Here is a 248,586-nt window from a genome sequence, read left to right as displayed (position 1 = left end):
GCAAACCCTGGTACCATTGTGCCATACACATCCATTCAGGATTGTGTATGGGTGTTCACCATCTCTTACGCAACTACGCAAAAGCTTGCCCTAATCATGTGACATAGCAACTGACTCGATAGTCTAAGGAATTAAAATTTGAGTGGTAACTTGTGATCAAGCACGTCATTGTACCAGACAATATTCAAATCTAACACGCAAATGGCTTATTTGACCTTTTTGAGCCCTTCTGATATGTTTCTGCGGTTGAACAAGTCGCAAGCTCGCCACAACATTTTGCTGTTGGTCCTGTTCTCCGATAATTTTATCCGAAGATGAATTCAATTTAAACCTCTGCAGGAAAAAAAACAAATTCATGATAAATGTGACTTCGATCTAGTGAGATTTTGTAGTTATTAAAAAGTTGAACCTGTGTACTATCAATGATACTTGTGTACTTACTGCTCAAAAAATTACCTTGAATTGGAGTTGCCATGGAAACGCTACGTTTTCACACTTGTTCATGCTTTTTACTTACATGTAGCCATGGTAACTCGTGATGTCTTCGTTTGCTCACCAAGGAGTTGTTGTTGCAGCAGATAAAGTATTGTGTTTATGTTTAGTCAAGTATATTGTCCAAAGAATAAGTTTTTTTGCAATGAATTGAATATTAAGCGGAGAATATTAAAAATAAATTCTGTGCATACATTTGTTCCTTTTGAGAAGGAGCTAAGTAAAGGAGAGATGTTTGTTCGGCAAACACTAGACATGTCTGGTACCTTGTTTACTCAGTAAACCTACTGTACATTTGTAATACGTGTAGACAGGAGGACCAGCTGACATAACAGAAATTGTTGGCTGAATTTATCCGAATCAGACAAGATGAATATCGTGTTTAAATGTTAGGTATGTTGGAAACTGTACGAAAGCACTGCATCTTTTGGGAAATGCAATAAAATTAAACCCTATGTTTTTAATGATCCCGTGGGTCTGAACGAATGGCTTTGATGAAGTCGTTTGAAAATTGATTTTACTTTTCCACTTTATTGGTGTAAAGAACTAGAATGCAATAGATGGGTTGCAATACGCGTCATTGACCGCCATCTGTGATGCATAATACACGTGAAAAGTGCACAAGAGTCACGTGCAGCGCATACACGCGTGCACTTTTTACAAAACATCAAATATGGCGGTTGATGACGCGTAGTGCTATCCATCTATGTGAGAGATGGTTGCAGAAAAGAATATAGGTACTTTACAGAGGTTTTCTTGTTCCTACATTGTAGTAATACTTTTGTCTGTCAACATCCTGTGGTAAATTAGCTTAGTGCACTACATATTTGGTGACACAGGCTGGGATATACTCCCCAGGGAGCTGAGATGGTTTAAGGATTAAGGTCCAGTGGTATTCATGTTGAAGTGCCATGAGCTTCACTGCATGACGGACCTGGGCCCAATTTCATAGAGCTGCTTAAGCACCAAATTTTGCTTAAGCAAAAAAATCCTTGCTTTGTAAAATCAGATTACCAGCCAAGACTCCACTCAATTGGTATGCTAAGTGAACAACAGCTAAATACCAGCACAAGCAATGTAAAGGGCATACAATTTTGGCCAGTAACATGTGAAAAATAAGCGATCTTTTGCTTAAGCAGCTCTATGAAATTGGCCCCTGAGCACTATATAAGAAGCCACTGATATTACTTGGCCAAAGGCACTGTCAGATTGAATGTTGTCTCCCTGCTGTGAGACTATAGCCCCTTTCACACGAGAGCAATTTAGCAAGGGTCCCTTGCTAAAAAGTAGCATGGTTGTACAATTTTACAAAATGTTCCTTGTACATTTTACAACCTTGCTCTCAAATTATGCAAGAGACCCCAGTTAAATTGCTGTCGTGTGAATAGCACTTTAGAAGGTTGTTTTGTGCAAGACAAAAGTTGCACCTGTAATCCTAAACATCCTACAGTACTTGATCATATCAGTGCAAGCCAACAACTTTAATCATACTTTATTCTTTCCTTACATATTCACCCCTTATGCAAGTATTACATCATTCCTGCTGAAGCCAGTGGACACTTTCGGAACAGAACAAAAATAAAAATTCACAAATTTACAAATAACTTACAGGGTTTACAGAAGGTAGTGGTGAAAGACTTCTCTTGAAATATTATTCCATGAAATGCTTTACATTTTGAGAAAACATTAAAACAATTATCAATTCTCGATATCGAGAAATGCGGATTTATTTTAAACACATGTCATGACACGGCGAAACGTGCGGATACAAGGGTGGGTTTTCCCGTTATTTTCTCCCGACTCCGATGACCGATTGAGCCTAAATTTTCACCGGTTTGTTATTTTATATATAAATTGTGATACACGAAGTGTGGGCCTTTTAGTCTAGGCGATTGGTGAAAAAATTGCTTAGAATGTGATAAAAGCATGAAACTTGGCAAAATGATCATAACAACATTCTCAACCCTTTCAGGGGTGGAGCCACCGAGAATTGTATCCAGCATAGCAACGGTTGCTATGTTACATATTTCCCATAGCAACTAACCCAAAACATGCCCACAGACTTTGGTGGTCACTAGTGGTTCAGACATCTGCAGAATTTTTAGGTTTGTTTATTTCACCCAAGGGTTTCCAATTTACATGCAAGTTAAAAGACTTCAGTGTTTTTGCCCAGCCCGAGCATTGTAACAAATCTGCAATGAGAATAACAGTGATCAGTGTAGCTCCCCAAATTCTCACACTGGTTTGTAGATTGTCCTTCTAACCTGATGAAGTGCTATTGACCCAATTCACCTGACATCGGAACAATCTTGGATGCGCCATATTGGTGGGCAATGTAAAGAATTATGCGTTATTCAGTGAAGGGCGCATTTTAGGCGACGCGGCGTTAACACGTAAACCCATGTGCCCACCAAAATGGTGAGCGTGGCACTTTCGCCGCGTGTGACGCTCGTGCAAGGGGTCAATTTATCAAACTTGACCAATGCTGTCTCTTTGGAATTTCTCTTTGACATTTACCATAGATGACCTTGGGATGCATTCAGGGCCCGTTAGTGCTTCTTCCTTTTCCTCTTCTGTCCAACCTGAGCAAGGGGGGAGCAAAAAAACCTTCATTGTCTCACATCCGGGAGAAATTTACATTCAATCTGACAGCGCATTTGGCCAAGCAGGACTATTTATCACAGGATGTTGAGTATAGAGCTACATGTACATGTTTATTGCACACATAAAATACTTCAACACTTGAAGTATTGAAGTACTTGTTATCTTGTAATGCCACATTATTCAGCTTCGTGCTGCCAGTTGGGTTTTTAATCAAAATGAATAAATGAATGAATAAATGAATGACTGTCTACAGTGTAGGAACAAGAAAACCTCTGTAGCATCTACTCTCTAAATGTAAAAGGAGTGAAAACACCACTCTTAACATTTCGAGTTGTCCCTCAAATGGCTCTTTAAAAAGAGTGGTGGTTATTTCACTCTTTTAGAGGGCTTTTACTCCAGGACAAAGTGAAAAATCACTCAAAAAAGATGCAAACTTCAGTCTAAAAGAGTGGAAGACCACTCGGAAAGAGTTGTCCCTCATAATGGCTTTTCAAAGAGTGTTTTTTTCACTCGTTTGAATTTAGAGAGTAATGGACAAATGTCAAATATCTATGAAGCAATTTACATGCACGTTATAAAAGACTTCAAAGAGTTTTGCCCATCCTGTGGGCATTGAAACAAGTCTGCAATCAAAGAAGAACAGTGATAACTCCCCAAATCCTCCCCATGCCTATACTCTGGTTTGTAGATTGTCCTTCAAAAGCCCCTTTCACATGAGATCAATTTAGCAAGAGTCCCTTGCTAAATTGTAGCATGGTTCGAAAAAATTTACAAAATGTACCTCGTGTGAAAGGACAACAATGTTTTCTACCAGTTAAGTTTGCATCTTTTTAAGTTCTTTTGCAAAATCTTGTCAAACTTTGCTACATTTTACAACCATGCTAAAATTAAGCAAGGGACCACAGTTAAATTGCTGTTGTGTGAATAGCACTTAACCAGAAGTGATAAAACTGGCCCAAAATGCTTTCGCTTTGACATTAATTACAGTTTAAATGACCTTGAGATGGATTCAGGGCATGCCTGCTTCTTCCTTTTGCTTGCTTCTACTGTTCCACCGGGAGCAAGCAAGCGCATGCACACAACAATGTCATTGTCTCACTGCTGAGCAAGGACTATTTATCACAGGATGTTGAGTATAGAGCTATTAAGTGTTTATTACATGGGTATTTTCTAATACTATTGGCTTTAGCTGTTCGTGAATCAAGACAAAATATAAATAGCATCAGTGCCTTCCTGTAGGAGTTCTGTGGCCATTACAATGTTACAGTTTTTCTAAAAACTTAAAAGTGTATGAAGAGCAAAAATTTCATGCCAAGCAAATTTGTTTGTGCTTAGCAGCTCTATGAAATTTGGCCCAGGTCAGTGACTTTTGGGATTGACAGCTTGTTACTTTTCAATTTGTGTTCCTTTATCAAACTTCACATTTATGCACCACCTGTATACTTTGTATGAAAAACCACTGAACCAGTTCCTTTTGTTCAGTAATGGCCATTTAGTTCAACATTCATTTAGTGAATGACATTCCTTTGGTCTTTAATTTCACAACCCTGGTCAGGGAATGCTGGGGTAGGTCGAGTTGGTCTTTGGGGTGCAACCAGGCAACATCTTGTGTGTGGAGGACTGAGGCTTGGTCTTGGTTGACGAAACGAAAGTACTTGTTATAGTACCGGTGCCCTGCATGCTAGCTCCAATTTCAAGTAAGTTTCTTTTGATAATAATAGAGGGTATTTCTTAAGTTTTAGCATACCCTTTTATTTTTAGCATACCATTTTATTTAACTGTAGTTCTGTACCAGCCATGACTTCTCTACATTTAGTTTGCCCAAAAATATTCTCTTTTACTTTCATTTTTAGGAGAACTTTCAATACATTTTGTCTGTTGTATCAAAGGGCCCCAGCTAGGTCTCAACCTCATAGTTTAAGTAATTTTGTACTATGCTTTTCAGAGCAGTAATTATATTGTTATTTTTGTGGCTGGAATTGTTAAAGCAATTAACAAAAAAAACTGTGGTTCGTTCCTTAACTTGTTTGTTGCGCACGTCTACGCTATACGCACCATGACATTCTACAAATACAAGTTTGGCATTGAATCTCTAACTCTGTGAAAGTGTGAAATCTAATTGTTACGCCACATAAGTTCCTGCTCTTGCTGTTTATACATGTTATTCGCTATATGCTTAATGAAATCATTCACAGGACAATTATTTGCTTACAGAATGCACTCAGCAGCCATGAAATTGAGTCTTCATTTGATGAAAGGTCACAACTAGTTTGATTTGAACTAACAATTGGTTTAGTTTCTACGTTGTGGTGACAATTCTAACATAATTTACGCTCGTTACATAAACAGGCCTGTGTGCTTCATTTTTGAAAGGCCAAGGGCACCAATGTATTTTCTCATTGGTGCATCCTATGAGGAAATTACAAATTTCTATTGGAGCATTTCAAGGGCACCAAGGCAATGGCCAGTGGCCCGAGCTCGCCTGCATAAAAAGTGAAGTTAGACTTAAAATGGTAAAAGAGGAAGGGAAATGACCAATTCGATTTTGTGATGTACATGTACTAATTTGCCAAAAGATAGAGTCCTCATGTGAGTGGGGGAAATGAGAAGTATCTTAAAGGGAAGGTACACGTTTGGTAGTTACAACAAATATTAACTTAAAAACTGACTTGGTAACGAGCATTGGAGAGCTGTTGATAGTATAAAACATTGTGGGAAACAACTCCCTCTGAAGTAACGTAGTTTTTGAGAAAGAGGTAATTTCTCACTAAAATAATAAAAGACTTCTAGCTCTAGAAGTCTTTTTTTCCTATCTGAAAGCACACAAATTCGTCTAACAAGGGTGTTTTTTCTTTCATAATTTTCTCGCAACTTCCATGACTGATTGAGCCCAAATTTTCACAGGCTTGTTATTTTATGCTTATGATGGGATACACCAAGTGAGAAGACTGGTCTTTGACAATTCCCAAACGTGTACCTTCCCTTTAACATTGCGTTAAAATTGTGCATATTATTGCATTGTTTAAAGGCATTGGACACTGTTGGTAATTACTCAAAAGAATTACTCGCATAAAACCTTATTTGGTAACGAATAATGGGGAGCTGTTAATAGTATAAAGCATTGTGAGAAATGTCTCCCTCTGAAGTAACGTAGTTTTCGAGAAAGAAGTAATTTTCCACAAATCTGAAAGCACACAACTTCATATGACAAGGGTGTTTTTTCTTCCATTATCATCTCGAAACAATGTAAGCCTAACATAGAGACTAATACAGGACTGCTATTTTTAAAAAGCCCCGCATATAAGTTGTAATAATATGAAGAAAACGCTCTTACACGATTTGAATATTTAGTGCTTATTTATTCACATTTTGTCGTAAATCACACACACAAACTGTACAAGAGAAGAGCAGAATGAGTCTCGGACGGACTTGAGATTAATCGGAGAAACTAATAATAATATATATTTACACTCTCATTAAAAAACAAATTACTTATTTTCCTGGGCCTGATTTGATGGCACATCTTACTATTTCATTGTGTACTTACTTTCAAAGTCTAGGGCCAAAAAGTCTAAGCTTGCCCTTTTTTGAAACCAGATTTAGCTTTGGCTTCTGTTTAAAGACTACAACTACAAGTCGTAACAAATTGTTTCGCACCAGTAACGGCTCTCTCGCAACTATACTCTCGCGCACTGCTGCTCTGCCCACGACTTCTGCTATCCCGACTACCGCACCCTTTAATAAATGGGGCAGTTATCACGAGCCAGCAATATTGCGAGAGCAGTAAAATCGCGTGAGAGCATGCACCATGACAAACATACAACGACTTGTCAATAAGTCTACTTCTGTTTCAGCTCCATACTTTTTGAAGCCCTATAACAGAAAGCACAAACAATGTATTTGTGATGTATTTGCCTCAACTTCACAAAGCTAACTGTTTTAAAATGACCATGGGAAGGAATGCACCGCACAACATACTTGTGTACATGTATACTTTTCAGACTTCGGTGTATACAAGTCCCTAGTACTCTAAAAGTTAACATAAAACGTTCGCTTATCGTGAGAAGTGCCATGAAATCAGACCAAGATAAGTTGAAATCAATCACATGAAAACTCCCTATAGGCTCCTTCAGAATCCGAGTCTACAAAATAATACTAACCATGCTTGAAATATATCACTTCCCTATCCCAGGATGGTTCAACTTAGAAATCACCCATAATGAGATGTACCATTCTTGAAGTTGTTCTTAACACAATAAAAAGACATACCAACATAAAACAGGGGAATTCATATACATTCCAAAAAAAAATGTAGGATTACAATAACAGCAAAGAAAACTCTCTTAATGTACAAGAGTGAAAAGGCACCCTTTGAAGAGCCATATGAGGGACAACTCTTTTTCGAGTGGTCTTCCACTCTTTTAGATTGAAGTTTGCATCTTTTTGAGTGATTTTTCACTCTGTCCTGGAGTGAAACCCCTCTAAAAGAGTGAAATAACCACCACTCTTTTTGAAGAGCCATATGAGGGACAACTCGAAAAGTAAAGAGTGGTGTTTTTCACTCTTTTACATTTAGAGAGAAGGTAAGAATGTCCAAACTCAGAGCAGTGGATCTTTGTTTCATTTGATGACAAATTTGCAATAGCCTCACAACAATGCAAATAGTACTGTGCTCTTTGTGTAACTTTTCTGTCCTAGAAAAGTTTGCTGTCATTCTCCTTACACTTTTCTTGACTGAACCATTTGTCAAGTTCTTTTGGTTTATGTCAGGTCGTTGCTATAGTTATTATTTCGTTGTGATTTTTCGTCCAGGCACATGACAAAGTGTTACGCTCTGGGCCCAATTTCATAGAGCTGCTAAGCACAAAAGTTTGCTTAGCATGAAATTTCTTCCTTGGTAAAAACAGGATTATTTCCACGTGATTTCAGGATATTAAGCAAACAACAGCTGAATACAAGTAACAAGCAATATGCAACAAATGGAAATTTGGTTGGTAATCCTGTTTATATCAAGGAATAAATTTCATGCTAAGCAAAGTGTTGTGCTTAGCAGCTCTATGAAATTGGGCCCTGAACAGTTTACATGAAATACCTGTTCATTATTATAGTATAATTGACTTCAAGTGTCTGTCTGAAAATATTTATTTTTAGAAGTCTCAGTGGTGGACAATAACCGATTCAATTGTTGTGTTTTGTCTTGTGGTTATGAACCTTGTCTGTCTCTTGCCTTGGGATGAGAATTCTGATGAATGTTTATGCTAAATGAAAATTGTTCTTAACGAAGCTATGTACTACATAATAGAATGGTTGAAGTGCATGCATCACCAGTGGCCAATTTCATAGAGCTGCTTAAGCAAAGAAATTGCTTAAGCACGATGATAGCTTGCTTATGTTACACATGTTACTGGCCAAAATTCAATGCCATATACATTGCTTGTGACTGGTATTTAGCTGTTGTTTACTTAGCATAACAATTGAATGGAGTCTTGGCCGGTAATCTGATTTTACTAAGCAAGGTTTTTTTTGCTTAAGCGAAATTTTATGCTTGAGCAGCTCTATGAAATTGGGCCCAGCTTATAGGACCTTCATCGTTGGGCCACCAGCTTGTTGTAGTCCCCCACAATTGCATTTTTTTACTCAACAGAGGCAGAAACTGTGGTAGGCACTTTGTGGTAGGCCAATTAACAGATTCATAATTTATGAAATAAATTCATTGTAATGATACTTATACAATGTTTTTGTGATAGTGGCCGCTGCCACAAAAAAGCGTGTGCTTTTTACACACATCGGTGTGTATCGGTAAAAACCAAAAATTAATATAAAAAGCGTTTTGTTTTCAATTTTAGCCCAAATAACTAAACTAAAATGTGAGTAATTGATGCTTTTAAAGACACTGGACACTATTGGTATTTGTCAAAGATCAGTCTTCTCACTTGCTGTATCTCAACATTATGCATAAAAGAACAAACCTGTGAAAATTTAAGCTCAATCGGTCATCAAAGTTGGGAGAATGAAAGAAAAAAACACCCTTGTCACACGGAGTTGTGTGCTTTCAGATGCTTGATTTCGAGACCTCAAATTCTAAATCCGAGGTCTCGAAATCAAATTCGTGGAAAATTACTTTTCTCGAAACTACGTCACTTCAGAGGGAGCCGTTTCTCACAATGTTTTATACTATCAACCTCTCCCCATTACTCGTTACCAAGTAAGGTTTTGTGCTACTAATTATCTTGAGTAATTACCAATAGTGTCCACTGCCTTCAAACTTTATCTGGGGTTGTAACAGAGTCATACTCACAAAGTGCCTTGCTTTCTAGCAACAGCAATGTGAAATTGGAGAATAGACTGGTCCCTCACTTACATAATGAATAAGAAGTCATGATAACTTTGACATACAGGGTACATGACAAAATGGTGAAACGAATGATAAAGGTACAATGTTGACATCGTATGCAAACTAAAAATATCAAATGTTCTTATTGTTTGGGAATCTAATTTTAGAGAAATCAAACTGGTTGGGAAAACTAAATAAAAGAAGTGTTTACAATTAGCACACACATTAATTTTTAGAAAATTTACAAACATTTGAAATAATTTAACTATTATAATAAACATGTCAATAACTGAGAGATTGTTCTGGTTAAATGCATATAATATTAATAACTGTAAACTTCTTATAATAACTATATCTTAGAATAGTTAGTGCATGAAAAAATACTTACGTTTAATATATACTTTTTCTTCTACAGTGACATGATTATCAAATATGACACAAAGGCTTTTAAATTCACTTCTGAGTTGAGGCTTTGATAAAATGCAATGATTAAGAAACAGTTTTTTGATAATGTTTTACTCAGCAAGGCAGATGGCCAAATCAAGTGCCACTCGTGGACAGTTTGGCAATTTCTTTGAGGTATAATTTGTCTGCAGCCCGTTTTAAAATTTAAGATCAGGCAGAGTTACATAGAACCCGTTCCCACTGGACCACGCATTGATCTTGCAATTCAAGCAAAGGGCGGTCAAGACCCCGAAAGGGCGATCAAAGGGCGATCAAAGGGCGATCTAAGAGAAATAAGCTCCAGTGGGAACGCGAGGGCGTTCAGGATCTGATCGTGCAATTTTGATCATCCTCGGGAGCAGGATTAAAGCGGGATCTGATCGCCCTTGTGGATTAATGGACTATCAAGAGGCTAGTGGGAATGCAAAGGGAAATCAGACCCAGCAATTTGCTAGCAAAACAGTGTTCTTTTAAACCCACTTCCATTCCAAAAGAGGGGGATCCATGCGCGATCATACTCAAGTGGGAACGCGACCGCGATTTCACGCCTGCAACTAATCTTGTTGCGGGATCCCGATCGTGGATCCAGTGGGAACAGTGTCTTAATGACAATGTTTGTCAATAATTTCTAACATGAAAGAGATATGTCCATGGTCACGTTGATTTAAACTTGTACTCATAAAGTTGCTACATTTTTCACTCAAAGGCATAATTCATCATCAATGGTAATTTTCAAATATATTTTGAAAACATTTCAACTAATAGTAATTTAATTAAGCTACATCTACTTCTTTGAAACTAGGTTTCAATTATTGAATAGTGCTACTACTTGAATAGTGCTGTTTACCCTTAGCATTGCCAGGGCCAAATACATCGGCCCTATTTTAAAAACTGATCAGGAATTGGTAATGCTGATTAAATTTGCCGTATTTAAAACACATTTGTATTGGATACAACCAACCATGATTTGTCAAAGTTGAAGATGTGACTCCAAAAAAGTTTTGGGCGTCAGCTTTTAACTTGTGTTAGCCTTGATTGCAGTAATTGTTTCTGGAGGTTTTTTTTTTTGCAATTAAAAAAGCTAGTTTGCAACTTTAAAATGCCTGACCCTTAAACATGTACATGCTCAGGGCACTGCTAGGCTAAAGGCACTCAGCATCGACTGTAAAGTTCCACAAGTTATCCAAGTGAAGTGAATAAAATGGTCACCTTACCTTTACTATTTTCATTCACAAGAGATGAAATAGGGAAAAGTAACATTCTGTGTACTGGTTATGCTACTCTCTATTGTGCCTTTTTCCATATTTGAAAAGTATCAAATAGAAACCACCAGGGAAACTGACTGAGTAAATTTTAAAATGAACACCCCCGAACAAAGATATTGACAAAATAGGGACACCACCAACATAGGGCTAGATAGCGCAGTTGGTAGAGCGCCGGCACGGTAATCGGAGGTCGTTGGTAGTCAATTCTTTGTTCAACCCCAAAAATCATATTAAAAGTGCCCTGACAATTCCGGCTTACAAAGTAATGTTAGCAATTGCATTGTTACCTATCACTAAATGAAATGAAATGATGATGTAAACGAAGATAACTCAATACTGTAAGAAACACTACCAGGTTAACTCTATTTTATAAGCCACCCTTAAATGTCCTATAATCTGTTGATAATATATATTCTGTTATTAACATTCTACATTCTACAAGTTTAAGTGCACTTTTTCTCCTTAACATGTCTTATACCCTGCTCTAGTAATAGCCTTTTCCCTATGTATGAAGTAATGGCACCATGTCCTGAGGCAGCAATGAGATTTAGACCTGTATCCCAATTTCATAGAGCTGCTCAAGCACAAAAAGATGCTAAGCACAACAAAATAATGCTTACCATAACTACCATGTCACATGTGCCATTTGTGATTGGTATCCTACTCATTTCTGCTTAGCATAGAGTTGCAACGCAATATTTTCTGTACACTAAGCACAAATTAGATGGGCGGGTATAGTCACATGACTTCAACTGATGTTTTGTTTGGTCAACTGCTTAAGGAACTAACTTGGCGCTTTTGGGCCCAGGGTTCCATTTTATGAAGTTATTCACAACAACACATTGCTAAGCACAGAAAAACATTGCTTAGCAGAAACAGGTTACCAGCGATCCAAATACCATGTGGTGTATATTGTTTAAGAATGGCTCTCTGCTACATTGTGCTTAGCCAAACACTTGCTAAGCACCATTCACATGTGACAGCTCCATAAAAATATTTGGCACTTTTGTTTCAGTTTCATAAATCTGTTATAAACACAAACCAAAAATCACTTAGCAGGACGGGTCACCAGCCAATCTACTGTTCAATGTATATAGTTTATGACTGACTCCCTGCACTTTTTTTTCTTGGCGAATCTGTTTAACACCTTTTATGAAGTTGGGCCTGCATGGCCTTCTTATGACTATTGATAAGATTCTTATTTCTTTTGCAAATGTCTTCAGCATCTATTCTGTTGTGGGCCCGTTTCAAAAACCTGATCACACGCAAATCTGCTAAGCACAGACAAATCCTGCTTAACAGAACTAGGTAACAGGCCACAGTGTCATGAAACGTGCATTACTCTTAAATTGCTATTGTGTGCAATGAGTATACTTTCAAGTTTATTGGCTTATTGTAGCCTAAAATGATGCAAGTTGTGTTTATAAGGCCGTGTCCGAAACGGCGACTTCGGCTACAGCTACGGCTAGATCGCCCGCGTCTGCCTATTCTTCAACACTGGTAAACGCGCTGATCTAGACGTAGCTGTAGCCGAAGTCGTCATTTCGGACACGGCCTAGGTTCCTTTTTTTACTTTCAAGTGGTTGAATTGGTAAACGTGCAGTTCATGATAATTGCATGGTGTTACACAGTCATTGACTTCAACTGCCTGCTACAAAATACATATATTGCATTAAAGTTTTGGTAGATGATTTATTAGTAGCTGATCGAAAATTGAGCTTCGTGACCACTCATTCATGTTTTGAGTTGAATACATTTTGCCATGTAATGCATTTGTTGACTGCTCCAAATACTGATGTAAAATAGCCCAAAGACATGTATTTATATACTCTAAACATAATCTTATTTGTATCTTCCGTTTGAGAGATCCTACCTTTGCTAGATATTTATTTCCTGATTACTTTCCTGATTTCTTCCCCAACTTGCAGAATTATTTTCTCCTTGATTGAGAAACACTTAAATCCAACTTGAAATTATCGCGGTATATCAAAATATCCAGATTGCATTGTGTATTAATTTATTTTAAGGATTTGGAGTTAACATTCTACAAGTTATTAGTTGAACTTTGTAAACTCATTCATTTGATTGTCTCATATAATTTCAATTTATTTACTTATTTTTTGAACAACAAATCCTTAATATTTGTGTGATTGTTACAAATTGTTCGGTTTAATTCACAACACTTGGCGTGCCGATCAGTAAATTGATGAATAATTCCACAATTCTAATCGATTCAGAAGTTTTTACCATAGAAGACTTTAAGATTTTGTTTGACTTTTACATTCTTGTAATTCAGAAGACAGAGACAATACAATTGCAATCCAACGCTCGTTCAATCCATATTAAAGACACTGGACACCATTGGTAAAATAATTGATAGCATAAAAACTTACTTGGTAACGAGCAATGGGGAGCTGTTGATAGTATAAAACATTGTGAGAAACAGCTCCCTCTGAAGTAACGTAGTTTTTGAGAAAGAAGTAATTTCTCACTAAATTATTGGAATTGAATTCGACACCGCAGCTGAGGTCTCAAATTCAAGCATCTGAAGAGCCCAAAACTTTTGAGACACAAATTTTTTTTTGCTTTCATTATTTTCTCGCAATTTCAACGACCAATTGAATTCAAATTTCCACAGTTGTTATTTTATGCAGATTTTGGGATGCACCAGGTGAGAAGACTGGTCTTTGACTATTACCAAAGGTGTCCAGTGCCATTAAAGACTGAGCTATTGTGAAATATAGAGCCATGCCTAAAATAACTAGAAGATTTAATCTTGTTTTTTTTCTTGTACTGGAAATATACAAAACAAGGTCAGATATTATGGCCCCTCTCATTATATACAAAAAATAGATCTATATGTCATTACATAGTGTGTAGGTCCTTATAAGACCGTGACCGAAACGGGGACTCCGGCTACAGCTACGGCCAGATCGCGTGTGACTGCCTATTCTTCAACACTTGCAGATGCACTGATCTAGCCAGAGTTGAGCCGAAGTCGACATTTCGGACACAGCCTTAGTTGAGTCATGTTCTTTATTCAACACCCCCCTCCCCTCCGTCTCCGCCCGCCTCTCCCTGTGTGTTGTCCTCGGCTGGCTCCGATGGCTTATCTGCGTCTGTAATACAAAGAAAAGAACAGGGTACCAGTTATTGATTTTTCACTAGTAAACCCCTTGCATTGGTCGCCATGAATGAGGTTAAACAATGGAACTGTGCATGCGCGCAGCTCTATGAGATGTCTTCATTGACCTCAGCGAGGGCGCTGCTTGCTGGGGGCAACATACGCTAAGGTTGTGTATGTAATTGTAATACCTGGGCCTGATTTTAGAGAGCTGCTTAAGCAGAAAAAATGCTTAAAACTTGTCTGAAGTGAGCAGAAATGAGCAGGATATCAGCCACAAATTGTACACATGACATGGTAGTTTAGCTGGTAACTTAATTTTGTTAAGCATAGTTTGTGCGCGCTTAGCTACTTTTTGTGCTTAAGCAGCTCTATGAAATTGGGCCAAGATCTTGTTTCACACTGTGAACCATTTGTTGACAACTGGGCCCAATTCCCACAAAAATTTGCTTAGCATGAAAATTCTTCCTTGATAAAAACAGGATAACCAACCAAATTTCCATTTGTTGCAAAGTGCTTGTTACTGGTATTCAGCTGTTGTTTGCTCATACTGAAAAACATTTGGGAATTATGGTTGGTAATCCTGTTTTTGTTGAGGCTGAAATTTCATGCTAAGCAAATTTGTGTGCTAAGCAGCTCTATGAAATTGGGCCCAGATGTTTTAATGTTATAATGACATGTATTAAAAAGGATGAAATTACAGAAAACCAGAAAAAATGTAGGATGATGGAAAAACCTAAACAAACATGTGTAGTTTTGACTTCTTAAAGGTTTCAAACTATTTAAGAAGGATTGAAGACAGACCTGCTGTTCATTCACTGATCTAGGTGGATTGAGTTCTCAGTCTAAGGAGGCTTTGCCATATTTGTCCGCTAAACTTGGGATACTATCACTAAGCTGCCAAAACAACACCCGCATCTTGTGGAAGTGTCATGGCCGAGCGGTTAAAGAGCACCGAATTCAAACTCTGGTGTTTCTGATCAGCAGAGTGTGGGTTCGAATCCCCAGCCGTGACACTTGTGTCCTTAAGCAAGACACTTAACCATTGCTTCGTCCTTTGAATGGGACGTAAAGCTGTTGGTCTCATGTGTTGTGTAACACATGTAAAAGAACCCAGGGCACTTATCGGGAAAAAAAATAACACCCGCATCTTGTGGAAGTGTCATGGCCGAGCGGTTAAAGAGCACCGAATTCAAACTCTGGTGTTTCTGATCAGCAGAGTGTGGGTTTGAATCCCAAGCCGTGACACTTGTGTCCTTAAGCAAGACACTTAACCATTGCTTCGTCCTTTGAATGGGACGTAAAGCTGTTGGTCTCATGTGTTGTGTAACACATGTAAAAGAACCCAGGGCACTTATCGGGAAAAAAAATAACACCCGCATCTTGTGGAAGTGTCATGGCCGAGCGGTTAAAGAGCACCGAATTCAAACTCTGGTGTTTCTGATCAGCAGAGTGTGGGTTCGAATCCCCAGCCGTGACACTTGTGTCCTTAAGCAAGACACTTAACCATTGCTTCATCCTTTGAATGGGACGTAAAGCTGTTGGTCCCATGTGTTGTGTAACACATGTAAAAGAACCCAGGGCACTAATCGGGAAAAAAAAGGGGTTTGATCGCCCGTTTTTTCCGGCTGTGGCTGCTACATAAGCAGACACATTTATCCACTAATATTTTCAGCTTTACGTAGCAGCTTTATGAAACTGAGCCCTGCGTGGCCAGATTTCATCAAGCCCAAAACATTGCTAAGCACGGACAAATCATGCTTAGCAGAACAGGTTACCAGCCAAAATACAATGTTATGTATATAGTGTGACTAGTTCCCAGCTATAACAATTTTTTTTTTGCCAACAGACAAACTCCCTAATCCCTATTTCCGACTTAACATTTATAAAATTGATCCCTGATATTGGCCTTCAGCTTACAAATCTTCCCAAAGGCATTCCAATAGTCAAACAAAATATTATCAAAAAGCCTAAAGGTTTAACAATTCATCTGAAATTTTATGGTGTGTTAAGGGGGTTAATGGTTGTAGGGACATTGCCTTTCATGAACAGTAACTAAACTTGTATGGCAATCAATGGGTGCGTTCGATTAGCTTCCCTGGGTTGACCCCGCGGTGCTCATTCGGGTGAGCCCCTGACAAGAGTTAAACGAACGATCACTCACCGCTCTCGTAGTGACGTCATGCACCTGGGGCCAGCCTCCAAGTGACCCACTCCACAAGCATGGCACTTTGGGCTGACATGGGTGAGCCCCAGGGTGAGCCCCTGGAATGACGTCAAAGCTATTCGATAGTACCGGGGGCAGACCGGGATCGACCCAGGGAAGTTAATCAATCGCACCCAGAGTATGATCGCGCTATTAGCTAACTACTAATACTCATTTTCCTACACATGCATCCTTGCCAGCAAGGAACACACAAGCGACTTTATAGACTTCTAACATTTCCATGCATAGAATAGGATACATGAAACTCAATGGAATATTTACCATTGTTTACCCTCATTTCTATCCCCATGACATACAGAAAAACACAAGACTAAATTTCGAACTATTAATTCATAAAATTCACCCACAACGGACTTTTGTAATACTAGATTGCACAGTCGACATTTATCATGCAGACTGCCTTCGATCCAATCAGAATTTAATTACGATTTTCAAGTTATAAACAGGGGCCATAATAAATCATATGGAAGGAGAACGAGACGGAAGTATTAAAGGAACACGTTGCCTTGGATCGGACGAGATGGTCTATAAAAAGCGTTTGTAACCTTTTTTTATAAAATGCATATGGTTGGAAAGATGTTTTAAAAGTAGAATACAATGATCCACACAAGTTTGCCTTGAAATTGCGTGGTTTTCCTTTTTCCAAAAATTTGACTCCCATAAATGGCCGACCGTGTTAGTCGACGAGGTAAAAGGAAAACCGTGCAATTTCGAGGCATGTTTGTGTGGATCATTGTATTCTACTTTTACAACATCTTTCTACCCATATGCATTTTATAAAAAACGGTTACAAACGCTTTTCAAAGACCAACTCGACCGATCCAAGGCAACGTGTTCCTTTAAAGACCTTTCCTATTTAACCTCACACCCCGTGTTTTTGTATCCATTAAAGCCATTATACACTTTCGGAACAGAAAAAAAAGAAAAGTTCACAGATTTACAAATAACTTACAGGGATTACAGAAGGTAATGGTAAAAGACTTCTCTTGAAATATTATTCCATGAAATGCTTTACTTTTTGAGAAAACATTAAAACAGTTATCAATTCTCGACATCGAGAATTACGGATTTATAGTAAACACATGTCATGACACGGCGAAACAAGGGTGGGTTTTCCCGTTATTTTCTCCCCACTCTGATGACCGATTGAGCCTAAATTTTCACAGGTTTGTTATTTTATATATAAGTTGTGATACACGAAGTGTGGGCCTTGGACAATACTGTTTACCGAAAGTGTCCACTGGCTTTAACGTGCATAAAAATGTAACATGATGAAACCATGTTGTTCGTTGCTATTGTTGTTTTTATTGTGAAAACTCTTTTTTTACCTGAAACTTTATTTTCCCCACCCCGACCCCAACAAAAAAATGAAATAGCTTTTTATTTCCCTATTCCCTTTCCAAACCACCACCCCTCATCAGAAAACAAAACACATTTTAATTGTTACACATAAGTGCATATTCTTACACACAGAAGCAGTCATTGTTCATCTCAAGTTTCCATTCAACTCAGGCAGATTTTATAACAAAGACAATTTGTGCATGCTTTTCATAAAAAGATTTGCGACTCCAAATGTCTAGTGGAAAAAAGAAATTGTAAAAACTTGACCGAAATCTGATAAATAGCTCAATTTTTATTCATCCATAGTTATTTTTACTGAATGCTAGACTGACTTCCTTTACATTCAAACAATTCTGTCTTGATGTAAATTTCGACTCAAGGGGGAGGCTTGTCTTGAAATGACGCTGTTCGTTTCCATGGTTACTTAACAATCTCTGTCGTGGAGAGAGAATCTTGGTTGAATTAACTCAGAATTAAATTGGCAAATCCACAGATGTACATGTCATAATTGAAAACAGCAGTCTTAGAAATTTCTATTAAAGGGGTTGGGTACAAAACAGAAAGTCCACAGATTTACATTAAACTTATCTTTTTGTTTGGTTTTTGTATTGGTGTTGTCCGCTTGTATGTCCTTTAAAGACACCGGACATTTTTGGTAATTGTCAAAGACCAGTCTCCTCACTCGGTGTATCTAACCATATGCATAAAATAATAAACCTGTGAAAATTTGAGCTTAATCAGTTGTCGAAGTTGCGAGATAATAATGAAAGAAAAAAAACACCCCTAGTCACACGAAGTTGTGTGCTTTCAGATGCTTGATTTCGAGACTTCAAATTCTAAATATGAGGTCTCGAAATCAAATTTGTGGAAAATTACTTCTTTCTCAAAAACTACGTTACTTCAGAGGGAGCCGTTTCTTACAATGTTTTATACTACCAACCTCTCCCCATTACTCGTTACAAAGTAAGGTTTTATGCTATTTGAGTAATTACCAATAGTGTCCACTGCCTTTAAGGCATCCCTCTCCAAGCTCTGCTTTTCTGGGATTTGCCCCATATCACTTCCTCTTTAAGTTCTTGATTATTATATAGCCCTTTTATATGCATCTTAAAGGAACACGTTGTCTTGGATCGGACGAGTTGGTCAAAACAAAAGCGTTTGTAACCGTTTTTTATAAAATGCATATGGTTGGAAAAGTGTTTTAAAAGTAGAATACAATGATCCACACAAGTTTGCCTCGCAATTGCGTGGTTTTCCTTCTACTGTGCGAACTAACATGGTCGGCCATTTATGGGAGTCAAAATTTTAACCCCCATAAATGGCCGACGTGTTAGTCGACGAGGTAAAAGGAAAACCACGCAATTTCGAGGCATGTTTGTGTGGATCATTGTATTCTACTTTTACAACATCTTTCTACCCATATGCATTTTATAAAAAACGGTTACAAACGGTTTTCAAAGACCAACTCGACCGATTCAAGGCAACGTGTCCCTTTAACTAATTGTCTATTTTCTGCATGCACTTCTGTATTTTGGTCTTTCTGTGATATGGAAATAAATATTGTTTGAATTGAATTGAATGATGATAGAAAGCTCCCTTAAAGTATTACAAGGCGAGGTGCTGTAGTTTTGAGAAATTAGGGAAATAATTTCAAAAAAATGATTTTTGGCCCCGTGTGTTGAAAATTATTTTAGTTTGAAAAACAGATTTGCGCGAGTCCCCCTGCAAGCTACAAGCTAATCCCGGATTTATAACACTGACTGACAACCAAGACAAAGCGTATATTATAAACCTGGACAGCACTGGGCCAAATTTCATAGAGCTGCGAAGCACAAAAATTTGCTTAGCATCATATAGCTGCTAAGCACAAAAATATGCTTAGCATGAAATGTCATCCTTGATAAAAACAGGATAACCAACCGAATTTCCACGTGATTTTCAGGATAAGCAAACAGCTGAATACCAGTACCAAGCAATATGCAAAGAATGGAATTCAGTTGGTAATCCTGTTGTTATCAAGGAAGAAATTTCATGCTAAGCAAGTTTGTCTGCTTAGCAGCTCTATGAAATTGGGCCCACGTCATGTATTTATCAACTCCCCACTTGATTACAAATCCACTTAGTTTCCATTGTGCAAGATGCACAGGTTTTTCTCTATAATTAGTATTTTCAGTTGTTTATTTCAAAGGTCGACTTACTATAGAAGAGGAATTATCCACGATAATAAGTCGAGCCTTGTTTGGTTATCGAAATTCATTATCTATGACCTTACCTTCACAATACATCACTGTATGATGTTCCATAAGGAAATTCATTGAGCGGACACAATACACTGGAGTCTAATAGAATTTGTAAAGCATTGTTCAACTGACTATAAAAGTTGAACTATACCATATGCCTGGGCATAATTTCATAAATCTCTTTCATACTCAAAGCCAACCTTGTCCCGATTGTAGCAGACAAAATTTGAAGCCTATGTAATATAGGAACAGAGACCTATGGAGACTCTTAGTTGGGAAGCCATCTCCGGGATCTACCTCCGGAGGACGGCTATGATGATGATGATGATGATGATGATGTAATATTCAGTTCACAATTATCGGTGTGTTTGTGCACAACTGTTCTTATTAAAATTGCACGGACTGGATTATTCTAGAGGCAACGGCACATCTTTTTGCAAACAAATGCAGAATTTGTAACAAATCAGGGCTCTCCCCTCGCACACGCTAGCGTATTTGAAACACTACATGAATATTGTAAGCCAATACGCGCGAAGGGCTGATACACAAACAATTTCGGCCTCTAGGTAAAAAAAAACATATATGACTATGCTTTCCTATAATTCTATAATGGATAATTTTGTTTGTGCTTGTTTATGCCTCTGAAGAAAGTCCGGTTTGGATTGAAAGCTTAGGCCATCTCCCCATCAATTTAAATATAAAATATTTTGTTGACAATCCGAGGACCCCGTTTGAATTCAGTGACCTATGGCCAAACTTTGAGTCCAGAATGCCCCACAGCTTTGAGAAAATCCTGGGGAGAGCTTCTTATGAAAACAATGAATTGATTGGTTTAAATCTGAAAGCCCAATATATTATTCAATTCCAGAACAAATTCTCCAGGACAATACTCTAAAAGTCAAGAAAATATCTTCATAAATTATTTAGAGTTTCAGCAGTTTCATTTATTTCTGGTTGTGAAGCAAAGGACTCTCTGAAAAACTGAGATTAACCACTGTACTAGCCAAGGGGGCTATTAAGTACAGTCATTTTAAGCACTTTAAGAAGGAAGTTTCAGGTGGGTGACAATCCCAAGACAATTCTTCAATGGAAAACCCACGGATAGTGCCCTAGGTGGGATTCAAACCAAGTCCCAGGGGTGGAAGGCGAAAGATATCACACTATGCCACCTGACTGCCCACTTCGATTCCCTTCGTGGAAAAAGGCTTATTGCGGCTTACCTTAACAAATCCCTCACAAAATTTAATTGCTTGAAACAAGTTGCAATCGCCAGATTTAATGACATTTTCACGAGTTGCTTGGAGGGTGTGTTTATTGCAAACTACAGGATGGAAATGATTTTGATTCTTTATTTAATACCTTTAAAGGGAGTGTATACTTTTGGTAGTTACTAAAAAAAGTACAATAAAAACTACTTTCATTTATAAAGAGCGCTCCAAAAGAACTATGATATTATAAAACATTGTTAGAAAGAACACCCTTCAAAGTAATTTAGTTCTAGAGGAAGAGGTTCTTTTTCACAAACAAATTTGAACCTAAGATCAGGTATCTGAAAGCACACAATTCTATGCAACATAACATAGGTGGGCTTTTTTCCACTATTTTTTCACAGATTTGTTATTTTCTGCATATGTTGGGATACATCAAGTGAGAATACTGGTCTTTAACAATATTACCAAACGTACGGAAGCCATCTCACGAAATTGAAAATATGTTGAAAGCTGGATCAGAAATATAAGTGACTTTTGATCAATGTCACTTTCCTAGTGGTTTTTAAGCATACAATTCAGCTTAACACAGACAAATTTTGCTTAGCAGAAGCGCATCATTGTCCAAAAACCAATGTCATGCAAGTCAAGCATGAGTTGTGTTTCCAAGATTTATTTTGCTTTGCGTACAGAATCCCTCATCAATATTTCCAATTCCCGCAGTTCTATGAAATATAACCTGGACAAAACGAAATTGGTCCGTGGATTGTGATGGAGTAACCTTGAATGGATTTGTTATTCTGCAAACCCATGATGAGATGATGTTTGTGTAATTGGCTTTTGGGATGAATTCTGTCCTGTCCTACTGTGGGCAGAAACACTGTTGATTATTAGAAGTTCTCTCCCCCCCCTCCCCCAGGCAAAACTAATATAAGCATTTGGACAAACAAACATAGTGATTTGGAGGGTATATTATTTTTCTTGACAAATTCATTATGGAGAGAGAGAGATAAATATGTTTTTCTTTTTCAGCCTACTAAAAATATTATTAAGAATATTTTAGAAAAAGAAATGACATCACTTGTTTGTGAAGAGAGTAGAAAGGGATTCTAACATGACAGTTTTCAGTATTTTTCTGTGCTCGTTTAATGAGGAAAAAAAACTACATCTTGACCAGATTGTGTTTTTATCGTCTTCTTTTTTTCATCAAAAACGTAATTTTGATTTCCAGTTATTTCTTTCGACCTGTGACTAATCAATCTTTTTTTACAGGTAAGACGAACGTACCAAATAGAAAAACAAATTATGCTTCAAAGCAGTTACATTTATCGAGCAAAATCATGTGTTCTTGATGAACAAAAACTCCTCAGTTCCAAAGTGCGGTATTCAATGTCAAATTTTGAATCTGAATAACTTGGCATGGCCAGAGTGGACGATTTCCACTTAAAAACGTGACATCCAGATAAGCCATATGTATGTTTCACATACTATATTGATTTCCCTTGTGTGTACGCTCCAATAATGCCTTAATTAAACCAAGTACATGTCACTATTATTAATGAACTTTCTCCATCAATTCCCAAATAATGGCAACAATGTTTACTGTTGAAACCTAGCAACAGGATAAACAATGTCAGCAAATACCTCTTCATTGTATACTTCCCAGAAGTTCCCACATTTAGGCCCTACGTTTATTAAAAACAATACTCTTTCATGTAAATGTTTTTTCAATAGCTCATTTGTTCAAATAGACCTTATGCTGCACATGACGTCATTTCAGTAGGGCGCCCTCACCTAAGTCAAAAGGAGGTTGTTCATTGGCCAATCCTGTGCGCCGCGCGTACAAATCTGTGGGTTTCAATTGTTTCGTCACCATTTTTCCACTAAGATGGCCGCTGGATGACGTCAATGCATAAGGTCTATAGTGCTGCATAACTAAAAAAACATATGCATATGACGTCACACTCTCAAAAAGGAGGCAGATCATTGGACAATAGCTGTTCTCTGTGCGTAAAAACGTGCGCATGACCTCAGCATACCTGTTGCAATTCGCATTATGCAAGGGGGGGCTGTTGATTTCTTACACAGTACAGAAAGCGCCTTCGAATAATGCGCGTAATTTTGGGCGTCAACTCTCTTTTATGCATGGTTGTATACGATTTTGATACCCAAAATGACACCCAGGATAGGCACATGTGAGTACGCTGCGCGTATTGCAAGAGGTCTAAAGCGTTACCTCAGCATACATGGTGTAGAAGACTGAACTATAAAAAGGGATCTATCGTTCTTTATTTATGATATTTTGAATACCTTGAGGAACGAGCCACCGTAGAATGGTCCATTAGACCAGTGTACACTACACACCAATTCCCTGCATATTCCCAGGAGTTTTTAAACTCGTGAATGCAATCCAAATTTTGACTGGAGTGAGCTAAATCCCCCTCCAATTCACATTAACTGATATTTTTAGGGGGAAAATGGTTGACCCTGGGTTTAACTATTTATTATACTCCCCAAGTTCCCTGGGAATTTCGAAGGTTTATTGTTTTGAGTGTGAACATCACTTCCTCTGGGAGTCCCAGGAAGTACATCAAGCATGAAGGGGCTAAACATTGTATTTTTTGTATTACTACTTTTTAAATAATATTTGTCTTTTTCGTAAAAACATACTATTTTGTTCCATTTCAGACACTTTTTTATGAGGTAGTCATTTCAAAAAATGACATTTATAAAGTGAGCAAAGTCCCTCAAATTTCCTTCAAATCAATCAATATTCCCCGCCAGGTTTTGATTGATTTGAATCGATCAATACTGTAGTCTAACTAATCACACTAAGCACAAACCATGCATAGCAGTTCCATAAAAAGAAATAAAGATTTACCACTCAAATTTGCTCAGCTTTCGAACAAAAATGTCATGGTCCTGTTTTTCTTAAAAAAAGACTAAGCAAAAATTTCTGCTAAATGTCTTTATAAAAATTGGGTTCCAACCTAAACATATCTTAAACATTTCTATTTCTATGGTTGTCCCCTACGATTCTTTTCAGAACCACCCCAACTCAATTAGAAATTATCATAACATGGTGTTATCGCAAATCTTACCTGATCGATAATACATTCAACCATGCTAAGTTTCAAATCATAACTATTTATATTTCTGTATCCATCTATAACTGTTATCTTGTTTGCTGTATCTAAACAGCCTACATTAAGGCTGAGCCACACTGCAGCGATAACGAAAACGTTAACGATCACGACGCAAAGGGAACGCATTCTATTGCTTGAGTGAGCGTGTGCCTATTCTGCGTGGAGCAATTCAACCAAAAGAATGCATTCTCTTTGCGTTGTGATCGTTATCGTTTCCGTTATCGCTGCAGTGTGACTCCACTTTCACTACTTTTTTGACACATGCGATGAGCAGAGTCTATTCTATTACAATGAATCAAACGTTCGCAACCAAACAGTATTAAATACATGCAATCAAGCAAAAAAAACTCCACGGCAAGCTAGAAAGAAAACCCACTCTTGAAAACAAACTGCAAACGTTTAAAAGCTAAAAAGCTACAAAGAATATGTTGAGATGTGATGAGAGCTGATGATGATGCGACATGCCAAGAAGAAGAGAAATAAGAAGATGGAGAATAAGATCAAATGAGATTGCCAACTCGTGCAATGAGAAGAAGATGAAAGGATGCTTTTAGTTTTGGTCACTTAGTAAATGGATTCTGATGTTGAGGTTTGCGATGGTTGTAATTCCATGCAGAGACTAACGTTCATCTTCACCTTCTTCCGTTTTGGGTTCCGTGACGCTTTGCCTCCCAGTATCCTCCTCTTCCTTAGGTTCCGTCGTCGCCGTTGCATCCACCTCCCCCTCTTGGCACTCCCCCGTCTCCGGCTCCTGCGTACAAGGCGCTGCATCTTTTTGCATTTGATTCGACTCCCCAGTTTCCTGAGTTTGCATATCAATCTGCTCAGATTGTTCTATTGAGTCTGCTGGGGCGTCAGGGGCACTTTCTTGTTTCGGTTCTTCGGGTGCGACTGCCGTTTCAGGAGGCGATGTTTCTGTTTGCGGGGGTAGGTCTGCTTCTACTGTTGTGGGGGCTACATCTTCTGCTGATTGGGGTATCAATTAGGGATTGGATATCGATTGGAAAGTAGGAAACACTTGGTATGAATTAAGTGTTGATCTGGTGATAACTTTGGTATCGACCGTTGTATGAATTAAGTATTGATTTGAGGTTATAAACACTTACAAGTTGACTGTAAAACAGGCCTAGAATTTCATCTTTGAGAGGGCAAGGCCTTTTTCATTTTTAAAAGGGCACTTCGATTAGAAAATCCTAAAAGCTTAGGGAACTTTAAAAAAAGTTTATTAAAACTGTTTTCAATCTGAATAGAATATATTTCCTTCTCAAACCCTGGATAGGAAACAAATGGCAACTCAAGGGAATGGTCTGCCAAAGGACTCCTAGTTTAAAAAGAAAATCTCCTGAAAACAAATAATTATTCTTCATTTTGATTGTTGTACTATGTTGTGAATTTCCACAACGATTTTAGCGACTTTCCTGTGGGTTTTGTCCACAGAACTCAGGAAAGTACTGAGTATAAAGTGCTTAATACAGTGGTGTTAGGGTAATAACCAAATTATATTCGTTATCCCTTATGCAAAAATTAACATCTAGTTTCTTTTTAGAAAAACTAAATCATGCTGATGTCAAAAGCAACGTCTTAGTAATCAGCAGTCACCAAAATGAAACTACTTTTGAAATATTCAGTATTCTTCTCGCAGGTTTGATGTAAAATACTTTGAGACAAAATCACCCAGCCTTGCGCTTTCCTATAATAGAAACACAACCTATTCTCCCGTAACTAATATTTCCAAGACGAAGGTCAAATATAATTGAACTTTGAATATTTTCAGTCGGAGGGAATTTTTTTCTTTAAATTCTATAATAATTGTGACAAAATCGGAGACAGGTTCCAAGGATGCCATCATGGCACATTAAAAACTAATAAAAACTTGAGGCATTCTCTAAAGTGTTACCATGGTGATAAGTTTGTTGACGCAATGACCGAAACTGAGAACTCAGTAAATAAGCATGAGAGATATAGACGTATTTTTCAGCATGATAGATTGTTCATTTGTGTGAATATAGAAGCTTTCATTTTATACAGATTAGTTTTTTTCACTGCAAATTAAGCCTGTCAGCAACCTAGGAGAAAAGAATAAATCAATGAAAACATGACAGAAATTCGGTTTATAAGAAACAGACTTGCCCCAGGAAGCACATAATAACAAAAAAGCATGACTGCAGAAAGCATGTTTTTGTTTATTTCTGAACTGCAAAGCCTTTTTAATGCAATTTGAGCTGCAGCATAGTTGTACCAACACAGCAATAAGAACATAATTAAAGAATTGGGAAATAAAGCATGTAGTTAATTCAATTAAAAGGCACTGGACACTGCTCGTTACCGGGTAAGTTTTTATGTTAACAATTATTTTGAGTAATTGCCAATAGTGTCCAGTGCCTTTAAGAAATTTAATGCAGAGAATATTCATCAGTGAAGTGTAGTTTATCTGAGCTGAAATGCATTCTCAAAATCAGTCCAACTTTGTTTTGTAAGACGCTGATTTGCTAGTCAAATTATTTTCCCAGTACCTCTCTAAGAACCTCGATTAAAAAACTGACCATCAACATCTGGTTCTGAAAGATGTTGGGAGGCAAAACACTCTATTCAAAATTACTTTTGGGCTTTTGGGATGTGGTTACCATAGAGACTAAGCCAAGAAGTAATTACTGTAATGCATCCGTGTTTTTTTGGAAGGGAAATTAAATAGGCACAAAAAGTCTGTGGCATTGTTTTAAGCATACTGGATCAGCTTTCGTCACTTACTCCAGATACTGACTACTGTAGGAAATCATGTTTTTTATTCAGCAGCACCTTTCTATGGAATAACTTGCCACACATTTTCGTAAAAACTTCACTCACAATGTCTTTTTAAATCTCAACTTAAAACTTTTCCTTTATACGAAATCATTCAGTGCAGTGAGTTTTGTATCTGTCGGTTTTTATGATTTATATTTGACTGTGACTTATTAAATGCTTTATTGTACCTTATGTTGCATCGTTTTGACAATTTTTATAGCATTATGGTGTTTATGCACCTTGTTTGCCTGTAATGCTTTGATTTCTATTTTGCTTACATTTTTTACTGATGTACTTTTCTTAAACTGTTTCGATGTAATTTTCTTATGTATAAGTAAAAATGCGATGATTATGGCATTTTTATTGTTATGCGCCCTCAAACTGGCTGGTCCTGGAGAGAGCGCAATATTAATTCAATAAATCATTATTATTATTATTATTATTATTATTGTCTGATAAAAGAAAACGAGACAGTTGTGACAGTACAAGGTTAAGAGTCAAATTCACTGAGTCAATTCAAGCCTACCATCTAGCCGAGTACATGTAGGTATAGGTTACTGAGCAAGATACCATTTTACATAACTGTCTGCAAGATTATTCATGCGACTATCATTGGGCATCTTAGCAAATGAACTTCCTCTGGAACTCAACGCTATCTCATTTCTTTTCAATGCTAATGGACCCATTATAGAAATAATGCAAATTTTCCACATGCTAGACCACATCGTCAACATTATTTTTGCAAGTGCATGCTGAAACTGTGAATAATTCATCACTGTTTGAAAGTGTGACCATGGGTGTCTGTTTCCTAAAGGAACACGTTGCCTTGGATCGGACGAGTTGGTCTATAAAAAGCGTTTGAAACCGTTTGTTATGAAATGTATATGGTTAGAAAGATGTTTTAAAAGTAGAATATAATGATCCACACAAGTATCACTCAAAATTGCACGGTTTTCTTTTTACGTCGCGAATATCACCGTCGGCCATTTATGGGAGTCAAAATTTTGACCCCCATAAATGGCCGACCGTGTTATTGGACAAGGTAAAAAGAAAACCACGCAATTTCGAGGCATATTTGTGTAGATCATTGTATTCTACTTTTACATCATCTTTCTAACCATATGCATTCTATAACAAACGGTCACAAAACGCTTTTCAAAGACCAACTCGACCGATCCAAGGCAACGTGTTCCTTTAATTTCTAAAGAATTATGAAGAAGTGCACTATAAGTGAAGTATACATGGATGTATATTAAGCCTGGGTGACTAGACTAGTGAAATTTACTACTTGACTAGTCGCGTCTCAAATAGTTGTGACTTCGACATAAGTCGCGACTGTTTTTTATTTCCCAATAGGCACAATAGTAAAATTCATGCTCAAAGGAGTGAAGGATTGTGTAACTGATGTCCGATTGTGTTTTGAAGTAAACTGTTGTTGTTGTAATTAGTCGAGAACAACACAATTGGTTCATCAAGCATGTAGTCCCGACTGTTTTTGTAGTAGTCGTGGTGGCACGATTAACTGAGGCGTTAAAAAACAGTAGTCAAGAATCCACTAGGCAATCAAAAGTCGTGTCTACGGAACTATTTGCACTAGTTGCACAGGCATAAATGTATTTGCTCATGATGTCCCATTTCCAAGTGTTACCTATGTAATAAATTGTTGCCACCAGGGGTGTTCCGTTTTAAAGGAAAATGTTGCCTTGGATCGGTCGAGTTGCTCTTTGAAAAGCGTATATAACCAATTGTTATAAAATGCATATGATTAGAAAGATATTTTAAAAGTAGAATATAATGATCCACAAAAGTATCACTCCAAATTGCGTGGTTTTACTTTTACCTTGCAACTAACACGGTCGGCCATTTATGGGAGTCAAATTTTTGTTTTTGACTCCCATAAATGGCCGACCGTGTTAGTTCGCAAAGTAAAAGGAAAACCGCACAATTTTGAGGCAAATTTGTGTGTATCATTGTATTCTACTTTTAAAACATCTTTCTAACCATATGCATTTTAAAACAAACGGTTACCAACTCCACCGATCCAAGGCAACGTTTCCTTTAATATGCAAAACAAAAACCACAAAGTAAAATTGTCTAGAATCTCCTAAAAGGAAACGTGTGTTTTTCTCTTGTATTTTGCTTTCCTCAAAGGCTTCAATTAACTAGTACCTGAGAGTGTTTCTGTGTATAATTGTTTTTAAAAAACACCTCTTGCTTGTTCTAAATTCTGGTTGGCTGAAACAAGGTCACGTGGGATGAACTAATATAGGCTAGTGATCACGCGCGCGAACCAGAGCGGGCACTAGTCTTTGAAAATAGTGCCCGCGGTAACAGCGCCCTCTCTTGACTTTAACCGTGAACAACAACTACAAAACTCCCATTTCTGTTCTTATTTGACATTAAGATCGAGTTGCGTTATAAAACACATATTGACCGGCATAACTCGGTAACTAGTGTACGGTTATCCCCCCTCGGGCCTGTGAGTGACCAGAAGAGGGGCCTATTTCCCTCGGCCGCTCTTCTGGTCACTCAAAGTCCCTCGTGGGAATAGACGTAAACTATAGTTACCTCGTTGCCAGTCAATATGTGTATACAATATGTATATACATCACTCTATCATTGCATGAAACTGTTTTTTTATGAAGCTCTTTCAACTCAGATAAATTCATCTTCTTCACTGATGTTTTTTTTCTCTCTTTCAACTACGACTACATTTGCATAAATTAACATATATTCTCTGTCAGCTTCGACTACATTTGCATAAATTAGCATATATAATGATGTGATTGAGTTATTTATATTTACCTGGATCAGATGGTGCAGGGGCTTCCTCTGCAGGTTTCTCGGCTGGGGCTGGTTCTGTTTCAAAGAAAACCGGTACATTTACATTAAAAAAAACATTTAAAGGCACTGGACACTATTGGTAAATACTATAAAAAGAAATAGATGTTAGAATAAAAAACTTACTTGATAACGAGCAATAGAGAGCTATTGATAGTATACAAATATTGACTGCTTCGAGTGCTACGGTTAAAACTATGACCACCGCGGTGATCCCCGGAGCGTTCCATTTTCCCGAGGCGCAGCCGAGGGAAAATGAAACGGTCCGGAGATCACTTAGTGAGTCGTAGTTTTAACCATAGCACGAGTTAAAGCAGTCAATATTTGATATATAATACCCAAACAAACTGATGTTTATCATCTTCGTATTTAACGTTCATATGCGCGTTTCAGGTATGCACAACTAATTGGGTTCAAGGTGCGTAAAAAAAACTGCTGGGTACTGCATGCTGTGTGATAGTCGTTGGACTATCACACAGCAAACATGCACTATCACAAGGCTGCCATCTAGTAAAACTAAGACATATCATGTGACGTGCTCTAAACCTATTAAAAGGCAGAATATTTGTAAGAGGTGTTATAATATAAAACATTGTGAGAAATGGCTCCCTCTGAAGTAACATAGTTTATGAGAAAGAGTTAATCTGTCACTAAAATATTAAAAGACTTCAGGCCTGAATTCTTTTTTAGACTCTCCTAAAGCGCACAAATTTCGCAAGGGTGTGGTTTCTTTCAACTTTCAGACCAATAGAGTCAAAATTTGTTTTTGTATGCATATGTATGGGATACACCATGTGAGAATACTAGTCTTGCTTGCTAACCATTGATTTGCATTGTAATGTCATTAATTTATACCGTATAAGCACCACCGGTAGGTTAGCATGCCTTTCGGTGTGGTCAGGTTAGCTGCAGCTCTCTTGGGTATAAAGTAGTTTTCAAGAAAGAAGTAATTTTCCACGAATTTGATTGCAAGACCTCATAATTAGATTTTGAGGTCTCAAAATCAAGCATCTAAAAGCACACAACTTCGTGTGACAAGGGTGTTTTTTCTTTCATTATTATCTGGCAACTTCAACGACCAATTGGGCTCACATTTTCACAGGTTTGTTATTTTAAACATATGTTGAGATACACCAAGTGAGAGGACTGGTCTTTGACAATTACCTAAGGTGTCCAGTGTCTTTAACAGCATTCAGTTATAAGTTTTTTAACACAGTAAGTAGATGTACGTATTTCCATTTTGATTTGATTAGATTAATCTGATTAGAACATTAATTTACCTGCTGCTGCCGGTTCTTCCATTCTTGTCTCTGCAGGTTCAGCGTCCTCTGCTGGTTTTTCCGCATCTTTCTTTTCGTCCTCTTTCTCGGGTTCAGGCTCTTTTGGAGATGTTTCTTTAAGAAGAAAAAAAATACACTTTCAAATGAAGATGCACGTGTTGCAGTTCATCTTTGAAAACAGAATGATTAAAGGCCCGGACACTAGGGCCTCATTTCTCACTAAAATATTAAAATACTTCACGCCTTTAATTAGGCATCGTGCAACAAGGAGTTTTTTATTATTCTCTTGCAGTTTTGACGACCAATTGAGCTCACATTTTCACAGGTTTGTTATTTGTGCATATGTTGGGATACACCAAGTTAGAATACTGTGATTTGACAATTACCAAAGGTATGTCAAGTGTCTTTAAAAAAAGCTGAAGTTTTACATTTTTTTTCTTAAGAGTTAGGACCATTTTCAGCTGGGGATTATTATCACAAACACTACAGGGCCCAATTTCATGGCTCTGCTTACCGCCAAATTCTGCACTTACGTTTATGATTCCCCGCTTACATGCAAGCGCCGAATTTCTGTGCTAGACTAAGCGTAGAATGCCTAGCAACATGGAGTACCTACGCACAGAAGCCAAAATTCGCCGCTAACCCGTGAAATATGCTTGCCATAAGCACAGAATTTTCTGCTTCCGTAAGTGCCGATTCTGTGCTTACGATAAGCAGAGCCATGAAATTGGGCCCAGGTTTCTTGCTATTTTGCTTTTATTTTCAATTTGGCAGATCCAACTACATATAGCAGCGATGTCATTTTAAAAGCGGCAAAACATGATGTTGACAATCAGCCTATTTCTCAAGGAAGTCCCTGATGGGGGGATGTGAAGAGCGCTGTGTGCACGACCGCACATAATAGCCTTAAAAGCACGAACCACCTTGAAGAAAGGCTAGCATGCTAAGAGCTGCAACGTAGTTTTACGACAGTAGGTCATCAATTTTCAGCCTACTTTCCTTTAAGAAGTATCAATCCCTAGTAATTTGTGCGGCTAGATTAATGACAACAATCAGAATAAAGAGATGTTGACTAAGAAACTTAATTTGAATTTTTACAAAATAATATTTTTTTATTTTTTTATGTCTACTAATCGCTTTTTTTCTTTTATTCTTTTATGCAAGTCGCCAGACACAAAAGGCCTGAAGGCCACTTCAAGGTGTGGGCTACAATTATTTTGCAGTACCTGCTGCTAAAATACTATATGATTCAAAATGCCTCTAGCTACCAGGCAATCTCGCTCTGAGTTGGTAAGACACTGCTCTAGACTTGAAGTGGGTCATTGGTTCGAATCCCACCCGAGTATTATGTCTGTGATTTTGTTCACAGAACTCGGGTTAGTACTTAGTATAGTGAGCATAACACACATCGGTGTACATATAAGGGTATAAACCAAATGAACAATAATAATCATTTAAAAGTTGTTAAGCGCTACAATCTACATTGTATGACAAAGATTTTCCGAGGCGCTGGAAAAAAATAAAATTCAAGAAACGCATGCATTACAAAATACTTAGATAATCAAAGTATACAGGGGATGTAATTAAGAGCATACAAGAGAGATTTGCACGCTAACAAAAGACTTGTAGATAAACGCAATAGAACTGTTTTGAAAATCTATTTCCACAAATATGCAGGAGCAAAACCTATTTTACAAAGGTTGTTTAAGCTTCAGTTGTCAGCCTAATGATCAATTATTCAAACATCCCAAGTAATCTATTTTGGAGAAGGGAAAAAACAAGCCCTTAAACTCACTTACGAAAAAAGTATTGGACGTTCATGTTGTAAACAATATTTTCATTTCCCAGTCATGTGTGTAATTTGTGCGTAAACTTTCATTGAAACGGAAGAATTGACATTTAAGTCGTGAGAAATAACTTAATAAAATGTCAGCAAATTAAAATGAGAATAATAATTTGTGCCTGTGGGTTGCATCAAGGATATGTGTGCTTAACATACGTCAGCAAAATGACAAAATAACAACCAAGGTTTGAAGGGTATATTCATAATTTTCATTTCCTTCTTTATCCTCCATGGTTTTAAAAAACCCTATCGTCACTGAATATATCTTGAAAATGTCAGAAAATTAACTGGTTCAGTTTTTGCAGGGTACAAAAACAACAACAAAAGGGATCATGTTTCTCAGGTATTAGTGCACGTACATACAAGTTTATTTGATTAGGGCAAAGCAAACAACAGAGGTCTTAAAATGCTATTTTATCAACTTTGATAGTTTTTTGAATGTTATATTTCTTGGGATATAATTGATTTGCGGTAAAACCATGTGTTTATCTACTTGACAGGTATAGTATGTTCTTTTTTTGAACTTGTATTGTGTTATATTCTACTACCATGGAGTACATGTATATTTTCAGTTTCAAGGAGACTTCTCTTTTCTGGAAAGAACTGTCCCGCCTGCTTTTTAACTTCTACCTGGGCTGAGTTGGAGTCATATTCCATGATGTTTGCAAAGCGTTTTTCAGCGCAGTCGCTGTATTTTACAGCGCGAAGCTCTTCCCATTAGACTTTTGAGTGGCCCTGTAAAGTTACCGTGGCTTCGCGGAAGTCCTACGCGACCTCTTTTGGCCTGTTGGTTTTACCATGCGCCCCCATTGGATTTAATTATCATTCTACAGAAAAGTCCTGGTTCTTTAACAAAACATGAGTCCATGGGAACACGGCTTTACTTCTTTAAAAATTTAAGATGTATTACACCTTAATTACCCTATCCACATTTATATCAAAGTCAACATACATACTACATGATTACAATCTAAAGTCTAAACGCCACCAAATGCAAATATATCTCCCCTACCCTATCTACTTCAAATGCAAATATTATCCTTTAAAACTCTATAGACCTAATACAAGTACCTTAGGTGGTATGAATTGACTCTTGTTGCTATGTTTATAAACATAAATATTGTCTCGTTACTATGGGGAGAGATATGGCCTTATCTTGGGCCTATTTGGCTGCATTTAGAAGGTTACGAACTCCTACCAGTGTACTCAATAAGTATGTTTCTGTACATATAACTGACACGCTCTGTATTGTATGAGAATGTACAATATAACATTGTGGTATGAGTTTCACAAAGGACTACACAAAGGACTTATGTACACATTCTCTGTGCCCAATTTCATAGAGAGAGCTACGTATGCAGAACATATTGCTTAGCAGAAATGAGCAGGATACCAATCACAAATTGTACATGTGACATGGTAGTTCGGCTGGTAATCCCTACTCTGAAGTACACTTTTGTTGTGCTTAGCTAGAATTTCTATGAAATTGGCAGGTTTGACTCTGTTCAGTAGACCGTGTCAATGTAATTACAAAAACAAAGTGACTTTGTGTGGGGCATTTTGAAATTTGGCAGTGGGACACTATTGGTAATTATCAAAATAATTATAATCATAAAACTTTTCTTGATTACAAGTAATGGGGAGAGGTTGATAGTATAAACCATTGTGAGAAACAGCTCCCTCTGAAGTGGCGTTGTTTTCGAGAAATCAGTAGTTTTCCACGAATTTGATTTCGAGACCTCAAGTTTAGAACTTGAGGTCTCGAAACCAAGCATCAGAAAGCACACAAATTCGTGTGACGGAGGGTGTTTTTTCTTTCATTATTATCTCGCAACTTCGACGACCGATTGAGCTCAAATTTTCACAGGTTTGTTATTTTATGCAAATGTTGAGATACACCAACTGTGAAGACTAGTCTTTGACAATTACCAATAGTGTCCACTGCCTTTAAAGGCACTTGACACTGTTGGTAATTACTAAAAATAATTGTTAACATAGAAACTTACTTGGTTACAAGCAATGGAGAGCTGTTGATTGTATAAAACATTGTGAGAAACGGCTCCCTCTGAAGTATCGTAGTTTTCAAGAAAGGAGTAATTTTCCACGAATTTGATTTCGATACCTCAGAATTAGATTTTGAGGTCCTGAAATCAAGCATCTGAAAGCACACAACTTCGTGTGTGACAATGGTATTTTTTCTTCCATTATTATCTCGCAACTTCGACAACCAATTGAGTTCACATTTCCACAGGTTTGTTTGTTTATATGCATTATGTTGAGACGACTGGTCTTTGACAATTACCAATAGTGTCCAGTGGCTTTAAATTAAACAGCTCTATGAAATTGGGCGAGTTTGACTCTGTTCAGTAGACCGTGTCAATGTAATTACAAAAAACAAAGTGACTTTGTGTGGGGCATTTTGAAATTTGGTTAAGTTGAATGCTATATGCAGAACTCCATTAAATAAATGATCAAAATAATGAGAGTTAGGCCCTCACCACTCCAGTAACAATTAGTTGACCTTGAATGAACAGCCTGCAAACAGCCCGTTACCATGGTAATGTAAGGCTTTTAACCTTCAGTGTAAAACGATACCAGAATAAAAAAGATGAAGTAGTGGTGAATGATTTATCATTTTTAAAAGAGATATAGACAATAGCATCATCATTCCACAGGCTAAGAGGTTTTTTTTAAAGGTGTCTACATCAGTCTGTGTTTACCCCCAAAAATTGTTTCAATTAATTTTATACATATTGTCTCTTAAAGGGAAGCTGACGTTTGGTACTCAAATTAATGGCAACAAACACTGCTGAAAGTTCAAAGCCACTGGACACCTTTGGTAATTGTCAAAGACCAGTCTTCTCACTTGGTGTATCTCAACATATGCACAAAATAAAAATTCTGTGAAAATTTGAACTCAATTGGTCATAGAAGTTGCGTGAAAATAATGGAAGAAAAACCACCCTTGTCGCACAAGTTGTGCGCTTTCTCAAATTGTGGGCTCAGGTCTCGAACTCAACTCAAATAATTTAGAGAGAAATTACTTCTTTCTCAAAAACTATGTCACTTCTGAGGGAGCCGTTTCTCACAATGTTTTAAGGGAAGGTACACAATTGGTAATCGTCAAAGACCAGTCTTCTCACTTGGTGTATTCAGTAGGAATAAAAGACTTCTGGCTAGAAGTCTTTTATTATTTTAGTGAGAAATTACCTCTTCAGAGGGAGCCGTTTCTCACAATGTTTTATACTATCGACAGCTCCCCGATGCTCGTTACCAAGTCAGTTTTTAAGTTAATTTTTATTTGTTTTGAGTAATTACCAAACGTGTACCTTCCCTTTAAACTATAAACAGCTCTCCATTGCTCGTTACCAAGTAAGTTTTTATGCTAATAATTATTTTGAGTAATTACCAATAGTGTCCAGTACCTTTAATGCCTTATTGAGAATCCTTTAACTTTGAAGTAATGTGGTTTAGCGGTTATGTAAAATAATATCAGTTTTTCTTCCCAAAATTTGAATCTGAGAAACGTTACTGTCAGATAAGTTTCTCAGATTGTGTGTTCCAGTAAAAGATTCTTCCTGCCCAGATATAACCACTCTAAATTCTCAGAAAATACCTCAAAAAGGCTACCACCTTTTGATATGAAATTTTCACAGGTAAGTTCAAGATGGGAAAAACACAACCAAACGATTCAAAAAACCAAAGGTAGTATGTTCCCTTTAAACTAACTTTTTACCATTGTCAGCATTTTCACAAAGTGGAAAACCCATTGAAACCCCATGCTGGGAGTTTGAATTTTGAAATTGAACAGTAATATGCTTTTCACTGAAATCAGATGAGTTAGGGAATACTAATAGTTGTTCTCTTTTTATTTCCCTCTTTTGCTCGTTAAATTGCAATGACTCTTTTTGTCACGTCCAGCAGGCTCATAAATAACCTGCACAGCCTGTCATTGTATGTTCTGTTTGATGTACGTGGCAAATTTCCTTTTCACCAGTAAGCAATTATCTCGTCCTTTCAGTGTTTTGTATTCCAATTACTTCTAGTTATTAGCTACCTGTCTTGTTATCAATCAGAAGCACTGGATTTATTTTTGTTTATCATAACTATTATTTTAATATTCATAATTTATTCAGTTTTTAATTCATTTAGTTATCTATTTTTAAGAAACTACAAGTTTTAAATTTGATTGCCATTTCAAAAAATACAAATGCTCAGCACATTTAAAGACACTGGACACTCTTGGTAGTTTTCAAAGACTAGTATTCACAGTTGGTGTATCTCAACATGTGAATAAAATAACAAACCTGTGAAAATTTGAGCTCAATCGGTCGACGAAGTTGAGAGATATTAATGAAAGAAAAAACACCCTTGTCGCACCATGGTGAGGTCTCGAAATCAAATTTGTGGAAAATTACTTCTTTCTCAAAAACTACGTCACTTCAGAGAGAGCTGTTTCTCACAATGTTTTATACTATCAACCAAATAAAAGTGTCCACTGCAGTGGACACTATTTGTAATTACAAAAAAAATATTAGTAACGCAAAACCTTAATTGGTAACGAGTAATGGGGAGAGGATGATGGTATAAAAACATTGTGAGAAACGGCTCCCTCTCAAGTAACGTAGTTTTCGAGAAAGAAGTAATTTTCCACAAATTTGAATTTGAGACCTCAAAATTAGATTTTGAGGTCTCGAAATCAAGCATATGAAAGCACACAACTTCATGAGACAAGGGTGTTTACTGTTTTTTCTTTCACTATTATCTCGCAACTTCGATGACCAATTGAGCTCAAATTTTCACAGGATTGTTATTTTATACATGTTGAGATACACAAACTATGAAGACTAGTCTTTGACAATTACCAATAGTATCCACTGTCTTTAAATACCCACACACAGCTTTTCTGCTTTTATAGTGTTTCTCAAAATTTACCAGTCGTCTGCCTGTATGTTTTAGTCAACAAAAAAAGTAAAAAATATCCGATACGTGTGAAGGTCTAACCGTGATGGTTGAAAGACCCCAGTCCAACCCTTGTTTGGATTATGATGGGTTGCCAGGCAGTGGTTTATTCAATCTATGCTGTCCAGTCATCCATGTACACACACTTATGTAATTGATCCTCTCTCATGGTAATTGTCCAACAAAACTACACTAATGAGGTTTCCCATCCCTCACCATAGGAAAGAAAACAGAAGACATTATGTGACTTGTGGATGTTAATCTGGTGTCTGTGCTTATGTAAACAGTGTGTAGCAATGGGTGCATTTGATAATCTTCCCTGGGTCGACCCCGCAGTGCTCACTCGGGTGAGCCCCTGACAAGAGCTAATTGAACGATCACACTCGCCCTTTCGTGGTGACGGCATGCACCTCAGGTCACCCCAAATTGACCCAAGGGCTGACCCGGGTGAGCCCCGTCAAAGCTATTCGAACACACCGGGGGCAGACCGAGGTCGACCAAGGAAAGCTAAACGATGCACCCTATGATGCATTCGCAGCCAAGTCATTTTGCATTTCTGCAATAGTCTATTCGCCTCGGGTGCCATCTTCCCCCTTGAGTGTACGAAACCCATGGACCCCAGTCACAGCCTGCAACAATGGTTTTGGTATACCTTGGTAACATTGTTATTCCTCTTATCAAAAAACTTTCTATTTATAGAAGACTACATGAGACTTGGATATGAACCAAAGACCTCTGATTTAAAGTGCTGATGCTCTACCAACTGAGCTATCTACAGGGGCGGTCTTCCTATTTTGTCACTATCTGTGTTCGTGGATGCCATTCATCAGATGCCATACAACCATTAAGTGGAAGGTCGTAAAAAAATGTTCCCCTTGCGTTCAGACAACACTGAGTTAAGGCTAAATATGTTTTATCTTCGGGGTTTAAGAGGTCAAAGCAGACGCGACCCTATTACTCTAAAATCCAGTTTGTCCACAGAAACCCGCGCTGTGCTTGTCGTGTTCATTGGTAACCCTGTGTTACATAACAATGACGGAGGTCAATGGGTCATCTGTTTTGCGTTTAACCGGATGTGGTCTTTTTTTGTTCTGTCCACACACAGTATTAGAAGATGAACCCCCCCAACTCGACAGTCTAACTTTTCCAGGGGTCGATTTCACAAAGAGTTATTAAAAACTTGAGGCTAGTCCTAACTTAATGTACATGTAGGACATGTAAGACTGGTACTAACTCTTTGTGAAATCCAACCGGGGTTAACCAAATCGGTCTAACTTTAGAACCATTTCAGAAACCTTTGTGAAATCCAACCCGGGTTACCCAAATCGGTCAAACTTTAGAACTGTTCAGACACACAGAGTTAAACCATTGGGTTCAATGAACCAAAAGTTTTTAACTAAAGTCGGCTTAAAAACCGTTTTTAGTACTTTGTCTGAACTACCTCATAGTTGCTGATGAACTTCTTATAACACGTAAGTCCTGCCCCGTATTTTGTTTGCTGACTGTGAAGAACGATCTAAAAACACTCCATGAGCGATTATCAAACTGATCAATAGAGCTATGGTAACCAAAGATCATATTAGAAACGAGCAATTGATCCTAGAGTTCCCTCTTTATTGTCACAATCCAAATATTGACATCTCCCGCTATTGATTACCACATTGTAAGCTTTTATGTTTTATTGCAACGAACAAGACCTAAAATAAATAGCGTGACCATGTTTCAGGGCTGCACTCCGTATCTGATTACCACAAAGAAATCGTCCCCCTTTTTTCAAATTTCCCTGGATTGATTCTCTTTCAATTATTAAACGAAACTATCCATCAACAATTTGAAGTTTGAAATTGATTGTCAATGATATAAATTCTAATCATAGTGATGGTCTGAGGATGTGGGGTTATTTTGACGCATATCTTTTATGAGTTTGATACCTTGCCTTGATTGTGAATTTGAAGAATTCTGGACTCAAAGTTTCTGAATATATCAAATAACAAACCTGTGAAAATTTAGGCTCAATCGGTCATCGGAGTCGGGAGAAAATAACGGGAAAACCCACCCTTGTATCTGCGCGTTTCGCCGTGTCATGACATGTGTTTAAAATAAATTTGTAATTCTCGCTAACGAGAATTTATATTGTTTTACTGTTTTCTCAAAAAGTAAAGCATTTCATGGAATAATATTTCAAGAGAAGTCTTTCACCACTACCTTCTGTAAACCCTGTAAGTTGTTTGTAAATCTGTTAACTTTTTTTTATCTGTACCGAAAGGGTCCAATGGCTTTAAAGACACTGGACACTATTGGTAATTGTTAAAGACTAGTCTTCACAGTTGGTGTATGTTAACATAATTATGCATACAATAACAAACTTGTGAAAATTTGAACTCAATCAGTCGTAGAAGTTGCGAGATATTAATGAAAGGAAAAAGCACCCTTGTCGCAACCATGATCACACGAAGTTGTGTGCTTCCAGAATGCTTGATTTCGAGACCTCAAATTCTAAAACTTCTTTCTCGAAAACTACATCACTTCAGAGGGAGCTGTTTCTCACAATGTTTTATACTATCAACCTCTCCCCATTACTTGTAATCAAGAAAGGTTTTATGATAATTATTTTGAGTAATTCCTAATAGTGTCCACTGCCTTTAAAAAGAAATGTCAACTCAATTAAGCAAAATGCTGTGTCATCTTCTGAGCTAAAAATGTCCAATAATATATAAATCATTTTAATTTGAACTAAAGGGTTTAAAATTACCCTTCCTATATCAAACAGGATTCAGTTACATTTCCAATCAAAACTACTTCCCTGAAAGTCATCTTTGGATATTGATTGCTTCACCACATGGTTCAAGAACTATATTACTCAAAATAGCAGTGACAAACAAGTAAAAGTAAATCACTAACTACACAAAACTGATAGATTTTAAATTTGCATGGAGATCAAGAAAATTAATTTTGGTTATCCCCATACACTGATGTTTGTTTCCACTGTATATACTCGGTACTTTCTAGAGTTATATTAATAAAAACAATCATAGGCATTATAACACGTGGGTGGGATTGAACCAACGACCTGAGCAGAAGTTACAACAGCCAATCTCGACAAAATTATCAATGCAATTTTATAGACAAAGATCGCATAAGTCTTTAAAACAAATGCCAATGCTAAAGTAGTATAAAACAGCAGTTTTTTAATTAAACTGCAAAACTTGTAAGTCTCAGTGTATAGACTCATAAAGTTCCATTAATTAAACACTAAAGTTCCAGTGTATAAACTTTAAAGTTCCAGAGTATTTATAGGCTTAAGCTCATAAATAACCAGTGTATAAATGCCTAAAGTTCCAGTGTATAGACTCCTAAAGTTCCAATGTACAGACTCCTAAAGTTCCAGTGTATATGCCAAAGTTCCTAAAGTTCCTGTGTACAAACGTCTAAAGTCCAAGTGTATAGACTTATAAAGTTCCATGAATTAAACACTAAAGTTCCAGTGTATTTATAGGCTTAAGCTCATAAAGTTCCAGTGTATAAATGTCTAAAGTTCCAGTGTACAAACTCCTAAAGTTCCAGTGTAACAGCCTAAGTTCCTTAGTTCCTTAAGCTCATAAAGTTCCAGTGTATAAATGTCTAAGTTTAAGTGTATAGACTCCTAAAGTTCCAATGTATAGACTCCTAAAGTTCCAGTGTATAGGCCTAAGTTCCTGAAGTTCCAGTGTACAAACGCCTAAAGTTCCATTGTATAGACTCCTAAAGTTCTGGTTTACAGGTCTTACCTCCTGAAGTACCACTATTGTAAACTCCTAAAATTCCATTGTATAAACTCTAAAGCTCAAGTGTATAAAGGCCTTAAGTTCCAGTGCATAAACACCTAAATTTCCAGTGTATAAATGCTTAAATTTCCAGTGACTTGTAATAAGCGCCTAAAGTTCTAGTGTATAAGCGCCTAATAAGTTCTAGTGTATAAACGCATAAAGTTCCTGTGTATCAACGCCTAAAGTTCCAGTGTATAAACGCCTAAAGTTCCAGTGAATAAATGCTTGAATTTCAAGGGACTTGTATTTAGAAGCGTCTAAAGTTCTAGTGCATAAACACCTAAAGTTCCAGTGTATAAACACCTAAAGTTCCAGTGTATAATTGCTAAAGTTCCAGGGACTTGTATATAAGCGCCTAAGGTTCTAGTGTATATAAACTCTCTAGTGTATTTTAAACTCCTAAAATATGCGAGAATCCATATTGCCCCTTGCTTTTGTCTGTATGCTTTCTAACCCCATTCATGTATTTCCACTTCACTGCTTGTGTTTCACTTAGTTACCTGTTCATGTTTGTTGTGATGACATTTAGCCTTCGAGAAAATCTCTGCTAGGGTCGAACAGCAGGCCATTAACTATTTTTTGTATTTTAATCTCCTTTAAATTTGATAGTATACTAGAGTATACCTACTCAAAAGTTAAGAATAAACAACATGAAAGTGACACCTAGATACATTACTTGTTTGTTGTGTCATTTAGCCTATACTTGGAGAAAGACTCTGTAGGGTAGACACGTCAGGCCATTAAAAGCACTAGACACTATTGGTAATTACTTAAAATAATTCAGGGTTATTAATAGTAATAACAATAATGGGCATTTATAATGCGCAGGTATCCATCTAAAGATACTCATGGCGCAGACACAATAAACGGGAAAAGTTATGAAGTCCTCATTAGTTGAGTCTTGAGGGAAGATTTGAACATACCTATTAGCAGTTTGTAATCAGCTAATTATACGAAAAACTTTCCATATTCTGCAACCACTTTCAACACTAATTTTTACAAAAATAAATATCTATAATAAGATACCATTTTTTTTTCATAATGAATGGAAAAGTGGTGGCAGGATACCGAAACTGTTCCATTTATAATTTCACTTTTTTTAACACTCAGTTCACCGACTAGAATCACGTTAATGCCGAAAACAGGTGAATTGTTCCATTTAATTGTATAATTTCCTTTTCCCGAGTTTTATTTAAGCATAGAAAATGTACAGTAACTTAATATCGATAAGCTCAACGATTGTGATTTATAAACTATTCATTAATTAGTGCATGCTTCATTAGGCCTGGCAACATCCACAAACACAATGCAGAACACCGCCTTCGTAAAGTAATCATGCTTTGATCGTCTTCGCACGCCTACTACTGAGTTAAGAAAACACAAAACATAGGAATAAAGTGGGAAGCCTGTCTTGTTTCGTAAAACCTACCTGTGTGGTTTTCTATGTGTTTATTGTCTGTTTGTGGCGGTGGTAAAGTAGCATCCCCACTCCCTTCCATTGCTTGTTTCTGTGGCACAGTTTGCGGCTCTGGTGATACCGTTTTCTGCTGAGGTGCCTCGTGGTTTGGGCTCCCGTTCGGACTTTGTTGTTTCGTCTGTGTGCTCGTTGTGCTAGAACAAGACCCCATCTTTAAACACAAATCGGCGACAATAGTCAGTACAACAATCCACAAATACAATAAACTATCTCCCTTGACTTCCTAAGGTGTATGTCATCCAAATGTTACTTCCAGAGTAAGGGATATACACTCAGTTTGGTCGGTAAGAAGTTTTGCAACAGCAACCAGATTTCAGCAGAAATGAAAATGATGAACTTTGTTTACGATCTATCTAGCGGTATCATACGTACTGCCTGTGTACACAACAACGGGGGAGAGATAGACGCACAACCAATACAACCTGTCATGTGCAGAAATCATACAGTTAGTGTCTAGCTTGCTAAGCTGTGCTATATTCACATAGCTGTATGATAATATGAATATTCATAACCTGGCTTCGCGCCTCTAGTGCGTAGGTAGGTGGAGGGCTGTACTAATGCATATTCATATCACACTAAATTGAGTGAATATAGGATATCCCTCGTCAATCTATTTATATGTTGTGACGTGTTGTTAGGGGTAACCGTCACTTTAGATCGTTGATGTAGTCTTTTCCATCAGCCACCGGTGGCGATTTGGGGATTAGGTTTGAATGGCAGTTTCGTAGAACCGCAAGAAAAGTTGAATAGAAGTAAAGACCGCTGAGAAAATCTGGGGTTTTTTTTGCTAGTAAACTAAACTAAATGGTTTTGCAAGTCATCTGCATGGTTTTGCAAGTAAACTAAATGGTTTTGAAAGTCACATAAATGGTTTTGAAAGTTAACTTTATGATTTTGCAAGTAAACCATGGTTTCGCAAGTACACTAAATGATTTGCAGGTAAACTAAATGGTTTTGCAAGTAAACTAAATGGTTACCAAGTGAACTAAATGGTTTTGCAAGTAAACTAAATAATTACCAAGTGAACTAAATGGTTTTGAAAAGTAAACCATTGTTTCGCAAGTACACTAAATGGTTTGCAGGTAAACTAAATGGTTTTGCAAGTAAACTAAATGGTTTTGCAAGTAATCTAAATGGTTTTGCAAGTTAACTAAATGGTTACCAAGTGAACTAAATGGTTTTGCAAGTCAACTAAATGGTTTTGAAAGTCACCAAAATGGTTTTGAAAGCTAACTTAATAGTTTTGCAAGTAAACCATGGTTTCTCGCAAGTACACTAAATGGTTTGCAAGTAAACTAAATGGTTTTGCAAGTACACTAAATGGTTTTGCAAGTAAATTAAAACTTGGTTTTGAAAGTAAACTAAATGGTTACCAAGTAAACTAAAATGGTTTTGCAAGTAAACTTAATGGTTTAGCAAGTACACTATGGTTTTGCAAGTACACTAAATTGTTTTGCAAGTAAGCTTAAAGGAACACGTTGCCTTGGATCGGACGAGTTGGTCTATAAAAAGCGTTTTGTAACCATTTGTTATAAAATGCATATGGTTAGAAAGATGTTTTAAAAGTAGAATACAATGATCCACACATATTTGCCTCGAAATTGCGTGGTTTTCCTTTAACTTTGCGAACCAACACGGTCGGCCATTTATGGGAGTCAAAAATTTGACTCCCATAAATGGCCGACCGTGTTTGTCGACGAGGTAAAAGGAAAACCACGCAAATTAGAGTGATACTTGTGTGGATCATTATATTCTACTTTTAAAATATCTATCTAATCGTATGCATTTTATAACAAACGGTTACAAACGCTTTTCAAAGACCAACTCGACCGATCCAAGGCAACGTGTTCCTTTAACGGTTTTGCAAGTACACTAATTGTACAAGGACATCTTAGGCTACAATTCATCGAGCGACGGTGTCAACAAGTGACATTTAAAAGGTAAAGGCCTACTAGTGTTGTGCACAATCCAGAACTATTATTGTCGTTATAGCTAAGAGTAAGACAATATTATGTTCTTTACTTTTTTCCCCTAAATTTGTTTTTGTAAATTCGTGTCGTGAAGGTTTTTTGAAATGATTCATGTTTTTGTTTACATTTATTTTATATTTGGCGGCATGTTCATTGACATCATCCCTTTCTCTATCTTAGCTGATTGTCGCCCGAAATACCGCCCTCTTGGGTTAAATTACCGTAGATTACATTCCTCTAACTTTGTAGAACGGCAATCCATGGATTAGGCCTTCATGAATTGCTTCAAAAAGGATGTCTGAATGTTTAGGCGCTCATCACCATGGAAAAAAATGACCAAATAATTGGGATTCAATCATAAAAGGAGAGATGGCACTTTATAACAATGTCCATTACTATGAACGACTGAGAAGAAGGCTCTTAATCAACACTGGGCCCAATTCCATAAAGCCTTTTTTAAAAGCCAGAAAATCTCTAAGCACAGACAAATACTGCTGAGCAGAAATTGGTTACCAGTAAAAGCCCATAGTTTACACTTTTGTGACTGGTGACCCACCTTTTTTGTTCGCTTAGCAAAGAAACTTGCTTAGCAGTATTTTCTGTAAACAGCTTTATGAAAGTGGGCTCTGCATGCTCACGCTACCCTGTGTCGCTCTTGTATGTTGCATGTAAATTTACGACTTGATCTTTGACCTTGTGTGTTGGAGGAATGAATATGGTTACGCTTAGACTATGGTAGCGTAAACAATTACCAGCCAATGTCCTCTGGCTGATTATGAGAAGAGTGTCACCTTCATGTTATTACACCATGTAACATGATCATGAACAGCCTCTGACATGGTTTCAAATGACACTTAAAGGGTTAGGCACTGGACACATTTAGTAATTTTTAAAGGCAGTAATTACTCAAAATAATTATCAGCATAAAACCTCACTTGGTAACGAGTAATGGGGAGAGGTTTATAATATAACACATTGTGAGAAACGGCTCCCTCTGAAGTGACGTAGTTTTCGAGAAAGAAGTAATTTTCTACGAATTTGATTTCGAGACCTCAAGTTTAGAACTTGAGGTTTCGAAATCAACCATCTAAACGCACACCTTCGTGTGACAAGGGTGTTTTTTTCTTTCATGATTTCACAACTTCGACGACTAATTGAGCTCAAATTTTCACAGGCTTGTTATTTTATGGTTATGATGGGATACACCAAGTGAGAAGACTGGTCTTTGACAATTACCAAACGTGTACCTTCCCTTGAACGACCATTTCTTTCACTTGGTAGGCTTTATATCTCAACATAAAAATGCCTGAAATAACAAAAATATGTGGAGTCATCGAAAGTGGCAAGATAATGAAAAGAAAGAAGAACACCTTAGAAGCAAAATCTTGTGTAATTTCAGATGCCCAAATAAAAGGCTGTAGGTATGTCTGAGGTTTTTTGATATCTGAGTGAGAAATTTGGTTAGGTAAAGAACCATACTTTAGAGGGAGTGGGTTATCACATTTTGTTTTATCAACAGCTCTCCATTGCTCGTTACCAAGTAAGCTTTTATGCTAATAGTTATTTTGAGTAATTACCAATACTAGTGTCCTGTGTCTTTAACCATTACAGTTTCAAATGTTTGGTTGAAATCGGCAAAAGAGTTTCAGAGGGAAATATTGAAGCGTTTTAAGAACACTGAGGGCGGTGTTCATTTGCATCCGAGCAGTTGACACTGTGTGTGGATTTATGGTCAGACACGGGTGCTCTGGTTTAAAAAAAAAAACGTTTCGTCTAATATGGAAGTGTGTTCATGCTGAATGTTTCGCATGAAAAAATACATGTTATGTTGGGTGTATTATGTTATTACCAATCATTAAAAAAATCTAAATTTGTACACCAAAATCATTACATTTACCGCCTGAATTGAGCAAACTTGCTCGGCCTTGTTTACTTTGCTCTCGATTGTAAACCCCGGGGTTATTTATTTTATTTGTTTAATTAAATGCACTGGACTCCTTTGGTAATTGTATTTTCGCTTGGTGTATCCTAACATTAGCATGAAATAACAAACTTGTGAAATTGTTGATTCAATTGGTCATCGAAGTTGCTGGAGAATAATAAAAGAATGACACATATAAAGATGCCTATAATAGTTTAAAAGCAGGACAGTTCTTTTCAGAACTGAGAAGTCTCCCGAACCCCCGAACATGCTCCGCGGTATAGAATAAAGCAACACAGTTCTCCAAGAACAAACTCTACCTGGCAAGTTGATCATGGTGTTATTACCGCAAACCAAATGTACATTGATACCGCACCATGCAATGCCTATAGTCTTGGCCCAAAACTATGGTGCAATTGATTCTGGATACGCGCGGTTGAATCGCCAAAGTGCGCCCGCCACGGTATGATTTAGTTAATTGGACGGCTTGAAATCAAGCACCATAGTCTTGGGCCAAGACTAATGCAATGCCTCAAATCATATATAGTAAAAGGCTTTGGCCTGAAGTCTTTAAATATTTTGAGAGAGAAAATTCGTTGTTGTAGAGGGTGCCGTTTCCCACACTGTTTTACGTTATCACTATCTCTCCATTGTTCGATACCAAGTAACTTTGTTTGCTAAACAATTATTTTGAGTAATTACCAATAGTTTCCAGTGCCTTTGAAGCACAATGTAAGCTGCAAATGTAGGCTAATTTACATCAGTTAATGGTACTGGGTAATGTGGGTTTTTTCTTTCACGCGTTAAAGGCAGTGGACACTATTGGTAATTACTCAAAATAATTATTAGCATAAAACCTTACTTGGTGTCGAGTAATGGGGAGAGGTTGATGGTATAAAACATTGTGATAAACGGCTCCCTCTGAAGTGGAGTAGTTTTCAAGAAAGAAGTAATTTTCTGTAAATTTGATTTCGAGACCTCAAGTTTAGAATTTGAGGTCTCGAAATCAAGCATCTGAAAGCACACAACTTCGTGTGACAAGGGTGTTTTTTTATTTCATTCATATTATCTCGCAACTTCGACGACCAATTGAGCTAAAATTTTCACAGGTTTTATTTTTTTATGCGTATGTTGAAATACACCAAGTGAGAACACTTGGTCTTTGACAATTACCAAAAGTGTACCTTAACTTTAAAGCAATGTACACGACTACCAATTGAATATGGGGGACACGTGCTAACAAAAAATGTTTTAATACATATACGCGTGAGACTTCCGTTGTCGTTGAGTGGGGTTTCCCGCGTGGAATATTATTCCAGCATGGGTTGACGTCATATAGGCTGTCACACCCATTACCAGTCTCAGCAGATGTTGCCATTTTTATAATTAGGCCATTTGCTAATATAAATAAACATAATTTAAATGCAATCAGTCAGTTGTAGTAAATGCGTAAATTCACTCACGATGTTTTGCGTTAATCATCAGGCGGTTTGTGAGGGTGTGTTAAACGCACTTGTCACTATTGGTAATTACTCAAAATAGATGTTAGCATAAAAAATCTACTTGGCAATAAGCATTGAAGAACTGTTGATATTATACAAAATTGTGAGACACGGTTCCCTCTGAAATAACGTATTTTTTGAGAAATGAGTATAACAATTGCTTACAATTACAATATCATTAACAGTAGCATGTAGTACACGCATTAACACGACTCTCTTTGAAACATTGCTCTGTGATTTTCACCTTTTTTCTGAAATCCTTTACGAACAATGAAGCTGAAACCTATACAACAATTAGGTAAATTGTACGACATACATCTTCATTCGGGGATTCAACACTGGACGCGTTTGGGAATTGTCAAAGACCGGTATTCTCACTTGGTGTATCCCAACATAAAATAATAAAATATTTTTGCATAAAATAACAAAATCGATGAAAATGTTGACTCAATTTGGCCATCGAAGTTGCAAGAGGATAATGAATGGGAAAAATACATTTGTTGCCTGAAGTCTTTTAGTTTGAGTGAGAAATTACCTCTCTCAAAAACCGCGTTACTTCAGAGAAAGCCGTTTCTAAGAATGTTTTAGCTCTCCATTGATCGTATACCAAGTAAGTTTTTATGCTTATAATAATTTTATTAAAATTATTATCAATAGTTTTCAGTGCCTTTAATGTGAGAAATACCCGGTGGTCTGTAGATTAGTGGAGCATATCAGGGCGACACCAACAACCAAACCCATATTCCACGAGTCCACGGTCCCCGCCCAGGTAAATGACGGGCAAGTAATGCTATATAACGACGCTAACCACAGAAACTGTGAATTGTAGCTCCGGCGGCCTAAACACCTGTTATAAATAATATGGAGATTTATAAGGTAATTTATAGAGTGCATAATATTATTGTTTGATTTAATGGTTACGCCCATCTTCACCGAAATTTAGATGTAGACCTGTGTCGCCCTCGTGTCGAACTCAAATGATAGTTTGCACGTCAAATTGACGGCAATTATAACGAATCTGGACATTTTAATGTAAGTAAATTCATTAAAATGAATTTACTTGCGCCACTTCTTGTAATTCAAAATGGCGACGCGAGAGATAAAATGCCAAAGAGTCATCTTTCATTACAAATCAACTCAGACACTCATAAATTACAACATCATATAATAGCTGCCTTAACCACCTAAAATGTTGTCATTGTTACCATTAGTTAGGTATATAATAAATAAAGTTAAAGGCAGTGGACACTATTGGTAATTGACAAAGACTAGCCTTCTCAGTTGGTGTATCTCAACATATTATGTATAATGACAAACCTGTGAAAAACACACCCTTGTAACTCGAAGTTGTGTGCGTTTATGATTGATTTCGAGACCTCAAATTCTAAATCTGAGATCTCGAAATCAAATCAGGGAAAATTACTTCTTTATAACTTTATACCATCAACCTCACCCATTTCTCGTTACCAAGAAAGGTTTTATGCTAAAAATTATTTTGAGTAATTACCAATATTAATTACTTGAAAATGCGGCATTTTTCTTTTTCGACATTTGTCAACGATTTTTTTGCCGCACTTTTGCCGCGCGTGCAAAAAATAATACTCGTGAGTTCAACACGGCAAAAGTGCCACGTTTAGTGCAGGCCTATACATCGTAAAATCAATTGTTTTTTCGAACACTTTTCGAAGTAACTTTATTTATCATATTCTAATGAATCCAAATGTCAGTTAGTCCATGAAGGGAGGGAGGCCATGTTAAAAACCTAAATAAAAAATTGTACAAGTTCATAAAGTTGTGGATTCTGCTGAGTAAAACAACGTATATATACAAAGTGGCACAACTTTACTATCCCTCTATACCCCAAAACAACTTCCCAAAAGTAAGTTCCAAAATGCATTACAACCCATGTTTACGGTGGAATTTTATTCTTAAACAAAGTTTATCCCCGTCAAATCAATGCTTTCATTTCCAGACAAAAGGTGCATTTGGTTACTGCCAAAGACTAGCTTTCACAGTTGGCGTACCTCAACATATGCATAAAATAAAAAACCTGTGAAAATTTGAGCGCAATCGGTCATCGAACTTGCGAGATAATAATGAAAGAAAAAACACCATTGTCACACGAAGTTGTGTGTGCGTTTAGATGGTTGATTTCGAGACCTCAAGTTCTAAACCCAAGGTCTCGAAATCAACATCATCTCGAAAACTATGACACTTTTTTTATAGAATGCTTTTTCTCGCAATGTTTTATACCGATTTTGGGGTTGAACAAAGAAGTATACCATCAACTTCCCCCCGTTACTCGTCACTAAGAAAGGTTTTATGCTAATATTTATTTCGAGTAATTACCAATAGTGTCCACCGCCTTTAATAGTCCATATTATGTTTATGTTGTTGTAAGATGTTGTTGTTAAATGTTGGATGTAACTTTGATGCAAGTATCTTCTTCCTGATCACACCTACCCAAACTCTTACCACACCCTGGCCACACCCACGTCCTTGTTTATGCTTGATTTTTACAACCATCGATCGAGCAAGGAGTCAACGGCCTGTTTTGTCCACCACTGGTGTCGTCATTTCGTAGATGCAATCTGAGTCACAGTTCTTATATGACGTAATCACACGCAACATGAATTCACAGCCACACACCACGCCCTCTAACGTCACTATGGATAAATCAATAACTTTGAATTCTTGACATTAATGGTTGACTTGCTAACCATTCACTTCTCTGGATACAACGGGCTAGCGATAAATATAAAGAAAGGCAAGGGACAAAAAGTTTGAGACGTGCGCACAGAACAGCTTGTGACGTTTCATTATGACATAGCATCCCCGTGATCATTATTTTTGAACTGACAACCAACGCTGACAACAAAACAAAAGTTTATCCAGACGGGGAAAATAACACCGGCTTATTTAAACTTTTGTAATTTGTTAAAATAAAATAAGGAGTTTGGAATTGGAAAGCATACTTTGACAGTCGTTGATCTAAATGTTTTTACATCAGCACTTCAGGACTTGTAGACTTATTTGAAAGAAAATAGAAGTTTTCAACTAAACACAACAAATGGATGTCTATAGTAATAGATTCATCGTCGATTGAAATTCAAATATTCCATAGTGTTACCCTCAAATTTGTCTAACACGTTATCCACACTACATTATATCACTCCCGTCCGACCCTTTCGCTATTTAACATCGCACCTTTTATAATGTCTGTAATTTTCTTATTAAGTAGCCAGCCTAAGTATTTTCGTTTACAGTTTAAAAATAAAGTAATTAAAGTCAAATTAAAAAAAATCTCTAGCCATTTATCCAGAGTAAACAGACACGGTAATGATGTGACATAACTCCACTGATGACACCCAACATCATGTTTTATTCAGCAGTCGTCCCATTCAATTACCCCATTCTATTTGCTTACGGGGATGTTAGGCACTTTCACATGTAAATCTCTATCTGACTCAACGGTCCGGACCACGGGGGGATCAAAACGGCTTGCTTCGCCATGCAACCATTGTTCGCCGTACAATAGACGACCTCTCCGAAACCCCCAATTCAAAAAGAAAATATCGGTTTAGTTTAGAGGCGACCATTTTAAATACCGATCACTTTCAAAATAAGCAGAGTAGATTCGAAAACGTTTTTCGTCGACAGAGTGGATTATTTACAGATGGAATGATACAGAAGTTGGTGTGATTTCATTGGAAGGATTTAATACTGAAGTCAGGAATTTATACCAGGTTTAGTTACGAGATAAAACCATGTGGATTTGGACGCAAGTGTTTGGTGTTTTGGTTCTTCTGCTGGCAGAGGGCTATGCACAAAGTAAGTGAACTTTATACAACGGTCTTTTTAAAGACAGTGGACACTATTGGTAATTGTCAAAGACCAGTCTTCTCACTTGATGTATCTCATCATATACATAAAATAAAAAACCTGTGAAAATTCGAGCTCAATCGGTCATCGAACTTGCGAGATAATAATGAAAGAAAAAATACCCTTGTCACACAAAGTTGTGTGCGTTTAGATGGTTGATTTCGAGACCTCAAGTTCTAAATCTGAGGTCTCGAAATCAAATTCGTGGAAAATTACTTCTTTTTTCGAAAACTATGGCACTTCAGAGGGAGCCGTTTCTCACAATGTTTTATACCATCAACCTCTCCCCATTACTCGTCACCAAGAAAGGTTTTATGCTAGTAATTATTTTGAGTAATTACCAATAGTGTCCACTGCCTTTAACATTTAAAAGTGTTACGTAAAACTACATGAATGGAAAACTGGGTAAGACCTACTTATAGAATAACAGGTACTTTATAAGAGAGTTTGGAATTCGTTTGTTTTGGGTTTTGTTTTTGGTCAGTGGCGGGTGGGGTGGGTTGACAGTGTGATTTCGGTGATTAGGGTAAATGATAACTAAGAAGTGGATTATGAATTACAAAGTCAACAGATCAATATTATTACACAATTTTTTTATTTTTTTATTTACTATATTGAAGTCTTGATTAATGATGACCAATAACCTACTGATTAGAATGATTGTGATGAAAACCACACTGTTTATAGCATGTCCTATCTCAATTTGTTTGGGGAAGGTTCCTCAGGTCTTTTTAAGGAAGGAACCTTGAACAACTGTCAAAATGTCAGATTGTAATTATTGGATTTCTCAATTAGTCCCGAGAAAAGTACCATTTTCGTTAAAACTGCTTAGGCTTACAATAAATAGCACTACTCAGTCCTAGAACTATAAGGTTCGTCCCACTATCGTGAAAGTTGGGGCTAAATCTACTTACTACTAATACTTAATACGGTTTAATGAGTTGAGCCTTTGTGACCCCATATCCTACATGTATCTTTTCCTCCTCCAAGTGAAAATCAAGTTTTGACTTAAAACTTGCAACAGTTTTCGGCTTGATGTGGAAGGGCGTTCCTTACGTTTATTACTCTTTGGTGAAGAAATTCTTCCTGCATCAATTTTTTTCCAGGGATGGCTTGAAGAGCTTAAGAGATGTTCTGCTGCCCACCTTATCGAGGCCTTTTAATATTTTGAAGGTCTATATAAGGTCCCCTCTTTCCCTTCTCTTTTCCAGGGAAAGATAGAAGTTTAGTTCTATAGAAGTACAATAGAACCACAAACATACGGAAATACAGAAGCTGCTGGTTTTACGCAAAATTACACACATTGTACACACAAATTTACACATTGCAACAAGTTTGATACATTGTTTCCGATAATTGAAAACCAACAGGAAGTCACCTTGCTACTGGTATTACGCACAACCAATGTGAATACATTGTGTACACACCAGCGAAATGACAAGTTGGTCTTTGTTTCAATTTCCGAAGTACACTAATAAATTTATATTGGCTTTATAGTAGGACTTCCAGTTCCCGTATTGCTATTTGTATTACACATTAAGTTTGCTCCCAACATGTGACCGTGTTCCCTTAAGAATGATAATAAACATCTTGATAATTAAATTGATTTGGTTTTGGAAATTGTACTCATAAAAAACAGTGTTCCTATCGCCAGTTACTTTAGTTTGCTAAGGCAGATATCAAAACATGTCTTTAGAAACTTAACTTTGGTACAATTTTTGTTTAAACTTATCATACATTAAGTTAACGCATTCTGATTGGTACTATTGGTAATTGTCAAAGACCAGTCTTCTCACCTTAGTGTATCTCAACACATGCATAAAAAAAGTAAAGAAATTGAGCTCAATTGGTCGTCGAAAGTTGCGAGATAATAATGTGGAAAAAAACACCCTTGTCATACAAAGTTGTGTGCTTTCAGATGCTTGATTTCGAGACCTCAAAATCGAATTATGAGGTCTCGAAATCAAATTCGTGGAAAATTACTTCTTTCTCGAAAACTACGTTACTTCAGAGGGAGCCGTTTCTCACAATGTTTTATACTATCACCCTCTCCCCATTACTCGTTACCAAGTAAGGTTTTATGCTAATAATTGCTTTGAGTAATAGTGTCCACTGCCTTTAATACAGTATACTATTTATATCTCCAGCACTCAGTTTGCTGATTCTATAAAAAAAAAAAAAAAAACAGATAAAAGGTCAAATTAGTCACACTGATAGTAACAACAACACCAACACAACAACCAGTAATATATATCGTGTTGTATTTTCTTGAATGGTCCTTTCTGTGCTAAAATTTCATAATATGCAAATAATATACAGCAATATTACAATTAACATTCCTTTTATGCACGCCATTCTCTTAAAAAAGACACATGTTGCAAACCACTCTGCTGCTGTAAAAGTCATGAGGCCTTGTGATCGATTGATTTGTTTGCAAATGCTGAATTCATGTTGGGTCTAAATTATAGTGTTGTCGAAAGACGTGTCAAAAGCCACAATCATGTGAGCACATTTTGGTGTCCGCATTTTAAAAGCCACTGAATTCAATGGCCCAAAAAAATGCGGTGTCAATAAGGAATAAAAAGTGTTTGAGTCTGTCGAATACAAGATCTGCAAAAAGTAGCTCATTATTGTTCAAGTGTTGACTTTAACAAAAAAGTGTAGGCTACCCATGACTGTGCACGTGACTGTGCACATGTGTATATTTGACTTCTTTACAAAACTAAATAATACCAAGTCACAAAATAAATTGTCGAAAGATTCTCGTGTACACGTATGTTGACAAAGGTGTAGGAATACCGAAGTTACCCACGTGAAATATTCGCGAATAACAAAAACATTCACATTATAAAGCTGAGTATTTACCAGTCTACCATATTGTACCGGTTTCTTTTTCCATTCTTGTCCACTCAATGAGCTTTTGTTACTTCGGTTGTTATGACAACTAAAGTGTCAAAAGATACACAAAAGTAAACAAAACACACTAGTTTTACACGTGTTTAGTCTGCTAAGCGCAGTGACCCATGCAGTTCCATTTGACCGAGCACATAATGCGCAGTGACGTACCTCTAAGGAGGTTCCCAACATTGTGATCCCAACCGGAACCAAATCAAAGTAAAGTTTTACTGTTGTTTAGTAAGGCTTTCGGATGCAGATGGCTGCACTGCACTTTGCGAACCCGCATTTGTTTGTTAAGAAACACCTATAAATAAAAACAGGGTACTCGGAAGTATTTCATCCGTATGATAAAAACGGGCCCTTGTAAAATAAATTTGTTCGTTTGTTGTTTAAGGAGAAATTCGTGTAGGTTAATTTGAAGCGCATAGAACAAAACTAAGTAAAGTTGTCGCTTGTGGAAAACTTTTTCGTTAATTTATACATGTAGTCTTACCTGTTATCTTATAACTACCAGCATCTGTTGATTTAATTGTAATTTTATAAGGCTTTTGATTTAAAGGCAGTGGACACTATTGGTAATTACTCAAAATAATTATTAGCATTCAACCTTGCTTGGTAATGAGTAATGGGAAGAGGTTGATAGTATAAAACATTGTGAGAAACGGCTCCCTTTGAAGTAATGTAGTTTTCGAGAAGGAAGTAATTTTCCACGAATTTGATTTCGAGACCTCAGATTTAGAATTTGAGGTATCGAAATCAAGCATCTGAAAGCACACAACTTCATGTGACAAGGGTGTTTTTTCCTTTGATTCATTATTATCTCGCAACTTCGACGACCGATTGAGCTCAAATTTTCACAGGTTTGTTATTTTATGCATATATGTTGAGATACACCAAGTGAGAAGACTGATCTTTGACAATTACCAATAGTGTGCAGTGTCTTTAATATAACTACCACTTGTATATCTTATTGTGTTTTCATTCCTGAAATAAAACAGCAAACGATCATATCAAAAGATGACTAAAGCCCTCGCTAATTTGAAGCATGGCTGTAAAATTTTACGAAACATTATTCGTGTGAAAGGACAAACCAATTGTTTCTCTACTGTCCAAGTTCTCTTGCAAAATGAACATTCAAACATTGCTACATTTTACATTCATGCTAAAATAAAGCAAGGGACACCTCAACCAAATATTTCAAGAGAAGTCTTTCACCATTACCTTCTGTAAACCCTGTAAGTTATTTGTAAATCTGTGAACTTTTAATTTTTGTTCTGTTCAGAAAGTGTACAATGGCTTTAATTATGTATTTATACTTTGTAGATAAAATAAATAAAAAATTATGTACCGTAGTACCTTTGCTCTATTTTTGAATATAATATTTTTGTCCGTGTAACTTATTGATTCCTATATTTGAATAAATTGTTCACTCTATTGTTTTAACCTACAGCTGGCTGTGACAGTGGTCCGTGTAAAAACGGAGCTACGTGTCAAGGGTTTACGAGTCTGCCAGATTTCTTTGTATGCACGTGTGAACAAGGGTTTCAAGGAAATACATGTGAACAGGGTAAGATACCGGATAGCGATCCATGAGCACGAAGAGTATGACACATCTTGTTTCCAATGTTAAGAATTGATGAGTATTTGTATTTGAGCCCGCCAACCACACAACCAATCAGAGCATTGATTGACTTGCACTGGATCCTCTTAAAGGAACACGTTGCCTTGGATCGGACGAGTTGGTCAAAACAAAAGCGTTTTTAACCGTTTTTTATATAATGCATATGGTTGAAAAGATGTTTTAAAAGTAGCATACAATGATCCACACAAGTTTGCCTCGAAATTGCGTGGTTTTCCTTCTACTGTGCGAACTATCACCGTCGGCCATTTATGGGGGTCAAAATTTTGACCCCCATAAATGGCCGACGTGTTAGTCGACGAGGTAAAAGGAAAACCACGCAATTTCGAGGCATGTTTGTGTGGATCATTGTATTCTACTTTTACAACATCTTTCTACCCATACGCATTTTATAAAAAACGGTTACAAACGTTTTTCAAAGACCAACTCGGCCGATCCAAGGCAACGTGTTCCTTTAACCCCTATAAATAAGCCCACTCTTCTTTTACCTCTTCAGTCTCCTGACGATGACTAGAGCAAGCTAATCGAATCGTTGAGACCAACCCAAGAACTGACTCCGCGTAGTACAGTTAATTACGATTCTATAACCTAAAGTAGTAGTTCCAGTCTATTTCTATACCATCCGCCCAGGTATAATGGTTAATAAGCAGAACAGTTCTTTTGAGAAGTTTCCCAAACATCCGAACAATCTACTCTGCGGTAGTAGAATGAAGCAAGACAGTTCTCTAAGAACAAACTCTACCTGATGGCAAGTAGATACACACATGGTGTTACCGCAAACCAAATATAATTTGATACCTCACCGGCCATGCAACGCCTCAAATCCTAAATTTGATGTTTTGACGGAAAAAAAGATCATAATACCTCTTTAGCGTTTAAACGTACAATTTGCCGTCACATAATCAGACATAGATAACCTAAAAATAAATACAACTAAAAGGGCTAGTTGCGATAACGCAACCCTCCTCCCATCCATTCGTCTGGAGGAGGGTTACGATATCGCAACTATCTCATGGCCTGTATGTTTCATTTTTGAAAGGGTAAGGGCACCAATATTTTCTCCTTGTAAATTTATCGAGCTTTTTAAGGGCACCGAGGCAATGACCATGTGGTGTGGAGGCAATCGCCTTCGTTGTGCCTGCAAGTCCCTTGAAATTTTATGTGCATAAACTAAAATATTATAAGTTTTTATTCAAGCTTATATTTTTTTTATACGTATCCTGGATTGAAAATATACAAAATAAAAAAAAAAAATCATTTTCTTTGCAAGAGCTATGTGAAAAATAAAGTAAAATTATAAAAATAAATACGCACTATTGACTGTTTAGGCCAAAGTCTCCCTCACACCAGTCTTAGCATTGGTGCGCATCCAACAATTTCCCCTTGAGGTTTTCCCCCAATAAGCAAAACGAAAATGGCCGTGCCCTTTAAAATTCTCTGGCCGTTGACGCAAAAACTACAAGATGAAATCAGGACTACGGTATTAACCAATCCATTTAATTGTACTTTAACCCCCTTTTTGTTATCATTCTGCCTATATATCCACACTCTTCTTTTTATTTTGATGCTTATTAATTTGTGTTTTAAATAATTTGTTTTTGTAATTTAGCAATCACTGCTTGCACCAGTAATCCGTGTCAGAATGGTGGGCAGTGTTTTCTACAGAGTGGAGTCAGCGGCTACACGTGTGTTTGTACATCAGATTGGGCTGGTACCAACTGCGAAGTTGGTAAGTGATGCCCTATCTAAAAAATAGTGTATAGTTTTCAGAATGCTTCGATAGACACTGGACATTATTGGTCATTTTCAAAGACCAGTCTTCTCACTTTTTGTATCTCAACATATGCATAAAATAACAAACATGTCTTCGAAATTGCAAGATATTAATGAAGGAAAAGACAACCATGGTCACACGAAGTTGTGTGCTTTCAGATGCTTGATTTCGAGACCTACTATTCTAAATCTAAGCTCTCGAATTCAAATTTGTGGAACTACATGTATCAACATCTCCCCATTACTCGTAATCAAGAAAAGTTTTATGATAATAATTATTTTGAGTAATTACCAATAGTGTCCGCTGCATGCCTTTAATGTGTGGGTCCAGCCGTAAACTCTTCCTAAATTAGGATTAATCTTAGAACGAGTGAAGTTCCGTATCCTAAGACGTAAGGACGCATTGAACCCACCCTATAAGTTAGGACGAGTTTCTCATAACTTGAGATAGGATTCATCGTAGCGTTTCGTGAAATCGGCTGATGTGAACATCGAGTCATTTGGTCAGACCATTAGAACAAAAAAAAAACACAAAAAAACCAAAACAGTTATTTACCCGTAATACATTTCCCCCGGGCAGATCGGAGGTTAAAACAGTATTGATTTCTCTGGAAAGACTCTCAAAAATCGTGGAATTTAATTTGGGCTTCGGTATTATTTGTAATTAAAAAAGAAGCGCAAATAAAGAAGATTATTAATTTACTTCAGACAGCGGTCGCAAGTTCGCAACTGACTTTTACTAGTGAATGCAAAACTTTCCACCTGCTTGTTAAAAACGTTCACAAAAATATAGAAATAAAAGCAATACAGAACTAGCAAATCATTAACTTGTAATTAACAATTATATACTTCTTGGATAACCTTTCGTTTACCAGCCCTGTCTCTCCACTCAGTACCAAAATCTGTTTCTTATCTCAAGTTGATTAATATAAAGCAAATAATGATTTTGCAAGGATATTTTTTCAAAATTGATAATGTTATTGCCTTGATTTCTACAGAAAAGGGCCCATGTGAAAGCTTTCCATGCCAAAATAGCGGGACGTGTGTTACAGGTTTTAACGCCGCCTTCTATACATGTACATGTCCGGATGGGTTTATCGGTACCAACTGCGATATAGGTAAGTACAAAATGACTACAGTACTAGTCCAATACATGTAGACCTTTATTATCGTGTGGCCATCTTGATTTTTCTCAATTCTTTGTAACCAAACTGAGGCCGTGTCCGACTTGGCGACTTTGGTTACAGCTAAGGCTAGATCAGCGCGTCTGTCACATAGATATAGAATTAAATAACTAGATCGGCCGCGCGTACATACGCGCCATTGCCTGTGTAGAAAAAAATGTTGTTCGCCATGGACGCGGTAAAAAATTCACGTTCGAAAGGCGACGCGCGAAAATTAACACGGGAGATAGGCCTTTGACGCGCTAAATGTCACGTGCTGACGGCAACAAGTCACGTGCTGACGGCAACGCACAGAAAATGTACACGGGAGATAGGCAATGGCAGCCCCCATGCCAGAACCCGCGTATGTACGCGCGGCCGATCTAGTTATTCTATTTTATATCTATGGTCTGTCAGTGTTGAAGAATAGCAGACGCGCGCGCCCTAGCCGTAGCTGTAGCCGAAGTCGCCAATTCGGACACGGCCTGAGGCTGGACGAAATAATACTCTGGTGCCATTGCGCAATGAATGTTATAGCATTCATAATGTTGGAAACAGGGACAGGACCAAGATAGTGCAGCGTGATAGGACTCTTTCTTTCTGCCACTGTAGTATATCGATACGAAAACGTAAGGCCGCCAGGGCTAAGTGACTACATGTCTCATGACGATGACTAGAACAAGCTATAGTCGAAACGTTGAGACCAATAATTATTCAGAACTCACTCTCCTTTAGTGAAGTTAAAGATCCACTAAAAGCTTAAGTGTAGTCCCGGCCGATTTTCTACCTTCCGCCCACTGGTATAGGCCTAGAGTTCAAAAGCAGGACAGGGTTTCAGAACTGAGAAGTCTTCTTATCCAAAATCGACTGTAGTAGAATCATGCAGGTAGAACCAGAGATAGCAAAACAGTTCTCTAAAGAACAATCTCTTCCTGGTATATACACACATGGCGTAACCGCAAACCAAAATATTCCTCACAATGCAGTTTCTCAAATCCATCATGTGACTACTTCAAGACAATAATTTGAGGGACGAGGTTGTAGGGACGCCAACCCCCTCCTCCGATCCGCCCTCATGACTGTCACAGTGTGACACAGGAAAGACACAGATGATGCTATAACTAAAGAAATTCGTTAATTTATTAACCAAAAATTAATGGTAGGCTGGGGGGGGGGGGGCTTTTTGTGATTAACATTCTAGTGTTGCTGTTTCAGCAGTTTGTGTTTTCACACAATCAGTTTTTCTCGTAGATCTAAATGTATCTTTCTCTTTTCTTGTATACTGATGCAGCATTTTTTAAGGTTTACTGGAGGCGACAGAATATTATACAAGTAACAACTAATTGTTGTTTTGTGAATACTACATTTCTAAAACTGCAAAGTGAAATTTTGTAATTTTTTCTTTTGCAGAGTTTGTTGAGGATAACTGTGCGTCTGGTCCATGTAAAAATGGCGGGACTTGTTCAAACTTCGGCGGTGCTTTTTCATGTTCATGTCCGTCAGCGTGGTCTGGCCTGACCTGTGAAATTGGTAAGTATCAGTCAAAACAGTTTTTTTAAAATTTTAATTATGTGTCCGATCTGATAGACTGGTTCCTTGTTTTTTAGCTGCATGGTTGAAGAGATGAACATTTTCAGTACAACTGATTTCTTTTGATGCACTCATTTCATTGGATAAACGTGCTGTGACCTAAGCTCTATGTATCTGTGTTTTGATTGGTCTGAGGTGTCGAGTGGCAGCTGCACTTGCGGCAGCCATTTAAACAAAACTTGTCCTTGTGCATTATTGTGGTGTTCATAATTTATTACTGCATGTCTGAAGCGATCTTTAGCGGGAGACCGGAGCAAGAAGAAAACAATTTGTTTCTAACTTTTCCTCATGCATGTATTCCTATTTACTTGGTACCTTTTTGGCTATTGGTGGCGCCCTTCCCCCATAGGCGCATTTGTCAAAATTTGCACACACAAAAATACATTTTTTCACGCACGGCACTTTTTTACAACAGTGAACTTGGGGGAATTGGTAAGTAGGCCGTTAGTTTGGCTTTCTTATACTTCCGCGGGCATTTGACTAGGAGGTCAGGAGAGCGTCGTGTATTTCGTTTTTGGTGTTGTAAACTGTGACTGTTAGTGTTATTGTTTTTGAAGAGGACGGACGCTGCACTCTCACCGTCTCTAGATAGATGCATTCGGAAGAATGCACTGAGGGTCTCACCATGTGGAGCTATAAAATAGGAGTCCATGGTCTCACCTAGTCAGTATTCTTGCTGGCAAGTTTTACTTGCACCATGTATCTTAGGAGGTCCTGCTTTCAAGGTGTCCCTAAAATCGTGGCAAATCTTTTACCTCTCTGTGGTGGGGTTTTATTTGCTAAGCAAAGAGTCTCCTCACCCATGACAAAACCTTAGAAACACGTAGGGCTAGGCAGCGCCTAACGACTTGCCATCGATCCCAACTGCCGGCCGTCTATCTCAACTACAGCATGCCCACTTACTGAGTCTACTTTATTAAAGTGTGGTTAATTGGTGAATTTGTCGTTGACCCTGTTTTTGTCCCAACAAATTTTAATAATCCACCATGCCACCTATACCATCCGCCCTGGTAATAATAGTCAAAAGCAGGTGAGTTCTTTTCAGAACTGAGAAGTCTTCGAACCCCCGATCTTCTACTCCGCAGCAGTAGAGGTCAGTTTTTTCAGAACTGAGAAGTCTCCCGAACCCCCGATTTTCTACTCCGCAGCAGTAACATATAGCAAGAAAGAACAAACTATACCTGACAAGTAGATACACACGTGTTATCGCATACGAAATATACATTGATACCTCATCATGCGATGCCTCAAATTCAAATTGTTCCAAATTTGTGGACATTGTGTTTTGTGTTAGAAAAAAGTACATAGACCCTTTAATTTGTCTTTTTTTCATTCTACCATAGGTAACCCTTGCCTGAGCAATCCATGTCAGAACGGGGGCATCTGCAATAACTTCGAGTCATTCTTCACCTGTACTTGTATTAATTCATGGATGGGAGTGGTCTGTGCAGAGGGTATTTATATTTAATCCAATCTACATGAAATCTTAATCATTGAGACATATTCATAAGTAATTAACATTAGTTTCCAGTGTCATTTTTGTTAGTATCAATTTGTCACTTAAAACCAGTGGACACTATTGGTAATTGTCAAACTCGAGGCTTCACAGTTGGTGTATCTCAACATATGCATGAAATTACAAACCTGTGTCACCCTTGTCACACGAAGTTGTGGGCGTTCTAAACTTGAGGTCTCAAAATCAAATTTGTGGAAATTTACTTCTTTCTAGAAAACTATGGCACTACAGAGGGCTGTTTCTCACAATAATTTATACTATCAACCTCTCCTGATTTACTCGTTACCAAGTAAGGTTTTATGCAAATAATTATTTTGAGTGATTTCCAATAGTGTCCACTGCCTTGAAAGGCAGTAATAATTATTTTGAGTGATTTCCAATAGTGTCCACTGCCTTGAAAGGCAGTAATAATTATTTTGAGTAATTTCCAACAGCATCTTACAACAACATAAACATAATGTGGATTATTAAAGGCAGTGGACACTACTGGTAATTACTTGAAAAAAATTATTAGCGTAAAACCTTTCTTGGTGATGAGTAATGGGGAGAGGTTGATAGTATAAAACATTGTGAGAAACGGCTCCCTCAGAAGTGAACTACATGTAGTTCTCGGGAAAGAAGTAATTTTCGGCGAAATTGATTTCGAGACCTAAGATTTGAAATTTGAGGTCTCGAAATCAAGCACACAACTTCTTGTGACAAGGTTTTTTTTTCTTTCATTATTATCTCGCAACTTTGACGACCAATTGAGCTCAAATTTTTACAGGTTTGTTATTTTATGCATATGTTGAGACACCAAGTGAGAAGACTGGTCTTTGACAATTGGCAATAGTGTCCAGGGTCTTTAATGGTTTTATCTATTGCCCCTCCTGTTTCTTCAGGACCTTGTAATAGCAACCCCTGTCAGAATGGAGGAGTCTGCACTGATGCTTCAGATGCTTCATTCTTCTCATGTGATTGTCCTTCAGAATGGTTAGGTTCCACTTGCTCAATAGGTAAGATCTAATATTGATCAAATTAATTGCATATCAGAAACCATGGAACTTATTATAGGAATGTAAAGCTATTGAACTTTTTGTCATGTTGCCGTAATATTTAACAAATGTCTTTTTTGTATAGTAACTGTCATTTGTTGCCAGATTTGAAGGGTTTTGATACCTTTTGTAGCTCATGGTTTTGGTCATGACATGAATCCGTACTCACTGAATGATTTACCTGTAGTAGTTTTAGCTTCATTAGTCAACAAGTTTGTAAGAAAAAGGTCAAAATCATAGAGCAATGTTTTCAGGAGAGTCGCCTATGTTGTACATGCTAAAATTATTCTTGTCTCACTGAGGCAAAAGTTGTTTTTGTGACATTGTTTTACTCATTCCTTAAAAAATACAGCACCTCAGCAGGTAATTTTTGGAGGGAAGCTTTCCACATCATAATCTTTAAATTAATGTGAATCTGTGGACATTGTGTTTTGTGTTGAAACTGTTTGTTATGGAATGCATATGGTTAGATAGATAATTTAAAAGTAGAATATAATGATCCACACAAACATGCCTAGAAATTGCACGGTTTTCCTTGTACGTCGCGGGCTAATATGGTCGGCAATTTAATGGAGTAAAAGTTTTCACAATATGCATTCCATAACAAATGGTTTCAAACACTTTTTAATGACCAACTCGACCGATCCAAGGCAACGTGTTCCTTTAACGCTGACTGCAATGTGAAGAATGCATCACGTGTGACATTTTGATTGACCAGATTTGTTCCGATGGTTTGCTTTAACAATGCTTTGTGTGAAGTTTGATTGAATCACTTACAAGTACACATGAAGAGTTTGTGATTTTCATGCACGGTTTCTTTCCCCACTTTCCTTTGCACATGTGTTTTACACCCCATCACAGGGAATGCTTGCATACTAAATCCATGCAACACAAACGGCCAGTGTACCCCAACAACTACAGGATCTGGGTATACATGTTCGTGTTTTATCGGCTGGGATGGAACCAATTGCGATGAGGGTAAATTTACAACAACTAATTTCTGTTTCTTTCTGAAAGTTTAAAGTAAATAGCCGGATTTTTGGCGGAAATGTTTTTTGGGGTAATGATTGTTTTCTCTGAAACTTTTTAAAAGATGATGCTGTTTCAAAGTAAAAAAAAAACAAACTTTAAAACCTTTTTGCATATGCCGTAGATGATAATACAAAATGCATTAGACATGCAACATTGTTTGATACATGGTTGATAGATAAGAATGTACGTTTTGTTGGGATCTTGATAATAATTTATTTGTTCTACCCTAAAGTACCTTAAAATAACTTACAAATCTCTTGAGTCTATAAAAATAATGTAGCCATTTGAAATTTAAGTATTAACGTTCATCAAATCAGTATAAAAGTTGGACCTAGTTGGACCTAGAATTCTTAAGTCTCTTAATTTTGTATGTAGTATGTGTAAGGGTTAGTATTATATGATAATTTCTTTTTGACAAAAAAAATGGAGGAACTGTTAACAAATTTGAAGAATAAGTTGCCAAACAAAAGTCTCATCTGTTTATATATGCCTTTTTTGAAATATTGAGATAAATATGGACCAAAACAACATTGAACTCTAAATAATTATGCTAATGAACTACTTAATTACGTATGCAAACACCTGTTACACAACACTGAACTCCAGTTATGCTAATGAGCCACTTGATTAATTATGTATGCAAACACCTGTTACTCCTCCCTCTCTGCACCTGTTTGTCTTGAACTCTTTTGATTTACAGCCAATCCTTGTGAGAGTAACCCGTGTGGTTTGAATGGAGTTTGTCGTAACAACAACACTGACTACTACTGTCTATGCCTCAATGGATGGGTTGGAGATGCGTGTCAAGCTGGTAATGTTTCGTCATTTGTAACCCTTGTCGTCTCAAGTGCTATTCACACGACATCAATTTAACTGGGGTCCCTTGCTTAATTTTAGCATGCTTGTAAAATGTAGCAATGTTTGACAAGATTTTGCAAGAGAACTTGGACAGTAGAAAAAAACTGTCGTCCTTTCACACGAGGTACATTTTGTAAAACTGTACAACCATGCTACAATTTAGCGAGGGACCCTAATTGCTAATTTCTTCTCATGTGAAAAGGGCTTTTTACATGAGACCAATTCCTATAGGAAAATGTGGTTAAAGCCCCCATCGCACCCAACCAACTGGTTCTCCTACATCCTGAAAGAAATTTAGGCAAACAATGGATGGTTTGGAATTACTATTCAAGCTGGTAAATGTTCATCGTCTATAATCCCATGTGTCTTTCACTCTAGACCCATTCCCCTCGTAAACTCCCTGGGAGAATACCCCCCATCACATCAAACACGTTCTCCTACGTTCTAAAAGAAAACGTAGCCAATTGGGCTTAAACTGTGTGCTAACAGAGTGAACATAGCAGAAAATATTAACGGCCTGGATGGGTTTGAATGGGATGATGCTCCTGTAATTTATCATTTATATTACTAAGATACTTTTTTTCGTGAATAGTTTGGTAAGTTGACTTTTCTCACTGCACAATATGGTTGGTAGCCATCATTACCAGTGTGTCTGAACTTTAAGCTTCACGTTTGGATTGAACTTGTATGCTAATGTTACAATAGTGGCAGATTGTGTGTTCTAACTTCACGTATTGCGCTTTTATAAGCTGTGGTATCCAAAATGTACAGCTTAGAAGAAGTTCATGTTATTTGGAAAAGAGCTTTTGGGTCCAAAGCTTATCGTCACATGGATTGCTTGAAGTTTGCTTGAAGTTAAATTTGTTATGAAGCTCGCGCTCATTGATTACAAACAAACATGGCGCAACTGCTTCTCATATTCAATTTGGTCAAAGTTGGATATGGGACGCAGAAGCGCTATATTTGTCCATTTTCCAGTCACGCTTCTGTCCTCCAGTTCGCGCTGATCCTCCAATCAGATGCTCAAACCGGAGTATGATATCAGTTTTTATATTGCACTCTGCATATTGTGAGTGTCCCTGCGTCACGCTCCGCAAAAGGGCAGTGCCAAAATTACATTCTAAGCTTTGCGCGTCAAAACCAGAAACAAAAACATTTACTTTTGAGGCTGAAAGATAAATTCGGCCTCATTGGATACGGGATGCAGAAGTGCTATATTTGTCTGTATTCAACTCGCGCTTGTGGGATAACTAAATTATAATAAACCCTAACTATTGTTTTTGATTCCTTCCTATGCTTCTCTCAGCCGATCCTTGCCTGAGTGGACCATGTCAGAATGGAGCTGGTTGCACAGGAGATCCTACTCAATACACATGCTCATGTCAATCAGGATGGGTTGGAGAAACGTGCATTATTGGTAATGTATAATTAAGATTCATTCACTACAAAATGCTGTGTTTGGTTTGTCCCCTCTGATCCAGTAAGCTCCGCCCATTCTATGCATTGAAATGTTACATTTGCGAACAACGCCCAAAAGTCTGACCTACGCCCTAGATGTTTAAAGCTACTGGACACCTTTGGTAACTGTCAAAGACCAGTCTTCTCACTTGGTGTTTCCAAACAAATGAATCAAATAACAATTCTGTGAAAGTTTGGACTCAATTGGTCGTTGAAGTTGTGAGAGAATAATGGAAGAAAAAACATCCTTGAAAACAGATGCCTTAAAACCTATGGAACCTTTTTCTTGTTAGGTTTTGCCTCTTCTCTGCATAGAGAGCTATGCATGGAAATTATACATTTCTGAACATACGCCAAAAATCTGACATCAGTCTGAGATGTTAAAACCCATAAGAAAATGGAAACAAATTTCTTACTGCTTGGGTGCTGCTTCATGTGTTTTGACATGGGACAGAAAGATCACACGTCAAATGTGCTACCCACAGGTATGCCATTGATAAATAGTTACACTGTGGTGAGCATAATAATGATGGCTTCTTATAAAAATAATACGGACATTTATATTGCGCAGGTGACCTATATTAGTATACTCTACTGAGCATTATATAGTGCATTATGTTTTGTGTCCTGCGAAAAGTACATGCACAATTTACTCTTTTTTTTTTAATGCTGTGTTCCTCACGAGTTTGTACAATGAGTGTCTGCAATGCAGTGTTGATTTGTGTTTGTTATTTTGCACCCTTTTTATCACTTCACCATTTCTGTGTTCAGTGGGTGACCCTTGCCTTCTCCAGTCACCCTGTAAGAATGGAGCAACGTGTGTGAACCCATCCACTGGTTTGTACAACTGCACCTGTGCCATAGGCTGGCTTGGTACTAACTGTGATATTGGTAATTAAACCCAAAGTTGTTTTATAATCATGATGCATGTAGGTTTTAATACCAGTTCAGAATAGACAATCTGTGTTTATTTTACAGTATTAGAAATGGGTACTGGGTTTTGAAGGGATCAGTGCCTTGGAAATGGGTACTGGGTTTTGAAGGGATCAGTGTCTTGGAAATGGGTACTGGGTTTTGAAGGGATCAGTGCCTTGGAAATGGGTACTGGGTTTTGAAGGGATCAGTGCCTTGGAAATGGGTACTGGGTTTTGAAGGGAGTGCCTTGGAAATGGGTACTGGGTTTTGAAGGGAGTGCCTTGGAAATGGGTACTGGGTTTTGAAGGGATCAGTGCCTTGGAAATGGGTACTGGGTTTTGAAGGGATCAGTGCCTTGGAAATGAGTACTGGGTTTTGAAGGGATCAGTGCCTTGGAAATGGGTACTGGGTTTTGAAGGGATCTTACGGTTTGTGTTGCCTTGAAATGGGTACTGGGTGTTGAAGGGATGGTAGAATGGCATGACAGCGTGCAACAATTGTTTTGTTATACCTTGGTGTCATGATTATTCCTCTTTTCCAAGTTCTGTTGGCATCTTCAAACATTATTTAGGACAAATATGCATAGTTAAATAAGCAGACGAACAGTTGTTCAAATAAGAATTTATTTTCACTGTTCCCTCGAACCCGCGGCCGTTTCGTACTAAGCGCTGGAAATGGACCAGCGCTGGGAACGATCAAGGTAATGTACACCAGTTTCCAAACACATGTTACCCTCCACGCTGCGCAGCCATGGTACTTGCGTTTTTTGTTGCACGTCACATGATTGGTTCTTGACCAATCAAACTTCACAATTTGTTACCGAGGTATAACGAGACATATTGATCCATTTTGTTTAATGTAGTTGATACATGCTTGCCCGCACCATGTCAGAATGGAGGAAACTGTACTGTAGAAGCGGACGGTTATTCATGTGCATGTGATGATGGATACACTGGTACCAATTGTGAAATAGGTAAGTATTTCATTGAGGATGGAAATTTGCACTGGGGATAAAGAATAATATACGTTATCACACAATCACGAGTGGAATACAGAAAAATATAGTGCTTCTGTGTCCCATATCTAACAATATATTATTTATCTTCCAGCCTCAATTAGTAAGTGAGGTAAAATTAGGTTTTTCTTTTTGTTTTTTTACGCGCAAAGTTTAGAACGTAATTTTTGCACCTACCGTAAGCGGAGCGTGATGCATTAACATTTACAATACGCAGAGTGCAATATAAAAACTGAGAGTAGGTTATCGCCTGTTATCTCCAAGTACGTGCTAATCCTCCAATCAGATTGGCAGAATGGAGTAGTGATAAAAACCTATATTGCACGGCTAATACCACTACCATGCGTATTGTGTGTTCTATGTCACGCGCCAAGTTTGCTTGAAGATAAATACATTATGACGTGCGCGCTCGTGGAAATACGGAAAATATAGCGCGTCTGCGTCCCATATCCAACTCTGCCTTCGGCCTCGAACGCTGAAGCGCTATATTTTTTCGTATTCCACTCGCGCTTGTGTGATTATAATATAAACTTAAAATATCACACTCCGGTTCAAGCATCTGATTAGAGGTTTAACACGTACTGGAAGATAATAAATTTTGTTTTTTCCACCCATATACATCGATAGTTGCTAAAAAAATAGGATTCCAGCTGCTTCTAGCTACTGGGCAATCTCAGTGGTCTATTTTGTAAGACACTGCTCTAGAATTGCAAAGGTCGTGGGTTTGAATCCCACAGTAATTTGCCTGTGGTTATTTTCACAGAGCTCAGGATAGTACTGAGTACACAGTGCTAACACACTTCCTTGTATATGGGTAAAATAAAAATAAATATTTCATTGTAATATATATTGCTAATATATTATATTTGGTTTGCAGTAACACCATATGTGTATCTATCAGTATGCTCTGACATTGTCATTAATATTGGTTGTAACAAACGAAGTCAGCTGTTTTGTTTATTTTTTTCAAATACAGTTTTCATTGTAATATATATTGCTACTTGTTTGGTTTGCAGTAATACCATGTGTGTATCTACCAGTATGCTTGGACATTTTCATTAATTTAGTTGTATCAGCTGTTTTGTTTATGTTTTCAAATAGGCCTACAGTTTTCTTGAGTATGACTTCATTTCAGTGGGAAGTTTTACACAGAAGAAAATGGTTCTAGTATGAACTTCATCAGTAAGCTCTCAGACTTAAACTAAACAAGGATGTTTTGTACCCTTACGAATCCTGTATAATGGGAGACTTTTTGAAAGCTCTGCCACTAGAGGGCAGCAGACCTGCCAGGTAAGGGTGCACAACTCCTATAGCAAACAATGGTAAATGCTAAAAATTCAAAAATACTCAAAAAATATTTAGAAGTCTCTCAGCCTCTTGAAAATTAAATCAGATACATTGTCATACAACTAAACTTCAGATTTCTTCTCAATTTTTGGTAGGTCAGCATTTTGGAATTTTTGCTAATTACCCTAGAAGAAACACTCCCAAAAACTCATGCACACCGCTTGTTATCCTTGGGGAACTCGTGTCCAGTACGTCCTGTTCCAGAACAGTTCGGTTTATGCTGGCAATGTGTTATGAAAAACAAAATACAGTTTGGCTAAATCCAAAATACAAAATCAAAAACACGCAAAACACAAGGTATTTGCTGTCAGTGACCGTCACTCATGCTTCTCCTATTCCAAAGTTGTTGACATTACCTGGTGAAGAGCGCCCTCTCTTGGTGATTGGCAGATAGTCTAAAGTTTCCCATACCTTTAATCTTGTATCGAGGTCCCCCTGCGAAGTTTTAAAGCCACTGGACACTATTGGTAATTGTCAAAGAGCAGTCTTCTCACTTGGTGTATCTCACAAATGCCTAAAATAACAAACCTGTGAAAATTTGAACTCAATTGGTCATCAAAGTTGCGAGAGAATAACGAAAGAAAAAATACCCTTGTCGCACAAGTAGTGTGCTTTCCGATGCTTGAATTCGAGACCTCAGCTGAGGTCTCGAAATCAGTTCAAATGTTTTAGTGAGAAATTACTTCTTTCTCAAAACCTACGTTACTTCAGAGGGAGCCATTTCTCACAATTTTTTATATTATAACACCCCTTACAAATATTCTGCCTTTTCATTGGTTTAGAGCCTGTCACATGATATGTCTTAGTTTTACTAGAAACGACGGCCGTGTGATAGTGCATCGTTTGCCATGTGATAGTCCGACGACTATCACACGGCGTGCAGTACCCAGACCTCTTTTTACCCACCTCGAATCCAATCAGTTGTGCATCTGTGTATCTGAAATGCACGTACGATCGTTATGTGTACGAGGATGATAAATAGTCTGTCGGGGTGTTACATGTATAAAACAAATATTGACTGCTTTAACTCGTGCTATGGTTAAAACTACGACTCCCTCAGTGATCTCCGGACCGTTTCATTTTTCCTCGGCTGCGCCTCGGGAAAATAGAACACTCCGGGGATCACCTCGGGAGTCGTAGTTTTAACCATAGCACTCGAAGCAGTCAATATTTGTATACTATCAACAGCTCTCCATTGCTTGTAACCAAGTAAGTTTTTATGCTAACAATTATTATGAGTAGTTACCAATAGTGTCCAGTGCCTTTAAATCATGTATATTTTGATTTCTTCACAGCCAATCCTTGCATTGTGAACAACCCGTGTGAAAATGGAGCAACATGTTTCAACTCTGCTGGAACTAGTGATTATAACTGTACATGTGCAGGGGGATGGCGAGGAACCGAGTGCCAAATTGGTAAGTTGTTGTTGGAATAATCTTTAAGGAACACTACAGAATTGGTTTTTGCTAACAAAATAGTTGCTGGCTGTGTAAGCGCTTTATGTAATCCACCATACACATGTAAACTGACACAATTGCAGAAGTTTGAGATCGATCGACCATCTGGGTCACGAGAGAATAGTGAAACACCAATTACAAATTTTGCATTGCATCGATGCCAAAACAAAAAATAATAAACGCTCACTGAGTGATAAACTCCAAACGCTAAGTTAGATAATTTATTTCTCATCAAATATGATATTTCAGACAGAAATATTTCAAGGGATGTTTTCAACTATCATTAATAGACCTAGTAAGTTTTATGTAAATCTGTGATCTTCACAATTTTGTTTCTTACCAATTATGTAACATTCCTTTAATAATAATAATAATAATAATAATAATAATAATAATAATAATAATAAATATACAGCCCTTTATTTATGGCCATCTCAAAACACTTATAGGAGCCTTTATTATTATTATTATCTTTATTATTATTATTATTATTTAGGGAATAACAGTGCGAGTACCCGGTCTTCACTGCCTGGTAATGACCAGGTTGGTGGCTGGCGCTGTTAACGGATTGAGCCGGAGGCGAGGTTACGTTAACAGCGCCAGCCAACAACCAAGGTCATTACCACACAGTGAAGACTGGGTACGAACACTGTTATTCCCATTAGTAAATACCTTCTTTAGCAAATTAAATGGCTACAATTGTCCAAATTTTGTGACTTTTCTCTCGGCGGTACTTTCAGACATGTTCAGGGGCCATATTTGAGCTTTTGATGGTTCCCATCTTTTTCGTGCGTTAATCACATTACTGATCTTTGAGACCAGTGACTCTTTTAAACAATGATCTGTTCAGCGCCTTCACTGGGGTCAAAGGAGGCAAATGATTGGACGATAGCTGTTCCTTGTGCATTAAAACGCGCGCATGAGCTCGGCGTCAGTTTATACACACGCACATGTTACAGGCGCGCACTCAAAATTGATACATTTTCAGCCCGCGTACGCAAAAATGCGCGAAGTTGCAATGAAACTAACAGGGATATAAATAAGCGTGCGATACAGTGCAAACACAAGGTTTACACAATGTATGCTGATTTAGTGGCCACTTATTCGCTATTTTCCAAAGCCGGTCTTTATACCACCGTTAACACTCCCACACGTGACCGAGTTTTGACCAATCAGAGACTTGAAACCGGCCAAGGTATTTATTAATTCATCTTATCACAGCATACAAAAGAAAGATAACATTTTCCCTTGTGCCAGTAACTCCTTGAGTCGAGTTTTGTCCCATAGCCTAAGATCTCAAGGGTTTTTCTCAGGGTCCTCGCTGTTCCCAAGAGCGCTGTCTGGTAAGTTATCGCCAGATAATAATGTCATTACTTGATACTATTTACAGAGGACGTTTGCTTCGTCAATCCATGTTCCAATGGTGGAGTTTGTGAATACTTTGGTGATACTGCGTTCAATTGTACTTGTCCAGGCGGATGGATTGGGGATACTTGTCATGCAGGTAAGACCGTAGTTAGTTTTTATATAGCGCTTTTCACACTTGAAGAGCCTCCCAAAGCGCTTCACATTATTACCCCTGGTAATTTTTCGCAGTAGTCATTTTATTAGTTGAGTAAAACATGTTTTTTTGTTTGTGCATAATGTAATTTATTTTGAGCTTGCAGTGCTGAGTATGGAAATATTGACTGCTATGAGGGGCACAGTTAAAATTATAGGCCCAAGGTGATGTCAAAACCATGTCTATGCCTGAAGCGAAGCTGAGGGCATAGCCATGGTTTTGACATCACTGAGGGTCTATAATTTTGATTGTTCCCCAATTATTAAGCAGTCAATATTTCTTTTATTTACCGAATAAAGATTCTTCTAATCAACAACACTCTGACTATACGGTGAAAGGTCGTCTGTGCGAAGAAAGGTCGCGCCGTGACACGGAAAGCTAGTCATACATTATACATATCATATAGTTGCGTTATTTTCAGACCGGGCATAGTCAATTGACTATGCCCCGGGCATAGTCACTGTGACGTCATATTGATAGAAAAAGGGGGCATAGCTACTTCCATGACTCCATTTGTAACCAAACGGATTAAAGGATTCTATACATGAGGTATACAAAGAGTAATATAAAACATAAATTTATGTTTTATATTACTAATGTTATTCATATCATTACTTTAATTAAATATTACAAATCAGTTAAAGGAACACGTTGCCTTGGATCGGACGAGTTGGTCAAAACAAAAGCGTTTGTAACCGTTTTTTATAAAATGCATATGGTTGGAAAGATGTTTTAAAAGTAGAATACAATGATCCACACAAGTTTGCCTCGAAATTGCATGGTTTTCCTTCTACTGTGTGAACTAACACGGTCGGCCATTTATGGGAGTCAAAATTTTGACCCCCATAAATGGCCGACGTGTTAGTTGACGAGGTAAAAGGAAAACCACGCAATTTCGAGGCATGTTTGTGTGGATCATTGTATTCTACTTTTACAACATCTTTCTACCCATATGCATTTTATAAAAAAACGGTTACAAACGCTTTTCAAAGACCAACTCGACCGATCCAAGGCAACTTGTTCCTTTAAGTCTTACGGATACACCATGTAATTGTCTATTCTATGTTAATTGGTTTATTATATATGTTGTGTGCCCTAAAGTAGTCGTTATAGTAGATTCTGGCATATGAAATAATTTTATCTTAGGTTTTCCAACAGAATTAGTATTGTTGTTTCAAAAAGTTTCTGAACTTACACTGGACTAGTTTTACAGTGCTTTACTAGTAACCAGTTTTACACATGGTTGGACCCGCAAGTTTACTATGTATAGTTACTTCTTATTTTCCACACCATGTAAAGCTTAAAACATCACTTGATGTTGACGGGTGCAAATATCGCCTCAAAATAATGTTTAAAGGAACACATTGCCTTGGACCGGTCGAGTTGGTCTTTGAAAAGCGTTTGTAACCGTTTTTTATAAAATGCATATGGGTAGAAAGATGTTGTAAAAGTAGAATACAATGATCCACACAAACATGCCTCGAAATTGCGTGGTTTTCCTTTTACCTTGTCGACTAACACGTCGGCCATTTATGGGGGTCAAAATTTTGACTCCCATAAATGGCCGACCATGTTAGTTCGCACAGTAGAAGGAAAACCACGCAATTTCGAGGCAAACTTGTGTGGATCATTGTATTCTACTTTTACAACATCTTTCCAACCATATGCATTTTATAAAAAACGGTTACAAACGCTTTTGTTTTGACCAACTCGTCCGATCCAAGGCAACGTGTTCCTTTAAAGGGTGGCTGCAGTGTTTTTTTTTTTTTTTTTGATTTAACTGTTTTCATTGCTGTTTGGAAATAATGAAGTAATTTTGCTTTCGAAAGGAGCCGCCGATTTGACAAAAGATGATCTATTTTTTTTTTTTTGGGGGGGGGGGGGGGGTGGTAAAATATTTCAGGTTTTAAAAGTCATGTTTAATCGTTTAAATGAATAAAAAAAACACTGCAGCCACCATTATCACTGCTACTTCATTATTTCCAAACAGCAATGAAAACAGTTAAATCAAGAAAATTTGTAAATACGTGAACGGGGTCATGTTTTTTCAGGACACACCATATTTCTATATTTTTTGTATGAAGTTAAGAAATTACTTTTTGATACTCACTTTTTAGTAAATGGAAAGAAATGTCTCTAAATGAAAATGATATGAAATAAGATAGCAGCCGTAGAAAAGAGTTTCCGGAAATGATTAAAATACAAAAATCTGCAAAACATTCACATGATAAGTGAGATTCCAAAAGCAACTTTGAATTTGTTATTTTCAATACGTAGGATTTTTTTTTTAAGAAAAGAAAAAAAGCGGGCTAGTAATTAATATGTTGTACTTAAACTTGAATACTAAACTTTAAAAACTGCCTTCTCATTGAACATTTTACCATTAATATGAATTTATCAAATGTTATCTTTCACACAATCATGAAATTATTACTATAACCAAATCTAAAACTTTGTTAGCTCTTACTGAACAGTGAACTTTATAGCAAGATATAAAAATAGAAATAATAAGTGAACTTGCCAACTGCTTTGCTTTCAGAACCTATTTTAGAACTGTTTTGAGGGAAACTGGACTTTAAATAGTGTTTTGTGCATGAACAACTCTTAAAAAGAGATAAGGAACAGATTCCAAATGACAACATTTTGGGCAATGTGCCCGTACTTGCCCAGAATATTGGGCAACTTTTCATGGGAGCTACAGTGCTCGTACTGGACGCTGACAGATTAACTTGCCTTTTGTTCCACATTCCCCATCGTGCCAGCCTGAACTACCTTTGGCGCAATTCTGGTTGCCGCGTACATTATTTGGCTGTCCATTTATCCATCTCTTGTCCTGCACGTCAATAGTACCCCCATCCAAACACACCCAGGTACCTGAACAAAAACAATCAGAAATAAAAAGTCTCATTATACATTGTTTCAGGCCTGTATGCTTCGTTTTTGAAAGGGCAAGGGCACCAAGGCGTTTTCTCTTTGGCAAAGGGCACCCTATGAGGAAATTGTAAATTTCTACTGGAGCATTTCAAGGGCACCAAGGCAATGGCAAGGGGCAACGGAGGCAATCGCCTCCGTTACCTCCGTGAAGTATCAGGCCTGTTGTTTTTGTTCAGGAATGGATTCAAGTTACAACCCCTCTAGTTTTCAATGAACCTAACATAGAACCAATTGGTGAAAGTTTTACCAAAAACAACTTGATGATCATGTTTGAGTGAAAACAAACAAAACAAAAGGTTACGTGCACGTTTATCATGGTTTATAATGATTGTGGCTATCAAAACACAAGACGATCATGCCGTGGGTCTTCAAAACACAATGTCTTTAACTTTGAATTGACACTATTTCAGATGGAAATCTTTTGAGGATTGGTCAATGGAAGGACGTTGTAATTAGGAAGGTTTTCAATTCAGTCTAATCTTAGTTGAATTGCAATATCGTTGGTTGGATGTCCCTTAAAAGAAAATTAAGATTTCCTTTAAAAAGTTTAGTCTTAGTTCCAGTGCTGCACTCTGGAACTCCAATGTACGTATTTTGTTTTCCACCAACCAACTCTAGCACAGTTCAAGAGGAAGTCCGAACGCCAACTACATGTATTTCCTCTTTACATGTATAGTTTTTCCTTATATTAGCCCTGAAAACCGCGTGTGGAATTTTGGCATTGTGCTGTCATTTTGTCATAAAATAAAAGTCATTAAAAGGACTATTTATATTTAACATCATTTCTAGAATTGTTTACAAACCTTCAGTTTGAATGTCGTTGCAACCAATCAACAACTGGCGCACACTACTCATGTTGATGAGGTGTTGTAACTCTTCTTTGGATTGAGGGACAATCATCACCCCACCCAACTTGACACAAATCTGCTTGCCCTCTTCCCATGTAACGGCGGCACCATGCATCTTGTAGCATTTGTCTCGCCACTGGCTCCAAAAAGGAGGGCATGGCTTCCAACACCGCCTGTTTGCGGCAGCGTAGTTTGCCATCATAAATATACCAACAACACCCAGCAGTTTGCTTGCCAACATTTTGCAGACCATCTCTTGATAAATTGTGTTTACTGTCGGCCAAGCGAGGTACCCGAAACTAAACAATTACGTACAATTTTTGCCCTCGTTTATATTGTCTTTGAGAACAAACAGATTATTTCACATTCGAAGGTGAACAATCTTACGATTATTATTCATAAGAATAATATTATTATGAATAATAATCTCACGATTATTATTCATAAGATTTTATGAACACAATAGTTTCTGAAGGCTTTTAATTTAAAACTCGGCATCAATTGCTGATACTGTTTAATTGCCAAGGCCAGTATCATCATGATGAAAGAAAAGTAAGGCCTACATTTATTTTTTTCAAAAGAGCATTGTGTTAGTAAGAGCTAAACACTGCCACTATCATTAGCGTTTGAATGTTAACACGTCAACTGTAAAGGTCGAAATTCAACACGATTTACATAATAGACGGTTGCCATTGACTTGGAATGAACAACAAGTATACCGAATGCCTATGCCTTTGATGTTGCACTTTTTCTACAAACTAACAAAGATAATTAAACCATGATATTAAATTTGGTTTTACCATACACAGATGAAGCATTATAAAGATACATACTTTATGATACTTTTTCCATTGCCGCATTTATACAAAATATATCGGTCTCGTTTTTGTATAAAAATAAGGGTTTTTACCACTGATTAAATTAAACTTCAATATCTGACAAAGCTACTTATTTGCTATGCCAGGGATTGCCAACTAATGGTTGGAACTTCAATACATCCAACTTCATCAAACTTCTTTCAATGGAATCTTCAAGTCTCGTGTGTATAGAACTATTTAGCCTTGAGCAAGGCTAAGAACTATTTGAATTGTGTTCTTCAGATACTTAAAGGCAGTGGACACTATTGGTAATTACTCAAAATAATTGTCGTCATAAAACCTTTCTTGGTGACAAGTAATGGGGAGAGGTTGATTGTATAAAACATTGTGCGAAACGGCTCCCTCTGAAGTGACGTAGTTTTCGAGAAAGAAGTAATTTTCCACGAATTTGATTTCGAGACCTCAAGTTTAGAACTTGAGGTCTCGAAATCAAGCATCAGAAAGCACACAACTTCGTGTGACAAGGGTGATTTTTTCTTTAATTACTATCTCGCAACTTCTTCTACCAATCGAGCTCAAAATTTCACAGGTTTGTTATTTTATGCATATATTGAGATACACCAAGTGAGCAGACTGGTCTTCGACAATTACCAATAGTGTCCACTGTCTTTAAGTCTGTTTAAATTCATGTCTATAAAAAAAAATCTTGACTCAGGGAAATAACCCAACCTCGGGAAAAAAAGAACCAACAACACAATTGTATTTTAAGGCTTTTGTCTGTCATCCAATGCTGAGTCATTGGTTTTTGTCATTATCATGATGATGGAAGAACATAACAATAATGCTAAATAGTTTCATCATCAATGCGTTACTTCAACTGTGAAGGAGGAAATTAATAATGAACACCTACACAAATTATTTTTTTCATCCTATACAAGATAATCGCCATAAAATTAGCCGTTAACGAGAGGCACGTGTTGTTCCTTATGAACCTATCAATTTTGAAGCTGAAACAACCTGTTATTCAGTGACAATATTAACGAAAAGGAAGACAAATGTATGTAAATTACAAGTCAAGGATAATACTTTGCAATTTGAACTACGAATTTCTAGTAAATGACTGTAGCAGTCGTGAAAGCTAAACATATTTTCAGAAAAACTTGAGCGTTAGAGATGGGGTGGAAATAATCAGACCGTAGGTCTTCGGACTACAATTTAAAAAATAAAAATTCTCACAGAATCATTTTCCACACCAACAATTTATTGTTAAAATTATTACAATTAAAACAAAAAAATGTATTATTACAATAAAATCAGAAAATTTGTAAAAATTAAGAAATCCTGCTTAAATTCCTATCAGTTTGGGCATTTGGGTGATCCAGTGGCTACCTTTTGGACAGCCCAGCCACCTAAAGCGATACACTGCAATAACATGTGTTTCTAGGAAAAAAACATTACAAAAAACTAGTCCTACTATTTCTGTGACGTCACTCTATTGATGGAGATTAACTGTAGATTCGTTACAAATTTACAGTTGAGTGTACAAACTGAAGTGACAGTTCCACTTGAAAATGACTGTCCCTCCTACAATAACATGATGTGAAAAACTCAGCTGAAAACATGTTATATTTAAACTTCCGAAACATTTTCCAGTGGTAGTCCCAGCCAATTTGTTATACCTTCTGCCCAGGTAGTAGTTAAAAAGGAGGACAGTTCTTTTCAGAACTGAGAAGTCTCACGAACGTCCGATAAATCTACTCCGCGATAGTAGAATAAAGAAAGACAGTTTTCTAAGAACAAACTCTACCTGGCAAGTAGATACACACATGGTGTTACCGCAAACCAAACATATTGACACCTCAACATGCAATGCCTCAAATCCTATATTTTCCAGTTTTACATTTACTTTAGCAAAAACATAATTTCAAATAAACGTTGAACTCAATAGTGTTGCAAGCGCTGTATAAAATGCTTTACAAATTTGCAAACTTTAGTTATAAATGTGACCAAATGTCGTTGTCAAAGTACACTGACTGGGGGAAATAGTTTAAAGTCAGAAATTAGACTCAGAAGTGTAGATTTGTGATTACTATGGACTTCAAATAGTTTTGTTATTTTCTTTTTACTTTTTATGGGTAAATTGTCTAAGTATAATAGCTTAATGATTTACAAAAAAAAGTACCACAGCTAGTGAGCAGTTAACCACTTAGAGGGGCTAGTTGCCTTCGGATTGGCGCTTTTGGGCTATAAAATGCTACCTCCATAAAATTGATATGGTTGGAAAGATATTTAAAGGCAGTGGACACTATTGGTAATTGTCAAAGACTAGCCTTCACAGTTGGTGTATCTCAACATATGCATAAAATAACAAACCTGTGAAAATTTGAGCTCAATCGGTCATCAAAGTTGCGAGATAATAATGAAAGAAGAAAACACCCTTGTCACACGAAGTTGTGTGCGTTTAGATGGTTGATTTCGAGACCTCAAGTTCTAAACTTGAGGTCTCGAAATCAAATTCGTGGAAAATTACTTCTTTCTCCAAAACTATGGCACTTCAGAGGGAGCTGTTTCTCACAATGTTATATACCACCAACCTCTCCCCGTTACTTGTCACCAAGTAAGGTTTTATGCTAATAATTATTTTGAGTAATTACCAATTGTGTCCACTGCCTTTAAAGAAGTTCAATCTGATTCATATTTCCCTTGAAATTGTGTTTTTTTTTGTGTAATTTCATGTCAAAACTCAGTCCACTATGTTGTAGAATTAACCAAGTTTTGACTCCATAAACCATCACTGGTTGTATTTCCAAAGGTCAATTTATATTATCTCACTAATTATGTATTTTTTGGGGGGTTGAACAAAGAATTGACTACAGTGGGATTCGAACCAATGACCTCCGGATTAGCTAGCCGGCGCTCTACCAACTGAGCTATCTAGCTCTATATTGGTGGTGTATTTTGTCAATATGGGGTGCCAGTCAGAAGCCAGTTAACCGTTAACTGCCGTGTAGCCAGTGATCACACCCAAATTACGATACAACCTGGGAAGTGGCAGCCAGGGGATCACCTTAAGGGGATGCGACTTTTTTGTTTCAGATATCAATACAAACCACAAGGGAAACTGACTGGGTAAATTTTGAAATGATTTTTGGGGTTGAACAAAGAATTGACTAGATTGGGATTCGAACTAACGACCTCCGGATTAACATGCCGGCGCTCTACCAACTGAGCTATCTAGCCCTATATTGGCGGTGTCTCTATTTTTGTCAATATCTTTGTTCGGGGGTGCCAGTCAGAAGCCAAACAACCGTTAACTGCTGTGTAGCCAGGGATCACACCCAAATTACGATACAACCTGGGAAGTGGCAGCCAGGGGATCACCTTAAGGGGATGCGACTTTTTGTTTCAGATATCAATATTGATATCTCACTAATTATAAATACACTATTGGTGTTTTGTGCATAAACAACCCTAAAAATGGGATAAGGAACAGATTCCAAATGACAACATTTTGAGAAATTTGAAGGCAATGAGCCTCTCATAAAAAAGTACTTGCCCAGAATATTGAGCAACTTTTCATGGGAGCTACTGTGCTGGTGAAGTGGGACGCTGGCAGATTAACTTGTGTGTTGTTCCACAACCCCAATCATGCCAGCCTGCAGACTGGCCTACAGCGCAATCTTCATTGCCATGGTTACTATCTGGCTGACCATCCTTCCATCGCTTGTCTTGCACGTCAATAGGACCTTCACCATCGGAACACACCCAGGTACCTGAAGCAAGTCAATCAGAAATAAAAAGTCTCATTACACCAAATGCTTGTTAGGAAAGAACACATTTGTTTTTGTTGAGGAATACATGTAGATTCAAGTTTCCACCGTCTAGTTGTCAATAAACACACCCTGCAACCATTCAGTGAAAGTTTTATCAAATTCCATGATCATTTTTAAGTGAAAACAAACAAAACTAGACATGATTGCATTTGTGCACAAATGCATAGCTGTTTCGTTAATAAAATTTTCACATTTCTCAACTTTTCAAAAATTTTCTCAACTTTCTCAATTTTTTGTGTGTATTCAAAGCAGTTTGCCCAAGCCGGCATCAATAAAAAAAAATTCAGAGTATACCATGTTCAGTTAGCAATTTATGACTTAAAGATGCAAAAATTAAAAAAATCATAAAAAATCATGTGATGACATCATCATGACATCATTTCACAATTCACAAAAACTTGCCAATATCCAACAATCTACTAAGTTTCAACATGATCACTTTCATTATTACTTCGGGAGTTATATTAGTTCAAAAAGTGCATCTTTAAGGCCGCGTCACGTGACCCCGATGACGTCATTGATCTGAAACTTCACACATTTGATGCCTGCCTGACAGTAAACGTGAGTGTAAAATTTGAAGTGATTACACAAAACTTCACCACACACATCTTCAAAAAGTCAATTTTAAAGAGTTTTCAACCAGCCGCTAGAGGGCGCTGTTGCGTTTTGTGACGTCATCGATATATTTTTTTGAACTGCCCACCCTTGCTAGACACTATCATCGTTGAAACCAACTTCATAACTTTTGCCACTTTTGAATTAGAGGGCACTTCCGGTTTTGACTGGAAGTAGAGGTCATGTGAGGTCACGCACACAAAATAAAATGAAGACCTAATTTATCCCTACCCAATACTACGGTCTGTTGTGGCTGATGATTTTCAAATATTTACAATAAATTACCTTTAAGATGACGTCACATGACAGGTGATAATGTCATCATGACGTCATTGTATAAGGATCATTATTGCACCAATACCTTTCATCCCTGAAAGTTTCATTGCAATTGCTCATTGGGATTATTGCAAATTAGTGCTTTTAAAATGTCATGACTGAAACAGAAAAAGAAAAAAAATTTAATAGTAATTTTTTTAAAACAAAAACAAGAGCTGTTTCGCTGCGCTGTGCTACGAAACAGCTGCATGTAACAAAAGGTTACGTTCATCATGGTTTATTTTGATTGTGGCTATCAAAATAAAAGACGATCATACCATGGGTCTTTAAAACACAGTGTCTTCAACTTTGAATTGACACTTTTTCAGACTGAAATAACCATTCTCTTGAGGATTGGTTAATGAAAGGACTTTGTAATCAGGAGGGTTTTCAAATGAGTCCAATGTTATATTATTTGGTTTGCGGTAACACCATGTGTGTATGTACTTGCCAGGTAGAGTGTGTTCTTAGAGAACTGTCTTTTTTTATTCTACTACCGCGGAGTAGATTTATCGGATGTTCTGGAGACTTCTCAGTTCTGAAAAGAACTGTCCTGCTTTTTAACTTCTACCCGGGCGCATGGTATAGAAAATTGGCTGGGACTACTACTTTAGGGTATAGGATCGTAATTAATTGTACTGCCGCAGAATCAGTTCTTGAATTGGCCTCAACATTTCGACTAGCTTGCTCTAGTCATCGCCAGGATACCAATTCTTTACTTTAAAAGTAAAAGATTAAAAATTTAGGTAAGCATTTCCCCCGTATATCGTTCATTTCTCTTAAAGGAACACGTTGCCTTGGATCGGTCGAGTTGGTCTTTGAAAAGCGTTCTGTAACCGTTTGTTATAAAATGCATTATGGGTAGAAAGATGTGCTAAAAGTAGAATACAATGGTCTTTACAAATATGCCTCGAAATTGCGTGGTTTTCTTTTTACCTCGTCCAATAACAAGGTCGGCCATTTATGGGAGTGAAATTTTTGACTCCCATAAATGGCCGATCATGTTAGTTCGCGATGTAAATAGAAAACCGTGCAATTTTGAGTGATACTTGTGTGAATCATTTTATTCTACTTTTAAAACATCTTTCTAACCATATGCATTTCATGACAAACGGTTTCAAGTGCTTTTTATAGACCAACTCGTCCGATCCCAGACAACGTGTTCCTTTAAATCAAGTTAGTTGGATGGTAATGTGTCCTTCGAAAGAAGATTAAGATTTCATTGAAACGATAAGTCTTTGTTCAAGTTGTTTTCTCATTTACGACATGCACAAGACGTCCAAGTTTTGAACACAGATTTACACCTATTGTGCACTTTTGAACTCCCTGACTGTATCTTGTTTTCCACCGACTCTGTCACAGTTCAATAGGAACGTCAACTATGTGTATTTCGTGTTACTTTAGATTGTCCTTATTTTACCTGTAGCCCTGAACGTGTGTGGCTTTTTGGCATTGTGTTGTCAATTTGTCATAAAATAAAAGTAATTAGAAGGACTATATTATTATATTGAACATCGTTTCTAGAATTGTGTACAAACCTTCTTCTTGAATGTCGTTGCAATCAATCCAGAAATTGCTGCAACTGCACATGTTGAGGATGGGTTGTAACTCTTCTTTGGACTGAGGGACAACCATCACCCCACCCAACCCAACACAAATCTGCTTGCCCTCTTCCATTGCAACGCCGGCATCACGCATCTTGTAGCATTTGCCTTGCAACTGGCTCCAAGTAGGGGGGCATGGCGGTGTCCCTCCGGTAGGTGTCCCTCCGGTAGGTGTCCCTCCGGTAGGTGTTCTTCCAGTAGATGTCCCTCCGGTAGGTGTCCCTCCTGTAGTAGTCCCTCCTGGAGGTGTCCCTCCGGTAGGTGTCCCTCCGGTAGGTGTCCCACCGGTAGGTGTCCCTCCGGTAGGTGTCCCTCCCGTAGGTGTCCCTCCGGTAGGTGTCCCTCCGGTAGGTGTCCCTCTGGTAGGTGTCTCTCCGGTAGGTGTCCCTCCGGTAGGTGTCCCTCCGGTAGGTGTCCCTCCGGTAGGTGTCCCTCCGGCAGGTGTTCGTCTGGTAGGTGTCCCTCCGGTAGGTGTCCCTCCGGTAGGTGTCCCTCCGGTAGGTGTCCCTCCGGTAGGTGTCCCTCCGGTAGGTGTCCCTCCGGTAGGTGTCCCTCCGGTAGGTGTCCCTCCGGTAGGTGTCCCTCCGGTAGGTGTCCCTCCGGTAGGTGTCCCTCCGGTAGGTGTCCCTCCGGTAGGTGTCTCTCCGGTAGGTGTCTCTTCGGTAGGTGTCCCACTGGTAGGTGTCCCACTGGTAGGTGTCCCTCCGGTAGGTGTCCCACCGGTAGGTGTCCCACCGGAAGGTGTCTCACTGGTAGGTGTCCCTCCGGTAGGTGTTCGTCTGGTAGGTGTCCCTCCGGTAGTTGTCCCTCCCGTAGGTGTCCCTCCGGTAGGTGTCCCTCCGGTAGGTGTCCCTCCGGTAGGTGTCCCTCCGGTAGGTGTCCCTCCGGTAGGTGTCCCTCCGGTAGGTGTCCCTCCGGTAGGTGTCCCTCCGGTAGGTGTCCCTCCGGTAGGTGTCCCTCCGGTAGGTGTCCCTCCGGTAGGTGTCCCTCCGGTAGGTGTCCCTCCGGTAGGTGTCCCTCCGGTAGGTGTCACTCCGGTAGGTGTCCCTCCGGTAGGTGTCCCTCCGGTAGGTGTCACTCCGGAAGGTGTCACTCGGGAAGGTGTCACTCGGGAAGGTGTCACTCGGGAAGGTGTCACTCCGGAAGGTGTCCCTCCGGTAGGTGTCCCTCCGGTAGGTGTCCCTCCGGTAGGTATCCCTCTGGTAGGTGTCCCTCCGGTGCTGGGGGCCTTCTTCCAACACCGCCCGTTCGCCATCATAAATATACCGACAACACCAAGCAGTTTGGTCGCCAACATTTTGCAGACCATCTCTTAACAAATTGACTTTACTGCCAGCCAAGCGAGGTACCCAAAACTAAACAATTACGTACAGTTTTTGCCTTTTCGTTATACTGTCTTTGAGTACAAACAGATAATTTCGCTGTCAGAGGTGTTTCCAAGGAAACAAATAAATAATTTTTTATGGCGATTATTTTTCAAAAGGTTAAAATGAGCACAGTAGTTTCTGAAGGCTTTTAATTAAAACTCGGCATCAAATGCTCATACTGATTAATTGCCAAGGCATTAGTTTTTGTACAGTATCATCATGGTGAAAGAAAATTACATGTTTATCGGTTACAAATGAGCTTGGTGAGAGCTTAACAATGCCGCCATCATTAATGTTAAAATGTTAACAAGTCAACTGTGATGGGGAAATTAAACATGGTATACATAACAGACGACTGTCATTAAAGGAACACGCGTTGCCTTGGATGGGTCGAGTTGTGGTCTTTGAAAAGTGTTCTGTAACCGTTTGTTATAAAATGCATATGGGTAGAAAGATGTTGTAAAAGTAGAATACAATGGTCTACACAAATATGCCTCGAAATTGCGTGGTTTTCTTTTTACCTCGTCGACTAACACGGTCGGCCATTTATGGGAGTCAAATTTTTGACTCCCATAAATGGCCGACCGTGTTAGTTTGCGACGTAAAAGGAAAACCACGCAATTTTGAGTGATACTTGTGTGGATCATTATATTCTACTTTTCAAACATCTTTCTAACCACATGCATTTCATAACAAACGGTTGCAAACACTTTTTATAGACCAACTCGTCCGATCCAAGGCAACGTGTTCCTTTAACTTCAACAAAACATGTATACCAATGCCTGTATCTAGTTTTATTTTGATGATACGCTTTTTCTACAAACACAATTAAACCATGATGTTAATTTTGGTTTTACCTTACATCGAATCCTGTGCCGCGTTTATCCAAAATACATCGGTCTTGTTATTGTATAAAAATAAGGGTTTTTACCGTTAAACATCAATATCTGTCAATAAAAGTTATTACACAAGCGCAAGTGGATATAAGGATAAATATAGCGCTTCTGTGTCCCATATGGAACGCTTCAAGCAAACTTGGCGCGCAGTTAGAACACACAGGACGCAGGGTGTGATATGGGCTGTGCAATATTATAGGTTTAAATCACACTCTTGTTGCTATGGATCGACTAATCAGAATCAAGGATTCAAGCCAACTTGAAGATAAAGCTACTTATTTGCCATTTCATCACAGTTTCATCATCATTGCGATGTACACGTCAACTGTGAAGGAGGAAATAAATAATGAACACCTCCAGAAATTAATTTGTTCATCCTATAAAAGATAATCGCCATAAATTTAGCCATTAACGAGAGGCACTTCCCTATGATAGCTAATCATTTTTTCAGAAAACTCAAGCAATAGAGATGGGGTCGAAATATTCAGACCATTGGTCTTCAGACTACAATTTGTATTTTTGTCCCAGAATCATTTTCCACACCAACAGGTTAGTGGTGCAATGATTACAATTAAAACAATAAAAAGTATTATGTAAATAAAATCAGGAAACTTGAAAGTCTTGAAAAATGAAGAAAATCCTGCTCAAAATCCCATTGCTTTGTGGAAGTGTTGTGGCCGAGTGGTTAAGAGCATCAGATTAAAGTTCTGGTGCTAAGTCACCGGAGTGTGGGTTCGAATCCCGGTCGTGACACTTGTGTCCTTGAGCAAGATACTTTACTATAATTGCTTCTCTTCATACCCAGGGGTATAAATGAGTACATGCGAGGGTAGAGGTTGATATTGTGAATGAAAAGCTTTCGGAGTGCCATGGCAGCTCGGGGCTGTATACTCCCTAATGGGAGCTGAGAAAGATTAAAGGGATGTTTATTGGCCCAATGACCAGGGGACTAATGTAAAGCGCATTGATACGGTTTATATTGAAATGCGCTATATAAGAATTTGTTATTATTATTGTTGTTATTATTGTCTGGTGGTTCTGATCAGCAGAGTGTGGGTTTGAATCCCAGCTGTGATAATTGTGTCTTTAAGCAAGACACTTAGCCATTGCTTCATCCTCTGGATGGGACGTAAAACCTGGTTGGTTTCTTGTGATGTGTAAACACACATAAAAGAACCCAGTACACTCTTCGAAAAACAAAGTGGTTTGCCTCGGTGTTTTCCTGGCTGGATTGGCAGCATATTGCACCGTGGCAGCACCTTGTAAAATTACGTGGTGCTAAGGATTAGGTCTCTTAATGCAAACATTGTCCCACTCACCTTGCAGTAAATACTTGGCGCTTTGTATCCTTTGGAAAAAGGCGTGTTATAAATACAGTTGTTTTATATTCATAAATACCTAAGACAGTTTATCCATTCTGATTGGTCGAGAGGGCATCACAAGGGGTTGTTTGAACGGATGATACAAGTGTTATAACATGGGCATGACACGCGAGCTTGCACCAGCGCTTATTAGACAGTTTCTTCATTCCTATTGGTCGAGAGCAACGGCTGAAACAGCTGTGCCACATCACGCGATACGCGCGACGCGCACATCATCTCCTTATAAGGAGTTGTTTACCCGAGGGCCTTACCGTTTCATAGCTGGAGGGGTGTTGTGTTGAAAGAAATCATTGAAGAATTATAATTTTTGCATTTATTTTACCTTTTGACCAAGAAGTGTTGATGTTTTTTGACTGAAAAGGTATTTATGAATGGGAATCAAAGTGTGTTGAATCGGTTTTCAACTAGTGGTTTAAACCCGCCGAGGCCTTGTTCTTGATAATTTACCGAGACGTATCAAGTTCAGGCATCAGTGCGGGTTTAAACCACTAGTTGAAAACCTCTTCACCACACATTGATTCCCTTATTATAGATCTGGTTGATCCATTGGCTACCTTTTCGCCACTGGACAGCCGAGGCGTAAGTTTGAATTGAAGTGGATTGAATGAATGGGAATCAAAGTCCTGTATAGTGCAGTTGTAGTGTATTTCGCGTGGGATGGTAGACAATAATCCACACACTGTGCAAAGGAGCTGCCATAATGGAAAAACGTTTTATTAACTATACCTGGGAATGCAGGTCATGGTGTGACCTTTGACATGAGCTGTATGCAAAGTAGACAGTACTTAATATTTATGAGCTGGGTGTAACCAAGTGGGCCAAAGCAAATATATCACAATTCCTCCCCACTAAATATGAAGTTGATTTCAATGTTCAACAAGTCCGGTAAAACAAATAATAAACAGTGATCCATTAAATGTAGGTAAACAACAGTTCAAAACAACTTGTTTGAGTGAACATTCAAAAATGAGTAAAGTCCATTAAATATCAAAACACATCTATTCAAATTATCTTATACTTAATTATTCTTTTGGTTCCTCTGAGCGCTTAGAGACTTTCTTTTGGAGGTGTTAGGCGCTATACAAATGCGGTTGTTATTATTATTATTATTATGATTAGGTATGGATGTTGAACAGATGTGTAGTGTATAGTGCCAGGATCCGCCTATGCAGGTGCTCATGGCGCTTGCTAAAAAAATCTGCACCCTAGTCAGCTGAGCTCCAAGTGCACTGCTCGTGGTATCTTATAAAATAGTTATAGTTATTATGCTCTGTGGTCAAATTCACATGTCCGAATCTAAATAATGTCAAAGGCAATGATTAGTTGTGGATGTTGAACAGATGTGTTTTGAGTGCTGATTTTGAATGTATCAGTTGTGACAGCTCCCTGAACGTAACGTGGAAGACCATTCCATATCTTTACTGCTGCGACTATACGTTAAATTTAAAGATGTTAAATTTGCATCAGGGATAAAAAATATTCATTTGGTTTTAACCTATATACACCGATGTGTGTTAGCACTTTATACTCAATACTTACACACATGTACCCGAGCTCTGTGAACACAACCACAGGCATATTACTCGGGTGGCATTCAAACCCACGACCTGCTCTAGAATTTCAAAGTGAATATTATATGTTAAATGTTTCCATTTTTCTTTCAGATGATCCATGTTTGCCGAGCCCATGTCAGAATAATGCAACGTGTATTCTGGATGGCCTGAGTAATTATGTGTGTAATTGTGAGACTGGCTGGACAAGCACAAATTGTGAAATAGGTGAGGAATTCAATCTTTATCTTTGAGTTACCATTTTATTTTGAAATCTCTCAAGAAATTCCATAAAAGAGTCTGGCCACGCGCATGCCCAATCATATCGCTTCAGCTCATGGAAAGCGGTTACGGCTTCCCCTTTTTATATAGGATTTTCTATCAACCATCATCGGGTCGAGTTCCATATTTTTATTGCAAAAAATTTCACTGTATAATTGCTGCATAATTATTGATGTGGCTGAAACGGCCGATGATGGGAAAATAGAACAAAAAGTACGAACAAAAAACACGTTCTGCAACACGAACAAGCACTTGATAACAATAATTAATGAATGAATTCATGTATGACTAATGTCAGTGTGGCAGTCACGGCAGTTCTAATTTCCCTACATGGCTGCCTCTTCAGGCACCCAACAAAAGCAACTGTAGCGCTACCAGGGAGTCCTAATAGAAGAATACATATTTAAATATATTTACATGCATCTTACTTTAGACCCTTTAAAGGCAGTGGACACTTTTGGTAATTACTCAAAATAATTGTTAGTATAAAACCTTACTTGGTAACGAGTAATGGGGAGAGATTGATGGTATAAAACATAAATGCATATTTAAACATATTTACATGTATCTTACTTTAGACCCTTTAAAGGCAGTGGACACTATTGGTAATTACTCAAAATAATTGTTAGTATAAAACCTTACTTGGTAACGAGTAATGGGGAGAGATTGATGGTATAAAACATTGTGAGAAACGGCTCCCTCTGAAGTGACATAGTTTTCGAGAAAGGGGTAATTTTCCATTAATTTGATTTCGAGACCTCAAGTTTAGAATTTGAGGTCTCGAAATCAACCATCTAAACGCACACAACTATGTGTAACAAGGGTGTTTTTTTCTTTCATTAATATCTCGCAACTTTGATGACCGATTGCGCTCAAATTTTCACAGGTTTGTTATTTTATGCATATGTTGAGATACACCAACTTTGAAGACTAGTCTTTGACAGTTACCAATAGTGTCCAATGTCTTTAATTAGAAATTGGACAGCATTTGTGCATCTTTTTGTTGAAAAAAAATTGGCGGATAAGAATTTTGCAAAGGTAAATTTTCTATATTGTAGTTGTTGTGTAATTCATTTCAATTTGGTTTATTGTACATTACAATACTCACATGATGTTAAACAGTTGTTGAAGTTGGGCCACAAATCATAAATAATAATTAAAACAAAATATATAACAAAAAATCGTTATAGATTATTGAACATTATGGATGTATCAATAAGTATTACTGATAAAAAAAAACACCACAGCAAGCATGGTGTACGTGCCATGCCCAACTTAAAAACGCTTAAGAGAACTTGATAACTTGGTCATTTCCTCTTTTTAAAAATGAAACTACAAATATCTACGTCTGAATGATGTTTCCAATGTTTATATGAACTTCTTTTCCACTCCTTGTTTTTCATTCTATTTCTTCACAGAGGATGCTTGTCTGAGTGATCCATGTCAGAATGCTGCTACATGTACAAACACAAACCCTGGGTACGAGTGCGCTTGCCCTGAAGGATGGCTGAGTACCAACTGTGAAATTGGTAACCAACTTTATTTTTATACAGTGTCTTGCATGTCCTTGGATTTAAATCATTTCTCGTATCTGTAAACTTAAATGTAAATCTTTGCATGAACTCCTAACTTGTTTGTTAATGTTTTGCATGCATTTTGCACAGATTTAGACAAATTCTTTGAAATTATGCACATTTGCTTAATGTACTTTGATAAGTACATACATGTATATATACCATTAATTATCAATTGTAAATTTTAATATGTGACAAAAAAGGTGAAGATAGCACTTTAGAAACTAGGTATTTTTAAACACAAATTTGAACACCCTTTTTTCAAAATCTTGCTGAAACCCAATTTTAGACATCATGCAAGAATTCTGACTGGCACCCCCGGACAAAGATATTGGCAAAAAAGGGAGATGCCACTATAGGACTAGATAGCTCAGTTTGTTGAGCACATTAATCTGGAAATCGTTATGGGTTCTGTAGTCAGTTTTTATTTTTCAAACCCACAATCATTCAAAATTTACCCAGTCAGTTTACCTTATGGTTTATTATTTGATAACTTAAAAAGTTGTTTATGTTGTATAGAAACACGTCAAGTTATTTTATCAATGGTTATATGTATCCACTGGATGTTTGTCGTGTTTACTTTCCATAAATCCAGGATGAGCATTTGTATGCTGTCAATTAATTTCAATAGTTTTTTGTTAATTTTCCTCAAGTTTGACTTAAATAAGTCCGTCTTCCCTCCATTTCTCTTGCATGTCCTAAGCCCTTTTCACACAACAGCAAATCAGCAGCGGTCCCTTGCTTTATTTTAGCATGGTTGTGAAATTTTACAAGTTGCACTTCGTATCAACGGACAACATAGTTTTTACAATCCAAGGTTCCTAGTGAAATCTTGTCATCATTTCTAAATTTTGGTCGGAGGTCCCTTTCCGACGAAAATATTCTTCTGCTAGCGATATTTTTGACTTGTTGTCCTTTCACATGAGACCAAATCATTCGTAAAATATTGCAACCATGCCCAAATTTTAACAAGGGACCCTTGCTAAAATGCTCCCGTGTGAAAAGGGCTCTACACAACCTTATTAGAGATCTGTTTTGTTTGATTCACTTAGTGTTTTACAATTATATTGGTTTTTGAATATCATCTATTTCACCATTCACCACAGCACTTTGTTTTTCACATTACACTTGTTATTCCATCACAGCCTTCCGCCCATGTCTGTCCACCCCTTGTAAGAACAATGGAACATGCCGTGAGAATGGATTGTCTTATTCGTGTGATTGTTTTCATGGATGGTCTGGATTAAATTGCGAGGGTATGCAGAAACTCCACCGTTCCTGAAATTTTTTTAAGATTTAAGCAACACATTAGACTGTTTGTTTTGCCCTTTGTTTTGCCCCTTTGGTGGACTGAATACAATTAATATGTTGATTTGCGGTAGCACCATGTGTGTATCTACTTGCCAGGTAGAGTTGTTCTTTAGACAACTGTCTTTCTATGTTCAACTGCTACTCTTTTGCCTGACTGTTTTTTTTGTTACAGTCTCGTGACCATGATGAGAGCAAGCTAGTCAAAAACGTTGAGACAAACTAAGAACTCACTTCGCGGGAGTGAAGTTAATAATGATCCACATAAAAAAATTGTTGATCGTCCCCGCCCGACACCGTTCAAAACCCCCCCGACCCCATTTATTTTTAAATTTTTTATATATTTTTTTTAAATCATAAAAAACTTTCAGCTGATATTTTTTCAAAACATACTGGTTTGAAAAGACGTTTTAAGAAGGTTTTTATTCATGTTGGCAAAGCAAGAAAAATTCTTCAAATATTTACCTGGGCTACACTGTGCTTAGTTGTTTGAAAAAGTTTACAGAAAATGTCATCTAGGAGTTAAATTTGTTTGACAAAACTATTGAAAACATCAATAACACACAAACTCTCTGTTTTATAGTGACTAGCGGGATGCCGCGCTTCGCGCGGCACCCCGCTAGGATATAAAAATCCTTTACACAAATATTTCGAAATGTGGGTGAGGGTGTTATACGCCTCTCTCAATATTTATGCATGGCGTCATAATTCTAACCCAAAATGAAGCTATTTCGCACGTCCACCACTACTTGCAGTGGCTGTACCCACCTCGTTTTGGGTTAGACAACGTACCTTATGCATCTAGAAACTATAAGGCTCCCCCGTGATCCTTATAGGGGTCTAATATGTTGGGCCTCCCTAACGTTACACGTTTTTCAAATCAGCGTTGATAGGTGAAACTGACCGTTAGCCAGCAATAACTAAAGTTTCTTTTGTACTACACTACCAAAACTTTCTCCACACACTCAATATACATTCATAATGCTTGCATTTCCTTTTTAAAAAACATCGTCAAAAATGACATTTTTACGTCCCACGATACATAGCGTTGCTACAGCACTATAAGTAAAGGGAGTTTTTGGAACATGCTGTGTGCCACAAATCTAATTTATCTACTGTTTTTTTTCGGGGGGGGGGGGGCGGGGGTGGTAAGAGCGTAGGCCTCTTTTTAGTTTATTCTCATCTGAATTGGTCTTGTAAACTTTCTGGTCAATAGGCTGCATGTATAACGGGAGCACTTAACGTGAACGTCAAAAAAGTGTTTTGCAGGCAGAGATGCCAAGTCCAGAGGCTAGCTATGTGTGAGATTTTTCAAAGCTCAACCCCCATCCCCCCGGAAAAAAATTGCCAGTTTAAGAAGGCCTTTTTAAATCGCCGCCCAACCTTTTTTTTTTTTTTTTTTTTTACAAATAAATAAAACAATGTGAAATTTAATTGTGGACAAAAAGTGTTTCATAATGCATCAAAAGCCTCCTCAGAATAATTAAAACTCACTTGAGGTACACAGGAGATGTTGATTGTTAATGTGGAGGTTCGATTGTGTCAGATTATATCCTTCCAAACTTGAAAAAAATAGACTAAAAATGATGTCCAAAATCAATCGCTCACTTCTTCTGCCTGTTGTGTCTTCGCTAGTGGAGCGCATTTCAACGAATTTGCTAAAAGAATCGGAACAAACTTGTGCGCAATAAGCGTTTTGCGCTCTGCCGAATTTGAGCTGAACCTACTGGATGAGCAAAAGCGTGCGCAATCTGCAAATTTGCGCTCTGTTTGTACAAATTTTGTACAAAAAATGTCGTTAATTTTTTTTCCCGATCTCGCCCCAATAATGGTTGATGTGCGTGTGAGCGTGAGACAGAGCCCAAATGCGTGAGTCTCACGCCTAATGCGTGAGACTTGGCAGGTCTGGTTTTGTTTTATTGTCACTTTGGGCTTATTGCATCTCGCGAAATTTGAACGACAAACGACACAATTTCTGACCGCGTTCATGTTCACGCTGCTCTAGGAACAAACCTCCATATCCCATATCTCTGGAACCCTATATCGTACAAACTAAATAAAAACGATACATTCGTCCCCACTCCTTAATTTTCTCTAACTTATTTCACTTTCAGAAAGCATGTCAAGTCATGTTTAGGGTTTGTTATGTCCAGTTTGGGTCAATAGACAAACTCCTAAAAATGTACCCCATTCAGCCTTACGAGGTCTCTTTTGTTAATATTATCTCCATCAGTAACCAACCCGACGGGCCGATGGCTAAATTAATCTTCATAATGGATTTGGCAAAATGTACATTCTGAGACCTGACCGACACACTGCTCTAACCAATTTTGTGAATGGACTTATTCAAAAGGAAACTTAATGTCGTTTTGCTTAACAACTTTGACCAAATGCAAAGCAAAGTTCTTTTTTTTACAGCTTCAAAACAGCCTTTGACGTGTGTGTATAAGTTTCACCATAGAGTAAGGAATGGTTTCACAATTCTACCGCCATGGTTAAACTCTGAAACTGCAACATTATATCTCCATGAACAGACCGTATTCTAAAACGGTATTCATGTACCCATTTGAGTTTACTGGCAAAAGGTCCAAGGTCGCCACCCACTGTCAACCTAAAGTGGTCCCACGGCGACCTTCTTCACCAAGCAACAGGTGGCCTGTCTCAAACCAGACAACACACCACTCACAATACACTGACCAGAATGGCTCTTTGTGTGAGGCCCCCCCCACCCCCAAAATGTTATTAATTGTAAAGTTCCCTTAGACACCTTCCAACCTATAGACGGCCCTACCCAATGTTTCCAAATTATTAAGCTTCCGTTTGATCCCATCCTTGTTCATCATGATAATTCTCATGCCGTTTGGAAGTGAATGCTTTTTTATAAATATTCTCCATTTAATCTTTTCAACAAATGAGTCACCCGCAGAAGGATTTCTAGGAAGTCTGATAACAACGTCGACCAGTGGTTGACACATGGTCACCTGCGAAACATCAATCTACGGTACTTAATCCATTCAATGCAAATTCGGTCAAATTCGTGAGATTGGTTTCGGATTTGTCCTGGCACCCAGCCTCTTCGACCCTTTCGACCCTGCGCGGCAATGAATGGACCAATCCGGAGAACCATGCTTAGTACAACACAAAAGTAACCTGACCAAAAAGGGCGGATCGAATGGCGGGTGGGCGTTCAAGGGGCAATGAATGAACCAATCCGGAGCACCATCTGCGAAACACTGTCCAATGAGTCGCCTGTCAGAAAGATTTCTAGGAAGTCTGGTAACAACATCGACCAGTGGTTGACGCACGGTCGCCGCCCAAACTTCCTCCAATCACATGACTTGTAAGTGCGAGTTTGGATCTGGGTTTTGCAGACTTGCAACCCGACGTCTGAAACCACACAAACGTATTGAATTCCACACAAACAACCGTGTTGGATTCCACAAGGATGCCATACCACTGGACCTTCTAATTTTCAATCCAAGATGGCGCAGGTTACGCTTTTAATAGTATAGATTGTGATTATTTTTTTATTCTTGATTTCATATTTGGCATGTTAACAAAACTTTAAAAAAAAAAAAAAAAAAAAAAAAAAAAACTCTCTCCCTCCCCCATTCGCAAAAAAAAAGGACGAGCAACAATTTTTTTTATTATGTGGCCTAAGCTTTAGTAGATAAGGCTGATTTTTAACCTTCCACCCAAGGTAGTAGTTTAAAAGCAGGACAGCTCTTTTAGAATTGAATTCCCCAAATCTACTTTGTGGTAGTAGAATACAAAGCAAGACAGTTCTCTAAAGAACAAAATACAATGTATACCTGGCACACACATGGTGTTACCACAAATCAACATGCAATGCCTCAAATGCCATTTGTATTCAAATACTGACTAATTTTGTAACAGTATCTATGAAAAAGAAAATACAAATTTCCATCAATTTTGAAAAGTTGTTTTCATGTATAATTTTGGTTATCTCACTGATTTCAGTTTGACCCGCACAGTTTTTCTTCCCTGAATTTGTTTTCACTCTCAGTTTCTATTTCTTGAAGACTTGTCATAACATCCTATCCAACATTTTGTTCCCATTTTGCAAAAAGTTAATTTCTTGAGTATTTGTACGTAGTACTCTTTCATTATAATCTTTTATAGTATTTCCTGAGGGGCCATTCATAATAGTAAATGTTAAAACATTTCGCACTAAAGAACAAACTAATGCCTCAAATGATGCAGATTTATCAGGTCAAAGGACTCCAACATAGAGCAGATCGAGCAGCCTTTATCATGTAAAAAAAAACCCAAAAAATCATGAATTTCGATATTCAGTTATTTCTTTTGACCCACCCACAATTTCGAAAAAATATTGAATTTTTTTAACATTGATTATTATGAATGGCCCCTAAGATACAAAAATATTGAATGATAATTATTTTGGGTTTTGTGTGTATAACCAAACTTCTAGTTGTGTGATTTCATTTTACAAAGAAGTTTAAATCGAAATGCACTATTATAAATTATTATTACAAGACTTTACTGCTTCAACACAATAAGATTAGAGTCACCAAAACTTCATCATTAAAAAAAAGTTGTTTATATCAAAAGTATAGTGTATGTTACACTTTGGTAATTTTCTCAGAAACCAGAGTACCTGTGCAAGTCTAGCATGAATCTTACTTCCATGAATCCTTTGGATCCTTGTACATGTTGTATATGAGTTACACATGAAGAAGATCAATGCAAAAGAAATGGGCATCAATAGTTGAATACAGGAAGGATTTGTGAACAGTCTAATGTTTTATAATACCTATTGGTCAGTGTAATTTGTATTGGTCAACTTTTTGACCCGATTTTTGGAATTTGCATGCTGGACTTAATTTTCCCGCCCTTTTTAAACCTCCTTTTTCCGAGATTTCACTACCTCAACAAAATGAGATTAAAGTCATTAAAAAATGATCAGAAAATGTAAGCCTTTGAGAAAGACTCTGCTAGGGTCGGAATGTCAGGCCATTTACAATTTGGGGCAGAAAATGTAAAAGTTACGAGACGAACCCTTATAAGGTGCCAAATAATTTGGTCTCAGAATTCATCACTGCAATAACCTACATGTATCTTTCTGAAAGTTTGTATGTACTCAGCGCCTTGTGTACCTTGCTTGGTAGATATGTGCGCTGTATAAGACTTCGATATTATTATTATTTAATATTACTATTAACATTTAAAAAGAGCTCTTTGTGCAAGTGCATCCCAAAACAAGCCTAGAAGCGAATTATTTATAGTCCCTGTACAATTTGTTGTGCTGAATGATGTTGATTTTAATATCTATAAATGAAATCTTTGAATTCCACAGCCGATCCATGCTTCAGTAATCCATGTAACAATGGAGGTACTTGTAACGTCATGTTAGGAGATACTGACGCTAACTACACATGTACATGTCTACCTGGGTTCCTGGGTTTCAACTGTGCTCAAGGTATGGTAATTTGTGTGTATAATAGATGTTAAATTTTGTATCGGGGATAAAGAATTAATTTTTTTTTTTACCCATACACCATTGTCGGTTAGCAGTACTTTCCTGAGTCTTGCGAACAAAAATATCACAGGCATGTGTGTATAGTTCATTGAAACATTGACATTCAGTAATAAGTACATTGTAACTATAAAAACTAAATGATTAAACTTGCGGTTACAACCATGTAATATCTCTTTTGAGGGAGTGTTGGTTCTGAAAAGAATCGGTATTTTCTTGACTTTTTGACAGTATACTCTACTCGTCTTCCCTCAAAAGAGATATTATACATGGATACACTGTTTACTCAGTACTTTCCCGAGTCCTGTGAAAAAATATCACAGGCATGTTACTCGGGTGGGATTCCAACCAACGACCCTTGCAATTCTAGAGCAGTGTCTTACCAACTAGACTACCGAGGTTGCCCGGTAGCTAGAGGCAGCTGGTACTGCAACGATATAAGAGATGTTAAATTTGCATCGGGGATAAAGAATATTAATTTTGGTTTTACCCATACACCGATGCACTGTTTACTCACCGATTCAACTGGTCTCACCCCTTTTAAAAAGGCCCTCAAGACTCATCTTTTCTGTGCTCGCATGTAATCTGGGTTTCTCCAGTGTACCCCCCCCCCCCCAACCCTGCCCTTCTGGCTCTCTGTTCTTTTCATTTTCCAGCGCTTTGCATCCTCTGGTAAAAGGCGTTCTATAAATGTCTTGTTTATTATTATTATTATTATTATTATTATTACTCAGTACTTTCCCGAGTCCTGTGGACAATCTACCTGGCAAGTAGATACACACATGGTGTTACCGCAAACCAATTACAGTGTATCCCATAATTTGATCCCATCTTTGTTTATTTCCCCTTTGTTTCCCTAGTGGATTTTTGCTTCAGTAATCCCTGTCTCAACGGAGCAACGTGTGAGATACTTTTAGATAAGTACACGTGTCACTGTGTAGATGGGTTTCTGGGTCAGAGATGCGGAACAGGTAAGTACAAGACGAAACAATGGGTGTCATGGCCTAGTGGTCTAGCGCATTAAATTCAAGTACTGGTGGTTAAAGGCACAAGACACTATTGGTAATTGCTCAAAATAATTGTTAGCATAAAAACTTACTTGGTGACGAGCATTAGAGAGCTGTTGATAGTATAAAACATTGTGAGAAACGGCTCCCTCTGAAGTAACATAGTTTTTTAAAAAGAAGTAATTTTCAACGAAATTGATTTTAAGACCTCAGAATTAGATTTTGAAGTCCCGAAATCAAGCATCTGAAAGTGCACAACTTCAGGTGACAAGGGTGTATTTTCTTCCATTATTATCTCGCAACTTCGACGACCGATTGAGCTCAAATTTTTACAGGTTTGTTATTTTATGCATATGTTGAGATACATCAAGTTAGAAGACTGTCTTTGACAAGTACCAAAGGTGTCCAGTGTCTTTAAGTCAGTGCATTGTGGGTTCCTGGCTGGATTGGCAGCATATTGCGCCACAGCACCTTGTAAACCATTACATGGATTAGGTCTTATATCTCAAAATTCGCCCAACTCCTTGCAGTAATAATACCTGGCGCTTTGTATCCTTTGGCAAAAGACGCGTTATAAATACGGTTATTATTATTATTCTAATCCCGGTCGTGACACTTGTGTCCTTGAGCAAGATACTTTACTATATTCGTTTTTCTTCACCCAGGGGTATAAACGGGTACCTGCGAGGGTAGAAGTTGATATTGTGTATGAGAAAAAGCCTTTGTGGTATTTAAACTTCAATTTGTGATCATTCTCCCGGGTTGTGGTACATGTATTTACATTAATCCTTCAATTTTTCATTGATATGATTGTTTTTTAACACTAGTTTATTCGTTGTCATTTCAGTTGACTATTGTTTCAGCAATCCATGTCAGAATAATGCAACATGTACTAGGCGGACTTCTGGTGGACAGGGGTATGATTGCCAGTGTGAAGCTGGCTACCTGGGTACCCATTGTGAAATAGGTAAGACCTCTTACTATATCATTATGGGATGTTTGGTTCCAGACTCCCCTTATCCTCTCCTGGGCTGGCTTCAAATATGCTCTAAAATTGCAAAGGGCCTGGGTTCGAATCCAACCTGTGTGTTATACATGTACATATACCTGTTATTTTTTTCAAAGAGCTCGGGAAAGTACTGAGTATACAGTGCTAACACACGTGGAAGTGTCTTGGCCGAGCGGTTAAGAGCACCGAATTCAAACTCTGGTGTTTCTGATCAGCAGAGTGTGGGTTCGAATCCCCAGCCGTGACACTGTGTCCTTGAGCAAGACACATAACCATTGCCTCGTCCTTTGGATGGAACGTAAAGTCGTTGGTCCCATGTTTTGTGTAACGCATGTAAAAGCACCCAGTGCACTTATCGAAACGAGAAGGGCTTCGCCCCGGTGTTCCTGGCTGTGGCTGCTGTATGCGCCGTAGCACCTTGTAAACCCTTATAAGGTGCTACATAATTGGGTCTCAGAATTCATAACCTGCAATAACCTCTCTTTCTGTACTTGGTAGATACAAGCGCTATATAAGACTTTGATATTATTATTATTATTATTATAATAACTCACATTGGTGTATATGGGTAAAACCACAATTGTTATTTTTTATCTCGTTTAATATTCATCTGTTAAAGGGAAGGTACACCTTTGTTAATTGTCAAAGACCAGTCTTCTCACATGGTGTATCCCACAATAAGCATAAAATAACAAACCTGTGAAAATTTAAACCAAATTGGTCGTCAAAGTTGCGAGATAACTATGAAAGAAAAAATACCTTTGTCACACTAAGTTGTGTACTTTTAGATGGTTGATTTCGAGACCTCAAATTCTAAATCTGAGGTCTCGAAATCAAGTTCGTGGAAAATTACTTCTTTCTCAAAAACTACATTACTTAAGAGGGAGCTGTTTCTCACAATGTTTTATACCATCAACCTCTCCCCATTACTCGTAATCAAGAAAGGTTTTCATGATAATAATTATTTTGAGTAGTAACCAATAGTGTCCACTGCCTTTAAAAAACCTTTAGTAAATTTGATGTCTTGTTTTGTTACAGAGGATTTTTGCAGCAGTAATCCTTGCCAGAATGGAGCTACGTGCACACTAGACCCCTTCGTTGGTTATAGCTGTATGTGTTCAGATGGCTTTCTGGGTACACACTGTGATATCGGTAAGGTCAAACTCTCTTTTGATTTTATAATCTACTAAAGAATAAAGCCCGGGTCATACCTTCTGCGTATGCGATTTGAATTTTGACATCACAGATTCGCAACGAATAACTCGCAACAGTTAAACTGATTTCAACTCCTGCGAAACATTCACTGTGAAAACAGCCATGTGAGGTCAAAACTCGTTTCGCATTCGCAGGAAGTATGAACTGGGCTTTACTGTTTTGTTTGTTTGCTGTTTTCTCTGTTACTTTTATCTGAGTTTATCTATTTATGTTTTTGCTGAAGAAGCAGCTAGAAATTTAATTGATAAGGAGTTTAAAGACATTGGACACTATTGGTAACTGTCAAAGACGAGTCTTCTCACTTGGTGTATCTCAAGATATGCATAAAATGACACACAAAAAATGTGAAACTTTCAGCTTGATTGGTCGTCAGAGTTGCGAGATAACTATGAAAGAAAAAACACCCTTGTCACACAAAGTTGTGTGCTTTCAGATGCTTGATTTTGAGACCTCAAATTCTAAATCTGAGGTCTCAAAATCAAATTTGTGGAAAATTACTTCTTTCTCAAAAACTACGTCACTCCAGAGGGAGCCGTTTCTCACAATGTTTTATACTATCAACCTCTCCCCATTACTCGTTACCAAGTGAGGTTTTATGCTGATAATTATTTTGAGTAATTACATGTACCAATAGTGTCCACTGCCTTTAAATTGAATATTCAACAGAGTTTACATTCTGGATCCTGTTGAATTCTGTGTAAAGAACAGGGCCCAATTTCATTGAGCACATAATATTGCTTAACAAATTCTGCTAAGCAGATGTGAGTTGGGCACCAGTCACAAATTGTACATGTGACCAGATGTGACATTGTAGTTTGGCTGGTAACCATAGTCTGATAAACATAATTTTGTTGTGCTTAGTTACTTTGTGTGCTTAAGCAGCTCTATGAAATTGTGCCCTGTTTTTTATCTCTTGGAGATTTTAAATGATGTTTGAAGCTTTGCATGGCTTGGAAAATAAGAAGTAACTAGAAATAGTAAAATTGCGGGGTACAGCCACTCATGCAAAATCTCTTTTGGGGGGAGTGTTGGCTCTGAAAACATCCGGGTTGGTCCCGACGTTTCAAATAGTTTACTCTGCTCGTCTTCAGGAGGCAATAGACCAATCCATTAGGCTCCGCCCACGACGCACATGTGAGCAAGAACACATGAGCCTCTCCAATGCCTTTCTGCACAATTCTGCCGCTCGCGCCAAGCATACGCGCACCCATGTCGGACCTTATTTGTCGGACCTTCGTTGCGTTGTGATTGGTCAATACGCAATGGGTCGGAGCTTAATGGATCGGTCTATTCTCCTGAAGATGAGCAAAGTATACCACACCGGCTCTTTTCAGAGCCACACTCCTCCAAAGAGAGATTTTACACAAGAGAGATTTTATACGTTGTGTGTATAGTTACTTCTTACTCAAGATTTTATGCGCATGTGACTAGAAGAAAAAGCATGTTAGAATTTGTAGTTACAGATATTATGGGATACAAAGTTTGATTGTTGCACTCATAAGAAATTCACACTCAATATTTGGCCAGTATTTCAAGTCAGATCCTTGATGTTTAGGCCCCACTAATATTTAGTGTAACATGCACTATGTTGGTCAATATCACACATGATACTTCCACCAGTCCGCTATTAAAGCTATTGCCATGTGGCAAAAGGCAATTATTTCACTTCCGAGACTTCTACAATCATTTTCTTGAATTTAAAGGAACACATTGCCTTGGATCAGACGAGTTGGTCAATAAAAAGCGTTTGTTACCGGTTTTTTATAAAATGCAAATGGTTGGAAATATGTTTTATAAGTAGAATACAATGATCCACGCAAATTTGCCTCAAAATTGGGAGGTTTTCTTTTTACTGTGCGACGGTCGGCCTTTTATGGGAGTCAAAATTTTGACTCCCATAAATGTCCGACCATGTTAGTCAACGAGGTAAAAGGAACACCATGCAATTTCGAGGCATGTTTGTGTGGATCATTGTATTCTACTTTTACAACATCTTTCTACCCATATGCATTTTATAACAAACGGTTACACGCGCTTTTCAAAGACCAACTCGACCCATCCAAGGCAACGTGTTCCTTTAATTTAAGTTTTATCTTGCATGACTCACATTTGACTTGTTTTTGCAGTGCTTTTTCTTTAATTGTTTGTTGTTTGTTTTCACATTCACATCATCTTCTCCCCTCGACACCATGACTTCACCTCACCCTCACCCTCACCCTCATCAGGCACGGAGCCCTGTGCCTCACACCCCTGTCTGAATAATGGAACATGCTCACAAACAAACGACTCGTACATCTGTCAGTGTTTAGCTGATTTCAATGGACGGAACTGTGAGGGTATGCATGCACCTCTTGTTTTCAGTTGCACATTTTCCACGTTGTTTGAATTCTGCTAAGTTTAAAAGCCCGGTTAATACTTCCTGTGAATGCGAATGCGATACGAATGATGACATCACAAATGCGCAGGGAATAATTCGCAACAGTTGGACTGTGTTCAACTCCTGCGAAACATTCGCTGTGAAAACAGCCAAGTGTCGTCAAAGTTCACTTCGAATTCGCTGGTACAATGTAGTATGAACTGGGCTTCAGGCATGATAAATGATTGGTAATGGCTTGAACAATATTCTTAAATTGAACATTTTTATTCTAAAAGCTAACTTTTTGTAAATTTGTGGTACAGAATGTCCATCCTGTGAATTACTTCATCCTGAAAAACTGCCATATGCAAGAACGTTGTTTCAGTGGTTTTGTGAATATGACCACTGAATTGGTTAAAATGATCACAAGTTTCTCATTTTGTATTTTGCTGAAAACTAAAGGGGGGGGGGGTTAAATTCCAAAACCAGCAATGTATCATTTCTTTATTTATGTGTGTTGTGTCTCATTCCTCAATATTGAATTTTGAAAATAAAATTCATTTGAAAATTCATTTTGTCATTTTTTGTTAAGGCCTGTTTATATAAACCTATTTCTTGACTTTTAGATAGATATAGATAGATAGATAAACAGATCTATTTGGTTTATTAAAAAACTGTCCACGCAACACAAAGGCTGAATTACAACAATTTTAAATTAATTTACAAAAAAAATAATAACTTCATTGAAAACTGTTTGTAGCAGATAATTATTTCTAAACCATTGCTTTAATTTCCAGGGCTCCTTTAAAAAACAAATTATGATGAGTATCCAAAAAATAAGGTTTGACATTTCGACACTGTTATAGATGTGTGGTTAGCCCACACAATGGGCATCATGTTTTATGCATAAATACCACATGTGGCACACAGAGTTTTGCAAAATTCCTAGCATAATTGGTTGGTGAGTCACACAAATTAAGAATGCTTTAAAACGCAGCAAAACCCATGTTGCCCATAAACATGGCGTATAGTGTCAGGAACTATATATATTATGGGTTAGTTTAATTGTATAAAATATATCTACATTTATGTGGGATTAAAAGACCAAAGATTACTTTACCATTCAGGGCCATCCCTTCACCTGGGCCCCAATAAGCAGAAAATATTCCTTAAAGAATTCTGCTTAGCACAAATGAGCTATATGTAGGAACTAGTCGCAAACTGTGCACATAGCATTATTGAATAACATTTTTGCAGTAAGCAAAATTGTTAGGTACCTAGTAAAACTCTGGTGCTTAAGCATCTCTATGAAAATGAGCCCAGATGGAGTAAATTCTTTTGCAACTTCCTTGGTGCTTGGTAAGACACTGCTCTAGAATTGAAAGGGTCTTGGGTTCGAATCCCAACCGAGTAATAAGATATTTTTTTTTCACAGGACTCGGGAAAGTACTGAGTATACAGTGGTAACACACATAAGTGTATATGGGTAAAAAACAAAAAATGAATATATTGATTTGTGTATGTTTTAATATTAACTCCTTGTTTTACCTCTCTGCATGATTTTAGTTGATTTCTGCAGCAGTGATCCATGTCAGAACCAAGGAATGTGTAGCCTACTCTCGGATGGATATGACTGTAACTGTCAAATTGACTACTTTGGGACTCACTGTGAATTCTGTAAGTAATACAAGTATTCCCTTTGGAGTGTATTTGAGTGTATTTGAGCCCAGTTTATACTTCATGCGAATGCGAAGCGAATTTGATGTGAATTTGACGTCACAACCCTCCTTTCGCAGTGGTATTCGCAAGTGAGTTGACTGGTGTTCAACTGCTGCGAATTTTTCGTTGCGAATTTGTGACGTCAACATTCCTATCGCATTCGCATTTGCAGGAAGTATGAACCGGGCTTAAGTCTTGTAGTTTATTCATTAAAGACACTGGACTTGTCATTGTAATTGTCAAAGACCAGTCTTCTCACTTGGTGTACAATGTATCTCAACATATTGCATAAAATAACAAACCTGTGAAAATTTGAACTCAATTGGTCGTCGAGATTGCGAGATAATAATGAAAGAAAAAAACACCCTTGTCACACGAAGTTGTGCGCTTTCAGATGCTTGATTTCGAGACCTCAAAATCTAATTCTGAGGTCTTGAAATCAAATTCAAATGTTTTAGTGGAAAATTACTTCTTTCTCGAAAACTACGTTACTTCAGAGGGAGCCGTTTATCACAATGTTTTATACTACATGGACTATCACCAGCTCTCCGTTGCTTGTTAACAAGTAAGTTTTTATGCCAACAGTTATTTTGAGTAATTACCAATAGTGTCCAGTGCCTTTAAAGACAAGGTCTAAATCTGTGATCTTCACGATTTGTGTTTCTTACCAATTCTGTAACGTTCCTTTAAGTGTAGCCCTCACCTTGTAGAGATCGTCTTATATTAAGTGATCTCTCATAACAAATCGATAACTTTCTTTTTCTTGTCCCTCAGTTGATCACTGCTTTTCCAAACCCTGCATGAACAATGGAACGTGCCAGCTTCTTACCGATGCCATCGGCTATAACTGTTTGTGTGTCGATCCCTACACAGGAAAAGATTGTGATGACGGTAAGTCACAGAGCACACCTAACAAACAGTTCAGTACAATTTTTTAAAAGTATATTTGTCTCCTGACGATGACTAGAGCAAGCTAGTCGAAACGTTGAGACCAATTCAGAACTGACTCCGCGGCAGTACAGTTTATTACGATCCTATAAGCTAAATTAGTAGTCCAAGTCTATTTTCTATACCATCCGCCCTGGTTATAGTTAAAAGCAAGACAGTTCTGTTCAGAACTGAGAAGTCTCCTGAACCTCCGATTATCTACTCCGCGGCAGTAGAATAAAGCAAGACAGTTCCCTAAGAACAACTCTACCTGGCAAGTAGATACACACATGGTGTTACCACAAACCAATATACATTGATACCTCACCATCCAGTACCTCAAATCCTATATATATTTGTTAAGAGAGTGTACAAGATTTGTAGCTTGCACATGTGACCATATTCCATCTTTTTAATCGTAACTTATGTCAAAATAAATTGGCGCTCGACCATTGTTTTAGAAGAGGAGACCTAACAACAGACAGTTTTTAGGCAAAACACATGGTCAAAAATACAGCATTCCTTCATTCAAACTTGCATTTATTGCCATACCTCATGAAAACAGTAAAAAAAAATATGTTAAAGGAGTAGTCAATAAACAATGTTATATAACACCCAAGCAGATCCTTGCCATTTGATTGGAGGATTGTCTGCCACGTGTAAGCAAATAAAAGTACTATTGCACGCTACGTCACTCAGCGTGCATTTTTGGTTCCATCCGAAAAGTACTATTCAACTCGGCTCCGCCTCGTTGAATGGAACATTCCATCTTTCAACTCATGAACATATTCGCACCATTGCACTCATAAACATTCATTATTTGTATACTATTTCACGAGGCAGAGAAAAGTGATTGTTAATGCTTGAACTAATGCTGTTATATTTTTTGTGATTGTACAGTTGATTTTTGCTTTGATGAGCCGTGTCAGAATGGAGGCACCTGCCAGCTAACATCCAACGGTTATAACTGTCAATGTGCGGCTGGGTATCTCGGATCCGATTGTGAAATCAGTGAGTAACCTCTTTCCTTATGCCATCATTCTCTTACAGACTGTGCGATCCTTGCACGTATTTAAACTACCGGGACCATTGTGGTCCCAACAATAGGGTGTCTTACTTGGGCGAGATTTCGTTTTTTTCAATTACAGTTGGCTCTCGTTACAAAGAGCACTGTTAAAGGATTTGGGTACTTTTTGTAACACAAAATACAATGTCCACAAATTAAATTAAACTTACACGGTTTGAAGATAATGATAGTAGAAAGCTTCCCTGAAAATATTACTTGTTGAGGTGCTAAATCTTTTGAGAAATAAGTAAAACAATGTCACGGAAATATGTTTTACATGCTAAAATAATTTTTGTCTCACTGAGGCCAAAATTATTTTGTGACTTGATTTACTCATTTCTCAAACACTACAGCACCTCAGCAAGTAGTATTTTAGGGGAAGCTTTACCATCATTATCTTCAAACTGTGTGAGTTTAAAGCCAGTGGACACTTTTGGTAAACAGTATTGTCCAAGGCCCACACTTCGTGTATCACAACTTATATATAAAATAACAAACCTGTGAAAATTTAGGCTCAATCGGTCATCGGAGTCGGGAGTAAATAATGGGGAAAACCCACCCTTGTTTTCGCACGTTTCACCGTGTCATGACATATGTTAACTATAAATCCGTAATTCTCGATGTCGAGAATTGATAATTGTTTTAATGTTTTCTCAAAAAGTAAAGCATTTCATGGAATAATATTTCAAGAGAAGTCTTTTACCATTACCTTCTGTAAACCCTGTAAGTTATTTGTAAATCTGTTCCGAAAGTGTATAATGGCTTTAATGTAAATCTGTGGACATTGTGTTTTGTGTTACAAAAAGTACCCAGACCCTTTAGGAAGAGGTTCTGCTACTGAAGAGTACATTCCAAAGTCCTAAATCTCATTTCTGCTTTGTGTTTTTTTGTTTTTCCGCCTCTTATGACAACATTTCTGTTATAAAGGACTAATTTGGTCAGTTCCAGCGATCTTGTTAAAAAAAAGCAGACTGTTCAAAGTATTTTATGATCATGAAAATTATATATGTCGTTGGGAAGAATACTAAGTGTTAACAAATATTATTTTAACTGGTATCTGATTACTATTGTTTTTTTAAAGCTGACTACTGTGCAAGCAATCCATGTGTGACAGGTTCATGTGCCCTCATTAATAATTCCTACGCATGTTCCTGTGATAACGGCTTTGTAGGAGTAAACTGCGACATTGGTAAGTACATGTACAGTCAATCTAACCTTCAAATAAATCTCAGGCCTGTATGCTTTGTTTTTTAAACGTATCCCACTCTTATTCCCATCAAATGTAAAACTTGTATTTTAACCTCATTTACAATTCCTGGAATGTAATTCCACCCAACCTTAGAAACTCACAAGTTCTTTCTCTTTTCTGGCCACTACTTTCCAGCCAGTGATGATTAATTTGGATAGAACGGTTCTCCTGTATATTTTTCTCATGCGTGTGCAATAATTTTTTGCCATTTTAAATTGTAGTTTTTCCATCTTCTTTGTGGTATGTTTACTTTTTTATAGTATTTATAGTTGTTTGCCTGTAGTTGTGCTTGTCCCTTGTCTTTTGGTTTTTGATGTGTAAACAAGGGTCCCCATATAGTGAGCCTGTGTGCCTGTTCAGGGTTTCCCTTTTGCACCGATGTCATTTTTTATGTATTTGTGCAGTAAAGGTAATACAATAACTCAATCAGTATGTTGGTGAATTTTGACTTAATGTCTGAGACCCGGGTACTGAGGACCTGGTTTTAGCGTCAGTTCGGAGTTTGGATAGTTGAGTTGATTGCCTATCAGAAAATGAAAGTGTCGTGGCCGAGCGGTTAAGAGCACCAAACTCTATCCCTGCTGTACCTGATCAGCAGAGTGGGGGTTTGAATCCCGGTCGTGACACTTGTGTCCTTAAGCAAGACACGTTACCATTGCTTCGTTCTTCAGATGGGACGTAAAGCTGTAGGTTCTGTGTGTTGTTATACTAAATATCAACGCACGTAAAAGACCCCAGTACACACTTATTGCAAAGAGAAGGGGTTCACCCTTGGGTGTGTCTGGCAGTGTGACTATCTTCAATCATGAAGGCTGTACTAGAAAGGAAGATGAAGAAGAAAATACTCTTTTTAATTTTTATGTGGAAATAATAACGGCTTTATTTTCTCACACCTGTTTTGTCCTGTTTAGCCCTTAATTTTAATGTCTGTCTGTATTTTGGGTCTGTTTGTTCATAGGCTGGGGAACAAAAGCTGTGCTTCTCCCCGGACCTAGATGTTGCATTTTGTTTCACTTTTTTATCTCTTTTATATTTACTATAATTTTGACCATATTACTCTTTATTATACACTATTTGCAACATTGAATTCAGTATTTTGTTATTGTTATTCTGATAGTGAACCACTGTAACAGTCAGCCGTGTATGAACAATGGCGGATGTCAGTTATTGGAGGATGGCTACATCTGTACTTGTACAAGTGAATATGTAGGAACACACTGTGAAATAGGTGAGCAAACTGTATAGACCTTGTCTTTAAAGGCACTGGACACTATTGGTAATTACTCAAAATAACTGTTGGCATAAAAACTTACTTGTTAACAAGCAACGGAGAGCTGGTGACAGTACATGAAGTATTAAACATTGTGATAAACGGCTCCCTCTGAAGTAGCGTAGTTTTCGAGAAAGAGGTCATTTTCTACTAAGATATTTGAATTTGATTTCGAGACCTCAGAATTAGATTTTGAGGTCTCAAAATCAAACATCTGAAAGCACACAAGTTCGTGTGACAAGGGTGTTTTTTCTTTCATAGTTATCTCGCAACTTCGATAACCAATTGACCTCAAATTTTCACAGGTTTGTTATTTTTTGCATATGTTGAGATACACCAAGTGAGAAGACTGGTCTTTGACAAATACCAGAGGGGTTCAGTGTCTTTAAGTTGGTTTTAATAATAATAATAAGAAGAAGAAGAAGAAAACTTCTTCTGATATTGTTGTACATGTATTTTTATATTTGAAAAGTGTCTGATAAAAATGCACCAAACGTACAGAGCTAGGCGTCAGGAAACAGATAATTTGTTTTACAGAGTTTCCTACTTTATTACGTCTTTTTACTAAAATGACATTTATGAATGGGAATAAAAGAGTAGTGACCTTGCAGGGTCGTGGCCATGCGATAAAGGCCCCGCCTTGTCGCACGGCCACGACCCTGCTGGCTTTAAACAGCCGATTAAGAACTCACCGCTGCCCTTTTATTCGACCCTTAATAAATAACATTTGTTTCTATTTTCAGAGAATTATTGTGTGAGTGATCCATGTTTGAATGGAGCAGCATGTAAACTAGAGATGAGTGGATATGTTTGCCAGTGTATTGCAGGTTACATTGGAGTCAACTGTCAAATAGGTAAGATATTATTTCTACATTGCAGGGTGTCTATAGGATTGAAATGGTTGCCTGCAACAAACAGCGCCTCTCTAGAAGGGTTTTGAAACCTTTTGTAGATCAAGATTTTGGCCATGCCCTGAATCCCTACTCACTGTGAATGAAGATGTTTGTAATAAAATTTACCTGTTGAAGTTTCAGCTTCATTAGTTGTCAAGTTTTTTTTAGAAAAATTTGAAAATCTCAGAGATGTTTTCAGGACAGTCGCGTAGATTATTTTTTGTGAAGTTGTTTTACTCATTTCTCATTCTCAAAACTACAACCCCTCAGCAAGATATATTATGAGGGAAGCTTTCTACCATCATTGACTTTAAACCATGGATGTTTAATGTAAATCTGTGTACCATTGTGTTTTGTGTTGCACAAAAAGTACCCAAACGATTTAAATATATTATGTAATAATATATCTTTGTTTTCTAGAGGATTATTGCTATAATAACCCATGTATGAATGAAGGAATATGTCACCTACAAGCCAACGGATATAACTGTACCTGTGTAGTGCCATGGTTTATTAATGAGACTTATGTAATAATATATCTTTGTTTTCTAGAGGATTATTGCTATAATAACCCATGTATGAATGAAGGAATATGTCACCCACTAGCCAATGGATATAACTGTACCTGTGTAGTGCCATGGTTTATTAATGAGACTTATAAGTTATATAATAATATATCTTTGTTTTCTAGAGGATTATTGCTACAATAACCCATGTATGAATGAAGGAATATGTCACCTACAAGCCAATAGATATAACTGTACCTGTGTAGTGCCATGGATTGGAGACCAATGTGAAATACGTAAGTCACATTCTCACTGCCAATTAACACTTTACAAATGTCATCTGATATAGAATAGTTTATTTTTATTTTCCAAATTGTCATAAGCTGCCACATGTTTGGAACAATTTACAGTATAAACGGTATTACAAATAAAGGTACCAAGATTTGAGGGAAAAAAACACACGAAACTTTAAAACATTAATGACAATTTGGCAAATTAAAAACAAATGATAAGTTAGTGACAAATTGAAAAAGGAAATACTGCTTAAATGTATTACTAGAGTGTGACATTTGCTGAGAATTAAAAAGACGGATTAAATAAGGGACACTTTATTACATTTTATTCAAATACATGTACCGTAAAATTTGTGATTTTTATTTTCCTGCAGCGATACCATGTAACAGTAACCCATGCCAGAATGGAGGGACATGTACTGAAGTAGGTGCAGAGTACCAGTGTAGATGTCGACCAGGTTGGACCGGCGATGAGTGTACATTCGGTGAGTTTCTGTCTCGACAGATCAGGTTTTCCTCCCTCTAGAAAAATCAAACGCTTTCGGTCTCTGCCTGTGCTACGTGGTCATACAATTTATAAGGGTCATTGTAGCTGGCTAACTACAGCACCTTGGCTTGCCTGCAGCTCACAAATGTGACCCGCTACGTGAAAATGAGTCAGATGTTGCCCAATGCATTATTAAGCAATGGACAGTTTAATGTGGGGGGGGGGGGGGAAAGAAGAAGAAAAAGAAAGAAGAAGTTGTTTTTACTTTTTAAGATCTATATTTGCATGGTTAACCTTTAGAACACTTACTGTTGGGCAATAAGACTATGACTACAACAATTTTGTATCCATACTTATGTCTAATTTGTATCCTTTTGCGCGAAATGGTAGTTTAAAACATCACTTTACTTGTAATTCGTTTTTCAGAAAAAATTATGTATTGGCTAATTTCAAACGGAAGTAACTCAGCAACGCGATACACCCCAAGGCTAAGACATATACCAAATTACTGGTGTTGGTGCGTTCTTTCCAGCCATGCATATAACGCAATCCTTGAAATTGTCAACATCTGACTCAATTTCACGTAGCGGGGCACAAATGTTGTAGCCGCGTCCTTCGCTATTCAGCTTTTCAGCTTGGAGTAAAGCCTGCGGTCATTCTTCTTGCAAAAACAAATTTTGACGTCACAAAATATTTGCAACCAATAGTTCGCAACCTTTAACTTGTACTGAACTCCTGCAAAACATTCACTTAGGAAAACAACCCTGTAACTTCAAAATTCATATCGCATTTGCAGGAAGTATGAATTGGGCTCTAGGATGATTAGCATCCCAATTCAATGTTATTATTAATATAAGGGTAGATAAAATGTTACGAAATTTTGCTTTGTTGCTTTTTTATAGGTTTTGATAATCCTTGTGCCAGTGATCCATGTTTCAATGGAGCTACCTGTATATTACAGAATGCTAACACTGCATTCATCTGTGACTGTACACCAGGCTGGGCTGGCACACTCTGCCAGGGATTCGGTGAGTTTTTACTGCTCTTTATTATATGCTATTTGGTGAGTTATATCAGATTGCCTGCTAACTTGATTGTTTATTTAGCCAGAAAGTCAAAGGTTAAATACATGTACCTGATCCAACAAGCTTCTCAATTGAAGCGAAATAAGACATTATTCAATATTTACCTTTTGTTGTTAGTTTTCTTTTAAAAAATTAGGTAAGTTTTTTTTTTTTCTTCAAATTCATAAAAAAAATTACTTTACTGTAAACAATTTTAAATATTTATAAAGGTACAGTACATGTATAGACCTTTCTTTTGTTGATAAACAAACCGCCTCGGTTGACATGGTCAGCCGAATGTTAGTAAAACACTCAATCGTATAAACAGATGTTTTAATCAAATTCACAGTTTCTGCAAATTTTGCGTCAAATAAAGTACCTCCCATATTTATTTGATTGTTTTCAACAAAATCAACACAATGTTTGAATATTTTTGTCGTTGTTACAAACAATAGCGATCTGTTTTTGATTTGCATTCATGGCTTTCCATAGTTTTCCAACCAGGGTTAGCAAACACTTGGGATGTGACGTTGCAAAAGAAAGGTCTATGGTTCTTTGATATGATAACTCATTGATTTGTGAATTATTACTCTCATTGTAATTTGGAATATTGTATATTTGGAATATTGATTAAAAGTTTGTGCATGTCTTTCTCAGAAGATTAGGCCGTGTCCGAAACGACGACTTCGGCTACAGCTGCGTCTAGATCAGCGCGTCTACCAGTGTTGAAGAATAGGCAGATGCGCGCGATCTAGCAGTAGCTGTAGCCGAAGTCGCCGTTTCGGACACGGCCTGAGTTTGCATGTTTAGCTGCGTCTAGAAGTGTCTTGCAGTTGGGAAACTAAGTGTAAACAAACAATTCTTTGGGTTATCAGTGATCATTAGATAATTTGTTTTAAAGGATTTGGGTACCTTTTCAAAATGTCCATAGATTTACATTAAACTTACAGGGTTTGAAGATAATGATAGTGGAAAGCTTCCCTTCAAATATTACTTGCTGAGGTGCTGTAGTTTTTGAGAAATGAGTAAAACAATGTCATGAAAATACGTTTGTAAATGCTTAAAATAATTTTCGTCTCATGAGACTAAAATTATTTTTATGATATTGTTTTACACACTTCCCCAAAACTACAGCACCTCAGCACGTAATATTTTCAGGGAAGCTTTCTACTATCATTATCTTCAAACTGTCTAAGTTTAGTGTAAATCTGTGGACATTGTGTTTTTTGTCCTACAAAAGTTACATACACCCTTTAATAAGGAAGTAGAATGCAACGCAGAATAGTTTTCTCAATGAAAATTTACTTTTTATTGATCTTAGTAACCTATGAGCCTTGTTATTTTGGTCTCAGTAACCTATGAGCCTTGTTATTTTGATCCTAGTAACCTATGAGCCATGTTATTTTCATCCTAGTAACCTATGAGCCATGGAATTTTCATCCTAGTAACCTATGAGCCTTGTTATTTCGGTCTTAGTAACCTGTTAGCCTTGTTATTTTCATCTTAGTAACCTATGAGCCATGTTATTTTCATCTTAGTAACCTATGAGCCTTGTTATTTTCATCTTAGTAACCTATGAGCCTTGTTATTTTCATCTTAGTAACCTATGAGCCTTGTTATTTTCATCTTAGTAACCTATGAGCCCTGTTCCAGTAACCCCTGCATGAATGGTGGCGTTTGTACCCCTTCCAACTCTTTCTATACTTGCGGATGTACAGGATTTTTCTATGGAGATAACTGTGAACTCGGTAAATACAACTTCAACTTGTTTGTTAGGAGCCTTAAACTTAAATTTGGTCAGTTTACCCCTACCCCTGTTATTCTGTGTCAGCCATTTTTTAATTTTTTTTTTCCTTTCCTGGAGGGGGAAATATATTCAAGTTTCATACATAAGAAATATATTGGAAAACCTGCAAACAGATTTTTAACATTTCGTAAAAAAAGTTTTAAAATGTGAAGAAGTTTCATTTTTAATAGAAAAAAAATGATTTCATAATTGCAAACAATGGGCTATACATGTAGAGGAATGTGAGAAAAGCATGCCTGATACTTCACGGAGGCAACACAGCGATTGATTCAGTGCCCCCTGGTCATTGCCTTTTTGCCCCCTGGTCATTGCCCTGATGCTCTGTTCAATCAATCTTTGTTGAGCAAATCAATACATACATATCAATAGACAAAAGATAAAGGTTGCACACTTAAGCCCAGGGCCCAATTTCATAGAGCTGCTAAGCAAAATTTTGCTTAGCATGAAATTTCTTCCTTGAGAAAAACAGGATTACCAACCAAACTTCCACGTGATTTTAAGGATAAGCAAACAACAGCCGAATACAAGTAACAAGCAAAATGCAACAAATGGAAATTTGGTTGGTCATCCTGTTTTTATCAGGGAAGAAATTTCATGCGAAGCAAATTTTTGTGCTCAGCAGCTCTATGAAATTGGGCCCAAGTCATTTATCATGGTCAACAAAAAAGTACAATCAAACAGCGCAATTACAGAAAATATGTCACATCTGATACCTACAAACAAAGCATTCCTCCTTGCACTGCACGTCCCAAGTGTATGTTTGTTGCGGAATATAATATCTATATAGTGCAGGGCAGGGCAGACAAAACATAAATAAACACAAGACATACATGTAGCACCGTGAGAAAAAAAGCAAATGAGCAACAACAAAAAATGCTCCAGTAGAAATTTACAATTTCCTTATTCATAGGGTACCCTTTATCAACGAGAAAATTCCTTGGTGCCCTTGCCCTTTCAAAAACCAAGCATACAGGCCTGGAAAAGTAAAGGAAATATACATCTTTGACATGGATATTTCTTTTGTTTAATTTGAACTGAAATATTGTATGAGTTTATCTACCCTTTCTAGATTTTATCAACCATTGGTGGATTTCTTGATTTGTTTGTTACTCTTCACACACTGCATGTATAGAGTGGACTTTAATTAGTGGTACTCATTAGTATATTCATTAATTGACTTTTCTGTATTGACCCTAATTGATTCCAGTATCCATCAAAATCAAGCATCAGTTTTGCTTGATGGATTCAGTTCTGCAAATTAAACATACATGTACTATGCTTTGAATGATATTCTGCATGCATGTGTTTTTTAAGGAATTTTCCGGATTTCAGTATTTTCTCAAAATCTCCTTGCCCTCGAACTTTCTTGTTCAAGAAGTAAAACAGTCACCAAATGGAGAAAAAAATAGTCTGCATTGTATCCCAACCTAAGAGTACACTATAAATATAAATATAAATAGTAAACTTGCGGGTACAACCACGAGTAGAAGGAGTGGTGGCTCTGAAAAGAGCCGGTTTGGACTCGACGTTTCGAACAGGATACTCTGCTCGTCTTCAGGTTTCAGGAAGCATGTTAATATGAAACTGAACTAGGAATATTTGACTAATTTGATTTGATTTGATTTGATTTGATTTGATTTGATTTGATTGAATACCAGAGAGTCCATGTGCTAGTAACCCATGTCTGAATGGCGCAGAGTGTCGTCATGTTATTCATGATACGTATGAGGAGTACCAGTGTGATTGCCTTATCCTGTATAGCGGAACCAACTGCCAGTATCGTAAGTTAGCTAAGATCATTGATCGAATAGTTTGCTCTTAAAAATAGATTTTCAATCAAAAATATTGTTTAAAGCCATTATACACTTTCGGTAAACAGTATTGTCCAAGTCCCACACTTCGTGTATCACAACTTATATATAAAATAATAAACCTGTGAAAATTTAGGCTCAATCGGTCATCGGAGTCGGGAGAAAATAACGGGAAAACCCACTCCTGTTTGCGCGTTTCGCCGGGTCATGACATGTGTTTATAATAAATCCGTAATTCTCGCTATCGAGAATTGATATTGTTTTAATGTTTTCTCAAAAAGAAAAGCATTTCATGGAACAATATTTCAAGAAAAGTCTTTCACCATTACCTTCTGTAAACCCTGTAAGTTATTTGTAAATCTGTGAACCTTTTTTTTTTTCTGTACCGAAAGTGTATAATGGCTTTAACCACACATTCACAGACTGCGCAAATCTTGTGTACAGACCCCTTACATATGATGTCACACTCTCAAGAAGTGTCATCCCCGACTCCAAATGGAGGCAGATCCGTAGACAATAGTCATTCTTTGTGCGTAAAAACGTGCGCGTGACCTCAGAGCACTTGTAGTGTTTCATGCTATGCAAGGATTGATTTTTAAAGCCCCCTTGCACCATGCAGAATGCATCTCCAAACAATGCGCATCATTTTGCGAGGACAAATTAAGTCTGCTGCCACCTTGTGACCCGAAAGTTTCTCATTGTCAACATGTTTCTAGGTTCAATCAGATTGATTGAAATTTACAAACCCATCCCTAATTCCCAATTTCATTGCTTTTGGGTTCAAATGTTTCACTCCCTTTGTCAGTGCTTTGAAACTTTCTGTCTAAAAATGTCTGTAAAATGAGTGAACTCATGTATTGAAATTGGCTGTTTGTATCTTTTGATTACTTTTTATTGCAGCTAATCCATGTCTGAGTGTACCATGTATTAATGGTGGTACATGTGTAAATCGTGGCTCTGCATACACCTGTGCATGTCCTGCAAACTACGCTGGAGTGGATTGTGAAATCTTCAGTAAGTCAATATTTTTTAGATAGACCTTATCGCAAATACTCGGTACGTGCGCTGTAGGCATGGAATGAGGTGCATGCTGGTCTAGCTAGCGATCAAGCTAGACCAAGCACGCACCTCATTCAACAGTTACGCTCGGGTATTTGGGTGTTTGCGAAAAGTTCTATGGTATGTTTCATTTGCATGTGCATGTAATACCCATCATTCGCTACTTGCACTGATCCACCATATGCATGCAATGCCTCGACTTCAAGCTTAAAGGAACACGTTGCCTTGGATAGGTCGAGTTGGTCATTGAAAAACATTTGTATTCATTTGATTTGTTATAAAATGCATATGGGTAGAAAGATGTTGTAAAAGTAGAATACAATGATCCACACAAATTAAACATGCCTCGAAATTGCACGGTTTTCGTTTTACCTCGTCGACTAACACGGTCGGCCATTTATGGGAGTCAAATTTTTTACTCACATAAATGGCTGACTGTGTTAGTTCGTACAGTAAATGGAAAACTATGCAATTTCGAGGCAAATTTGTGTGGATCATTGTATTCTACTTTTAAAACATCTTTCCAGCCATATGCATTTTATAAAAAACGGTTACAAACGCTTTTTATAGACCAACTCGTCCGATTTAAGGCAATTTGTATTGTATTTATGTACAGTATCTGGTTGGATGAAACTGTCATAACAATACAGAGTTATGTAATACAGACTATGTAATGCTTCTAGTGACTGCCCGCCCCCTCCCCCATTTAAGGCTCTACCTGCAAACTATGGTCTTACTTCCAATCTTTAGAAACAAAGCAATTATAGACCTTTCTATTGCAATTTCACAGCCAGAGTTTTTACCTACCGAGGTTGGAAAACTATGGAAAGCCATCAATCCAATCCAAAAACAGATAGCCACAGTTTGTACCGATGTCACACAACTATTCAAAAGTAGTGCTGAGTTTGTTGGAAACAAAGCAACTAATCATGGGAGATCTTTACACATGGAGCTATAATTCTTTATGTAATGTAAAGTCTGACAAAAATTTGAATTTTGTTGGAGCATCTTTTAGTAACCCGATTGAATGTTTTGCTAACATTCGGTCGTCCATGCCAACCAGTGCGGTTTATTTATCAACAAAGGAAAGGTCTATACTGCAGTCTTGAAGGATCATGCCTAGCCAGGTTTTGGATCTTGGATGTATCATTCAGTACCATTTACTTATTCAGCATTGATATCTCCATCTGCTGATGAGTTTACCTTCTCTCTCTCTATACAGCATCCCTTCCATGCCTTAGTTCACCATGTGAGAATGACGGGGTTTGTCTTAATACTGGTGATGGTTATGAATGCTCTTGTGTTAATAACTATGTAGGTCCTAAATGCGAAACATGTAAGTATGACACTCTCAATTCCTCCTTTTTATTTTTTTTAACTACCTGGGCCCATAGACCCTTCCCATGAAATATGTAAATTGCACACAGCGCGTGCGCACTAACTTTTTGGTTGGCAAAATGAGGGAAAATCGCGCTGTTTTGTACATGGCTAATGGCTGCGTGATGCAGACGCGATTGCGCTTCTGCTTAATGCACAACTCTATGGTGTTTGCCAACCAGTAGGGTCTGTACGCATGCGTAAATGTAATTAGCATATTTCATGGGAAGGGTCCATTTCATGGCTCTGCATGCTTACCGTCGAACTCTTTGCTTACGATCACCATTCGCCGCTTGCAGGGTAGAGCCAAATTTCTGCGCTAGCTGTGTAAGCGAAGAATGCCTAGTAACAGGGGGATGCACGCTCACAAGCAAAACCTAACCCGTGAAATAATCTTGACGTAATGCGCAGAATTCCGTGCCTCGGCAAGCACTGATTCTTTGTTTACGGTAAGCAGAGCCTTGAAATTGGGTCCTGATCAACCGTTTGATGATCATGGTGTGAAACTAGATGTTTGAAGAGGACCAGTAGACCTTGCATGGGCGTCATCCAGCTGCCATCAAACCTACGATGAGACAATGTAAACATAATGAAGTGTACTCGCGGCACGAACATCCGTTTGTTTACCTCTTAGCGAGGGCACCCTTCGCAAATGATGTCATGTGCATAAGGTATATTGATAAGGTTTACATATAATTGTTGGCTTACATGTACCAATGGTGAACTTGCCACTGGGGTGTTATTTTTTTTTGCATCGTTTTAACTCTATGTATGTCTGAATAAATTGCATGGACTGTCGCTATTAGTAGATCACTGCAAATGCCTGTGTTTCACCTTTCCCATTGCAGCCAATTGCAAAGTCACTGAGTTTAAATAAAACTTTAGACTACAGAATCTGCTCATTGCTGTTATGAAGTCTCTTAACAATAAACAACAAACTATGTGACTTAAATCAATGGAGTTATATATTTCGGGTTAACTGTCTACCCACTGTCTACACCAGTACACAGGTAAATGATACAATTGTGTTACATTCAGTAGTGTCTAAGGCTTTGATGCAGGTTTTTAAAAAGAAACCCGGTCAATCGGGATCAATCCGGGATTCTTGCGGTTGCGTCTGTGACTTTCTATGTTTAGAAACAGCCCTTTGTTGTTGCAAGATCGTCTCAATAGACCGATCCATTAAGCTCCTCTCCATTGCGTATTGACCAATCACAACGCAACGAAGGTCGTCAAATAAGGTCCGACATGCGTGCACATATGCTTGGCGCGCGCGGCAGATTGTGCAGAAAGGCATTGGAGAGTCTCACATGTTCTTGTTCACACGTGCGTCATGGGCGGAGCCTAATGGATCGGTCTATTAAGAAAGGCATTGGGAAACTTCATCAAAAATTGCAATTTACCGATATTGCGATTAAAAAAAATATATGATATCCTAAACGTTTAAGAACTGATGTTCGATTAATATATTGATATCGCCCAAGCTTAGTCAGCAATGCTATTTGAATATTAATTTTGGTTTTTACCCATACACCGATGTGTGTCAGCACTGTATACTCAGTACTTTCCCGATCTTTCAAACACTCAAATTTCAAACACTAAAATGCTATTTGAATTGATTGTGTTTGTTATGTTGACAGTGGTGAACCCATGTCTAAGCTACCCATGTGAGAACGGAGGTTCCTGCTTCCAGTCTGCGTCATCCTACAGCTACATATGTGATTGTTACGCTGGCTATGGTGGAACGCACTGTGAAATATGTAAGTTAAATTCTTAAAGGCACTGGACACTATTGGTAATTACCCAAAATAATTGTGAGCATAAAACCTAACTTGGTAACAAAGCAATGGATAGCTGTTGATAGTATAAAACATTGTGAGAAACGTCTCCCTCTGAAGTAACGTAGTTTTTGAGAAAGAAGTAAAATATTTGAATTGAACTTGAGACCTCAGCTGAGGTTTCGAATTCAAGCATCTGAATAAAGCACACAACTTGTGCGACAAGGGCGTTTTTTCCCATTATTCTCTTGCAACTTCGACGACCAATTGAGTTCATATTTTCAAAGGTTTTTTATTTTCTTTATTCAACTGGTGAGATACACTTAGTGAGAAGACTGGTCTTTGACAATTACCAAAGGTTCCTTTAAGGTATTTAAATCAAAGTTAAACACCCATTTGTTTACCTCGGCCATTTAATTCCTTCTTGATCTGTTTGCGTACTTGTATTTGTTGTCTTGGCATTTGTTTGCGTGTATTAAAATGCGGGTAGAGTGTATCCATATAGTCTAGGTATTGCGCAATATACAAGTAAATGTCTGTTGTTATTATTATTATTATTATTATTATTATGATTAAAGATGACTTTATGCGAATAATGTTATTTCATTATAGTGCCCACACCATGCGCCAGTAATCCATGCCAGAATAATGGAGAATGTTTCACTAATGTAGTTGGACTCATCTACTCATTTGTGTGCATCTGTGAAGACGGATATGGAGGCGTCAATTGTGAAAGAGGTAAAAAATTTAGAGGATACTCGTCGAGGCGTCTTTTAGTTCTTCAGGCATGTGATTTCAAATGATTTATTTTCCTGATTTCAGGATTAAATTTTTTAATCAGCCTTCAACGTTTTGTGAAAGAAGTAAAACAGTCACCAAAGGGAGAATGAAGTAGTCCATATTGTGTTCAATCCCGTAGTTTTGTATTTCTTGTGATGCACAGGGTCTGTTGAACACCTGAGTTGTATAAACATGTATCTAGAAAAAGGGGAACCCAGATCAGCCAGCTAGTCTTTCAGGAATTTTCACGTTCGTCAAATCTCACCCCTGGCTCTTGGAAGACCAACCTAAAATCCCGGCGATATTTCGTTGGGCTACCCTGCCCCCTTACAACGTTGATTCTGACTGCACATTCTTCTGCGTTCTGATTGCTACAGTCAATGTTGAGCGAGGGGACGGGGAGAGAATGTTTATTAGGAATGGGTGGCCCAATTTTGGCCGGGATTGTAGATTGGCGTTTTATGTTAACTTTGAATAAGTGTACACTTGGTAGGGATACTCTGCTGTTTCTTGAGAAAATTATGGTACACACATCAGATAAATAATATGAATAAATTTTAATTTAAAAAGTTAATTTCCATTGTCTTGAAATTTGGATTCCCTTTCTCATTAAACATTCGAGATTTAAAGTATTTTACAGAGTTTTTTTAGGTTTGACATTCACTTTTCAAACTTTCATGGTTTCAAATTGTATAAATGCCCATACTTTTGACATAATAAACATTACTATTTATTCATTTAGTTGAAGTGTTTTGAACAGAAGTATTTCCCACCTTAATTTATAATTGTACCGGCTTTCCAACGTTGCATATTTAAAGTTTAAAAACTTTTATACGATTGGTGACAATTTAAGCATGTAATTGACATAATTTCTGGGTTTTTCAGAAACGGATCCATGCAACAGTTCTCCATGTCAGAACAATGCATTCTGTTACTCAACCGGTACAGGTTATGGATGCTCCTGTGTGGATGGATGGTCAGGTACCAACTGCCAAGTGGGTAAGTGATTTCATTACTAAAGTCAGGGTTCTAACTTTATAATAAAAAGATCTACATTGTATTTGTAAAAAATAGTTAATGGCCTGACGTTTCGACCCTAGCAGAATCTCTCTCGAAGGCTAAATCTGTATCTGTATCTGTATCTGTCCGTGACGTACAAACACAATTACTGGTTATCGTGTATGTTGGGTTTGGTCAAGGCTAAACACGCCAAACATGAACAACACAACAAACAAAGAAATTACCTCTCTCTCAAAAACTATGTTACTTCATCAGAGGGAGCCGTTTCTCAAAATGTTGTATACTATCAACAGCTTTCCATTGCTCGTTACCAAGTAAGTTTTTATGCTAACAATTATTTTTGAGTAATTACCAATAGTGTCCAGTGCCTTTAACTTTATTTGTTTATTCTTCCATTAGAACCTGATCGATGCAGTAGTTCTCCATGCCAGAATTCTGGGTTCTGTTTTAACAGCGTAGTAGGATCTGACTATCAGTATGTGTGTTTCTGCACTCAGGAGTTTGGAGGAATCAACTGTGAAATCCCAGGTACGAGGCAGACTTTGTCTCTGTTCATTTTGGAAACACTTTGGCTATGACATATATGTATCAGTAACAATAGTGGCTTCTTATACATGTACAGTATAGCGCTCACACCTGTCACTCATTGATGCTCAGACGCTTCAACATTCAGTATTTTTCTTCAACTAATAATAATAATAGTTACAATATTTATAGAGCGCTAAATACGGATGTTTCTAAGCGCTACAATGTATAACCAGATTGACAAAACAGATGGGTTTTAATTTGAAAGTGTCCAATGAAGGAGCTGCTTGAATGTGGGTGGGTAGCTTGTTCCAAAGTGTTGGAGCTATGACTGAAAAAGCATGATCCCCCATAGCGTGTCATGGTGAAGGGTCCCGGGGAAAGCTGGAAATGAGCAATTGAAGAAGTGGGACTTCATTTGTTCTATGAGACCTATACTCCAAATACATAGCACCATGTAATGGTTTACAAGGTGTTGTAGCACAATATGCTGCCAATCAAACCAGGAACACCGGGGCGAACCCCTTCTCTTGACGATAAGCGCACTGGGTTCTTTTACATTTTTCCATAAGATGCTGCAACCACTGAGACTACCACACAACTCTCCGATGCTCCTCCGGTCCACAGCAAGTAGACCAAAAACATATTTTAGTCAACTACTTTTCAAAGTTTTAGGATTTTTTCTTGATTTCAGTACAAGTACTTTCCTGTACTAGTCAGCCATGCCAGAACGGAGGATCGTGTTTTGAAGTGTCATCTTTAGGCTCCTATACCTGCGTATGTCTCAGTGGATACAGCGGGACAAACTGCCAGATTGGTAAGGCATTCTTATCTCTTAAATAGTTTGTGGAAAACTCGTGAAAATGTTCATTGCTTTAAAACAATGTTATTTGTATGGGACCATATTGCATCAGAGCAGCTAGTTCATAGGTCTATTTGTATATACATATATAAGGAGTATTGTCTGGACAGTTTGCAAATAAAGATGCTATTAAGAAAAGATCGTCAGTGTCACAAAGGAAACAAAGGACATTGTTAAATGATGAGAACAACTAAAGAGTAAAGGGAAACAGGAATGCAGAAAACAAAAAAGCTAAAGGCACTGGAAATCTTGGGTTATTGTCAAAGACCATGCAGTATTCTCACTTAATGTGTCTCAACATACATGTATACAAAAAATAACACATATGTGAAAATTTTGACTCAATTGGTGATTGAAGTTGCCAATAACAAGACAATAATGAAAGGAAAAACCACTATATTTTTTTTGGTGTTGCACAAATTCGTGTGCTTTCAACTGCCTAAAACGGACTTCAGGCCTGAAGTCTTTTAATATCCGATTTAGAAATTACCTCATTCTCAAAAACTACGTTACTTCAGAGAGAGCCCTTTTTCTTAATAAGAAATAACCATAATACTCTTTTGAGGGAGTGTTGATACTGAAAAGAGCCTGTGTGGTCTCGATATTTCAAACAGTATACTCTGCTCGTCTTCAGGAGAAACTCAATGTTTCTCACAATGTTTCAGAAACTCAATGTTTCTCACAATGTTTCAGAAACTCAATGTTTCTCACAATGTTTCAGAAACTCAATGTTTCTCACCATGTTTCAGAAACTCAATGTTTCTCACAATGTTTCAGAAACTCAATGTTTCTCACCATGTTTCAGAAACTCAATGTTTCTCACCATGTTTCAGAAACTCAATGTTTCTCACAATGTTTCAGAAACTCAATGTTTCTCACAATGTTTCAGAAACTCAATGTTTCTCACAGTGTTTTATACTATCAACAGTTCTCAACTGCTCGTTACTATTATAAGGTTTTAGGCTAACTACTTAAAGTAATTACCAATAGTGCTCAGTGCCTTAAAACAACCTGTCACAAACAAAACAGAATTAAACGGAGATTAAGGGTGTTAAGGAGGTTGACCAACAGATACACTGAAACAAAGAGGATATAACTGACAACATTTTGTTATTTTTTTGGTGCTAGATATGACCAATCCATGCCTGAATAACCCATGTGCCAATGGAGGCATCTGTTCTACGATGGCTAATACAGAAGGCTATCAGTGTACATGTGTTAATGGCTTCAGTGGATCTAACTGTGAAATAAGTAAGTTGTCAAGTTTTTTCATTGGATGTGTCGTGGCAGAGCGGTCGAGCGCACCGGACTCAAGCTCTGGGGTTTCAGATCTGCAGAGTGAGGGTTCTAGCCACGGTCGTGGCACTTGTGTCCTTAACTCTTTAGAGACCGTTCTTTTCTGTTTAATCATCACAAAATGCCCAGCATGGCAAATATTGTTCTAATAAAATTGTTAAATCTTTTTGAAATGCAAAGTTCCTAAAAACAACCCTACTCAGTTTAAGTCTGACTTAACAAGAATGGTTTCTATTTGGTGTGTCCTGGCCGAGTGGACAAGAACACCCAACTCAAGCTCTGGTGTTTCTGATCAGCAGAGTATGGGGCGATTTTTAGCAAGACCTTTGGCCATTTGCTGCGTCCTTCGATGTGATGTTAAGCCACTGGTCCCTGTGTGCTGTGTAATGCACGTAAAAGAACCAAGTGCACGTTTCATAAAGAGAAGGGGTTCACCCCAGTGTTCTTAGTCTGATCGGCAGCATATTGTGCCACAGCACCTTGTACACTAGTGATTTAAAGGAAAAGGTCTCGTACTTCAAAATGTAACTCCACATACCTTCCATGACAAAATACTTAGTGCTTTGATATACCCCTAGGGGTGTACTAAAGCGCTACATAGGAACCTAGTATTATTCTTACTGTTTAAGAGATGTTAAATTTGCATCGGGGATAAAAAATATTTGTTTTGGTTTCTTTACCCATGTACACCGATGTTTGTTAAGCACTGTTTACTCAGTACTTACCCGAGTTCTGTGAAAAAATTCACAGGCATATAACTAGGCTGGGATTTGAACCCTTGACCTTGGCAATTCGAGAGCAGTGTCTATCAACTAGACCACTGAGATTGCCTGATGGCTAGAGGCAATTCTAATCCTATGTTCAGCAGCGGGTACTGCAAATTATTTAGTATTATTATTATTATTATTTTAATTTTGAAAGGCTGATATTTTCTATTTTGTTTGGTTTGATGACAGATTTAGCCAATCCTTGTGGTAGCTCTCCATGCCAGAATAGTGGCTCATGTTTCCCATACAACACTGGCTTCGTCTGTAACTGTCCATCAGGTTTCTATGGACTACAGTGTGAATCAGGTAAGTGTGCATACAATAATGACTTGTGGCTAGATGACATAGCCATAGTCAATGCCAGAATAGTGGCTCATGTTTCCCATCCAACACTGGCTTCGTCTGTAACTGTCCATCAGGCTTCTATGGACTACAGTGTGAATCAGGTAAGTGTGTATACAATAATGACTTGTGGCTAGATGACATAGCCATAGTCAAAGACACTTAATTCTAACAGGATGAGATACGACCACCATGTCTGACATGTTCCCTATGTGATACAGTTATAATTAAGTAGTAATTATTATTGTACCCAAAGGGGCCAGAATATTTTTCTTGCCATCCTAAATGTAAACCCTGTGTGGGATGGAGACAGCAGCAATAACAATAAATTGCAGCTCAAAAAATCTTTCCTGATAACAAGCAAAGGAAAGCTGTTGATGGTAAAAAACATTGTTAGAAACGGATCCCTCTGAAGCAACATAGTTTTTTGGGGAGAGTAAATTTCTCACTCAAATAATGAAAGACTTTAGGCATGAAGCCTTTTATTAGACATCTGAAAGCATTTGTGAAACAAGAGTGATTTTTTTTCTTATGTTATTCACCTGAAACTTTAATGACCTATTTAGTAAAAGAATTCACAGATTTTTTATCTTATGAATAGCAGGATACACCTAGAGAGAATACTGGTCTTTGACATTTACCAAAGGTGTCCAGTGCTTCTAAAGATTATCTGAGGGTAAAACTGAACTGAGCTGATGATTATTTTGCTTTGTTTTTTCTTCCCGTAGTTTTGAAACCATGCGCCAGTGCCCCGTGTCTAAACGGCGGCCAGTGTTTGTCTAACAGTATCACAGAGTATGTGTGTCAGTGCCCAGTTGGATATGGTGGCACCAACTGCGAATCAGGTGAATTTACATACAATTAAGTGCAGGGCCCAATTTCATAGAGCCGCTTAGGGAGAAAAAACTGCTAAACAATTTTATGCTTAGCAGAAGTGAGCAGAATGCCATTGCAGATTGAGCATCTGACATGGTATTTTGGCTGGTAACCCTGTTCTGGTAAGCATGATTATGTTGTGCGCGGCTACTTTTTGTGCTTAAGCAGCTCTATGAAATTGGGCCCAGGAGTCAAAATTTACATCTAAAGTTACTTGATTTTCTCAGTATACCACTCTCCAAGGTTTCCCTCCCTCCTCTTGCTATCTCGTGGCATGTTGTGGCCGAGCGGTCTACTTCACCAGACCAAAGCTCTTGTGTTGTCAGCAGCAGAGTGTGGGTTTGAATCCCAGTCATGACACTTGTGCCCATGACACTTAACTGTAATGAGAGACTTAATTGAGACCGTATTGAATAACCCCTTTGTTGCTATGAAAGTCGCCCTCTAGTAGGGCAAACCGTATGCAGGTCTGAACGCGTATGTACATGTACATCAATGAAGCACGCAGCACACGGCATACCCGTACATGTACGCACACCACCATGCACACGCTCACAGACACCATGTTGTAGGGCAGTTTTTTGAATGGTGACATCATATTTAATACAGTCTATAGTGACAACAACTGAAAACAGTTCGCCTGTATTGTATGTAACATGTGTATACTCTTTTACAGTGTATGACTTGTGTTCTAGTAACCCATGTCTTAACCAAGGAACGTGTATCAACCTGGGGAGCTCCTTTCAATGTGTATGCCAACAGGGGTTTTCTGGTGATAGCTGCCAATTCGGTAAGTTAGTAAACCCCCTTCCTCTCCCAATCCCAACATACAATGTGGCATCATTTGCATGGATTGAATTTACTGGGCAAAATGACAGACATCGGGTATCATCAGCATTCTGGGCCCAATTTCATGGCTCTGCTTACCTCCGAATTCTGCGCTTACGATCACCCATTCCCCGCTTACTTACAAGCGCCAAATTTCTGCGCTAGCCTTGTAAGCATAGAATGCGTAGTAATGTTGAGTACGCACGCGCAGAAGCCAAAATTTGCCGCTAACCTGTGAAATACACTTGACGTAAGCAAAGAATTCCCTGCTTCCGTAAGTGCCGATTCTGTGCTTACGGTAAGCAGAGCCATGAAATTGGGCCCTGATGGTTTTCTGGAGGGCAACAGGAAGAAGAATCAAGTGAAGGGGCGGTTGAACCAAAAATAGAAACACAGCTTACAACTTTTGGTAAATTGTACTTAATATGCAATTTTTAATTTTTAATTGTTCAACGCCCAGGAGCATGTTTACATGGATAGGCGCTATATAAATGTCCACTATTATTATTATTAATGTTATTAGTGACGTAAATTTTATGCACTGGACTACATGTATATCACCCCACGTGATTGTGTTTTAGACAACCAGAATACAGAACAAGCAAGAATGGGGGTTATAACGGTATTTATTTCCTTCTGTCTCTTCCACAGTTGACCTACCGTCCGACCCTTGTCTAAGTCAGCCATGTCAGAATGACGGCTTCTGCTTCACATTGGATCTCAACCAGGCTTTTCAATGCTTCTGTAGACTAGACTACACTGGTATACTCTGTCAAATACGTAAGTCTCTTTACAATAACTAGCACTGTATTTCTATGACAGCGTCTGCAAAACAAGGCTGCTCGGCTAGTATTTGCGTGTGGCCGTGACCAGCCTTCTGCCGGCCTGCTTGCATCGCTGCATTGGCTTCCAGTTAAAGAACGAATAACCTTCAAAATTGTCACTCATGTCTACAAAATCCTTCACACCTAATTTCCTTCGTATCTGGTTGAACTTGTACATTCCCACAACTCTAATACTACTGATGCATACAGGCAACGACTCCGCTCATCAGCTGATCAGACCCGGCTTTCGGTTCTTAGAACTAGACGGAAAACTGGGGATAGCTCATTCGCCATGGCTGCCCCACGTCTATGGGATGAGCTTCCCGCGGGTCTGCGAGAGGCGATCTCGTTGCCTGTTTTCAAAAGCCTCCTGAAGTCTCATGTAAAACACTCTGTTCTCAGTAGAGCGCTTTACAAATGCTTCGTATTATTATTATTTATTATGAGAAACATGGTTTTACTTGCTGAAAGACACACAGTTCTCCGATGAACTAAAGACATGCCCTGTGCCAGCCAATGTACCTCGCATTAGTGAAGTTAATAATGATCCACTGAAAAGCTAAAGTACTAGTCCCGGCCGATTTTATTTCTTCTCGCCCAGGTAGTAGTTAGAAGCAGGCGGTTCTTTTCAAAACAGAGAAGTCTCCTGAATTCCGAAAATGTACTCAGCGGTAGTAAAATATAAAACAAGACAGCTCTCTAAAGAACAGAAGCCACCTGGCAAATAACAAATGGTATTACTGCAAACCCAAAAAACAACTAGCACCTCGACGCAATGCTCTGATTTGTCAGAGTTTTTCCCACAAATTGATACTTGTTTCTTAATCATCCCAATCATCAAAATTTGTTGTCTCGGATGTCTAGCAGTGCAGTGCGACCCAAGTGCAAGAATTGGCGTGCTGCGGAAGAGTGGATAAGAACAACGGACCCAAGCTCTGGTGTTTCTGATCAGTGTGGGTTCAAGTCCTGGTCATGACACTTGTGTCCTTGATCAAGATATTTTATTATAATTGCCTTTTCGTGGAAGTGTCGTGGTCGAGCGGTTAAGAGCACCGAATTCAAACTCCTGTGTTTCTGATCAGCAGAGTGTGGGTTCGAATCCCCAGCCGTGACACTTGTGTCCCTAAGCAAGCCACTTAACCATTGCTTCGTCCTTTGGATGGGACGTAAAGCTGTTGGTCCCATGTGTTGTGTAAACGCATGAAAGAACCCAGTGCAGAAGGGGTTTGCCTCGGTGTTCATGTTACTTTATTATAATTGCCTTTTCTCATTTTGTTTTCCCCTTAGCTCCTGCTCCCCCTGTGAATCCGTGCGATAGTTCCCCATGCCAGAATGGAGGAATCTGTTTCCGTAGCGGCAGTAGAGAGGTTTATGTTTGTTCCTGTTCTGATGGCTTCAGTGGAATACACTGTGAAAATGGTAAAATATATTTAAATTCTCTTTCAATAAACAGAGACCGCATTTCTTTCCCTTTTACCTTATAAAATTTAATTATGAATTAGACAGAGAGGACTCAGATTCACCATCGCACAGTGCATAAGTTTATCACAAAGTAGAGGTTTATAGTTTATTCAATTCAAAAAACTATTTGTAGCTTGGTATTATCCTCTTGTCAATCTTCTTGTCTCTTATTCTTTTTTTTCTTTTTTTTTGAGAGTACATAATTTATTGTATGAGATTTTTTGTCAAGTACTTGAATTTAAAGGCAGTGGACACTATTGGTTTTTACTCAAAATAATTATTAGCATAAAACCTTACTTGGTAACGAGTAATGGGGAGAGGTTGGTAAATATAAAACATTGTGAGAAACGGCTCCCTCTGAAGTCAAGTACTTTTCAAGAAAGAAGTAGTTTTCCACAAATTTGATTTTCGAGACCTCAGATTTAGAATCTGAGGTCTCAAAATCGAGCATCTGAAAGCACACAATTTTGTGTGGCAAGGGTGTTTTTTCTTTCATTATTATCTCGCAACTTTGATGACCGATTGAGCTCAAATTTTCACAGGTTTGTTATTTTATGCATACGTTTAAGATACACAAACTGTGAAGACTAGTCTTTGACAATTACCAATAGTGTTCACTGTCAATGAAAAAAAACAACAACACCCAAATATATATTGTTGTTTCTGGACCTTTTGCAAGTGGTGATATAAACTATAGCTGTGCAACTGGGAGATATTGGGGGTGGGGGGGGGGGAGACACATTAATGTATCAATACATCTGATACAATGCCATTTGCGCTTCCCTGTGCATTTTATATAATTTGGCAATTGCACTAGTAACGTAACACACATACAAGTAAATAGTTTAATAAATGCATATAACATATGTATGTTAAGCTTTTTAAGTTTCAAATCCTACTAATACATGTACTTACCGTAACACCCTTTTTTGGGGCGAACTACAGCAAGTAAATGTTATTCATGCATTTATATACAAACAATAATATCACTTTTTGCTGATAAGTGCATGACTTCACTCTTCAAACGGAAAACAAACTCTTCAAACGGAAAAATCCCATCTGGTTCCAAATTCGATGGCAACCAAGATGAACAACTTAATTGTCACTTTGTAGATGATAATATTAGAGATTCAGATAATTTTTATATTTTGTGTGTGCAATCTTCACAGTACCTAACTCTGTGAATCCGTGCGATAGTTCCCCATGCCAGAATGGAGGAGCCTGTTTCCGTAGCGGCACTAGAGAGGTTTATCTTTGTTCTTGTGCTGACGGATTCAGTGGAACGCACTGTGAAAACGGTAAAATACAACACTACAAAGTTGTTTTCTTTTATTGAAAAAAAACCCCAAACCCACACTCGCTTTTATCTAGGGGTTCTGCTATAAAAAGTACAGGGGTCGATTTCACAATAAGGTTAGGACTAGTCCTAACTTAGGACTCAATAGTCCTAGGAGATATTAAAAACGTATGGCTAGTACTAAGAAGGGATGAGTAACTCGTCCTAACTCGAGATAAGACTTGTCTTAACTCTTTGTGAAATCCACCCAAGAAGTTCTAAATCTCATCGCTGCTTTCTGTTTCTTTGTTTTGCTGTCCTCTTATAGCAACATTTCTGTTGTAAAGAAGCAATTCGGCCAGTCCCCGCGATCTTGTTAGTAAGAGTCGACTGTGCATGTTATTCATGCATTTAAGGAACATTACAGAATTGGTTTTGCTAGCCAAAAAGTTGCTGGCATAAGCACTTTACGTAATCCACCATATTCATGAACTGACAAACCTGTTTGTAGAAGTTTGAGATTTATCGGCCATCTGGGTCACGAGAGAATAGTGAAAAACCGATTACAAATTTTGCATTGCATCGATGCCAAACCAAAAATGAATAAAACGCTCACTGAGTGATAAACTCCAAATGCGAAATTAGATTACATGTATTTATTTCTCATCAAATATGAAATTTCAGACAGAAATATTTCTACTATCATCATTAGATTGTGTAAGTTTTATGTAAACCTGTGATCTTCATGATTTTTGTTTCTTACTAATTCTGTAACGTTCCTTTAAATACAAACATCATGATCACTATTCATTGATAAGTACAGTACATGTATGTCAACCCTTCAAAGGGAAAAGACACAGGAAAATGTTTGTCCAGTTCCAACTATGATGGCAACCAAATTGGTTTACGTCAAAAAGGAAATAGACTTCCACAAAGATGGATGTCCCACCATAATGTTTCTAAGGATTATTGTAAAGTTAATTCAAATTCCATTGTGTCACTATGTAAATGATAATATAGGATTCGAACTGCCTCTAGCTGCCGGGCAACCTCGGTAGTCTAGTTGGTAAGACACTGCTCTAGAATTGCAAGGGTTGTGGGTTCGAATCCCACCTGAGTAACATGCCTGTGATATTTTTTCACAGTATTCAGTGCTAACACACATCGGTGTATGGGTAAAAACCAAAATTAATATTCTTTATCCCCGATGCAAATTTAACATCTATCAAATATAGACCTGATGCACATGACGTCATTTCAGTAGGGCGCCCTCACCTAGAGGTCAAAAGGAGGTTGTTCATTGGCCAATGCGCCACGCGTACAAGTCTGTGAGTTTCGATTGTTTCGTCACCGTTTTACCTCTAAGATAGCGGCTGGATGACGTCAATGCATACGGTCATCGAGAGATTCAGATAATTCTTATATTAATTGTGTACAATCTTCTTATTAGCTGACTTTGTGAATCCATGCGATAGTTCTCCATGCCAGAATGGAGGAGTCTGTTTCCGTAGCAGCAGCAGAGACAATTATCTCTGTAGTTGTATCAACGGTTACACTGGGACTCATTGTCAAACGGGTAGGAAGTTATCCTTGCCTCGCAGCTGTTCCTTTCTAAACCCAATCCCTTGGTCTGCTTTTTTATGAACATATTAAATGTAGTCCTGGTGGTAGGTAGATTCTTATGTGGACTCGATAGTCCTAGGAGATATTAAAAACGTAAGACTAGTCCTAAGTTTGGATGAGTAAATCGTCCTAACTCGAGATAAGACTTGTCTTAACTCTTTGTGAAATCCACCCAAGAAGTCCTAAATCTCATTGCTGCTTTCTGTTTCTTTGTTTTGCTGTTCTCTTATAGCAACATTTCTGTTGTAAAGAAGCAATTCGGCCAGTCCCCGCGATCTTGTTAGTAAGAGTCGGCTGTACAAGTTATTCATGCATTAAGGAACATTACAGAATTGGTTTTGCTAGCCAAAAAGTTGCTGGCATAAGCACTTTATGTAATCCACCATATACATGAACTGACACATCTGTATGTAGAAGTTCGAGATCGATCGGCCATCTGATGCCAACACAAAAATTAATAAAACGCTCACTGAGCGATAAACTCTAAACGCGAAATTAGATTATTTATTTCTCATCAAATATGACATTTCAGACAGAAATATTTCAAGGGATGTTTTCTACTATCATCATTAGATCGTGTAAGTTTTATGTAAACCTGTGATCTTCACGATTTTTGTTTCTTACTAATTCTGTATTTTCCTTTAAATACAAACATCATAATCACTATTCATTGATAAGTACAGTACATGTATGTCAACCCTTCAAAGGGAAAAGACACAGGAAAATGTTTGTCCAGTTCCAATTGTGATGGCAACCAAATTGGTTTACGTCGTAAACGAAATAGACTTCCACAAAGATAGATGTCCCACCATAATGTTTCTAAGGACTATTGTAAAGTTAATTCAAATTCCATTGTGTCACTTTGTAGATGATAATATAGACCTTATGCACATGACGTCATTTCAGTAGGGCGCCCTCATTCAGGGGTCAAAAGGCGGTTGTTCATCGGCCAATCCTGTGTGTCGCGCGTACAAATCTGTGAGTTTCGGTTGTTTCGTCACCGTATCACCTCTAAGATGGTGACTGGATTACGTCAATGCATAAGGTCTTCGAGAGATTCAGATAATTCTTATATTAATTGTGTACAATCTTCTTATTAGCTGACTTTGTGAATCCATGCGATAGTTCTCCATGCCAGAATGGAGGAGTCTGTTTCCGTAGCAGCAGCAGAGACAATTATCTCTGTAGTTGTATCAACGGTTACACTGGGACTCATTGTCAAACGGGTAGGAAGTTATCCTTGCCTCGCAGCTGTTCCTTTCTAAACCCAATCCCTTGGTCTGCTTTTTTATGAACATATTAAATGTAGTCCTGGTGGTAGGTAGATTCTTATGTGGACTCGATAGTCCTAGGAGATATTAAAAACGTATGGCTAGTCCTAAGTTAGGATGAGTAACTCTCCCTAACTCAAGATAAGACTTGTCTTAACTCTTTCTGAAATCCTCCCAAGAAGTCCCAAATCTCATTGCTGCTTTCTGTTTCTTTGTTTTGCTGTTCTCTTATAGCAACATTTCTGTTGTAAAGAAGCAATTCGGCCAGTCCGCGCGATCTTGTTAGTAAGAGTCGACTGTGCAATGTTATTCATGCATTTAAGGAACATTACAGAATTGGTTTTGGTAGCCAAAAAGTTGCTGGCATAAGCACTTTACGTAATCCACCATATACATGAACTGACAAACCTGTTTGTAGAAGTTCGAGATCGATCGGCCATCTGATGCCAACACAAAAATTAATAAAACGCTCACTGAGCGATAAACTCTAAACGCGAAATTAGATTATTTATTTCTCATCAAATATGACATTTCAGACAAATATTTCAAGGGATGTTTTCTACTATCATCATTAGATCGTGTAAGTTTTATGTAAACCTGTGATCTTCACGATTTTTGTTTCTTACTAATTCTGTAACGTTCCTTTAAATACAAACACCATGATCACTATTCATTGATAAGTACAATGTGTCAACCCTTCAAAGGGAAAAGACACAGGAAAATGTTTGTCCAGTTCCAATTGCGAGGGCAACCAAATTGGTTTACGTCTTAAACGAAATAGACTTCCACAAACTGACAAAGATGGATGTCTCACCATAATGTTTTTAAGGATTATTGTAAAGTTAATTCAAATTCCATTGTGTCACTTTGTAAATGATAATATAGACCTTATGCACATGACGTCATTTCAGTAGGGCGCCCTCACCTAGAGGTCAAAAGGAGGTTGTTCATTGGCCAATCCTGTGCGCCGCGCAAACAAGTCTGTGAGTTTCGGTTGTTTCGTCACCGTATCACCTCTAAGATGGCGACTGGATTACGTCAATGCATAAGGTCTTTGAGAGATTCAGATAATTCTTATATTAATTGTGTACAATCTTCTTATTAGCTGACTTTGTGAATCCGTGCGATAGTTCCCCATGCCAGAATGGAGGAGTCTGTTTCCGTAGCAGCAGCAGAGAGAATTATCTCTGTAGTTGTATCAACAGTTACACTGGTTCTCATTGTCAAACGGGTAGGAAGTTATCCTTGCCTCGCAGCTGTTCCTTTCTAAACCCAATCCCTTGGTCGGCTTTTTTATGAATATCTTAAATGTAGTCCTGGTGGTAGGTAGATTCTTATGTGTGCACATTGCTTGAAGGTTCAGGATTGCTCATATTTCTGGCTCCAAAGCTGGCGAATGCATGTGTAATTTAACATTGATTCTCTTGTTTCGTCAAAGGCAAATTTTTCTACAAAATGTTCAGTCTTTGCAAAAGACGTGAGGCCCAGGGCCCAATTTCATAGAGCTGCTAAGCACAAAGATTTGCTTAGCATGAAATTTCTTCCTTGATAAAAAAACATGATTACCAACAAAATTTCCATTTGATGCATATTGCCCGTTTTGGTATTCAGCTGTTTGCTTATCCTGAAAATCATGTGGAAATTTGGTTGGAAATCCTGTTTTTATGAAGGCAAAAATTTCATGCTAAGCAAATTTTTGTGCTTAGCAGCTCTATGAAATTGGGCCCAGATCTTCCCAGTGTCTTTTCTTAATCCTAACAAGAAAACTAGTGATAGCACCCCCTATGAGATTCCACTATTGTTGCAGTCAAACTGTTAGAGACTGCTTGTTCAAACTCACTGCCTCCCGATGTTCACTTCTTACTTGTTTCCATTTTCCTATTGAAAATGAAACCGGCTTACCTTGCTTAACCATACACCCTGGGTTACAATTTCCAGCAATTTTCAGCGTCAATAATGTCAACCAAGTTTGCCAGGAAATGTGTGTAGTCTGGAAAGAGGAAATGTTTTTTTTTTATTCTGGCTTTTATACTATTGGTGTGCACAATTTCACCAAGCTGCTTAAAGCACTGATAAAATGCTGAGTGTAAGAGGTTTTGGTGGGAAAGCAATTGTTGTCGGCTATAAATGCATGTGTTTATGTTTGGTGTCTTGCTAGTCTGTGCTTAGCTCATGAAGCTGTTTGCCAATATAACCTGCTAAACATCTATATTTTTATTTTATTATTTTATTACCTTCATTGCACAAATACATTGAAAAAAGTGACATTGGTTCAAAAGGGAAACCCCGAACAGGCACACAGGCCCAGTAAAATACGCCTCTCTTAATACTTATGCATGCAGTCATAATTCTTACCCAAACTGAGGCTATGGGCGCACGTTCCCCACCACTTGCAGTGGCTGCGCCCATCGTCTGGTTTTGGATTAGCATTGTGACGTACCTCGTGCATAGATATTAAGAAAGGCGTATTGGGGACCCTTGTTTACACATCAAAAACCAAAAGACAAGGAATAAGCACAACAACAGGCAAACAACCGAAGAAAACAAAGAATTACTATAAAAAGTGAAAAAAAATCACAAAGATGATGGAAAAACTACAATTTCAAAATGGCCAAAAAATTATTGCACAAGCATGATAAAAGTATACAGGAGAACCGAACTATCCAAATTAATCATCACTGGCTGGTGAGTAGTGGCTAAGGAGGCCAGATTTAAAAAGAGAAAGAATACATGGTATTCAATCCTAGGAATTCTATCCAGCTGGCATGTATCACTAATAATCCATTAGTCAAGGCAAAGTCTATACACTCAGTGTAACCCTTTTGTAAAGTTCTGAAATTATTTAGTAGCCCCCTTAATTCTTTACTAGTTTCGCCATTGCTGTATACTATTACTATTGAATCAAGTTTAAAATTTGAATATAAATTTGACTGTTATTTTGTTTCCTCAAAGTATTATTTAATTCCCTCGAAATACTACTTTGTTTCCTCAAAATACTATTTCGTTCCCTATTTCATACCCCCGGGCAAAACCTTTGTGTTTTGGCAGCCAGCTAGAAAGTGTATGCAATCTTACCATGACTACGCATCTGTTTGTCCGGCGAAACATGTCGTGTACAGTGTTTTGTCAACAGAGGGCGGTTTGAATGTAAACATAGGTCACATCGTCTATAAGATGATGTGTTTAAGAATGTTCTATTAAAGTCTTTAGATCCTTATTCATTAATTCCAACCATTTGATTTATTTAATAGCTCCAGTACCCGAGAATGCTTGTGATTCCACCCCTTGTTTAAATGGAGGAGTCTGTATCCAGCAAGGTTCTGGCTATATTTGTGACTGTGCAGAGAATTTTGACGGAAACAACTGTCAAACTTGTAAGTATTTTGGAAACTTTCAGACACTCTTCGAGCTGAGTTGGCAGATGTTTTGTAAATACTTTTGAATTAAAATTGTTATAAATAATCAAAACAGCGATGACAATTGTGAAGTTCTGAAGTACTTAATTTGAAAATTTACGTTTGTGGTTTGTAAACTTGTAATAGTGCTTATAAAATCCATCAGCCTTTGAAACTTTTAACGAATTTGATTAAAGTGTCGTAGATACATCTGATAGAGTAGGTATGTTTGTAACAGTTTTATAAAGATATATTTGGTTTGCGGTAACAGCATGTGTGTATCTACTTGCCAGGTAGAGTTTGTTCTTAGAGAACTATCTTGCTTAGTTCTACTACTGCGGAATAGATTATTCTAGTGTTCGGGAGACTTCTCAGTTCTTAAATAAACTTTCCTGCTTATTAACTATTACCTGGACGGATGGTAAAGAATTAGGCTGGCACTACTACTTTAGGAGACTCCTGACGATGACTAGAGCAAGCTAGTGGAAACGTTGAGACCAACCCAAGAACTGACTCCGCGGTAGTACCATCCGCGCAGGTAATAGTTAACAAGCAGGACAGTTCTTTCAGAACTGAGTAAAGTCTCCTGAACACCCGAACAATCTACTCTGCGGTAGTAGAATAAAGAAAGACAGTTCTCTAAGAACAAACTCTACCTGGCAAGTAGATACACACATGGTGTTACCGCAAACCAAATATATATTGATACCTCACCATGAAATGCCTCAAATCCTATATAGGTTTATAAAGAAAACATATTAGTGCACAACCACAACCATGGGCACACACTTTTTATCACGTCAATTTTTAGAGAACAACAGTTAAAAAACCTCCAATGTAGCTGTTATCTCATTGTTATTTATACATGTATATCAATCAATAATCGCTGTGTCATTGGTGAAGAAAAAGTGCTTGAGTGTGTCAAACACAAGATTTGATCTGTTGTTCATTTGGTGTCTTTGTAACAAAAAGTGTACTCGGGTGACGTGGCCGAGTGGATAAGAGCACCGAACTCAAGCTCTGATGCTTCTGTTCAACAAAGTGTGGGTTTGAATCCTGGTCCTGACACTTGTGTCCCTGAGCAAGACACTTACATGTAACTATAATGCTTCTCTCCACCCAGGGGTAAATGGGTACCTGTGAGGGCAGAGATGGTTCTTGTGATTGGTTTAGCCGGGTAGCACAGCCTGTATACTCCCCAGGAAGCTGAGATGGTTTAAGGAATGATTTAAGGCACAGTGACCAGGGGTAATAATGTCGGAAGCGCTTTGAGACACCCCTCGGGCGTGAAAAGCGCTATATAAAAATGGTCTATTATTATTATTATTATAATTATGATTATGGTATACATGTATGTGTACATTAGTATTCAACAGCAACTAATGTAAATCAAACTGAATTATAGACTTGTTGAGCTGTACAATTGTCCTCTTCTCTTAAGATGTAATCCCTGTGGATGTATGCCTAAGTGGACCATGTCAATATGGAGGAGTATGCTACAAACAAGGCACAGGGTATGTTTGTGCATGTGCTGGTGGCTACACAGGTGTCAACTGTGAAATAGGTACGTGCTTCCATTATTCTTCTTACCTTGGCTTTAGGCCTTCATCAAGTCGAGCGCCATGTGGAAGCTCGAGGTTGCCCAGTGATTTTTTCCCAGATGTTCAGATCCATCATGCAGGAGCGTAGCTGGCCAAGCCAGTGTCTCGTTTCAGGGGGTCTACGAAGGAAAGACATCTCCCATGAGAGGCCTTGCCTTGTGTGGGCTCCTAGAGGATGGTCGGGCAAGCAGCAAGCTTCGAGTGGCGGATATAGTGCCCAGCGAGCTTGAGGCGGCGTTCACGGATCTTCTCTGTGGCCTTTGGCCAGCCGGCATACAGGTTTTATACTGGTCCTGCCAGGGGATGGTTAGGGCCATACGCAGCATCCTGGTGTAACAGCCATCCATCTTTAGGCCTTAGTTATCAGTGATACTGAGCACCAAACTTTGTGTTCAGACTAGCATAAGAAGCCTGAGTTGGATTAAAGGGTTTGGGTACTTATGTCTGAAACAAAACACAAACGTCCACAGATTTACATTAAACGTACGGTTTGAAGATAAAGATAGCTTCGCTTCAAATATTACTTGCTGAGGTGCTGTAGTTTGTGAGAAATGAGTAAAACAATTTTACAGAAACATTTTTTGTCTCAGTGAGACGAAAATTATTTTAGCATGTACAATATATTTATGCGACGCTCCTGGAAACATTGCTCTGTGATTTTCACTTTTTTTCTTCTCAAAAACTTGATGACAAATGAAGCTGAAACCTCTACAGGTAAACTTTATTACATCTTCATTCACAGTGAGTAGGAACTTGTGTCATGGCAAAAACCTTGATCTACAAAAGGACTCTATCAAACCCTTTAAAACCATAATTTTTGAAAAGACTAATATTGCTCAATAAAACACTACCCATTTTATGTTTTGAAATGACATTATTTGTATATCAATGAATAGGTAGGATTTGAAACTTTGCATGGTGGAAATCTGATATAGAAAGGTTTGCGGTAACACCATATAATTACTATCTCTAATGAGTTGGGGTGGTTCTGAAAAGAACCGTTGGTTTCAACTCGACGTTTCAATCAGTATGCTCTGATCGTCTTCTGGAGAAAAGTTTCCCTTCAAATATTACTTGCTGAAGTGCTGTAGTGTGTGAGACATGAGTAAAATAATTTCATAAAAACATTTTTTGTCGCAGTGAGACAAAAATCATTTCAGCATGTACAATGGATTAATTCTTTTCTCTCCAGAAGACGATCAGAGCATACTGATCAAAACGTCGAGTTGAAACCAACGGTTCTTTTCAGAACCACCCCAACTCATTAGAGATAGTCATTACATGGTGTTACCGCAAACCTTTCTATATTATATAAATGAAGATGCTGATTTTTATTTTATTTCTTTTGACAGTGACGGATCCCTGTGGTAGTAATCCATGTTTAAATGGAGGTATTTGCCAGTCCAGTTCCTCTACTCAACTCACCTGTTCTTGCCAAGGGGGCTACACTGGCATCTTCTGTGAAACAGGTAACACTTCGTTATTTTGTTTAGAGGGAAGGTACACGTTTGGTAATTGTCAAAGACCAGTGTCCTCACTTAATGTATCCCATCATAAGCATAAAATAACAAGCCTGTGAAACTTTGAGCTCAATTGGTCGCCGGAGTTGCGAGAAAATGATGAAAGTAAAAACACCCTTGTTGGACGAATTTGTGTGCTTTCAGATTGGAATAAAAGACTTCTAGCTAGAAGTCTTTTATTATTTTAGTGAGGAATTACCTCTTTCTCAAAATCTATGCTACTTCAGAGGGAGTCGTTTCCCACGATGTTTTATACTACCAACAGCTCCCCTAATGCTCGTTACCAAGTCAGTTGTTAAGTTAATATTTGTTTTGAGTAATAACCAAACGTGTACCTTTTTTTAAAGCATTTCATCATGTTGGACCCAATTCCGTAAAGCATTTTCTTATCAGACAAATATACAGTCTCCTGACGATGACTAGAGCAAGCTAGTAAAAACATTAAAACCAATTTGAACTCACTCAGCGGTAGTGAAGTTTAAAAATAACGAAAAGTCCTCTTGATCCACTGAAGCAAAAGGAGTAGTCCCTACCTTTTCTACCTTCCGCCCAGGTAGAAGTTAAAAGGAGGACAGTTCTTTTTCGAACTGAGAAGTTTCCTGAGTTCCGAAAATCTACTTCAGTAGTAGAATATAAAGAAGAGAAGTTCTCAAAAGAACATAATCCACCTGGCAAGTAGATACACACATGGTGTTACCGCAAACCAAATATAAACAGACAAATATGGACGCTTAGCAGAAGTTGGTAACCGGCCGAGCTGCAGTGTAATAGTTTTTTTAGTTTTTTTATTTATATATTTTTTTCTAAGCAGTTTTCTGTCATCATGTTGTTTAAATTTTGAAGCTACATGTGTTGTATTTGTTTCTTAGCAGTTTTCTGTTGTGATATTGTTTATTTTGAAGCTGTTTTATTTCTCTTTCCAGTAAATGGTTGTGTTAGTCGTCCATGTCTGAATGGTGCAGCCTGTATAGCCCAGTCCGACAGTGGATTCCAATGCCAGTGTTTAAGCTCACAGTATGTTGGCACATACTGCGAAATTGGTAGGTTCAAATTAATTTCCGTGCACAGTTTTCTAAAATTGCGTTTCTATAATCGATGTAGTCTTCTAAAGAAGGATTTTAAAATCTCTTCAGCAGCCTTAAGCTTTCGTGCTGAAAATTTTGTTTTTGTTTGGTGTTGTCCTGTTATAATCAATTTTGTTTGAGATGGGATATAAACATGTCCTAAGCATGTACCTTTAGTTTATCTATTTTGTTATGTAAAGGCAAGCCGCTACAAGCTACCTGGCTTATTTTGGGCCTTGCGTTTTCCGCCAGTTTATTTTCCGCCAGTTTATTTTGTTTCTGTCATTTATATATACCTGTATGTATTACTATAATATTGTGTAAATGTTTTGTGGAAATAAATGTCTATTGAATTGAATTGAATTGAAATTGACAGGGTATTAGCAACAGCATTTGACCTGGCAACATTCAAATAATTTTGAGTTAATACCAATTGTGTCCAGTGCCTTTTAAGTCAGCGGACACTATTGGTAATTACTCAAAACAATTATTAGCATAAAAACTTACTTGGTAACAAGTAATGGGGAGTTGTTGATAGAATAAACCCCGTGAAGAGGCTACCTTGTAAGTAACATAGTTTTCAAGAAAAAAAGGAATTTTCCACGAATTCGATTTCGAGCCTCAGAATTAGACAAGGGTGTTTTTTCTTTCATTATATCTCGCAACTTCGACGACCAATTGAGCTCAAATTTTCACAGGTTTGTCATTTTATGCATATATATGTTGAGATACACTGAGTGAGAAGACTGGTCTTTGACAATTACCAATAGTGTCCAGTGTCTTTAAACAAGTTTGATTAACCAAAAACAGACTAAGATTGATGTATTTGTTCTTGATGCAGAATTGAATCCGTGCCTGAGTAATCCGTGTGGTGTAGGTGGTACTTGTGATAATCGCTTCACATCATATCAGTGTTACTGTTCAGCAGGCTGGTCAGGTATCAACTGTGAAGTCTGTAAGTATACATTATCTCTATATATTCATTTCATTTAATAATTCTGGTTGTGAAGCGAAGGTCTCTCTTATGAGTCAACCTAAAGCCACTGGCACCTTTGGTAATTGTCAAAGACCAGGGCCCAATTTCATAGAGCTGCTTAAGCACAAAATTTTGCTAAAGTAAAAAAAAACCTTGCTTAGTAAAATCAGATTACCGGCCAAGACTCAACTTAATTGTTATGCTAAGTTAACAACAGCTAAACACCAGTCACAAGCAATGTATATGGCATTAATTTTTGCCAGTAACATGTGAAAAATAAGCTAGCTATTTTCGTGCTTAAGCAAATCTTTTGCTTAAGCAGCTCTATGAAATTGGCCCCTGTATTCTCACTATAGTGTTACTCAACTTATGTATAAAATTACAAACACATGCGAAACCTGTGAAAGTTTTGAGCCAGAATGAAAGAAAAAACACCCTTGTTGCACAAAGTTTATGTGATTTCAGACCTTTTGTTATTTGAGTAAGATATTACCTCTTTCTCAAAAACTTAATAGGGAGCTGTTTTCACAATGTACATGTACATATATACTATCAATATCGATTGCTTGGAATATCAAGTAAATTTTATGCTAACAATTACTATTGGGAAAGGACCAATAGTGTCCCGTGCCTTAAATGATTACTGTTGATACAGTGACAGTGTATAGATTGCCGTTTGGTTTGTGACTATCAATGCATGGGATTTAAAGGATTCAGGTACTTTTTCAAAATGTCCACAGATTTACATTAAACTTACAGGGTTTGAAGACAATGATAGTGGACAGCTTCCCTGAAAATATGACTAACTAAGGTTGTGTAGTTTTTGAGAAATGAGTAAAACAAGTCACAAAATAATTTTGGTCTCATGAGACCAAAATTATTTTAGCATGTAAAATCCCCCTAACCAGTTATGATATTATACCAAAACCATAGCATAACTGGTTAATCTGTTTTTACATGCTACAACTGAGATGAAAATTATTACTTTTACTCATTTCTCAAAAACTACAGCACCTCAGTAGGTAAAATTTCAAGGGAAATTTTCTACTATCATAATCTTCAAACTGTGTAAGTTTAATGTAAATCTGTGGACATTATGTTTTTTGATAGGAAAAAGTACGTATACCCTTTAAACTTGGATTAATTTATTGTACTACAGCTCCATGTGATGAGAACCCATGTCTGAATGGTGGACTGTGTGTATTGGATGGGTCCGATCTAAGATGTCAGTGTACACCAGACTGGACTGGTGACCTATGCCAACGAGGTATGTTTCTATATTCAATGTGTGTGACTCTTGATTGCATACCGGTTGCTGTGATCACATTTAAGTTTGTTTGCTGTCGATTTCACCAAACTCTTCCTAACTTGGGATTATCTTAGGATTTAGGACGAGTTAAATTCCAAATCCTAAGATGTTAGGAGGCATTGAACCCATCTTCAGTTAGAACTAACTCGAGATAGGATTAATCCTAACGTTTCGAGAAATCGGCTGCTGGTCACTGATACTTCAACTTGCATGTTACATGTACCTTCTCACAACCGAATTAGGCTAAAGTGTGGTTTGGTTGTTTTTTTAAAATACTTTTTAAATGTTTGTCTCTTAAGAGGAGAATTTCTTAAATCATATAATTGCATTCTCATATATAAAGCAGCAAGAAGCTCCAATTTAAAATAAACTTAGACATCTGTCTTCATTTGCTTAACTAAGCCCCCCCCCCCTCCTTAATTGATCCACGTGCTCCCTGGGTGCCCCCTCCCCCCAATTTGAAATCTAGACTTTTGAAATATCAAATAAACTGAACAAAATGTTACTTTTTTAAAGCTTTGTGTAGTCATTTTTAAACTGTTTAAAACTGTTTCTTCATATTTTTCTACTTTTCTTTGCACAGTATTGATTGAATAATTTCTGTACTACATGTATGTTTGCGAGTTTTCTCTAATCTTTGTGTATTCCATTCTAACAGCGAGTGATATATGTTCAAGTAATCCATGTCAGTTTGGAGGAAGTTGTGTGATTTCTCAACCTAATGTTTATACATGCACGTGTGCTGATGGCTATGTTGGAACCCACTGTGAGATTTGTAAGTCACTTGTTTGCTCTGTCACTCTAGCTGAAGTTTATATAATAGATGTTAAATTTTCATCCGGAATAATGAATATTAATTTTGGTTTTTACCCATACACTGATTTGTGTTAGCACTGTATACTCTGTGAAAAAACACCCCATCTATTGTTGCGGTACCCGCTTCCAAAACATAGGATTCGAACTGCCTCTAGCTACCGGGCAACCTTGGTAGAGACACTGCTCTAGAATTGTAAGGGTCGTGGGTTCGAATCCTATCTGAGTAACATGCCTGTCACAGACTCAGGAAAGTACTAGTGCTACATGTAACACACATCGTTGTATTGGTAAAAACCAAAATTAATATAGCTGAAGTTTGTTTGTGTAACTAAGAAAACTGAGTTAAGAACCTAGGTTTTAGGTAATTTTTCCATTGGAAAAACACTCTTTTTGGGACGCTCTTTTTTCTGTGATTCAGCAAAGTTAAAAAGTGATACATGTAGCTCACCCTGTATGAATGGTGCAAAATTCTTATCTTCACTACTAGTTACATGTATGTCTGTCAATGATTGGCATATATTAAGGGAATAAAAGGGAAGCGACAAGTTCTTTAACTGCCATTTAAAAAACGACAGGGTTGTGGCCGTGCGTCCAGCTCGGGCCTTTAATGCATGGCCCTTAAACGCATGGCCCTTAAACGCATGGCCCTGACCCTGCATGGTTTTAAAAGGCAGTTTAAGAACGAGTCACTACTCTTTTATTCCCATGTGTGGTGCATTTTTATGACTGAGACAGTTTTCGGATATGCATTCATGCGCGTAGTAGTATGCATCTAAACGTATCCGAAAACAACCGGTTATAAACAGCTCCAGCTAGTCATTATCATCTATTCTCCACCAATAAGAATAGCGAAACTGTCTGAGGTATTTATGAATAACAGTTTATTCCATGTTATTTATTGCAGCTATTCTACCATGTGACAGCTCACCCTGTATGAATGGTGCAACCTGCTTACCTATCTTCACTACTAGTTATGTCTGTCAATGTCGTCCTGGATACGTAGGGGATACCTGTCAAACTGGTAAGTTCATAAAATAATAATGATAATATAGTAGTAGCTTCTTATGTAGCACTGGTGGTCCTCACTCAGTGACGCTCAGCGCTCATGGCCGTCACTCAGTGACGCTCAGCGCTCATGTCAGTCAGTCAGTCAGTGACGCTCAAGGCGCTTTAACATACAATATTTTCATGCATGCAAGGTATGTGGAAAGAGTTTGAATTCGGTTCTCTTAACCGCTAAGCCATTATAAACATCCATATACATGGAATAACAAACAGGTGAACATTTGGGCTGAAATCGTTGAGTGAGTCAGCAAAAAATAAGGGCAAACCATAATAATAATCAAAACTTATAAATAAGGGCAAACCATAATAATAATCAAAACTTATAGACGATGTGACCTATGTTTACATTCAAACCGCCCTCTGTTGACAAAACACTCTATACGTCATGTTTCGCCGGGCACTGAGTTGCGCAGTCACAGTAAGATTGCGTACACTTTCTAGCTGGCTGCCAAAACACAAAGGTTTTGCCCGGCGGTATGCGCGCGAATCATGTTATGGTTTTCGTGTGAGGTCAGAGGTCACATCGTCTATAAAGCGGCAAATCAATCAAAGTGCTTGACATGGCGCTAAATACAAACAATAACATACATTTGTACAATAACCAAAATTAAAACGTGAGCCTAAGCTGAGAAGAAATCAAGAACAGAAATACAATACAAATGCAATATCTAAGGAAACATCGAAGGGTAAAAATAAATCAAACCATTTACCATGAACAATTTTCAGCATGGAAACACATTGTTCTAAGTTCAGTTGCTTTTATTTTTAATATGAGGCGATTTATTTTAACATGACTTATACAACGTGCAGTTTCCTTAAATATGACTTACTTTCATTGGGAAATATTTCACACAAAAACGGGTTCTAGGATAACCTTCATAATAATTAAGCTTTCAGACTGAAATTAAACAAGGATATGTTATCCTTAACAATCTTGTATAATTCCTTTATTATATTTTTTTGTCATTCAAGATTCTAAATACTTACTAGCATTATCTTTAAGGATAGACCAAGTTCTTAAGATGTTAGCTTCCAGGACTACATTTCCGGTCAAAAATGCTTGGGCCACTCCCCCTGAACCCCCCCGCCCCCCTGCTTAATGTTTGAATGCAGAAGACCGTGCAATGAGAGCCAACAATGAAAGGGGGCCAAGGGGGCAACAAGATATAATACAATATTATTATTATATTATTATTATTATTATTATTATATTATTATTATATTATTAACAACATATGGCTGGGATTGTATAGCTTTAATAATAGTTCTCGATTACACGTTAGTGGTACTCCGCAACGTTTTAACCATAAATTTGTTTTTCCCCATTGTAAACGATGATATATGATAAATGTGATATTCTATTTTTTTAGTGCGAGATCCTTGCATTCCTAACTTTTGTCTCAATGGAGCCATCTGTGAAGCCCAGGGCGCTGGGTTTTCATGTAACTGTCAGCCACACTACACAGGTCCACTCTGTGATGAGGGTAAGTTAACTACAGTCACTTAGTCTCAATTTCACTAAGCGTAAGAAATAGCTGGAGTATTGACCTGTACTGAGTATACAGTGCTAACACTGGAGCACCAGTGTATGGGTAAAAAAAAAACATATAGCTGGAGCTGTTTTACCGGTTGGCTACAGCTCATTCAGCATTCATAGCCAAAATGTGTGTCGACACGCAAGCTTGTGTAGGCGCTAATCATGTGTATCGCAGTTAGTACATACAGAAATCAATGTAAAATCTATCAGTAAGCAAATGTTCAATGTTTTTTGTGTCTTATCTTGTGTTTATTGCAGTGGTAGTATGTGAGCCCAGTCCATGTAATGATAGAGGTGTTTGTTCAGTGACTGAGGCTGGAAACATTAATGGATATACATGTGACTGTCAAGATGGATGGCTGGGTCTACAATGCCAAACAGGTAGGTGGGATTAAATGATTGGATTTATATATATCTGGATTCTATTTACCTATCATTGGTATTGACCTATCATTCTGGAAATTTAACTCACATTTATTTCCTAACACATTTCCACAAATTACAGAAGTACACTGACCTTTCTTGGAACTGTCATGGACCTGTATATTAGACTTTGATATTCGATTCATTGATAATGACCTGCCATTGATAATGATCTGCCATTGATAATGACCTGTCATTGATATTGACCTGCCATTGATATTGACCTGTCGTTGATATTGACCAGTCAGTGATATTGACCTGTCAATGATATTGAATTGTCAATGATATTGACTTACCACTAATTGATATTGACTGACCACTAATATTGACCTTTAATTTATATTTTTCTGTCATTGATTTTGCCGTCTCTTTCTACAGCTGAGATTGACCCATGTGACAGCAGTATTTGTCAGAACGGTGGCATTTGCCGTTCTCAGTCAATAGGCTCAGCCATCAAGAACTTTGAATGTTTATGCCCCGAGGAATGGAGTGGAAAGACATGTCAAATAGGTAGGTATCTCACCGAATCAGGGATCTGTGAGACGGGTTTGAACCTCAAAACCCGTGAACTATACCCCACGTGTTGCACAGCCAAACCACTATGGTAGACTAGAGAAATTAGCTACTACCCCACCCTTAAAGGTCACTGGATACCTTTGGTAATTGTCAAAGACCAGGGCCCAATTTCATAGAGCTGCTAAGCACAAAAATTTGCCTAGCATGAAATTTCTCCCTTGATGACAACAGGAATGCCAACCAAATTTCCACATGATTTACAGGACAAGCAAGTAACAGCTGAATACTAGTCAGAAAGCAACATGCATCAAATGGAAATATGGTTGGTAATCCTGTTTTTATCAAGGAAGAAATTTCATGCTAAGCAAATTGTTTTGCTTAGCAGCTCTACGAAAAGTGGCCCAGGTTCTCTTTTGGTGTATCCCAACATACACATTATGCATAAAATAACAAACCTGTGCAAATTTGAACTCAATTGGGCAGATGAAAGACATTTTAACTGATATGTTTCTTTATTGTTATTTAGCGGATCAGTCTGTGTGTGGTAGCAGCCCATGCTTGAATGATGGACAATGTAGTAGAATGAAGACATTTCGTTTTTTTAGAAGAATGACGTTGTAACTGATATTTTAATTGTTATTTAGCGGATCAGTCTGTGTGTGGTAGCAGTCCATGCTTGAATGACGGACAATGTAACAATCTTGGTGATGGATACGAGTGTATATGCCCTGATCACTACACTGGGCTTCTATGTGAACAAGGTAAGACTGTCGCTTCAGTTCGGACTAGTCCATATAATGATAACAGTAAATTATTTGGCTATTTTTTCAGTAACATTTCTTTTGATGCTGTCATTCAATACAGAAATGCACCATTATGTAAAAATTACAAAAGTAACATAGTATGAGGTATGGTATATAAAAATCACACTGAATCATTTATTCATTCATTCATTTTTTTTGTTCTGGAATTCTGATGGTGTTTTTTTCAGATAAATGACGTTGTAATTGATGTACTTTATTTATAATAATCAAGAATAATCAGCAAATTAATGACAACATGTAGGTACACGGTTAAGAGAGATGTCTTTGTTCCCTAACCTAAAAGGACAAACGGACATTTACTACAACCATGGTACAACCACGGTATGGTAACATGGACGTAGGACAAAATGACACAGAGACAAGTATTGGTTATAGACGGCTGTCTTCAAAGGAATTATGGGAGCACCCAAAACCTGACGTTGAGGGCGCGCGAATTACAAAAGAATTAGTTGAAGGAGGAAACTTAAGTTGATTAAAAAAATAAGGGGGCATGTTTTATACCTGTCACATTTGTTTATTGTAAGTCGTCAGCAGTGTTGTCCCATCATCAAGTTAATGATCTCCAGTTTTCAAGTGTCATCACTCTTTGTGTTTGGTCATCAGGTTTAGCTCCTTCCCTGTCTCGATCATAAAATAACTCTTAAGAGACCATCAGGGCCACAAACCACTTTGACTAAAATAGCCACAGCCCCCTCAAGCGAACTGGATATTTGACCTACTTCTAATCAACCAAAATGTCACAATAAAGTACTTAATTTCCCTGTTTAACAAATTGTACATTTTTTCAAACAAACCAAAAACCAATATGACTGGCATTTTGAGTGGAAAATATCAAATTAATCAAATTTGGGTGATTTGACAGAAATGAATGGTACTTTAAGTATTTATTTTGTTTGCCAGCGTGTTTACACAGGTTAAGGTGTGGGTTGTTTTAAAGTTGAGGTTTTTTTTTTTGGAAGAACAGAAAACAAAATCTAATCAATGCAATTGGTCTTTGATTTTGGTTCTAAAGTTTAATTTTTTTCATGAAGGTCTTACAATCAAATTGGTGTAAGAAATGATCCCAGTGACTATATTGTTCAAATTGTTGTTTATTTTTATTTTGAATTGTAGTACTGCATTGTAAGTCAATAGATTTCAGATCTTTGATACAAACATTAAGTGATACAGAAATGTTCTTCTTTTCCAGCCATTATTGAAGACCTATGTGGAAGCAACCCGTGCCAAAATGGTGGAACTTGCCAGCAACAAATGTTTGAATATGTGTGCCGCTGTCTGCCGACTAACAGTGGAACTCACTGTGAACTAGGTATGTATGGACATCAACTTGAACTCTGCATCAGGGCTAGTTTCTGAAAACATCCTCTGCTTAGCATAATTGCTGGGTACCGATCACAAACAGTAGGGTCCTTTGTGTTATTTTGGCTGGTTACCGTTTCCTTCTTATAAGCAGAAATTGTACATGCTTAGCAGTTTTTCGTGCTTATTACATTTAAGCAGCAGCTATATGAAATTGAGTCCTGGGGTCAATGCATCTATGGACCCATTGCATGATGCACAGTGCATTTACACACTCCTATGTCTGCCATTTTGGGAGTAATACTGTATCAAAGTCATTTGATAGAGCTGGATAAATTTTCTAACTGAAAAAGTGCTTAAAGACACTGGACACTATTGGTAATTGTCAAAGACCAGTCTTCTCACTTGGTGTATCTCACCATATGCATAAAATAACAAACCTGTGAAAATCTCACTAGCTATCCTATTTGTACTTATTTTCTTGTAATACTTTTGTTGTTGCAGTTACCGAGTGTGGAGGAGCCAAGATCATCCCATCGAGCGGTACCTTAAACATTGCCTCTCCCAACCACCCTGCTAACTATCCCGATAACCTAGTGTGTACCTGGTCCATCTCATCAGCCACCAATACTAGCATCAGAGCCCACTTCCAGACCTTCGCCACCCAGGCTCCTAATGATATCCTGAGTGTTTTTGATGGATTCACAACGGCTACGGCTAACCGGGTCATGATTCACTCTGGCAGTCAGATTCCTAGCGATGTGGAAGTTGACGGGCAGAGGATGACCATCAAGTTTGCAACGGATGAGATTGTGTCTTTAGGAGGGTTTGAAGTCATGCTGGTTGAGATTGGAGGCGGACAAGGTATGTGCGTTTTCAGGAAATGTTGAATATTTTGACAAGCTTGAATCCCACCGCTGCCACCATGAAATGAGTGGATATCTTCACAGAGTAACTTCCAGATACATGCTTATTCATCAGAGTAACTCATGACTTGGCAACCAGGGTTGTGGGAATAGCGCCCTCTAGTGTTGATATATTACAGATGCTATTGCTAATTACTATAAAAAAAATAACAGAAAACTTACTTGATAACGTGCAATGGGGAGCTGTTGATAGTATAAAACATTATGAGAAACGGCTCCCACTGAAGTAACATGGTTTTTGAGTAATAGGGAATTTCTCACTCAAATATTAAAATACTTCAGGCCTGCAGCCTTTTATTATGCATCTGAAAGCACACACATGTGTGCAACAAGGGTGCTTTTTCTTGCAAGTTCGATGACCAAGTTAGCCCAAATTTTCACAGATTTGTAGTTTATGCTTATGTTGGGATACACCAAGTGAGAATACTGGTCTATGACAATAAATTACCGAAGGTGTCCAGTGCCTTTAAATGTGTATACTTCTTGAACCTTTGTATACATACGTAGTTGCACTGAGAGTTGAATACTACATACAATGCAAAACCACACAACTGTGTGGTGTTGAATGATAGAGTGACATGCTAACATTCTTAGAGGAGTAGATCAAGGAATTATTTGGGGGTGATTGTGCCTTTGATGATAAAAGTATGGAGTTTTGGACACAATCAAGAGACAGATATTTGGTTATATGGCCACTGCTACTCAGTTCTAACAGGCTTTTTTAGAATGCTCTGTTCGGATGATTAAAAGGTTGATCTCTTGATAATAAGCACACATGAGAGAAAAAAAAATCATATGGTCCTCATTGGGATTTGAGCCCAAGACCCCTGACACTCCGGGCAGATGCTCTACCAACTGAGCTATGAGGAAAAACCATTTGAATTTTCTCTCATCCCATGTTTGGTTTTTTTCACTTGCATGGTGAACACATATATAGGTACCGGGCGAAGTCAAATATTTCTCTTGATAATAGCCATTATTAAGTTAAAATTAAAAGCAAAGTCGCTAGTGTTATTCCTAATTTTGTTTTATTCACTTGACTTATACAGATCCTTGTACACCAGATCCATGCTACAACGGTGGTCTGTGCACTAAAGTTGGTTCTAGTTACTCATGCAAGTGTCTGCTTGGGTACTATGGACCTCGCTGTAGGACAGGTAAATATTAATACTCCAATACGCCTCAAAGATTGATGATCGATATAATAATAAATATAGTGGCTTCTTATATAGCGCGCATATCCGTCACTCAATGATGCTCCTGGTGCTGTAACATACAGTACTTCCTGCAAGGTACAATGTGTGTGGGACTATGTTTGAATTACGAGACCTAATTCTTGGCACCATGTAATGGAAATTTACAAGGTGCTGTGGCGCAATATGCTGCCAATCAAACCAGGGGCCGATTTCATCGCAAACGCCAAAATTGATCGCTAAATCCAAAATCCATCGCTACTTAGCGATGGATTTTTGATAGTGATTTCACTCAAACTTTGCGATGAGAACACTCATCGCAAAGTTTTAGTGAGCGATGACAATCTTGCGATGACTCGTTAGTGGTCGCAAAGTAAAAGATCGCAAACATAGACGTTAGTGAAATCGGCCCCAGGAACACTTTGGCCAACCCCTTCGCTTTTCGAGAAGGTATGTCATAGCCGAGCTGTTAAGAGCAACGGACTTGTGTTTCTGTTCAGCAGAGTGTGGGTTCGAGTCCCGGTCGTGACACTTGTGTCCTTTAGCAAGACACTTAACAATTACTGCTGCGTCCTTCAGATGGGATGTAAAGCCGTAGGTCCCTAAATTGTGTACTGCATGTAAGAGAACCCAGTGCACTTGTTGCAAATAGAAGGGGTTCGCCCCAGTGTTCCTGGTTTGATTGGCTGCATATTGCACCATGTAGCACCTTGTAAACCATTACATAGGGCAAAGGAAAAGTTCTCATACTGAATGTTGAAGCGCTACTTGTATAAGAAGCCACTTGTTTTATTTTATTGATATTGATATTACCCATCACTATCATTATGTGTATATATAAGAGTGTTAAAAAAACACTAAGATTGTGGGTGGGGCATAATGGTGGGTATTGTCCACCCATTTAGGTATTTCTGAAAAATCTTTAATCTCTTCCTAGATTTTTGATGCTTCCATCTATTTTGATCAATGTGCTCAAAAAGTTGTTTTTTTCCCCTTTTTTGTTTTAGCTGGTCCCTGTTCCCGTACTCCCTGTGTTCCTAATGCAGTTTGTCATGAGAGTACCGATGGATCTTCATTTGGCTGCACATGTGTTTCTGGCTGGACTGGAACCAACTGCGACATTGGTAAAATAATCAATCATTTCAGTAGACTGTGCAAGTCCCAACCATACAAAGTTTTACGTTCACGCCATTCTGTTTCTTCAAATGTTTCTGTTTAACATAGTCTATGACTATAAAAATTCCAAGTTACATTGTTAGATGTTAGATTGGAATAAAAAGGAAAATACTCAGACATTTGGAATAAGTTTGTTGAGTCAAAAGTTGTTCCCCTTTGTTTTAACAATCACCAAAATATATTACCACTTGTCTTAAGAACACAGTATAATCCTTTGATCCTTCAAGAAGTTCCAATTTGTTGACTTAAGTCAGGTTCATTCCTGCGAATGCGATACAAATTTAAGTCAGGTTCATTCCTGCGAATGCGAATGTGATACGCATTTTGACATCACAGCTCTGTTTTCACAGGAGTTGAACACGGGGAACTCTTCCAATATTTGAATGGTATTACATTTGCAGGGAGTATAACGGGGCTTATAGCAACCATTATTTATCAAGTTTTTCATATTTGTTTTATTTTTGTTCTGATTGTAGCTGACTGTACATTAGAGCCATGTTATAATGGAGGTACATGCAACCAACAGAGTGATGGCAGCCATGTTTGTCTTTGCTTCAAGGGCTTTGTGGGAAGCAGATGTGAAATAGGTATGTACAGAAATTAATTCCCCGTAAGATTTCTAGTGCTCTGTGAAATGAAAATATTTTTAATGATATAAATGTATGTAAAGGTAATCTAATTTGTTGTTACCCTTAAACCGATGTGTTAAAGCCATTGGACCCTTCCAGTAAACAGTATTGTCCAAGGCCCACACTTTGTGTATCACAACTTCTATATCAAATAACAAACCTGTGAAAATTTAGGCTCAATCGGTCATCGGAGTTGGGAGAAAATAACGGGAAAACCTACCCTCGTTTCTGCATGTTTCGCCGTGCCATGACTTGTGTTTAAAATAAATCCGAAATTCTCGATGTCGAGAATTGATATTTTTTTACTGTTTTTTCAAAAAGTAAAGCATTTCATGGAATAATATTTCAAGAGAAGTCTTTCACCACTACCTTCTGTAAACCCTGTAAGTTATTTGTAAATCTGTGATCTTTTATTTTTTTTGTCTGTACCGAAAGGGTCTAGTGGCTTTAAAGGGTCTATATAACTTTTGAAAGACAAAAAACACAATGTCCACAGATTTACACTAAACTTACACAGTTTGAAGATAATGATAGTAGAAAGCTTCCCTGAAAATATTACGTGCTGAGGTGCTGTAGTTTTTGGGAAACGAGTAAAACAATGTCATGAAAATAATTTTTGTCTCATGAGACGAAAATTTATTTGATCATTTACAAACGTATTTGCATGACATTGTTTTACTCATTTCTCAAAAACTACAGCACCTCAGAAAGTAGTATTGGAAGGGAAGCTTTCCACTATCATAATCTTCAAATCCTGTAGGTTTAAAAATGTAAATCTATGGACATTTTGAAAAGGTACCCAAATCCTTTAAGCACTGTATACTCGTTTTGAATAAAACTTTAAACTGATTGGTGTGTATATTTGATGTATTTTATCAGATCTAGATGAGTGTGGTAGCAATCCATGTCTGAATGGTGCGCTCTGCATTAACCAAGTAGGAGCATATCGCTGTCTGTGTTCCAGCACACACACAGGAACTAACTGTGAGAATAGTAAGTACAATCTTAGGCTTCTTAATCCAAGAAACTAACAAAAGGTACAAATAATTTACATAATTAAACTGTTTATATAATTAAATTGTTTATATGAATTTCTGAAAGAATATTGAAATATATGCAGAAGATTTAGAGTGCCACCTCTGTGTTTCAGTTACACTAAAAGAAAACCCTGTTCTTCAACACTGTAAAAAACACTGTGGTCGTATGTAAGTCCACATAGTGTTTCAAGTCCCTATATTATGTGGACCTCTTTTGTTCACAGGTTGACGCTTAGTTTGTAGCATTACAGTTAAAAAGTAAAAAAAACAATAAATTTACACATTATTTTTATTGCTTTTTCTTGTTAAGCAAGGATGTTGTTGCTATACTTCAGAAGAGAAATGCATTCAAAGCACTATCGCCAAATTTCATAGCGCTGCTTAACGGTAAGCACATTTTTGTGCTTACTGTAGCCGCAAAGTTTAGGTATTCCACAGGTTAACCATCTTGTGCATTCACCATTCGCATTGTGGCGTCATTTAATTGTTGGCAAGGTTAGCATGCCTTTTTGTGTGCTTACGGTTAGCAGCGCTATGAAAAGGAAATCATACAGTAAGCACAAAATCGGCCGCTACACAGCTCTATGAAACTGGACCCAGAAAAAAGCAAAGAAGTGAATTAATACTAATACAGTGATTGTTATAACTTTAACTTTGTAGGTAAGAGTGATAGTGCTTCTAATAGTGGTTCTAACACCTCCGATGGTTCAGCAGCTATGATGGATACATGGCTTATTGCAGTCGTTGTCCTTGCCTCAGTCATTCTTGTCATCGTCACAGTACTCGTCGGATGTATCGTCTACAACCGCGGCAAAACAGCTCAGTCGTTATACAGGCAGAAGTACTCAGACACGACGCCATTTAAGGAGCGCGCCAATTGGCAGATGCGCACTGGACACGGTACACGCCCACCCAATGTAATCAGGGCTACACCTCGGTCACCGGTTAACAGGCAACCGGTGTATGCAGAGTATGCATTGGAAGGAGAGTTGTTTGAGTTGCAGAGCACCAGGAGTGTCAACTCTAATAACAGTAGCACTGTATCCTACAGCTGATGTGTTAACATCAATATCAACAAGTACTAACTAACTGCAATGGATAATTTTGGTTAACTCTTTTCCATTTTTTTTATAATAGTAAATATTTTAATGAACCATTGAACATGTTGTTTTTAAGAAAGCATTTTTTATCTTCAGTGTATGCAAGAAGCTTTACTTTTAGGAGTAATAGACCATTAAAGCATAGTTCTGAATTTCGATGAGTGGAAAGGGGCGAATACTACACAAAAAGAGGGAAGGAAATATATTCCGTTTGATTGGACATGCAAAAAGTTTTACTCCTAGGAGTAATGGTTGCCGTTGTGGGTAATCATCATAATAAGAACATAAAGCAAGAAGAGCAAGAAGAAACTATGGTCGTAGAATTCTCGTTTATAAGAGATGTTAAATTTGCATCGGGGATAAAGAATATTAATTTTGGTTTTTACCGATACACCGATGTGTGTTAGCACTGTATACTCAGTACTTTCCCGAGTCCTGTGAAAAAAAATATCACAGACATGTTACTCGGGTGGGATTCGAACCCACGACCCTTGCAATCCTAGAGCAATGTCTTACCACCGTCTTACCAAATAGACTACCGAGGTTGCCCGGTAACTAGAGGCAGTTCGAATCCTATGTTTTGGCAGCTGGTACTGCAATGATATATAATTGATGTTAAATTTGCATCGGGGATAAAGAATATTAATTTTGTTTTTTACCCATACACCGATGTGTGTTAGCACTGTATACTCAGTACTTTCCCCAGTCCTGTGAAAAAAATCCAATGCAGTTTGATGATTTGGTAATTGGTGATTGTTAAGAACAACAAAGAATGTAATTAATGAGCAACGCAGGAAACTCGGTTTTTGAGTAGATAAGTTTAACCAATTGAGATCTTGGAAAATACATCAATGGACCTGTGTGGACTATCTCAGTATCCATTGATCAGTGTTGGTAAAATGAATTTTGTTATCAAGAAATCAACTTGGACTCATTTTTATTTTATTTTAGAATTCCAAACTCACATTCATGAATATTAAAGAAAGCAATTTTTTTTAAATCAATTCAATTCAATCAACATTTATTACCAAATCAAAATATTAAACAGTTGTTTGTTTTAACAATCTTGGATAACAGTTGACTAACCAAATCTCAATGAAGATGTACAAGTGTTATTCAATATTGGCATATTTGACTGGAAAGCTTTAGCAACGGTTTCACCACGGACTGATGACTTCCAAAGTTGCGTCCCTTGGTCCTGACTTTACTAGAAAATGTTGCTTAAAGATACTGGACACAATTGGTAATTGTCAAAGACTAGTCTTCTCACTTGGTGTATCTCAACATATGCACAACATAACAAACCTGTGAGAATTTGAACTCAATTGGTCGTCAAAGTTGCGAGATAATAATGGAAGAAAAACACCCTTGTCACACGAACTTGTATGCTTTCAGATAGATGCTTGATTTCGGGACTTCAAAATCTAATTCCGAGGTCTCAAAATCAAATTCCTGAAAAAATTACTTCTTTCTCGAAAACTACGTTATTTCAGAGGGAGCCGTTTCTCACAATGTTTTGTACTATCAACAGCTCTCCATTGCCCGTTTCCAAGTAAATATTTTTGCTGACAATTATTTTGAGTAATTACCAATAGTTTCCACTGCCTTTAGGCAGGGCATTTTACTCAATAACATGAATGTCTAAAGCCCGGTTCATACTTCCTGAGAATGCGAATGCGATGCGAATTTGACAAGAATTTGACGTCACAACCTTCCTTTCGCAGCGATATTTGCGAGTGAGTTGAGCAGAGTTAAACTGCTGCGAAGAATTCATTGCGAATTTGTGACGTCAAGATTCGCTTCACCTTCGCATTCGCAGGAAGTATGAACCGGGCTTAAGAATTTCCCATGGATTTTCATTGCACTCAAGCAATAATTATTGGCAAGTAATTGTGCCTTTTATATGCTCACTGATTAGCAAGGCTTTCAAATGACAATTGTTTTTAGATAAGCCAGTTTTAATATAATAATTGAAGTGTCTATCCTACAAAGGTGCTTTGAAATGTTAACTTATTATTCCTTTTTAGTCTGTTAAAGGAACACGTTGCCTTGGATCGGACTAGTTGGTCTATAAAAAGCACTTGTAACCATTTGATATCAAATGTATATGGTTAGAAAGATGTTGTAAAAGTAGAATACAATGATCCACACAAATATGCCTAGAAATTGCGTGGTTTTCCGTTTACCTGGTCGACTAACACGGTCAGCCATTTATATGTCCACGGTGTTAGTTCGCAAAGTAAAAGGAAAACAACTCTTTTTGAGGCAAATTTGTGTGGATCATTATATTCTAAAATACTTTTAAATTATCTATCTAACCATATGCATTTCAAAACAAATGGTTTCAACAAATCGTTCGATCCAAGGCAACATGTTCCTTTAATTATGTTTTTTTTTATGGACATGAATGTGTGCTTTTATATAAATTTATATTACATTTTGTATGAGGAAGGTAGAGCCAGCACGATTTACCATTTTTGTCATTGTTCCCACAAAGTGACATAATATACGTCCAAAAACAAATTTCGCAAATTGCTTTATGTACAAATTATCAATGCAGTGACTACTGCTAATATTTGTAGCAAGTTTCAGGACATAACACATAGTTTTGTAGTTACACTAATTAGCTTGATCGGCATATCACTACTAATTTGCCATTTGATAGCACTGAGAAGATACAAAGTGACCGACAAAAAATACATGTATTCATTGGTTTATACACAGCGATCTGTGAGCAAATCTCCCTTTTTGATTTCAAGAAGTGACATTGTTATGTTAAGGATGTAATTTTTTTTTTTAAACACATTTTATTGATAGTTCTTTATGAATGAAGAAGTTAGCTTTAGCTTTGTTTAAAAAAATAATATGTCAAAAACTAGTAAGCAGTTTATGAAACAGCAGTTTGAAACATAACTGCAACTGTAATTTTCTCCAATCACAGAATGAAGTTTTGCTTCTTAGCATAAGTCACTTTATGGGATCAGCGACAACTTAATATGTTAAAGTAGTGCAAAAAAATAGTTAACTACCTGACATTTCGACCCTTGCAGGGTCTTTCTTGAAGGCTGTTAAATTACTGTTATTTTAATTTAATTTAACTTTGCATATGTGCTTTTTTTTCGGGTGAACGTTTTTTCTTATCAAATATTTTGTTTTATTAGAATGCTGAAGACAGTTTTTGCTATGTCTTTCATGGATGTATAGAAAAAGTTTGTATAAACAGTAACTTATAATTTTAGATATATATTTATTGTATTATACATTCTCCGTCCTGCTGTACAGAATCAACGCCTTGATTTGTGTTATTATAACGCCCACCTTGATTTCTGGCTAATTTTAAAAGGAATTTGTAAAGAAACATTTTTAATGATCTTTCGCTAACATGTGCTTTCGTTGAAACTTGGTTTCAGGTTTCAAGAGGAATACAATTGTGAAATAAAAGAATCAAGAAAGATTAATTTTATTGTATAATCTGCTATTAATGTGCTTTTCTTAATTGTGGTCAGTTTCAATTGAGTGAGTGGTCATCAGTATCAATTGAATGAGTGAGTGTTCAGTGCCTGCAGAAATTTCCCCTTGTCCCCGACCGCCTTATATTCCAATTTATCTCTATTATACATGATTTTACTGACGCAATAATAGAGATCAGTGGATTCCCCTCTGCCGATCTCTTCTGCCGCTTGCCAAATCATTGGAGTTGCTGAACCACCAACAAACGACCAATAGGTTTATCGCATGCGCAGTATTTGTTTGAGCGGGTCTTTGCATTGCCGCACATGGTCGCACAGAGCAGATGTGATGTCTCAAGGCAAGGCAAAGCTATATCGTCCAGCAAACTTCGATATGACAACCCATTCAACTTCATATTTACAGGTATGATACCAAATTGATATTGATAATACAAAATTGATGGTCGAATTGGGTCAGTGTGTATCTAATTTCCAGCATCTATGTTTTTATTTTATTTTACCACTTGCCAGTCTTTAGCACTCCCACCAGTCCCAGGACACAGTCACAGACAGTGATGTTGTCAGTGACAGTTTACTCAAATTAGGTGTTTGAACTTTTTTTCTTCCTGGCATATGTTGCTGGCGCGATTGATTGTTCCAGTGTCATTCCCATTTTCCTTTTGTCTTATTGTATTTTTTTTGTTATCGTATGTTTGATTGCCGAATAAATAATAATAATAATAAGAAGAATATTAAAGGCAGTGGACACTATTGGTAAATACTCAAAATATTTATTAACATAAAACCTTTCTTGGTGACGAGTAATGGGGAGAGGTTGATGGTATAAAACATTGTGAGAAACGGCTCTCTCTGAAAGTGCCATAGTTTTCCCACGAATTTGATTTCAAGACCGATCAGCCCAGGTTTAGAACTTGAGGTCTCGAAATCAAGCATCTGAAAGCACACAACTTTGTGTGACAAGGGATGTTTTTTTCTTTCAAAGTTATCTCGCAACTCCGACGACCAATCAAACTCAATTTTTCACAGGTTTGTTGTTTTATGCATACATGTATGTTGAGATACACCAAGTGAGAAGACTGGTCTTTGACAATTACCAATAGTGTCCATTGTCTTTAAACATTGCCTTCCACCTCTAATAATGACACTGGCACACTGCACTGGGGCACTATTTGGATTGGGTTATAATCAGTTCTTACCTGTGATTGGGTGGGTTTTCCCTGGAATAATTTTCAGGGGTGTTCCTCCCTCATCTAAAACTAAAACTCCCATTATGGAAAAGTAGTCTCTTTTGCACTCGATAATTAAACACATGTGTGTCGAAGTTCATTTTGACTCAATGCAAAATGCTTGGCCACGAAAAATTAAAAAGATACAGGAACAGTGTGCTCGGCATTCCTGAAAAAGTTCTGACATGCGGCGCCACCACTTTTTCTTCAGATATGAAATAATATAGTATTTAATCTACCTCAATGAGATATCCCTTTTTGTAAAAATTAGTGAAAAAGTGGTGGCGCCGTATAAAGTTATCGGGCATTCCTATATTCATTTGTTTCTAAAATCATTGCATTCCTATATTCATTTGTCTTTAAAATCATTGCGATTTTATTTAAAATGATCACGACAGAAGAACTCGCCAGATTTAAAATGATCACGACAGAAGAACTCGCCAGACCGTCATTCAAAATAATTTTCAAAACAACCCAAAACGCAGCATTTTAGATAAATATTGTGTGGCCTACACGACGCATTTCCAAAAAACAACTCTGCACACCGTATGTAGAGACGCCCTCAGTCACTTGTTAACTAAATAACTTGGCTACAGGTGGGGTTTCCACCATTTTACGCTAAAATTATTCTTCTACATTATTTTTATTATCGTCCGTCCATTTGTCGAAAATACTCGATTATTCTATATATATTTTTGACATCGAGTATCGCCGATGTCACTTTCTTAATCATATGGAAATATCAAAAGTTTTGATATAATCAAACATTTTTATATTATCATAAAATGTTATGTAGCAAAATTCAGGCATGCAACTCTTCAGCGTATAAACATGAAAAAGTGTTTTCCTATTGATTGCATGGCACGGTCGCCGCTTGCTACGTGTTGCGTGCTTGCAAGGGGTCAATAATAGCAAGTGGAAGCGGCAACAGTAATCACGTCTTGTCTTCATTTATATAGAAAAACATTTTTGTTTAAAGCCTACTGGGACGGCGCAATTGGATATTGTTTAGACTAACAATAAGTGCGAAGGATCAAGCCCAAAGCCGGTACATATGCAACCCTATTAATATTAAATATTAATTTTTTTATTAATCAGTTATTGAAACAAATATTCCGTTACTTAGAGTGAGCAGTTTCTCACACTGTTCTGTACTATCAACAGCTCTCCAATTACTCGTCACCAAGTAAGTTTTTATAGTTAACAATATCATTTTGAGTAATTACCAATAGTGTCCAGTGCCTGGGCATAAAAAGTAGTTTGCGTATACTTTTACAGAAGCTATGGTGATAAGGGGCGCTGACAGATTACCGAGCGTTGCTCGCTGTTACAAGTCTCATCGAACCACCCTGCAGCATGGCCTGCAGCACAATGTTCTTCGCCGTTGTAATTATCTGGCTCACCACCCATCCATCTATTGTCCTCTACGTCAAAAGGACCTTCACTATCCAAACACACCCAGGTACCTGAACCAAGTAAATCAGAAATAAACAGTCGCTAAGTACATGACTTAATGGGAGACTTTTGAATGCTACGTGAGTGGGCAGCAGACTATACCTAGTAAACTGCCATTGTTTACATAGTTCTGAGCATATGTGCACATTACTGAGAACAATGGATTTTACCTGGTAAGTCTGCTGCCACCTATAGTCCCAAAAGTCCTGCAATTTATGGGGACTTTTGGGATAGTAGACAAACATCACCGCGGAACCCGTTTTTTTTTTTTTTACGCTGCACCGATTTCCCGCCGTTCTTGCAGTGTTTTTGTTTTGTTCTTTTGTAGCCTTGCTCAAGGCAGTCAAATTATTCACTCCGAAAAAAGACAGCCGCTGTATAAAAACCCACCCGTATTTACTGTGCGTAACATCGCACGACACGATGCCCCCGTACACTATCCGCATGAGGAGGCCGTCAGGCCGACAGCCTTGTAGGGTCTGTGTTGAAGCCACTGACCTCATTACTAGAATAAGCGAAGAGTTCCCACGGTCAGCTTATAACCATAGTGCCCGCGAAAGACGAGACATGTCTACATCACACACCACCACCATCACGGACGCTCAGCGAGCATGATAGGCGTGCGTGATTGGACGTCAAAATGAATAATTCATTTGCCTCACACCCTGTGTTGTCACATTAAACCCGGAAGTTACAGACCCGACAAGGCTGTCGGGCTGACGGCCTCCGCATGCGGTTAGTGGTACCAGTGCGGATGACTTGTGTGCACAGTATTCGTACGATGTGACAGTGTGTATACGGGTGGGTCATGCGGTGTGATCGCACGCACCACGCACAGGGTATACGGGTGGGTTTACAGCGGCGTCTTTTCGGAGTGAATAATGCGACTGCCTTGAGCAAGGCTATTCTTTTGGGGTTAGGATTAAGGTACAGAAGATGAAAACGTCTCTATTTTTTACTTCCTGCAGCCCTTTTAAGGCCTACCCTGGGTGTGGTGTATGGGGCAATTAAAACTGACTTATAAAATAACGAAAATTTCACTTCTAGTTTGTGTACAAACCTTCAGTTTCCATGTCGTTGCAACCAATCCAAAACTTAGAGCAGCTAATGCACAAATTGAGGATATGTTGTAACTCTTCTTCTTGAGGAACAACCATCATCCCACCCAATTTGACACAAGTCTGCTTGCCCTCCACCCATGTAACTAGGTCTGAGTGCACCTTGTAGCATTTGTCTTGCCACTGGCTCCAAGTAGGGGGGCATGGCGGTGTTCCTCCGGTCGGTGTCCCTCCGGTAGGCGTCCCTCCAGTAGGCGTCCCTCCGGTAGGCGTCCCTCCGGTAGGTGTCCCTCCGGCAGGCATCCCTCCGGTAGGCGTCCCTCTGATAGGGGTCCCTCCGATAGGGGTCCCTCCGGTAGGTGTCTCTCCAGTAGGCATCCCTCCGTAAGGCGTCCCTCCGGTAGGTGTCCCTCCGGTAGGTGTCCCTCCGGCAGGCGTCCCTCCGGTAGGGGTCCCTTCGGTAGGTGTCACTCCGGTAGGTGTCCCTCCGGTAGGTGTCCCTCCGGTGGGTGTCCCTCCGGTGGGTGTCCCTCCGGTGGGTGTCCCTCCGGTGGGTGTCCCTCCGGTGGGTGTCCCTCCGGTGGGTGTCCCTCCGGTGGGTGTCCCTCCGGTGGGTGTCCCTCCGGTGGGTGTCCCTCCGGTGGGCGTCCCTCCGGTGGGCGTCCCTCCGGTGGGCGTCCCTCCGGTCGGTGTCCCTCTGGTGCTGGGGACCTTCTTCCAACACCGCCCATTCACTGCAGCGTAGTCTGCCATCAAAAATATACCAACAACACCTAGCAGTTTGCTCACCAACATTTTGCTGACCATCTCCTGAGAAATTGAAATTGCGGCCAGATATAACAACCAAGAAGAACGCAACCGTGCCAATATTCTTAAATTTGCAATTATAAACACAAAGAGGAGGGAAGGGGGAGAGGAGTAATCTAATAACAGCGATAATTCAATTAATACAAATTATACACAAAGTAATAAAACATATTAGATTTTGAAGAAAGACCTTGACTTATTATGATTTTGAGTTTGCATAATTAATAAGCTGTGGCGTAGTACGAAATTTAGATGAGAAGGAAAAAAAAGAGATTCAAGCAAATTTATTTGCAAACTTTTCTTTTTTGAAAGCAGACTTTTAGTGGGTTTTGTTTTTACTAATACCTTAAACTAATACCTATACATTTGACGTCATAGGATAAAGGGGCGCTCGCGCTGCGTTCCAAAGTTGGTTGTTCATGTTATTACATTTATTAAGCCACCCGTTAAAGACAATGGGCAGATTTCACAAAGAGTTCGAACTTAGGACTAGTCCTAGGAGATATTAAAAAATTAAGGATGGTCCTAAGTTAACATGAGTAACTCGTCCTAATTTTTTTTAATTTTCTTTTTTATGCAAGTCGCTTGACACACAAGGCCTATAGGCCACTTCAAGGTGTGGGCTACAATTTTTTTTTTTCCAGAGGCCATTGCCACCTACTTCTAGGGCTGAAACAGGGTTACCCCTTTCACAGTCCATACGAATGTAGGCTTGGGTATCTCCAATTCGAAGCATAGCCTGTAGAGCAGAAAGCATTACCTCCCCAATTTTATGTAGCAAGTGTCACAACCGGGATCCGAACCCACACCCTGCTGATCAAACACCAGTGCTTGAATCCGGTGCGCTTAACCGCTCGGCCATGACACTAATTGTTAGCATAAAAACTTACTTGCTAATGAGCAATGGAGAGCTGTTCTTATAACATTGTGAGAAACTGCTCCCCCAGAAGTAAAGTAGTTTTTGAGATACATGAAAATTTTCACTCAAATATTTTCAGGCATCTGAAAGCACACAAAGTAATCCAACAAGTTTTGTCTTTCTTTTACTATTCTCTTGCAACTTCGATGACCAATAGAGTAAAAAAAAGTCACAAGTTTGTTATTTTATGCAAATGATGATATGACCTCAAGTGTGATTTTATCTAATTTCGGCCCATTTTAGACAAAATTGCAAGCCGTCTGCAAATTTTCAACAAAAATGCAAGGCTTACCCCTTGTGATATTTTCACATTTAAGCCCATTTTGTGCAAAAATACAACCCTTGTGATTTTATCTTATTTCAGCTTTTGACAAAAGTGCAAGGCGTAATTTTTATAAAAATTCAACCTATTTTTTACAAACTGTAACAATTTGTTTTATATTTTTATTTATAATTTCCACAAATTCGCAAAGAAAATGCAAGGCTTAATATTATCCCTTGTGATCAGCCTTTTTTTGAGAAACATGCCCCATGTGATTTTATCAATTTAAAAAAAAAAGACAAGGTCACCCCTTGTAAATTTATCAGTCCATTTTGGGCAAAAATGCAATGCTTACCTCCTCGTGCTTTTATTAAATTTTAGCCCATTACCTCTTTTGATTTTATCTATGCACGGCATTTCAATATCCTTTTTTCAGCCCAGTTTGGACAACAAATCAACTATTACCCTTAAGATTTTATTTCATTTTTTTCTTCACAGAACTGCAGGGTCGGCCTTTGTGACTTCATCCAATTTCAGCCCAACTTTTACCAAAAATGCAAGGCTTATTTATCCCTTGTGAATGTTTAAACCCCAGCCGGCAACAAAAATATAAGGCTAACATTACCCTTGTGCTTTTATCCATATTCACCTCAAATCAACGACATTTTGTGGGAAATTATTTCCATGTAAATTCCAGAGATTTAAAAAAAAAGTAGAATTTTAGAAACCAAATAGGGTTTTAGATGTGCTTCTTTCATCTTATCAAAGGTTGATACAAATTCCATCAATGTTTCCTTTCATGTACAAATCATGTTTACAGGAAGTCTAGCCTCTGTGATGAATCTTCTTAAAGGAACACGCTACGCTGCCTTGGATCAGACGAGTTGGTCTTTGAAAAGCGTCTGTAACCGTTTGTTATAAAATGCATATTTAGAAACATGTTTTAAAAGTAGAATACAATGATCCACACAGTAATATTTGAAATTGTGTGGTTTTCCTTTTACGTCGGTCACTCACGTCAAAAGTTTGACTCCCATAATGGCCGACCATGTTAGTCGACGAGGTAAATGGAAAACCACGCAATTTGGAGTGATACTTGTGTGGATCATTGTATTCTACTTTTAAAACATCTTTCTAACCATATGCATTTTATAACAAACAAACGCTTTTCAAAGACCAATTCACAACCAAGGCAACGTGTTCATTTAAAACATGTGTGATGTAACAGGTTACATGCGGTCTTAGGATTGAAATGAATTGCTCTAAAATATCGGTTCATGGCTTTATTGTTGGTATACTCAACTTTGTTCTAACCTTCTTTCATTTACTCAGATCAACTAAGCCGGACAGTCAAGAGCGTCGTCGGATCTTCACTCCGAGAGGGAGGACCTCTGCCTTGAGCAATCAGTCAACTTGACAGGTATGTCAACTGATAAGGAGAATAGACGAGAAAGTGTAGATTCGTGGATAGAATGAACAAGCCGGATCGGAGGCGAGAACATTTTAGTCATGAATCTACACTTTAGAGTCTTTTCTCTGACTTAAACGGTTTCCTCTGATGATTATGTAACAGTTTCAATGAATTGGATTTCTCAATGAAATCAACACTTGTTAGTCTTTCTAATTTCGTGTACTTTGTTAAATTACGGTTGGTCACAATTTTTGTAATTGTCAAATGTACAGGCACACTTTATTGTGCTTGTGACATTTTTAAGTACCATTTCAGTTTGCTCAATTATTAATAAATTGTGTAACTGAAGTAATTTTTTTTCAACTGGAAAATGTTTTTGTAAATTGAAAGATAATATGTTTTCAGCTGAGTTTTGCTGCACATCATGTTATCTTTCTGTTTGGAAAGACAGTATTTTTTTAAGTCAAACTATTTACTTACGTTTATCACAAATCAACAGTTTAAGTGTAGCATATGCGTAAACAATTTAACAGTTAAGTGTAAATTTGTTACAAATCTACAGTTGAGTGTAGATTCGTAAAAACAATCTACACTTTCATCACTAGAGTGACGTCACAGAGTCGGTCTTTAAACACCCCAGGTTCGTCCAATCAGAGCGCATAACTGTGTGAGCGAGCTGGTCGGTTGCTGGCCGCTGTGGACTGAGCCAAAATGTTAATTTTGAGGGACAAGGTCAGTTGGGTTAATTTTGAGGGACAATGTTGGTTAGCGTTAATTTTGAAGGGTCGTGGTTAGGGTGAATTTTCAGGTTGGTTAAGGTTTAATATTGACTATTGAGGTGTCACGGTTAGTTAGGGAAACATTTTTAGTTGTCGGGGTTGTTTAGGGTTAATTCTGAGGGGTCATGGGAGGATAGAGTTAAAGTATACAAATCAGTGTTGTTAGGGGTAATCTCACACAAGTCATTTGAAAAGTTGAGTAAACACAGCTTGTTGTGCGTAATGGAATTTATTTTGAGCTTGCAGTGCTGAGAAAGTAAAACATCACCAGTAATAAACTATACTCACATTCATTACATCAATTAATTATTACTACTCAATTTAGTCTGACGGGAACACCATGTAATTGTCTCTTCTTGAAAACTTGAGGTGATGGCTCTGTGAGAGCCGGTTGGTTTATTCAATGTATTGTGCTCTAAAGTAGTTGTTATAGGAGACAGTGACAACGACAAGAGTACAGTTGTCAAAATGTTGAGACTAAACCAAACAGCTTGTGTTCAACTAACCGGGCGTTTAAAAAACCGGCAGGGTCCCTTGCCGTGTGATAAAGGCCCGAGCCGAAGGCGAGGGCCTTTAACTCAAGGGCAATGACCCTGCAAGGTTTTAAACGGACGATTAAGAACGAGTCACTACTCATTTATTCCCATTCATAAATGCCCTTTTGTTAAAAAACGACAACAAAATACAATCACAGACACTTTGACAGTTGAAAATTCGAGGTTTGAAATACTGTTTTCAAAAACTTTTTGAAGAGTCTGTTGCGCGTGGGTTGTGTGTACGAGCGCGCGCTTTGAAAATAGAAGTTGTGTGCTTTCACAATATGCTTGATTACGAGGCCTCAAAATCTAATTATGAGGTCTATAAATCAAATTCGTGGCAAATTACTTCTTTCGCGAAAACAACGTTACTTCAGAGGGAGCCGTTTCTTGCAATGTTTTATACTATCAACAGCTCTCCATTACTCGTTTCCAAGTAAGGTTTTATGCTAAAAATTATTTTAAGTAAGTACCAATAGTGTCCAGTGTCTTTAAGTGTTGACGTCGAGGGGACCTTTTCTGGAGTTTCCTGTGTGAAAGTGAAGTATATTTTGTTTGATTTCCATTGACATTTTGCTAGCTTCGGTTTTGTAACTTGAAATACTAATGTTTCATAAAGTTTCTCAACATACAAACAGTTTCGTCCACAGCAGGCCCTCTGTAACCCGCTAATTCTTACAAATGCATTGGCAGTATCGGCCCCTCATAGACTACCAATCATCTAAGATTTGTAGAAACTAGCTACACTGAAATTTGCAAAAATAAAAATAAAAAATACATCTAGATCTTTTCTGATTTGACAGGATGCGTCGGATGGCAAAACTAATTGTATACTCAAGAGGTACAAATATTTTGTGGAGTATATGAGTATCCTACAGCATTTTCTTTTTTAATAACTGTTAAATTACAACACACTGAAGATGCTTAAAGGCAGTGGACACTATTGGTAATTGTTAAAGACTAGCCTTCACAGTTGGTGTATCTCAACATATGCATACAATTAAAAACCTGTGAAAATTTGAGCTCAATCGGCCATCGAACTTGCGAGATAATGATGAAAGACAAAAACACCCTTGTCACATGAAGTTGTGTGCGTTTAGATGGTTGATTTCGAGACCTCAAGTTCTAAGTCTGAGGTCTCGAAACCAAATTCGTTGAAAATTACTTCTTTCTCAAAAACTATGGCACTTCAGAGGGAGCCGTTTCTAACAATGTTTTATACCATCAACCTCTCCCCATTACTCGTCACCAGGTAAGGTTTTATGCTAATAATTATTTGGAGTAATTACAATAGTGTCCACTGCCTTTAAGTGTATGAATAATCCTCTAAAAGGATATAGAGCAAAATTTAATTCCAAACTGAAAACATTGATTTGAAGGCAACGTGCCTCTTTCATGTTTATAAAACTACTAGAATGTTGAGCAGCCCTTTACAGGGAGCATCAGTATATTACGGGCTTCTGACAGATTAAAGTTTGTCTATTCTCACATTTAATATCATTCCAGCCTGTAGCACCGGCTGTGCAAGCGCAATCTTCGTTGCCATCGACATTATTTGGCTCACTATCCTTCCATCTCGCGTCCTGCACGTCAATAGTACCTTCACCATCCAAACACACCCAAGTACCTGGAACAAAGTCAATCAGAAACAAAAAAGTCTCATTTCATCAATCTTCATTGTCCTTATCATTTTGCCCATATTCAGCCCATATCTCTTCCTGCTGCACGTCATTAGTTCCTTCATCCAGACACACCCAGGTACCTGAACAAAGTCAATCAGAAACACAAAGTCTCGTTACATCAGTCTTCATTGTTTTTATTCAGCCCATATCTCGTCCTGCTGCGCGTCATACCTTCACCATCCAGACACACCCAGGTACCCGAACAAAGTTAATCAGAAACAAAAAGTCTGATTACATCAATCTTCATTGCCCTTATCATTTGGCCCATATTCAGCCCATATCTCATCCTGCTGCGCGTCGTTAGTACCTTCACCATTCAAGCACACCCAGGTACCCGAATAAATCTATTTTCATTTCATCAATTGTCGGAAATTGCGCATTGTTTTGTTCAGGGATACATTTAAGTCTCCACCTTCTAGTTTTCATTAACACACACCATACAACCATGAACGTTTTATCAAATTTGATAATCATATTTCGAGAAAACAAACGAAGCAAACGTTAATGTTAAGCGTTGATTAAGTGGCTACGTTATGTGCTTTTAAAATGTGTAACATCTTCAAGAAACAATTTTCTCACACTTTGACAGTATTAATATTATACAAGACAAAACATATCTCTTGAGTATAGGTAATGGATGAACCTTTTAATCAGGAAAGGTTTTTAATTTAATCGTAATGTTCTTATTTCGATATTTACAACATCTTTACTTTGTCTTCAAAGGAAAAGTTCCCCAATTTAGGCAAGCAAACATGTATAGTCTTCAGTCGAGTTGTTTTCTTGTTTATAATTACGAGACTTGCAGAGTCTATTAGATGGCCTATGTAGGGTTTCCACATTTAACATAATTTCTGGTTTTGAACAAGATTTATAACTCTTGTACATAATACGGTTTGCTACACGGCTGCACTATGGAACTTTTTCTTGTTTTCCACCAACTCTGTCACAATTTAAGAGGAACGTCAACAGATATTTCCTCTTAATTTAGATTTGTTCTTATTATCATTGTAGCCCTCACCCTGGTGGCGTTTTGGGCCTTTTGCTGACAGTTTGTCATAAATAAAACGAAACCATGACTTTATCTTGGACATTATTTATAGAGTTTCTAGTACAAACCTTCAGTTTGAATGTCGTTGCAACCAATCCAGAACTTGTCGCAGCTGCACATGTTCTTGAGGTGTTGTATCTCTTCTTCGTATTGAGGGACAACCATCACCCCACCCAACTCAACACAAATCTGCTTGCCCTCTTCCCATGGAACGTCGGCATCATGCATCTTGTAGCATTTGTCTCGCCACTGGCTCCAAGTAGGGGGGCATGACTTCCAACACCGCCCGTTTACAGCAGCGTAGTTTGCCATCATAAATATACCAACAACACCCAGCAGTTTGCTCGCCAACATTTTGCAGACCATCTCTTGACAAATTGAGTTGCTGCCAGGTTTTATAACCAAAAAGGTGTAATTTTCACAGAACGGGACCATGCCAAGATCCATAAATAAAACACGGCTCATTGAGTCACAAAGAAACAGCGCACGGGGAGTTCTCCAATAACTAGCGATAACTCAATTAATTATGTTATAATAACTAGTTTTAAGAAAAAAACACACTTATTATAATTTTGAGTTGTGCATAATAAGCTGCTGGCATAATTTTCTTGCAGATATTGGCCCTGAGTCCGAGTGCACACTTAGTATATTGTATGCCACTTAAAAATACTTACTATTTCTACTGTGTTTTGTAGTTTATCCAAAAATTATGTTGCTTTACCCAAATCAGGGAATCTTCTCACTGACCCACATTAATAATATAATATAACATGTTATCAAAGTCTTATATAGCACATTACAGTTTGAGCTATTTTTCACCCAGTGCTCTCTATATAAAATGTGAATAAAAAAATATGTAAAATAGAATCTAAAATTGTATAATGGTGTCCTGTAGTTTTCTCAGCTTCTGTATAGTAGCTTTGTCGAAGAAATCTGCATATGTTGGCTCGAAGAATAGCTTATACATGTATATATTATACACACCAACTCTCCCGGTCTCCCCTTGTGAGTGTTCTTACTTGCCTTTCGGTGAATTACTCATACTTTCCTTTGTGTTGTGAATTGCTCAAACTACCTCCGTGTGGTGAATGGGAGACTTATGGGACGCTTGGTGGCAGCAGACTTATCGGGTAAAATCCATCGTTCCCGGGAATGTGCGCATGCTCAGAACTACGTAAACAATGGCAATTATTTGTGTCTCATTTTTTTTTTTTTTATCTGTGTTTTGCCATTTGTTTCATTTTGTCCATGCCCTTTAAACTTCTTTTAAGTGTAATTATTTCGACTTGTTTGTTGATGTTTTGGTGTATAGTTTGGTAATTCCCCATAAGGGAGCGAATTATTGATATAATGTATGTTTCTTGGTATCAATGTTAAAGTTTAGTTGTGGATGTAGTGTTGTAGGCCCATATTATTTTAGGTTTTTTTTTTGTCTCTTCATTTCGTTCTTTTTGTAAACTGTTGATTAGTGTAAGATAAATGGTAGTGTTAGGGGTGTAATTGGTTGTCACAAGAAAGTTGTTCATTTGTGTATTTACCTTTCAACCTAAAGTGATCCCATGGCAACCTCCTTCACCAAGCAACAGGTGGCCTGTCTCCACCACTCATACACTGACCAGAATGTAAGAAGAGGCTGGGCTCGATTTCACATGCTTTATACAGCACGGTGACTTACTTCATTCAATTTGTTTCGGTTTTGTCCTGGCACCCATGCAGCCTCTTCGACCCTGCGCGGCAATGAATGAACCGATGTGGAGAACCATGCTTTTGTAACCCGTCCAAAAAGGGCGGATCGAATGGCGGGTGGGCGGGCAAGGGGCAATGAGTGAACCAATCCGGAGAACCATCTGCGGGACATTGTCCACTGAGTTAACTGTCAGAAAGATTTCTAGGAAGTCTGGTAACAACATCGACCAGTGGTTGACACACGGTCGCCGCCCAAACTTCCTCCAATCAGATGACTGGTAAGTGGGAGTTTGGGTCGGGGTTTTGTAGACTTGCAACCCGACGTCTGAAACCACACAAACGTGTTGAATTACACACACACAACCGTGTTGATTTCCACAAGGATGCCATGCCACTGGACCTTCTAATTTCAATCCAAGATGGTGCAGGTTACGGTTTTAATAGTGGGTGCGTTCGTTTAGCTTCCCGGGTCGACCCCGGTGTGTGGCGTTTTCTTTTTCCAGGACGAACGTGTGCAGATAATTACCCACGTTCGTCCTGGAAAAAAACAAACACACACACACCGGGGTCGACCCAGGGAGGCTAAACGAACACACCCAATGGAGCAAGTTCGAGTGCTCACATTTAGTCCACCAGTGGTCGACCACAAACTAGCAACGCACATGCACAGTGACGTACTCACCCGAACGACTCGTTGGTAGTCTAGTCAACCTTCCCCCTTTTCGCTAAAGTGTCACTGGTTCCCTTCTGTGCTTTTACACATGTTAGAATGGAACATGCTGTTGGGACCAGTGAAGAAACCATGGGCTCGAGGTTGGTTCCAAATGGTCGACCACAGTAGTCAACCAATGGTCAACCAGCCTGGGTTCGAGTGCAAATGGTTCGAGTGCAAATGGTCAAAACCCCTTTAGTTAACCATTGTGCACACTCAACTTGCTCCATGTAAGTCTGCTGTCACCTGGCGTTCCAAAGTCTCCCATTGCACCCAAAAAAGTACTCTCCCTTGGTCAGTTGCTCACACTTTCCCTTGTGTTGTGAATTTCTCCCATTTTCCCCCGATGGTGAGTTGCTCATACTTTCCTTTGTAGCTTATCAAGTTTATAAACTGAAACTTGTCAAAGGCTTAGTCTTGCATTGATATGGACATTTCTTTAAATTAAAAAGGAGTACTCATTGATATATTTGCTGATTTAAACAAAAAGGTTTTACTTCGAAAGATAAATGTATTTCAGAGTAAGGTAAAAACCTCACAAAATGCTTTTTTTGTATTTTTTCAGCATATTAATTTTGTGCAAAGAGTTGTGCAAACACCTGTGCCTGTTGGTGGACCCCTTTAAGCTGCCTAGAACAAGTCACCGTGCACAAGTGGTGGTCCTGCTGACCCGGGTGCAATAGAAGGTATGTTATTTGTTCATTCAAATTCTTTCAGATGCACCTAATGTATTTAATTTAAAAATTCAAGACGCAGAGATAACGTTTATAAAGTTTTGATGATAAAACAGTCAGTCTGTTCAAGCACGTCGCGTGACGTCACCCCGTCAGAGTGACAAAGATACACAGCCCGCCGAATAAAAACTGACAGGTTTGGGTACAGTCATTTGACCAGTTCGGGATCATTGACCGGTTCGGGATCACTTCAACTTTGCAATAACCAAATAATTATATCACTTCTCATTATTACCAATTTCTGTTGATAAATGTGAAGATTTACACCCATTAAACCAACAAACCCAAAATAAGGTGCCAAACATCATCAGCAGATAAATTATGGCTATTTTCCTGAAGGTTGTCTGCGAAATTGATCATTTTTTTGTTTAAAAATGTTGGTTGAAAAACACTGTTAAAACATCTTACCTTTAGAATTGGAATGTCGGGGCAAAAAATATTTATGTAAAATGATCAGAATGTGTAAAAAAAAACGTTCCTGTAAATACTGTGCAGTCATCTTGTTTTTTTGAGGAGATGAAGTTACCAAAATCTTCTTTGGGGGGCAACTTACCCTTGACCAGTTCGGGATCACTCAACATCTCATTGCGTCAAATGGTGCCGCACTAACTTACTAAGTAAGGTAAAATCATACTACTGCAGTAGAAAGTTTATTTAGTTGATTTTGAGAAACATTACTTCACAAATTCTTGTAGATTTTTTGTTTTTGTGAAAAAAATTAAACTTGGAGGGGTCAATAATGGATTTTAGGTTCGCTTCACTTTTTCATTTGCCTTTGCTGTTGTTTTGTGGTTTGGTCGCTGGGTTTTTGCGCTGCTGTTGAAGACACTTGCATGACATTCACTAAAGAAAGGAAGTCCACGACCATGCCAACACACCTCTGAAGTTTCGTGTCCTTGAGAGACAGTTTTATGAATGGGAGTATGGTTTGCAATAAAGGGCACTCTACTGATTCAGAATAGATTCAACTGATCCTGAACTGGTCAAACAGGTGACGATACTTTTCTCAAAGCCTCTTCAAAAGAACTAATCTTTTTTTTGTCAGTGAATACTTGGTGAGTTTTATGTCATGTTTAGGTAAACTGATAAACTTTTTTGTTTAAGATGTCAAAGAGATTGCAACAAAATACAATGTGAATTCAAAAAGTGATCCAGAACTGGTCAAACGACTGTATTAGTCTGGGAGCTTATGGACTCCTGTGGGATTTTGATAATTAGAAGATGCCCCCAAAGCTAGATACCCTCTATAGATCCTAAGGACCAAGACAAAAATATGTTGGCAAAATAGAGATTTAACTTTGGCTGTGAATATCATAAAACCCTGATTTTTGTGGCGAAAATTACATTGACCATAAAAACAAAGCAATTAAGCTTACAACTGAACTGTTTCAGACTGCGGTCACCTTGGAATTCAAAATGGTCACCTTTTTATTTATATTTTTCCATAACTTTGGCATGACGTCGATTACCCCCAAAAATCAAAAACCCGAACGGGAAATTAATTAGTTGAGTGTAGATTCGTAAAAATAATCTACACTTTCATCACTAGAGTGACGTCACAGAGTCGGTCTTTAAACACCCCAGGTTCGTCCAATCAGAGCACATAACAGTGTGAGCGAGCCGGTCGGTTGCTGGCCGCTGTGGACTGAGCCAAAATATTAATTTTGAGGGACAAGGTCAGTTGGGTTAATTTTGAGGGACAATGTTGGTTAGAGTTAATTTTGAGGGGTCGTGGTTAGGGTGAATTTTCAGGTTGGTTAAGGTTTAATATTGACTATTGAGGTGTCAGGATTAGTTAGGGAAACCTTTTTAGTTGTTGGGGTTATTTAGGGTTAATTTTGACGGGTCATGGCTGGATAGGGTTAAGTTATCAGGGTTGTTAGGGGTAATCTCAAGTCATGTGAAAAGTTGAGTAAAACACGGCTTTTTGTGCATAATGTAATTTATTTTGAGCTTGCAGTGCTTAAAAAGTAAAACAGGAACATCACCAGTAATAAACTATCCTCACATTCATTACATCAATTAATTATTACTACTCAATTTAGTCTGATGGAAACACCATGTAAGTGTCTTTCCATGAAAACTTGAGGTGATGGCTCTGTGAGAGCTGGTTGGCTTATTCAATGTACATGTAGTGTGCTCTTAAGTAGTCGTTATAGGAGACAATGACGACAAGAGTTCAGTTGTCGAAATGTTGAGACTAAACCAAACAGCGTTTGTTCAAATGGTGTACCCGTAAGATTAAACTATGTGTTCGATCAACCCGGTTCATAATTGTATACATGTTACTTTTTTCCCAACTAATATTCAAATCATTTTTAGTCCATCATTGAATTAAAAAACATAATGACAATAAGAAATCACAAAACTGCACATAGACCTTTTATCATGGTGCACCCGTCTTGGATTTTCTCCCATTCGAATAAATGTTATCCAAACTGAGGCATGGAAGGAGAAAAAGGGTTTCTATTTTGAAATTTATATAGGATTTGAGGCATTGCATGGTCACTTTTGGTGAGGTATCAATATACATTTGGTTTGCGGTAACACCATGTGTGCACTACTTGCCACATGGAGTTTGTTCATAGAGAACTGTCTTTCTTTATTTTACTTCCGCGGTGTAGATTTATCGGATGTTCGGGAGACTTCTCAGTTCTGCAAAGAACTGTCCTGCTTTTTAACTACTACCCGGGCAGAAGGTATAGACAAATTGGCTGGGACTACTACTTTATAGCTAAAAGAATCAGAATGAACTGCACTACCACGGAGGCAGTTCTTGAATGGCTCTTAACATTTTGACTAGCTTGCTCTAGTCATCAATAGGAGACTGAAGAAATAAGAGAGAAGTAGGCCTATTTTTAGAATCATTACCAAAAGATTTTGAATTCACCAAATTTGTTTTTACTGCTTACATTGAAATTATTAAATAAAGATGTACATGTATTGAAGCATTTAAAGACACTGGACACTATATTGGTCCATGTACACATGTACATGTAATTATCAAAGACCAGTCTTCCCACTTGGTGTATCTCAACATACGCATAAGATAACAAGCCTGTGAAAATCTGAGCTCAGTTGGTCGTCGAAGTTGCAAGATATTAATGAAAGAAAAAGCACCCATGTCACACGAAGTTGTGTGCTTTCAGATGCTTGATTTCGAGACCTCAAAATATAATTCTAATGTCTCGAAATCAAATTCGTAGAAAATTACTTCTTTCTCGAAAAACTACCTGTTACTTCAGAGGAAGTCGATTCTCACAAAACTATCAACAGCTCCCCATTGCTCGTTTTCAAGTAAGGTTTTATGCTAATAATTATTTTTGAGTTCAAATTACCAATAGTGTCCACTGCCTTACTGCATGCCCTACTTTAGGATCTTTTCTTATTTGACCCGCTCGTTATTTCAAGCAGTTATGAAAACATTTCAATCTATCGATGGTAGTCAGTTATTGAACGAATTTGTTAGCGCTTACTGCACAGGGAAAACTGCACAGCGAGCTGTACAAGTAATAACCTTAAGTGAACTTGCCCAATTAAATGCTCCATTTTGAGAAAATATTTGTGAAAATGAATTTTAAATAGTTTGGTTAAAATATCAAGATTATAATTCCATATAACTGTTTTAAATAGTTTTTTTGAATAATTAGCAAAATCTAAAAAAAAATCTAAAAGTCTAAACTGAGCTTGAGTGAGCAGTTAACCACTTCAAGAGGCACCCGCCTTCAGATTGGTGCGCCTTGTGCTATAAAAACAATTATGATATGAGTATGGTTAATGTCGAAAGTAGTAAACTGATCAATTGGCATAAATATACCTTGAAATTGCGTTTTTTTGTTGTTATTTTATTACATAACATGGTCCGCTATTTTTTAGAACAGAATGTTTGACTAAAAAAAAAAAAACATGTTTCGCTTGTTGTTATTGACAGATGCAAATTTGTTGTTTGGTCAATCACTTCTCACACAAATACAGCACTATGGGTGTTCAACATGGACTCTATACAAATATTAAGGATAAGGAGCAGTTCTCAACAGCAAAATTTAAGGCAACATGGCGGTATAATCATCAGAAAAAGTAGTTTGCCCAAAATATTGAGCAACCTTTCACAGGAGCAACAACGCTGGTGCTACGGGACGCTGGCAGACTAACTTCTGTAAGCTATCGCAATCCACATCGTGCAAGCCAAAAGCACTGCCTAAAGCGCAGTTTCCGTTGGCGTAATTATTTGGCTCACTATAAGCCCACATCTCGGTATCCACTTCAAAAGTACCTTCACCCAGACACTCCCAGGTACCTGAATCAAGTCAATCAGAATTAAAAAGTCTCATTAGTCATTACAACTAATGTTGGGAGCGAGATAAGATGGAAAGTATACATTGTTTCTGTTCAGCAATGGATTCTTTGTTTATAGAATTTTAAAAAGAACATATGATTTAAAGCGAAATGTGGTCATCATTCGAGTTATCTCAATTTGTCTGTTGTTGTGGTTCCCACTGTCTAACATTGTTCACAGTTTTGAACACAGATGTACATGTACGCCTTAAAAATATTACGGTATGCCACACCACTGAACATTGGAACTCTCTACCTGTACCTTGTTTTCCACCAACTCTGTCACAGTTCAAAAGGAACGTCAACAGATGTTTCCTCTCACTTTAGATTTGTTTTTTTTTCCTTGTAGCCCTCACCCTGGCTGGCATTTTGACCTTGTTTTGGCAATTTGTCAAACATTGAAACTAATTATTAGGACTATATTGAACATCATTTATAGAATTGTGTACAAACCTTCAGTTTCAATGTCGTGGCAACCAATCCAGAACCTTTGGCCACTGAACATCTTGTGGAGGTGTTGTAACTCTTCTTTGGATTGAGGGACAATCATCACCCAGCCCATCTCAACACAAATCTGCTGGCCCTCTGCCCATGTAACGTCGGCATCATGCATCTTGTAGCATTTGTCTTGCCACTGGCTCCAAGTAGGAGGGCATCGCGGTGTCCCTCTGATGGAGGTCACACACTGCCCATTGCCAGCAGCGTAGTTTACTATCATAAATATACTAACAACACCCAGCAGTTTGCTTGCAGCCATTTTGCAAACCATCTCTTGACAAATTGAATTGCTGCCAGGTATTATAAGTAACCAAGAAGGTGTAACCTTCACAGAACGGAACCGTGCCAAGATCCTTAAATTGCCAATAAAACACGGCTCGTTGGGTCACAAAGAAACAGCGCAACAGGGAGTTTCCCAATATAACAGCGTGAAATTCAATAAAAAATAATATGGTGTATAGAATCTGGAGGAAAAAAAACTAGACTTATTATAATTTTGAATTGTGCAAAATCAAATTTCCATGGACTTTTTCTTGCAAATAGTTTTCTCAAAGATTTGATTTCACTGACTGAAGATATTGGCCCGTTTGAGTGCACCTTGGTACTTATGCGGCTTAAACATCCTTTATTACTATTTCTTCATTATTTTGTTATCTAGGCTACCCCCTAAAACAATTTTTCATAAATACCTCAGACAGTTTCGCTATTCCTATTGGTGGACAGCGTATCACGTGGGGGTGTTTAAACTGTTGATAATGACCAGTGTTTATAACCGGTTGTCCGCGCTAGTCTTGATGCATGACGTTTCTTGTTACGGGCGATCATGCAGGCGCTGTCGGTGATTTGGCTGCGCTGTGTGTGAAAGGAAAACCAGCGAATATGCACTAAGACTATAGGCGCATGCGCACGAATGGAAATGGAAAACACACGCGTACGGACATCGTACATGTACATTTAGCATATTCTGAACATACCATTGAGATGGAAACATACAGAGCTCAAGTACTCGGATAGGGATAAGTTTTACAGAGTTTTTTACTTATTACGCCTTTTAACCAAAAAGGTATTTCTGAATGGGAATCAAAGTGTGTTGAATCGGTTTTGTTTAAACCCGCCAAAGGCCTGGTTCTTTATAATTTACCTCGAATTCGTCTCTGTAAAGTTATCAAGAACCATGGCCTCGTTGGGATGAAAACCTCGAGTTGAAAACCTCTTCACCACACATTGATTCCCTTATTAATAAATACAAGTACAAATCATTTTTTTTGGCTGAGTTTACATTTTGGTAGGAATTTTTAAAACACACACTTGTGTATCAATTTTCCCCCATCAGGCAGACTCCTCAATGACCGACATAAGAGTTATACCCCCTCCCATCCCAATGCTTTCTATACATATCTGTGGGTCGATTTAATTGCGCTTATTAAAGAGCTCTCCTTTACAGGATTTGACATAGTTTGCGTTCTCACTCCCATTTTACTATTGCTTAGTTGTCAGCAAACGCTTTGTTATTATTACTTGTTTTCTTCCTATTTTTGTTATTTTTGTTATTATTATTTTGCTATTATTATTCTCATCATTCTTGTCTTCATCATGTCTGTCTTTGTTCTAATTGTCTGTCCGTTCGTTCTTGTCCCCATTTATTGTCTGTCCCCAGGTATATCCCTACATTAGCCTCGGCTTCCAGATGATGCCTCCATACTCTATTTACTTATTTTTCTCTGCCTCATTAATTAGCTTTGTTTATTGAATGAAAATGAAATGAATGAATAATGGGAATGTGTACATGGTTACAACTTTTCCCTAAAGTTGTAACTTGTTGTATGTATGCAAAGCCATAATACAAGAGATTGGAGTTTTGCCTGAGAGATCAAACTTCAAAGGCTATTAAATTTTTTGTTTGAAGGAGTGTTTGTTCATGCTTGAATTGTTAATTTTTTTGGTAAAATGAACTGTGGACGCAATTAAGTTGTTCACTTTTTCTGTTGGTTTTATTGTGTTTTGCTATACACTCAAGTGTTGTTTTACAAACAATTGACATTTTGGTGGCCTGGTTGGCGTAGTGGTATCTTTCCTTGCCACGGTTTGAATCCTGCTGGGGAAACTATGCCGACTTGGGTTTTCAGTCCGTACTGGTAGCAATTTCAATTTGTCGAGAGATGGTTTGCAAAATGGCGGCCAGCAACTACTGACTGTTGTTTGTATATTTCTCAGGCGCGACCTTCACAGAACGGAACCGTGCCAAGATCCATAAATTGGCAATAACAACACGGCTCATTGAGTCACAAAAAAAAGGAAACAGCGCAGCCTGGTGTTCTCGAGTAGTGGTTATAAATCAATCAATAAAAACTATAGGACATTTAAGAAAAAATAATAAAATATATAGAATTTGAAGAATTTTTTATAGACTTGTTATGATGTTGAGTTTGCATAATAAGCTGTGGCGTAGTACGAAATTGAGATGAGATACAAATTAAGAATTTTAGGGAAATTACTTAATTGTTTTCTCAAAGACTTGAATTTTATTTGATAACACACAGTAATATATAGCACTTCAGCATACCTGAAATTGTCTCAAAGTGCTCAATATTTGTCTACAAGGTATGCAGAGCTTCCTTTGAAATGAATAAGACCCATTTAGCACAGTATAACGAGTAAATGGGTGCTGTGACGCAATCTGCATTCACATTACCTTTAAACACTGGGGGTTAAACCATTTCTCTTAAAGGCCCTGGACACCTTTGATAGTTGTCAAAGACCAGTCTTCTCACTTGGTGTATCTCAAAGTATGCATAAAATAACAAACCTGTGAACATTTGAACTCAATTGGTTGTCCAAGTTGCAAATATAACAGAAGAAAAAACACCCTTGTCGCACAAGTTGTGTGCTTTCAGATGCCTTGAATTGAGACCTCAGCTAGCTGAGGTCTCGAATTCAATTCAAATATTTGAGTGAGAAATTACTTCTTTCTCAAAACTATGTTACTTCAGAGGGAGCCGTTTTAAACTATCAACAGCTCTTCATTGCTCTTTAAGTAATTTTTTTATGCTAACAATTATTTTGAGTAATTGCCATTAAATGTGCCTTTAAAGAGCTAATTCATTTAAATCTATAGACCATGTTACCTGTTACATGTACATCACATATGTTTTTGTGAAAGAAGTAATTTCTCCCTAAAATATACCTCAGCTGAGGTCTTAAACGTCATGCATCTGAAAGCACATAACTTGTGCGACAAGGGTGTTTTTTTCTTCCATTATTCTTTCCCAACTTCTGCCTCTGCCTTTTGCAATCAATGAACTTGACAGGTATGTAAACATTATGTCTAGAAGAATGGCCGAGAAAGTGTAGATTCGTGGATGTAGTGCACAAGTCCAAGGCAAGAACATTTTAGTCATAAATTTACACTATCGGTACTGGGGATACGTCCGTTCCTCTGAGACAGAGCTCTTGGAGGGCTGCGCCGGTGACACTCAATCGCCAGGCTCGCATGCCTTCAACCGACCCCTGCAGGCTCAGTAATACGGATACGGGAGCTCATACACGCAGTAGAAAAACGAATACTGTTTTGCAGACTTTTAGTTGTCTTTTTGTCTCAATTAAAAAACATTTCTCATGGAATTACTTTCACTGGTATCGTTATATAGAAATATTTGGGTCATTTGCAAGCAAAATGATGAGAAAATGCAGTGTCTAAAACACAGGTTCTGTATCAGTCATGTGTCAGAAAAACACTTATGATGAATGCAAGTACACTCAAGTGAAACATACCTATAGTTTGCGAAACAAAATCCAACATGTGGCTGACATGAATGGATATGGTTATCATATCTGTGTTTGTATGTGTATCCACATGCTTACGAAACGTCTCTATTATATTGCCTTATTTTAATGGTGATTATAACAAAGATGTTAATTTGTTTTTGTGGTTTTTTTCCATCTTTTACAGATCAAACTCCAGACAGTAGTAGAGAGTGTCGGATCTCACAAGGAGTCAGCGTCCATCACTGGGAGAGATGCACAACCTTTTTGTAATTTGTTATTAATTGTATATTGTAGGGATATAGTTAGAATTAATAGTGTGGTGACTTGGTGACACTTTCTTTTAGTGCCAAATTGCACCACTTTATACCCTTTTTTGTGTTGCTCGCACTTCCATTGTGTGGTCAATCATCAAACGTCACAATTTGAAACGTTGTCAAAGGCTGATAAATTAGAATTGTTTCTCGCACTATGCTAGCTCATTCATTTAGGTGCTGATGTATGGAGTTGACAAACTTGGTTGCCATATAGTGGAGCCGGATGGGAATTTTCCCCCCAAGAGGGTATTAGATAGGCGGGGTTTTGCCCATCTCATACATCAGCAACAGGCATGCAACATCTGATTTGTATGGTTTTGGTTTTCTCAGCCATTGAAAAGTTAAAAAACACAGCACAAAATCTTGCTGTGCCTGGATTTTTGGAAATGTCAAATCTATTATCAAAATACAGAGTTGCATGATTGAAATAGGAGACACTTTAGAGTCTAAATTCTTAGGAGTCAAACAAAATTTGACTTAGTATTTCCTGTTTGTTTTTTAGTTGAACAATTTTGTAGATAAGTCAACGTTTCAGGGTGTGCCACACTTCCTTTGTGTAGTGATGAGTAACTGACACTTTCCCTTGTGTTAATCTGAGTTGCTCACACTTCCTTTGTGTAGTGAGTATCTTATGTTAGTCTATAGTTGCTCACACTTTCTTTGTGTGTTGAGTTAGTAACAGACACCTCCCCTTGTGTCTTCTGAGTTGCTTGCTCACACAACTCTTTTGTGAAATGACTAACTTACACTCTCCCTTGTATTGCTCTGAGTTGCTCACACTTCCTTTGTGTAATGAGTAACTGACACTCTCTCTTTTGGTACTCTGATTTGCTCACACTTCCTTTGTGTGTTGAGCAAGTTACACACTGTCATCCAATTTCACATAGTCTCTGATTTATGTTTATGTTTACACACACTTCCCCCTGTGTGCTAAATTACTTAGTTTTCCATTTTAGTTTATAAAGATATATCATCCTCACACTCAAAGATATATGATTCAGAATCGATCAGGCATAATTCACAAAACAAAATTTTTGAAAATCAAAGAAAACAAGTTTCCTTTCAGATCATAGAGCACTCTGATTTAAACTGTTCGAAGACATTTTAATCAATTTTGTTTGCAGATTTCTCGGACGAATATAATTTATACCTTCCCTTGCGGATATTCAGTGCACTCTGATTGTCTTCTTGGGAAAGAAGAGCACTCTGATTGAAACTGTTAAAAGACGTTTTAAACACTTTTGTTTGCAGAACTTTTGGATGAATATAATTTATACCTTCCCTTGTGGATAATCAGTGCACTCTGATTGTCTTCTTGTGAAACAGTTTTACCTTTTGGAGCTTGATTTCAATAATGCAAACTATTTCTTATTTATTTTGACTAACAATCAAATCTGAATCATATGTCTTTATGTTATTTAAGTCAAATGTATGAGTTGCTCCTACCAAAAAATGAGACCATTTAAAAGCGTGAAACAAAAAGAAGTGAAGTCATTTTTTCATTGACCAAACAAAGAAACAAAACTATGGAAATCTCAGTAAAACACTCAAAAAGTATTGGCTTTTCTTGCAAGCAAAGCCATTAGCTTTGTTTCATTGAGCAAACATAAAAACAAAACTATGAACAAATCAGTAAAATTTTCGAAGACTAATTACTTTTGTTGCAAGCAAAGCCATATTGTTTCATTTACCAAACATAACCAAAAAACTATGGAAACCTCAGTATCTTGCAGAGGTATGGACCTTCTATCAAAAAGAATTGCATTGTTCATGAATATTAATAACATTTTTGTTTTTCGCTAGTATTTTCGTCAGGTCTTTTCCCTCAAAAGGGAAAACACTGTTTTGTTTTTTGCTTTCCTTCATTTTTAATTTTTTTTTTTTTTTGGGGGGGGGGTTCAGTTTTTTTTTTCATTCAACTTTTCAAGATTTAAACATGGACTCATTTTGTAGGAGCAACTCATTTTGATGAATTTTGTTCATGTATGTTAGGGCCTCATCCAAACCCTCTGAAAAACTCGCAGAGTTGTGCAAACACCTGTGCCTGTTGGTGGACCCCCTCGGCTGCCTGGAACAAGTGTTGGTCTTGCTGGTCTGGGTGCAATGGAAGGTATGTTCTCTGTTCACTGAAGTTCAATTAGATGCACCATTAGTGTTTTGTTTCACTGGTGTAATGCCTTACAAATTTGATGAGCTAGAGCGAAGCAATTTTTGGATGCATACATACTAGCGCATTTTAAGCTGGAAAGTAGTGGTTGGTCCCTAAAACGTTTGGTTTTAAGATCTCTCAAGACGTCGGGATGAGGGCCCCTTATCATTTAGCCTTTTGTTGGTCACGTCACTCTTTTGTTCTCTAGTAAACATGTTTGTGCTGGGATCGTTTTAGATCAACAAAGGTGCCAAAAGATGTCTTCGCTTGAGCCAATGGAATCTGGACTTGGTGGATGATGAGGACTTCTATTCAGTTGATGATACGATGGCTGGTGAAACATGTTCTGCTTGTTCATGCCACTTTACATCAAAATATCTAGTAAGAACACCCTTTTTATTGCCTTTTGATACAAAAGATGACATTGGATTCCTATCATTCGAATTGGTTGGTTTTTAGAAGAGGTCAACTGTCACCTGTGTTTTGAATTACCCATACTTCCTCTGGTGTTGCATATTCCCTACACTTTCAACTGTGTTGCGTATTCCCTACACTTTCAACTGTGTTGCGTATTTTTGACATTTTCACATGTGTTTTGAATTACCCATACTTTCCCTGGTATTGCGTATTCTCTACACTTTCACCTGTGTTTTGAATTACCCATACGATCCCCTGGTGGTGCGTATTCAATACAACTTCACATGTGTTTTGAATTTATACCCATATTTCCCCTGGTCTTGCTTATTCTCTACACTTTCAACTGTGTTGTGAATTATGCCCATACTTCCCCTGGTATTGCGTATTCTTTACACTTTCATCTGTGTTTTGAATTACCCATACTTGTCTTGCGTATTCTCTACACTTTCACATGTGTTTCAAATTACCCATACCTCCCCTGGTATTGCGTATTCTTTTACACTTTCAACTGTGTTCTGAATTACCCATACTACCCCTGGTATTGTGTATTCTCGACAATTTGACATGTGTTTTGAATTACCCATACTTCCCCTGGTGTTGCGTGTTCTCTACACTTTCACATGTGTTTTGAATTACCCATACTTACCCTGGTGTTGCGTATTCTCTACACTTTCACATATGTGTTTTGAATTACCCATAATTCCCCTGGTCTTAATTGCATACTCTCTACGCTTTCACATGTGTTTTGAATTTAAACCTATACTTCCCCTGGTGTTGCGTATTCTCTACACTTTCAACTGTGTTTTGAATTACCCATACTTCCCCTGGTGTTGCGAATTCTCTACATTTTCACATGTGTTTTGAGTTACCCATAATTCCCCTTGTGTAGCGTACTCTCTACACTTCACATGTGTTTTGAATTACCCATATTTCCCCTGCTATTGCGTATTCACTACACTTTCATCTGTGTTTTGAATTACCCATGCTTCCCTTGGTCTTGCGTTATTTCTACACTTTCACATGTGTTTCAAATTACCCATACCTCCCTTGGTATTGCGTATTCTTTACCCTTTCAATTGTGTTTTGAATTACCCATACTACCCCTGGTATTGTGTATTCTCGACAATTTGACATGTGTTTTGAATTACCCATACTCCCCTTGTGTTGCGTATTCTCTACACTTTCAACTGTGTTGTGAACTACCCACACTTTCACTGGTGTTGCGTATTCTCTACACTTCACATGTGTTTTGAATTACCCTTACTTCCCTCAGTAATGCATATTCTCTACACTTTCACCTTTGTTTTGAATAACCCATACTTCCCCTGGTGTTGCGTCTTCTCTACACTTTAACCCGTGTGGTGAGTTACCCATACGGTGTACACCCCCTTGTGTTGCGTATTCTCAACACTTTCAACTGTGTTGTGAACTACCCCTGTTGCATATTCTCTACACTTTCACATCTGTTTTTAAATACCCATACTTCCCCTGGTGTTGCGTATTCTTTACACTTTCACTTGTGTTTTGAAGCAGCCTCGCCTGGTGTGACGACCCATACTGTCTTGGAGTGGTTAATTTATCACCATTAACCTTAGCCCTGTTGAAATATTTGGTCAATGTCACTTTTCTTTAAGGATGGTAGACTTAATATTGATCCAATGTCATCTCCAGTATCATTTATTGGCAAACATTAAGTGAGAAAACATCACTACTTATCATGCGCAAACTGTTGAACAAATTTGTGACGTTTGTGATAATACGTCAGCACTTTTCTGAAGAATTTTGGCGACTTGCTTTACACACAATTGGTAACAAAATTACTGCCCTTTAAAGAACTTGTTTCTCCAACCAGCACATCATCATCTGGATAGAAGTCATCATCATCTGTCAAGTTAGGATCCCATTGGAACAAGCGTCGACACCTCTTGGCACCACCAGTGCAGCTTGGTTGCGAAACCACAATCGGTGAACTCCTAAGCACTCTTGAGGGCACCATTTCATTTAAGCAAGCAACAACTACTTTCTGCTTAGCACTTCTGCAGATAAAGCGAAGCGCTAAATTGCGTCTAGCTCGTTAGATTTGTAAGACAGATCATCGTTGTTACAAACCACTAGTAGCGCATCTAATTGAACTTCACTGAACAGAGAACATATCAACCATTGCACTTTGGACCTTAAGATCATCACGAGTTCCAGGTGGCCGAGGGGGTCCACCGACAGGCACAGGTGTTTGCACGACTCTGCTTTTTTTTTTGCCAAAATTTTCAATAAAAAATTGAACAGAACTCTCCTTGTAACTTGTGTTTTATTTGCATCAAACCTAGCCCCCCCCCCCCCCCAAATTCAGATATGGAAGGCCCATCTTATCCAAATGGAACCCACCCCCACACTACAAGGACCAATATTAGCCCCCTACAGTGTGGGGAGGGTTTTAAGATGGACCCTCAGGCCACCATGTTTAACTACAATGCAATTGGGCATGTATAAGGTCGCTTTTAGCTAAGTATTTTTGCGCATATGAAATTAGGTGTAAAAATAATACACACCCATTGCTGCACTGTGTTCAAATATGGCGGCCAAGTAGACGACTCAAGTAATAATGAGATATTAGTCTTCGATTTTAGGGCAACCAAAACTTAAATTGATTCACCCCTAAAAATTAGTCTTTATTTTCGTACACACCAAACCAAACTTGAAATATTTAAAACCATAAGGCTATAGCCTTGCAAACATTTTCAGGCAAAATTTGATAAAACCATAAGTCTTGCAAACATATCAAGCAAAATTTGATAAAACCTTAAGGCTATATATAAGTCTTGCAAACATTTTCGAGTCAAATTTGATAAAACCGTCTTGCAAACATTTTCAAGCAAAAACCATAAGGCCTTGCAAACATTTTCGACAAATTTTATATAACCATATATAGCCTTAGCCTTATGGTCTTGCAAACATTTTCAGGCAAAATTTGATAAAACCATAAGGCTATAGTCTTGCAAACATTTTCAAGCAAAATTTGATAAAACCATAAGGCTATGCAAACATTTTCAAGCAAAATTTGATAAAACCATAAGGCTATAGTCTTGCAAACATTTTCAGGCAAAATTTGATAAACCATAAGGCTATATGGTTTCAAACATTTTCAAGCAAAATTTGATAAAACCATAAGGCTATATGCTTGCAAACATTTTCAAGCAAAATTTGATAAAACCATAAGGCCTTGCAAACATTTTCAGGCAAAAAACCTTAAGGCTACTTGCAAACATTTCAGGCAACATTTGATAAAACCATAAGGCTATAGCCTTGCAAACATTTTCAAGCAAAATGTAATAACACCATTAGGCGGTATCTTGTTATACTGTTAAGCCTTGCCCACAATTTCAGCAAAAACCATAAGGCTTTAGCCTTGCAAACATTTTCAAGCAAAATTTAATAAAACCAATAGGCCTTGCAAACATTTTCAAGTAAAAATTGATAAATCCATAAGGCTTTAGTCTTGCACACATTTTAAGGCAAAATTTTATAAGACATGTCTTGCACACATTCAGGAAAAATTTGATAAAGCCACATTTTCAGGCAAAATTTGATAAAACCACATTTTCAGGCAAAATTTGATAAAACCATGAAGCTATAGTATTGTACACATTCTTAAGGCTGGTTTGTAGTCGGTCGCACTATGGTCGTGCGATGGAAATCTTGCGCGCGATCCTGAAACTGTGTATTTTTATGACTGCGCGTCAAGATGACCATTGCGCGACCGACTATAAACCAGCCTTTTAACTTGATAAAGGCACATTTTCAGGAAAAATTTGATAAAATCATAAGGCTTTAGTCTTGCACACATTTTAAGGCAACATTTAATAAAGCCATGTCTTGCACACATTTTCAGGCAAAATGTGCCCACATTTTCAGGCAAAATGTGCCCATATTTTCAGGCAAAATTTGATTTAACCACATTTTCAGGCCAAATATGATAAAACCATAAAGCTATAGCTTGTACACATTCTCAGGCAACTTAATTTGAAAAAGCCTTATTTTCAGGCAAAATTTGATAAAACCATAAGGCCTTGTACTCTTTTCAGACAAAATTTTATAAAACCATGAGGCTATATATAGCCTTGCACACATTTCAGGCAAAATTTGATAAAGCCACATTTTTAGGCAAACTTGATAAATACGCAGCAAATCTTTAGCAACATTGGATATTAATATGCAAGGCTATAGCATAGTTGTTGCATTTTCAGACAAAATTTGAGAAACATTAGATTATGCAGCAAACTTTGAGCAACATTGGATAAATATGCAAGGCTTTTATTTATCCAATGTTGCTTGTTGCATTCTCAGGCAAAATTTGTTAAATACGCATAGCTATATAGTCTTGTTGCATTTTCCGGCAAAATTTGAGCAAAATTTGATAAATACGCAGCCAATTTTCAGGCAAAATTTGTTACAAACATCAGTTGTGTTCATGTTCAAAATCATCTACACATTTGCTTCACATGTTGATTTCCAAGACTGCAGCAGGTGTCAGCCCTTGATTCAGTTGAGCTTGAATCTCCCTGGGTTCGTTCATTCAGGCATTGCTGACACTGTTGACGTAGGTGCTGCTTCAAGGGTGACAATTTGGTCATTAGGAGATGCAGTTGTAATGCCACCTCGCAGTTGGTTCATGGGTAAAATAAAGAAATTATTCTTGCATTAGTTTTGTTTTAATAACCTGGTTGAACAGAGTATGACTCTTAAAGCAATCTTGTAGTTAGTGACACCACTGCAAGCATTATATTTCAGTTTCAAATTTCGAGATGTTTTGGATGGAAAACCGGTTGTTTTATTTTTATTTTATTTTATTTTTTTTTTTGGGGGGGGGGGGGGAGGACTAGAGGAGTATAATACAGATGACAGCAGTGTATTTACAAAGTACAAAGTTTGTGTCAATAACCCCCCCCCCCCCCCCCCCCCCGAAATCATCAAAATCATCAGAAGTACTTTTAATAGACCGACCCAGTAGGCTCCAATGCCTTTCTGCACAACTGTGCTGCGTGCGCCAAGATACGCGCACGCGTGTCAGACCTTATTTTTTGGACCTTCGTTGTGTTGTGATTGGTCAATACGCAATGGGGCGGAGCTTAATGGATCGGTCTATTTAGTAGCACCCTGCTGCAAATATCAAATCATCCAAATTTTCGGACAGTGGATAGTGTATAAATCAGACATTTCATTTAAAACACATTTGTGCTGGTACAACACACCATGTGACCTTCAAATTACCTCTTTTTGTTGGGGGGGGGGGGGGGGTCAGCTTTGGACTTGTGTGTACCTTGTCTCCAGTCATAGAAGATAGAAGATTTTATATGCAATTTTAAAAACAATTGTAGTTATTTGAAGCTTATAATGAATGGCTTTACAAGGTGATTAGCCTTTTGGTAGAAGAGTTTAATCTGGGCGCTAATTCTATTTGAAGTGAAGCTCCATTTGCCAACACAAATGCCAACATTAAGAATGATGTGTTTACCTGATAAGTTGTAGGGCTTCATCATATTCAGATCATTATGAGCTTGTTACACTGGTGATCTCTTGAAATCCTCATGACAGTGGCGGACAAACACTACAAAGAAAAGAATTAGGACAACACACAGTTTAAAAAACAAGTTTGCATTTGATGAGTATGTTTTATGACTAAACTATATTGTTTAAACCATTGAGTCTAATCCATTCCTGTGATGATATAATTTTGGAGCCAAAGGTGCATTGTAAACGAATGGCATACAATAAATGTTCATTAACATTTATTAACTGTACTTCTAACTCCATAATGTCAGATGTATCAAAATGATGAATGGTGAAACCACTGGGTAACATTTTCACTGGTTGGGTTTTGCATCCAAATATATTCTCATGTGGAGGTAAAAACAAAGCAATTCAACAAAAGTTTGAATGGTTGGGGGGGAGAGGGGGAGAATCAAATGTCCAGAGCATGTATCTGAACTTCCACATTTCAAGGAGGGGGGGGGGGTCATGGACATTATTGGGGTGCCATGTAGTAAAAAACAGATAGCATCAGGAGTATAGATAACTGCCTGTATTACAACTATAGTACCAAATTCATAGACACTATTGAATTCATAGACACTATGTCAGTATGAATGCAAAACAACATACCGCATGCATGGGGAGAGTTTAAACTCAAGGACATGTCCAAATTGGCGACTCTGGCTGCGGCTGACTGACAATACGGAGATTCTTTACATGATGATGTGGAGATAAAACCCAGCTTACCATTTTAAGATGAATCCTGATGAGTCATGGTGGTGCAGAGCATCCCTGAGTTCTGTTGTTGATATCTTTATACAAATATCTGCATCAAATAACATGTATTTGTTTTCAATTGAGGGAAAACAAAATCTTGAACTATAGCATGAAGGTTTTGCTTTGGTGTAGTCACTCACTTTCAAATGTGCGTGGCAAATGCTTTTTAGCTTCAAGTGGTTGTGAGGCGGCTAGAGGTGGGGCACCTTCATTTTTGAAATAAAATAAGAGGGCCTGGAGCCAATAACTCAATAGTTTGTACAATTTTGACATTTGAAAATTATATTATTTAACATATTAAATGCTTTGTCTTTATAAAAACACAATATTGATGTTGATTTTGGTGCAATCTCTTGTGGTTTGATTTGATTTGATTTTAAATTGTTTAGTTAAAAGGTTAACTGGGTACTTTTTGTAGGACACAAAACAGCTGAGGTGCTGTGGTTTTTGAGAAATGAGTAAACAATGTCACAAAAATAATTTTCGTCTCGGTGCAGTGGGACACAAATTATTTCCGCAAAAAAATATTGAATCGTATAACCATTAACATGCTAGAATGATGTTTGTCTCACTAAGATACAACTTTATCGACGGCTGTTGGATGAGGTGCATGTAGTTCACCTTGAAATATAAACAATTACTAACACGCTTCCCCGCCTTCCCAGTGCAACTAAAAACTAAATTTTCTACAAAATAGCTGTAGGCCTATGATGGTGCGCCACCATGCACCAACATATTGAGTGATCCGGTGCTGGGCAACGGTATGATGCCTCCCATCATAATTTCCCCCCCCCCTCCCTGTTCCCATTGGGAGTTCCTACAAACAATTTCAGTAATTTTGTCTCATGGACAAACTTCCAGAAAAATTGGCAGAATTTGTTTAATATTTAATTGTCAATGATAGTTCTTTTTAGTTGGCACTTTTGGGGTGATTCGCTGGTTTGGATGTTATTGCTCACATCAACATAAATTGGTAATGTGAGAAGTAATTCAACTATGTGAATAATGCTGAAAATTAAGTTGGATCCGAATGTGGTGGTCAATAATCTGGAACTGTCAAACGACCGCACAGTTATACTAATAATCACGTGTTTTCAAACATGCCGCCAGGCCCCACAAAAAAAAGTCCGTTAGTTTGCTTTATTTTAAACCTCATAAACACCGAGGGATACCTTCAAGTTATACTACAAGTATTTTTCAACTTACCTCACTAACTTTCCAGTTTTTCCGTCCTCTGAATTTACGGCAAAATGTGGGAAAACTGGAGGGAAAACATGGATGGAGCCTCGCAACATGTCAGCCATTTTGTCGTTTGTGAAGGTGCGCGCGCACACACAGAGCGGCACTGGGTTGATTTGCATATGATATGAGAGTTTTGTTCGTTTGTATGGGTGAAACTTTGAAGAAGGGGTAATGCAAAACTAATAAACTAGGGCTTGCTAGTATTCAATAATAAGCTGTTCATCTATTAATATGTATTTCCGCATACGACGGATAAGTAAAACAGACCATCCAGGCAAAAGGAAGGAAAGATTGAATTTACTGTCCCGACGCATTGATTGATCACCCCCTCCCCCTCCCAAATAATGGAATATCAACGGTTTTATCGGCCAGAAGAACTTGCTGTAAGGTAGGAAGAATACGTGTACATTTCGCTTTATGCATGAATGAAACCATTGATCAACTTTTAAATTCTTCATACCCTCACAGCTAATATTTCGGAAACTGGCACCTCCAAAAGTTAAAATTCAATCTCGGCAGCGACTCAGGGTGTATTGAGGGGGTGGAAATAAACCCCTTCCCCAAACATTGATCAGGGGATGAAATAAAATTATTTGGCAAACATCGCCAGGATTGATTGTTAATAAAAACAACTTTTTCAGTATGCTTACCATAGAAATATATCACTGAGAACGCTGAGTGATGCGATAAGGCCGGTTGTCGTTCGCGCGATGGTCGGGCGATGGAAATCTTGACGCGCGATAAAAAAACCAGAAAGTTTTTAGGCCTCAGCCATGACTATAAACTGTGTCGCGTGTAAAGATTTCCCTAGCGCGACCATCGACCATCGTGCGACCGACTATACAAACCGGCCTTCACTGTGCGTGCGATTTCGTTACGAGAATAGAATAACTAGATCGGCCACACGTACATACACAGGTTCTGGCACGGGCGGCCGCCATGCCCTACCTCCCATGTTCATTTTCTTTGCGTTGCCGCCAGCACGTGACTTTTTGCAGTCAGCGCGTGACATTCTAAGCACGTCAAAGTCCTTTCTCCCGTGTTTATTTACTGCGCGTTGTCTTTTGAACGTGAAATTTTTCTCGCGTCCATGGCAAACCAAAACTTTTTCTACACAGGCAATGACGCGTATGTTGCGCGGCCGATATAGTTATTATAATTCTATATCTATGGTTACAAGACCATTTTTATGGACGCGCGTACGCCATTTTTGTACGCGTTTATGATATTAGTAGACGTCATAGACCTTTTCGCAAATACTGGGGCGCGCGCGTAAAGCTTGGAATTAGGTGCATTGTGGTCTAGCTGATTACAAATTTGATTAATATATATCCCACAATGCACCTCATTCAACAGTCTGCGCTTGCGCATTGGTATTTGCGATAAGGTCTATGGACATTCACCAAATGAAAACACATAGAAACAATTATCTTTTGACAGAACACACGAACATGGTTTTTATTATTTCTTAAATCACATCACTCAATCGATACAATGTGTTATTTTACACAGGAACAGTCCAAATAGTTGACAGATTAACTTTTTCATTATTTTAATACAGTTAGACAAATATATGGTATAATTTTCATAACTTTTGTTTCGGCTAGATGTTTTTAGTAACCATGGAGTTGTTATATAAAAATTATTTTCTACTTCTTTTTTTAAATTACATTTCTTATCACATCTGGGGTGGATTTCACAAAGAGTTAGGACTAGTCTTATCTCGAGTTAGGACCAGTTACTCGTCCTAACTTAGGACTACCAGTGCAATTTGTACATCTCCTAGGACTAGTCTTAAAGTAGGACTAGTCCTAACTCTTTGTGAAATCGACCCCTGATCAAGTATAGTTATTTTACAGTGAATTGCTACCAATGAATACAGCACTCACTTTGTTCAATTCTTCTTGGAGTTAAACATGGATTGATTTCGTAGCAATTTATGCCAATGAAAAAACTGTTATAAATGAAAGGATTAATTAAGGCCAAAGTACGAACATAAAGATCAGAAAGTATAAAAATCTATCAAAATTTGGATCAAATGCAGTGTTCTTCAATCCCGGCCATATCTCGTTGCCCCCCCCCCCACCCCTTCCAATGTTGGTTCTAGTTGTTGCTAGGTCTTCTTCTGCGTTCCAGTCAACATTGAGGAGGGGGACGGGAGAGAATGATTATTGTCAGGGGGAAGTTGATAGGGAATGGTTTTTATGTAATGTTAGGAATGGGTGGCCTAAGCATCTTGGCCGGGATTGTAGATAGAAATACGACTATTGTTCCATATCCAACTTCAAGGGGCTGTGTCGTCATAATCAAAGCATGACTGTGGCTGCACATGGAACTATGAACTCAACTAGTTCCTGCAAGCATGCACAGCACAAGCACTCCATAAACAGGGGGGTGCGCACGCATTCAGTAACTGGGTGTAACTGGATGAGGGTTCCATGATTCCATGTACAGCCACCAAGCCTGCATTGATCATGACTACACAGCACCTTTAAACTTAGCCTTGTTCAAGGCTCTTTAGCACCCGCCCGCTCTGAATTCACCCTGTATCATTGGTCAACGAACTGCATAGAAACATGCACTGGCACAGCAACAGTATTTGATACTGTGGGGTCGAAGCACCGTTTTTCAAGGTTTTTCAACCTCGTACAAACGAAGCCGAAACAGAATTCGGCTTCGTTGTACGCGGTTGGAAAACCTTGAAAAACCATGCTTCGACCCCACATTATCAAGTACTGTGTATACCCAGTACGGTGCCATTACATGCATCAATGCAGTGCGTCTTCCAACAGAGCGGGCCTGTGGTTGTGTAAAGAGCATTGGGCAAGGTTACTTTAAACTTAGACCTTTAATGGAAAAGGTGGCATGGTGGTTTGATATTAGTTTCATGTTCCTAACAGCAACTGGCATTGGACATGTTGCAGGTTTCAGGAATAGCTGTGAGATTTTTAGAAAAAGAATTGTGTGAGAAAAAACAAAACAAGATAAGGCAAAATTTGTACAATGGGAGCTTGAAAAATTTCAAAATGTTAGCCATTTCTGTAAAGCCCGGCTCATAATTCTAGCGAATGCGAAGCGAATTGGACATCAATTTGACGCTACAATTGTGTATTCGCTGCGATATTCGCAGGAGAGTTGAGCACAACTCAACCAATTATTTGTTGCGAATTTGTGACGTCAACATTCCAATCGCATTTGCAGGAAGTATGAATCGGGCTTAAAGGAACACGTTGCTTTGGATCGGACGAGTTGGTCAATAAAAAGCGTCTTGTAACCGTTTTCTATAAAATGCATATGGTTGGAAAGATGTTGTAAAAGTAGAATACAATGATCCACACAAATTTGCCTTGAAATTGCGTGGTTTTCCTTTTACTGTTTGAACTAACACGGTCGGCCATTTATGGGAGTCAAAAATTTGACTCCCATAAATGGCCGACCGTGTTAGTCAATGAGGTAAAAGGAAAACCGCGCAATTTCGAGGCATGTTTGTGTGGATCATTGTATTCTACTTTTACAACATCTTTCTACCCATGTGCATTTGATAACAAACGCTTTTCAAAGACCAACTGGACCGATCCAAGGCAACGTGCTGGCTTTACCTGCACACTATTAATATTGTTTAATAATACATGTAGATTCTTCCCATGTAATATGCTAAAAACCTTCACACATGCATACAGACCTTATTGGTTGGCAAACCCCATAGAGATGTGCACTATTAAGCAGACGCACAATCACATTTGCGTCTTGCAGCTATTAGCCGCATACAAAACAGCGCAACGTTCCCTCATTTTGCCAACCAAATGTTAGTGCACATGCGCTGTGTGCAATTTACACATGTACGATTATTTTATGGGAAGGGTCTATTGACCTTTACACTGTTTCCAAAAATGGCCTCCCAAATCTTCACCAACATGAAATATTTGAACAATTTCAATGGTGTAATAAAAAAATAACAATACAAATAAAAATTTATTTTAAAACAAGTAATAAAGTTTACTACTAATGTAGTCCTGAAACCATCTCAACTCCTTAGGAGCCAGTGGACACTATTGGTAATTACTCAAAATAATTATTAGCATCAAAACTTACTTGGTGACAAGCAATAGAGTGGAGAGCTGTTGAAAGCATAAAACATTTTGAGAAAATGAGAAGTAACTTAGTTTTAGAGATGGTAACTGCTCATTTATCTATGCTTTCATGTTGTAACAGGAGTATTTAGTCCAAATCATTAACACACTCACTTCTTAAGACTTCTTTCATCATCGTTGTATATTCTTTTAGAAATAGAAAGAAGACGTTCTCTAATTTAAGGCATTAGAACTGTAGAAACACACACAGGATATAGGTTTTAAGCCCATTGAAAATAAATATTGTTTAATAATAATATCAAAGGAAACAAACTCTAGTAACATAATAACAAATGAAAGAAAAATCAATATATCAAACTTTGTTCAATAAATAATTTATGCACTTAAACACAACAATCGTTTGGATTACACACACACACAAATATATAAAAAGAAATCACTTACAGCTTGGTAATTATTTCTACATCATCTTCTTATGGTCTTAGTCCCTTAAATCTGAAAGGAACGATTCAAATTTCTTTGGTAAACAAAATTCTCTACACGATTTGGTTCGATACAAAAACATATTTGATAATTTTACACAGAAAACGCACAACAAGAATGGCTGAAAAACTTTGAGTTTTGAAAGAAATTTAAATGATGAGTGTAAATGAACTGTCTCAAACAATATCAATATGCAGACATTTTCATTTACATGTACGTTGTAACAAGACCATAGTTTTACTGTGAGAGTAAATTTTAGAGTATGATAAAGACGATCTGATCGCATTTTATTCAAATATAGTGAAATCATACTTTGATTGCAAATACATAACAAAAAGATTTTAAAAAGCTTTTACTGTTGTACTGAAGTTCTATAAATCAAGTGAAACTCTTGATTTATGTTGAGTTAACATCAGATTTCAAAACCAGAGGACATAATCACATAACTAATTACACATTTTCACTTTACAGAATGCATTTATATTTTGTGGGAAAACAATTCTTTTAATTAATATTAACAATAAGTTATCAATTCTGCGGCCTTTCCTTTCCAAGTATGAACAAAACCCAGCAAAGGAAGACCAGAGATCATAATTCTTACAATGATTTGAATCTTAAAAGTAAACGAAATTAATGATATGAAAATATGTGGTTTAATCAAAATAAATCCTTTTCTAATTTATCTGTGGGTACATGTATGTGCTCAAATCACAGTGGTTTTTCTAGTGTCTAGAATTAATCTAACCTATTCACAAATTGGTGGTGAAACTAAACAAATGTTCGGTACGACCCGGAAGAAATTTTTTTATGGACAAAAATAACATCTGGCACCCATCTTGTTGCTCTTCACTTACATGTAACAAAATTAACCAAATAGTCTGGTGCTGTTGACACAATTTTTTAACCAATTCTACATTAATTTTAATATGTTCATGTGAAATGGTCAAATTTGGCTGACACTACATGTATGAGGAAACTGAAATTTCTCTACAAAGAAAATAACTTAAAGTACTGAAAGAAAATGAAAACAATTGAAAATAATTATTTAACACAATCACTGTATCAGTAACAAGTTAACAGTGATGCAAAAGGACCAAATTTGTGGCAGTACACAACACACATGCATTATCAATGTCACGATTACTAGAAATTTAGTTTAGGGTATTAAAGTTAGTCTTGGCATTTTTTATTTGAATACCATTAAGCACACTTTTATAAACTACTTGGAAAACAAGAATCAAGTACTGCACAAAAATAAATCATCGCTGTATATAATACAGCTGTTGTCAATCATTAATCTTTAAAACAAACATTTTTAGACTTGCAAAAGTCATATAATTTTTAAGTTTCCAGATTCAACACTTTATCACGATAACCTTTTAAAATATTTGTCAACTGAAATTGAGTGCAATTTAGTATTGTAAGTACCATTTTAAAAAGCTGTTTAAACAAATTGTTAAGTACTGCTTCATTTCATCCATATTTCATACCTAAGACAAGGCAAATTGACTGACTGGTTGTACAGCATCAGTTTTTTGTTACAATGCATTATATTAACATCCAAGACGAACCAATAGGCCATAACATCATCAAACCTTTACTTCCATTGGTGCTTAAAGGAACACGTTGCCTTGGGTCGGTCGAGTTCGTCTTTGAAAAGCGTCTGTAACCGTTTGTTGTAAAATGCATATGGTTAGAAAGATGACTTTAAAGTAGAATACAATGATGCACACAAATTTGCCTCGAAATTGCGTGGTTTTCCTTTTACTTTGCGAACTAACATGGTCGGCTATTTATGGGAGTCAAAAATTTGACCCCCCATAAATGGCCGACCGTGTTAGTCGACGAGGTAAAAGGAAAACCACGCAATTTTGAGTGATACTTGTGTGGATCATTATATCCTCCTTTTGAAATATCTTTCTTATCAAATGCATTTGATAACAAACGGTTACAAACACTTTTCAAAGACGAACTCGACCGATCCAAGGCAATGTGTTCTTTTAAAATCCAAGACAAACCAATAGGCCATAACATCATCAAACTTTTACTTCAATTGATGCTTAAGTCTTTGGAAAAAACATTGGCCTAAAAATATGAGTACATAGAAAATGCAGGACACAACAGTTAGTTTGTTTGATGCTTGGTTGAAAGTCACATCATAAACATGTTTTCATGGCAACCTAGATTTACCCTTATTATAATCATTGTGTTGCTGTTTTGTCCAGTAAGGCAAAACTCTACTTTTCTTTGCATACAGTGTGCACAACATCCTTGGTGTACAACATCAATTTGCAAAAGGCACAACGTAAGCAAAATCAACTTTACTGGTCATACTTACAGCTAGCTACATTTTACCGCCTAGCCTAGGACTGACAGTACAGTACTACATGTGGTGTACATGTACATGTAGTTGTAATCTGATATTAATCTGTATCTACAAAAGTACTGCATACGGTCCCTTTTCAACTTTATATTTGGCAAAAAACCTAACTTTTTAAGGAATCCAGATGTAAAATCCAGAAAATCTGCAAATGTAGTGGAATAAATTTTGTTCAAGTTTGTGATCCAGCAAAATAATTTGTTTTCTGTTTTGAGTGTGAAAGTTTGGAAAGATCATGATTTTACTTTGTACTGCTGAGTGTAACTTTCACGAACTGTTTGGTATAGGCCTATGGGCGATGGATTGAATTTACATTTGTACAATTTACATGATTTTTAATTTGTGAACATTTAGTTATCTTTATTATGCATAAATATGCAAATTTACAAGCAAGTAAATTTTACATTATGTGGGAAAATAAACAAGTCACACTGATCAGTTCACGACAGAGCTCTGCAAAAAAAGAGCATTATGTATCAGCCAATAGCAAGCCAGTACCTTGATGAGACCTTGTTACCACAAACCGTTTCTAATAAGGCATTCCATTGGCCCACAAAAAACAACTGCAGTTTTTAAACATGCATAATGCATAATATGTACAACTTGTTAATGACATGTTGGTTACTTTTTAAGTGCACATTAGACATCATGGTGAGGTTTCTTACTTGTTAGTACTTTTTAAGTTCTTTTGGTCTTACACTATACAGTATTTACAACTATCTACAAAATGATGGTTTAAAGACAGTGGACACTATTGGTAATTGTCAAAGACCAGTCTTCTCACTTGGTGTATCTAAACATATGCATAAAATAACAAACCTGTGAAAATTTGAGCTCAATTGGTCGTCAAAGTTGCGAGATATGAATGAAATAAAAAACACCCTTGTCACACGAAGTTGTGTGCTTTCAGATGCTTGATTTCGAGACCTCAAATTCTAAACTTGAGGTCTCGAAATCAAATTCGTGGAAAATTACTTCTTCCTCGAAAACTACGTCACTTCAGAGGGAGCCGTTTCGCACAATGGTTCATACTATCAACCTCTCCCCATTACTCGTTACCAAGTGAGGTTTTATGTTGATAATTATTTTGAATAATTACCAATAGTGTCCACTGCCTTTAAGAATACATTCACATCATTAGTACATTTACCTAGTGTTGTATGACTCATGAGTCATGACTCAATGTTGAAGACTCAGACTTTGGCTAGAGTCAACATACACCCGTCCGTTTCAGACAGGCGCTCCAGAGTCGCGCCAAACCAAATTCTGAAATAAGTACATGAAAAGTTTCACGTCTGAAAAACCTACATGTAGGAGCAACTGGATGCGCTAAAAGTCGAAAGATCGACCGTTGCAGTTGTTCGGAACGACTCTGGAGCGTCTTGGTTTCAGACGTCAATCTTATCATTGAGCCGAATCAATGTAAATGTTATGTTAAATTCGTCTGTCTGAAACCAACATTTATTTGTGTCGACCTAGAGTGGCTCCTTATCTATTGGTTCGGCGCGACTCTGGCGCACCTGAAACGGGTGTTACATGTAGTCAATGGTTCAGACTCGTGGTACAGATTCACCGGGGCCCAAATTCATGGCGCTGGTTATCCTAGAATTCTGCACTTCTGAAACTCTGTAATGCATGAACTTATATAGGCCATAAGTGCAGGATTCACAGAAGCAGCTGCCATGAAATTAAGCCCAAACACTGTAAATCCAATATGCCTGTGATTTTTTTTCACAGGACTCGAGAAAGTACTGAGTATACAGTGCTAACACACATTATGGGTAAACCCAAACAACTATCCTGAATTCTAGTAAGTCAAGTCTTTTACTTGTTCTCTTGTTTTTGACTAAAGATCCATTGCATTTTGAAATGTTGTTGTTATAATTTACAAAGCAAGTGAAATCACCGCTTTTTGTTTTTATAAACCCTAACCCCTTTTCCGCACATTAGAAGCTGAATGGTGTAACTTTTAGATTAAAGTAACTTAATGTAAATGTACACTTTGCATGAGTTGTTTGGCGTGGTTGGTGTTGGTGGAGTCAAAATCAGCCACCACTAGGTGGGACTTGGGACATTCATAGGAAAACGGTGGCACGGTTGGCTAGTGCGTAAAGCGCTCGCCTCTCACCAAGGTGACCCCGGTTCGATTCCCGGTCGGGGCCATATGTGAGTTGAGTTGTGCGTTGGTTCTCTGCTGTGCCACGAGGGTTTTCCAGACTATCCGGTTTTCCTCCCTCAGGAAAAAATCAAACACTTTCGATCTTGGCTGTGCTCCGTGGTCATAATGGGTTGATGTGGCTGGCAGCTGAATGCGCCCTTGCATGCCTGCTTCTCGAACACGTTGTAGCCGCGTCCTTTGCAATTCAGCTCTTAGCTGCGAGTAAGGATGTTTAGCCCCCCAAATTAAAACATAAAACATTAAAACTTACACTAATGTACATGATAATGTTGGTGGCCATGTGTGAGGACATGTCAACGTACAAGGACAAGATCTATTGTCCTACATGTGTACATCACTGAACGAAAACATCTCACTGACCGTATTTACCCATAAAGCCAATAGATCCTTCCCATGAAATATGTAAATTGTACGTCACGCGTGTGCAGTCACACTTTGGTTAGCAAAATGAAGGAACATCCCGCCGCTTTGTATTGGGATGATGTTGGTGTGATGCAGACGCGTTTGTGCGTTTGCTTTGTGCTACGGCGTTTGTCAACCAATAGGGTCTGTAGGTATGCATGAATGTAATAAGCATTTCATGGGAAGGGTACATACCAGGCGAGAATGCCTGAAATCAATATATATCAATGTGTTGATCTGGCCATTTGAGCACCCCTGAATACCATGGTTTTGAATATCATTACAAAAATACTTCTGATCAATATCTAGCAATCAGTGACATTATGACTTGATCATTTTCTACTTATTTGGTAAGACCTTTTGTTGGACCACGTTTCAGTTCCTTTGGGCAATCCAATGTACATCTTGATTGTCACGCACCCATGATACGTCAAGGCCCGAGGCATAGGTCCAAGTACTGTCCACTCATTGGTCAATGGATCATACTGCTCAACGCTATTGGTTGCAATGGTCAGAGCATCTTCAACCGTCCCTACAGTCCACTGACCGCCCGTTACATCAATTTTGCGGTTTGTGACCGTAGCGGAGTAGAGCTCTCTCTCATGGGCCTCAGCATGCTGCATCTCCCCAATGGTCTTGATCTCTCCTTTGTTTGGGTTGTACACCTGAACGAGGTACTCCGTCTTCCCTCCAACTAAATAGATCTTGCTTTTCATTGTCGCCCCAAAGCGAGGCTCGAAGGGAAGGCTGACGTCATTCACTACAGTCCATGCATTCTTATCGAGATGAAAGCACTGGACGAGAACCTTACCATCTTCGTTCAACCCGCCCACAACATAAAGTCGTCGACTGTGAGAGGTCACCACGGGGTCAAGCACCCCGTAGGTCATGGATTCGCTGGTTTTCCACTGGTTTGTTTGACGGCTGTATCTCTCCACACTGTGAAGGGGCTCATTTGATTTGTCAACCCTTCCACCTACGACGTAAATAAGATCATGTAAGACCCCAATGCCATGGGAAACGCGGGGGAGATTAACAGGAGCTACTTCAGTCCATTCGTCAAACAAAGAGTTGTATCTCCACACATCACCGCACAATCTCCCCTCTCGGAACCTCCCGCTTATTACATAAACATCATTGTTCAGAGCCACCACCTTGTACTCAGTGTTACTCCCAGGGAAGGGTTCCAGAGGAACCCACTGTCGACGGATGTTGTCATAAAAACTTGTATCTGGTATCCACTGCTGGTTCTTGTTCCTCCCACCGATGACAAATGTGACGTCGGCAAATGACTTCCGAGGCTTCATCCTTGGATCTCCCTTCTGCTTACCTTCTCTGATCAAGGCATGGATAGCTCTGACCTCCAGGATTAAATCCTGACACCCTTCGCACTCTTTCACTAGCGGGTCTTCAACAATAGCATCTAAGATTTTAGGAGAAGCATAAGGAAGACGTATGCTCTTGAGGGTAAATCCAAGGAACTCCTGCCGTGTCTCAAAGTCATGTTTGATCCATTTAATCAGAGCTTTGTAAGCCTCTTCCTCACTCACAAGGTTCAGGTTATCATCTCCAAGGTAGTCGACAAGTTCTTGTGGAGAAAGATCAAGAAACTCCTCATATTTTATGACTTCCCGGAAGTTCTTAAGAGCAAACTTTGTTGCAACTTTGTGTAGCAAACTACAGCTTGGACCGACGGCAGATCTCTGAATGCTCAAACAGTTGGCAGGATCCAGCATGGTCTTCAGGAACTCACTACATTTCCTGATGGCAGACTCATGGCGGAGAGTGCTGGCCAGGATCAGAGCTTCCTTCGCATTCTCCTCACATACCTCCAGCCTAGAGGTGTAGGTGTAGTTTACAATCATTCTGGTGACTGCAGCACTCACATCAGTAATCTGAACATGTCCGTTCTGATTGGCTGCCTGAAGCCTCTCCTCCATCGCTGAGTCCACTGTTGCCAAGACAACCCTATGACATGGCAACTCCTCCCCTCCAACGCACAGTGTAACATCCACAAACTTAGAGTCAAAGCGTTGATCATTCATGCCAAGCAAGACTTCATTGACGTGGTACGGTTGCTCAAATGTATACTCAGCCATGAGTTTTGAGGCATCTGAGAGTGAGTTTCTACTGCGGTTGTCCTGTTTGTCCATGAACTCTTGACAGGCCTGCTCGGCAGAGTGCAGGTAAAAGCACTGTGCTGCTGTTAACAGATCCACTACATTCTCATAGCTGATCACCAGTCTGGCAGTATAAATATAGTCCAAGAGAAGGCCAACAATATTAGGTTTGATATCGTTTAGGATCATGTCATGCTTTACAATCACCCCTCCCTCTTCTGTTATTTCATTACAGATGTTGAGAGAAAAGAAGCGACTTGTTGATGCCAGGACCACTTTGTGAGCCCGGAAAGTCTGGCTCCCAACATAAATGGAAAAGTCTGTGTACTTGTTAGCATGGCGGAAACGGTTCAACTTTGTCAGAACATCTGCCGCATAATTTGGATCGTCCACTTCTTTTTGTTCATTAACAGAAGACGCAACTGTCCAAGTGCTTCCATCAGTTCGGATGCTCTCCCCGATGCTGAAGTTACTGCCGAGTCTACTCAACCGATAGAAGCCACTGTTTCTCTTTGATAAGGATAAGTTTGAACCTCTTGGCTTGGTTGATCCAATCGTACTTTGTCCATCCTTAATATTACCATTAGCCGCTACAGCGCCGATATTTTCCGAGCTCGCAGTCATCTTCATCTGCATGTCCATGAAGGGGATATGGTTTTTCTCTGGGATGGGATTGCTGGAGTAGATGAAATGTCCATGATCCACTTCCTTTGTTGACTTGGCCTTACGGCAGCGGCAGCTTTGGCAGCAACCCATATTGGCTAGTTAGATGCACCTGGAGAGAGAAACAAACAGAGATGACAACATTTAAAACTTGGCTCAATTCTTTTTTTAATTTTCAGGTTGTTCTGCGATCCAACTTTAAGTCGAGGAGAAAAACTCTGGGTAGATCAGTTACACTAAAATAAATGTTTGTTATGTATGCACATTTCACATGCATGAATGACAGTGAAAAGTTGTCAACCCTTTCTCTTAAAGACACTGACACTATTGGTAACAGTCTTCTCCTTTGGTGTATCTCAACATATGCACAAAATAACAAACCTGTGAAAATTTGAGCTCAATCGGTCATGGAAGTTGCGAGATAATGTAACAATGAAAGAAAAAACACCCTTGTTACACAAAGTTGTGTGCTTTTAAATGGTTGATTTCTAAACCTCAAATTATAAATCTGAGGTCTATAAATCAAATTCGTGGAAAATTACTTCTTTCTCGAAAACTACGTCACTTCAGAGGGATCCATTTCTCACAATGTTTTAAAGGCAGTGGACACTACTGGTAATTACTCAAAATAATTATTATCATAAAACCTTACTTGGTAATGAGTAATGGGGAGAGGTTGATGGTATAAAACATTGTGAGTAAATGGATCCCTCTGAAGTGACGTAGTTTTTGAGAAAGAAGTAATTTTACACAGTTTAGAACTTGAGGTCTCGAAATCAAGCATCTGAAAGCACATAACTTCGTGTGACAAGGGTGTTCTTTTCTTTCATTGTTATCTCGCAACTCCGACGACCGATCAAGCTCAAATTTTCACAGGTTTGTTATTTTATGCATATGTTGAGATACACCAAAGGAGAAGACTGGTCTTTGACAATTACCAATAGTGTCCACTGTCTTTAAGTCGAGGAGAAAAACTCTGGGTAGATCAGTTACACTTAGATAAATATTTGTAATGTATGCACATTTCAAATGCATGTACAGTGTATGACAGTGAAAAGTTGTCCACCCTTTCTCTTGAGTTTGTCATACAAGATCTTTTAACGTTTGACAAAAAAACAAAACCCAAAGAAAAACCCTCCAAAAAAACTTTGATAATGATACCCAATTATGATGTACCAAAAATGTCAGAATCACAAAAATGACTCACACACCATACATTCAACGTATTTAAACATGCTGGCAATATATATTTACCCTCAACATCCACAAAAATACAAGGTAAACACCTGACTCAATATATGTATATATACAAACATACTATAAATCATAGTGAACACTGATGCATTACATGTACAGTTGATATAGTGATATGATTAATGTGGAAAATATGCTCCACATGTGGTATCCAGTGTACTAGTGGAGTGTAGTTTTATTGCTGCAATGCAATGAATTATGCATCTATTTCATTACCTTAAATGGCGACTACATTAGTTGAAGAAAAGTGCATTAAAAAAAAATGTTTTAGAAAACAACTGCTGGCACTTAACTGATACATATTTGGGGAACATAAAACAAACAGATTTTAAAGTATTAAGTTATGAACCACAAGGGAAATTTACTAGTGCCTGCACTTAAAATTGATTGGCTGTGCATTGCACCACAGCACCTTGTAAACCATTACATGGTGATATGTATGTCATGTATGTAAAGGAAAAGGGTCTCGATCAGCTTAAGATCATACTTCAAACATAGCTTTGCATACCGTGCAAGAAACATACTGAATTCTGAGGCGCCATGAGCATCACAGAGTGACTTGATTGGTGCGTTATACGTACATGTATGTATAAGAAGTCACAATTATTATTATTTAAAGTGAACACGTTGCCTTGGATCGGACGAGTTGATCTGTTAAAAGCATTTGTAACCCTTTTTTATAAATAATGCATATGGCTGGAAAGATGTTTTAAAAGTAAAATATAATAATGATCCACACAAGTTTGCCTCAAAATTGCGTGGTTTTGCTTTTACTGTGCGAACTAACACGGTCGGCCATTTATGGGAGTCAACAATTTGACTCCCATAAATGGCCAACCGTGTTAGTTGACGAGGTAAAAGGAAAACCACGCAATTTCGAGGCATGTTTGTCTGGATCATTGTATTCTACTTTTACAACATCTTTCTACGCATTTTATAAAAAACGATTACAAACGCTTTTCAAGACCAACTCGATCGATCCAAGGCAAAGTGTTCCTTTAAAAACAAAAACCCAAAACCCACAACATTACAAAAGATGCTATCCAACTAACCTCAACCAAATTGTGTTTTTGCTGTTCCTCATAAAAGTATACAATGACAGTGTTGCGAAATTGAACACAGTAGACATAGTTGTACATGTTGTCTTACTGTGTAAGATTGACCAACAATCATTCACAACAATTCTACTTTCAAATGAGCCACAGAATCCTGAAATACACAGATCACTTGAACACCCAAGGAAATCATACATAAGATCAAATTATTGCACATCATAACATTCATTCATGTACTGTACGAATTTTAAGCATGCTATTTATGAATGCAGCATTCACAATCACCCCAAACAACATCTTATCTCATCTCATCCTACAATTTCCTAGCATACAACACCTCCTACAACCAAAGTCCCTGTATCTTCCTCTATTATACAGGGATGCCAGTGTTCTGTTTTCGATAAAATAATTTTTTTCTGGCCAGATGAAACACGGAGCGCCGGAAAAATTCGAGAACAATTTTTAACAACCAGAATTCTGGCAAATAGCCGGAAAACTGGCATCCCTGTATAATAACATGACACTACATACAGTGTACAAATGTATGCACCACATCTATCCATCTAGCACCAAAGTCCCTGTATCTTCATCTATAATAACATGACACTACATACAGTGTATACACCACATCTATCCATCTAGCACCATGCAGCATCCACGATCACTCCAAACAACATCTCATCCTACATAGCATCCCCCACCTCCTACAACCAAAGTCCCTGTATCTTCATCTATAATAACATGACAAGCTGCATACAGTTGTATACATCACATCTATCCATCTAGCACCATGCAACATCCACAATCACTCCAAACAAAATCGCATTCTAGCATTGGCCTTTATCACGTTGTTACCATCTTGGTCATGTTCCTTGTTTCAAATAACGGTAATGAATGCCAACATTCATTGTGCAAACATGGCACCAGGCTATTATTTCGTCCAGCCTCAGTTTGGTTACAATGAGTTGGAATGGAATAAAATCAAGATGGCCACACCGTGTCAAAGGTCTATACTCCACCTACAATGTCAGAGATGCCAAGTCCAGAGGCCAGCTATGCGTAAGATTTTTCAAAGCTCACTGTATCTTCATGTTACATCACAGCTATCCATCTAAACATGTTTAGCACCATGCAACATCCACAATCACGATCCAAACAACATCTGATCATCCTAGCATACATACATGTTTACGTACTCCACCTCCTACAACCAAAGTCCCTGTATCTTCATCTGTTATAACAACATGACAATACATACAGTGTAACAGCTATCCATTTATGTAGCACCATTCAACTTTCAAACATGTCATCCTAGCATCTCCCACCTCCTACGTATGTACAACCAAAGTCCATGTATCTTCATCTGTTACATGTATAACATGATTATCAGTTATCCATCTAGCACCATGTACAATGCAGCATCCATACTATGTATAATTACACCAAACAACATGTCATCCTAGCATACTCTACATGTACCTCCTTCAACCAAAGTCCCTGTATCTTTATCAGATTATAACATGAAACACCAGTTATCCATCTAGCACCATGTACAATGCAGCATCCATAATTACCCCAAACAGCATCTCATCCTAGCATCCTCTCTACATATCCCAAGTCCTTGTATCTTCATCTGCTATAACATGATCAAGACTACCTGTGGTGCTTACGATATATCATTCCTCCACGTTTCATTAATTTGACTGATTGATCCAGCGCTCCCAGTGCTCAAGCAGACCCCATACCTCCTTCTAAGCTACTGTAGACGGTGTTTACATGTGCACTGATGACTCACAGACATTGGTAGTGATGATTAGACCACGCATCATCCCTATGATGTCATGTCTGTGGTAAATATGCAGGCCTGGGGGTTTGTTGTTGATGATAGTCAATATTAACATGGAATACCTTCAGTATCATGGAACGGCTACCTGACAACTATTATGTAGATACATGTAGTAAGGGTACATCTTGTCAGCATCTGTTCTTATTCTGCCTCCTTCATTTCTTTGGAAGAATTCCACAGCTGTGAGGCTTTTTTCATCAATTAATAATGAAAGAGTATTAATTTTCACTTATCCTTTTAACAGCAGCATAATTTAGAATTGTACGCAAACAGAACCTAAGGTACTACATGTACATGTTGATGTAAACAAACTTTGTTTGACCTGGCCATCACATAAATGCATGGCGCATGTACATTACCATACAAATTTACATTTATGTACAGTACATTATACAGTACTGTTCATTACACATGACACGTGGATAATAATTGTGTAGTTTTCATGTTGGGAATGAATTTCCATAATCACTCATTGTGTGCATCTTTTAATGACCCATTGAGAATTATACAGAAAAATGATAATTACTATACATTATAAATGTGCATACGGGTGCTTACTTAACATTTGTAAATGGGGTAGGAGGGGTGGGGTTGGATATGAGGGTTGATGTACAGATATGTATATGAGGGTTGGAGTAGGAGGGGTGCAGAGCAGAAGGGGTGGGGTATGATGAAGGGTGGGGCAGGAGGGGTGGGGTACAGTATGAGATTTTGAGTGTATCAGGGTTGGACTAGGGAATGAGGGTTGCGGTACGAGGGGTGTGGTGGGGTAGGAGGGTTGGAGAAGGGTATGAGGGATGGGGTAGGAAGGGTGGGTATGAGGAGTAGGGTAGGAAGGGTGGGGTATGAGGAGTAGGGTAGGAAAGGTGGGTATGAGGGGTGGAGTAGGAAGGGTGGGTATGAGGGGTGGGGTACGAGGGGTGTGGTGGGGTAGGAAGGGTGCTGGGTATGAGGGGTGGAGTAGGAGGGGTGGAGTAGGAAGGGTGGGTATGAGGGGTGGGGTAGGAAGGGTGGGTATGAGGGGTGGGGTACGAGGGGTGTGGTGGGGTAGGAAGGGTGCTGGGTATGAGGGGTGGAGTAGGAGGGGTGGAGTAGGAAGGGTGGGTATGAGGGGTGGGGTAGGAAGGGTGGGTATGAGGGGTGGGGTACGAGGGGTGTGGTGGGGTAGGAAGGGTGGGTATGAGGGGTAGGGTAGGAAGGGTAGGGTATGAGGGTTGGGTAGGAGTAGGATAGGGCATGAAGGTTGAGGTAGGGTGTGAGGGATGGGATAGGGTATGAGAGTTGGGGTACGAGGGGTGTGGTGGGGTATAATGAGGGTTGTAGTATGAGGGGTAGGTTAGGAAGGGTGGGTATGAGGGGTGGGGTAGGAAGGGGTGGGGTAGGAAGGGTGGGGGTTGAGGGTTAGGGAAGGAGTGGGGTTAAGTATGAGGGTTGAGGTGTATGAGGGTTGGGGTAGGGTATGAGGGTGGGGTAGGACGGGTAGGGTATGAGTGGTAGGGTATGAGTGGTTGGGTAGGAGGGGTGGGGTATGAGGGTTAGGGTAGGACCGGGATAGGGTATGATGGTTGGGGTGTATGAGGGTAGGGGTAGGGTATAGGGATGGGGTAGGAAGAGTGCGGATGGGGTATGAGGGGTGGGGTAGGAGGTTTGGGGTAGGACGAGTGGAGTAGGGTATATTGGTTGTGGTGTATGAGGGTTGGGGTATGTACTTTGTGTTCCTAAATTTAGCTTCATTGAAGACCAATCTTTACTTTCACCAACAATCTTGTTACCATTTTCTTCAAATATCAAGTTCATTTAGTGCTCATTTGAACAATACATTATAATCCATGGATGTTTCATTTAAATGATTTGTTTAAATTTGTATCTTTGTATTCGGTGCTGTTGCCCTGGTTTACTACATGTATAGTCTTCATCTGTTCAATGACACCAGCATCATAGCGCTTAGAAACATGGTATAATAAATATTATTATTATTTGTTATTATCATCTACTATGATTCATCAAGACAAACAAATCTCAATTTAAGGTTATCTCACATGATGCACTTTCATTGCACGAATCACCTCTTAAGATTATCAACCATGCAACCCTACTTCCAAGAACAAGTTCTTTGTCTCAACATTCTTTGTCTCATCAAACCAAGAAACCAATGACTCAATATGAAGGCGGTTTACTACAATCCACTTATACAGCTTGACAGCTCCGGGAGCTTACTGTTACACCACTGACAGAGAAAAAAGATAAACCCAGCAATTTCACGCTGGTTTGAACCAATTACAGCCCTCACAAGGGAAGCGTCTGAGCATGAGCTAACACGAGGCACGTGTGTCTTGTAATAAGAACACTCGGCCGAGATGGACTGCTCATATATTTCTTTGTGTATCACAAACACTTGGAGTGAGTAGCAAGTGCTGATGCTAGTGGGGGATTTACACAAAGAGTCATCATTCACTGCTATTTCCATCACAACATGAACAAATATACACCAACCTACAGTGTATACTGTACAAACCACGATCCGCCAACAAATTTGGGCCGATACTGTACATCACAAAGACAGTAGTCATCTTCACATTATAAATATTCCCACTTAAAGGCAAAGTTAAACTTGTGATTTTTTGTAATCATTCGATTGTATCCTATATAAGTACAGATGTAATGTACACAAGGTCACTGTGTTCTGGGGTCGATTTAATAATAATAATAATAATAATAATAATAATAATAATAAATAATTTGGGGGGCTAATCATCCTTACTCGCAGCTAAGAGCTGAATTGCGAAGGACGCGGCTACAACGTGTTCGAGAAGCAGGCATGCAAGGGCGCATTCAGCTGCCAGCCACATCAACCCATTATGACCACGGAGCACAGCCAAGATCGAAAGTGTTTGATTTTTTCCTGAGGGAGGAAAACCGGATAGTCTGGAAAACCCTCGTGGCACAGCAGAGAACCAACGCACAACTCAACTCACATAATGGCCCCGACCGGGAATCGAACCGGGGTCACCTTGGTAAGAGGCGAGCGCCTTACGCACAAGCCAACCGTACCACCTCAAAGGGAATAAAAGGGTAGCGATGCGTTCTTACACGGCCGTTTAAAACCGGCAGGGTCGAATTGCTGTGTGATAAAGGCCCGAGCCAAAAGGCCAGGGCCTTTAGCGCACGCCAACTACCCTCCAAGGTTTAAAACGAACGTTTAAGAATGAGTCACTACATGTACTCTTTTATTCCCATTCATAAATGCCCTTTTGTTAAAAAACGTTAACACTTTAACAATTGAAATGTCGATGTTTGGAATATTTTCTTACAAAACTTTGTGTAGAATCTGTCCAATGCGCGTGGTTTGTGAGTACGCGTGCGCGCTTAGATTATGCGCGCGCTTAGATTACGCGATGTTACTATAGCTATGAATTGCGTTCCGCGTGATAATCTTGCGCGCACGACACGCGGAAGCCAGCTTTTAATAAAAAGCTCCAGTTGGTCATTATCAAAGGTTTAAACACCCCCCACGTGACGCGCTCTCCACCAATAGGAGTAAAGAAACTGTCTGGGGTATTTATGAATGTTCAATAAAACTAATCTGTGAACATTTCATTTCAAAAGGCCACTGTGTTCTGGGGTCAATTTAATAAAGAGTTAGGACTAGTCCTAGGATTTTAAAAGCCCAGGAAAAACAGAAAATGTAATGGGAACATTGCAGATGTACAATGTTTGTGATTTGTAAACACCTCCAATGTCAGATGCTCTATGGTCAGTGACACTATAATCACTACCCAACTACTGCCTGAACAACCTACGTGTACATGACAAGTCCTTATGACTATGGGACAACTAATGCAAAATAAACTATACCCACAGTACATACACTTAATCCCATTGGAGTAATAGGATTGTGACTACTTACAAATTGTATAAGTGAAAAATGTACCTGAAATAATTGTGTGACGTAACACGGTTTAAATTTGCATCCAAGAGAGTACACAAATATTTGTATTTTTATTCCTACATTGACACTTAAAATAACAACATAATTGAAGAGTAATAGTTTTTTTTTTTTTAACATGGTAGTAAGATCTTTCTTTTTTTACAATTTTGAGAACCGTATTAAAGACACTAGACAACTTCAAAGACCAGTATTCTCACTTTGTGAATATCTCAACATATGCATTAAATAACAAACCAGTGAATGCTCAAATGGTCATTAAAGTTGGAAGAAAATAATGAACGAATAAACACCCTTGTTGCACAAATTTGTGTGCGTTCAGATGCCTTAAAAGGGCTTCAGGCCTGAAGTCTTTTTATAGAATTTCTATGCTGCAAGAAGTCAAACACCTTTAACAAGAAAACACCCAAAGTTTATTTTGATTTGTCCAACTGTGTGTAAATACTCTGCTCTTAAGATTCAGAGCTTCTTGAAAACATCTTATATCGTGGTCAGTGCCATAGGTCTGGTGCCAGATTGTCACCAAAGTTGATATCCAAACTAGCATTTATTGGATTGTACTATTCCTAGCCTCTCACACAAAAGCCAGGGGTTAATAACTGCTGGCTCAATACTAAATGTAAATCTAGCAGAATCGGCACGGTGGCGTTTCTCTAGTCTCCTATGGGACAAACAATAACAGGTGATCTCAATACATGGCGCCTTGAAGCTGCCCACGCTCAAGACAAGGTGGCTGGCTACCCAAGCTGATTTCTTAAAGGCACTGGACACTATCGATATTTACTCAAAATAATTGTTAGCATAAAACCTTACTTGGTAACGAGCAAAAGAGAGCTGTTGATAGTAAAAAACATTGTGAGAAACGAAGTATTGTAGTATTTGAGAGTGAGGTAATTTCTGAAGGCCTTTTAGTAGGCATCTGAAAGCACACAAATTTGTACACCAAGGCTGATTTTTCTTTCATTGTTCTCTTGCAACTTCGATGACAAATTGAGCCCAAATTTTCACAAGTTTGTTATTTAATTCATATGTTGGGAAACGCCAACATGACCAAGTGCGAATACTGGTCTTTGACATTTACCAAAGGCGTCCAGTGCCTTTAAGACAAGGTGGCTGACTACCCAAGCCATGCCTTGCGCTGATTTCTTTAAGATAGACCCTTGAGGCAGGCACTGTCATGGGTAATCCCCCCTATTGAGCTTCATATTTTCCATCTGATAATAATGTATCATGTAGCGGCCAAGAGGGGATCCTTTCCTGAAAGAATCAAAGAGCCGATGTAAAGTATACATCAAGTGAATAGTCAAGCAGTGGCGCAGAGGTAAATGACATCAACGTTGAGGTTAAAATGTAGTCAAGCTGGACAAGGAGGCGGCTAGCGACGGCGTCGCCATGGCGAGAGTTACTGTCTCCGGACAGGATCAGACAGACCAGATTATGCTTGGCAAGAAACCTGGAGGCTGGATGTTTTCTTGTGACCCCCCCCCCCAACACATGCATTAGGGATGTCTATTAAAAGAATATGCATTGTGTATGGACAGTAATTTGAGGTGTTGTTCAACTCACAGCTTCTGACGTATCTGAACATTGTGAGGTGATTGTTATTGATTACCAAGGACTTCTCTTAACATCCAAAAGCAAAATGCTGTCAAGATACCTAGCACCCAGGGATCATATATGTATTGACAAATATGAGAAGTAATCCAGCTCTCTGGAACCAGACTATATTCAGCTTGTTGACAACATAGTGTCTGTAAAGACAAACAATTGTTGCTACTGTGGCTTTGGCTACTATCAGCGACTTGCTGTTTACGACTTGCTTTGGCTACAGCCTGTGGCCTTGGCTATTGCCTTGGATATTGCCTGTTGCTTTATCCATGGAGGAATAAATTAAAATCTAATTTATTCCTCCATGCTTTATCTAATGTATGTGACTTTGGCTGCTGTCTGTGGCTTTGGCTACTGCCTGTGGCTTTGGCTACTGTCTGTGGCCTTGGCTATTCTTTGTGACTTTTGCTAAGATGTTTGTGGCCTTGGCTACTGTCTGCGACTTTGGCTACTGTCTGTCTTTTGCTACTGTCTGTGGCTTTGGCTACTGTATGTGGCTTTGGTTACTGTCTGTGACTTTGTCTACTGCCTGTGGTATTGGATACTGCATGTGGCTTCGGATACTGTGTGTGGCTTTAGATACTGTTTTGGGTTTTGGCTAAGTGGCTTTGGCTACTGTAAGCTTTTAGTTCAAAAATCATAACCAAATATTTCAATTTTTCACCTTACCACAAACATTGTCAATTTCTGTTTCACACAACTAGGCATTTCAGGACAGTTCCCATAACACAGCTCATAGAAGTGTAAGTATTCACATTGTCGCTGTTTTGCTGCAGTCGCTGTTTTGCTGCAGCCGTTGTGTATCGCTGCAGCCCTTCAGCCCTGCCAGACGTTTATCCCAGCAGGTTAGGAATGAATGAATTCCTATCTGACTGGTCATACCAAGGGATAGAATACTTACAGCTGTAATGTAATAAATACCTACACATCAACATAAATTGAATCAATTCAGTTAACTCCCCACAGGCATAGATGATGTTTCATCTTCATGTGCATAGACACTCATGCCCATTTTAAAGATAATATAGAATGAACTATAATAAAATACACAATCAAACTTTGTTTGGAGTGCATTTTTATAATATGAATATACTTGTCAATGGATAAATGTATTTTTTTTTTTTATTTTTAATAGTACACAATTCACAAACAGTTTGTATACAAGTAAATTCATTTAGGTTTCTTTGACATTTCATTTTGTGCAACTAGTTTTTTTGGTGATATAGATGCAGTTGTACAATATAGACCTTCTTTTACCCAAGTAAGCTTGCATCTTTTCATCCATACACATAAAATCTTTCTGATTGTTAACCTAAAAAACATCTGCAAGAGCTTCTGTTTAGATTCAGTAATTTTCAGAATCACTGGAGTGAAACTTCACCATTTAGCATGTTTACATGTTTGGAGGCATGCTGACCTACTTTGTAAGAAGAGCATACACCTAAACCAGAACAGGTACTATGTAGGCTATGTCACAGTATCTGATGCGACTGTCAGTGTCACTATCAGGTACATGTAAAAATTAACATACCATGTGTACATCACACGCAAACAGAGGGTTGTACAGCTCACATTGCGAAGTTCATTTGATATTTACAAGTTTCATTACAAAATTGTGCATGTTTCCCCCCTCAATACTTTTGAAGTAGTGTGTTGTTACACAGAAATTATTGGCTTTAGAACCGTATGCACTAAAAACCATGTTAATATTACACAAACTGAAAGATACAAACATAGCTCTTAGGCTTGGCATATTATCCAAGACAACAAGAGTGCCTGTTTTCGGAGTAGTAACTTTGTTAAATGTCTTACATGTATGTTTACTCCTCTCTTGTCTCGCAAAATAAGTATATTTTGTACTCGATGGTCATTTAGATGCAAGATCAGAAATACATGTCATGTAATTGTACAAGAACAAACATCTTCAGTTTGTCCAGTCAATGGAGCCCAAACTGAGTTCTTATTAGGAAAAAGTGGGTTCATTCCTTGTCAACAACTAGAAATAAAAAAATAGCTATAAAAGTGAAAAGCAGGTTGTGACAGAAAAATTATTTTTTGGTGTCATGTCCATGTTTGCTTAGAATTGCCCAAATACTCATGCTGAATAATCATCATCTGTATATCCTGTCTTTAAAAGCATCTTCAATCACAGTACCAATGAACTTAGCCCTGGTGGCCTTACACTTTCGTACAGTGACGTCCTGGATATCAGGGCCCATTTCTGGGGCGGAAAATTTTCAAAGCTTCAGAACTCAAATCTTACCTGCAAGAAACCACTAACTTCAACAGATTCACATTCCATGGCAGCATATGTTTTTCTGCGGTGGGTTTTGGTCGTCATATATCCTTCACAAATCCGTCATTTTCATGAAATAATGCAGCTCCCCACGTTAAGGAATTCCCATTTTTGTTCGTACTCTCACAGTCTGCCGTGTATACGCAAGACACGCAAATCTTGCGTTGCGTTTGCGCGTTAACGCAGCTGTGCAGTCAAGATACGATAACCAATAATTCATGCGTCTTGCATCTTGCGCGCGAATGTATACGCGTACGTACGGCAGCAGACAACACTGTGAGAAACCGATCAAAACAGGAATTGTTTAACGTTGGGAGCTGCATTATTTCACGAAAATGATGGATTTGTGAAGAATATATGAAGACCAAAACCAACCGCAGAAAAATGTATGCCGCCATAGAATGTGAATCTGTTGAAATTAGAGGCTTGTTGCAGGTAAGATTGGAGTTATGAAGCTTTGAAATTTTTCCGCCCCAGAAACGGGCCTTAATAGTTAGGACTCTGTATCTGTGTACAGAGGAAGAGTCCTATTATGGCTACAATGAACTGAACCTTTTTAATACAATTACAATGTATACCTACATTACCTTTACACATGGAGACGGAAACTTAAACAGTACAGTACACAATATCCAGCAGAAGAGGGAATGCATTCAGTTCATCATAACAGTTACTCCACCCAAAGATACACCGGAAGTATAAAGTCAACAAATACATACATCTCCCACTTCAAATAGTTGTCAATGATTATTGTCTACTCAAACTTTGGTAGGCGCAGAGAAATTGTTGTTTTCATCCCACACAGCTTTGAAAAAAGAGAGACCAATTGTATACATTGATCATTTGTCAAACGTGTAACCATAGAGCAACCAAGCATACATGTACATGTATGAAAGTCTACCCAAACCTGTAGAGCATGAAAAATTAACTTGTCCTTCTGTAGGATTTCTGTCTCCTAAACTTGTTGTGAATATTCTTTTGATCTCAAGGCCTTTCTTGTATTTAAAAACTAGGGCAAAATAAAGTTGTAATGTATGTCAGTTTGATAACTATCTGGTATGATCAGAATTGAACAATAGCACACATGGACTGGAACTTGGAAGTTCAACCATCATTGACCCAATTCACCTGGGACAAATTTCATGCCTCTGCTTATCAAAAGCAAATTTACGCTTACAAAAGGCAATGAACATAGTTTTCCTAAATTGTTAATTTAAAGAATTATAGTACTTTGATCATATTTTTACTCTTTATCCAACAACCCTGAAATCCTTCCCACAGCCTCTCAGACAGATGGTCCTCACCAACAAGTCACCATATACCCCGGTCAAGGCAATTACTCTTCACGTGAAGGATGGCAGACTCATCTTAAACAAGCCCTTCAGCTTACCAGGGAGTGAGGTTTTTTATGTCTGGGACAGAGGTTGCTTGGAGTGTATGCATTTCATGGCCATATATGGCCAGTCTGTCACAAGAGTGCTCTGGACTTGTTCATTTCAAGTTTTTTTTAAATATCTCAAACATTAATAACTCAAACAAGAAGCAATCAATTATAATGGAAAGGAAAACTTGAATGTTGCATTGTAATGATGGTTTGGGTGATACAATAACTCCAAAAGAGGGAGGTTGGGTTTGTGTTGTTGATGCACCATTTTTCAGAGGATGGAAGTATTTGTAAAAAATGTAGATCCTTAAAAAAAAAGGTCTCATCTTGACCTTGAGGAAGTCTTAAGACTTCCTGGTTGCAACAGTAACGTTTGTTTGTTTGTTTGTTTGTTTGTTTGTTTTATTTTTTTATTTATTTCCATTTGTAAAAACAGCAAAAGTACAAGAGTTAAGTAAAGTAATAAAAAAAATCAATTAAGTACAAACAGGGGTTGTAACCAGAGGAAAGGTAGTGGAGCACTGCATAGGCCTAAAAAGACTCTCTCAGTTACTGCAAATAAAAAAAAGATCTTCATTTCAAACAAAGTTTAACGACAGAAAAAGAAACACAAATCAATGTCTGTGTTGTTAATCAAACAAATCAGACCTACATTTTATGTGTATTTTTATAATCCCTTAATTATAACATCTTCACACCCCCTGTAAAACAAGTATACTCCTTCAATGAATATGTGCAATAATAGTGTTCCTAAACGTGTGTAAATTTTATTTATAACTTTTCCCAACAGTTCTTTTAAACAGATCTTAGGAGAACCTTGCTATGTCTTGGTCTGAGCTTATAAAAACCTGCATAAACCACTTCAGCCAGACACTAAGGAAGTCCCTAGTCCTTGTGTACCAGTCCAGTTGCAGAGAAATTGTTTGCCGATTATCTAATTTCCCCAGGGGCCTGTGTTACACACATAATGAAGGGCATAGGCTGACTGTCCCCCATTAACCATAGCATTCCAAACACTTATGGGGAAAATAGATCTACCAAGTACATACATTTTATTTTATTTTTACAAAAATGCTTAGATTGCCTTTGATCGTATACATTGTTATTTTTGTTGAAAAAAAAGTGTTATTTTGCATCCCATCGTTGTAAAAATGGAGTGAAAATTAAAATGGACTAAACCAGGCCCCAATTTCATAGAGCTGTTAAGCACAAAAATTTGCTTAGCATGAAATTTCTGCCTCGATAAAAACAGGATTACCAACAAAATTTCCACATGATTTTCAGGATGAGCAAACATCAGCTGAATACCTAACAAGCAATATGCAACAAATAGAAATTTTGTTGGTAATCCTATTTTTCTCAAGGAAGAAATTTCATGCTAAGCAAATTTTTGTGCTTAGCAGCTCTATGAAATTGGGCCCAGTACAAACACAAGTACAAATGTGAAAAATCATTTGTTTGTTATGAACTTTTTTTATGTAAAGGAAAAACTTAAAGGCACTGAACACAATTGGTAATTACTCAAAATAATTGTGAGCATAAAAAATTACTTGGTTACAACCATTGGAGAGCTGTTGATGGTATAAAACATTGTGAGAAACGGCTCCCTCTGAAGTAACATAGTTTTTGAGAAAGAAGTAATTTTCCACAAATTTGATTTCAAGACCTCAGAATTAGATTTTGAGGTCCTGAAATCAAGCATCTGAAAGCACACAACTTCGTGTGACAAGGGTGTTTTTTTTCTTCCATTATTATCTGGCAAGTTAAACGACCAACTGAGCTCAAATTTTGACAGGTTTGTTGTTTTGTGCATTTGTTGAGATACACCAAGTGAGAAGACTGGTCTTTGACAATTACCAAAGGTGTCCAGGGTCTTTAATTAGGTTATATGGAACACCAAAAGAACTACAATTAAGAAGAATTACTCCAGCTATGCAATCTCTCCACTGGCTTCCTATTCATGCTCGCATCATCTTTAAAAATACCCACATAAACCCAGCCCCAAACAGCAAAACTAACAGATGTTTTGGATCATAGGACATTAATAAGTTGCAATGAATCCAAACTATGCCCAAGGAGACTTGAATTAGTTCTAGTTGAGTAGATCAAAGAATTTTTCAATGTCAACCAACTGCTTCATCCATCTGGCTAGAAAATCCTGGATTACTCTATAATAAAACTAGCATGTTCGGAAGTCTGTTCTTCTCCATTACAAAAAATAGTTAATACTTAACATCTCATCTTCTGATCTTTCATGGACTTGACCCATTTACGGTTGTTTTATTTTTTTGTTTTTATTACGAACTATCTCAAACCCCGTTTTAAAGGCACTGTATACCTTTGGTCAACCAGCATTCTCACTTGGTGTGTATCCCAACACATAACAAACCTGTGAAAATTTGGACTCAAATGCTCGTCGAAGGTGCAAGATAATAACGAAAGAAAAAACACCCTTGTCACACAAAGTTGCGTGCTTGATTTTCGGGACATCAAAATCTAATTCTAAGGTCTCAAAATCAAATTTGTGGAAAATTACTTCTTTCTCGAAAACTACGTCACTTCAGAGGAAGCCGTTTCTTACAATACTATCACCCTCTCTCCATTAGGCCCTACTCATTACAAAGTAAGGTTTTAGGCTAATAATTATTTTGAGTAATTACCAATAGAGTCCACTGCCTTTAAAAAGGGCTTCGAATCAAATTCAAATATTTGAGTGAGAAATTACTTCTTTCTCAAAAACTACGTTCCTTCAGAGGGAGCCGTTTCTCACAATGTTTTATACCATCAACAACTCTCCATTTCTCGTTACAGTAAGTTTTTATGCTAACAATTATTTTGAGTAATTGCAATACCAATAGAGTCCAGTGCCTACACTTTTTGGCATTCCAAATTAAATCAAATGAAAACAAAGTACCAAGGGAAACACCCTGAAAGTGCATCAAAGGTCAGTTTAATCTTTGTTTTCAAAACCATAATATCATAGAGACGGTAATTCCAACAATGATTGCGTTAGTAGTACCTCAGTGCTTTCTCTTTGCTTCAGGTTCAATGCGTTTCTCAGTTTGTACTGATTGAGTAAATTGCAACATCTGTCTGTTTATTGACAAAGAACCAGTCCATGCTGGAACTCTATTCATGTTAAATAACAAAGCTGGTTGGGGGAACAAAGGAACAGCTAGGCTGAGTCTTGTGTCTGGTCTACCCAAGGCGTTCAAGTGGTGCAACGACTGAAAACTGAAACCATGAGATTTCATTTGATATTACAGCATACATGTGGGCTTAAGAGGAATTGCATGTGTACACCCATTTGTCCTTGCTGTTTGGTACACCATTGTTATTTCAAAGTGTAGGCCGACATATTTCATGCTGATGTTTTTTTTCTTCATTTTGACAAACAATACCTGTGACATTTGTTTTCTGTTTCTGTAATGAGTATAAAATATGCGAATGAGCAGGGAGTCTTTGTATTGAGAATGATTTATTTCTCAAGATAATTTTTACTTCATTTACATATGATTAGCGATTCTAAACTAGATTATCATTATTGCACTTCTAAAAACAACAACATGCACATTGCATATGAGAGCTAAAATTAGTAATTTTTGTCAATAAAGCATTTACATTGAGTGCGCATCAACAATATTAATTGGTGCAATATTGAATCACACAGAATTGTACTAAATGCCTATAAAAATATGTACATCTACTAAATATCCTTATAATGATTCCACACATTTCTCAACACAACCGTTAAATGACTCCCATTCAAGATAGTCGTTCCATTTCCTCCATGGTCATTCCATGGTTTTAAAGCCATTATACACTTTCGGGACAGAAAAATAAATAAAAGTTCACAGATTTACTAACAACTTACAGGGTTTACAGAAGGTAATGGTGAATGACTTCTCTTGAAATATTATTCCATGAAATGCTTTACTTTTTGAGAAAACATTAAAACAATTGTCAATTCTCGATGTCGAGAATTACGGATTTATTTTAAACACATGTCATGACACGGTGAAATGTGCGGAAACAAGTGTGGGTTTTCCTGTTGTTCTCTCCCTACTCCGATGACCGAGTGAGCCTAAATTTTCACAGGTTTGTTATTTTATGTATAAGTTGTGATACACGAAGTGTGGGCCTTTGGACAATACTGTTTACCAAAAGTGTCCAATGGCTTTAAACAATATATTGGTTCATAAACCACTTCAACCTGCTGATGGACCTTTATCCCCAAATTAAAGAAAATGCAAATCATCTTCTCAAGACTATGAAGAGATCTTGTGACCAGACTTAAAAGATGTTGGCTTTAAAGGCACGGGATACCTTTGGTAATTGTCAAAGACCAGTATTCTCACTTGGTGTATCCCAACATATGCATTTAAAGTACCAAACCTGTGGAAATTTTGGCTCAACTGGCCATCAAAGTTGCAAGACAATAATGACAGAACTAATACCATTGTTGCACAACTTTGTGTGCTTTCAGAGGCCTGAAGTCTTTGAACATTTGGGTGAGAAATTACCACTTTCTCAAAAACTATGTTACTTCAGAGGGAGCCATTTCTCACAATGGTTTATACTCTCCAAAGTTTGTTAGCAAGTAAGTTTTTATGCTAAAATTTATTTTGATGAATTACCAAAAGTGTCCAGTGCCTTTAATCTCCACAACCAAGGTATTCTCAGGGAAGACTCTACGTACATGTACATGGTTGGTGTACTCTCACAATTCTCAACTGCTTGGACTTTCCACAAACAAACACTGTCTCCAGTCTCCAGCATTCTCCTTCAAGACTCTCACTACTCCTGACTGTTTTTGTCCCCCTTAAGTATTTTGCAGACAGAAGCTGAGAACAGTGTGTCTACAACTGCCAAGGGATTAAATAACACTTAAATACCTGTTTAAATACATGGCATGTAGAGTCTATGTACTCATGTAGTACATGTTATGTTGTTATAGTAAAAGGGCAGGTTAAAGGCAGTGGACACTATTTATTAGCATAAAACCTTACTTGGTTTAGTTTAATAGAATTTTAGTAGAATTTTAGTTTCAGTATTTTTTGTATGCAATTAATTTATTTAAACTAACATTAAAACAAAAATAAAAAATGAAACCTAAAATAAGGATACTTATTGCCAGACGAATTAACATTGCTAAACCATGCATTGTGATGTACATGAAGGCCTATGGTTGAAACGAATGAACCTGTATTTTTGTTTTTAGAAAACTAATTTGCAAATCACATCCATATCGGTCCTAAATAAGATTTTTAATGATACAAATAAACATCAGTTGGGGCAGATTCTCTTATTGTTTCAAGTAAACTAGGGTCAATTTCAAAACTTAGGACTAGTCCTAGAGGATTCATTAAAAATTCAAGGCTACATTGTAGTCCTATTAGGATGGTAACTCGTCAAAACTCGAGATAAGACTAGTCTTAACTCTTTGTGAAATTCCACCCCTGAGGTCAAGTCTTATTCTCAGATTTTCTTAATTGATTTTATTTTTTACTTTCATATGTTTCATCCTTAAATTTTTACTTTCCCATCAATCGTAGGTCTACATGTATTTGAAGAAACAGAATCATGTTAAACTCGGTATGATTGAGAGCGGTACATACTGGGATACTTGTAGGGCAAGGGTGATGGGACCAACTTGGTCTTGGAAGTTTGTAAGCAAGCGGGACTTGCACATAGTCTATGGGGTTGCACAGGCCAACAGGTACATTTTGTACATCAAAGCTCATGCTAAACTGTATGAAATACATGTACTGTGTTTATATGAACAATGGTTGAACTTGAACCATGACAAATGAAAACAACACTCCACCCAAGTGCCCTGGGGCCATTTGCAATTATGATGATTATGCACAATTTCACTGTCAACAACACTAACCACATCCCAACCTCACAAACACATCTGACAGTGGTGGTCAATCATCTTGGGTATGGAAATTCTTTGTTTTAGCATGGAGCTACCTCCATGGTTTTAGACACTTCCAGATCTTTATTGTTAGGCCCATTTGATTGACATGTTTACTTTAAATTTGGCATTGATGTTTTTGGTGTTCAATTTAATTATAGCCATACAAAACATGTTCAACCCAAAGTAAAAAATATATATTAACACAAAAGTACAATGCATTTTACATGTGTGCTGCCAAAAATTAGAATTAAAACTCTTCGTGAATTTCTGTTGTGAAACTACAATTATCCAACCCAAACACAGAGGTTTACTGCCTGATGTAGTATGCAGTACTATGTTTTAAACAAATCAAGCCACAAGAAGCTATCACCACTATGACATAGCAAATTTGGAGGTCTTCACACATACATACATGTAAATGTATGACTTTAAAAATCCATTTCAAATGACTTTTGGCTTACAACCTTAATGAGCATTTCATCAGTCAACTGGGCATTTAATTACACACAATCCCCAAATATGTCAATGAAAAAGCAATTGGACTTTAGAATACAGCTCAGAAGTATAAATTATCACAAAAGTCCCCGTTAGTGGGAAATTAAGATGGGTTTAAGGTCCACCATAATAACATGTTACAAATAATTGAGTGACAGTCCAAACAGAAGATTGTCAAAGCTCTCCCCTAAATACATGTACATGTACCAGCTGAATCGAGTCAGTTTGTATCAGAAGTAACCAAAAACTCTAACAAATAAACACTGAACATTGAACACTGAATATCAACATGAGATACATGTAACATTCCATTTCCACAGAAACCTTTTCCCCCTTTTTTTTTAAAAAGAAATATTCATTTACGGTTAAATACTAACTATGTAGTGTTTTCTGCTAATTACCATCCTTCCAAAATGTGAAAAGGAATTTTTGGGTGTGTGTTGTTGCAAGAAGCTCAGCTTGATATCATTTAATATCCAGGTATCAAATGTTACGGTTGAGCAGTGCCACATTGAAAATGCTATATTTGGAAATGAGTGTCCGTGTTCAATTTTCTCTTGCACACGCCAGTCGCCAGTCGTGCAGTGCTGCAACAACCATTGCTGCAAAACATTGCAGACTGCATAATGCTACGCCCAATGTCATGAACACTATAAATGATCTGTGGCATCTATAATACTAATCAGGGGTCGAAATTAAGTGTATTTCCATGGTAGTCAGCAGGGCTAGTGACCAATAATTTTTAGTAGCCCTGATTAGATTTTGGTAGCCCGAAAGACACATTATGTCTCGCGTAACGGCTCGAACTTTACAATACACCAATAACATAGTTCTTTATTGTTTGCGATGATGATTTTTGCATTATTTTTCCACTAGCCCGTCGGGCTATCAAACTGGAAAAATGAGTAGCCCGGCTGTAAATCTGGTAGTCCCGGGCTAGCGGGCTAGTGGCAATTTCGACCCCTGCTAATACATGTACCTAGTTGCACACTGTCATGGTGTTTTCACTATCTTCTCCTTTCTAACTCCATGCTCTAGAACGTACAAAATAAATACAAGAGGCGCTATAGATAAGTTGCAATAGACACCATCTTTACGGGCAAATTGCATTTAAGCTTGCAGGCGCGTCAAGCGCCCAGTTTATTAACGCAACCACGCTGTTTACTAACCAATCAGGCAACGAGTTTTGTAAATCCTGCGCATGCTGCACGCCGTTCTCGCGCAAAAAAATATGGCTAGGTGTTCCAAATTGCCTGTAAAGATGGCCGATTTACGTCATGTGGGAACTATCTATAATTCAATTCGCACTAGTTGCACTTTGTCAACAAGAGGATGTTTTTTCACAAATTGTTCATCCTTCAACAACTGCGTGGAACAGTCAATCACATTGAATCGATGAATAACCTTTTTCACATACATGGTTTTAAAGTTGCATTGCCTGATTTTTAAAACCATTCATAAACGTGCGGTCCAACGACCGAATTGCATTTTGAGTTTACAATTTTAAAAGACATTCAAAGCACACAAACTACATGTAAGATTTAATCAAACATTCTTCACAAAAGGTGAAAATTTGCCCGTTGCCTGTTGGCATCAAAATAACTATTCATAAATACCTTAGACAGTTTCACTATTCCTATTGGTGAAGAGCGCGTCACGTTGGGGTGTTTAACCCTTTGATAATGACCAGTAAAAAAGTGTTGAAACATAGGCATGACACGCGAGCTTGCACCTGTGCTTATAAGACAGTTTCTTCATTCCTATTGGTCGAGAGCAACGGCCGGGACAGTTATGCCACATCACCAATACGCGCGACGCGCACAGCAATCTCCTTATAAGGAGTTATTTACCCGAGGGCCTTACCATTTCATAGCTGGAGGGGTGTTGTGTTGAAATAAATCATTGGACAATTTATAATTTTTGCATTTGTTTTACAAAAAGTGTTGATGTGAAGGTATTTATGATTTGTCTTGGTAAAACCATCACAAACCAGGCCTCGGCAGGTTTTAACCACTAGTTGAAAACCTCTTCACCACGCATTGATTCCCTTATTTAAATCTAGAATATAAATTTACGGGTTAAAACGACAAACAAAATAAACGAGAGTAGTTGTGTGGAAGATGTGGTGTGTCTGTGATTAGTCAGAAGATGTTCTTGCCAATTTAAGTGTGTACCAAAAAATTAAACAACATCTTAGCATCCCATTCAGTGTAAAATACCACTGACTGGACAAAGTGTATTCTTTCTACAATCAATAACATCAACCAAAGAAACAAAAATCAATGTTTCTATCTGTACAATACAAAAGGTGGAAATTCGTTGTATTAAAAGTTCACAGACTCAAGGCTAAAATCAACTCCTGCTGGTCTCAGTGGGCATTCAACTTAGCCAGGCTTTTAAAGGCATGGACACCAAAACCAGTCTTCTCGCTTGGTGTATCGCAACATACATGTACATGTATGCATAAAATACAAAACCTTGGAAAATTGGAACTCAATTGGTCGTCGAAGTTGTGGAAAATAGTGGAAGAAAAAACACCCTTGTCACACAAGTTGTGTGGTTTCAGATGCTTTGAATTCTGAGGTCTCGATTCAATTCAAATATTTTAGTTAGAAATTACTTCTTTCTCAAAAACTACGTTACTGTTTTATACTATCAACTATTGCTCGTTACAAAGTAAGTTTTATGCTAACAATTATTTTGAGTAATTACCAATAGTGTCCAGTGCCTTTAAGATAGATTCTATGCATTCTACATGTATACTAGACCCTTCAGACATTTATATCAATTTCATAACATGATGATAGTTGATATGATTGATATCACTAACTAATGTGTGTGTTGTACCTAGTGCGTAAGAGTAAGTGCGTCAGTTGATAAAGTTACAATGCAATGAACTTTGCTACTGAGATCCAGGCAACCAAATTAAACTTGAACAGGGCCAAAAGGTCAAGAGCTGTTGCTTTTCCTCAGTTTGACTTAGAAAGATATCATTACCAATATAAACCTTAAGGGGAAACTGACTGGGTAAATTTGAAATGAGTTTTGGGGTTGAACAAAGAATTGACTAATAATAACAACCGCATTTCTATAGCGACTAACACCTCCAAAAGAAAGTCTCTTAAAGCGCTAGAGAGGGATTCGAACCAACGACCTCCGTATTAGCGGCCGGTGCTCTACATGTACCAACTGAGCTATCTATTGGCGCCGGCGGTCTCCCTATTTCGTCACTATCTTTGTTCGGGGGTGCCTGTCAGAAGCCATACAACTGTTAACTGCTGTATAGCCAGGGATCACACCCAAATTACGATACAACTTGGTAAGCGGACTACCTGCTTAAGTGAAATGTGTTGTATTGCGACTAGTTCCCTGCTTACATTTTAATAAATAGCAATAATATTTGTTTCGTGCGATACTGCCTTGTCAAATTGGTGATCTGCAACATTGCATTTTCAAAACATCATCCCAAAAACAGATCCTTGATTGATGGAGTATTCGTAACAGGTCATCCTTTATTTTGCCATGTTCCCATCTATCACATGCTTCACGATTTAATATAGGACTCCTACATGCATAATTATTGGATACTTCTGCTTCGAATGATTTGCAGCGTCATTTCCAAAATAAAACTTCCCCGCAAGCCAGTTTCTCCAAACGGGGCAAGTAAGTATATTTAAGACAGTGTCTGCATATTATGAGTTGACAACATTGTTTAGAAGAGGTTTCAGGGTGTGTGGGTTGGATTAGTTTTCGTGTCTATTTTTGTATTGTTTATGAGTACCACAAATTGGATACAATGTGCTAAATCATTTTATTACTTTATATTTTTCCAGAATACTTCCTGCCGCTATTGTGAACAACCTGTTTAAATATTACGTCATACAATTAAAGGAGGATTAAGATTATCAGGGTTAGGCATGGAACCCAGGTTGGTAGTACAATTTAGTACTGTAGCTGTAATCCAATTTGAGAAGACACCTTTAGGCCTAGATAGTACACAATTTGCTATACAAATAAAGACACTGATTACAAACCCCCCCCCAAAAAAAACAAAAAAAAAACACCTTCATGTTTCAATATCGATCTCTTATCAGTTATATAGTCTCACCACTGTCTGTCTATCTGTAAAAAGTACCAAATGTGAAAATGCAAATGCAAAAAATTGGTAATTGGTTAGTCTACAATGTCTACAACGTACATGTACATGTATGTAGTTGGTTGTTGTAGCATGGAGGCAATGTACATGTGTGTACATGTATGTCACATAATGTAGGAATAGAGCTGACATTTCAATTCAACCCTGAGTAGTGTCTTTACTCCATGATCGGTCTTATCTGGGCCCAATTTCATGGAGCTTTCATATTATTATTTAAGCACAAAAATTTGCTTAGCATGAAATTTCTTCCTCGATAAAAACAGGATAACCAACCAAATTTCCATTTGGTGAATACAGATATCTGTTTGCTTATCCTGGAAATCACATGGAAATTTAGCTGGGTATCCTTTTTTTATCAAGGCAAACATTTCATAATGCTTAGAAGCAAAATTTTGAGGTTAGCAGCTCTATTAAAATGGGCCCTGACCATAAACCAACAGTCCTAACTCTATGATCTGACCATCACTCTCATCCAAGTTGGCATAAATTCAATAAACTAGTTGGGACGACGGGAGGAGGGTTACGTTTTTATCGCAACTAATCATAAACATGATAAACTCATTCTTCAAAAGTGGTGGCGCCATACGAAAACTTTTCCATTAATTACTATAAATAAGCATAATATTTTTAACCATGGAGGAATCCTCCATGCTTTAATTCATCCTTCCTCCATCATTCTATTCATGGTCCTTTTATTTATTGGATACTTTCCGTTTGGCGCAACCACTTTTTCATTCTAAAATAAAGTAATAATAGTATCTAATTTACCTCAATGAGATATCCCTTTTTGTAAAAATGAGTGAAAAAGAGGTGGCGCCATACGGAAAGTTATCCCTTTTCCTATTTATTAAATGAAAGTTGATGAGCGAGAATGTTGTCGGATTCAGCATTTCCAGATCTACCCAAATTAAATGATGAAACAAAATTGCTTGCTATATTGTAAGTAACTATGGATGGTCCCTTGGCCTTATCACAAATTCAAGCAGTGCAGTATTATATTATTACATCTAATTAAATGAGATAAAAACTACAATAACAATATACACACATTTTGATTACCAAATTACTCACTTCTTTTTCAGTCAAGTTGCATTTTAGAAACCAATCCGCTCTCTGGTGAAACCATGGAGGTAGAAACTCAGAATAGAATGCCAATCTTCACTGAAAAGCCCAGATTTACGAAAAGGGCAACTTCATCTTCTTGGTTCTGCCTTTACCTCCCGTCCAGTCAAGAAAGTGACAACAAAAAAGACACTAGAGGCCTGGACCGTGGTCTGTGTCCATATGAATCGCGGGCAGTTTGATCATAGAGCAATGAACAGTTTGATCAACGTTGAGCGTAACCAGGAAAGGAAAGATTAAATCTTCTACAGACAGCAGCAGCGCGTAGACTATGTTATGTGTGTGTTATACGCATACGTGGTGTGTATGGACAATGCACAGTACAGAAACTAGCATCTACACCGCCGCACAAAGATACGTAGTCGCATTTTGTGTGCAAAACAATGCATGACATGCTTGCTATGGTCCCCTATGTTTATCAAATTCAAGCAGTACAGTAATACGTCTAGTGGCCAGACTATGCAAAATAAACTTTCCCTAAAATTATTTTTGGAAAATAAGAAGTGGGCCCTCTGTTGCTCTGATTAAGTAATCACGGTTTAGTTGGGTTTTTGTAAAATTTTTGTTTTTCGGGGGAGGGGCTGCCTGGAAACCCCCCTCCCTAAATAAATTAATAACGGCTCCCGAAATGATTATGTCTTTGACCCGCCCCCTCAACCCGCCCACCCACCCCATGCCCAAGAAAAAAAATCAGTCGGTGAGTATCATGGAGAAAGAAATAAAGGAGCGTGCAGGAGCTCCTCTTGGAGATAAAAGTACCAATTCAAAACTTACTTCTTGAATGTATACTATAAAAAGTGTTTGTCACTGTTTTATAACTGGAAAATATAAATGGGAGCATTCGAGTTTGCATCGGTCATCGGGGTCGCCAGCTAGGAGGGCGCCCGCAACAACCCGAAATGAGGGCCCAATATTTCATAAAGCTGCTTTTTAAAGCACTTTTAAATTTATTATTAGCTTATATAGCATGAAGTTTTTGTCTTGATAACAACAGGAATATCAATCAAATTTCCTCGTGATTTTCAGGATAAGCAAACAACAAGTAAGCAATATACCTATACACAAAATCAGCCTATTTTAATTTAGGAAGAAAATTCATGCTACGCAGAAAAATATCATGTGTTTTAGTACGCTTTACTTTTGCTCCTTAGGTGGTGCCTAGCAGGGGCGTCAATCCGTCTTGAAAGGTGGGGGGGACATAACATTTACGGCGTGGGTCCGGGGCCCGCTTTAGGGCCCCGGGAATTTTTTAGTCCGTAGATGCTCTCTGGTGCAATCTATTGAGTCTGAGGGGTGATGTTCCCCCTCTCAGATTTAATGCCTATTTCAAGCTATGATGCACCTATTTTTGCTATCATGGTTATTGTACCTAAAAAACAACTCAATTATAGCTTCGTAATATCCATTTTGTTTCTGAATTCTAATGCTCAGTCAGACGGCAGTTCATCCCTGGTGGGTATTCAAGATGGAGCCTGCTATAAAGCGGAACGCGAAGCCTTTTACGGCCTTGGGTCCGGGCCTAAGGGCTCGGGAAAATTTTGCATTCTAGATGCTCTGAGGTGCAATCTAAGGCCAATAAGAGGCATATACAGAATGGCACAGAACATTTGTTAAATGTGAGCAGCAGTAGAACCTTTTGAGTTAACAGGATCCTCAAGTTCGGATCTATGAACCAAGTTTTAATAGGGGGAAAATCTGTCGAAGAGTGAGCACACGAGTGCGAAACCTTTAAAGGAACACGTTGCCTTGGATCGGACGAGTTGGTCTATTAAAAGCGTTTGAAACCGTTTGTTATGAAATGCATATGGTTAGAAAGATGTTTTAAAAGTAGAATATAATGATCCACACAAGTATCACGACTTCCTAATAATGTAATTCCGGATGTGATGGGCCATAATCTTTTCCAGGAATTCTTTTCCCGATGGCTGTTTTATTATTACCCACTCTTGATGGTGTTTTCATGAGTGTTGTTTATTGTCTGTATTTTTGTGTGGCTGTTTTTTTACAGTGTTTTTATGACGTGGAAAACACTTTAGACATTTACATGATGAATAAATAAAAATCTAATCTAATCTAAATTAATCCATCATACGATTTTTCAGCGTACTTGTACACTAAACAGCCGTTTGCTTCACACAGAACGATATACACACATAAAACAGCCGTCATCTCAACTATCACGTCGTGTGCCCAGTCTCTCTTTTGGACAAAAGGTTTAATGTAACGAAAAGGGTATCCGAGTACTGTTCGTTTTGTGCACCCGTTATGTCAGCTTTGCTTCTTTTTGCTGGTAGAAACATTGGAAAACAAGCTTAATGAAACATTTATTGACGGTTAATCGTTTTAATTATCAACATTGCCTGATTTTAAAACATTTCTTTTTAAATGTGCTTCTTTTAGGACTAAATTTCGGTAAAATAACGGCCTTTGAATTAGTAATAACAAAGTGTTGAGTGTGTTGCGTGCAGTGTATTTCGTGCAGTGTGCAAACTGCGGGTGTCGTGCTGAAAATTACTGTTTTTGCCCTCACTTTTTTCTTTTCCGACGAGTGGGCAACAGCGATTAATCATTACTCATTTTGTACTGTCTGCAAAATAGCCAAGACGGGTTAAAAAATAAATCACATGCACCATAAGTCATTGCAAAGTTTTGAAGCGCTCGTGAACACAGTTTTTAGTCTCCGTGTTGGTCTTGATTTCCCTGCCGAGTCTGCTGAGTGTTTGACGGCAGCCTATTCACTGGAAACCCGGTAAGTACGGTCCATAGGTCGGATACAAAATCCAGTCGAGAACCATGACAATGCAGATTGCCATTACGAAATAGAAATATACATGTGTTGGCGCTAGCGCCTAGGCTAGAGGCCGAGGTGATTGCATTTATTTGGTTTTTAGGTCAACAAAAGACAATAAAAATCGACAGAAAATCACTTGATTTATTTAATGAAAATGATCATTGACTGTTTGATTTATTGTTGTTGAATCGAATCGTCTGATCATAATGTTGTTGTTGTTGTTATTTATTATTATTATTATTTTTTATTATTATTAATTATTAATTAATATGCCCTGTGCTTTCTCAAGATTCTAAGTAATGAGCCAAATGTCCTTTATTTTGGTTCAAATTCTGCTGTCTAGCAGTAGTAAACTTTTCTTTGTTCATTATATTTTATTTTTAAAGTGCCTTTTGAAGGGATATGTGTTGGGTTGTAAATTAGTTTAATTCATCCATACAATTACAACTGAGTTGAGGTAAATGTTATTAAAATAATCTGTTAGATCAACTGTTCTGATAATTTCATTTAAATTTCACCTTCAAAAATTAGTATCTGATCAGTATGAAGTACTTTTGTGCATTTCTATTTCAATAGATGTTGAATTTGCAACGGGGATAAAGAATATATTATTTTTGGTTTTTACCCATACATCGATGTGTGTTATAGCACTGTATACTCAGTACTTCGCGGAGTCATGTGAAAAAATATCACAGGCATGTCACTTTGGTGGGATTTGAACCCATGACCCTTGCAATTCTAGAGCAGTGTCTTACCATGGAGGAAGGAATAGAAGGAGCTCGAACGAAGGGACTTCAAAAGTCGAACCTGCGGTACCGCGGTCGTTTAACAACACCTCGTAATCACCGACATACCTTATACAGACAATGGGCGACCTGGCGTATGTGAGTTTGCGCGTGCGCACTTGGTTCTTCACTCAACCATGGTGTCGTATGTCGTATGGATATAATACAAAAAAACAACTTTTTTGAGACCTGATAAAAATTGTGTACACTTGTGCTCACCAAATCAAAAAACACAATTGAATACCAACCACCCTCGTGTGCTAATACCCAAATTTTGAAACACCACAAACGGTAAATGAAAACGTGTATATTCACAATTCTTGTCTCCAATGATTCAACTTTACACGAAGGCAACAGTGCAGAGCGGCGGTACCGCACGTTCTGTACAAAGAAATCTAATCCTGCTCGTCAATCGGCCGTACAGCTGGAGGTCTCCTATCTTTTTCCACTGGTCAGACAGGGGCATTGTCAGGGTATTCTTTTGTTACTCTGCGGTTTTGCGGGTCGTTTGAGCTCCTTCTATTCCTTCCTCCATGGTCTTACCAACTAGACTACTGAGGTTGCCCAGTAGCTAGAGGCAGTTCGAATCCTATGTTTTGGCAGTGGGTACCGCAACGATCAAATAGATGTTAAATTTGCATGGGGATAAAGAATATTAATTTTGGTTTTTATTACAGTTTAGAAACAAAAACATTGAAAAAAAAACCTTTAACATAAAAAAAATACAATTTTGTATTGTATCACACATAAAAAGTCACAAAAATATCACAGTTTATCAAGCAAGGTACATTTGTACACACTACCCTTCAATTACACTGATGTTTTGCAAAGGTCAAGTATAGATTTTAAATTACTTTCAAAATTGAGTTTAAAGGCAGTGGACACTATTGGTAATTGTCACAGTTGGTGTATCTCAACATATATGCATAAAATAACAAATCTTTAATAATTTGAGCTCAATCAGTCATCGAAGTTGAGAAATAACAATGAAATACACCCTTGTCACACAAAGTTGTGTGCGTTAAGATGGTTGATTTCGAGACCTCAAGTTCTAAGTTTGAGGTCTCAAAATTAAATTCGTCGAAAATTACTTCTTTCTAGAAAACTATGGCACTTCAGAGGGAGCCATTTTTCTCACAATGTTTTATCAACCTCTCCCCATTACTTGTCACCAAGTAAGGTTTTATGCTAATAATTATTTTGAGTAATTACCATTAGTGTCCACTGCCTTTACAGGTTTTCTCGGTAAATTTTGGTCAAATTACAGCCAATTTAATTCACTGCGTCCAAAATGTTTGCCAAACCAGTTTTTCCTGAGTTTCAAACTCAGATATCGTGCATTCAATTTTGTTTTGTGTCATTGGAATTCCTTTAGCATGTGTTCAATTTAGCAAAACACTGGTTGGACTAGAAAAGCCCCTGTGAATTTGAAGGCTGTTTTGTTGAATGTTGAGTTGGATGTTTATTTTGTTAAATCGAATGACGCAACATTTCTCTTGCCCAGGCTCAATACGAAATTGAATTACCAATTCAAGCAGCATTTAATTTTGCACGAAATAGAACAGTTTGGTGGTTAAATTGGCTTCTCATTTGCCGAAATTGACCGAGAAAACCATCTTTGTTCAAATACCGTACTGTTTATAAACAAGAATCATGCAGCTTACATGTATTTATTTGTGACTCTTTTCTTGCAGGTCTTAAGCAGCAATAAAGATTTTTGAATTTCAGCAACAGACATTTGAATCTACAGCAACACTATGGGGCGTTATACTGGAAAAAGTTGTCGTTTCTTGGTGATGATGTTACTGACATCAACCTTCTTCTTAGTGGAACTCATCACGGGTTATATAACAAACTCATTGGCCCTAGTCTCGGATTCCTTCCATATGATGTCAGACATCATAGCTCTAGTTATTGGCTTCTTGGCTATGAGGGTAAGTACAGAGTCTTATGGCCAAATAAGAAAGAATGTTATACCAGTTTATTGTCCAGATTTTCCAAAAAGAGGAGGATGAGGGCCTTTTTATTTGTTGGTCCCTTGGGGGGTGGGGGGGGGGGGGAGTGGGCTGCTCTCTAGGAAAGGAAAGTTCCTTTTTTTTGGGGGGGGGGGTAAACAGGTCAAAGGCCAAGGTCACAGTCATACTCATAGTGGTGAGTTATAGCTCCAAGGTTTCCGGAGAATGACTCAGTGAGAAGTGACATTTGGATTTGTTTTGTTACTTGGGTAGGGGTTTGCTCTTGGGGGAAAGGAAAATTAAGGTTGTTTTGGGGGTGAAAAGGTGAACAGTCACCGTTTTTGTGGTAAGTTTTAGCCAAGTGTTTTTTTTAATCATAACTTCAGATACATGTAGACGTGACATAGGGACTTGGGGGTGAAATGTTCAACAGTCTACGTCGCGGTGTATTGAGTTACATGTATATGTAGCCCAATTGTTTCCTAGCTGTATTCAGCTTGAAGTAACTTTCAGACTTTTAACTTGTAGGAATAGGATTATTTCATTTTATGTATACTAATAGAAATGTTTCTTTTCTTTTGTTCATTTCTTTTGAAACAGTTGTCAAAGAAAACTACTCCAAAGAACACATTTGGCTGGCAGCGATCTGAAGTTCTGGGTGCTCTAGTGAATTCAGTCTTCCTGATGGCTCTGTGCTTCACTATCTTTGTAGAGGCCATCCAGCGTTTCATTAACAAGGAAAATATTACAAATCCGCTGATTGTATTGATTGTTGGAATCATCGGTCTGGTTATCAATGGATTTGGATTGTGTCTCTTCAGTTCTCATGGTAAGAACCTGACTAGAGACCAGGGCCCAATTTCATAGAGCTGCTAAGCACAAAAATTTGCTTAGCATAAAATTTCCTCCTTGATAAAAACAGGATTACCAGCCAAAATTTCCATTTGTTGCATATTGCTTGTTACTGGGTATTCAGCTGTTGTTTTCTTACCCTGAAAATCACATGGAAGTTTGGTTGGTAATCATATTTTTTCTCAAGGCAAAAGTTCCATGCTTAGCACATTTCTGTGCTTAGCAAATAATCGGAACAATGTTAACTGTGATATATTTGTCCATTTACAAATCTCATTAGGAGTTGATGAAGATTGTAAAAACAAACTGAGCCTACTAATAATACATGACCTTTTAAAGGGTTAGGGTATTTTTTATACGACACAAAACACAATGTCCACAGATCTACATTACGCTTTCACGGTTTGAAGATAACGGTGGTAGAAAGCTCCCCTTTAAACATTGTTGAGGTGATATAGTTTTTGAGAAATGAGTAAAAGAGAGTCTCAAAAATAATGTTTCGCCTCGGGAGACAACAATTATTAAGCATGTACAATGTATTTACACGACTCTCCTGAAAACACTGCTCTGTGATTTTCACTTTTTTTCTCAAAAACTTGAGGACTATTACCAAGGAAGCTGAAACTTCTACAGGTAAATTATATTACATACATCTTCATTCACAGTGAGTGGGGATTCATGTCATGGCCAAAAAAATCCATCTACAAAAGGTATCAATACCCTTTAAAGGGAAGGTACACGTTTGGTAATTGTCAAAGACCAGTCTTCTCACTTGGTGTATCCCAACATAAGCATAAAATAACAAGCCTGTGAAAATTTGAGCTAAATTGGTCATCGAAGTTGCGAGAAAATGATGAGAGAAAAAACACCCTTGTTGGACGAATTTGTGTGCTTTGAGATAGGAATAAAAGACTTCTCGCTGGCTAGAAGTCTTTTATTTTTTAAGTGAGAAAATACCTCTTTCTCAAAAACTACGTTACTTCAGAGGGAGTCGTTTCCCACAATGTTTTATACTATCAACAGCTCTCCAATGCTCGTTACCAAGTCAGTTTTTGAAGTTAATATTTGTTTTGAGTAATTACCAATAGTGTACCTTCCCTTTAAGATTCACACCGTGCAAATTTTTAAATTCTTTCAAGGTATGTCACACGGACACAGTCATGGAGGTGGTGGACATGGACACAGTCACAAGAATAAGAAGAACAAGGAAGTCACTGATGGTTCGAGCGCTGACACTCTGACCCCACTCCGGGTAGGGTCGGACAAACAGCTCAGTGAAGTCAAAGTAGAGGTTGGAGACTCTGGTGATGAGCCAACCCCTGTAGTTGAAGATGACGATGAAAATACAAATGATGGTAAAGGATCAGGGATTTGAATTCATGGAGCTGCCCCGAAATTGCACGGTTTTCCTTGTATTTTCCGAACTATCATGGTCGGCCATTTTGTAGAGTAGACATTTTGACCCCACAAAATGGCGTACCGTGTCAGTTCAGAATGTATAAGGAAAACCGTGCATAGTAATTTGTGCAGATCGTTATATTCTACATGTACTTTTGAAATATCTTTCCAACCATATTCCATAACAAACTGCTTCAAACGCTTTTTATAGACCAACTCGCCTGACCCAAGGCAACATGTCCCTTTAATAAGGAGAAGTCCCCACGATCCCCTAAAACTTGAGAAACGGCAAGGGCACCATCGCTAAAGGGCACTCTGTGAGGAAATTTTATATTTCTATCGAAGCATTTCGAGGGCACAAAGGCAATGAAAAGGGGCATGGAGGCAATCGCCTTTTGTGCCTCATGAAGTATCAGGCTTGGATACACACATGGAGTTACTGCAATATCTGATTATATGAAGCCTTTTGTTTGTTGTTGCAGGTTCGTCCGCTGCCCAGCTAAACATGAGGGGAGTGTTCCTGCATGTTCTTGGTGATGCCTTAGGCTCGGTGGTTGTTATCATCAGTGCAGGATTAATCTTGGCGATAGGATCAGAGCATGACTGGGTACATTACGTGGATCCAGCTATGAGCCTTATCATTGTGGCTATCATTACGATTACTACAATGCCATTATGTAAGTCCCGTTTCAGATTCAAATCATTAAGGCTCAATTTTATAAAGACTGTAAGCACAACAACTTGCTAAGCACAGAACAGTAGTGCTTAGCAGAAAAAGGTTACCAGCCAAAACAGCATTGAGTTTGCATTGTTGTGGCTGGTGCCCCACTCAATATTTGCTAAGCAAAGAAATTTGTCAAGCAGCATTTTACTGCAAAACAGTTTTATGAAATTGGGCCCTGTTCAGCAGAACAAAAATGCTTTAAGAAATGTAATAATAACAATAATAATAATACATAATTTTTATATAGCTCTTTTTTTTTTTTTAGACCTGATGGGTGTCTCAAAAAGCTCAGTAGGTATTGTGGAGCTACGATTTTGATGGAATAAAACCTTTTCCTTTACAAGGTACCATGTCATGGTTTACAAGGTGCTGTGACGCATTATGCAGGCAATCAAACCAGGAACACGGGGGTGAACCCCTTGTTACAATAAGTGAATGGTGTCTTTCATGTGCGTTACACAACACACAGGACCTGCGGCTTTACCTCCCATCCGAAGGACGAAGCAATAATGGTTTAGTGTCTTGCTTAAAGCCATTGAACACTTTTGGTAAATAGTATTGTCCAAGTCCCACACTTCGTGTATCACAACTTATATGTAAAATAACAAACCTGTGAAAATTTGGGCTCAATCAGTCATTGGAGTCTGGAGAAAATAACGGGAAAACCCATCCTTGGTTTCCGCACGTTTTGCCGTGTCATGACATGTGTTTAAAATAAATCCGTAATTCTCACTATCGAGAATTGATATTGTTTTAGTGTTTTCTCAAAAAGTAAAGCATTTCATGGAATAATATTTCAAGAGAAGTCTTTCACCTTTACCTTTTGTAACCCTGTAAATTATTTGTAAATCTTTGAACTTTTTTTTTTTTTTGCTGTACCGAAAGTGTCCAATGGCTTTAAGGACACAAGTGTCACTACCAGCATTCAAACCCACACTCTGCTGATCAGAAACACCAGAGTTTGGGTTCGGTGCTCTTATCCCCTCGGCCACGATACACCATGTACTTTTTAAGTAAACTTGAAATACCCTACACTTGAAAGACGCAACATATTTGAGTAGTAAGCAATGTGTGCTACACGTTGATTAGTATTTTCTTTACCTGACAAATATGTTTGTTTATCAGTGCTGTGAAATGGCAGTAGAACTGTAAATAATAATCAATTTAGATCACTAGATGAATGCATTAAAGACACTGGACACCATTGGTAAATGTAAAAGACCAGTCTCCTCACTTGGTGTATCTCAACATATGCACCAAAAAGCAAACCTGTGAAAACTTGAACTAAATTGGTCGTCTAAGTTGCAAGAGAATAATGAAAGAAAAAACACCCTTGTCACTCGAAGTTTTGTGCTTTCACATGCTTGATTTTGGGACCTCAAAATCTAGTTCTTAGGTCGTGAAATCGAATTGGTGGAAAATTACTTCTTTCTCAAAAACTATACGTTGCTTCAGAGGGAGCAGTTTCTCACAATGTTTGATATTATAACACCCCTTGCAAGTATTCTGCCTGCTCATTGGTTTAGAGCGCGTCACATGACATGTCTTAGTTTTGCTAGACGGCGGCCGTGTGATAGTGCGTCGGTTTGCCATGCGCTAGTCCGAAGACTAGCACACGGCGCCGTGCGCTAGTCTGACAGACTAGCACACGGCGTACAGTACCCAGACGTCCGTTGCGTGTACGAGGATGTTAAATTAATAGTCTGTAACCATTTCGGCTGCACGACACTACATGCAACACAGTAAGTAAAAGTGTTTGCAATCTGTATTCGCGTCGTCCGTGGATTGTAGCATTCAGGTCTGTAACTTAATAATAATAGTACAGTATTTAGAAATGTTTGGGGTGTTATAAAACAAATATTGACTGCTTTTACTCGTGCAATGGTTAAAAACTATGACTCCCTCGGTGATTCCCGGAGCGTTCTATTTTCCCTCGGCTTCGCCTCGGGAAAATAGAACGCTCCGGGGATCACCTCGGGAGTCATAGTTTTAACCATAGCACTCGAAGCAGTCAATATTTGTATACTATCAACAGCTCTCCATTGCTCGTTACAAAGTGAGGATTTATGCTAATAATTATTTTGAGTTATTACCAATAATGTACCGTACCTTTAATCTTGTTATATTAATGGAACTTTATAGATGACATCAAATGATATTGTATTTTTATCTCGTTGTTTCAGTTCGTCAGTCAAGCATGATCTTATTGCAGTCGATACCAGCAGAAATTGATCTGGACAAGATTGAAAGACAATTAAAGGAAAAAGTAAGTAATTAGAGGTATACTGTGTGCTCATTGGTTTGGGGAAGAATGATTTCATTCCCAAACCTTCAGTTTTCGATAGAGACTTCATCTAAACCAAACTGTGAAATGTCTCTGAATTTGGTGGTAATTTTTCTATGAAAACAAGGAGTAATGGTACATGTTTTTAAAATATGTTTTGATTACTTTATTACGTGGTGTGTCATGGCCTAGCGGTTAAGAGCACCGGACTCAAGATCTGGTGTTTTCGATCAGCAGAGTGTGGGTGTGGATCCCAGTTGTGACACTTGTGTCCTTAAGCAAGACACTTAACCATTGCTTCGTCCTTCGGATGGGACCTAAAGCCGTAGGTCCCATGTGTTGTGTAACACATGTAAAAGAACCCAGTGCACTTACCCAAAAGAGAAGAGGATCACCTTTGTGTTCCTGGTTTGATTGGCAGCATGTTGCGCCGCAGCACCTTGTAAACCATTACACGGTGCTGTGTAACAGGAGTAGGTCTCTTAATTAAAACGTAGTCCCACATACCTTGCAGGAAATGCTGAATGTTTCAGAGCATTACTGAGTGACGGATATGAGCACATTTAAAGGAAGTGGACACTATTGGTAATTGTCAAAGACTAGTCTTCACAGTTGGTGTATCTCAACATAAGCATAAAATAACAAACCTGTGAAAATTTGAGCTCAATCGAACTTGCGAGATAATAATGAAAGAAAAAAACGACCTTGTAACACGAAGTTGTGTGCGTTTAGATGGTTGATTTCGAGACCTCAAGTTCTAAATCTGAGGTCTCGAAATCAAATTCGTGGAAAATTACGTCTTTCTATAAAACTATGGCACTTCAGAGGGAGCCGTTTCTCACAATGTTTTATACCATCAACCTCTCCCCATTACTCGTCACCAAGTAAGGTTATATTCCAATAGATATTTTGAGTAATTACCAATAGTGTCCACTGCCTTTAAGAGTCCACTATTATTATTATTATAAACTCATTGACATGCATTTTGTTTGACTTACTTATTTCCCACCAGGTTGTTGGAATAGCTAATGTACATGAGCTCCACGTATGGCAGCTATCTGGTAATAAATATATAGCAACAGCTCATGTATTATTCCATAGTATGGAAGACTACACAGTCCAAGCTCAGAAGATTAAATCCTATCTTCATGATCAGGGAATCCATTCTACAACAATACAACCAGAGTTTATTGGGGTAAGTACATATCAACAACATGTTGTATTAACCCTCTAATGGCAGGATGTCATGGCCAAGTGGTTTAGAGAATCAAATTCAAGTTCTGGTGATTAAGCCATCAGAGTGTGGGTTCAAATACCAGTCATGATATGTGTGTTTTCGAGCAAGATGCTTTACTACATAATTGCTTATCTTCACTCAAGGGTACATGTATAAATGGGTACATCCGAGGGAAGAGGTTGATATTGTGTTTGAAAAAGCCACTGGAGCACCACGGCAGTTCGGTCGGGTAGTATACTCCCCAGAGAGCTAGAAAGAGTGAAGGAATTTTATTGGCCCAATGACCAGGGTACTATTGTAAAGCGCATCGAGACAGTTACGTATTGTAAAATGAGCTTTAAAGGGATGCTGCAGTGAATTCAGATAAAACAGTTAATTTTGCTGTCATTTATTTCTGATAATATGTATTGAACATCAATAAAATGTGTTTGTTTGTTCTCGACATATCTGACTTGCGTAGATAGCGAATAAGTCATGCCCCCCCCCTTTTGTAGATTGTTACCGCCTCCCTACCATCGACGTCCAACGGGAATTCAAACATATCGTCGGCAAAAAGAGTCTGGTGCCTTACTACACACGCCTAGGTACCAGGCCACACAGTGCACACGTCTCTGTATGCACATACCCAGGGGGCCCGGCGGCTTGGGTTACCGGCATGACATCACGTTTATGCAAATGAAGGCTCCCTTTTAGGGGCGGGGTGGGTTCCCCTAATCTCTTGAAAACCATTTTTAAAATACTTGCACATTAAATAAAAAATAATAAAAATATTTCAGGTTTAAAAAGTCATGTTCAATCATTTAAATGAATTAAACAAACACTGCAGCCACCCTTTAAAAGAAGTAATAATTATTATTATATTTGTCTCTATTTTGAGTTGATTATGGTCTGGTCAACTTAGTGACCTTCTCAAAGAAGGAAAACCAGCGGATAAGTACTGTCCAGAATCAGGTTTTTACCAGCCGTTAATTCATCTCGTTTTAAATGGGGTGTTGGAGTATACATGGTAGAAGTTCACAGTGCCTGGGGTTACATTAGTTTAAAAACCATAGAGACTCAGATTGCTAAGTACTGGCAGCCAGGTGATCACTGCAAGGGGATGCGACTGCGGCTTCTTTGTTTATAATGTAGACTTTGGTGTGACCTTTGGCTACATTGCAGTTAGCGGTGGTATGGCTTCTGATTGGCACCCTTGAACAAAGATATTGACCAAATAGGGGTTATAGGCAACATAGGTAGATAGCTCAGTTGGTAGAGCGCCGGCAATTAGTAGAGAGATTGGTGGTCATTGATTGAAATCCAGCTATTATTATTATTATAAAGTACTTTACTAAATGACACTTGACTGTAATTGCAGGACTACCCTACCGATGCTGTGGACGGTATGGTATGTAAGATACTGTGTAAACCAGACTCTGTATGTGAAGCTCAGAAATGCTGCGATGATAACAAGAAATCCAAGAGGAAGTCAATAGACCAACCTTCATCACCGACTCCAAACATGGTAAGACAAAGTTAAACATGGTCTAGCCCCTAAATATATCTCAGAATTACTTATTCCCAAAAAGCAACCTACAACTCGTGTTCTCCGATCATCATCCACCTGGAACTCAACTCTGGTCCTATCAGGACAACTCGCTATGGAAACCGCTCCTTCTCAATCGCCACTCCCACTCTTTAGAACAATCTTCCCGTTCACATCCGTGCTTCATCTACACTGGACTCACTTGAAACCGCTCTAAAAACACTTATTTAAATCCATCTAGTCTTTTCAGTTTCTGCTATTTCATCCCACTTTTAATTGTAATTTTTTGTTATCTACACTTCCTGTTCAGCGCTTAGAAACCTTGTATTAAGTGCTATATAAATGCATGTTATTATTATTATTATTATTATTATTATTTGCATCTCGCTATATACGTGATATAAACCATACAAAATGCCTCTTAGTCTGGGCCAAATTTCATAAAGCCTGTAAGCACAAAAATTTGCTAAGTGTGAAATTTCTTCCTTGATAAAAACAGGATTACCAACCAAATTGCCAGGTGGTTTTCAGGATAAACAAACGACAGATGAATACCAGTATCAAGCAATACACAACAAATGGAAATTTGGTTGGTAATCCTGTTTTTATCAAGGAAGAAATTTCATGCTAAGCAAATTTGTGTGCTTACAAGCTTTATGAAATTGGGCCCTGGTCTTAAAGACACTGGACACTATTGGTAATTGTCAAAGACCAGTCTTCTCACTTGGTGTATCTCAACATATGCACAAAATAACAAACAGGTAAAAATTTGAGCTCAATTTGTCAGTGACGTTGCGAGATAATTATGGAAGAAAAAAACACCCTTGTCACACGAAGTTGTGTGCTTTCAGATGCTTGATTTTGGGACCTCAAAATCAAATTCTGAGGTCTTGAAATCAAAGTCGTGGAAAATTACTTCTCTCTCAAAAACTATGTCACTTCAGAGGGAGCCCTTTCTCACAATGTTTTATATTGTCAACCTCTACCCATTACTCATTACAAACTAAGGTTTTATGCTTATTCAATAATTGTTTTGAGTAATTACCAATAGTGTCCAGTGCATTTAACTTGTTGATGCACAACAACTTGATGGGGTTTTAAATTTAGAAACTTTATGTCAACTGCTGCTGATATTCTCTTCATTTAATCTCTTGTACAGGTCAACACTTCAGACTTCAGTTCAAATCCCATGGATCAGGATGTGTGACCTTCTTAACCTTTGACCTTCAAGGACATGTGACCTTCTTCACCCTTGACCTCCATTGACCTATCTTTTAACCACCGATTTTGACAACAATTTTGTATGGATAGTAAGTTGTGGAAAGCCAAGGAAATTTTTCCTTAATAAGATACATTTGTACATGAGGTGAAGTTTGAAGGGAACTGAGAAGGATGCCAGACCACTGCTTCTAATTCCTATGCAAGGTTCTAGGTAGCGATAGAAGGGTTCCTTTTCTTCTTGTCCTTATACTTAATATCTGATAAAGCATATTAAAGGGTCTAGGTACTTTTTGTAGGACAAAAAACACAATGTCCACAGATTTACACTAAACTTACACAGTTTAAAGATAATGATGGTAGAAAGATTCCCTTAAAATATTACTTGCTGAGCTGCTGTAGTTTTTGAGAAATGAGTAAAACAATGTCATGAAAATAATTTTCGTCTCGGTGATCATGAGATGAAAATTATTTTAGCATGTAAAAACGTATTTTCATGACATTGTTTTACTCATTTCTAAAAAAAGACAGCACCTCAGCAACTAATATTTTAAGGAAAGTTTTCTACTATCATTATCTTCAAACGGTGTCAGTTTAGTGTAAATCTGTGGCCACTGCGTTTTGTGTTGCAAAAAGTACCCAAATCCTTTAATTGTCTGCTGCAGGTTGATCCATGTAAGCGCACAACATTTTTGCAAGTGTGATACTCTAAAATACACCTTGCAGGGTCATTTCCTTTACTCATCTACTTATTTTTGTTTGGAGCATGGAGAAAATTACAATCAAAACCAAAGGTGTTCACCTAAGTTTTGATGTTTATTAATCGTTAGAGTGGTTTGTAAGTTTGTCTTGAAAAATACGTATTTTATTTATTTGAGTAATGTATTTATTTAGAGTCGCAACTTTATTCTTTTCAGCCAGTGATTTAATCGTAAAAAAATCGCACTGATACAGGGTATCTGATCCTTAATCTAAACAAAACGGGAAACAAAAACAGACAATTCATAGAAAATTTAATTGCCTCTTATCCTCTGATAAATTGATTTAAATCAGATCCCTTCAGTGCTCTCAAAAATGTTCTAAGGGAAACATTTCTGAAAGCAAATTTTAAAGGAACGTTACAGAATTGATAAGAAACAAAATTCGAGAGTTTGTAACAAAAAGGAAAATTAACAGAACATAATTACTTAGGAAGTTACTTTGGAATGGATAATCATGGTACGCGTATATGTATGTCTTTCCACTGTGCCTTTGGCATTTTAATACTCAATTATTAAACAGATGTTTTGTGTGCCATGTTAGCTATCATTCCATCTTGTTTGGACTAGCCTTTTTAACAACATAGAAAGAACTGGATTAAGCTTTGACCAAGTAACACCAATCTGGTAAACAACAAAACTCGTTGACTCCCGTTATAAAAGCAATGGACACTATTGGTAATTGTCAAAGACAAGCCTTCAGAGTTGGTGTATCTCAACATAAGAATAAAATAACAAACCTGTGAAAAACACCCTTGTCACACAAAGTTGTGTGCGTTTAAATGGTTGCTTTCGAGACCTCAAGTTCTAAATCTGAGGTCTTGAATTCAAATTCGTGGAAAATTACTTCTTTCTCAAAAACTGTGTCGCTTTAGAGGGAGCCGTTTCTCACAGTGTTTTATACCATCAACCTCTCCCCATTACTCATCACTAAGAAAGGTTTTATGCTAATTATTTTGTTGAGTAATTACCAATAGTGTCCACTGCCTTTAATACAAGGTCCGCCGG

The 248,586-nt window shown here is 38.0% G+C and overlaps 8 protein-coding genes and 2 long non-coding RNA genes across 12 annotated transcripts; 3 read left to right on the top strand and 7 right to left on the bottom strand.

Moving 5' to 3' along the window:
• Window positions 1-6,440: 6,440 nt before the first annotated feature.
• On the bottom strand, window positions 6,441-43,836 carry LOC139952187 (uncharacterized). 2 transcript variants are annotated; one of them, XM_071951223.1, is made up of 5 exons: window positions 43,368-43,836; window positions 31,328-31,441; window positions 30,012-30,065; window positions 25,062-25,391; window positions 6,441-14,258 (listed from the first exon to the last, which is right to left on the bottom strand). In XM_071951223.1, exons 1-5 carry the CDS (start codon window positions 43,564-43,566, stop codon window positions 14,176-14,178), a joined length of 780 nt encoding a protein of 259 aa, XP_071807324.1. In that variant the 5' UTR covers window positions 43,567-43,836; the 3' UTR covers window positions 6,441-14,175. The 2 variants fall into 2 exon arrangements, with proteins under 2 accessions (XP_071807324.1, XP_071807325.1); XM_071951224.1 differs by having other exon boundaries at window positions 25,062-25,388.
• An 8,575-nt stretch (window positions 43,837-52,411) lies between these two features.
• LOC139952080 (uncharacterized) lies at window positions 52,412-161,298 on the top strand. Its single transcript, XM_071951030.1, has 65 exons — window positions 52,412-52,639; window positions 57,039-57,155; window positions 58,837-58,956; window positions 59,999-60,118; window positions 61,574-61,693; window positions 63,097-63,207; window positions 64,151-64,264; window positions 65,165-65,281; window positions 66,036-66,146; window positions 67,500-67,610; window positions 68,423-68,542; window positions 69,429-69,539; window positions 72,224-72,343; window positions 73,776-73,889; window positions 90,223-90,336; window positions 91,809-91,919; window positions 93,110-93,220; window positions 98,611-98,733; window positions 99,651-99,761; window positions 100,645-100,764; window positions 101,845-101,958; window positions 104,247-104,357; window positions 105,944-106,054; window positions 106,871-106,987; window positions 107,924-108,034; window positions 109,171-109,278; window positions 110,456-110,566; window positions 111,352-111,462; window positions 112,193-112,303; window positions 112,675-112,785; window positions 113,690-113,815; window positions 115,483-115,599; window positions 117,317-117,439; window positions 118,370-118,483; window positions 119,751-119,864; window positions 121,546-121,665; window positions 122,296-122,421; window positions 123,349-123,462; window positions 123,883-124,011; window positions 124,703-124,825; window positions 125,999-126,121; window positions 127,123-127,239; window positions 128,004-128,120; window positions 128,828-128,941; window positions 129,631-129,759; window positions 131,091-131,222; window positions 136,540-136,665; window positions 138,686-138,808; window positions 140,271-140,393; window positions 141,783-141,899; window positions 142,874-142,990; window positions 143,856-143,969; window positions 145,150-145,257; window positions 147,020-147,136; window positions 148,551-148,664; window positions 148,976-149,098; window positions 149,519-149,650; window positions 150,301-150,417; window positions 151,670-151,789; window positions 152,284-152,643; window positions 153,755-153,862; window positions 154,906-155,022; window positions 155,551-155,661; window positions 156,583-156,696; window positions 157,401-161,298. Exons 1-65 carry the CDS (start codon window positions 52,576-52,578, stop codon window positions 157,793-157,795), a joined length of 8,070 nt encoding a protein of 2,689 aa, XP_071807131.1. The 5' UTR covers window positions 52,412-52,575; the 3' UTR covers window positions 157,796-161,298.
• LOC139952079 (C-type lectin domain family 4 member M-like) lies at window positions 76,642-77,969 on the bottom strand. Its single transcript, XM_071951029.1, has 2 exons — window positions 77,684-77,969; window positions 76,642-76,820 (listed from the first exon to the last, which is right to left on the bottom strand). The coding sequence occupies exons 1-2, from the start codon at window positions 77,967-77,969 to the stop codon at window positions 76,642-76,644; spliced, it is 465 nt and encodes a 154-aa protein (XP_071807130.1).
• Window positions 82,132-85,007, bottom strand: LOC139952643 (C-type lectin domain family 4 member M-like). Its single transcript, XM_071951850.1, has 2 exons — window positions 84,848-85,007; window positions 82,132-82,319 (listed from the first exon to the last, which is right to left on the bottom strand). The coding sequence occupies exons 1-2, from the start codon at window positions 85,005-85,007 to the stop codon at window positions 82,132-82,134; spliced, it is 348 nt and encodes a 115-aa protein (XP_071807951.1).
• Window positions 161,299-161,594: 296 nt separating the features above from the next.
• On the top strand, window positions 161,595-189,315 carry LOC139952081 (uncharacterized). Its single transcript, XR_011787866.1, has 4 exons — window positions 161,595-161,713; window positions 168,370-168,457; window positions 175,457-175,577; window positions 184,408-189,315. It is a non-coding gene; the product is annotated as an uncharacterized lncRNA (long non-coding RNA).
• Window positions 171,206-172,847, bottom strand: LOC139952642 (C-type lectin domain family 4 member M-like). The gene is made up of 2 exons (XM_071951849.1): window positions 172,562-172,847; window positions 171,206-171,390 (listed from the first exon to the last, which is right to left on the bottom strand). The coding sequence occupies exons 1-2, from the start codon at window positions 172,845-172,847 to the stop codon at window positions 171,206-171,208; spliced, it is 471 nt and encodes a 156-aa protein (XP_071807950.1).
• On the bottom strand, window positions 179,216-180,532 carry LOC139952765 (CD209 antigen-like protein D). Its single transcript, XM_071951991.1, has 2 exons — window positions 180,414-180,532; window positions 179,216-179,922 (listed from the first exon to the last, which is right to left on the bottom strand). The coding sequence occupies exons 1-2, from the start codon at window positions 180,520-180,522 to the stop codon at window positions 179,732-179,734; spliced, it is 300 nt and encodes a 99-aa protein (XP_071808092.1). The 5' UTR covers window positions 180,523-180,532; the 3' UTR covers window positions 179,216-179,731.
• Window positions 189,316-189,564: 249 nt separating the features above from the next.
• LOC139952347 (uncharacterized) lies at window positions 189,565-194,928 on the bottom strand. Its single transcript, XR_011787883.1, has 4 exons — window positions 194,613-194,928; window positions 193,377-193,455; window positions 192,613-192,705; window positions 189,565-191,704 (listed from the first exon to the last, which is right to left on the bottom strand). It is a non-coding gene; the product is annotated as an uncharacterized lncRNA (long non-coding RNA).
• Window positions 194,929-201,079: 6,151 nt separating this feature from the next.
• LOC139952424 (kelch-like protein 38) lies at window positions 201,080-232,404 on the bottom strand. 2 transcript variants are annotated; one of them, XM_071951549.1, is made up of 2 exons: window positions 232,001-232,404; window positions 201,080-207,078 (listed from the first exon to the last, which is right to left on the bottom strand). In XM_071951549.1, the coding sequence occupies exon 2, from the start codon at window positions 207,057-207,059 to the stop codon at window positions 204,516-204,518; it is 2,544 nt and encodes an 847-aa protein (XP_071807650.1). In that variant the 5' UTR covers window positions 207,060-207,078; window positions 232,001-232,404; the 3' UTR covers window positions 201,080-204,515. The 2 variants fall into 2 exon arrangements, with proteins under 2 accessions (XP_071807650.1, XP_071807651.1); XM_071951550.1 differs by lacking the exon at window positions 232,001-232,404 and adding an exon at window positions 210,946-211,000.
• A 1,893-nt stretch (window positions 232,405-234,297) lies between these two features.
• Window positions 234,298-248,019, top strand: LOC139952374 (proton-coupled zinc antiporter SLC30A1-like). Its single transcript, XM_071951487.1, has 9 exons — window positions 234,298-234,800; window positions 237,322-237,561; window positions 238,183-238,411; window positions 239,574-239,789; window positions 240,315-240,509; window positions 242,740-242,822; window positions 243,853-244,035; window positions 245,435-245,581; window positions 246,762-248,019. Exons 2-9 carry the CDS (start codon window positions 237,385-237,387, stop codon window positions 246,807-246,809), a joined length of 1,278 nt encoding a protein of 425 aa, XP_071807588.1. The 5' UTR covers window positions 234,298-234,800; window positions 237,322-237,384; the 3' UTR covers window positions 246,810-248,019.
• The last annotated feature ends 567 nt before the right edge of the window (window positions 248,020-248,586 follow it).

Source organism: Asterias amurensis, chromosome 20 (genome assembly GCF_032118995.1).
Source record: "Asterias amurensis chromosome 20, ASM3211899v1".
Taxonomy (NCBI): Eukaryota; Metazoa; Echinodermata; class Asteroidea; order Forcipulatida; family Asteriidae; genus Asterias; species Asterias amurensis.
The sequence above is the reverse complement of the archived record's forward strand: the minus strand, read 5'-3'. Positions and strand labels throughout refer to the sequence as shown.

What these genes read in the sequence shown, in the direction of transcription:
- LOC139952187 (XM_071951223.1), bottom strand. Translation starts at nt 43,566, where the DNA reads ATGGGGTCTTGTTCTAGCACAACGAGCACACAGACGAAACAACAAAGT. An exon ending in ACACATAGAAAACCACACAG is followed by an intron (nt 31,442 to 43,367) that starts GTAGGTTTTACG and finishes TTCTTCTTAAAG; the next exon opens with AAACATCTCCAAAAGAGCCT. An exon ending in GGAACCCAAAACGGAAGAAG is followed by an intron (nt 14,259 to 25,061) that starts GTGAAGATGAAC and finishes TTTGTATTACAG; the next exon opens with ACGCAGATAAGCCATCGGAG.
- LOC139952080 (XM_071951030.1), top strand. Translation starts at nt 52,576, where the DNA reads ATGTGGATTTGGACGCAAGTGTTTGGTGTTTTGGTTCTTCTGCTGGCA. An exon ending in AGGCGTCAATTGTGAAAGAG is followed by an intron (nt 122,422 to 123,348) that starts GTAAAAAATTTA and finishes TGGGTTTTTCAG; the next exon opens with AAACGGATCCATGCAACAGT. An exon ending in TGGAATACACTGTGAAAATG is followed by an intron (nt 131,223 to 136,539) that starts GTAAAATATATT and finishes TCTTCTTATTAG; the next exon opens with CTGACTTTGTGAATCCGTGC.
- LOC139952079 (XM_071951029.1), bottom strand. Translation starts at nt 77,969, where the DNA reads ATGTTGGCAAGCAAACTGCTGGGTGTTGTTGGTATATTTATGATGGCA. An exon ending in CAACGACATTCAAACTGAAG is followed by an intron (nt 76,821 to 77,683) that starts GTTTGTAAACAA and finishes GTTTTTGTTCAG; the next exon opens with GTACCTGGGTGTGTTTGGAT.
- LOC139952643 (XM_071951850.1), bottom strand. Translation starts at nt 85,007, where the DNA reads ATGCGTGATGCCGGCGTTGCAATGGAAGAGGGCAAGCAGATTTGTGTT. An exon ending in CAACGACATTCAAGAAGAAG is followed by an intron (nt 82,320 to 84,847) that starts GTTTGTACACAA and finishes GACTTGCTTCAG; the next exon opens with GTACCTGGGTGTGTTCCGAT.
- LOC139952642 (XM_071951849.1), bottom strand. Translation starts at nt 172,847, where the DNA reads ATGTTGGCGAGCAAACTGCTGGGTGTTGTTGGTATATTTATGATGGCA. An exon ending in CAACGACATTCAAACTGAAG is followed by an intron (nt 171,391 to 172,561) that starts GTTTGTACTAGA and finishes ACTTTGTTCCAG; the next exon opens with GTACTTGGGTGTGTTTGGAT.
- LOC139952765 (XM_071951991.1), bottom strand. Translation starts at nt 180,522, where the DNA reads ATGGGCTGGGTGATGATTGTCCCTCAATCCAAAGAAGAGTTACAACAC. An exon ending in CCACGACATTGAAACTGAAG is followed by an intron (nt 179,923 to 180,413) that starts GTTTGTACACAA and finishes GACTTGATTCAG; the next exon opens with GTACCTGGGAGTGTCTGGGT.
- LOC139952424 (XM_071951549.1), bottom strand. Translation starts at nt 207,059, where the DNA reads ATGGGTTGCTGCCAAAGCTGCCGCTGCCGTAAGGCCAAGTCAACAAAG.
- LOC139952374 (XM_071951487.1), top strand. Translation starts at nt 237,385, where the DNA reads ATGGGGCGTTATACTGGAAAAAGTTGTCGTTTCTTGGTGATGATGTTA. An exon ending in GATTACTACAATGCCATTAT is followed by an intron (nt 240,510 to 242,739) that starts GTAAGTCCCGTT and finishes TCGTTGTTTCAG; the next exon opens with TTCGTCAGTCAAGCATGATC. An exon ending in CATCACCGACTCCAAACATG is followed by an intron (nt 245,582 to 246,761) that starts GTAAGACAAAGT and finishes TCTCTTGTACAG; the next exon opens with GTCAACACTTCAGACTTCAG.